Source organism: Chanodichthys erythropterus, chromosome 11 (assembly GCF_024489055.1).
Source record: "Chanodichthys erythropterus isolate Z2021 chromosome 11, ASM2448905v1, whole genome shotgun sequence".
Classification (NCBI taxonomy): domain Eukaryota; kingdom Metazoa; phylum Chordata; class Actinopteri; order Cypriniformes; family Xenocyprididae; genus Chanodichthys; species Chanodichthys erythropterus.
Genome location: NC_090231.1, coordinates 39825225 through 40113582, shown reverse-complemented (window position 1 = coordinate 40113582; position 288358 = coordinate 39825225). Strand labels below are relative to the sequence as shown.

The 288358-nt window shown below is 38.7% G+C and overlaps 14 protein-coding genes across 22 annotated transcripts in view; 8 read left to right on the top strand and 6 right to left on the bottom strand.

Annotated features, from left to right (window-relative positions):
* The first annotated feature begins 22709 nt into the window (after positions 1-22709).
* LOC137029949 (hydroperoxide isomerase ALOXE3-like) lies at positions 22710-56303 on the top strand. Of its 4 annotated transcripts, none has more exons than XM_067399786.1 (17): positions 22710-22746; positions 22856-22898; positions 23036-23064; positions 23184-23329; positions 24799-25006; positions 29636-29717; positions 29839-29961; positions 40624-40727; positions 40826-40995; positions 41140-41283; positions 43559-43762; positions 52690-52776; positions 53107-53276; positions 53621-53742; positions 54165-54265; positions 55294-55464; positions 55763-56303. In XM_067399786.1, exons 1-17 carry the CDS (start codon positions 22725-22727, stop codon positions 55940-55942), a joined length of 2106 nt encoding a protein of 701 aa, XP_067255887.1. In that variant the 5' UTR covers positions 22710-22724; the 3' UTR covers positions 55943-56303. The 4 variants fall into 4 exon arrangements, with proteins under 4 accessions (XP_067255887.1, XP_067255888.1, XP_067255889.1 ...); XM_067399787.1 differs by having other exon boundaries at positions 22728-22746; positions 23013-23064; positions 23179-23329; XM_067399788.1 differs by lacking the exon at positions 22710-22746 and having other exon boundaries at positions 22853-22898; positions 23179-23329.
* A 7031-nt stretch (positions 56304-63334) lies between these two features.
* On the top strand, positions 63335-66852 carry LOC137030746 (GTPase IMAP family member 7-like). Its single transcript, XM_067401183.1, has 3 exons — positions 63335-63484; positions 65617-65626; positions 65714-66852. Exons 1-3 carry the CDS (start codon positions 63335-63337, stop codon positions 66850-66852), a joined length of 1299 nt encoding a protein of 432 aa, XP_067257284.1.
* Positions 66853-80293: 13441 nt separating this feature from the next.
* On the top strand, positions 80294-101459 carry ltb4r2a (leukotriene B4 receptor 2a). The gene is made up of 5 exons (XM_067400992.1): positions 80294-80581; positions 93009-93681; positions 99729-99929; positions 100006-100049; positions 100135-101459. Exons 2-5 carry the CDS (start codon positions 93112-93114, stop codon positions 100448-100450), a joined length of 1131 nt encoding a protein of 376 aa, XP_067257093.1. The 5' UTR covers positions 80294-80581; positions 93009-93111; the 3' UTR covers positions 100451-101459.
* An 8702-nt stretch (positions 101460-110161) lies between these two features.
* Positions 110162-125447, top strand: ltb4r (leukotriene B4 receptor). Its single transcript, XM_067399785.1, has 4 exons — positions 110162-110317; positions 111927-112472; positions 119752-120019; positions 121514-125447. Exons 2-4 carry the CDS (start codon positions 111961-111963, stop codon positions 121871-121873), a joined length of 1140 nt encoding a protein of 379 aa, XP_067255886.1. The 5' UTR covers positions 110162-110317; positions 111927-111960; the 3' UTR covers positions 121874-125447.
* Positions 125448-134807: 9360 nt separating this feature from the next.
* On the bottom strand, positions 134808-148113 carry LOC137030745 (kelch-like protein 33). The gene is made up of 7 exons (XM_067401182.1): positions 147414-148113; positions 145431-145873; positions 142364-142486; positions 142156-142275; positions 137966-138216; positions 137106-137276; positions 134808-135327 (listed from the first exon to the last, which is right to left on the bottom strand). Exons 1-7 carry the CDS (start codon positions 148111-148113, stop codon positions 134808-134810), a joined length of 2328 nt encoding a protein of 775 aa, XP_067257283.1.
* LOC137029947 (uncharacterized) lies at positions 143238-144248 on the bottom strand. Its single transcript, XM_067399784.1, has 2 exons — positions 144004-144248; positions 143238-143907 (listed from the first exon to the last, which is right to left on the bottom strand). Exons 1-2 carry the CDS (start codon positions 144076-144078, stop codon positions 143239-143241), a joined length of 744 nt encoding a protein of 247 aa, XP_067255885.1. The 5' UTR covers positions 144079-144248; the 3' UTR covers position 143238.
* Positions 148114-153501: 5388 nt separating the features above from the next.
* Positions 153502-169448, top strand: slc12a10.1 (solute carrier family 12 member 10, tandem duplicate 1). Its single transcript, XM_067399779.1, has 27 exons — positions 153502-153660; positions 153925-154265; positions 155520-155663; positions 155747-155822; positions 156147-156242; positions 157540-157679; positions 157767-157877; positions 158634-158745; positions 159264-159394; positions 159549-159633; positions 160484-160641; positions 162858-162965; positions 163088-163211; positions 163498-163599; positions 163792-163947; positions 164038-164137; positions 164690-164801; positions 164914-165045; positions 165313-165419; positions 166372-166454; positions 166534-166599; positions 166680-166784; positions 166897-167008; positions 167393-167479; positions 167582-167717; positions 167810-167877; positions 168059-169448. The coding sequence occupies exons 2-27, from the start codon at positions 153957-153959 to the stop codon at positions 168195-168197; spliced, it is 3099 nt and encodes a 1032-aa protein (XP_067255880.1). The 5' UTR covers positions 153502-153660; positions 153925-153956; the 3' UTR covers positions 168198-169448.
* Positions 169418-195304, bottom strand: LOC137029946 (solute carrier family 12 member 3-like). 2 transcript variants are annotated; one of them, XM_067399781.1, is made up of 26 exons: positions 194905-195304; positions 194716-194805; positions 194191-194266; positions 193905-194000; positions 193133-193272; positions 192666-192776; positions 192456-192567; positions 191371-191501; positions 191187-191271; positions 190925-191085; positions 190288-190395; positions 190083-190206; positions 189902-190003; positions 188278-188433; positions 188071-188170; positions 187876-187987; positions 184862-184996; positions 184675-184781; positions 184500-184582; positions 184314-184397; positions 183657-183755; positions 178099-178210; positions 177936-178022; positions 177716-177848; positions 177210-177277; positions 169418-170196 (listed from the first exon to the last, which is right to left on the bottom strand). In XM_067399781.1, exons 1-26 carry the CDS (start codon positions 195145-195147, stop codon positions 170058-170060), a joined length of 2994 nt encoding a protein of 997 aa, XP_067255882.1. In that variant the 5' UTR covers positions 195148-195304; the 3' UTR covers positions 169418-170057. The 2 variants fall into 2 exon arrangements, with proteins under 2 accessions (XP_067255882.1, XP_067255883.1); XM_067399782.1 differs by lacking the exon at positions 189902-190003.
* Positions 195305-197483: 2179 nt separating this feature from the next.
* On the bottom strand, positions 197484-213894 carry LOC137029945 (solute carrier family 12 member 3-like). The gene is made up of 26 exons (XM_067399780.1): positions 213496-213894; positions 213266-213355; positions 211962-212037; positions 211743-211838; positions 211357-211496; positions 210599-210709; positions 210398-210509; positions 210084-210214; positions 209904-209988; positions 209623-209783; positions 209070-209177; positions 208862-208985; positions 208671-208772; positions 207862-208017; positions 207617-207716; positions 207422-207533; positions 201482-201616; positions 201295-201401; positions 201119-201201; positions 200923-201009; positions 199582-199680; positions 199346-199457; positions 199174-199260; positions 198505-198637; positions 198349-198416; positions 197484-198110 (listed from the first exon to the last, which is right to left on the bottom strand). Exons 1-26 carry the CDS (start codon positions 213739-213741, stop codon positions 197972-197974), a joined length of 3000 nt encoding a protein of 999 aa, XP_067255881.1. The 5' UTR covers positions 213742-213894; the 3' UTR covers positions 197484-197971.
* Positions 213895-218837: 4943 nt separating this feature from the next.
* On the top strand, positions 218838-222409 carry si:ch211-63p21.8 (kelch-like protein 33). Its single transcript, XM_067400991.1, has 4 exons — positions 218838-219616; positions 220116-221064; positions 221268-221438; positions 221768-222409. Exons 1-4 carry the CDS (start codon positions 218899-218901, stop codon positions 222285-222287), a joined length of 2358 nt encoding a protein of 785 aa, XP_067257092.1. The 5' UTR covers positions 218838-218898; the 3' UTR covers positions 222288-222409.
* Positions 222410-227905: 5496 nt separating this feature from the next.
* Positions 227906-229682, top strand: cbln11 (cerebellin 11). Its single transcript, XM_067400990.1, has 3 exons — positions 227906-228123; positions 228299-228433; positions 228679-229682. Exons 1-3 carry the CDS (start codon positions 227916-227918, stop codon positions 228975-228977), a joined length of 642 nt encoding a protein of 213 aa, XP_067257091.1. The 5' UTR covers positions 227906-227915; the 3' UTR covers positions 228978-229682.
* Positions 229683-241913: 12231 nt separating this feature from the next.
* On the bottom strand, positions 241914-245757 carry LOC137030831 (kelch-like protein 33). Its single transcript, XM_067401284.1, has 5 exons — positions 245428-245757; positions 244440-244962; positions 243340-244279; positions 243081-243251; positions 241914-242436 (listed from the first exon to the last, which is right to left on the bottom strand). The coding sequence occupies exons 1-5, from the start codon at positions 245755-245757 to the stop codon at positions 241914-241916; spliced, it is 2487 nt and encodes an 828-aa protein (XP_067257385.1).
* Positions 245758-249997: 4240 nt separating this feature from the next.
* On the bottom strand, positions 249998-262202 carry si:ch211-63p21.1 (uncharacterized). 3 transcript variants are annotated; one of them, XM_067399776.1, is made up of 7 exons: positions 262006-262202; positions 261063-261161; positions 260900-260977; positions 254316-254393; positions 254170-254240; positions 253925-254096; positions 249998-253688 (listed from the first exon to the last, which is right to left on the bottom strand). In XM_067399776.1, the coding sequence occupies exons 2-7, from the start codon at positions 261132-261134 to the stop codon at positions 253470-253472; spliced, it is 690 nt and encodes a 229-aa protein (XP_067255877.1). In that variant the 5' UTR covers positions 261135-261161; positions 262006-262202; the 3' UTR covers positions 249998-253469. The 3 variants fall into 3 exon arrangements, with proteins under 3 accessions (XP_067255877.1, XP_067255878.1, XP_067255879.1); XM_067399777.1 differs by having other exon boundaries at positions 254170-254225; XM_067399778.1 differs by having other exon boundaries at positions 260950-260977.
* Positions 262203-274130: 11928 nt separating this feature from the next.
* LOC137029941 (heterogeneous nuclear ribonucleoprotein C) overlaps positions 274131-288358 on the top strand; it is a 15135-nt gene continuing 907 nt past the window's right edge. Inside the window, exons 1-10 of one of the 3 annotated variants that reach the window (XM_067399775.1) lie at positions 274132-274220; positions 276177-276210; positions 277722-277766; positions 279424-279560; positions 282448-282520; positions 282621-282668; positions 282821-282981; positions 287183-287296; positions 287465-287583; positions 287664-288358. The exon at positions 287664-288358 is cut by the window's right edge and continues 907 nt beyond it. In XM_067399775.1, coding sequence (XP_067255876.1) covers positions 277762-277766; positions 279424-279560; positions 282448-282520; positions 282621-282668; positions 282821-282981; positions 287183-287296; positions 287465-287583; positions 287664-287765 — 759 coding nt within the window. In that variant the 5' untranslated portion in view covers positions 274132-274220; positions 276177-276210; positions 277722-277761 and the 3' untranslated portion in view covers positions 287766-288358. Of the gene's footprint in view, positions 274221-276176; positions 276211-277721; positions 277767-279423; positions 279690-282447; positions 282521-282620; positions 282669-282820; positions 282982-287182; positions 287297-287464; positions 287584-287663 lie in introns of all 3 variants that reach the window. The other 2 variants (XM_067399773.1, XM_067399774.1) reach the window with 2 other exon arrangements.

The window sequence follows — 288358 nt, the reverse complement described above, 5'->3', positions numbered from 1 at the left end:
AAGCTAACTAGCATAAGACAACAAACACAAGCAAGGTCACATTCAGAGATGAATATCTTGGGAATGGTAGCGAATATCAAAAATCCGTTCAGTCATTTCTGTGCGGCTCGGTCCAAAGATCACCTGAGCTGATTTTGGACAAAATTGGACAAAAATTGTAGGAGGAGTAGTGAGAAAATGGAATACTGTACTTTTCAAAATGGCCACTACTGTACTGGGTGGAGTCTTAATGTAAGATATTGAATGTGATCAGTATGAAGAGAGGAATCAGTTGTATTGACATTCATTTTTCTGGAACAAAGGGTTCAAAAGTTATAACCTTTACAAAAGTGAATATTTGAACTGGTGGTGGCGCTATAGACTTAGTCCTAGATACTCCAAAGTTGGTCAAATTACTTTTAATTACTATCACTACAAGCATGCCAAATTTGATAATTTTCCTTCTTATGGTTCATTGATTACCATACAGGGGGAAGAAGAATAACTACGAATTTGGACATAAAGGAATTGCATGTGATAGCTTCAGATTAGACCAGTTTTAGGCAGAATGCCTAGAACAGACACAAGTTCTGCATCTGTTCCTGCCACAGTACCTCATGCAGTCTGGGCATGTGTCACACTGAGTTTCAAACCCACGATGCAGAGCATTCGGGATCCGTGGCGTAACACATTGAGCTAATCAGCCATGCAAGTTCATCAGTATGCTAAGCAGAGGTTTCAGTGTGAGAAAGAGTTCACAAAAAAAAAAGCTTCATAGCATGTTAACCATATTAGTATGCAAAGTTATTTAATGCCAACTAAGTTTTGGTTAACCTGTTGACTGAAGACCACATTAGAAAGAATAGCAATAGTTTAGCATGCTAAGCAATTACTGTGCTAAGCTAACTAGTATAAGACAACAAACACAAGCAAGGTCACATTCAGAGATGAATATCTCGGGAATGGTAGCGAATATCAAAAATCCGTTCAGTCATTTCTGTGCGGCTCGGTCCAAAGATCATCTGAGCTGATTTTGGACAAAATTGACCAAAATTTGTGGGAGGAGTAGCGAAAAAACTGTTTTTTCTTTAATTCAATATGGCAGACAGGTACATTTAAGGAAAATGACAAATGACACATTGTCGGAATCGGCATAAACCAGGGAATAAAATGACATAAAGCAGACAAATTTTGGATAATGTTTTCAAAAGTTATAAGCAATTTTGCAAAAATCATTATATCTGTGGAACACTAGGTGGCGCTGTGCTGAAACTTCTCATGTACCTTCAGGACACTCTGATGGTCATATGTACCAAATTTTGTGATGATATGTCAAATTGTTTAAAAGTTATTGCAATTTATGACAAAATTCAAAATGGCGGACACGTGGTTCATCCGATGTTGACGAATTTGATATCCTCGGATTCGGCATGGCACAGGGAATCCATAGACACCAAGATCTTGATTTTCTAATAAAGTGTTCAAAAGTTATTGGCCAAAATAGCCATTTTTCAGATCTCATATCCTGTAGGTGGCGCTGTTCCCAAATTTGGCATGGAACCTCAGATCATGGTCTTGATCAAGTGTACCAATTTTAGTTTTGATTGCTCAAAGTTTGGCCGAGATACAGCCTCTATAGCAATTTTGGGTCAACCTCGTTAACTTCGTGACATCATAACTTTTGAACAAAGATGAATAAAAAAAATCTGTTCAGTCATTTCTGTGCGGCTCAGACCAAAGATCACATGATCAAAGTTTGGACAAAATTGGACAAATTTTGAAGGAGGAGTAGCGAAAAAACGGAATACTGTACTTTTCAAAATGGCCACTACTGTACTGGGTGGAGACTTAATGTAAGATATTGAATGTGATCAGTATGAAGAGAGGAATCAGTTGTATTGACATTCATTTTTCTGGAACAAAGGGTTCAAAAGTTATAACCTTTACAAAAGTGAATATTTGAACTGGTGGTGGCGCTATAGACTTAGTCCTAGATACTCCAAAGTTGGTCAAATTACTTTTAATTACTATCACTACAAGCATGCCAAATTTGATAATTTTCCTTCTTATGGTTCATTGATTACCATACAGGGGGAAGAAGAATAACTACGAATTTGGACATAAAAGAATTGCATGTGATAGCTTCAGATTAGACCAGTTTTAGGCAGAATGCCTAGAACAGACACAAGTTCTGCATCTTTTCCTGCCACAGTACCTCATGCGGTCTGGGCATGTGTCACACTGAGTTTCGAACCCACGATGCAGAGCATTCGGGATCCGTGGCGTAACACATTGAGCTAATCAGCCATGCAAGTTCATCAGTATGCTAAGCAGAGGTTTCAGTGTGAGAAAGAGTTCACAAAAAAAAAAAAGCTTCATAGCATGTTAACCATATTAGTATGAAAAGTTATTTAATGCCAACTAAGTTTTGGTTAACCTGTTGACTGAAGACCACATTAGAAAGAATAGCAATAGTTTAGCATGCTAAGCAATTACTGTGCTAAGCTAACTAGCATAAGACAACAAACACAAGCAAGGTCACATTCAGAGATGAATATCTCGGAAATGGTAGTGAATATCAAAAATCTGTTCAGTCATTTCTGTGCGGCTCGGTCCAAAGATCATCTGAGCTGATTTTGGACAAAATTGACCAAAATTTGTAGGAGGAGTAGCGAAAAAACTGTTTTTCATTTACTTCAATACGGCAGACAGGTACATTTAAGGAAAATGGCAAATGATACATTGTCGGAATCGGCATAAGCCAGGGAATAAAATGACATGAAGCATACACATTTTGGAAAGTGTTTTCAAAAGTTATAAGCGTTTTTGAAATAATCATTACATCTGTGGAACAGTAGGTGGCGCTGTGCTGAAACTTCTCAGGTACCTTCACGACCTTCTAAAGGTCATACATACCAATTTTTGTGAAGATATGTCAAATTGTTTAAAAGATATCGCAATTTATGACAAAATTCAAAATGGCGGACACGTGATACATCCAATATTGACAGAATCGGTATCGTCGGATTCGGCATGATCCAAGGAATCCATAGACACCAAGATCTTTCTGACAAACTGTTCAAAAGTTATTGGCCAAAATAGCCATTTTTCATATCTCATGACCTGTAGGTGGCGCTGTTCCCAAGTTTGGCATAGACCCTCAGACCATGGTTCTGATGAAGGGTACCAATTGTTGTTTCGATTGCTCAAAGTTTGGCCGAGATACAGCCTCTATACTAATTTCGGGTCGACCTCGTTAACTTCGTGACATCATAACCTTTGAACAAAGATGAATAAAAAAAATCTGTTCAGTCATTTCTGTGCGGCTCAGTCCAAAGATAATCTGATCAAAGATTGGACAAAATTGGGCAAATTTTGAAGGAGGAGAAGCGAAAAAAACAAATACTGTACTTTTCAAAATGGCTGCTACTGTAATGGGTGGAGACTTATTGTAAGAAGTTGAATAGCATCAGCATGAAGAGACGAATCAGATGAACTAAATTTAATTTTTCTATGACAAACAGTTCAAATGTTAAAACCGTTAGAATGTTGAAATTTTGAACTGGTGGTGGCGCTATAGAGTTGGTTCTAGAGACTCCAAATTTGGTCCAATCACTATTCATGAGCATCTCTACAACTGTGCCAAATTTCATCATTTTCTCATGTTCCGTTGATAGGGCTGCCATAGACTCCCATTTGGGAGGAAGAATAATAATAATAAAAGGGAAAACGTACAATTACAATAGGGGCTACAGCCCCTTCGGGGCTTGGCCCCTAAATATAAACCATACACAGTAGTCCATGTCTTGTGTATGGTTTCTCATCATCTGACACCTGTTGTCTATTATTAGGAAGTCTTTGACGTGGACTGCGAAAGGGAAGTGGAGTAACACAGCTATTTGATTCATCTTGACAGACTTCTTTTTGCATTATCTTCAGAAAGATGGGATCTTCCATTGATGGCGCTAATTTGTCCTCATCCTTTGTGGACTGGAAGATGTCAGTTCTCTTGCTCTTTGTGCATGTTGTTGCAAGCTTTTGTGTCAAAGATGGGGCCAGTGAAGTTATATGCTTGTTGTAATTGCAAAACTTCTCTTTGATTTGGATATTGTTTTCACAGGGTCTCATTTGGCTGGGACGTTCATTCACGAAAATGCTTGTTTTGAAAGCATTAACTTCAAATGGTTTCTTCAAATGGTTTCTTTAATCAAATGGTTTCTTTAACAGACATTCCCTAGTATTACCCATCCCAAACGTAACTTCTGAGCAAAAGGAGCATGCCGAGGACCATTGTGCTGTTCCAGTACTTTGTGCAATTCAATGATGTCTCTTCCAAGAAGAAGAAGGATCTCAGCCTCAGGGTCAAGTGGGGGTATCTTATGAACTATTGATTTGAGGTGAGTATGGTTCCAAGCAGCATCAGAAGTAGGGATCTCAGCTCTGGTGTCAGATAGTTCATTACACTCAATAAGTTTGGGAAGTGTGAAACTGGCACTATCATTGATAGATTCTACAATGAAACCCTTTGCTCTGCGTCCTAAGATTTCTGATGTACCTGCACATGTCTTTAGTGTGTAAGGAGATGCATGGTCAGTGACATCAAATTTGTCAAAGAGGGTGGATTTTGCTAAAGACGTGTTACTCTGGTCGTCTAGAATAGCATAGGTTTTCAACTTCATTTGAGGATGATCTTTACAATATATATTAACTAGGCCGATCTAGGAGCACAATCTTCCTCTGAAACCATTCCCAAAGACCTTTGTGCAACTGGATGTCGCGATAGTTGTTGTGGGTTTTTCATCATCCTCCCCGCCATGGTGTATCACAGGGCTGATAGTTTCATTTCTAGACCAGGGAGCTGGACCAGGAGGAAGGGCTGCTATGTGTTTTTCACTGCCACATTCTGAACGCCGAATGGTTGAGGTACAATTCTTGGCTTGGTGGGATGTTGAAGAGCAGCAGCGGAAACATAAAGAGTTGTCCCTTAAAAATGCTTTGCGCTCATCTATGAGTTTTTCCCTAAATCCTCTGCATTTGTAGAGAGGGTGTGGTTTCTTGTGAATAGGACACTGTTTGATGAAGTCTTCTCCTACCAGATTAGATTTTCCTGTAGAAATGCTCTACTTCAGCCTTGTGCACAGCAACAGGTAGCCTTTTTGCTGTGGAGGAAAACTTCTGTCCTGTTGGTAGCATTGTGTTTGGTACATTCAATTTAAAACTGGGGTCATTTCTCATATGAGCCTCATTCCTGATGAAGGTGAAGAAGAATGAGAAGGGAGGAAAGCTAACATTGTGTTCTTGCTTATACCTACCCTTACAGAACAAAAATATGTGTCACAGACTCGTCAGGTTCCACCTCACTGCAGTATCCACGCACACAATCACCAGAGTTCTAATCACCGCCACCTGCACGCCGTCAACTCCGCAATCACCGGCACCATATAAACCACATACTCACACACACACAGTCTTTGTCCGGTCTCGTTTGCACTACAACCTCTGTATGCTTACCTTAAGGACTCCAAACGCCATACTTACCTACTCCAGTTGTCTCCTCCATCTCCTTCGTCTCCTGTTCTCCTCGTGTGCCTACCTGCCTGTGTGTGTGAGTGTCTCCGCCATCACCCTCCAACACAACTCTCCATCTGCATCTGAAAAACATCATAAGGACAGTATCACTTTCTCTCCATCATCCAAGTACTGCTTTATCTGCTCATCATTGCCATTTGCTCTGCTGTTTCACCAATAAACCTACCTGTATTGCTTTTACGCCTGCCTCCGTGTCTCTGTTATATATACTGCAAAATATAATGCAATGTATTACATAATACATTTCCATTTATGGGAAACTAGTGCTTATATTTTTCAATATACTGCAATATATGCATTGACCATGTGTGGCTATATATTGATACATATAAAATATGTATAAATGAAGACAAAAATAGCATTACATTCATCAAGTTTTATCCTTTGTGTATATATATTGCACACACATGTTCCCATATAAATGTGAATGTATTGTACACACACATATATCCACACATTCATGGAATGAGTAACAATCAGTGGTTACAACAGACTTCTAGTTCCCAGCATGCTTTGCTTCTGACTGTTAAAGGAAAGGAAATGTTAAAATGAAGTGCTATTTCATGTGTTTTGCTCAATATTGATATAGGACAAGATCTGTTAGTGTTTAAAGTTGTATTATTTTGGAATTTTTCTGGTATGTGTGAGTTTTTGGGGTTACCACTGTGCTGAAGAGTAGAGTCTGTGGTTAGGTTTATGATTGGCTGAACACCATTAAGACTATAATAACTTTATTTAAAAAGTAACGGTTGTGCTCGCTGTAGCACAGTGATAGTCTCTTTGGTAGAAATGTAAGTACATGCAGGTGTGCTTTTGTTAACTAACTTGAAAATATAAAACATTTAAAATGTAAATTATTATAAAATATAATGTTACATAATATATTTTAACATATATGTGTTTATAATGCATGAGTAAATCTATCTGCAATATATTATGCATGTAGTACCATATCTGATCACATATAAATCTATACATTATGAAGTATGTTACTGAATATAAAATTATATACATTATGATGTATTAGTAAATATATTATCACATATTTTTGAATATATGAAAAGCAATTCCTTATGTATTATTCAATATAATGCAATATATGCATAGACCATATGTATATATAATGATGCATATAAAAAATATATTGCAATCAAAACCAAAAAAAAGGCACTATACTTTTACATATATTACCAAAACATTTTCCCATATAAATCTAAATACATTGTGGTGGATATTTATAAATATAATATATTGTGGGATATATAAACACATATATTATATATTCATGTGCAATATTGTAATATATTGAAAGTGGCAATCATTTGTGAAATGTGTTGTGAAATTCTAAAATGCTTAACGTGAAAAAGGCTTAATGTGGCTTAATGTGCTAATACAGAGCAAAAAAATCAGATGAGCCCAAAATATGATCTTAATGCGTTTAATAACATGTTAAGCCTTTTTCTGCCTCTGTTAAAATCACTGTCTTAGTACATTAAGCCACGTTAAGCCTTTTTCTTATAACGGTTTTCTATGGGAGAAAAAGGCTTAACGTGTTATAAAACGCGTTAAGATCATATTTTGGGCTCATCTGATTTTTTTTGCTCATAGTATACTTTATTAGCATGATATTTAGTAAGTTTGGTCTGTTAAAATCACTGTCTTAGTACATTAAGCCACGTTAAGCCTTTTTCACGTTAAGCGTTTTAGAATGTCCCAGAAAGTTAGGCTATAAAAAAAAAAAAAAAGCCTTTTAGTCTGAGTCCGTCTCATCCGATGCCTGTTCGTTTCAAGCCTATTTGGTCTGAGGCTGTTTCGTCCGATGCCTAATTGTACGAGACCTGACGCCTGATGTTGTTTTTCCTGAGACCTGAAACTTTTCAGTCTGAGGCGCGATGCCGTTTTGTCCGATGACTGGCTGCTGTATTTTGTAGTTTATTTTGATACACTTAAAATTAAGGTATTTGGTATTTTATTTTAAAATGCATTTTGATGTATTTTTGCCTAACCCTGCACAGGGGATAGTTTAGTTGACACGTCAGGGCTGCGTTGTCTTCGTGCAGGGCCGGCCCGAGGCATAAGCGAACTAAGCGGCTGCTTGGGGCCCCCTGGCCAATAGGGGGCCCCCCAATCGTGTTTTTTTTTTTTTTTTACAATTAAATAACTTAAACAAGTGATATAAATGAATGAATTAATGAATGCGAATGAATAAATAAATAATTCGAGACAAGAAAATTCTGATTTGCCGACAACTGCTGCTGTGTCTGCTAGCGTTTGAGTCATGCGCAATTGCGCATAGACACCTCGCGTGCATTGACAATTCGCGCCGGCGCACAAGTGCACATTACTGTAATAAATGTTATAAATGATAAGCCATGTCACAAAAAAGGATGTATCCCTCTGATGCCGAAAAAAGAAAGAAGAAAAAGACAGAGGAGGAGAAAAAAGAGCAAGATAAAGGTATGTTTGCATAATTATTTACAGAATGTTTTGTGCAGCAGCACAAATTGTGCTCATGTCACTGTTTTGTGCAGCAGCACAAACTTGAGGTAGCAGCTAGTCATGACTCATGATCTTATATAAGCCATCACCAGAGCTAACGTTAAATCGCATCATCAATATACATTTATCTAGGTGTATTTCACGTATTGATTATAGATATCAGTTTAAGTTGAAAGGGAGGCCATATTTCTTTATTTCTTTATTATTTATTTATTAATATGGAGGCGAGTGATGTAGCAGTGCTATCCTCGGTAACACTTTAGAATAATGGTCCGTCATTAATAAGTAACTATGAAGGAAGTAATGCAGGACTAATGAGTAGATCTAAATAACTAACTAATCAGTAAGTAATATCAAATTTAGAACAAAGATAGTTCCTTATTAGCTAATCAATAATTAGAGAATGACACTAATAACTAATAGTTAACTATGAGAAATTATAAAGAATTACTAATTAATTACTAATCACAATATTAAAGTGTTTGAGATGTGAGCAATTGTCTTTTTTTACTCTCTGTGTGATCATAAAATGCATCATTAATTACTCAAGTGTTAGCTAGTCACTATGCAGGAACTACTAGTGATCAGGACCATTATTTTAAAGTGAAAAACATGTTTTTCACTTTAAAATAATGGTTCGTGATCAGTAGTAGTTCCTGCATAGTGACTAGCTAACACTTGAGTAATTAATGATGCATTTTATGATTATATTCAAAGTAAAAATTATGATTGATTACATCTCAGGCACATGTTAATGTTCTTTAAAATTTGTCCATTAGTTAATAGTTATTAATGATGGTATATCACTAGGTAATTACTGATTAGTTAATAAGGAACTATCTTCTAAATTTGATATTACTTACTGATTAGTTAAACTTGATTCTATAGTAGTTAATAGTAGTAGCTGAAGTGTTAATGTAGATCTACTCATTAGTCCTGCATTACTAATAATACATAACCTCACTGTATTAATTTATAATGTAACATTATAGTGTGACATTTGTGTCAATAATCTTCAACCACAGGTGACTTCACGTGGTGGGAGGGGGGCCCCCAAATCAAATGCTGCTTAGGGCCCCCAAGAGGCTTGGGCCGGCACTGTCTTCGTGTCTCGACGCAGGTCCTTCATCTAATCTGGATACGGCCTGGATCTGACAGACTACAGCAAACCTCGGGATAAACAGAGAGAGACTAATATTTGTTACAGATCCCGTGTTCCCCTGGACTCTTTTTCCCAAGATCCTCCTGTTCTCCACACCTGCACTCACTTCCCTCGTCAGCTCCTCATCGTCACTCATCACCTGCACCTGGACTCTATTGTCAGCACTCCCCATATATTGCACTCACTCCCTTCACTCCTGGTCCGTTCTCTGTTTATGTTAGGTGCTTGTTTGGTGTACTCTGCCTTTGGTTATATTAAAGTCTTATATGTTTGTGGAAATCCGTTATCTGCCTCATCTCTACACCACCAGCCGTAACAGAAGAACGGACCAATACCGTTGGATTTCCACAAAAAAAGGGATGGAGACTTTCCCCGGCTCCCTGGCTCCAGCTCCTCCAACGCCTCTCACCCTGTCATCCGGCGATCGCCTAATCGGGCTCCTGCAGGTAGGTCGTTCGCTGGAGAGGTATGTGGAGGAGTTCGTAGAGCTCGCTTATTCGACAGATTGGTCGGATGCTCAGTTGATTGGCCTGTTTTTGGATGGACTGGATGAGAATACCATTCGCTTTATGGAACCTAATGATTATGTTTCCTTAACTGATGCTATAAATTTAGTTTTGTATTTAAATTGCTCCGAATTCTTAGTCCAAGAGGTTCAGAATGTTGGGTGTTCCTCTCGTCCAGTCCTTCCAAAAACACGGTCAGCCCGGCCAGTCTGCCAAGCTCCGTCTTCCTCCGCATACCCCTCCAGCAAACTCCCTGCCTGCCCCATGCTGGACCCACATTCCTCCACTGGGCCCAGTAAGCGGAGGAGGAGGAAGAAAGCGGCTCCAGTCTCTTCAGAGCCCGTTCCAGTGTTTCCAAAGCCCGCTCTAGTGTCTCCAGAGCCCGCTCCAGTATCTCCAGAGCCCGCTCCAGTATCTCCAGAGCCCGTTCCAGTGTCTCCAGAGCCCGCTCCAGTGTCTCCAAAGCCCGCTTCAGTATCTCCAGAGCCCGCTCCAGTGTCTCCAGAGTCAGCTCCAGTATCTCCAGAGTCAGCTCCAGTATCTCCAGAGTCAGCTCCAGTATCTCCAGAGTCAGCTCCAGTATCTCCAGAGTCAGCTCCAGTATCTCCAGAGTCAGCTCCAGTATCTCCAGAGTCAGCTCCAGTCCCCACAGAGCCAGCTCCAGTGCCTGTGGGGATTTTAATTGTATTTGAGGGGATGAAATGGCCCTCAACCCCAGTCTCCTCCGAGCCAAGTTCTCCAGTCTCCGCCGAGCAAAGTTCTCCAGTCTCCGCCGAGCCAAGTTCTCCAGTCTCCGCCGCCGAGCAAAGTTCTCCAGTCTCCGCCGCCGAGCAAAGTTCTCCAGTCTCCGCCGCCGAGCAAAGTTCTCCAGTCTCCGCCGCCGAGCAAAGTTCTCCAGTCTCCGCCTAACCCTGCACAGGGGATAGTTTAGTTGACACGTCAGGGCTGCGTTGTCTTCGTGCAGGGCCGGCCCGAGGCATAAGCGAACTAAGCGGCTGCTTGGGGCCCCCTGGCCAATAGGGGGCCCCCCAATCGTGTTTTTTTTTTTTTTTTTTTTTACAATTAAATAACTTAAACAAGTGATATAAATGAATGAATTAATGAATGCGAATGAATAAATAAATAATTCGAGACAAGAAAATTCTGATTTGCCGACAACTGCTGCTGTGTCTGCTAGCGTTTGAGTCATGCGCAATTGCGCATAGACACCTCGCGTGCATTGACAATTCGCGCCGGCGCACAAGTGCACATTACTGTAATAAATGTTATAAATGATAAGCCATGTCACAAAAAAGGATGTATCCCTCTGATGCCGAAAAAAGAAAGAAGAAAAAGACAGAGGAGGAGAAAAAAGAGCAAGATAAAGGTATGTTTGCATAATTATTTACAGTCTCCTCCGAGCCAAGTTCTCCAGTCTCCGCCGAGCAAAGTTCTCCAGTCTCCGCCGAGCCAAGTTCTCCAGTCTCCGCCGCCGAGCAAAGTTCTCCAGTCTCCGCCGCCGAGCAAAGTTCTCCAGTCTCCGCCGCCGAGCAAAGTTCTCCAGTCTCCGCCGCTGAGCAAAGTTCTCCAGTCTCCGCCGAGCCAAGTTCTCCAGTCTCCGCCGAGCCAAGTTCTCCAGTCTCCGCCGAGCCAAGTTCTCCAGTCTCCGCCGAGCCAAGTTCTCCAGTCTCCGCCGAGCCAAGTTCTCCAGTCTCTGCCGAGCCAAGTTCTCCAGTCTCCGCCGAGCCAAGTTCTCCAGTCTCCGCCGAGCCAAGTTCTCCAGTCTCCGCCTACGAGCCCTCTGCTCCAGTCTCCGCCTACGAGCCAGCCGCTCCAGCCGCCGCCTACGAGCCCTCAGCTCCAGCCGCCGCCGCCGAGCCTGCCGCTCCAGCCGCCGCCGCCGAGCCTGCCGCTCCAGCCGCCGCCGCCGAGCCTGCCGCTCCAGTCGCCGCCGAGCCCTTTATTATGATGAACTTTGCTCTAAAAGTCTCTAATTCAAAGACTGTTTCCCTCCCTGCCTCCCTCTCCCGCCTCCTCCCACTAATGTACTCACTGCACCTCCACCTCAAGCCCCCTCGCCCAGATCTCCACCTCAGACCTCTGGGCGATTACCTTCACCCCGGCTCCAACCTCCCTCTGCTCCACCGTTGTCCATCAGTCCACCAGCTTCACCAGTATCCATCCTGCCTCCACTCACACCTTGTTCACTCGTCGGCCTGCCCTCCCCTCTGGACTACACTCCTCCGTCTCCGCTCCATCACTCCGTCCCTCAGTTCCAGTTGGCCTCCTCACTCCCCCCGATGTTCGTTTTGTTGGCTGTCCTCCTGCTTCCACTGCGGCCTTCTGGAGCCCCGGCTGCGCTTCGGTCGGCGGAGCCTACAGTTCGGCCATCACCCGCCGGTCCCTCACCGCCGCCTGGGCTCAATGCCTCGAAGGCTTCGGCCCCTGATCCTGCATGGCTGCCTACGGCCCCTGACCCTCCATGGCTGCCCACGGCCCCTGACCCTCCATGGCTGCCCTCGGTCCCTGACCCTCCATGGCTGCCCACGGCTCCTGACCCTCCATGGCTGCCCACGGCTCCTGACCCGCCATGGCTGCCCACGGCTCCTGACCCGCCATGGTTGCCCACGGCTCCTGACCCGCCATGGCTTTTGAGCCTGCCCTGGAGACCTCCACTCCAGTCTACTCCTCCCCCTGCTCCGGTTTGAGGTCTCCAGGGCGCCCGCCCCCCTCCCGGTTGTTACATCTACGGCGCGAGGACGCGCCTACCGGGAGGGGGAGGTACTGTTACAGATCCCGTGTTCCCCTGGACTCTTTTTCCCAAGATCCTCCTGTTCTCCACACCTGCACTCACTTCCCTCGTCAGCTCCTCATCGTCACTCATCACCTGCACCTGGACTCTATTGTCAGCACTCCCCATATATTGCACTCACTCCCTTCACTCCTGGTCCGTTCTCTGTTTATGTTAGGTGCTTGTTTGGTGTACTCTGCCTTTGGTTATATTAAAGTCTTATATGTTTGTGGAAATCCGTTATCTGCCTCATCTCTACACCACCAGCCGTAACAATATTAGCATAGAGGCCATTCTTCGAATATTTTTTTTATGGTTTTTTTTCTTCATTTTTCCATCCCTGAACGAAAAATGATAAATTGAGTTCAATTCTTTTCTTTCTAAAAAAAAAAAAAAAAAAAAATGGAAAAAGGATACATTTTCTAATTTTAAAAAAGTGCAAACTATTGCTTATAAAATATGCAGAGGATCACTGGACAGTTATTTTAATTTTATTAATTTTCTCACAGCCTGGATAGAGGAGAGTTCATTGCAGCTTAAACAAAACTAAAGAAATTTGTTGTGGGGATAAAAATTGCCACACATTTTTTAAGCCTTTAATGGAGAGGAGCAGGTGGGATCTTTTAAATACTTGGGTACAGAGATTGACTCTCAGTTTACATTTGATAAGCTTTTAGACAGTGTTTTAAAAAGGCTTACCAAGGCTTAACATTGAAAAAGACATTCTGATAGTTGTGTATAAATCACTAATTGAATCCATGATTAAAAAAAAAAATGTATCTCCTATGCAAATGCAAGACATGGAGTTTAACTCTTTGAGCATTATGTCATTAAACACACATGGCTTGAGAGATCTCACTAAAAGAAAAGCCTATTTCTTATACTGTAGATGAACGAATGCTAACTTAATACTGTTACAAGAAACTCTTTCATGTGAGAGTGATGTTCGTTTTTGGAAATCACAGTGGGGTGATAAGGTGTATGATGGGGTATTAAGGTGTATTAATGATGTATTAGATAATTCAGCTGACAGATTTACTCCTGTGTTTGATGTGAGTCACCAGTATGCTCCATTCTCTGACCACTTAGTAATCAAGCTGTTTTTGCAGACTAAACACAGGGAGGGTTCTATGCATGGTGCTAAATGGGATTACTAGCAATAAATAGATCTAAAGCCTTAAAAGTGGTTAATGCTGATAGAGAAGCCGACTTGTTAATTAACGTACCTTAATCAAAAAAAAAAAAAAAAAAAAAAAAAGACTATTTCTCTGTTTCCGAAATTAGTCAGTTAAAAACTTTGCAGTTGGAATTAGAACATGACGGTGCCCCGGACATGACATGCAGGAAAAAAAAAAAAAAAATAGTAGGCTAAATCGTGCGCATGATTTACTAATTCGTTCCCTCGATTTATAAATCATGCACATGCATCGAGGAAATGAAATAGTAAATTGTGTGCACAAATTATTTTTTTTCTTGCATGTCATGTGCGATATATTTAAAAATAGTAAAAGGTGCCTTCGTTAGATCCAGAGTGAGATGGATTGAGAAAGGAGAGAAAAATGCAGCTTCTTCAACACGATCCCAGAGGAGAAGTAAGGGTCTTATCTAGTGAAACAATCGCTCATTTTCTGAAAAAAAAAAATTAAGTTTTAACCAGAAATGCTCATCTTGAACTAGCTCTCTTCTTCTTCTCTATTAGAATTCCAGCAGTGTAGACACTGCTAAGTGTATTACTGACCTCCACAGGTCAAAGTTTGAACTAATTTTTATATGCAATATGCTAGTTCAATAGTATATAACAATTATTTCAAACTTTGGCCTGTGGAGGGCAGTGCCCAAGGAAGTCGACCGGAAGTTGAAGTCGGCCGTGTGCTGCCATCTTGTAGCAGAACTTCACTTGCGTTAGCATCCCCATTGACTCCCATTCATTTTGGCGTCACTTTGACAGTGAATAACTTTACATCTGAGGTGTTTAAAGACTCCATTTGTCCATTATTTATTTACAAAGATACACGACAATGTATAAAGGGCTCCATTACCTTCTATGTTACATTATGGCCCCGTAGAAACAGTTTTTGTAAAAATAAGCTAACGATTGCATCATAACCACTTGACTCTCTGTCGCACAGTAGAGAAATTACCATACAGACAGGAGGAGAAGCTCGCAGGCAATCGGGGAGATTATCTTACTATGGCGTACTGGCGTTACATTTTAAAATACTATACAAAATAATTAATCAGAATACTTACTCCTGCTCACTCACGCCAAAGAACTCCCCGCTCAAGCTCGCCGTCTCTGCAAGATTAACGATGGCAGTTTTCACGCACAGCTACTAGAAGATTTACATCTGTCAGACAGGTTGCGGACGTCATCAAGCTTAGTGTGAGTCTGCGTGTCAGAAACGGAAGTGCTAAAAATCGTTAAAAATGGGCTTCACTTGACTCAATTGAGTTCCAATGGGGTCGCTGTGTCCATTTCTTTTACTGTCTATGGTGGAGGGCAGTAATACGCTTAGCAGTGTTTACACTGCTGAAATTCTAATAGAGGAGAAGAAGAAGAGAGCTAGTTCAAGATGAGCATTTAAGGTTAAAACGTATATAATTTTCAATTTTTTTCAGAAAATGAGCAATGGTTTCACTAGATAAGACTCTTATTTCTCATCTGGGATCGTTTTAAACAATTTGAAGCTGCAGTGAAACTAATTTTGACCTTCAACTGTTTGGTGCCCATTGAAGTCTACTATAAGGAGAATAATCATGGAATGTTTTCATCGAAAACCTTAATTTCTTTTTGACTGAAGAAAGAAAGACATGGACACCTTGGATGACATGGGGGTGAGTAAATTATCAGGAAAAGTTTATTTAAAAGTGGACTAATCCTTTAAGTGAATTCCTGCCTTGTGGAAGCATTGTGAGCATTATAATATATGGTGACTGGTTCAACGAGTTTTGTTCGGGAACTTGATCGATATGGAACTTCATTGATACAAAATGGATATGACAAACTATGTACATCATTGTGTTGTGACCAATTGATGAGTTGTCATGATCTCAAGTTCATAATGTTCTCAAGGCCACAAGTTTAGTGTAAAATAATCTACTTGACATATAGCAACATGCTTTTCATTTTTTTTTTTTTTATATAGTTTCTGTCATTAGTTCATTTGCTTTCAGCTGTCTTAGATTAATTAGTCTTGTTTGTATTAACTAGTTAAGTTGTGCCTCGTCTCCATTCTCTGTTTGGTGTTACGATTATCTTAAAGGTGCTCTAAGCGATGTCACGCGTTTTTAGGTCAAAACATTTTTTGTCACATACAGCAAACATCTCCTCACTATCCGCTAGCTGCCTGTCCCCTGAACACACTGTAAAAAAACGCGGCATCTGTAGTAGCCACAAGCTCTGAAAACGGCAATAAAAACAAACTGGTGCAGTCTGGACCACAAAACATAATAAACATGCTCCAGCCAATAACCGACATGAATGATTTTAAATGCGCGTTCATGACTGTTTCAGGAAGCACGGAGGGGAGGTGGGTGAGGTGGAGGAGGAGGAGGGAGGGTCTAACTAGCCTTTTCTTTGTTTGACAACACTTTGAACGTCAACAGGAAGTTACTCCGCCCAGGATCGCTTAGAGCACATTTAAGGTGTGTCACTCTGCCTGTTTAGTGGATTGTTTTGTCTTTGGGGAATTTATTAAACTTGGTATTGGATTTACCCTGAAATTTAACTGAAAGCACAAGACTTTAATACACTGACAAACGAGGTGGGTAATGGAACATAGCTGATAGTGATGATGAAAGTGATCAGTAACTATGGTGACAAACTAGTGGCGGAAATGGTGCAAAACAAGAATCCAAACAGGGGGAAATTAATAATCTCCCTTTATGTTGCTAAAGTCATACAGGTTTGTCTACGCATTAAGTTTCCTCAACACAGGACATGGCCATGAAATTTTGGGATCGTCAGCTCAGCTCCCTACCTTGTGAGCTTGTGAATCAGTATATGGTGTACATGAATCCGGGCAATTGAAAGAACAATAAAAGACACTGGCTCACACATTGGGACACAGATGACTCTATTTCTGGTGACAACACAATGCCATTATTTTATAACTCAACTACTGGTATTCATGAACAGCAGCATTTTCTTGATACATAAACATGCAACAATTCAGGGATAAAAATGTTAGTTAGATTATGTTAATTACCTGTCTAGTGATTTATGTTTATGCAGAAATATAATAACATAATGGTTTGTATTGAAAAAACAAACAAACAAACATCTATCTCGTGTTGTTATGTGTAGTGAGTTGGCTCATGTGATCAAAGTTTCACTCTTCAGAACTTCCGTTAAAGGAGCATAGTGAGAATTGTTGCTCCCTGATTTTCATGTTGCATTGTGGGACTTTTTAGGAAGTGAATATTTCAGTGCACTGGAAGGATTCTGTGACTGAGACAGCCCTTAAAATGGCTGACTCCCTGATCAGTGCTGACTACTGATATGGTCAACATAGTAATATTAATGTTGACTGGATTATTTAATTTAGCCAGACCAACTTGTATACATTGTCATCAAGCCACCAGTCTTGCCTTTAGTTGTCTACATTAATGACTCATTTCTTCCACTGCAGGAAATGACTCCAGCCCAGAAGGAAGTTTCCCATTCAGGAATAAAGTCAGTATTAAGGATTTTGACGCTTAAAATTCTACAGTTTTTTATATTATATATACTTTCTGTTTTATTCATTTCCAATTGTATCTGGACATTTTAATTTCGACTTCAACAAAGATGATGGATTTGTATGTTTAGGAGTGTTGTATTCCAAATAATAAAAATGTATAGCCTATAAATGTGTATATAATGTAAAATATTTTATGCCTATGTATTTTCACATTTAAAATGTTTAAAATAAATGTCATTTTGTGACAAAAATCATGTCTTCATTTTATAGTACACAATAAAAACAGTTTACAGTAATCTTATATTTGCTGTGATAAAAAAAAAAATACAGCAATAATAATAAAATACTGTGAAATGTATTGTAACTTGCTGGCAGCAATTAGCAAGTAAGTTACTGTGTTCTATTCCACAGTATGCATACTGTGAATGTAATCACAGTAACTATTTTGTTACTGTTTTTATTATTATACAGTCATTTTACTGTAATAAGAAACACAGTAAAAAAAGTTACTGTGATTTGATTTACAGTTATTATTTTGTTACTGTGTTTATTATTACAGTAAAATTACAGTTACTGTGATTACATTTACAGTAAGCATACTGTAGAATAGAACAAAGCAACTTACTTGCTAATTGCTGCCAGCAAGTTACAGTGCATTTTACATTGTTCTTCTTACAGTGGCCTTCGGCACTGTAAATCACCAGTTCCTTCTAAACTCTTTAGAGGCTTTTGGATTTCCCTCAAAATTCATATATTGTTCAAATGTTGTACAAAGAAATAGATAGTTGTATCATTTCAAATTCACGTACATCACCAAGGTTTCACGGAACACATCAAGATTGCCCTTTGAGCCCCTTTTTATGTTTATTTGTTGTAGAAACATTATATTTTGCACAATAATAACTTTGCTGGCCTGAATATCTTTAACAGAGATATTTGAATCTCACAATTAGCAGACTTTATTCTTGAAGGATCTAAATGTGAAATTATTTGCTTTTTTGACACTGTAGAGACTGTAATTGAGAATATACCAATTAAAAATGAAGTGAAATATTTTGGGATTCATATAACGAAAAATGTATTAGTAGAGAGTTGAATTTTTTTCAACAGTTATTGAAAACAAAATATATTTTTAATAATTGGCTCCAAAGAGATTTATTATTATTATTATTATTTTAATCTAAAACAGAAGAATTATCCAGATTTGTGTCTTTAGCTGTAGATAATCACACCTCAAAAAAATATGCATAAGATTTTTCTTGATTTAATTTGGGAATTTAGCAAACAATGGAGTGATGGGGGTCTTGAAGTCCCGAATTTTGATGATACAACCAAAACATTTAAAATTAATTGGTTAAAAAGATGTTAGCTTGGGTCAGATTCTACGTGGTATTTTATTCCTAATAATATATTTAATAGGGTAGGTCGCCTTTCTTTTTTTTTTTTTTTCTTTTTTTTTTAATGAAATGCAATTACTCCACTGGTAAATTACTTATTAAACTGGCAGATTTCATCAACAAGCTTTGTTAGCCTGGAAACTGGTTTACAACCACAACTTTTCCCCTGACAAAACCATCTTATGGAATAATTCGGATATTAAAATTTGAAATAGATCAGTCTTCTTTGATAAATGGCTTAATAAAAACATTTTTTGTTGCTGACCTATTCAACTCTAAAGGTGATTTGTTATCTTATGAATGTTTTATGAATATCCATCAATGTCCTGTTTTAAAGAATTTAACTCTGTTATAAAGGCGATTCCTGATGGAATAATATGTCTGATGAAAGCTTCCCTTTCCCATGAGTCACGCTCAAAACAACTTTCACAGTTATGTTTGGGAGGTGTTTTGTTTTTAAGTAAAGAATGTAATAATAAATGTATTCATCAACTTTCTCAATCTTGAAACTCAATTTCTCCAAAAGGGAAATTTTTGGGGGGGTTCTAAAATAGAAAACATTCGATGGAGGAAATCATGGTTATTACTATATAAATACTGTATATCCAACACAGTGAATTGAATTTGTGCATTTAAAAATTTTGAATAATATATACCCTTGTAATGCTTTTGTGTTGAAATTTTGTAATGTAGCTGATATATGCACCTTCTGTAAAAAAGAAAGTGAAGATATTTGTCATTTATTTTTCGTATATTTTTACGTTTTATGTAATGTTTCATCACTTTTCTGGAAAGATTTGAGATCCTATTGTTTTTCTAAAGTTAATATGAACTGTAATTTACACAATAATATATACTGTTAACTTTCTTATCCTTGTGGCTAAATTCTGTTTTCACAAACAAAGGTTTCTTAAGAAAATACCTACTTTTTTTGATTTCTTATTTGAAGTAGAACATTTAATCAAATCACTAAGAGTAATTAATAATACAAATGTATTTCCTTTTTGAAGATATATGTATTTCTTCTTTCATTTACAGTGATTAATACTGTTTTCTTTATTTGTTCTGTTCCTGCCTTTGTATCTTTCACTTTTAACAGTCAGTCAACTTATTTTTCTTCTCTTCCATATGTTCAGATGACATTGGTTGTGTTGTTGATATACATTTTGTGTTATGTATGCAAAGTTGTATTGTATTAATGTCATCTTTGAATTGTTTGCAATAATAAAAAAGAGAAACTGCACTGGTTGATCTCGAATTGCTATCGAGGTACTTTGAAGCCATATGTCACAGTGACATGGCGTCGACGCTGTCTCAACAACAAAATTTCTTACCGGCATGCACTGGTTCAAGTCAGCCACCGATTGGTCTGCGTGGCGCTGTGGTCATGGCAAGTCGTGGCAAGTGGTCGTGGTTTTAGCGCAGACAGCAAACACACATCCAGTCCCTAGTGGCCAGTCGATGAATTGCAGTTTAAGTCACTTCCGTATTGGCTTCAAAAGAAGCTGGGGGAGGTTGTCACTTGTCTTCAACACAGTGAGAGTCTCTTTGCTAAATACTTTAGTACATGCGGGTGTGCTTGTGCTATTGTTAACTAGCTTGAAAATATGAAACATTTATAATGTAATTTATAACATCTGTATGTATTATTGAAGTGTATTACTGAATATAATATTATTGTCAGGATCACCAGTGTTACGATGGGAATCGAGACGACAGGGTGGTAGATCCAAATGCAAGCTTTATTAAAAGAAAGCGTAGTCACACATTAGCAAACAGTATTAGGAGAGGCAAGGCAAAGAGTAGTCCAAAAACAGGCAATGGTCAAGACAGGGAGCAAACAATCATCAACAAGGAATCAGACCAGGGTCAAAAATACAGGCAAGGCAAGGAACACAGAGACAAGGTCGAATACAAGGCGCAATCAAAGGCTAAACAATACTCAGCAAAGTGTGTGTGTCTGAGTGCAGCTTAAAAAGAGTCACTGATGGGAAACAGGTATAAGTGTGTGATTAGAGCCTAGCTGGGAAATTGTGGGAAATGTAGTCCAGCATGAAGTGACTGTTTGTGTGCAAAGAAAAAGTCATAATGGTGAACAGTAGACCTCTGGTGGGGAGTGGAAGGAAACAGCAGTGGGCGGAAACGTGACAACCAGTCACCATGCCTGTTTCCTTTTGTGCACTGCATTTCCCACAATCCTCTATGATAATCACCTGCACACACTTCCCAATCACACACCTGTCTGCCATCATCCTCATCAACTCTCCAAAAAACCAGCACCACACACACAGGCTTGTAGTGATGCAAAGGCTGATTAATTTCCACAAACCGGCTCTTTTCAGACAGTTTGGCTCAATGAACAGGTTCAAGAAACCGATTCATTAGTTCATCATGCTATGATATCACTATGCATTTCTTTTCTAACAACTCAGTGCCATGTTATATCAAAGAAACGTTTTAATAAAGTCATTTGTGTCAACGCATATTGAAACATTCAAATAAGAAGTTATTTGTTTGAACACATAGCCTATTGCTGATTATTACCTTTCATTCACTTACTGGTTTGTGAACCCCCTCTCGTTTGTGGTCATAGTTTCATTGGATCGCGGATCCTTTATGTCGGACACAACTGACTAATATTGATTAGCCTACATCTTGGATAAGATTTGCAACTACAACACACATTTATGCACAAACGCATATATGTTCTAATTTCTAAAGTATAGGCTATAGAAAGAATAAACTCATTGATTTCACTTTACAACCTATAATCTGCATGTATAATAAACCATAGTAAAATTTATTTACATCTCTTGTTAAAGAAGGTTTTACGTTTCTCTGCTGCCTGCCCCTTGGACTGTTTATTGTTTACTGGACTTGTGATTGATATCTGCCTGCCCTGATCTGCCTGTGTTACGACCACGATTCTGTCTATTCCCTGTTATACATGTTTGCCACTGTTTGACCATTGCCTGTTTGACCACAAGATCTGCTCAATAAAGCCTGCAGATGGATCCCGTGTCGTGTCATCAAGGTGTGTGTGGTGCCCTTGCCTGTCTGGACTGTTTCTATCTACATCCACTCTAGTTGTTGTGATTTGCATACCTTGCTTTATAACTTCACTCTGTTGGATAATAAACTTAATAAATCTTTGTGCTCACCGTTCTCCTGAGTCTGTGTTCTGTGACAATTGCATACATTATGATATATTTGTAAATATATTGTCACATGTATTTTAATATAAGCGGCAATTCCTTATATATTATTCAATAATATATTGTAATATATTAACACAATATATTATTTATATTGTCAAATATACCATTAAATAATTTAATATATTGCTCATTCATATATAGGGAAATATATTTTATTTGCATTAAAGGACTTTTGATAACTGAAGAGCTTTACTGAGTGTTTAATGAATCTTAAAATAGAAAATCTGTACCATGTGTACCGGATGCTTTGTTATGAAAATGTACCTGTACTTTGTAACAAACTTATGTTTAATTAATTAAGCTTTCTTCTCTCTCTCTTATTTCTGTTAAAAAGAGTTAAAAATTTGAGCTGTGGTCAGATAAGACTTCTTCTTTTTTCAACTGCCTAAAACAGCCTGTGCAGTTATCAGTAAAAACATAGACACAGAATTCATAGAAATGTTAATACAATGTTCTGCAAGAAAGTTTGCAAGTACCAGCTATCATCCATAGCCATCCGTCAGTAGTTGTTTAGCCCTCTGGCTGAATGAAAAAAATTTCATTTGGTAAATGAAAGCACTGTGAATCATGGGCAGCGAGCAGTAAGTTTTTACCATCACTATTACAGGTTATAGTTAGCAACACTAAATTCCTCTTGCTATCTCCGGGTCAAGATGGAGAGGAAAAAATCAGCATTCTTTAAATAAATGTCAGAAGGCCCCAGCCCAGTCCTCAGTCAGTTAGGTTACGGTGAGATGAGGTATGTATGAAAGTCCCTCCCCCCCTCAGGATTGGGGCTTGTGTAATGCATCTGTCAACAGCAAACCAAGTTGCTCCATCCTTACAATAATCATGATTTTGCAAGACACGGACTAAGGAAAACTCAAAGATTCAATGTCAGTGTCAAGAAACATTACAACCAATCATAAACTTAAGTTTGAAGATGTTTCCTTATTTGGACAAAGGTAGGTATTCATTTTTAGATTGGGTGTCATGACAGTGATGAAAATGCATATATTACAAGAAAGATATAAAATGCTTGGAGTCTTCTGCTCTTGGTCTCTTCTTGTTCAGGTAATTTTGAAAGGAGCAAGATCCTTGTTTTGGCAACAACCTGGTAATAAAACTTCTTTTCTCCAAGATCTTTTCTACAGAGTGTTCAGTTAAAGTGTATTTAATTTTTGTGTTAATTTCCATGACATAAAATGCTCTCTCTTTACAATCAATCTAGTAACAGCAGATTTTACATTGCAGTAGCGTTGTGACTTCTTTGACAATTACAGGTGAGAATCTCTCTCTCTCTCTCCCTCTCTCTCTCCCTCTTTCATTTATACATTCTTTAGTGGTCTTATCAAGTTCATAATTTTTCTTAAAAATCATTATCCATTACTTTGCAGAACAGCCATGGTGATCTACAAAGTAACGGCGCACACAGGAGATAAGCTCTTGGCGGGCACCACTAGCCTTATCTACATTCAACTGCATGGTAGTGAGGCTGAGAGTGATGAACAGAATCTAAATAACCATCAGGGGTTTTTGCCTGGATCGGTAAGTGCACCCAATTAAACCAACAGTAAAAGAGTTTTGGTTCAAAAACTATCAGTCAGAATGTTACATTTAATGGAAGATATTTGAAAGATTGTGTATAAAAGCTGTATGGAGTAATGATTAAAAAATGCATTTTATATTTACCTTAAAATTATCTTCCCAAATGTATGATGGTGCATTAAAATAATAATAATAATAATAATATGGAGCAGGAGGTGGAGGGATAAAATACAGTAAAAAAAATCAACAACAAAATTTCTTACCGGCATGCACTGGTTCAAGTCAGCCACCAATTGGTCTGCGTGGCGCTGTGGTTATGGCAAGATAAAATTCAGTAAAAAAAAACTTGAATATTCTGTGATTATAAAATCACAAATTTGTGAGGAAGTGCAACTAGTACGGAACATGCCTGGGCAGTACAATAACCAGATCGCTTCACTCTTCATTCACACTGAACACGCTTCGCAGCTTCTCATGAATATCCAAATCAAGAGAGTATCAATAGATTAATTGGGTAGGCTATAGGCTGTTTCTTCCATTCACAGCTTGCCTCAGCCATCGAGAAATTGGTTCAGAGTGAACGTTGATCCTGGATGCTCTCTGGATGATGCCTTCTTGGGCTGTGGATCAGGTTCAGGTTGAATGCATAGTGAAGCCATGTGATTATTTTACTGGCCAGGAATGTTTCAGTGTTCCATACTAGTTGCACCCCCTCACTAACATGTGCGTGAGGGATCTGTTTATGGTTGTGTCTGTAGCGTGATGACGTAGGCTACATCCTTCCAATATAAAGTGATGTGGTTCCTTGACATTATTATTTCCTCATAAATTTGTGACTTAATTATCAGAATATTCAATTTTTTTTCTGGCAAATTTGTGTTTTTGTGAGTCTATTACACCAGTTTTGATTTCATTGCATTGGCTGCCAGTCAAATATAGAATGATTTTAAAATTGTATTGTTTGTCTTTAAATATCTTCATAATCAGGCTCCACAGTACCACAGTATCTGATTTGCTATAGCAAATGTATACATCCATCCATGCTTGTTGCGGAATAGTCTCCCAAATCAAATTCAAGCTGCCTCAACTCTATCTATTTTTAAGTCTACTCATAAAACTTATTACTTCTCCCTGGCATTTAACATTTCCTGACCTGCTGTGCAATGATCCTTTATTTTAGTGAACCTTATCCATTCTACAGTGTGTGTTTTATAGATTGTGTTGACTGTTGACTGTTCGGTTTTGCATACTCTGTGCACTTGACTTCAGTTGTTTTAAATGTGCTATATAAATAAACATTGTATTGTATTGTATTGTATTTTGTAATCTCAGAATATCTGTTTTTTTTTTTTCATGGAAATTCTGAGTTTCTTCTCTGAATTGTACACCCCAACCCCCAACCCCATATTATGATTATTATTTTGAACCTACACTGGCCCTAATAAGCCCTCGTAAATATGTCTCTGCAGGAGCAAACATTTAAGATACACTGTAAGGTATCCCTGGGAGAGCTCATATCTGTCACGCTCTACTCCAAGCCGTTTATGGGTTTTCTTTACAACCAGTGGTTCTGCGATAAGATCTTGGTCAACACTCCAGAAGGTGACGAGATTTTGTTTCCGTGCTATTGCTGGCTTGACTGTAATGATGAGAAGCTTGTTTTAAGACCGGCAAAAGGTAGGCACTTTCAATTAAGGTTATGGGAAACATTCTCATTTACTAGTGTACTTGAAAGTTCAGTGGTGATGTCTTGCAAATGTGCTGCGTGGACACACACACATACACACACACTGTTAGATTACTTTAATCTCTGTTTATTGTCCCGAGAATGTTTCTCTCTTCTGGTCTTTAAGGCTGCAATGGAGAACGAAGAAGAGTTGTTATTATTTCATCACACAACTATTTTTAATGTACACTATGTATATGTGTGTGTGTTTCTTGCAAAACAGCCAAGAAAGGGTCACTCTTTCTTTGACCATTCTTTGTGATTCTGTGTGTACCACAATCCTATATCATGTACATTTTTATTGGACAGTTGCTACACCACCCTCTGAACATGTATAAAAGCCATGTACAGAAGTAAAATTGGGAGAAGGTTTTGTGAACGGATTGGCTTCATGTCCATGACTCTTTTCCCATAGGCCTATGCATTCAATGAGTGAAAAGGAAAAACTGAGAATGAGGCACGACTCGGGACAATAATCTAACACACACAGAGGTCACAAAAACGCACACACACACACACACACACACACACACACACACACACACACACACACACACTTTTGTACATTGCAGATGAATTCCTTTAAGCAAACGTGTGTCTTCATATGATAGAGAGATGTACTGTATGCAGTTATTCATGTTTTTTTTTTTCTAACAAAGACTATGTATCTCAGACCACTGTGACTAATGCTACCATTAGACTTTTTAAAATAAAGCACATTTGTAATAAAATGAAAGTGTCTATGATAAAAAAAAAAACATTACACGGATGACAAGTCACCGTCCTATGATCATGTAACAAATTTAGTTCCCTTTCGAAAGGGAACTCGCTCTGCATTGAACGCTTTGGGGAACATCACACGTGAGCTGATGTCTAAAAGCCAAGTATCAACAAACTCCAATCCTACTGGCCGGCAACAGCCTATGACGTAATATGGTGCGACCTGGAAGTATATAAGGAGCGCCTGGAGAAACAGACAGTATCTTTTTTGTCTTTTGGGTCTGTTCTGTCTGATCGCGATTGTATCGACTCCGGTAAGGGCATCTATATTATGCCTTACGAACATTTGAAGAGAGTGTGTTCATCCGTGTCCCAGGTTTGGACACTTGATATACATATTTCCGGGCGTTTTCTGTCTGGAGAGGAGCATGCATAGCCAGTGCTTGAGGGTGCTGTCTGTGTGTTTTTCTGTTATTTACTGTGAGCGTCTTCCTATCGGGACGCTCTGTTCTTGTTTGGCACTCTTCTCGAGGGAAGAGGTGTCCGCATCTGTGCCTGGTGATTCTGGCCCCGTTTGTGCTGAGGCAAAATGGTGGCTGCAATCATAGGGCTCGCAGGTTAGCTCGTTGGAAAGTTTGAGAAAGTTGTATTCTCTTTCAGCTCCCCTGGGGCTGACGAGGATGAATTGTTGGATGACGATGACGTCCGTGTTTGACGTCATCACGTCCGGCAGCGAGCGCTCCTCTAGCTGCTGTATACGTGGAGCTGCTGGTGTTTTTGGGATGTGCTTCTGGCAGGCTGCGGCTGCCATGAGGGCACGTTAAGAAAGGGGCCGCACGCGGATGGCTCGACAAGCAGTTCCTTTCTATCCATGAACACTGCAGCTCCCGTAAGCTTTCCATTCCTTCCTGATCTCCACGTTTGAGATCGGGAGGGCATGGAAAAACCCCTAGCTATTCAGATTTGTATCTGAGCCCAGACAGACGGGAGGAGGAAGAAGCAAGAGTGAGATGGGTGATCGATTGTAAACCTACATATTGTAAAAGGTGTTTGTAATCGATCCCCCAGCTACATAAGGGCAATTTATATCTACCCTCTCCTCTTCTTCTTCCACCTCCTATATATATATATATATATATATATATATATATATATATATATATATATATATATATATATATAATATCATGCTCAGATGCTTCTTATGGTCAGACTGATGGCTGGGCCCATACTGATTATTTTTCTGTCGGCCCACTTTCCTGTTTGATAGTGAGAGGATCTTTTAAGCTTAAAAGAACCCTAGATTCCATCCTTTCATGTAGAGAAAAAGGAGTATGAGGAGTCTTCGGTCTTTGAGCCGCAGGAAGATAAGCTGGGTCTATATTTTATGTTTTAAAATAAGACCTTGTTTTTCCTGTATAGTTCTGTAGGCCCGCAGCTTAGTGGCCAGGCTAGACCTAGGTTAGGTGTTTGTTAACTACCCTATGTATGACTATCCCTTGTCAGGTTGTATAGTTCCTAGTTCTGGCCTCCTCCTGAGGGAGTTTTTAGGCCATATGCCCATTTCCCTTTGTCCATGTAGGTGCAATTGGTGAGTAAACAGCTAAGGTTGTAGACTGTTACTAGCCTCCCTGGTGCTCTTTTTCTCAGGTAGTAGGCCCTTATCTTTGCATATATAAGTTATGCAGTGTACGTTAGGCCTCACTCTCTAGAACTTCATTCATGCTATGAATTTGTCTTTCCCCTGAGCAAATTGATTTAACATTCAAGTTGACGGTGCTAGCTTTTTAGCCTCTGTCCTCTAGGGCTCAGCACAGATTTGCTAAATCTGTTTGGTGACAGCATTTATCCTCCTTAGGATGGCATGTATTTCAAAGCATTGTGTTTGCGTTGAGCTGTAGCCTTTTGCCCTACATTTATTTATGTGAGCTTTACTTTAGTGTGGCTACAGGTTAGCACCTATTCTCATTATAGTAGGCTTGTGAAATCAGCCTCTATTTAAGAGCGTGGTGACTATTATACTACCGAGTTAGGGTTTATTGTGTATCACTGAGTGCATCACCTGTTGGATTGCATATTCAGGGTACTGTTAGAACCACTTTCACAGTCTGGTTTCTATTAGCTCCCTTTGGTAATATTTACAAGAGCTATATTGCATATAACTTTGGAGTTGTAGGCTCTAATGTTTTTAGCCTCCTTCTAGTTTAGTAGCTTGTGTTTCTCAAGTGCTGTTGTTATGTGATCATGAGTTTGCTCACATAATTTCACATTGCCACAGGTTTATGCTCGTGTCTGTTTGAGGTAGTAGGCCTTGGTAGGCCTCCCTTAGACCATGTTGGCATTTATTGGTTCCATGTAGTCACTTTTATTAGGGTGCATTGCCTGTTGGAATATGTAGACTGTAGCTCAGGTTGTAGTTAGCTTCCCACAACCGGTCCCTTATATTCACTAGCTGGTGCCACATGTCACTGAAGTGGTAAGCCCTAACAGGCCTCCTTTTTACATTTTGGCACAGTTTTGTGTCTATACGTTCAAACAAGCTGAACGCCACGTGTTGCTGAACTCGAAGGCCCCATAAGGCCTCCTTTTTAGCAGACATATTGGCACGATGCTTGTGAAATTGGTCCTTTACCACCATTGGACACGCTCCACCTCTGCTAAGAGTAGGCCTTAGTTCAGACCTCTTGTAGAGAATGGTGGCAAAATATGCCCTCCTTCTGTTTTAGTATGATATGTGTTTTTTCACATAAAAATGGCCTGCTGGCTGGTATGGTCATGGTTGCCACTAGCTGATGCCACATGTTTGCAAGGGTAGGCCCTCTGGGCCTCCTGTGTAGTGCATTGGAATTCAGTTGTTTACTCCTCTCACTGTGAGAGTAAAAGGTGTTTCTACTGAGTATGTTCCTGAGTGGCTGACCTCTCAGGGTGAGTTTTGTGGTAAAACCTTACTGAGGTTTGATTTTTCTACATCGGCTTCCTTGAGTTTGGGTTCTCCCAACTCTAGTCGAGCTAAATAGTTACCTAGTATTTAGGCTGGTTCTATTTCTTGCTCCTAGAACCCTAATGGCCACTAGAATAACACCGTATGTTTTACAGGTATTAGGCCCTCGGGGCCACCTTTTGAACATTCTGGTGTATGTAATAGTGTACTCCTCTCACTGAGAGAGTTACAAGTGTTTTACTGAGTACATTTCTGGTTGGCCAGGGCCCCAGGCTGGTTTGTGCTCCCCTGTATCAGGGTTCCCTAGCACACAGCATCCTCAGTGCAAATAATCAGGTGCCGAGTAGATCCTAGGATGAGCGGATTATACTCCCCTCAAGACGAGGGTTTATAGCACTCAGCTGAGTTCTGCTCTCCAGGATGCCCGTCTCTACGCGTGGATTTGAGTTGCTTACTGCCCTTCTTGCAGTCGCTCTTACTTGCTATCTTCTCTGAAGAATGCGTTTTTGACATTCTGTATTCAGACAGGGTTGGCCAAGACTGTTTATCCTTCATCAGACCAGCTCAGCCTCCCTGGTGGCATTGGGGGGTGACTTCGTTCCCCTCTAGTGACTGGCCGGGGCTCCTTTCGGTTCCCTGGCCACATTGCCTTTAAGGGACCACTTTTCCTTGGAAAATTTGGTCCCGGAAGCCTTGAGCAGCCTTGGAGACTCTGCATTTCCATGCCATGCTTCAGGCTGCCTGCTGAACAGTCCCTCAAGACGATAAGATAGGTTTCAAATATATTTTCAGACATCAGCTCATGTGTGACGTTCCCCATAGCATTCGACGCAGAGTCTCATTCCCTGCTTCTCAGGGAACTATGGTTACATACGTAACCTGAGACGATTTTGAATTAATGTTGGCATTTGCATTTCAGCTTCACTTGTGTTCCAGGACACCAACCTAATAGCCCAAAGACAAAGGATGAGGCAGCTAGAAGAGCAACAAAAGTTATTTAGGTTTGTGGGCAGCACACCAATACAAGTCGGGTGTGACTGCGAAGTGTCTGTGTCATATTAAAATAAATTCAGCGAAATTAAATTCTTTCCATTGAAATACGTTTTAATATTCCACTCTTAGGTGGCACGTGTATGCTGAGGGCACGCCCCAAGTTATCGATTACGACACTGCTTCCGCTCTGCCAGCTGAAGTCCGATTCTCTTTCACAAAGGAATCTGATTTTTACTCCAGTGCTGGAAAACAGTAAGAGACCAAGTCATTTTTTAACACTCCTGTAGTGTTCATCTCTTTGTTACACACTTAAGTATCACACTGTAGAAGCCATACAGTTACTAATGTTGTTATTCACTGTCTTTATGTTACTATATTTCTGTACTTCCACTTTAAAGGGAATGAATTGCACCCATTTTTGGATTTTCCCATTTTTGGGAGACAGTTTTTGACCTACACTACTCTATACTGCTTACTTTGGAATCACAGTTCCCTTTCGTGGGAACTATCGACGCTACGTCGGATGACGTGATGGGAACCCTCTGTATTTTGTGTTCGTGAAGCACCTCTGTATCCAACCAATGAAAAGACGTGACGTCAGAGACGGGTGACGTCACGGATCAGGAAGCTATAAAGCACACCTGAACACAAAGCAGTGTTTGTCTTCAGCAAGCGCTCTCTGTATCTTGTGTGTCTTATTTGGTGTTGTTTGTCTTATTACATATAAACAAGTCAAGATCTCTTCGTCTGAGGACAAGAGTATCTCACACCAATCCATATATTTATATATAAAAAAGACACGTATTATGGCGAGAAACAGCAGTGAAATGGGAGTGAGCCCAGGCAGCTCTCGAGGGAGCGTCTGTGTGCGCTGTAAAAACTCGCTCTCAGAACACTGCTCCAGTGTTCCCCGCGGATCGGATCCCGCTTCTGCTGAGGCAGGGCGGAGGCTCCGTTCGTGGGGTTCACAAATGGATCTGACAGAGGGATTAGAGACGGGCACGCCTTTTCTCTGCCCTCACCAGCCAGGTTCAGCGCCGTCTCCCAGGTGGAAGCACGCTCTGCGGTTTCTTCCCCCGGGTTGAGGCACCGATACTCACATGTCCAGCTCTGAGGAGGTGGATATTGTGATATCGTTCTGAGGATCGCCACCTCACAGGTCGATACACTAAGTTTATTTAACATATTTAACAGGTTTTGTTGTTTGATTAACATTAATGATGGACAGGCCTATTTAATTGGGCTGCTGAATGCATGGACGTAACTGACAAATATCCAGTTATTACCCACCTGTTTACGTCCACTTAAGCCATAACCGACTGTATTCACGCGAGATACTCCACATGATGGACATTTAGACATCTGTGTGCACGTGTATTTGACTATTCAGACGCGTGGAAAACTGATCGCGCGCGCGACAGACAGAGAGAGAGAGAGAGCGAGAGAGAGAGAGAGAGAGAGCGCTTCTGTTGTGTGTCATTCAGCGCAATTCCGCCTATCCCTCCTTCACTAACTGCATGTAAATAACGAATTGTGTGATTGGATTGTAATTTTGTGCTACGACGATCTTCGACGACCATTTGGCTGTAAACTTAAATTATATTCAACTCGCCAAAGTGGCTAGTGGGAGTGGCTGTCATCAAGCCCTGCATGTAAGTGTTTTGACAGTGAGAATATTGATTACTGTAAATAATTAGAGCAATGTTATTAAAGCATAAATTGGTTTAATATAATTGTATAGTCCCTTCACATATTTGTTTTTTAAAATTAATTTTATTTTAGCAACCAGATATCACTTATTAGACTCAATAATACACCTCTTTGCGGATGTCTGCTTGCATGAGTAATATAAATAACACTCATTTAATTTTTGAGAGCATAAACATAACGCTGGTATCACATTCACTAACCTGTCGCTCTTTAAATTCTCTGTACAAATCGGGATGTTTGGCAAGTTGGATGCTCCCTTCGCTTGCGTTATTTTGTAACGTATTTTGCAGACGGGCTTTGTGGTGTCCGTGGGCTTGCCCTGACTGTCGGCAATGTAAGCAAAATAATGCCATATTTTGCTTTGTGCATCTGCCGTTGCGCAGTTGACAGGAATAAACACGCACTCAATGTGCCTCAGAAGCAGCGCGCTGCACACACACTGCTCCCTGCTGTCGCACATTAGGAAATACAGCTGGCACTCAAAGTACCGGTACTAATAAAATGAAGAACCGTACCGTTTCTAAAAGCAGGGTATCGCGATACCTTTCTAGTACCGGTATATCGTGCAACACTACTACAAAGCGAGTTGGGATACACACGATTTATGTGTTGTTTGCTGGGAGTGGAGCGTGCACGTCAGCTCACAACTGACAGTGACCGTGTTCATTCATAAAAATGTCCCGAAGAAAAGTATGCACTAGCGGAATTTTGTAGCTCCACTCCTGTTGGCTTTATTCTCGAGGGAATAAAAGTCTATTGCAAAGCTCGAATCTGAAGTATATAGCTCAGATCTCGCGCTTGCCGAGGCAGCGCGTAGACTGAGTTTTCATTAAAGAATATATGGCTCGGATCTCACGTTGCCGAGGCAGCGCGTAGATTAAGTCTGCAAGAATGAAAATACGGCTGCGTTTGCCGAGGCTGCGCATATATCACGTGTCCGTAATTATGCATGTGTGTGTATGTGTATGTATATATTAAGGGATCTGAGTAGACGGGAGTTCCCTTTCTCTCTTTCCCTAAAATACCTTGCGAATTATTACGAGCTATAATTCTTTTTTGTATTCTAAATATATTCAGTCTGTTCAAAAAATATATATTTATATAAGAACTGGCTGCATTTAATTTGAGGATTAAATGAAATATTGAATACATTAAATTCTGAGGAATTTAAAAGTCCGGAGGTAGGACGGATCTGAGGACCGTCATTATCTCTCGGAAGGCTTCAAAGAAGAGGTCCTGACATTTATAGTGCAGGATCTCTCGAGGGCAGCCCCCTCCGGGGGGATTCGGATATCGGGTCCTCCTCTGTGCCCTCAGGGGACCGTTCTGTCAACCCTGCCACCAAGCGTGAGTCAGGGCACAGCAGTTTCCACCGATCCTCCGAGGAGGGTCGGCCAGCACGTGATTCGTCTGTCTGCCGGTGCGCCGCGTCAGATAGACGAGCCAAGTGCTCTCGAGAGACTGGTTCCCTTAGTAGAATATTTGGAAGAGTGGAAAAATCTCCCGAATGTTTCGAAGTGGGTGCTGCTCATGATAGAACAGGGCTACAGAATTCAGTTCGGTTCACGACCGCCCAAGTTCAATGGGGTGCTTCCTACGGTGGTAACCCCAGAGTAGTCTCTGGTGATGGAGCAAGAAGTAACGACGCTTTTGCAAAAAGGGGCTATAGAAAGGGTTTCCCCTCCCAGCAAAATGTCGGGCTTTTACAGCCGCTACTTCATTGTTCTGAAGAAGGATGGAGGGTTGCGTCTGATCATAGATTTACGTGTGCTAAATCGATCCGTAAAGAAGCTGAAGTTCAAAATGCTTACACTCAGACAGATCATCCCTCAGATCAGGTCCGAGGACTGGTTTGTAGCGATAGATCTGAAAGATGCATACTTTCATGTATCCATCCATCCTTCACACAGGAAGTTCCTCAGGTTTGCTTTCGGGGGCAAAGTTTACCAATACAGGGTTCTTCCGTTCGGCCTATCCCTCTCACCCCGCACGTTCACGAAGTGCGTGGATGCAGCGCTGGCTCCGCTGAGACTCCAGGGCATCTGCGTGCTGAACTATATCGACGATTGGTTGATATTAGCTCAAACAGAACAATTGGCAGTTCAACATCGAGATGTTGTTCTGTCGCACATGAAGAGGCTTGGGCTGAGGCTCAACGCCAAAAAGAGTGTGCTGGTCCCGAGTCAGGTTGCAAACTACTTAGGTGTAATCTGGGATTCCACCACGATGCAGGCGCAGTTGTCCCCTGCTCGTGTGAGTTTCATTCTCGGGGCCGTGAAAGGGGTGAAGTTAGGCTAGTCACTCACTGTAAAACAGTTTCAGAGACTGGTGGGTCTGATGGCAGCTGCGTCCAACGTTATTACTTTTGGCCTTCTGCACATGAGGGCTGTCGAGGCAGGGCGCAAGACCGGGGGAATGGAAACTCCACACCGAAGTGGTGGAGTTGATATGGAAAACTTTCGGTCGAGCTCAAGTCGATCTATTTGCCACAGAGGAGTCAGCTCAGTGCTCTCTGTGGTACTCACTCCATGCTACAGACGTGGCTGAGGCTACGTCTGTATGCGTTCCCCCCAGTCTCAATGCTCCCGGGAGTTCTGGAGAAGGTTCGCCACAATATGGTTTTCTGACATAATGTCTCTACTTCACGGCTCTCCCTTAGAGCTTCCTCTCAGGCAGGATCTCCTGTCTCAAGCGGGCGGCATGATTCTCCATCCCCGCCCAGAAATGTGGAAACTGTGGGCCTGGCCCCTGAGGGGGCAAGGCTCATAGGAACTGGTTTCTTAACCAAGGTTGTGGAGACCATCCTTCACTCCAGAGCTCCCTCCACGAGGAAGTTGTACTTATATAAATGGAAATTGTTCTCTGTGTGGTGTGAACAGCATAATTTGGACCCGGTCCATTCTTCTGTCTTTGACGTGCTTCAGTTCCTTCAGGAAAAGTTCTTGGAAGGTTTTACCCCTTCCACGCTGAAAGTATATGTGGCCGCTATTTCGGCTCATTATATCCCTGTAGGGGGCTCCTCGCTGGGTCGAGACCCCCTAGTAGTACGCTTCCTCCATGGTGCACTCAGGTTGAGACCTGTGGTGTGCACAAAGACCCCGACCTGGGACCTCACTATTGTGCTCCAAGGGCTGGCTGAGGCTCCCTTCGAGCCAATAGAGGAGGTGTCATACAAGTTCTTGACACTTAAAACTATCTTTCTCTTGGCCGTCTCTTCTTTGAAGAGAATTGGTGATTTACAAGCGCTGTCAGTCGCTCCATCTTGTATTGAGTTTGCACCTGGTATGGTGAAAGCCTTTCTGCATACCAGGCCGGGGCTATGTTCCAAAGGTCCGATGAGGGTCCCAGGCCCCATTGTACTTGAGGCTTTCTGCCTGCCTCCTTTCGCAAACTTGGATCAGGAAAGGAAGAATCTGCTTTGCCCTGTAAGAGCATTAGATGCGTATGTTCACAGAGCTGCCCTGTGGAGAAAAACAGAACAATTGTTTGTATGTTATGGGTCCCCTAAGAAGGGGGGCCCAGCATCTAAACAGCGGATGAGCAAGTGGGTGGTCGAGGCCATCTCACTTGCGTATGAGACGGTGGGGCGCCCGTGTCCTTTGATGGTGCGGGCTCACTCCACGAGAGGTATGGCCACGTCCAGAGCTCTCCTATCTGGTGTCTCTATGGACGACATTTGTGGTGCGGCTGGATGGTCATCCCAGCACACCTTTATCAGATTTTACAAACTTCACCTTAACATCACTCCGGGGGTCAGGATGCTACAAGATAGTAGCCAGGCACTCGGAGAGACGGCGTAGTTGGGATTGCATTCCCATCACGTCATCCGACGTAGCGTCGATAGTTCCCACGAAAGGGAACGTCTCGGGTTACGAGTGTAACCCTTGTTCCCTGAGTAAGGGAACAAGACGCTACGTCACGTGGCCGTATCTCCTGGATACCTGGTGCGCTTGCTTCAGACATTTTACAGAAGCAGACGTGCTTTGTGTTCAGGTGTGCTTTATAGCTTCCTGATCCGTGACGTCACCCGTCTCTGACGTCACGTCTTTTCATTGGTTGGATACAGAGGTGCTTCACAAACTCAAAATACAGAGGGTTCCCATCACGTCATCCGACGTAGCGTCTCGTTCCCTTACTCAGGGAACAAGGGTTACACTCGTTACCCGAGACGTTTTGTTTTTAAGTTTTCACTTTTTTGTTACAATAAAAATCAAGTCTTGGTCAAGTAGGTTGTAGTGTCAAAGATACTTTCTGACTCGGAGGTATAGATCAAAGGAAGTCATTACTTACACTGTTCAGCATTTGATAGAACCAATTTTGGGTTTTTAGAACAACACAACCATAAACATTTAGGCAAACAACTGAACAGGTGTTGACTCTAATTTCAGTTACAAGCAATGTGGACAGTATGTTACAGTACAGAATGGGAATGAGACACAGAAGGAATAGTTAATAAGTTTATTGAACAACCAGGAATGACAGGCAGAGTGCAGGTGAGTGAATGAAGGTGGATAAGTAGACAGATGTGATCGTAGAACTGATACTTGTCTTGTAATTGCAGGAATGGAGAATAGCTGGCAGACTTGAAGCAGATCAGACACAGTGCAGACAGTGTATGCATTAACGAGACCAGACAGTGACTGAGTGTGAGCTTGTGTCTTTTATGGTGCTTTTGATAAGGGTGCTGATTGATGTCAGGTGTGTGTGGTTAGTACTCCGGTGATGCCGTGCATGAGTGGCATGCCTGGTCTGTCGGGATGAGTGGCATGGAAGTTGTCAAGCAGGCTCGGGTCGAGTATATCATTCCTGGGAACCCATGAGCGCTCCTCGGGACCGTAACCCTCCCAATCCACAAGGTACTCCAGGTGACCACCACGGTGCCGGAATTCTAAGATGCCCTGAACCAGGTAGGCAGCTCCATCATACACAATGAGTGTGGGGGGGGGGGACCTCGGTTGCACCAGGCTCTGTGGAGAGAGTGACAGAAGGATGATGAGGTTTTAAAAGTGACACGTGGAAAGTGGGGGGAATTTTATACTCAGGCGGGGGAGCTGGAGCTGGTAAGTGACAGGGTTAATCTGCTGGACGATGGTGAAAGGGCCAATGAACCTGGGACTCAGCTTCCTACAGGGCAGGCGCATCCTGATGTCTCTTGTAGACAGCCAGACCTTCTGTCCTGGCTGGTAGTTGGGTGCGTCGAAGGTTGGCTGTCATCCTGCGCCTGCGTAGGGCCCGTTGGAGCTGGTGGTGTGCAGAGTCCCAGACCCTCTCGCTCTCTCGGGACCAGTAGGTGACCGCAGGAACATCCGAGGGTTCCCCAGTCCAGGGGAACAGTGGGGGTTGATAGCTGAGTACGCACTGGAATGGGGTGAGTCCGGTGGTAGGCAGATGATGCGAGTTCTGGGCATACTCGGCCCAACCCACAAACTGGTTCCAAGAGTCCTGGTGGCCGTGACAGAAGGTATGCAGGAAGCGTCCGATCTCCTGTATCTTCCGCTCCGTCTGCCTGTTCGTCTGGGGATGGTAACCTGAAGAGGGGCTTACGGTCACACCTAGTAGGTTGAAAAACGCTTTCCAGAGTCTGGAGATAAACTGTGGTCCTACAATGTCCTCAGGAATTCTATAATATCTGAAAATACAGTTAAACATTAGTTCAGCAGTCTCCATAGCAGTAGGCAATCCTCTTAGAGGGATTAGACAACATGACTTTGAGAACCTGTCCACAACCACCAGAATGCCTGTGCAGTTATCAGATACTGGGAGGTCGGTGATGAAATCAACCCCTAGGTGTGACCAGGGACGATTAGAAATGGGCAGAGTTTGGAGTTTGCCGGAGGGAAGATGGCATGGACTCTTGGAGATGGCGCATTCCTTGGATCCCTGCACATACCTTCTGACGTCAGCTGCCATATTAAGCCACCAGAAGCGTTGTTTAAGCAACGAGAGGGTCTCATTGACCCCAGGGTGGCCAGTGCCCAGTGACGAGTGAGAAGTGTGGATGAGGGGAGTGCGCCGTGTCCAGGTGACGTAGAGCAAACCTGGGGGCAACCCGGCGGAGCGTTGGTGGAGGCATTGGACTCCGGAAGGGTGTCTTCAGACCAGACTATTGATTTTTTTACAAAGATTTTCTCTGGTAGGATGGGCTCTGGGATTTCAGGGGTATCATCGGGGCCATGGATACGAGAGAGAGCGTCAGCCTTTACATTCTTGGATCCTGGACGGGAAGTGATGGAGAAATTGAACCGGGTAAAGAACAAGGCCCACCTAGCTTGATGAGGGTTTAATCTCTTTGCATCTCGAAGGTATTCCAGATTAGCCTCCACTCCTCTAGGGCAAGCTTGATGGCAGAAGCTTCCTATTCCCGATGTCATAGTTCACGGGTGCAGTCTACTCGGGTTCCCCTGCTGCTGGGAGAGGACCGCTCCCACTCCAGTGGTGGAGGCATCAAATTCCACAACGAAGGGCTTGTCTGGGTCCGATGTACCAGGAGGGGAGTGGTGGTGATGGCGTTCTTGAGCGTGTCAAAGGCGTGGGTGGCGGCTGGAGTCCAGGACAGAGAAATCCGAGAAATCTTTGAAGTTCTTTCACTGATGTGGGAATGGGCCTGTCCTTTATGGCAGAAACCTTCCTCTCGTCCACCCGGATGCCACTGTGATCGATGTAGTAGCCAAGGAACTGCACTAAGGGTTGATGAAAGGAACACTTTTCTGCCTTTAAGAACAGGTTGAACCCCCTCAGGTGTTGCAGGACCTCCGCAACGTGGCGGTGATGGTCGGCCAGGCTCCGGGAGTATATCAAGATGTCATCGATGTACACTAGGACTGACTTGTGCAAGAACTCCCGGAGCACCTCGTGGATGAAATCCTGGAATACGGAGGGGGCATTGACAAGTCCATACGGCATGACCAGGTACTCATAGTGGCCAGTAGGGGTCACAAAGGCCGTCTTCCATTCATCCCCCTCACGTATCCGGATGAGGTTGTATCCGGATAACTGTTATTTTATTGAGGGCTCTGTAATCAACGCAGGGCTTCAAGCCTCCATCCTTTTTTGAAGGACAGAGCCTCTTTGATATATTCCTCCATGGCCTTCTCCTCCAGGATGGAAAGTGAGTAGATTTTTCCTTTGGGCACTGGCTCACCGGGAAGCAGATCAATAGTGCAGTCCCATGGCTGGTGTGGAAGCAGCATGGAGGGTTTCTTGGGGCAGAAGACATCACTGAAGTGGGAGTAACATTCTGGGATGTCCATGGAGTGTTTCTCTAGGGGGCTTTCAATGGAAGTACCACAGACTGGTATTTCTTCAGAACGCGGAGAACTTGGGACTGGAAACTCAGGAAAACAGTTCATAAAACAGTTGTCACCCCACTTCAGGATTTCTCCTGTCTTACATGAGATGACGGGATTATGCTGCTCCAACCATGGGCGCCCTAAAATCACGTCAGCGGTGGAATCCTCCAGAACCAGCAGATGGATGTCTTCACAGTGGAGGATGCCAACTTGGAGTTGAATGGGACCGACGCTGTAGCGCACTTGCTTTAATGGTCTTTCAGTTACCGAGTGGATTTGGTAAATCGATGGCGTTGGAAATGGCAGCAGAGGGCTCCAGAGATGAAATTCCCGGCTGACCCAGAATTGAGGAGGGCATTATCTGGAAGACATAAACCGGCAGGAGTAAGGTTTACAACAATGGTAAGCGGTTTCATCTTATTTATCAAAGGAAAGATAACACTCACCATGGGACGAGCTGGACGAGTGGGGCACCTTGGCCGCAATACAAACAGAGGTTGTGGGTCAGCCACCTCTGTCACTCAGCTGGGATTGTTCCACTTGCATGGGCTCGCTGGCTGGTTCTGGGGAGCTGACAGATTTTGGTCGGTGGAGAGGTGATGGGAAGAATGACTGGCCCTGGTGCTCTTCAAGACACGACGGAGTTGTATGAAGCACTTGAGCCCGATGGAATCCTTGTATGCAGCGGGATGCAACAGCACGCGTGGATCCAATCTTTGATGATATGTTGTGATGAGAGCTTGTTCGTTCCAACTGCTAGAGGTAGCCAGGGTTCTGAACTGGAGGGCATAGTTGGTAACAGACATGGAACCTTGTTTTAATTGATATAATCTCTCACCAATCGATGAATCCCAAGCAGGTTTTCCAAAGACTTCCTTGAAGTGAGCGGTGAAACTGGAGAGAGACTGGGTGATTGGATCTTTCTGTGACCAGAGCAGTTCCACCCAGCAAAGCGCCTTGCCATTGAGTTTATGAGATTATGAACACTACCTTGGAATGATCATCGGGATATAAGTGTGGTTGCATCTCCAGGACCAGCGAACACTGCAGGAGAAATCCATTGCAGTCCTCCGCCGAACCAGAGAAGGGCGCCGGTCTGTGACACATTAGGCCTATTCATGGTTAATCTTTGCCATGTAGGCTACCTCTTCCAGTTCACAGTTTCTTGTGCTTAAAATATATCACTGTTACAACTGTGTCTGAGTGTTGGTGTAGTTTCACACACTGCGTGGCATCTGTTTTTCATTGGATTCATTGGCAACTGTTTTGTTTTGTTTTTCATGTTTGCCTTTTCCCACATACAATTTACAATTTTTTTGTTACATCTGGGTTCCACGGACCCAAGCACTACAGGAGAGATAGGTTATATAGGTGACGTAGAGGCAATGTCAGTCTATTACTTTGGAGTATGCTTAACCCTAACCTAACCCTTTATTCAAAATGAACTGTGATCAATTTTCAAGGATTCACCATGTATACTCAGCTAAAAGCAGAGAGTAAGTAGTGGGCCCATGATAGGCAAGCTTAACCATTTCACCATTATTGTTTGGACAATGGACTGTCTCAGTGTTTTTGTTTTTTTTTTTCTTCTTTTTTTGTAGGTTAGCCTAAATATGATGTGTTTTTAGTTTTAGATAGCAATGGTGGAAATGCTGAATATTTATAGCTACATTTAATTTTATGTATGCTTTATTTTATAATTAACTTTGGTGATTTAAAAACATGATCCATTTGTATTCAGTGTATTTTGAATGTAAGTGGATGGCATTAGCAAAATAGCCTTGTCTTATTGAACACAGTAATAATATCTAATAGTGACTACAAAGATGCCCACAACTAACTAGGATGGATCATAAGGTGGTATATCAAGGTCAGTTCAAGTAATAATGTTTGTACCTGTGTATTATGTGTGTAGGTTAGCTGCTCTGAAGCTAACTGGATTAGCTGACAGCAGAAAATCGTGGGAAAGCATCAGCCAACTGGGAGTAATTATTTGTGGAAGCAGAGGGAAAACCATCGGTACTCATCTTAAACAAATGAACTGCTCAAAATGACTGTATTGCATATAAAGTACTGTCTGTACTGCAGCATATGTTCTGACATGGCATGCTTTGCAGAATACACTCGGGAGCACTGGGATGAGGATGAGTTCTTTGGCTACCAGTTTCTGAATGGCCTCAATCCAATGATGATCCAGCGCTGCTCAAAGCTGCCTGTGAATTTCCCCGTCACAAATGACATGGTCAAAGACTCCCTAAGAGGGAGCAGCTTGGAGCAGGAGATGAAGGTACACTACTTGCTACTGGCATGATTTGGATATGGATATTTGGATATTTGGATTTGGATATAATTACTGGGTATGATTTGCATTGGTTTTGTCTAATTTTCTGTGTTTTATTCATTATTTGGTGTGATCTACCACCACACTCAGAAAGGGAAAATCTTCCTGTCTGACTATAAGATGTTGGACGGGCTGGTGGGAAATGTAGTCAGTGGCAGGCAGCAGTATCTCACAGCTCCCCTGGTCCTGCTGTACTGTAACCCTCATGGCATGATGCTGCCTATCGCCATTCAGGTGAGTATCTTGCATTTGAAGTGCAGAAATACATGGGTTATGTATATAACCTTGGTTCTCAGAGGGAGAACACGAGATGTCACCCTGTATGATATATTGCTCATTGAGCATGTCCCAGCTGAAGCCAATTCTAACCCTGCTGTGTAGCAGCAGTGTGCTGATTCTCTCTGCCACTTCAGCCGGCTTTAAAGCCGGTACACGCCACTGGTTTTGCCTCTTTGCTGCACTTCAACAATTGTGAGCACTGACGCAGATGAAGGGAACATCTCATGTTCTCTCTCAGAGATTGGATAGATCGTTCGAAGCACTTTGACATCAACCTGTATGGGAGATTTCTAGCACAGCGCGTCAGTGAGAATGACAGTACAAGCACAATCCCGATATATGCCAGCTTCTTCAAGAACCGCTGTTATGGTCAAAGCCAAGCCAGAAAAAGAGGAAGGCAACTTGGGAAGGTGTCATCGGCCATACCATCAGTAAGGTGGATCTGTGGAAGATGCCACAACAAGGCTAAGCTTCCTAATCAGAACCACATACGACACACTCCCCTGCCCCCTTAATCTGTACCTGGAAGTGCCAGGAAGGAAGCTGCTCTCCCAATAGAATTACAGGTGGAGACACGGCAAGGTCCTGGGCAGCCTGGAGGTGTGTCAGGCAGCAGTGCCGTAGCAGGCCAACATCTACCTGTAAAGTCAAAGCCCACTAAGCCTAAGGCCAAGATACAGACAATACAGAACAAGCCACAGGAGTGTTCTCTGGGCACAAAACATGGAGCCACTACTCCCTCTAAATGTTGTTAGTGCAAGGCAGTTCAATAATTCTAGATCTTAAGTCAGGTATGAAGACTTTATGTTAATAAAAAAGATTGGGATGAAAGATTACCTTTAGAATCCCCTTCTGCAAACTTTAAAAAGTTTAGATTTACAGATGGAGCGGTCAGATCTCTGACACACTTGACCAAGGTTATAGCCAGGGAGAGGGTGGTTTTTAATGAGATCATTTTAAGGCTGACCTCATTTAATGGCTCAAAAGGCCTGTCATTGCTCTGAGAACCAGAGTAAGGTCCCACAGAGGGACCGTAACGGAGGGAGGAGGCTGTAATCGATGACCACCTTTGAGAAATCACATAGCCAGCGAATGCGAACCTGGAGTAACTCCACCCCAACCTACATGCCATGCTAAAATGGCCGCTTTTGTAAAATGAACTGAAACTCATGAATACTTATCACACAAACATGAAACATATGTCTAAATAAAACTTAAAATGTTTACTTTTAAATAAAATAATTCACATTTAAAACAAATATTCCCCTGCAATGTAATCTGTTTGAAACTAAAGACATGCACAGTTTTCCCTGGCTGCAGCTAATAATGTTAATGTGATCACACCCACAGGCAGAAAGCGTTATTCATAGGCTACTGTAATGTGCTGAGGCCATCTATACAAAATGGTAAATGCCCACATGCGTTAAAACATCAACAAAGGCTACAACACGTATAGTACAGTACATAGAAATTTAATGTTGGAGCGGGATTTGAGCGAACATCGTTTTACCGGTGAGCGTGAGCAGTACACGAGTGGAGTGCTCGCTTGGGCCGTGAGCGGAGTGTGCTGGCATAGAACAGAATATCGTCACACCGCTCCGCTTCGCTCACATGCTCTGCTCCTTCCCCAGAGAGAACACACACAGGAGATGAGGGTCGGCGCGGTGATGATAGCACGTAAAAATCTTCAAGCATTCTAACCCGGGAATGCTTAAGTGCAATGAAAAGACTTCCAACAGTTCAGCTGTCTAGGACAAATTGAAGAAGTGAAAGAGACAAAACCATTGGCCTGTACCAGCTTTAAAACTGACTCGGCCATAGTGGGTATAATTTACTTCAGCTAGGAAATGCTCAAGAAGCAAAATCCCATACAGGGTGACGCTAATGTGCTTTAATCGAAAGAGGACCTGGGAATACCTGGGTTCCATATGTCATACATTAAATACAGATGAATGAATCTTTAAAGATTAGGTAAACAATCTAATTATTAAAAAGAAACAAAGGAAAGGTGAAATGTAATGTACAAATGATGAGTAGGCAGAATTGTCTGAATAATTAAACATTAAATAAACCTCTTTTTTTTTAGGATGTAATTTTCTTCATAGAGTAATTATGACAGATGCCATAGAAATCCTTTATCATTTTCTTGGAAAAGTGAAAAATCATAACCTAGATTCCCTCAGGAACCATTTGTACAATTTCCACGCATGTTCAAATTCAATCTGCACAGTTAAAGCAAAAGCCCAGCAAAGAGAATCCCATCTTCATCCCAACGGATTCAAAGGCTGACTGGAAACTGGCCAAGATCTTCGTCCGAAATGCAGAGTTTGGCGTTCACGAGGTCGACTTTCACCTGCTGAGAACTCACCTGCTGGCAGAAGTGTTCACTGTGTCGACGTTGCGCAATCTTCCCTCTCCACACCCTCTCTACAAGGTATTGAATCTGTCACACATGAGTTGGTTTGACGTGTTAACGGTGAGGGCTCTGAGGAAAACAGGGTCATGTTACAGACATGCCACATCCACAGAGAGAGAGAATGATAATGAGTTAAAGGTGCCCTAGAATCAAAAATTTAATTTATATTGGCATAGTTAAATAACAAGAGTTCAGTACATGGAAAAGACATATATTGAGTTTCAAACCCCATTGCTTCCTCCTTCTTATATAAATCTAATTTGTTTAAAAGACTTCTGGAAAACACTCGGATCTCAACATAACACCGACTGTTACGTAACAGTCGGGGTCATTGTTTTTTTGACCCTAATATTTGCATATATGCCAGCCCATGTTCAAGGCATTAGACAAGGAAAGGCAGTATTCACGTCTGGATCTGTGCACAGACAAGGTAAGTCAGCAAGAACAACAGTGAAAAATGGCAGATGGAGCAATAATAACTGACATGATAGCATGATATGTAAATTGTCTTTCTAAATGTTTCATTAGCATGTTGCTAATGCACTGTTAAATGTGGTTCAAGTTACCATCGTTTCTTACTGTATTCACGGAGACAAGAGAGCCGTCGCTATTTTCATCTTTAAACACTTGCAGTCTGTATAATTCATAAACACAACTTCATTCTTCATAAATCTCTGAACAGTGTAGAATTAGCCGTTAGCCACAGAGCATAGCCTCAAACTCATACAGAATCAAACGTAAACATCAAAATAAATACTTTACTCACATCATTCGAAGCATGCATACAGCATGCATGACGAACATCTTGTAAAGATCCATTTGAGGGTTATATTAGCTGTGTGAACTTTGTAAATGCACTGTAATATAGTTGAGAGCTCGTGTGGCAGGGAGCACACCATTTAAAGGGGTGGCGCTGCCAAAATCAGTGTATAGTTAATGATGCCCCAAAATAGGCAGTTAAAAAAAATTATTTAAAAAAATCTATGGGGTATTTTGAGTTGAAACTTCACAGACACATTCAGGAGACACCTTAGACTTATATTACATATTGTGAAAAAGCATTCTTGGGCACCTTTAAATAATGTATGTTTTCTACTATTTGACGGTAGGGGAGTTTTTGCAGTTGTAGTCTGTGGTCTCAGAGATATTGCTTTGTGAAAAATCCTCCCCTTCACGATTTGCCTTTTGGAGAGCGTGACTGACTCATCTATAGCCAGGGGACACTGACTACACAGAACATTAGCAGGGCTCTACAGTGCGCCCATTTCACTTGCATTTGCTTCGGAAAACAACTGCGTGCAACTGTATATAGGCACACTGGTGCGAGTGATTTGATCAATACTCATGAATAGATGTACAATCGGAATAAAAAAGTAATGTCCGTGCACATATTAATTTCATTTTTGAAGTAGAGGCAATTCGGAGGCAGCATGGTGGGTGGGTTCATTATTATTCTTAATGAAAAACATAACAACAAAACAATGACAAACTCGCTTAAATATGCACTTTAACATTTTGCTTGTCAACATAATTTTCATCCATCGTCTTGTCATCCAGAAAAGTGAGGTGAAATGGGCTTGAGGTGAAATCTGACTCCTGCTGCTCTGAATTGAGAAGATGCACTCCATTTTAACTGTACCATCTGTTTTACTAAATGATTATTATTACAATAAAAAAATAAAATGACAGCGGGGACAGTGTCGCGGTCATGGTGGGCAAGTGATATAACTGGTGTTCCTGAACACCGTAACGCTGTCGATCTCAGCAAGCCTAATATCTGTAAGTTAAGTAGCCTACTATCAGGGCCGGCGATTGCTATAGGCGATCTCGCCTAGGGCAACCAAAGAGCTAGAGCCGGCCCTGGTACTATCACATGAATATACTCCTGTTTCTCTAGAGATAGCATGATTGCAAATCTAATACTTATTGATCTGATTGAAGTGCAATAAACAAGCTGATATTAAGTGATCATTTTAGCCACAATACTCTGTTTTTTCTTGATTTCGTAAAAATAGTTTCATACAAAGCCACAACAGAACGTACTCGGTTACTAACGTAACCTCGGTTCCCTGAGATACGGAACGAGTACTGCGTATGGGGAAAGGTCTCCTTTTTCCCCGTTACTGAAGCCTTTTTCAATAACGCAGTGTAACTGCATCGTCATTGGTGCACTCATAGACAAGTTGTTGAACCAATGACGGCGCGGCATAGCCGCTCGGCCTATGGCGACAAAGCCCGCGAATATTCCCGCCGAAATGGGCGGGGTAGCTATATAAGCAGGCGCGTCGCCATAGGATTTCAGGTCATTCGACTGAAGCGACGACACTGAAGCCGCAGCCTCGTGGCACGGCATGTAACGCAGTACTCGTTCCGTATCTCAGGGAACCGAGGTTACGTTAGTAACCGAGTACATTCCCTTTCGATACTTCACTCGTACTGCGTATGGGGAACGAATTCAACCGCGCCGTGCCACGGCAGGGAACGACTGGACTTGTCTTGGACACCGCGAGGGAACCAGAGGACAAGTGAGAAGGCTGGAGCCGTCGAACCCTTGTTACACTACCAAAAGGGGAGTTAACTCCCAGAGTGGCATGAAGCGGAGCTCAATAGAGGCTGCTGAATCATACTGAGATGACCGAGCTTGTAAGGTCGGGACATCCAAATGATAAAATCTGACAAAAGTGGACGGCGAGGACCAGCCGGCTGCCTCACAGATGTCTTTAATCAAAACTCCACTAGACCAGGCCCAAGAGGAAGCCATTCCTCTAGTGGAGTGGGCTCTAACTCCTATGGGGCAGTTGAGGCCCATAGAGGAGTAACAAAGAGTGATAGCATCGACTATCCGACATGCAAGACGTTGCTTTGAGACTGAAGACCCTTTGGTGCAGCCACCAAAGCAGATAAAGAGCTGATCGGATTGCCGGAAAGGCTTTGATCGCTCAATGTAGGTCCTTAATGCCCTGACGGGGCAGAGCAATTCCAGCTCTCGCTTGTCCGACGAGGGAGGAAGCACTGAGAGGGAAATGACCCGTGCTCTGAATGGAGTCAAGACCACCTTAGGGACGTAGCCATGCCTAGGTTTCAAAACGACTTTGGAGTCGTTGGGCCCGAACTCAAGGCATGCAGGGCTCACGGAGAGGGCCTGCAAGTCACCAACTCGCTTAACCGATGCTAGTGCAAGTAGCAGAGCGGTTTTGAGCGTCAGGGGCCTGAGGTCAGCTGAACGCAGTGGCTCAAAGGGAGGCCCTTTAAGAGCTCTGAGGACCAAAGAGAGGTCCCAGGTGGGAACAGTGAGAGGACGAGGAGGATTTAATCGCCTAGAACCTCTCAAGAAACGCACCAGGAGGTTGTTTCGTCCCACTGACTGGCCAGCAATAGGAGCGTGAAACGCTGCAATGGCTGCTACGTAAACTTTGAGCGTTGAAGGTGTGCGACCCAGACTCAAACGCTCCTGGAGAAAAGACAGTATCGGAGATACGTCACACTCCACTGGGTCTATGTTGCGTGTAGAACACCAGTCAACAAAGACAGACCATTTCTGGGCATAGAGGCGTCTCGTGGACAGAGCTCTCGCCTGAGAAATGGTATTCAGCACGTCCCTGGGGAGGTTAGCAGGCTCCCGTCGAGGGACCAGAGGTGCAGAGCCCAGAGTTCTGTCTGGGGATGCCAAATCGTCCTGTTCGCCTGAGAGAGGTGGTCCCGTCTCAGGGGGATCGGCCACGGGGCTTTCGTGGAAAGCCTGAACAGCTCTGAGGACCAAACTCGGCTCCTCTAGAGCAGGGCCACCAGGAGGACTCTTGTCTGCTTGTCTTCCCTGATTCATCTGATGATCTGCAAGATCAGAGCAATCGGGGGAAAAGAGTAAAGGAGGGTGCTGGGCCAGATGTGAGCCAGCGCAATGTCCTCCTTCGAGAAATAAATTGGGCAGTGAGAGTTGTCTTCTGAGGCGAAGAGGTCTACCTCTGCCTTCCCGAAGAACTCCCAGATCGTGAGAACCGTCTGGGGGTGGAGCATCCACTCGTCTGAGGGGACATTGCTCCGGGATAGCATATCTGCTCCCAAGTTTGTTCTCCCGGTTGTGTGAGTCACTCTGAGCGACTGAAACCTTGGTAATGCCCATTCCAGAAGATGCTTCGCCAGAGCGCATAAGCGGCTGGACGAAAGACCACCCTGGTGATTTATGTATGACACCATTGTCATGCTGTCCGACTGGACTTAAGACGTTGCGTCCTGTCAGGTGTGTCTAAAAGGCGCGAAGGGCTCGAATTACTGCCAACATCGAGGCAGTTGATGTGCAGATGGCTTCTTCATGAGACCACGAGCTGAAGGCCGGTCTGCCCTTGCAAAGAGCACCCCAACCTGTGTTGGGTGCATCTGTTGAGAGCACCGTTCTTCTGAACACCGCCTATAGGGGTACACCTTGACTGAACCATACAGGGTTCATCCAGGGTTTCAGAGCTGTCTAACAGGCCTGATTGACCCCGAAACGCAGGCGGCCGTGCCGCCAGGCGTGAGGAGGGACCCGGAACTTCAACCAGTATTGCAAAGGCCGCATCCGTAAGAAGGCCGAGCTGCAGAACCGGGAAGGCGGAAGCCATCAGCCCTAGCATCCTCTGGAAGTACTTCAGAGGGAGATGAACCAATGCCGCGAGCTGCTGAATGGCCAGAGCGTACGTTAGCTGGGGAGCAGTGAGCTCTTGGCAAAGTTGACCCTGAGACCCAGACACTCCATGTGGCTGAGTAGCACGGATCTGTGATGCTCCAGCTCAGCTCGTGACTGGGCTAGAATGAGCCAGTCATCGAGAAAATTGAGAACCCGGATTCCCAACTGTCTCAGTGGGGAAAGCGCCACGTTCATGCACTTGGTAAAAGTGCGAGGAGTTAGGGACAGCCCGAATGGAAGGACCATATATTGGCAAGCCACGCCTTCGAATGCGAATCTCAAGAATCGCCTGAGATGGGGGGCTATCTGGATGTGAAAGTATGCATTTTTCAGGTCCAACAAGCAGAACTAGTCCCCGGGGCAAACCTGCGCGAGGATCTGTTTCAGCGTTAACATCTTGAACTTCCATCTCATGAGGGAAAGGTTCAGGAGTCTGAGGTCTAAGATGGATCTAAGACCGCCATCACTCTAGGGAATGAGGAAGTAATGGCTGTAAATCGCTCTCTGAGGGGAGACCATTTCTATAGGCCCCTTCTCGAACAGAGACATCACTTCGGCTCGGAGGACGTGAGCGTCGTCCGTGTTTACTGAAGTGGGAAGCACCCCGCAAAAACGCAGGGGTCTGCGAGCAAACTGGAGCGAGTAGCCTTGAGATATTATCCCCAGAACCCACTTAATACTCCGGGGATGGCCTGCCAGGCCCGCGTGACAAGGGGTTGAATGGTGCCGGTTGGCGGGCCGCTGGAAGGGGGGCCTGCATACCGGCTAGTTTTTAGAAATGCTCATGAATCCTCATGAACGTGGCTTGCGGGGTGAAACCGGCAAACGACACGCTGAGAAACTCAGTAAACAGATATATGCTTCTTGGAAAAATATACATGTGTCCCACCTAAGTCAGGGGAGAGCATCAAGATATATTCCACAGAGCGGTGTCGGAAGTGAGACCGCTCTACCTCAATGAACATGGCTTGCAGGGCAGAGCCAGCAAGTCACATGAACAGAGGTCCAGCATAATGAGCATGTTAGTTCCACCAAGCACAAGTGAGCATTGAGCTCGCTTTCAGTGAGCGCATATCCTCATGAACGTGGCTTGCAGGGGCAGGGCCGGCAAACGACACGCAGAGAGACTGGAATAATATGCTACATCAACTGATATGCTGAATATAAATAACATAGGTCTCACCTAAGACAGGTGAGAGAGAAAAATATACATGTGTCCCACCTGAGTCGGGGAGACAAATAGAAAATGTATCATGAGTCTCGCCTAAGTCAAGAGCATCATGTCAAATTCAGCTGAGAGATTGTTAACTTCTGCAAAAATCTGCTATATAAACTGAATGTTTATAACATGGGAGTCACCCAAGAGGGGGAAAAGTGACATGTTATATTTCTCAATAAACGCGGCTCGCGGGCAGAACCGGCGAACAACGCATAGAGAAGACTCAGTGCAAACAGCAGAAAGATGCTCCATTAAATTAAGCATATAACATGTTTCTCACCCAAGCTAGGGAAGAAAGACATGTCATATATCTGAATTAACGCGGCTCGCGGGGGAGGGACCGGCGAGCGACGCACATAGGGAGAAATAAACTCACTCAGATAGAAAATGTATCGCCTATTGCAACATGACGCTGGCGGGGGTCTATTCTATCCCATGGCCATGAGGGGTGTCAGAGGCAGCTTTATAAAACCTTATTATTAATAATTGTATCAATATTTCCATTATTATTATAATTATTATTATTGCTATTATAATTACTACTATTATCATTACTATCAATGGCTGTATCAATATTATTATTATTATTATTATTATTGCTATTACTACTGCTACTATTATCTTATTTGTCCTCTTCCTGATCCTTTAACCTCCCCCCTCATTCCGGATGAAATGAGTATATTCGTTAATATGTTTATCATTACTACTACTGCTAATACTATTGTTATTATTTGTCATTTCTTATTAATTGGATTTATCATTATTTTTGTTATTACTGTTGTTATTATTATTATTATTATTAATATTGCTATTACTATTGCTTTTGTCATCTTTCTCATCCCTCATTTATCAGCTTTTTTTTTTTTTTTTTGATACTATTACCCTCTTCATCATTATTATTGTCACTAAAATTCTTATTATTTATTATTATTATTGTTATTACTACTACTATTAACTTTATTGGTCCTCTTCCTGATCCTTTAACCTCCCCCCTCATTCCGGATGAAGTGAGTATATTTGTTAATAAGTTTATCATTACTACTACTGCTAATACTATTATTACTATTTGTCATTTCTTATTAATTGGATTTATCATTATTATTATTGTTATTATTATTATTATTAATATTGCTATTACTGTTACTTTTGTCATCTTTCTCATCCCTCATTTATCGTTTTTTTTTTTTTTTTTTTTTCTACTATTTTGTGTTACTATTACCCTCTTCATCATTATTATTGTCATATATATTCATATATATTTCCACTACCACACCCAGTTACACTTACATTCACACACACAAACACACCCAAATTGTACTGTTATGTATGTTTTGTTGGTCTTTGTATTTTTGTTTTCTGCATTTAATTTGTTTTCTGTAATTATTGTAATTGTCTGTTTTGCATAAAAAAAAAAAAAAAAGATAGAAAATGTATCACGAGTCTCGCCTAAGTCAGGGGGGAGCATCATGTCAATTTCAGCTGAGAGAGCGGAGCTCGCATCCTCAACGAGCGCGGTTTGCGGGGGAGGACCCGGCAAATAACGCGTTCGGAGACGGCATTTGAAGCAAACGCCAGCGAGAAAGTAGAAAAATAAGCTCTGTACTCACCTGACGGAAGACGGCAGGGAATAAGCTGAATGCTCTCAGATGCTGAAGGCGGCATGAGGGCAGCGTGTGAACAGCTGCTAGAGAACGAAGATCCGCGGAGCGATTGGCTCTGCATGTGCTACAGTTGTGGCGCGGCATTGTAGGCAACGCCGCCGCCGTGAAAACGGCGATTGTAGCTCTTTTAGAGCAGCGAGAGCCGCTGGGAAAGCTCTTTTAGAAAGCGACGTTAAGCCGCGGGAAAAGCTCTTTGAATGGCGCCGGAAGGCGGCAGGAGACGCGCTGAGAAGCGGCCGGAAGCGGGAAGCGGGCGGCTCGAGAGCGGCGCTCGAAGCGGCAGTCTGCGAGGGCGCCGGCGCTGTCTTCGTTCGGCGGTCTCAGCTCAGTCCGCTGCGGGAGCCTCTTCAACGGCGGCGAGAACTTCTCCCAGGCGAGCTTCTTCCAGGCGGCGAAGGCTTCAGCCGGAGATCAGCGAAGAGTGATATGAAGTCGTCGCTGAAGGAGAGAGAACTGAAATCCTATGGCGACACGCCTGCTTATATAGCTACCCCGCCCATTTCGGCGGGAATATTCGCGGGCTTTGTCGCCATAGGCCGAGCGGCTATGCCGCGCCGTCATTGGTTCAACAACTTGAACCAATGACGATGCAGTTACACTGCGTTATTGAAAAAGGCTTCAGTAACGGGGAAAAAGGAGACCTTTCCCCATACGCAGTACGAGTGAAGTATCGAAAGGGAACTGTTGCGCATCTCCAAGCGACGGTGATTCCTGAATGATTCTGCATTTTGAACGACTGAATGAATGACTCGCACATTAAGATTTACCGCCACCTGCTGGCTGTTTTATTTTCATATTAACATTTAATTTCATATTTACACTTTACATAGATTGTTTTTACTTAAAATATTGAACGTTTAAAGATTCTTCTTTTTTTCCTAAATTCAAAAAAATATATTTAAAAACATTCATGCAACATTATTTACCAATGAGCTGCATTAAGCAGTCTATGTAAATATATAAATAATATGTCTAATAATACCACTTCTCCAGTGCAAAGATGGATTATTTTATGATTTCTTTTGATTGTTAGCAGTCTGATTGGGTCTTATTGTTGTAATTGAATTTATTGTTTAACATTTTAAAACTTTAAGAAATTGATTAAATATGATGCATACATTTAATAAGATTAGAAAAATTGCTCTTATAATGGTATAAATTCCCCTGGAAATTAATTTAAAGGGGCAAATATTGCCCTGTAATGGGAAAGTTAATGTCTGTTATTGATCAAAAAATGCTCCTAAAGAAAATGTTACCATAGAGCCCTGATTAGGTACATGAAGGCACACACACACACACGTGCAATAGCTCACACTAAAATTCCTTATTCATTCATATATTTTTATCTTCAAAGAATGTAAGCTGATTAATGCAAATCTCTTACTTACTTTTCCATTTGTAGCTCCTCTTTCCCCATATCCGATACACGCTCCAGATCAACATCATGGCCCGGAATGACCTGATATCCAAGGATGGGGCCATTACCGTGGTATGCATATTACATTGTTAAATAGCCACTAAAAGTTCATAATCCAATATACTTTTTTGTTGAATTCAGCAAATTTCTCCTCATGATCCTAGCTACCTGCAGACATATCTTGTAAGACTGGTAAAAAATGCATAATAAATATTTAATGTTTTCTGTGATGACTGACTTCTTGAGCAATCTACTCTTTTCCTAAATTAATTATTGTTTTTTTTGTTTTTTTTTTACTTTAGGGGAAATTATTATGGGATTTGTGGTGCCAGTACTTGGTTTATAGCCTTTAACCTAACTTTATGTCATATGTCTTCTCTCCTTTAATGATTCTACTCGCAGTATTCAGGAGTAGGTGGAGAGTCATTGGTAAAGTTGCTGAAGCGTGCTACTGCCTCGCTGACCTACAGCGCCCTCTGTCTTCCTGAGAACATCGCTGAGAGAGGCCTGGAGAATGTTCCCCACTACTACTACAGAGATGATGGGATGAAACTGTGGAATATCATCAACAAGTATGACTACCAGTGGAGTTTAGTATAGTGTTTTTTTTTTGTTTTTTTTTAAATAGGCATTATGCTTTATACTCTCTAACTATGTGTGTATGTGTGTTACATAATTCATCCAGATTTTAAGGACTGAACTAATACATCCTGGTGCACTGATTCATATTTCAACAAATACAGTGTCAATTATACAGGTTCATGGGTTTTATAGTCAGTAAGAACATGCTGTATTGTGTTGCAAATCACTTTGAATAAATTCCAGCTTAAGAAATAATTGCAAAGCAAATCTACCAAAAAAGTAAAGCTGTAAATATGTAAAGCCTGAAAACATCTGACTGTGAGGTTGCTTACAGGTTTGTTGCAGCTTTCTTGTCACACTACTATCAAACTGATGCACACGTGCAGAAGGACACAGAGCTGCACCGTTGGATCAGTGAGATATTCACCAATGGCTTCCTGGGAAGAGATGGCTCAGGTGTGTTATCATTTACCGTTACATTTATTCATTTGGCAGATGCTTTTATCCAAACTTGCTCAGAGTAGCATAAGCTAGAATAGGCAGCGATTAAAGGAAATGAAATGGGCTGGACAAATGAGTATGCATTTCCAAAGGAACTGTTGGACATTTAATCCAACAAAGGTTTCCTTTCTGTTTTTGTGTTCAGCTCAGTATTTGCACAGATATATTTGCTTTAAGACACAACCTGTTTTGTAAACCACACTGTAATTCACTGTTTCATGGAAAACAATTGAACCAGGTCAACAAACAAAAGTAGTTTATAGTTTATGGCTCAACTCTCCATTTCATTTGTGTGTGTGTGTGTGTTTGTGCTCGTGCATGTATAAACATCCTAAGCTGAGTTCCTCACAGAAACAGCCTTTCTTTCTTCTTCCCAGGAATACCATCATCTTTTAAGACTGTGACAGAGCTTATCAAGTTTGTCACCATGGTGATCTTCACTGCATCAGCCCAACATGCCGCTGTAAACAATGGACAGGTCAGTTAGTACAAGTCAATTCACTTCCAGTCACACAGAGCCATTAAAGCTGCAGTCCGTGATCTTAAAGGTGCTATAGAGGATGTTTTGTTTTATACATTTTTGCAATATTACTTGAAACTGTCTTTACTAACTGATAAAAGACTATTTATTAGGTGCGCTGAAAGGAATTATATTAATATACATCATCTGTGCATGAGGTAGGGCCTTAGAAACATCAGCCAATCGTTTGTGTGACCATCGCATAAACGATTGGCCCTCTGGCTTGACAATCACTGCCATTACGTTCCTTGTGAGAGACGTGCGCGCTCCAGTAACTTTCCACACTCCACAGGCGTCGCATGCAATGTTTTGGTCAGGAGTAAAAACTGCAGATTATGAGTTCCTGCAGTGAGTCCGACATAATGAATCCACAAACACGACACAGCGAATGCCGGTGGTAAACAAACACTCGTGTTCCAATAAGTTTTGGGAGGTGTTCCCTCGAAATGAGCTGTGAAGGAGGAGTGTTGTTCTTACGCATGTGCTCATTTGAGTAACAGTCTTTGGTTTCTCAGTCGTCGAAAACATCCTCTATAGCACCTTTAATCCCATACAATTTTTCTCAAATCCAGCGTATTGTTCCATACATTCCTCTAGCTGTCTGTTCAGTGTCCAAGCTCAAAAAGCCCTCTATTGTCCTGGCTCGGTGAATAAGAAACAAACATAGTGGTTTGGACATAGTGGTTTGGCCATAAACAACACCAGCCAATCAAGCTTCAGGAGCATGAAGGGGAGGGGTTTCAGTTGATTGGCTATTGAGAGCTTGAATATCAACAACCTTTTGCGAAACAGATTTGTGGACTCTGCCTTTTAACTGTTGTCTGTTATTAACATTTCCTCAAGATGCTTCAAGAGCAAATGTTCCACAAGAAAAACCTTTCCATTTCCACTTTTCATGGCCTAAGGGATGTTAATTATGTGCTCTTATAATTCTTTGTGAATATTGGGTGTTTGTGTCACATTTTTAGCCGATTCTTTTCCCCCAGTTTGACTTAGGCGGCTGGATGCCTAACTACCCCACTGCCCTCAGAAAGCCCCCTCCCAAGGTGAAAGGTCAGACCACTGAGGACTCGATCCTGGAGACCCTGCCTGATGTGAGCACCACGGTGAACGGGATGGCTGTCCTGAGACTGCTGAGCAAGGATTCTGCAGACCATGTGAGTTTGTACATCATAAGGGTTCAAAGACATGACAATTTTGCTGTGAAAAAAATTCTTGTGTATGCCATCATATTACTCTGGATGACAATGGCTACTTACACGGCTTCCATTCCTCTGGTGTGCATTACCTGACGGTTACATTATTAAGGACATTTAGCACACTGTAAACATAGTGTTGCAGTTTAAGAGTATTAGTGTGCTGTCATATGTAATGTGTTAAACATGGTTATAAACATGTTTATTATCAACATGCTATTTATGATTTATGATTACAATCTTGTTACCCTGTTCGTAGTACCCTCTGGGATATTTCCCAGAAAATCTGTATGATGAAGAGGTCCCCTGCAAGCTCATTGAAGAGTTTCAAAAGGATCTGAAGGAGTTGTCAGATCTCATCGAGGAGCGGAACAAGAAGTTGGCGCTTCCCTACATCTATCTGAACCCCAAAACTGTGGACAACAGTGTAGCCATTTGAAAGGATACAGTCGTCCTTCTTAATATGTTTGTCTTTCCATTAATAGCTTTGTCAATAAAAATAAAGACCAAAGCTAAAATAACTCAAAGTGAGATCATGGATATTGCCTATCAGGGAAAATAAATAATGTGAAAGGCACTGCTTGCATTTCTTTAAACTTGTGGGTTTTGAGATATACATTTTTACAACAGTGCTGCCATCTAGTGACATAAACCAATACAATCCATTGCATAAAAAATGTATAATTCTTTCAAACTATTCACTTGGTTACTGTAAACTGTCATATATTACACACTAATGTGAAAAACTAAAACCGTCCCATCCATTGTTTGTGCTTTGTGTTACAGTGCAAAATACAGTATGATGCAATTAATTTGTGTTATTTGTTTATTACAAAAACAACAGCTTACTGACCTAGAAACCAGCAAACACTGCTGTCTCTCTCTCTCTCTCTCTCTCTCTCTGTATCATTGTGTGTGTCAAGTCAAGTCACCTTTATTTATATAGCACTTTTTACAATGCAGATTGTATCAAATCAGCTTTACATTGATAACTGGTATATAATTTTGGCTGTACAGCACCTCTAGAAGAAAACTCTGTCATTGTCCAGCTTTAAGTTCAGTATTGATTCATTCCATTGTAGATCATTTATCTATACAGCAGCTCTGGAGAAAACAGTGATGTCACCGTCCAGCTCAGTTCAATTTGCATAGAATGGTGTCAATGCAGGCAGATCAAAAACATTGTTGAATATCAAGTGTCAGTGTCAGTGTCAGGTCAGAAGTCAGATTGGGAGTCAAAATATTTAATCCAGTTCCATCCAGTTGAGGATCGTATTCATCATGTCGGTATGGACGGTTTATTGAGGAGCTGTGCTATTGGCTGTCGTGTTGATGAGGCCTTCACAGTGGATGATCTAGTTCAGTGGTTCCCAACCACATTCCTGGAGGACCCCCAACACTGCACATTTTGCATGTATCCTTGATCAAGCACACCTGAATCAAGTCATCAATTCATTAGCAGAGACTCCAAGACTAGAAATGGGTGTGTCAGACAAAGGAGACATGGAAAATGTGCAGTGTTGGGGGTCCTCCAGGAATGAGGTTGGGAACCACTGATCTAGTTGACTCAATCTCTGCTGATACTTCAGGGCTGCGTTGTGGTCGTGTCAAGGCGCAGGTCCTCGATCTCACCTGGATATGGCCCGGATCCGGCTGACTACGGTAAACCTCGGGATAAACAGAGAGACTAATATTAGCATAGATGGTTAAAATTGCTTATTTCTCTGGATTCAAACATTCTTGGAAACATTTGGTATAATATAAGTACAAAGTCAACAAAATATATAACATTTTTCTAGTGGTTTTTGGGTATTTTAATTGTGCCTTTAATTATTACAGATTTGTTTTTGTTCATTTTGAGGAATGTTTTCGTGCAAGTGAGATGAGTAGATGCATGTGAACGAAACTATAATAATGTTCACACACAACGCACACAACACCTGTGAGTCATGACTGAAGCCTTTTGGTCTGAGGCATGACTCCTTTTTGTTGTATGACTGAGGTGTGAGGAAGTCTTAAAATGTACACCATACTACGGGTCCCCCCTCCATGTCAATTCACTATTATGCACCACAATCTTTCTACAGTAGCCCTAAATGGACAAACACTCTACAGAGCGTGTTTCGTAACTGTTGTTCTAAACCGTTCATGTTTTTAGAGGCAGCTTGCATCGTCACTACATTGAATAGGCGGCACAAAGTAGTAGTAGTAGTAGTCATCTGGTTTGCGAGGGGTGTGAGCCATTAGTTGCAGTTCCAAACCTCCTCGCTAGATGTCACTAAAATGTACACATTGCATCTTTAAGGCCCAGATGACCGCACGGCACGTTATGCATGACGGCACACAACTGAGGATCATATGTGGCTTGGCTATGGTACACCGTAGAATATGTTAAATTGTGGCTAACATCTGGTTTATAATTGGAAAAACAAGCTGATGTGTGACAGGTTTGTGGCAGCCCACACCTTAGCCTATTCAACAACGTTATTGTTTGCTTTGTAATTCCTATTGGTGGATTACTAAAATGTGTTTTGAAACTTTTTAAAAATAGTTATTTCCGTTATTTCCCTCTCTGCTCTTTCTTTACGATAACAGTCTTTGCCCAAAACAAACTCTAATTAGCTTCAGTTAGGTGCTGTTTTGGTTTTTTAGGTTTCTATAGGCCTATATGTCTAAAAATAGCCTGTTAGCATTCATTTCTGGGGTTGCTCCTCGGTTATGGAACCTTCTTTTAACCCTTAAATGCATGACTGTTTCGCCAATCATTCTTACATATTTGGGTCTTTATCGACCTGGATCAATATCTAACATGGAAGGATCTCTACCTGTCGCGATAATATAAAACTCCTCTGATATTAGAGTAACAATTACAGAAGAATAAAATAAAGCATATTTTGTTACCTTTTGGAGCTTGAAAGGGCTCCATTTGAGCAGATGTTTTATGCCATCATCACTGTCCTCAGTAAATTCAGCAAATAATAGTCTATTTTTATGTTTGAGGTCACGAATATGAGCCCATTCGCAATCTCAAACATTTTCTCAAAACTATATAATTTTCAACATCTTCAAAATCAATATTTTGATCGCTAACAGCTTCACCAGATCCATCCAGTAACAGTTACAGTCATATTTGATTGCATTCAGTACTTGCTCTGAAGTAAATCACTGAGCCATTTCATGTTTGTTTTATTATTTCGTTTTCTGTCTGAATGAGTCGTCACTTCAGCATTGTGTATCAGACATTGCCACCTTGTGGAGTAAAGGTGAATTGTACTTTTTCCATCATCTTAGATTCAATTATTGTTGTGCAGAAAAAAATATTCGTACACTCATACACACCTCGGGTCGTTTGCGACCCTTTACAATTTTTACACAAAATGAATGGCATTCTTTTATAATTTTATGATTTTTTTCTTGTTATATTCTTTATAATGAATTGATTGAGGAATACCAAGAAGGTTGATGTCTCACTTTAAAAAAATAATGAGGAGGAGGGTAGTGAATGATGCCCTGGGTCACTAAAGACCCGAGGTATGCATTTAAGGGTTAATGCATATTAAATCTTCCCCATCTGTGGTCTAGTTTGAAGAAATATCTTTTTATTATAGCTTTTAGATCTTAGTGAACAGGATTTAACCCTCTACCGCATAGTGTTGCCATATGGCAACATACACTTTGTGTTCATTTCCTTGCCACCGTCTCTTTAACAGAACATTCTCGTTTTTTTTGTTGGTAAGAGAAGACCTTAGTTTAGCCAATGATGTGCTTTGGTTTAGTCACATGACATGCAATTTTTTTCTGTGGCGCAATTTTCTGACAGACTGCCGTCTCTTGTATGTAGTTGCTGAAGCAAATTAAAACGTCACTAACAAACAAGGACCTGCCCATGTCACATTCACAAAAAAAATGTTAACATCATCTCAGGTAAGTTATGATAACATATTCACCACTCAAAAAAAAATTCATGAAATTAGTTTTTAATATAAATAGATAAAATGTCTGTGTTGCCATATGGCAACACTGCGCAATAATGGAATGGCATTATTATAATAGGTTAGATAGCTAGCAAAAGTTAGCTGCAGTCTGTTAAGCTATAACAATAAAAACATTAATGCTAGTGATATAATGTTGATTAGTCATATGTTAAGGACTGCCATGACATTTGTATTATGGATTAAATCAACATCAGAGATCTGCCACCACAGCCAGTGCTACTGGCTCAGATCTACCACTGTCCTACCATTGTGTCTCAAAAAGGCAGGTGCAAGTGGATGTAAGTGTATTGTTAGGGTGAAGTGCACCAAATGTGATGTGTACCTGTGTCTCCTCTCTGAAAAAAAAAAATGCTTTTTGAAGTTTCAGACAGAAAAAAGGTGACATTTCAAGGATTATGGGGGGTTCATGTTCATAACCTTCCTCTCATAAGATTGCGTAATGTTGAATTTTCATGAACTACAATATTTTTGGTTTTATGTAAATGTTTTATGATACATGATGCACAGTATTAGATTTGTTTTTAACTGTCTACATTTGCAATTTAAATAATATTCACGAAAAACGTAATGAAATTCAAAGAATATAAAGCATTATTCAGCAAAATAATAAATTCCATAAATAAAAGCACAAGATGTTGGAAAATAAGTATAAGGTGTTGTTTATATTTACTGCTAAAGCTTATAATAGCACCAATTTATTCAATACAAACAACATTTCTGAGGAAAAATATGAACTATATACACTTATTTTAAGTTATTTCCACTATTGCGCGTTGTTGCCATATGGCAACATATCATAAAGTACCTTAAAATAATATTTTTTTCCAATTTTTTTTTTTTTTTTTTTTTTTTTACAGCACTTAATTCAAGTTAAGCCATTCTAAGAAAAGAAAAAGAGTCAAATATTTTTTTTTTTATATAAATTTATCATAATGCGTGCGGTAGAGGGTTAATTGTATTTGTGTGGATGTATGTAATTGCTTATATTGTATTTATTATGCTGGAAAGCACTTATCAGTGTCAACTGGTCAATGGCTGCTGTTTTAAATGTGCAATAGAAATAGTGAAAATGTTGTATTGTTTATTTGCTCATTGTACAACTAGTAAAAGAAGTTGCATTTTAGTTTTATTTTTTTGGTAGCCTGTTATGTTATTAAATAAAACCCATAAAATTAATGGGTTTAGTGACTTGCTTAAAGCACAATTCTTAATACTGTATGTCTAATAAGAAAAAGGTTGGCACCTCCCTGAAGCAGCAGCACCAATCAATTTAAAGAACACATGCAAAACAAAGAGAACGAAACTAAATATAGAGCTTCGCATAATAAGTATAGAGAAAGTGAAAGTCAGGGCCATAAATCCTGTTACACCCCTTATACATCCTCTACAACTTCTGCCTGGATTCACGTGGTAAGTCTCATAATTTTCAAATATGTATTGCTTATTTCAAGTATTGCCAGGTGTCTAAATGTTTGCATTTTTTCCTTTATAGATTATTATTACTTCATAAATAAACATATTGGCACTGCTAATTCATACAAGTGAATATATCAAAATATATTATTATTTGTGCACACATCAGCAAAGGAATACATAAAAGGCCATTTAATTAAAATTCTAAAAACATAAATACCAGTCAGTGCATATATAATTTTTTAACTGAGAAGAACATAGTAAATCAGATGGGAATTACAGCTCTTTTTTCCCCACTGACACAAGTTTTTCCAAAGGGGGTTAACTAACTTCCATAGTTACCATAACATCTGATATGATAATGTGATTTACACCTGTCCGACATTTCCTTATCCTGTTTATTGTCTTATGTTGTCAATATTTATAAAAAAGATTTCCATAATACCACTGCAGTTCTAAACCTTCTGGAATTCATCGTTTTGTATTGATCACCTGGTTACCCTGTTCCTGCGTCATGTTTGCTACTTGGAAACACTCACACTGTTATTGCACATGAATCTCCACACATTAGAAAACACTTCACTCACATTGTACACCAGAGTAGCAATGTGTATGTTCGATACAATCCAAGATCACACACCTGTTCCTCAAAATACACACTTTTCAATGTTTCCTGTCAAATAAATAAATAAACACAGCAGAAGAGTAAATGAATATAGAACCTGCAAAACAGTTCAGTAAGAAGATATTTTCCTTTTTCTTAAAATACCATTTTTCCCTTTAATATTGCACTGCAAACTTGAAATGATGTTTGACATAAATGTTATGTATTGTAATGTATATATTATAGTGAAGAGCACATATCTGATGGGTATAGTTGTTCCTCTATTTAGTTCATGGAGCAAAGAGGACACTGACAACGTGTCAAAGTCAAAACAGAGCAGGTTACTTTTGATATGAAACAAAGAAATTAAATAATAAATACAGTTTTGAGGCTCGTTAATGACTTAGTTCACCCGATTCTGTCATTAATTACTCACCCTCATGTCGTTCCACACCTGTAAGACCTTCGTTCATCTTCGGAACACAAATTAAGATATTTTTGATAAAATCCGATGGCTCAGAGAGGCCTATTGCCAGCAAGATTATTAACACTTTCAATGCCCAGAAAGGTACTAAAGACGTATTTAAAACAGTTCATGTGACTACAGTGGTTCAATCTTCATGTTACGTGTGATGATAGTACTTTTTATGCGCCAAAAAAACAAAATAATGACTTTATTCAACGTATTTAGTGAGGGGTGATTTCAAAACTTTGCTTCATGAAGCTTTACGAATCTTTTTGTTTTGAATCAGTGTTTCAGAGCATGTATCAGACTGCCAAAGTCACGTAATTTCAGTAAACGATGCTTCGTTGCATCATAAGTGTTTTGAAATTTCATTGGTTCAACACTGGGTCGCAGTTTGATACACGCTCCGAACCACTGATTCGAAACAAAAGATTTGTAAAGCTTTGAAGCTTCATGAAGCAGTGTTTTGAAATCGCCCATCACTAGACATTGTTGAATAAAGTATTTTGGAGCACAAAACGTATTCTCGTCACTTCCTAACATTAAGATTGAATCACTGTAGTCACATGAACTTTTAAATGGTGTTAATTGTCTTGCTGGCAATTCAGGTCTCTCTGAGCCATCAGATTTGATCAAAAATATCTTAATTTGTGTGTTACGAAGATGAACAAAGGTCTTACGGGTGTGGAACGACACGAGGACAATTAATTAATTACAGAATTTAAATTTTTGGGAGAACTAACCATAAGTTAATGGCCAAACTTAATTTAAGTTAATCTAGTTAATTTATAGCATTAAATAAACGTGAATGTGTTATGATATGGTGGTGTAGAGAAGAGGCAGATACGGATTTCCACAATAATGGTGTATTTTAATGAACACAGGCGAGGAGAAACCAACATACACAGCAACTAACATTCAAGACGGACCAGGAGTGAAGGGAGTGAGTGCAATATAAAGGGAGTGCTAACAATAGAGTCCAGGTGCAGGTGATGAGTGATGATGAGGAACTGACGAGGGAAGTGAGTGCAGGTGTGGAGAACAGGAGGATTCTGGGAAATGGAGTCCAGGGAAACAAGGGATCTGTAACAGTACCTCCCCCTCCCGGTAGGCGCGTCCTCGCGCCGTAGATGTAACAACCGGGAGGGGGGCGGGTGCCCTGGAGACCTCATGCCGGTGCAGGGAGAGGAGTAGACTGGAGTGGAGGTCTCCAGGGCAGGTTCAAAAGCCATGGCGGGTCAGGGGCTGAAGGCAGCCATGGCGGGTCAGGGGCTGAAGGCAGCCATGGCGGGTCAGGGGCTGAAGGCAGCCATGGCGGGTCAGGTGCAGCGGGCAGACATGCAGCGGGCAGACATGGCGGGTCAGGTGCAGCAGGCCGCCATGGCGGGTCAGGGACCGAAGGCTTCATGCCGTTGTGCCCAGGCGGCGCTGAAGGACCGGCGGGAGATGGCGGAACCAGCGGCTCCGCCGACCGAAGCGCAGCCGGGGCTCCAGAAGGCCACAGTAGGAGACAGGCGACAGACAACAAAGTGAACACTGGGGGGAGTGAGGAGGCCAACTGGAGCTGAGGGACGGAGGGACGGAGCGAAGACGGAGGAGTGCAGTCCAGAAGTGAGGGCAGGCTGACGAGGGACCAAGGTGTGAACGGGGGCAGGATGGAGACTGGTGACACTGGTGGACTGATGGGCAACGGTGGAGCGGAGGGAGGTTGGAGCCAGGGTGTAGGTAATCGCCCAGAGGTCCGAGGTGGAGATCTGGGCGAGGGGGCTTGAGGTGGAGGTTCAGTGCAAACACAAATGGATGGAGGTGGGAGAGGGAGGCAGGGAGGGTAAACAGTCTTAGGGCTAGCGGGTACAAAAACACAGTTCATAATAGGTGCTGGCTCGGCGGCGGCGGCTGGAGCTGAGGGCTCGGCGGCGGCGGAGACTGGAGAACTTGGCTCGGCGGAGACTGGAGAACTTGGCCCGGCGGAGACTGGAGAACTTGGCCCGGCGGAGACTGGAGAACTTGGCCCGGCGGAGACTGGAGAACTTGGCCCGGCGGAGACTGGAGAACTTGGCCCGGCGGAGACTGGAGAACTTGGCCCGGCGGAGACTGGAGAACTTGGCCCGGCGGAGACTGGAGAACTTGGCCCGGCGGAGACTGGAGAACTTGGCCCGGCGGAGACTGGAGAACTTGGCCCGGCGGAGACTGGAGAACTTGGCCCGGCGGAGACTGGAGAACTTGGCCCGGCGGAGACTGGTGAGGGCCAGTTCATCCCCTCAAATACAATTAAAATCCCCACAGGCACTGGAGCGGGCTCTGTGGGGACTGGAGCGGGCTCTGGAGATACTGGAGCGGGCTCTGGAGAGACTGGAGCGGGCTCTGGAGAGACTGGAGCGGGCTCTGGAGAGACTGGAGCGGGCTCTGGAGAGACTGGAGCGGGCTCTGGAGAGACTGGAGCCGCTTTCTTCCTCCTCCTCCGCTTACTGGGCCCAGTGGAGGAATGTGGGTCCAGCATGGGGCAGGCAGGGAGTTTGCTGGAGGGGTATGCGGAGGAAGCCGGAGGTTGACTGACTGGCCCGGCCAACCGTGTTTCTGGATGGACTGGACGACAACACTTATCCTGAACCTCATCCACAAAGAATTTGGAGCCATTTAAACACAAAATTAAATTGATAGTTTCGCTTAAGGAGAAACAAAAAACAGGTTCATCAAAACGGATAGTGTCGTCATCCAATCCATCCAAAAACAGGGAGATCAAAACTGCTTCAGGCCAGTCAGACAAGTAAGCAAGCTCAACGAACTCCTCCACATATCTCTCCAGCGAACGTCCTACCTGCAGGAGCCCGATAAGGCGATCGCTGGCTGTCAGGGTGAGAGGCGTTGGAGGAGCTGGATCCAGGGAGCTGGGGAAAGTCTCCTTTTTTTTTTTTTTTTTCCCTGTGAAAATCCAACGTCTTTGGGTCCGTCTTTCTGTTATGATATGGTGGTGTAGAGAAGAGGCAGATACGGATTTCCACAATAATGGTGTATTTTAATGAACACAGGCGAGGAGAAACCAACATACACAGCAACTAACATTCAAGACGGACCAGGAGTGAAGGGAGTGAGTGCAATATAAAGGGAGTGCTAACAATAGAGTCCAGGTGCAGGTGATGAGTGATGATGAGGAACTGACGAGGGAAGTGAGTGCAGGTGTGGAGAACAGGAGGATTCTGGGAAATGGAGTCCAGGGAAACAAGGGATCTGTAACAGAATGAACATCAGAATAAATGTTGTTGTAACCACAGAAAGATGTCAGTACACACCATTTTCAAGCCAAACAAGTTCAAGCCTTCACATGCTCTTGGAATTATTGTAAATCCGAGTTTCCTAGGTAAATATTGCACATGAACGCCCTCCCATTTTGAAACTTGAATGCGATGAGCTCGTAATCACGATTTCATAAGTGGGAATTATCAAATTTCCAGTAGCACGTGAGCAGCATAACTCCCCTGACTGCTTTGTCGGACATAACGGCAGATTCGGCATTATGAAATTATGACTGGTTAGATTGCCTGCCAATCAAACTCCTGGCAAAGGGTCATTTGGGTCAGAATCATGAATAACCTCTGTATTATTTTTATTGCAGAGACTCACATCAATTACTGTAGGTAATGGGAGGTAAGTACTCTAAAAAGAAATGCTGTAAAAACATAATACCTGTCTTATAAAGATTACCATTATATAACAAATGTCTTCTTCAAATAGCGAGCGTGTCTTCAACAGACAAAAATATCGTCCTTCTTGGGAAAACTGGACATGGAAAAAGCAGTGCTGGAAATACAATCCTCAGAAAAAACCGTTTCACACCTGACGCTTCACCTAATTCCATAACAGTTACATCTGTAAGAGGAGAGAGAAATGTTTATGGGCAAAAGATCACCGTTATCGACACACCTGGAGTCTTTGACACAGATCGTGATGATGAGACCATCAAATCTGAGATCATTAGGTCCATTATTAATTGCACTGCAGGTATTGATGCCTTTGTCATTGTTCTAAAAGTTGAAAGGTACACAAGACAAGAAATGGAGATTGTGGATAGAATTGTTGAATATTGGGGAGAGGATACTTTTAGACATGCAGTGGTTTTATTCACTCATGGTGAAGAACTAGAGGGTCAAACCATCGAAGAATTTGTTCAGAGAAATCCAAACCTGCAGGAGCTTGTTAATAGATGTGGAGGTCGCTGTCATGTCATTGACAATAAATACTGGAGAAAATGTTTCCATTGCCCCTGTAGTTGTGGGTACAAAAGCAACTGGGTTCAGGTGAAAAATCTGCTGGATACCATAAACAAGATGGTGCAAAGGAATGGCCGTCGCTACACCAATGAGCTGCTTCAAAGTGTGGAGAGGATGATTCAGGCGGAGATGATGAATACAAATGAAGACAATGTGTCTCCAAACCAGCAGCGAGAAAGAGCGGAAAGGACTGTCCATGATAATCTTCTGATGAAATTTGCAGGTGCATCAGCAGGGGCTCTAACTGGTGCTTTAATGGGCATTGGCTTTTGTGTTGCAATAGTGGCGACCTGCCTTACAGAAGTAACAAGAGCAGCAGGGTCAGGTATTGGAGCAGCTACGCTAAATGCAGGGGTCACAGGAGGAACTGCAGCAGGTGCAGGGGTTAGTACATATGCTGCCGGTGTTACTCTTTCAGTTGCAACTCTTACAGGATTCATTGCAGGAGGAGCTACAGGATGGGATGCAGCAACAGAAGCTGATTCAGTGTCTGATGCAATATTGATGGGAGCAGCAGCCACCTATGAGAACGGAACAGTTGTAGTTGAGAGGGCACAAGAATATATTTCCCTTATATTTAACCCCCGTAACATAGCCTACTGAACATTATTGTGAGGTGAAAAAGCATAATGTACCCTTAGTATCTAGGGCCCTTTGGGCATGAGTGATTTAGCGAATCCTAGTGGCCAGGAAGTGAACTGAGTGGACTATTCCTGTAATAGATATAGATATTAGTAATAATAGATACTGTAATAATTCCTATTCCTCAAAATTATTCCTGTAATAGATAATCTCATCCAGTGGTTTGTGTTAGTGTTTCAAAATGAGGAGTGTGTTTGGTTTATTTACTCCAGTGTAAAAACATGTTTAAGCTTCATGTCAAATCATTTATCTTACACCGTCAACAAGCAACAAGTGCTATAATATTCCAAGTTTATATTGAAAAACTATTTAATAAAAATGAATGATTAAGACTCTATGGATCTATGGATTCCATGTATCACGGATCCATGCCAGGATCTGACAAATCATCCTTCTGCCATTTTAAAATTTGTCATTGAAAGATTTTATGTTTAAAGTGCTGGTCTCAGCATTGAAGGAATGTAGACAGAAGGTCTTTTGTCGTCTGGTGAAGCTGTATTCTATACTATAAAATCTGGTGCATGTACCATGATGGTAGTTGAACAAACTCAGGGTTATAGGATTAGTTTCGAGTTGACAAAACCAAACCACTCCAATCCAACTTTATTGGTACCATGATGTCGATCATCAATTTTCTAAGGCTTTGATCCTGAGTTTGTGGAGCATGTGCACATGAATGCGTGACATCAGTGGTGAACAGCCAATCACATGCCTTGCAACAGAGATAAACTGCGATTCAATTCTCGCGAGAGAGCCAGCGCCATTCAAAACTCTTTGCTGAAAATGAAGAATTTAAACGCATTTACACTAATGGAAAATACTTGTCTGTGAAAGACAAATAAAAGAAATGATCTTTCTCTATCGGTGCAAGTGAAATTTGTGAAGTTAGAGTATATAGTTGATAATACGATAGAGACTCAAACATACAAAGTCACATGTAGTCATATTTAAAGAGTATATTTACACCTTATTTATATTACATATGATCTATATATATATTAATATTCATTGAAACTAAATGCTAAATAACAACTGTTAAACTAAACCTGGGTGTGTCTAATGGATTAATACAAACATAGATGATATAATTATACAAATCATATATAAATCATAAAATAGTAAGTGAAAAAAAAGTAATAATCATTAAAACCAGACAATTTCATCGTTAAATATTAGTTTTTACTAAATAATGACCTTTAATTTGGAGGAAGAGAAACTGGGGGAGTGACTTTATTGTGTTGGGTGTGTCAGTGTAACTTTGCTCACATCTGATTGGTCCAATTTCAGTTTGAGATCTCTGAACCAGAACATAACCTGCCCCGGAACAGGTTAGCCTTGGAGCGTAAGTTACCATGGCGATGAACACTGCTAAAAGTCAAGTTACTTTCATGGTACCTAAAACCCAGGATTGGCGCAAACTAATCTGAAACTTACCTGGATAGCCAGCTAATCCAGCTTCATGGTACAGGCCCCTAGTTTTCTTTATCTACTGGAACAACTTCCATGTAAGGTGTAAGGCTCTACTTGGGCCAAATGGGGAGACAGGGAATGGTCCCTGCCTTTTGTATTGCAAGTATGGAAGAGGGCCTTCTTGGATCCCCAGGAAGGCATGGGTACATGGCCGGAAGTTGACCATATTTAGACTTGTTTTTCTATATGTATCACATTCCTATACCATGAGCTATATGATGTATTCTCTCTCTCTCATTGGTTAAATCCGTACTACACCTCTTGTACTCTTTCTTTATAATCTCTGACCCAGCTAAATAAAAATTAGACTTTATACTCTCCCTCAGCGCTTAATTGCCAATTAAGAGGACTGGGATGAGGCACGCCTCTGGATTGATAACCAAACAGTCATAAACTGTGATATTTTATAAACTACACAAAATTTAGTAAGGTTAATTGACAGGATGTCCTAAAGGTACCTGAGTAGTTTGAACACAGCACCACCTAGTGGTCCAGAGATATGTTTTCTTTTGTTGTTGTTGTTGTTTTACAACTTTATCCAAAATTTGTTTTCTTTGTGTCATTACATTCCTTGGTTCATGCAGATTCTGACGATATGTCATTTTTCATTTTGCATTAATTTGCATGTCCACCATATTGAAGTAAATATATATATATATATTTTTCTTTTCTTTTTCACTACTCGTTCAAATCTTTTCCAATTTTGTTCAAAATTGGCTCAGATGATCTTTGGACTGAGTTCTACAGAAATGACTGAACAGATTTTTCACTATACCGTTCCTGAGAAATACCTCTCTGAAGTAGACCATGACTGTTTGTTGTCTTATGCTAATTAATTAAACATGCTAATCGGTTAATATGCTAACCAGTTGACATTCTTTCTAATGTGGCCTTTCAGCTATCAGGTTAACTTTTTTTTTTTTTTTTGGTAACAAGCATTTACCAATGCTTTTTCTAAACTTTTAACACAGCAATACACCTACATCACACAGTTAGCCAAACAGTTAATTAAAACCAAATTTTGTTAAATAAATACAAATTACATTTCAAAATGCTAAAAACCTTTTTTCTACATATACTAACTCTAACACATGGCAAACCTGATTCAAAATTTAATCAATCTGTCAAAACACTAGCACTATAGTTTTCTTCAACATTTGGTCAATCGTTGCACAATGACTGCCATAATACTAATAGTTGATGACATTACGAAAACTACATTACTTTTCAAAAAGTAGTCCACATGGTTCGTGTGCTTTATTTCGAGCCTTCTGAATTCATTTGATTGCTTTGGACAGTCTCTTGTGTAAAGAATGTAAGTCGTATTAACTCTAATCGTGTCCTCCCTCATTTGAATCTGGCGTGCCCCTGAGATTGTTGGTTTGATGGAGTGAGGGCCATAAGGAAACTGCATACAAACCTCACTGGTTCTCGCGTCTGATGTCAACGCAATATTTTTGAATGCTTAAAGTGAACGAGTTTTGAATGGAGGGGCTGAACACACAGTTTCGAGAACTAGGTATGTCTTCCATTCTGGAGGAACGTTTTCATAGTTCCTATAACTTTTAGCGTAAGTATCTGCTTTTAGACTTGAGTTTAGGAGTTATAGGAATGCCTTTTCACAAATTTACACTTAGTTTCGTTGCAAAATGAGATAACTCAAAACATGTTTATTATTATGTTATGTTATTATGTTGTTTTATGGTGCTACATAGCTTTATTTTTAGCTTTTATTTTTAAGTTTAAGGTTTAAATCAAAACAAACCAACTGCAGTTGAATTGATATTAATTGGAATGCACAACCAAAAAACAAGATTTTTGAAAAATTAAAAAAATGGAGTTCTCTCGTTTTGCAACGAAACTCTTCATATAATTAGATAAAGTAAAGTTTATGCATGTTCATCCAAGACCACAGTAGCCTCACCAACTAACACTCCACCACCCCACCCCACCCCCTCTTGTGATAGGAAGAGTTAGAACTAGAAGTGAGGAGATGGATTGGTGGAGGGATGCTGATAAACTGTCAACTAACAGAGGTAATTAGGTCCATTAAGTAAATTTTTTGAAGATGCTCCTCCTGAACTTTGTTAATAAAACATAATTTGGGGAGACTAAATTACCTCCTACTTCAGAGTAGGGTCTAACCCAGCAGAATAGGAACTACCAGTGACGTAAGTGTATGTTGATTGGCCAAATGCATGCCATGCAAAACATCAGCACCTGGCATTAAAAAGCAATGTAAACACACAGTTTACATACTTACTTAAAGAACTAACTCCATGAACATGGAAAACAGTAATGGTTGAATTGACATTGAAGTCCATGCACTTCTGAACCTTTACCTTACACAGCATCAGACGGATGAGCCCCACCAGCAGTCGAACAGAGAGTGAGCGATTCCAGCCGCCGGACCTGGAAGGCCCACGCGGCATCAGATGGGAGCCTGCAGCTCGCAGCATCAGACGGGTAAGCCTCAACAGCCGAACAGGGTTGTGTGCGCGATTCCAATAGTCTGACCGGGGGGACCCACACAACATCCGACGGGAGGTAGCAGCTGTCGAACAGGAAGTGAGTGATTCTCTATGTTCCTCGACAAAGGTGAGTCAGCTACATATTTATAGGCCTCCTCTCATGCTAATTGGGTAGAACATTTGAACATGCTCCTCCTGCACTTTGTTAATAAAACGTCATATATTTCATAAAATCTCTGTCATCACAAAACCAACGACACACAACAAAAACACATCTCCGATCACGTGTCCTCCATCAACCAGTTGTTGACGTTATTGAACGGGGGAGTACTCTGGTTTCGGGTTCAGATACCACGCTCAGAGCCATATCCTCGGACAGCATGCCAAATATGCATACCATTTATTCTATCTGACTTATTTGTAAGTGTGAACTTGTGAAACATTTTATGGTGTTTTTTATGGTTTAGTAGAGTCACACTAGACTTTGAAGACCAAGGTTGTCAGGTCTGCATAACAAACCAGCTCAAATGGCAATCAAAAATAGCCCAGAACAGCCCAGTGATGCTAACCAAATATCAAAACCACTTATATGCCACTTCCATACCTAAAATACAGTCATGTCACAGTTTGTGTCAACCATGACACACTTTATTTTCATGGTTATATTTCGCAGGCTACACAATTTCAACTTGAAAGTCACTAGTAATCATAAACAGACTGTTTATAAAGCATCTCAAAGGCCCCTCCCTCACAAAACTAATAATCTAGCAATTTAGTCTAGTTATCTAGTAATCTAGTTTTATCATTGAGAATGTACTGTAAAACATTTCAATACAAGCATTTAAGTCAAATACAATTTATGCAATAACCTATGGCAAACTTTAACCCACAAGAAAAAAGAAAAAAAAAAGTGAAGTTGGCAACCCTGGTGTGCAGTTTTTTCTATGTAATGGCACTCAGTGTGCTTGCCTATGTAAACAAACCAAACGGTCTCACAAGCATGCCAGATTCAAATGAGGGTGGACACGATTGGAGTTTATAAGACTGAAATAACAGTTTGATCTTCACAATCAAACGAACTCAGAAGACTCAGAATAATGCACACGAATCATGAAGTAATTTTACTTTTTTTTTTTTTTTATGAAAATTTTTGAATTTGTGACATTGTAGATTATTTCAAACATATTCAAAAGTTTTTTTTTAACCCTCTCAGTTGTGTCATCTCTTAAATGGAGATGTATACAGTGCACTGTTTTACAGTCAATTTGGGCATTAATAAATGGATAAAAACATAAAAACCTAATGAAAGCAAAATAAGTTTGTCTCTCTTTTTTTTTCAAAAGCTCAAAAGAAAAGAAAAAAAAAGGTATTTTTAGTTCAACCCTAATTAGTCAGTTCATTGGTGGGTAGTTTGGTTCAAATAGCAACAGATAAAAAGTGACCCAAAGAAATACAAACATTCATGCTGAGTTGAACAAGGTCCATATTCATAATGACTGATACTGACACAGACGTCAATATGCAAATAAGGGGGAAGAGGTCGACAAATACACAGATATAGAGGAAGTAAAATATGAACAAATGAACAAATTATGTGATGTTTGTCATTATAATTATGGTTTTCATTAAGTTTGACCCTGTTATGAAAAGCAACCCCTCTCTTTCACAGCTCTCTGCTCCGTATCTGAATATGTTCAGCATCAGTATCACTTTATAAACTTGAACAAGACCTGGACTGAAGCTCAGAAATACTGCAGAGAGAAATACACAGATCTCGCCACTGCTGACAAGATGAATGACTTGGGTGATGAATGAATTTTTAACCTTTATAAAGGCAAAGTTTTTCTAATCCTATTAAATATATGTCTCATGTTAATGTCAAATCTTCTTGATTACAAGTGTGAAATGTTCCTTTACTTGGGGTTAAAAGCGACGTTTAGTACGTTGATAACCCGGGGTGCAGTGTGAAAAGCCCTAAAGAAAATTATTCCTGAACATATTCTGAACACTTAGAAGTGAATAAGAATAAGTGGATCTGCTCTGCATCAATTCCATTAATTCCTTTGTATTATAATAGATAAATGTAAGTTGTAACATAAATGTAACATGTAAGTTTATTTTGAAAGTTTAATTATCAAGCTTTTTAATGTTTTATTTAGAGTTAATTATAACTTTTTCCAAATCAATTGAGAAAGAATCAAGATCTGAGGTTCTCAGTAAATGAATGATAACAAGATTTACTGTGTATTTAATTGTCATTTTTACAAATACATCTAAATCCCTTTCTTTGTTTTGTTTCCAGTAAAACTGAAAATGAAAGAAAACAAATCAAGTTGAACGAGGGAAAGTTTGGGGCATTCCCCGTCACACCTGCCATTTGAGGTTTTACTCTCTCACAGAATAAAACCTCATTTTCAGAGAGACGGCTGAGAATGAGTTTTTAATAAAAAATTATGTTAAAAGAATATTTCAGGAGCTTCATTCCTGTAACATTAAGGACACTGAATGTTTAATGTTTCCATAACAAAACATAATGTTTGAAAAATGTTCTTAGAACAAAAATTTGTTAGCTGGGTTGATGCCACTTCTGAAACTGCAGCATGGGTGCATTCTTGCTTTCATTTCAGAATTAGCACCACAGTAGAATCAGTTCTGAATGCTTCGGGCACCTAATAAACAAAATAAATTAAATTAAATTCATGGGTTAGTTCGCTCCAAAATGAAAATTCTGTCATTAATTACTCACCCTCATGTCATTCCACACCTGTAAGACTTTCATTCATCTTCAAAACACAAATTAAGATATTTTTCATAAAATCTGATGGCTCAGTGAGGCCTGCATTGCCAGCAAGACAATTAACAGATGCCCAGAAAGCTAAAGACATATTTAAAACAGTTCATGTGACTACAGTGGTTCAACAGTTATGAAGTGACGAGAATACTTTTTGTGCGCCAAAAAAACAAAACAAAACAAACAACGACTTTATTCAACAATACCCAGTGATGGGTGATTTCAAAACACTGCTTCATGAAGCTTCAATGCTTTACAAATCTTTTGTTTCGAATCAGTGGTTCGAAGTGCTTATCAAACTGCCAAAGTCACACTCCCAGTGGTGAACCATTGAAATTTAGAAACACTTGTGACACAGCGAAGCCTCGTTTACTGAAATCATGAAAATCAAGGAAAATCAAGCCATCGGCTTTTATGAAAAATATCTTAATTTGTGTTTCGAAGATGAACAAAGGTCTATAGGTGTGGAACGACATGAGGGTGAGTAATTAATTACAGAATTTTCATTTTTGGGTGAACTACTGTAACCCTTTAATTTTAATTGATTTATTTTGTTTATTAGATGCCTGAAACATTCAGAACTGATTACTGCGGTGCTAATCTTGAAACGAAAGCAATGCACTAACCCTTTAATAGAGTTAAAGGTGTGTCAGATAACCATGTAAGGTGAACTTCTGTCCAGCAGATGGCCCCAGTGCAACATGAATTAATACAGCTGTACATACAAACATGTAGCTTACATAAAAAGAATACTCAAGTCTTATGGGGGATCTCATCCCTTTTTGATTTTTGGTGGGGGGGTTAGGTTATTGTTAGTCTTGCAATATAAAATATATTTAATTATAACTTTATATATTTTATTATAACTTTATTACAGTTTTTCTCAGTCGCTTTGGTGCATTTCTCACATCACTATTTACATTTGCACAACAGTTAGTTCAACCTCCACAACATTTAGTCATTTGTGCACATCATAGTAGCAGCTTCTCATTCCTTCGAACAAATTCCAAATGCTTTTAGACATGCATCAATTGCTTTCATACAACTCTCTGCTGTTTTATAACATTATCATTTGCTTATGTCATGTCAGTCAAAATTAACTATACTTGTGAATGCTGAATAGTCATTCCATATAAAACTAATAGTCCTCATTTCATTGCTTGAGTCATTACATACAAAAATGTTGAACTAGTTGTCAAAATCTGTCAAGCAAATTTTACACATTTTTTTTAAATCTTTTTTTTCCTGAAAATGTCTCCTAAATTGAACAATTTCTCTCAAGTGAATTTCAACTTTCACTGATGAGTAGGGGTGTGTGAAGCATTATTTGCAACCAATGAGAAACCACTTCTCTACAATCACTGTCAGAGCTGAATCCCATAAACCCCCACTTTACAAACATATATGAACCAAGCAGGACATAGTGTGTACCATTTCTACAATACTGTGACACAGAAGTGGAAGGTCAGCCTCGTGGAAGAGGGGTAAAGGTGCGGGGAGGAAGGGGAAGGGGACAAAACGGGAAGAGGAAGAAGAGGCCAATGGCAGATCCCTGATGAAATCAGGGCTACAATTGTGGATCATGTTGTCAATCACGGCCTCACAATGGCTGAGGCTGGTCGCAGGGTGCAGCCAAAAGTTGGGAGAACCACTGTAAATTCAATTATTCAAACATTTTGTCAGGAGAACAGGTGTGTATAAATGGACAGTAATTCAGCACTAAACAATCTGCACTGCACTACTGTCATTGTGACATACATGAAGCTTGCAGTGGGACTGTAGTGTACAGTAGTGTTACAGTAAAGATTTGCCATATGTACTGCAATATTGTTTACAGTTGTGCACAGCTCTACCCAAAGGGAGTTTATGTTTGTTGTAAATAAGGGTGTGTTTTTTCTTTTGCACAATGCTGTGAACAAATTAGAATTGCAAAGAGCATATGCAGTAAAAATGTGAAACATACATATTCAGTGTCTTGTACTCAGTTACCTCACTAAATACAGTAATGTGTAACTTTACTGTATTTTTCAAATGGCTGTGCAAATAGTATACAGTGCTGTCTTGAGCATTTTCAGGTAGTGTCACCAAGATCTGACTTTTTTGCATTGGAAAACATTGACAGAGTAAACTGTCATAATGAAAACATGACAAAGCCATTTGACTATCTTGTTCATAAACAATGGTGTCAGGACTTTTCATCTTGATGACACTGACACTTTCACTGACATGAATACTTGCTTTTGAGGAATGACCTATCCATTTTGAGCAAGTGACACGCTTTTACAGGTTATCAACTAGGTTTTGCAGTTTGTACTAATTGTTTTGAGAACTGTTGTGCAAATGTGAATAGTGATGTGAGAAATGCAACAAAGCGACTGAGAAAAACTGTAAAACACACACACACACACACACACACACACACACACACACACACACACACACACACACACACACACACACACACACACACACACACACATACATATATATATATACTGAATCGTAACAAATAGGAACAAATAATATAGAAATCTCTTCTAGAAGGAAAAAAAACTGTTATATGTGTATATAATGTGTTATAATTAAATGAATTTTAACATTTGAATTGCAAAAATGCATTTTTATCTGTAGAAACTTAAACGGTTTTCTCAAGGTATTTTAGACCTCCTTTAGTTTCATGTTGCATGAGTGACATCTTCTGACAGACTTGGGGAAACAGCCATTTACTCCAGGATGGACATTAACATAATGATTTTTTTTCATGATTTTAAAGATTTGTTGTCTACAATCTATGAACAATAATTTCTCTAATTACTTGGAAGCAATGTTCAGCAGCAGTTTTCCAAGTGTGAGTGGAATCACAAGATTGCAGTAAGTACTAGAATAAATTTCTATGGAAAGAGAATTTCCCCAGGCATGATCTATACAACCCACAATGAGTCATCCTTTCACAATTCACATCGATCCTTCTACTTGTAAAAGGACCTTTTTCATACCATCCATTAAATCTGCACTCAGACATACTTATACAGTATCACACCACCACACATCATTTCCCTGTCAAGACCCTCATAAAGCAGCTTTACCCTGATGTAAACAAAACCTGACAGGAAACCTGACAATGAAGCTACAGTTGATTAGAAAAAAAAAATATCCTAAATGTGTTTTCTGTAAGGAAAAAAAAAATTCCCTGATAATCTGAAAATCTGAAGTCTCCCATACATAATTATTCATCTTACATTTACATCTTGCATAAGACTTAGCCTACGTAAGACAAAAATAGTTCCAAACTTGCATCTCGAAACACCAAATCAAGGATTCCCTACTTTTCCATCTGCTGCACCCGTAAAATATTTTCTTGAAGGTTTTAAATTATCCTAACATTTCATACAAACAATAAATAAATAAAATAAAATAACATGTTTATGGTACTCTGATGTCGGTTAATGGTCACATGACATGTAGGTAAACAAATTAAATATTTCAGGGTTTTGCGCAATTGTTAAATTTTGATTGCATTTATTTTAAAAAAATATATATTCATTTTATTTTACATTTTATGAAGTAATTCAATTACCTTTCCATCAACTCAAAACCCTAGTGATACACGACCAACAGTTAGGGCATCATTGTTCTGTATGACTAATGTTGGTTATTTAGATCAGTGGTATCCTTAGTATTTTAAACAAAGCAGTTTGGTTCAGTGAATGATTCAAAGACTCATTGTTAAATCTTATCGCCATTTGTCTTAAGTATCCAACGTATAACGAGTGTTGCCAGGTCTGTGGTTTTCCTGCGGCATTGGGCTACTTTTACACTGCTGCCACGGGTTGTATTTCATGTCCGGGTTGGAAAGACCCCAAATAACATGATATTTAGCCCCTGGAATGCGTCCCCTGGACCCCCCTGAAACATGATTGGGCTAGTTTTGAGTAGCAATTGGACAGGTTTTGCTGTGAAAACCTGGCAACCCTGAGTGTAATGTAACCTCCAAAAAAAAAAAAAAAAAACCTCTAGAAACATGCCGAGCGATGTTGCTTGGGCACTTTCCCATTGAGAATAGGCAAAATATTTCGAGTATCCAGATGGAAATTTTTTGTTGCCCATTCTCAGTGGGAAAGTGCCCAAGCAACATCAGTCTGTAACACTGCCCGGCAACATTGCTTAAAGGGGTAGTTGCTCCTCCTACTGTCTGCTTGACAGGCTCATGAGTGCCACCTGAATCCTGTTGCAGCTCGTTAGGTGGAGTACAAAGGAACCCAAAGACTTCCAGTCTAGGAGAGAGACTGAGGCTTTCATCTGAGAGATACTATCATCTGGTCTCAGTGCTGTTGTTCTTTGTGTATATTGTTTTGCCTGTAGTGTTCAGGTAAAGAGCTGTGATGTGTCTCAGCCAACTGGTGTATATCTAATAGGGATGGGTAAATGAAGCCTCATGAAGCACTGAGGCTTTCCCCTGACTGTTCCGGGAAAAGATTCAAAGCTTCAAGAGTGTCAAGAACAGCGCCATCTGATGCTTATTTAAAACATATCAGCCAGAAGCTTTTGGAAGAAGCTCTGTCAGATGACGTAACCACCACACGCTCCACAGTTTCAATGTTATGTGTACAAATAAAAGCCTTACCTGTGTGTTTCATTTGTCCATTAAATAAATTATTTTACCCTTTAAAGTGTGACAATAAAATATAATATGACCTTACATGATTTAATATGATCTAATGTACTATTTATCTCTACACGCATTCACTAAAAAAGGACATTGTGTTATAGGATCATCTGTTTTTAAATGTGCTTATGACACTTTGATAGTGCTTGTGTAACTGTAGGAAAGACAGACAGGGGATAAAATTGTGTTAATTATTTTTATTGACCCATCAATTAGAGCCAATTAGAACATTGAGTGTAATCTGAGCAGTACATAGTTTTCCAGTTAATTTAAGTTTTATTTGTGAACAGCCAATATTCTATTTTGTTGCTTTAATTTTCGTGTTACTTTAAGTCTTTTCTTAATAATTTTTGAAGGGAGGTGGATGCTTTTGTCTTATTTAGGAACCATATTTTCTCCTGTGTTTATGTAGAAAGGGAGTTAGGGAATTGTGTTTTGTATTTTTATTTCATTTTCTTTTGGTAGGTAAATTATCCCTTAACCTTAGTGAGAATGTTCTTTTGTTTTGTTGTTTTTGGTCTCTCCCCTCCTGAAGACTTTTAATTCCTACAGTTTATTTCATCTTGTGTTATTTTGAAACTTGTGGTGTTGAATTTTTGTATCTGCCCTGGGACCTGGAGATGGCAGTTCCCTTCTTCTCTCCATGCTATTTTTGTTGCACTCTTCTCTTCTCACCCCTAAGAGGGGCTCATAACATATTTAACATAAATGTTACAACTAAGTAACACTTTTTGTATAAAACATTTAGAATTGTTTTGTAAATTTGTATTATTTGCATTAATAAAAGTTGGCTAAATAACACATTACAACTAGCTTGCATTGCAAACTATCGTGAACACTTCTGAAAATTAACCATGGTTTTATTATTGTAAAAGTGTGGTAACTATGATTTTTTTTTTTTTTTGTCAGATTGATAATATTTGTATAACAAAAGTTTGACAACAAATACCATAAACTATAGTGTAAAAACCATGGTTAATTTGTGGTTACCATGGTTAACTACAATTACCATGTTTTATTTATTTGTAGTAGGCTAATTTTTTTTTTTTTTGCAAGAACTTTCAGCACTCCAGGAAAAAGTGTGGCTCATTTAGTATCAGTTCTTTCTGTGCACGTCACTTGAATATTGTCATCTGCGTAAAGCGTGTTAAGACTGGTTGATACTTCCTTTGCAAGCCAGTGCTGTGCAATACAACATCTGCTTAATATGAACTGTTTGATTTAGTCAGATGGAAACCAAAATAAAGGTAATTATTCTTGTAAAAGTTGGAATTGCAAGTAATCTGTCTGCAGTTTTACACAAAGCCACAAATGTGTGTTTAATTATGTAGTGTGTGAGTACGTGCTGTGATTTGATTCAAAATCTGGTCCGTGTACAGGTTTAGTCAGCGGCTCATTACTCAAATGGTTAATTTTCATAAGGGAAGTAAAAAATCTTTCGAGCTATTAGATCAATTAAATCAATTTGGGAATAGTTACAGGTAAATATAAAAAAGGGAGAAATAAAAAGATGACTGAAGCATTGCATTATGATGGGTTAAAAGCCAATAAAAAGTTATACAAAAAATCATGGCCAAAAAAAAAAAAAATGATGCCTTTTTGTCAGATGCCTTTTATTCTGAGATTAGTCGATTCCTAATTGTACGAGACCTGACACCTGACGTAATTTTTCCAATGACTGAAGCCTTTTAGTCTGAGTCATGACTCCTTTTCGTTGTATGACTGAAGTGTGAAGATGTCCTAATATGTACACCGTACCAAGGACAAATGTCAATGGCTTGGTCTCGTTTATTTTAGTAGGCCTAGCCTACTACCCAAGCAAATGTGTATACTTGTGTGTGCTAACACAAGTTTACACAAGCAACTGTACGAGTGCAGGATGCTGATTCAGGAGTTTATAATTCCTAACAAGGGGGAGGGGCTTGATGTGTGTGCGCTCGAGTTATAAGTGTGTCATTTACAGCTGCATATTTCGAAATATTTTAAGACACAGATGATCAAATGATATGATACGATGAAGGCGAAGACAGGAAAAATAAACTCCACCTCTCCATACTTACAGACAGACAGACAGGGAGAGAGAGGGACTGATAACACGCCGAGACATGAGGCTGAACAGAGTGTATAAAGAGCCACAGAACTATGTGGACTATCGAGAGTAACGAGAGACGACCGCAGTGAGAGCACCAGGAAACACTGAATTACCTGTGGAGGAACTGAGAAAGAAAGAAAAGGGAACGTATAAACTTCGCATTCATTCATAGCTATTTCAGCCACTGGACGTCTCAGAAGGTAGGCTAATAGTCGTTTCAGTCTTGGTTTCGGTCATCCGTTTGAAGTTAGTTCATAATTATCACTGTGATTACAGCAACAGATGTTGAGAAATCTGGTTAATTAGCTTAAATTACTTCATTTTTATTCGCTGTATTAGTACCATATCTGTGTTTTATGCATAATATATATGTACATTTCTGCCTTTAATAGAAGCATTCAGTATACACACTACGTTATCTGGGAATCAAACCTCTTATCTTGATGTTGCTTGCACCACCTACCATCTGAAAACTTCATTAATTTATATAGCAACTTTTTGAATGTTTTACAGAAGACATTTAAATGTATGTGTAGGTTCATCTGAAAAGAAATGCAGTAGAGTAAAATTTATAGAGGAAGAATTAAATTAGATTTGAATGAACTGCTTGTAAATTGATTGGTCAATCTTCCTCTCGTTATGCATTTTATAATTTATTTATTTATTTATTTATTTATTTTTGCCTAAAGATTTTGATTAAAATTCTTGGTATTCTTGGTAGCTCTTTTTCCAGAGTGTTAAATAAAAATACAATGTCCAAAATTTCCCATCTTTCCAATCCAATCTGTTTAGTCCAGCAACAGGTGTTGAAACTGGTCAACCTAAAATGAGGTTTCTCAACTCTGGTCCTGACAGACCTTAGCTTCAACCCTAATCAAACACCTGAACAATCAATGTCTTCAGGATTACTAGAAAATTACATGCAGGGGAGTTTGATTGGATTTGGAGTTTGGACAGTGAACTTCAAGGGCCAGAGTTAAAGGTGACATGAAACAGTTGCAATAGCTTTTTCTTCCATATTGTGACATAAATCAGAATGAAACCGCTTCTGGAAAAAGAACAAATGTAGTGGGGGGCTTGATTTTGTCCATGGGGAATGGGTTAGATGGTTGTGGTTTGTTATTAGTGGATCTCATATAATTGACAGGTTGCCCGCCCTCATCATCGAAGAAGAGAAGTCACTGCAAGAGGGAGGGGAAGTTATTTTGATTAAAGATTACTAGCACATGAATTGTAAACAAAAATTAAGTGCACAGATAAATCATTTATAATACTGTAACATTCCAACGCTATCTCACGACCAATTCGTACTTATTCTACGAGGTGGCTATTTCGTATAAATTCATACGACCTCACTCGTGCGAATTCATACGATTTGTCTAAACCCCAGTGACGGTTAGGTTTAGGGGCAGGGTTTGGGGTAGGTCATTCGTATGAATTCATACGAATTTGTCAACTCGTAAAATACATACGATTTAGCAAAAAACGTATGAATTAGTACCAGTGAGGTCGTATGAATTCATACGATTTAGCCACCTCGTAAAATACGTACGAATTGCCGTGAGATCGGGTTGAACATTCCATAAATTTTAAGAAATCCTGACATAGAACAAGTGACCAGCTCGACTGCATTTATGGCCTGATTGTGATTCTTATGTAAATAAGTTTACACTCCCTGTGTGCAGCAATAAAAAGCCTGTGACCATGTTTAACGATATGTCATTATAAAGAAATGCAACGCTTTGTATAAACGGTAATAATTAAATGCAAATAAACATAATAAAAGTAACACAAACCAATATAGATCTGCAGCCTAATGTGACTCTTATGCATGACAAAATGTGCATGCATGCATAACAAACAGTAAAATGTAGCCTACATGCAACTCTTGTGGACATGTGCCATGTCACTTTTTGAAATAACCTAAAAATACCACAGTACATAAATCTGGTTCTCACACAGTATCATGATATGACCATCACTGTATGTTCCAGGTGTATTTGTGCATCACACTGCCACGGTATGCAACCTGTGCTATATTTGGGCTGCAGACAAGGTTGCAGTCAATGCTCACATTTCTCACATTTAGTATCAGTTCTTTCTGTGCACGTCACTTGAATATTGTCATCTGCGTAAAGCGTGTTAAGACATGATACTTCCTTTGCAAGCCAGTGCTGTGCAATACAACATCTGCTTAATATGAACTGTTTGATTTAGTCAGATGGAAACCAAAATAACCGTAATTATTCTTGTAAAAGCTGAAATTGCAAGTAATCTGTCTGCAGTTTTACACAAAGCCACAAAAGTGTTTAATTGTGTAGTGTGTGAGTACGTGCTGTGATTTGATTCAAAATCAGGTCTGTGCACAGGTGTAGTCAGCGGCTCATTACTCAAATGCGTCTAACAAAAGGTGTGTTTGTGTATATAGTGGGTGTGCGAGGATTTTCACATCTGTTTGAGGTGTATGTCTCAGACTATGTCAAATCTCTGAGACGTACACTAGACAAACACTACAGTCTAAAGACTGGCCACATTCAAATGGGGAACGGCAGAAAGTCAATCCAAGCGTGTTGAACTTCACTTGAGCAAATGTCGTTATCATCCTACCTTTCTTCCTTCTTATCCCAGTTTTGTATGGCATTGGTTTTGGTGGAATTAGGAAAAAACTGTAAAAGTTCTCTGGATTATGTTTACACTAGTAGTGTTCATGTCTGGTCTCGCTATCAGGAAGCAGTTACACAGTTGAAAAATATTTCCAGTAATTCTAGTTCAGTCCCACTTTCATATGAAACTGACTTGTCCCTGTGGTTTTAAAATAATGATGTATTCACTGTTTTTGCACTGAATAGCACAAAAAACTGACTTTCTGACTTTTATCTGCAACAAATGAAAGGGTTTTTTTTTTTTTTTTTTTTTTTTAGATTACAGTTTAAAACTGTGTAAATTCAACCAGTGTTGAGGAAAGTTACTTTGCATTACAATATTGCGTTACTCCCTAAAAAAGTAACTAATTGCGTAGTTCCTTTTCATGGAAAGTAATGTGTTACATTACTTTTGCGTTACTTTTTCTTACCTGGGCAGGGTTTGCTTGTTTGTTTTTTAATAACCACAAAAAAGTTCTATTTTTTGCAAATGTTAAGGTCCTTTCACACCAAAAGTGAAATGAATAAGCCTCAGCCTGAAGGAAATGCATAATTATGCCTGTTCAGTAGAGGGCGCTGCTCAAACAAGCCTTTCAGCCTTTCTGGATTAAAGAAGAATAGGATACAGGGGAAGGAAGTTCAGCACTCTTATTTCTAAATCTAATCTAAAGTAATTTTTGCTTATTAGTATGGTTTACCTAGATCACTGAAGGTCCGCAGCAAAGACATTGCTTAATAAAGTGAGATTTTTTTTTTTGTGTGTGTGTGTGTGTGTATGTATATTTTAATATAGTTAATTATTACAGGTTTGCATAAAATTCTGAAATTGCATTTGAGTTTTTATTCATTTTGAGGAATACTGAATGTTCACTCAGCGCACATAACACCTCTGCACTTTATTTCTCTCAACATGCATGGGGACAGGAGAGCTGTCAGTTAATAAATATGAAAAAGTATCTTGCGTTACTTATTTGAAAAAGTAACTTGTATTTTGTTGTAAATTGAAAAAAAAAAAGTTACTTTACTAGTTACTTGAAAAAGTAATCTGATTATGTAACTCAAGTTACTTGTAATGCATAACCCCCAACACTGGTTACAACTGACCCATTGTCACTAATAGAAAACATCAGTCTAAAATGTATTTGTTAGTCAAATCTACCTTTTTAAAAGCAGTTTTTATAGGCAAAATGTACTCATTTAGATACTGTGTCTTTAGTCACTCTTTACAATTGGCTTTATCTCTGAAATTTCTCTATTTTCTTCAGTCTTTGTCATGTCACATCCCTCCTTGTCTGATGAGACATGATATTTTAGCTTTTTTTTTTTTTTTTTTTTTTTTACATTTAGGTGAAAGTTTTGAGTAATGTACACTCTAAAAAATGTGTTAAACATTTGATTAACGTTTGATTAACGTGTGATTAAAAATTACTATATGGCTGGCTTAAAATGAACCCAAATTAGTTTGGAAATTAAAAATCAGACACATAATTACTAGAGGCAACAATAATTATCAAAAGAACATTTGTTAATTAGCAATTTAATAAACGTTTAATTATTGTTCTTTAAACTTATTAATAATTGTTCATTTCCGACATACTTTAGGTTCATTTTAAGTTAGCGATACAGCAATTTTTAAACAATAGTTGCGTTAAATAAAACTTTTAGCAAGTTGGGCAAACATTTAACCCAGCCGCTGGGTTAAAACAACCCAATTGTTGGATTTGTCCTTTTTCAATCAAACTTTGGTTGTTTTTAACCCAGCATTTTTAAGAGTTTCATACAATATAATGTTCTATATAATTTTAAACAAGATAATCTGTTAATATAGAAACATGTTGTCTAATTGTCATTTAGCATGCATAACAAATCATAACCCAATATAAAAAATGTTGATTTTTTTTTTCTTTCTTTTTTTCCCCCCATTTTAAAAGTGCCCTAGAATCAGAATTTGAATTTCCCTCGGCATAGTTGAATAACAAGAGTTCAGTACATGGAAAAGACATACATTGAGTTTCAAACCCCATTGTTTCCTCCTCCTTATGTAAATCTCATTTGTTTAAAAGACTTCCGGAAAACACTCGGATCTCAACATAACACAGACTGTTACGTAACAGTCAGGATCATTAATATGTATGACCCCAATATTTGCATAATGCCAGCCCATTCGATGCATTAGACAAGGAAAGGCAGTATTAACGGCTGGATCTGTGCACAGACAAGGTAAGCAAGCAAGAACAACAGCGAAAAATGGCAGATGGAGCAATAATAACTGACATGATCCATGAGATCATGATATTTTTGGTCATATTTGTAAATTGTCTTTCTAAATGTTTCATTAGCATGTTGTTAATATACTGTTAAATGTGGTTAAAGTTACCATTGTTTCTTACTGTATTCACGGAGACAAGAGCCGTTGCTATTTTCATTTTTAAACACGTGCAGTCTGTATAATTCATAAACACAACTTCATTCTTTATAAATCTCTCCAACAGTGTGTAATGTTAGCTTTAGCCCGTTAGCCACAGAGCATAGCCTCAAACTAACACAGAATCAAACGTAACCATCTAAATAAATACTTTACTCACATAATTCGAAGCATGCATGACAAACATCTTGTAAAGATCCATTTGAGGGTTATATTAGCTGTGTGAATTGTGTTTTATGCGATGTGTATATATAGTTGAGAGCTCGTGTGGCAGAGGAAGCGCATCTCTTAAAGGGGCCGTGCTGAAAAAATCAGTGCATAGTTAATGATGCCCCAAAATAGGCAGTTAAAAAAAATTAATTAAAAAAAAAATCTATGGGATATTTCGAGCTGAAACTTCAGACACATTCAGGGGACACCTAGGACTTATATTACATCTTGTAAAAAAACAATCTAGGGCACCTTTAAAAAAATTGGTTTTAGTCCACAAAAACCTTTTATATCTATATACAAAGACTGTTGGCTCGCACTGCTTTATGATAACGATTCACCCCTTTTCGTTAAACTGAATCTCCCATAATCAGATGATCCCTTACCAACTCGATAATAAAAAAAAATCAAAGTTGTGTCTCACACACCCGCATGATGTTCTTCCAGACCCGTATGGCTTTATTTTTCCTGCAACACCATGGAAATCTATGATCTTGATCTAAGTTGTTTCCCACACAACAAAAGCAGTTGTCAAGCTCCTGAAAAGTGAAAACACCAAAAACCATTGGTTTTCAATCCTGGTGCTTCTCATCAAGCACACTTTAGGGGCCGTTTACACGTCGCAGTTTTCAACTAAGAACTGAAAACTTTTTATCTTTTGAATTCGTATAGTTTTGAGTGAGGAACAGACTGAATTATTGGATTTAGCTAATGTGTATGATATTTGAAAGCTACAGCAGATAACGTTTTGTATGCTTAAAAGCACATGAAGATTTTTTTTAACAATCCCCTTGTGTTTCACAGAAGTCAGGTTTGAAGCAACATGAGAGTGAGTAAATGATGACAGTTTTCATTTCTGAGTGAACTGTCGGTTTGATGATTAAAATCTTTGTCCTCCTCAAGACTCTTGGTTAATTTTGATAATGTTCCCTGACCTCTTATCATCAAATCTAACCACAAAAGCTTTGCAGAATTAATGGCTAGAACTAGACAGCTCATCCCTGAAAGATGATTAAATGTAAACGCCCTTGTGATAAACTACACATAAGGTCAGGAGGAAATAAAGTCTGCTTACACAAGCATCATTTCTAAGACTCATAGCTGCAGGCAAAAAAAAAACACAGAGAAAGTTTTTCCATCCAATCATGTATTTGTGTACTTGTTTCTCATGCAGGAATACAGTGATTAATTGAAATGTCTGATGTGGTCTTCTGCAGAGATATGGTGATGTGAATGTCATCTGTAGAGCGTTTTGCAACTTTAAACACATCTTGTTTCTCATGATCTTTAAGGCCTCTTGACTTGTAGACTTCAGTTGTAGTGTTGTAGACAAATATAAACAGTGAAACAGAGCCTATATGAATCAAATCAAGTCTCAAATCAACTTTTATTATTATTTAATGGAAAATTTGAAGTGCATCGTGTGAAAGCTCCAGGAAGTGCTCACACATGTTCCTCCTTCAGTAGTGTTCAAAAAACCACCCAGAATGAATTCTTCTTTAGACAAAGAAGCTAAATTATAAGAGTTTTAAATTGTTTTGCACGTTTTAGTCACCACATCATTCCCATAATTCTTTTTGTGTTATTTTATAACTTTGATGAATTGACTGTTACTATTAATGTTGCACAAAAAAAAAAAAAAAAAATATATATATATATATATATATATATATATATATATATATATATATATATATATATATATATATATATATATATATATATATATATATATATATATATATATTTGTAGGCAAAGCAAGTTATTATATAGCACATTTCATACACACTGGTAATTCAAAGTGCTTAAATAAAAATAATAAAATAGTTTAGATGAAATTAATTTTGTGGTACATTTCATTTTTATACTTTGTTTATATTATTTGTATTTTTATTTATTTTAAACCTCTACTAAATGTTTGAGCTGTCCCTATTTTTTTTATATCATTCTTTATTAACATATCATTTGTATCCTAATATATCTCTTACAATTAAAATTAGGATTTTAAATTTATGTCTTTTTTTGAGCATGATTTCCAAAAGAATGTACTTTGATGTATAGATAAAGAAGTTCAAATATAAAAGTTTCCAGTTGTGTCACATATTTGTCATCGCATCATTCCCATAATTCCTTGTGTTATTTCGTAACTTTGATGACTTTACTATTACTAATAATGTTGCACAAGAATGTAGAAATATTATTTCTTGGCATTTTGTAGTAGGGGTGCGCAGGACACAACCCCGGGCTAGTTGTAACACAAATCGTTTTAAAAGTTTCCACACATGCATATTTGCACCAAAATTCAAAATTCAAAATGTTCAGATAACATTTTAACCTATGGGGCATGTTGTCACATTTCACTTCCATTCTTTTGGGGTAAATAAAAAAGTACACTGTATTAATGGAAAAAAAAAAGTTTTTATTATAGAGGTTGAGTATAATGTCATATTATCTAAATCATAACTCATTATCTTCTAATGGTTTTAAGCATGGTCAAAGACATTATTATGCTTATTAAATGTCAACTGTTAACATCTAGATTCACCTTCTAGTCAAAAAAAACCAAAAACAAAAAAAAACAAACAAACAAACAAAAAACACCTCAGTACATGTTTCACAAATCATTTCCTGTATAAACTTCCTGTAATGATGAACACACAGTTTGTGGGCATGTAAGTGGGTCTTTCATGAAAACACTTGCATGCTGAAGACTAATTCTTCATGTCAGGTTCACTTGTAGTTTTCTAGACTTTTCCTTCACTTGATCTGCGTCTCTATTCTTTCCTCTCCCTGAGGGCCTCTAATGGACTTGGAGTTTATCCATGTTCTGGTCATCTGTGTTCTTTCACTCGGTGTACCGCACTGGTGCCTCTTGTACAGATGATTTGCGGTCATATTGAATTTGGCAGATGCGATGCGGAGTTCTGGTGTGATGAGATAACGATCACGTTACACAGACTCCTATAATCACTTCAGCAAAATATAATTTTTGTAATGCATCAGGGAGCCTGTCGGCGTCTGCCGTGTACTAATGTATTCACTAATGTACGGTAAAGTGGCTCTGTGGAAATTTTTTCTGACTGCTTTTTTACTGGCCGCCTCTGAGTGTACGGCTCTGTTGTCTAAAGGCCACAGACGTCATTTACGGTGGCTCACACCCTTTTTATGAGTGTCTAATATCTAAAGCATCTCCAAAATGCAAACAAATGTGTTTGCTCTCGATATACATCCACTGATATTCAGCTGCATTTTTATCAAAATTAAATGTTATAGGGTGGGATATAACCTGGAACAACTTCACCAACGAGTCATCTGTCATATGCAGCAGTCAAATACCAAACATATAAACCCCATTTTGTGTAAGGGTCAATGACGTGACGGGTAATTTTTTTTTTTTTTTTTTTGTCCAAAGGCCTAAATAATACTAAAAAGCAAAGATATGACATCCAAAGAATGTAAGGTAGTAGTACTAAATTTCTTTTATTGAATCCAAAAGTTTTTAATTATATTTTGCTACATATAAAGGTATTTTAAAGATTTTAAAGTGTCAAAAGGTAATTCGGTTTAACCATCCAAAGGCCAATACAGCCAATTCATTTGTGACTAAAATATCTTAAAATGTAATAAATGTATATATTTTTTATTCTGGCATGATTTTATAACATCATATACACTATATTGCCAAAAATATTGGGACACCCCTCCAAATCATTGAATTCAGGTGTTCCAATCACTTCCATGGCCACAGGTGTATAAAATCAAGCTCACAGGAGCTCAGTGAATTCAAGCATGGTACTGTGATAGGTTGCCACCTGTGCAATAAGTCCATTTGTGAAATTCCTCACTACTAAATATTCCACGGTCAACTGTTAGTGGTATCATAACAAAGTGGAAGCAATTGGGAACAACAACAATTCAGGCACGAAGTGGTAGGCCACGTAAAATCACAGAGCGGCGTCCACTCATGCTGAGGCACACAGTGCGCAGAAGTCGCCAAGTTTCTGCAGAGTGAATAGCTACAGACCTCCAAACTTCATGTGGCCTTCAGATTAGTTCAAGAACAGTGCGTAGAGAGCTTCATGGAATGTTTCCATGGCCGAGCAGCAGCATCCAAGCCTTACATCACCAAGTGCAAAGCAAAGCTTCGGATGCAGTGGAGTAAAGCACGCCGCCACTGGACTCTAGAGCAGTGGAGACGTGTTCTCTGGAGTGACGAATCACGCTTCTCTGTCTGGCAATCCGATGGACTAGTCTGGGTTTGGCAGTTGCCAGGAGAACAGTACTTGCCTGATTGCATTGTGCCAAGTGTAAAGTTTGGTGGAGGGGGGATTATGGTGTGGGGTTGTTTTTCAGGGGTTGGGCTTGGCCCCTTAGTTCCAGTGAAAGGAACTCTTAATGCTTCAGCATACCAAGACATTTTGGACAATTTCATGCTCCCAACTTTGTGGGAACAGTTTGGGGGTGGCCCCTTCCTGTTCCAACATGACTGTGCACCAGTGCACAAAGCAAGGTCCATAAAGACAAGGATGAGTGAGTTTGGTGTGGAGGAACTTGACTGGCCTGCACAGTCCTGACCACAACCCGAGAGAACACCTTTGGGATGAATTAGAGCGGAGACTGTGAGCCAAGACTTCTCCTCCAACATCATTGCCTGACCTCACGAATGCGCTTCAAGAAGAATGGTCAAAAATTACCATAAACACACTCTTAAGTCTTCCCAGAAGAATTGAGGTTGTTATAGCTGCAAAGGGTGCCAACTCCATATTAAACCCTATGGATTAAGAATGGGTCCCAAAACTTTTGGCAATATAGTGTATCAACATAGTGCAAAATAGTTTTAAAATTATGTGTAGAATTCATTGAATGTCCGAAAAATAAATTTCATTGATGTCATTCAGAGTAACCAATATAAAGGGACCATTTTCGATAAAGTCATTCAATTCAATTCAAGTCACATTTATTTGTATAGTGTTTCTCACAATACATATTTTTTTCAGAGCAGTTTTACATAGAATGCATGTCAACATTACAATTTAGAGTAATTTGTTATCAGAGATTGCAGTCCAATTTTTGTAATTTCAGCAATGTACATATGCAAATCATGCAGTTAGCTAACAATGTATTAATTTAATGTAGATGAGCTAATGGAATACATATTAACAACGATTAGGATATATAGCAACATTTGGAATGGTGCATGCTGATCCAGAGTTTGCGTCATCTGAAGTCCTCGCAGGGGATGGTGCGGTCTCTTCAGGGTGTTGGTCATCTGAAGCCTTCATAAGAGGCTGGATCCAACCCGAAGCTGATGTACTCTAGTTACCTCAGGATGGGCATCCTGAGATAAAAAAACAGAAAAGCAAATGGAGAATAATTAGCGTAGCTGCTGTTCATAACATTAAGCAAAGATAGTCATGTGCAATTGATCTGATATAACTAGAGTACAAGGATATGAGATGCATTATGTGAATGTTTGGCTAAAAAGATGTGTCTTTAATCTATATTTAAACTGGGTGAGTGAGTCTGAGCCCTGAACATTATCAGGAAGGCTATTCCAGCATTTAGGAGTCAAATGTGACAACGCTCTCCCTCCTTTAGTGGACTTGGATATCTGAGGTACAACCAGGAGATTTGTGAACTTAAAGATGGATTGTAGGGCGATAGAAGATAAGTTAAGTACACAGGAGCTAATCCATTTAGGGCCTTATAGGTCAGTAGCAATACTTTATTATCGATACGTAATTGGTAACCAGTGTAGAGATGATACCTTTGGTGTTATAAGGATCATATTTTCTTGACCTAGTCTCTAGCAGCTGCATTTTGGACTAGTTGTAGCTTGTTTGAGGAAGCAGGACAACCAGCTAGTAATGCAGTATTACAGTAGTGTAGTCTAGACATCATGAATGCATCAATAACTTTTCTGCATCAGAAAAAGATAACATGTTCCACAGCTTAGTAATGTTTCTGAGGTTTTTGTAACATATGAAACATATGAAATATGATTTTCAAAGGACAAGTTGCAGTCTAATATAACAGCCAGGTCTTTAACTGTAGAGGATAAAGTAACATTACATCCTTCTAAAAACAAACTGTAGTCTAAGAGATTCTGTGTAAATAAGTTTTTGGTCCAATAGGTAATACATCATTCTTATCTGAATTTCATAAAGCAAAGCAACTAACTTTCTCTTAACTATTTAAAAAATTCATGCTTTCACTTGCTCATACGCATGCCTCGAAACATCAGGTCATTCGGTACAACTGCTATGAAACATGGAAAACTTGTACTAAATATAAAATGTTTGATTGTCATTTTGCTAGATATTTATATATATATTTATATTTTTATATTTATATATATATTTATATATTTATATATTTATATATTTATATATATATTTATATATATATATATTTATATATTTATATATATATATATTTATATATATATATATATTTATATATATATATATATATATATATATATATTTATATATATATTTATATTTTTATATTTATATATATTTTTATATATATATATATATATATATATAATAAACTTTTTTTTTTTTTTTAATTTGCAAAGATTTCAAACAAATTTCTTTCACATTGTCATTATGGGGTATTGTTTGTAGAATTTTGAGGAAAATAATGAATTTAACCCCTTTTGGAACAAGGCTGTGACATAACAAAATGTAGAAAAAGTGAAGCACTGTGAATACTTTCCAGATGCACTGTATATGCTAATTAGACCCACAGGTCCCACTTTATATTAGGTGGCCTTAACTACTATGTACTTGCATCAAAAAATAAGTACAATGTACTTATTGTGTTCATATTGTATTGCAAAACACTTATGCTGCTATTGAGATGGGATACGGGTAAGGTTAGAGACCGGTTTGGTGGTATGGGCCGGTTTAAGTGTGGATCAAGGTGTAATGGATGGTTCAACAGTGTAATTATAAATATAATTACAGAAATTAATTACAGATACAACATTAATTTTATGACGCGATGAGAATAATTTTTGTGTGCAAAAATAACGACTTCATTCAACAATATTTTCTCTTCTGTGTTCATTCTCGTGTGCTGTTTATGTTCAGCGCTTCCATGTTCTACGTCAAAACGCTTTGAAAACACATTTTAATTAATAGAGTCTGAAATTTAGACATTTATTTACAGTATTTCTGGTCAAGTAAATGCAGCCTTGGTAAGCATAGAAGACTTATTTCAAAAACTTATTGACTCCATACTTTTGAATGAACTTTGGCGATGCCACAACCTGTAGGTGTGTATAAACAGTAAGCCAGACAGCGACTTTACTGACAAAATTATCTTCTTTTCCTCTTCAGATTGCCGAGGTGGCTTTGAACCACAGCAAGCTCCTTTTGTCCTCTCCTCTTACGCCTCACCCCATCCTCAATCCCAGTTGCCCTTGCCAGTCCATCTTTAAACATGTCAACAGCCAACGCAACGATCATGAGCAACATCAACGGGGCAATTGCTGGTGCAGCCATCCTCGGCCTCGTGTTCCTCCTCGGTGTTCCTGGGAACGTCTTCATTATCTGGAGTATCCTGGCCCGAGCTCGCCAGCGCTCCGTCACCACCCTTCTGATCCTAAACCTGGCCTTCGCTGATGGGTTCCTCATGATGCTGACACCTTTCTTCATAGTTTATTTGGCAAAACGCAGTTGGATTTTCAATCAGGCACTGTGCAAAGTGTTGTTCTATCTCTGCTGCGCCAACATGTACGCTTCTGTATTGCTGATCATGCTGATGAGTTTGCACAGGCTGGTGGCAATAGTGTGGCCGAAACGCGTCGCCGCACTGACGGACCGCAAGGCCCTTACACGGGTGCTGGTGGGACTCTGGGTTCTTGCTCTGGGACTCTCAGTGCCTGTCTTGGTTTACAGGCAAGTCACCACAACTGGGAACGGCACCACAACTGGGAACGGCACCACAACTGGGAATGGCACAGAGCCTCAGAGTTTTCTGTGTGTCTGCGAACACCCACAACCACAATATGTGAGTCTGTGCTGCACTAATATTTCAAACCACAACAGACATATCCAAGAAGAGCCTTTAGAATCCAAATGTTCTATTCATCGAAGAATCCTAATAAATAAATGTATCATGGTTTCCACTAGGGCTGCCCCCTAATAGTCGACTAACCATTAGTCAACTTGAAGAGGCTTGGTCGACCAAGATTTTATTAATCGGTTAGTCGCAGAAAAAAAAATCTCCACAGGAAGTGGCAAGGTCACGCAGTCCTAGAGGAACAGATTATTAACTGCAGGAAATCCAAACATTCACCTATCATTTATCGACCTCAAATATGGCTTATCACTTGAAACAAGTAAGTCGCAACTTTAGTCTATTCTCTTTAATGTTTGCCTATAGATAAATGTGCGCTATTATTTGGTGCATATCCAAGTGTTTGTGTGGAGAGCGTGTTTACTGCATGACATGGAGGCTCCGGTGTGATCACTGCACTTAACTTAAAATACTCCGTCATTTTTGGTCCTAGATAAGAGTAATGCAAAATGTAAAAGGTCTACTTTTATTTCTGTAAACTAACAATAACAGCAAAACATTGTGCTTTTGTAAAACAATGAAAGCAATCAGGATGCGTTTTCTGATCTCGGTCTCGGTGAACTTGAGCTCGTAACAAGCATGAACCGAAACTCATCGTATAGGCTGCTTTCCTCACAGACACAAGAAATATATCTATAGCTTGGAATGTCTACTTTTAAACGAGCCAATTCAAATGGAAAATAAATATTCTCAGATTATGTAATTCATATGAAACTTGCATATAGACGCGTCCACTACTGCGGAGATGAGAGATGAGTCAGCATTGTTGACTTAATCTCTGCAGCCGAAAACACAGAAAATATTATCAATAAATTATTAAAATGTTTAGACAGTCTCCTTGCTGTTTTTTCACGACACATTCATAATCGTTTGAGTGCACTGTGGCAATCGGTGCACTGTGGCAAGCTTTATGCATGTGTTTGAGGACTGATTAGGCTATGTATACATAAGATTAAAGGCTCATTATTATGATTTATGGCTTATTAATATAAATGCGCGATTAGTCGACTAATGGCTTAAATGAACGACTACTGGTCGACTAGAAAAATCTTTAGTCGAGGGGCAGCCCTAGTTTCCACAAAACTTTGAAGCAGCACAACTGTTCTCAACACTGATAATAATAAGAAATATTTCTTGAGCAGCAAATCAGCATTAGAATGATTTCTGAAGGATCATGTGACACTGAAGACTGGAGTAATGATGCTGAAAATTCAGCTTTGATTACAGGAATAAATTACATTTAAAAGTGTTCACATAGAAAAAAAATTATATTACATTGAAATAATATTTGTCAGTATTAGTGTTGTCAAAAGTACCGACTTCGTTACCTAGCCGGTACTGAAATTTTAAAAACGTGACGCTTTGAGCGCTGTTGAGTGGATTCGTAAACATCTGATTGGCCGTTGTTTTCACGGCTCATCGGATATGTCTGTGATGGGCTTAAATGATCAACGCTGTAAAAACGTTGTAAATAGTCATCAATTAATCTCTTCACTAAGCGCTTACACAGATACACACGGGAGCGTTTGAAAGCAGGCGTCTATCGCGGATCGGTCCACTGTTAGACGCCTACTTTCAATCGCTCGCGCTCCCACTTTCAAAACGCTTTCAACTTCAAACACTTCCGTGTGCTTTCAAATGCTCCCACGCGCTGATCATTGTAGCCAATCACCGGCATATCCGATGAGCGCGTCAACACAATGGCCAATCAGAGATGTTTATGAATCCGCTCAACAGCGCTCAAAGCGTCACGTTTTAAAATTTCAGTACCGATAGGTACCGAAGTCGGTACTTTTGACAAAACTAGTCAGTATTACTGTTTTTGATCAAATAAATGACCTTGGTTAGCAGAAGAGACTTCTTTTTAATCTTACCGACCCCAAACATTTGAACAGTAGTATATATGAGATGGCAGGATGATAACTTCTATCTTTAAACATCACTTCTCATGTGAAAAGTGCTCCGCGTAAGCGCTCCTGAAGAAGTACAACTAGTCCAATCTTGATTGGTGCAACGTCATTCCGTGACGTATGCCGGCGGAACACGGAAGCTATAAAAGAGCTGTCAAACACAGCTGTTTCAGCTTTCTGATCTTCAGCAAGCTGTGTCTCTGTCTGTCTTATTTGGTGTTGTTTGTCTCGTAGGACAACATATATCTTAGAAATGGCGAGTGAAGGCAGTCAGCAAAAAAGTCTCAAGAATTGAAACGCCTGGGACTGAGGCTGAATATAAAAAAAGAGCCTGCTAACTCCTGTTCAGAAGACAGGGTATTTAGGAGTGATATGGGACTCTGTTACGATGCGGGCACAGTTGTCTCCTGCACGCATCAAGTCGATTCTGGCAATGGTGTCCAGGATCAAGCTAGGCCAACCCCATCACTGTAAAACAGTTTCAGAGACTGTTAGGGGCATTGACTGTAAAAAAAAAGATGGACGACGCGACGCCGCTTCCTTCCATTGTAATGAACTGAAGGTAAAACGGACGATGATGGGCGTTGACATGTTGGAACCTGGGCATGCGCAGAAAGACTCGTCAGTGAAACCAGGAGCCGGAGGCAGAGTCGCGGTATCAAACATCCGCCCAGACGTCTGCGTCACCAAGATCAGATCACCTATTTGTTTTATTATCTATTGTTTATTATATTTTTCTTTTCCTCCTCCCTTTTTCATTTGGCTTAAACGATGCTAATTACATCTGGCAATAAGGAATTTACATTTATTTGAATGTTTATTATAGCACATTGTTCAGTTTTAAACTAAATTACTCATAACTAGGTCAAAACAACATATCATAATTGATGTATTTTAAATAAATTAATTATACACAAATTAAAATTATTCTTGTGAAAAAATATTCTGTTTCTAGAGCAATAATATTTTTGACTAACTCTACAGCAGATCGATCGCTGTAACGTTAGACAGTGCTCTTTAATTAACCAGAGTAGGATTAGTTTTGTCCTGATAATTATTATTTTATACCCATAAAGATAATTAGTAACTGCCAGATTATGATCACCTGCTTTTTCCGTCATGGCTAACATTAGCCGTGTTATCTTGGCTAATAACATTTAGCTTATAAAGCCCACATTTAACGTGACGGAAAAAAACTCAGTGATCCGTCAGATCTGTAGGTCGGTTAGGACAGTTTACTGCTGAACAACAACTTTTGTCAGTGAGAAATAAGACAGAAATCGAAAAATAAGTTATTTATTCATCTTCAATCTCCCCTCAAAGCTCCGACAGTCCTCAGAGAAGCTGTCAATCAACTGTAAATCGTGACGACACGCCCCGTTTCTATAGCACCAAATTGCTTGCAAAAATCAAACTGATCACAAAAATGAACTATTGAATATATATCAGCATGATAACAACTACCTTAAATGACCAAAACCATCTTTCGGAAATTTTTATTGTATGTGTAATCAATTTTTTGTTATTTTGACAAGTGCCATTAGTTTGCATTGAGAGGGCGGGTTTATGACTTGTACTGCATCCAGCCACCAGGGGCCGATCAGAGAGCCCGCGGCTTCACTTTTCAGGACGTATGAGACGCACCCGGTTAGGGCTCATGGCAGCAGCATCCAACGTGATACCTTTTGGCCTGCTGTACATGAGACCTCTAGAGTGGTGGCTCAGGACCAAGGGGTTTTCCTCGAGGGGCAACCCAAATTGACCCAGTTAACTGCCCGGTGGCTTCAGTGCTGGAATTTCTCCAGGACCACTTTTTGGCTATATCTGCCTTCCACACACCTTTTTAGATGGTACATCCCTAGGGAGACACCATCTAATAACCCGTTTCCTCCATGGAGCTTTGAGGATGAGGCCCTCGGCTCAAGTCAGAATTCCCTCCTGGGACCTGACTATTGTTTTAGAAGGGCTATCTTCGGTGCCCTTTGAGCCTTTGGACACAGCATCTGACAAAATTGTCACGTTGAAGCTTACATTTTTGTTGGCTATTACATCCCTCAAAAGAGTGGGGGACTTACAAGCTCTTTCTGTGGCTCCATCATGCTTGGAGTTCGCCCCTGGTAGATTCAAAGCTATTCTGCACCCTAGACCAGGGTACGTATCTAAGGTACCCACCAACGTGGCCAGGTCTACAGTCCTCCAGGCTTTTCATCCTCCTTCTTTGTCGGCTGAACGTGAGAGGCTGCAGTTGCTCTGCCCAGTCATAGCCCTCCAGTGTTATGTCAGGAAGACTTCTAACTGGAGAAAATCAGACCAGTTATTAGTATGCTTTGGGCCCCCAAAGAAGGGTTCTACTACTATTACTGTTAACTAAACCTATTACTAAACCTACTATTAGCTGGTGGATAGTAGAGGCCATATCAAAGGCATATGAGGTGCGCGGGTTGCCTTCACCTCTGCCTCTTAAGGCCCATTCTACTCGTAGTATGGCATCATCCTGTGCATTATTGTCGGGGGCCTCCCTCCAAGATATTTGTGATGCGGCAGGTTGGTCCTCCCCACACACCTTCATTAGATTTTATAGTCTAGATCTACCGGCCACACCCAGTTCCCAATTGCTTATGTCCTAGGTTTGTGCCAATTTGCTTCACATCAGGACAGGCATTTTGTCAGTATGGTGACGCGGGTATTCGTTCCCCAAAGCGTTGCCATGGCGACGCAGCGCGAGTTCCCTCGAAAGGGAACGTCTCAGGTTACGCTTGTAACCATGGTTCCCTGAGAGGGGAACGAGACGCTGCATCCCCTTGCCATACTTCCTGCATGCCTGTCAAACCGCTTGCTTCAGATCAGTAGCTGAAACAGCTGTGTTTGACAGCTCTTTTATAGCTTCCGCGTTCCGCCGGCATACGTCACGGGATGACGTTGCACCAATCAAGATTGGACTAGTTTTACACCTCTTCAGGAGCGCTTACGCCGAGGCGGATCCCCCAAAGCATTGCCATGGCGACGTGTCTCGTTCCCCTCTCAGGGAACCATGGTTACATGCGTAACCTGAGACGTTTTTCATAATGCCAATAAATATCACCACAATAATAAACGTGCATCATTCTCACAATAATAAACACACATATAGTGCTGTATTTTGTCATTGCAGATTTCAGTTTCAGGATCTTTTGTAAATATTATTCACCCTGCTGAACTGTTCCACATTTCTAGCTCTACAACCTGGATTTATGAGCCAGATTTGATTTGCAGAATATGCAAAACAGTTTGAATAAGCCTTAAGCATTTGTTGGTTTTAAGTATGCATCAGTTCTTGAAGAAGAATGTTAATGTTAAGTTTGTGAATGTTATCAGTTTTGCACATCTGTATCCTGCAATGTCTGGAAAATTCCTTGGAAAAACTGCTCAGGCTCTGTCAGATTGGAAGGGACTGTGACTGATTTAACTGTGCCCTTCTGCTTTTATATCATTCTCATGTTAAATTGGCCATTTGAAACTTCATGCGTGTGAAGAGCTTCTCCACACCATGGCACTGTCACGCTACATGAAGTTCCTGCCACAAATAATGTTTTTTGCCAAAAACATTTGGCAGAGAACTATTTTTATGTTTGTACTGTGTCCAACAAACCTTCTGCATGCAAATCTGAATTTTCAGCATCATTACTCCAATCTTAAGTATCACATGATCCGTAAGAAATCATTCTGATATGCTGATTTGCTGCTCAAGAACTACATGTGGAACTACATGAGGGTGAGTAATTAATGACAGAATTTTAATGTTTGGGTGGACTAAGCCTTTTAAAAAAAGAATGGCATTTATTTAAAAATTTCTATCATTTTACATGTCTTTACTGTCACTTTTAATCAATGTATTGTGTCCTTGCTGAATAGAAGTATGGGCCTATTCACAAAAAAATTAGTGACCCTAAACTTATGAACAGTAGTGTTAATTAATTTTACTCTAGAAATGTGTACATTTCAAGAACAAAATTCAAATATCATCTGTAGTGTCTTCATTCTCCTCTGCGGCTGTGATATCTCCTGACTGTTGTTGTTGTTCATCTGTAGGTGGTGATGCAGTACTGTATGGAAACAGTGCTGGCCTTCTTGTTACCGTACGGTGTGATCATAGGCAGTTATATGTGCATATTACGCAGAATCCGCAAGACGCGCTTTCACAGACGCATCCGCAGCGAGAAACTCATTCTGGCAATCATTGTCACCTTCGGACTGTTCTGGCTGCCGTACCACATCATAAACATGGTGCAGGTGTGTGCTAAGCATTAAACGCTACATTAGAAGTGTCTCAAATGTGAAAGCACCCTAAAAATATTCTCTCACACAGGTGGCTGCTACATTTTACCCCAAAGATTCTCCAGGAAAAATCAGGTGAGTAACTTTAAGAAAATGCTCGCACCAGGACCTCAGTAACACTGGCTCATTTACAAACTCATTTATGTTCTTCCTCCGGTAGACTAGATAAGATCTGGACGTCGCTGCGAGCGCTCACCTCCACCGTGGCCTTTGTCAGTAGCTGCATAAACCCGGTCCTCTACACCTTCGCTGCAAAGTCATACATCCGGAGAGAGGGCCTGGGTTTCATGGCACGGCTGTTCGAGGGAACGGCGCTGGAGTCGTCGCGGAGGGGTCGGCGGAGCAATCAGAACAGCCGAGACCGAGACAAGGAAACTGATGAAGGAGAAAGTCTCAAAGACAAAGACTCGGATTCCATCAGTACCCCTAACACGAGCTCGATTATTAAAGTTGTGCTACAGAAAAACGGAAAGTGAACGAATGGCTGCGCATTCAATTTACGGTCAAAGTTGCGCTGAGTGTTGTTCCAGTGTTTCATAATGAGTAAATCCAAGTTTGTTTTATAAAATAAAAACTGTACCAACTGTAACAAAAAAAAAAGAGAGCAAGTAGACCGGTGCGTTACTCAAACCATCACCTGAACAAAGACTGAGGCAGCCACAGGGTCTTTACTCTTTATACATTGACTAATGGGCTAAACAAGGAACAGGTTCAGACACGTAAATTTCCACAAAATCCTGGAAGCTGTATTTATTCCAGCGCTTTCAAAGATTGTTTCCAGTACAGGGTGTCACACAACTGAGAGACCGATGAACCGTTTCAGAAAGAGCCCACCTGCTCATCGCCCCAACAAATGGTTTGCATGGTTGTAAACAAAGATTCAAGACTGACCATTGAGACAAGTTTGGTCGATTACTGAGAATTGAGAGGGAACTCGATGTCCATGCTTGTTAGTACTGACACAAAGCTCTTATTTTCTTTCACAATAATTTTCATTACTTTTCCATAACATTTGCAGTGCTGCATGACAAAGATTGCACTCATTAGAGTACAAAGAAATGTGTCACAACTGAGAATTAGTAGAAAATATGTATAGAGAGACAGTTTCATAACTTTTAATATTCCCTGATAGGTTTCTCAAGCCCTTTTGAACCCTGATGACCGTAAAAGAGGGTGCAATCAGGAAATTAGGGTTTAGTGGAGACAACAGTCAATGAGGTAAATCAAAGTTTGAGGATTTATGTGTATTAATTATGTCTGAATCAATGAACAAATACACTGTTTTCATTTGTATATAATGCCATCGTTCATATTAAATGTGATGTTTTACACTGAAGCATGTCTGCATGTGTGTGCAGTGTGCATGTTTTGTGAGCTTAGTTAAAGGGATAGTTCACCCAAAAATGAAAATTATCCCATGATTTACTTACCCTCAAGCCATCCTAGGTGTATATGACTATGTTCTTTCAGACAAACACAATATTTAAACATATCCTTAGTCCTCCAAGGTTTATAACGGTTGTGAATGTTAGGCCAAATTCTGAAGACAGAAAAAATGCATCATCCATAAAAAAATTTATCCATACAACTCCCAAGGGTTAATAAAGACCTTTTGAAGTGAAGGGATGCGTTTTTGTAAGAAAAATATCCATATTTAAATTCAAATAACGAGCTTCCGGCGGACGACCGTACGCATAGTCGCATACTGCACATGTCATTTTGGGTGGAAGAGCAACCTTTGAGCTGACGTGATGACGCACACGGAGGCACAGAGGAGAGAGCAAAACAAAACACTGGTCATGAATTAGAAGTTTAAAATGAAAAATTTTAAAGACAAATGTCAGAGGATTTTGATATAAGAGAAGAGGAGTTTGAGTTTGTTGCCCAGCCATATGTGTTTCAATCGTGAGAGGCGTCTAAGCATATGATACTCCTATATCCTGCGTTATACATCATGTCAGGATTACTCATTTGGTGCAAGTTGACTTGCGCATTCTGCGTGCGGTCTTTCGCCGAAAGCTAGTTGTTTGAATATATAAAGTTTTAAATATGGATATTTTTCTTACAAAAACGCATCCCTTCCACTTCAAAAGACCTTTATTAACCCTTGGGAATTTTTATTTTATTTTTTTTTTTAATGGATGGATGCATTTTTTCTGTCTTCAGAATTTGGCCTAACATTCACAACCATTATAAACCTTGGAGGACTATGAATATTTATTAAATATATATCGGATTGTGTTCGTCTGAAAGAAGATAGTTATATAGGATGGCTTGAGGGTTAGTAAATCATGGAATAATATTCATTTTTGGGTGAACTATCCCTGGTTACACACTAAAAGATTTTCAAAATGTGAGAGACCACAAACATGAGAACAGAAAAATCCTAGATTTAACCATTTTGCTCGTATAGTGTGTGGTGTGCCGTTATGTGACACAAAAACAGACTTTCAACCAGAGTCCCGACTGTGAACACGGGAAATCTCTCAATTTTCTCAATTTTCAAATTTCTCAAGACTTCAAAATAAACATGGCAGACGATAGGTGGGAAGAAATTGCGATGATAGTGTTTGGAATGATTTTGACAGAAAATTCACAGAAAAAAAAGAAAAGAAAAGGGTTTAAGTGAAGTCACAGAGATGGCGGGAACATGTTCTTTACTTTGTGCTACGCCATGACTGTGTTTGTTATGCTTCTGTCAGCTCGCGTTCTGATTGGATATTGTTTCGTTTCACGTGATAATCTCCAAAACGTGCACACATTTGTCCTCGGGGTTCCCCCACACATTTCTTTCTTATTATAAATAAGAAAAGATTTGCCATCGGGGTGGCTCTGACATTCTTCCGAGCAGATTCAGTCACTCTTAACACACCTCACACCACAGGAAAATCTGATAAGATAATCGGTAGAACCATCAAGATATTGGGACATTACCTAAGATTGACGGAAGGGGAGAAATCAGCCCGATTATCTTGTGGTGTGTACCCAGCATAGATGAAATGAGAAACTGAAGCACTTCAATTATGATTGGTTGTTGTGTGAATATCAGCCGTGTGGTTTTAATATATTTTTATATATGTTGATGTAACCATTAGTGTGTGTGTGAACTGTAAATCATATTGACGAATCAACTATTTGATTTTTATTTCTACATTGTAATATTAAGGTGATGAAAATGAGGTAATGATGCTCAGTTAATCAATCATTTCCAGCAGTTTTCTGCAGAATGTTATCCGTGACGTTTTTGTTAATAAGTTTCAAATAATTTGAATGCGATTATTTTAGTGTTCCGATTCATAATTTCATCCTTGTAAATGGCTGTTTTGTAATAATTTACTTACATTAAAGATGGACTCTGCTCTATTTTTGGTCCAGTATACACTTGGTTTATGTATACTTATGGTTCGGTTGCCTTCAGCCATTGGCTTTTTTTTTTTTTTTTTTTTTTTTTGGAGCATAATCAAAGTGTCAAAGCAATGATATAATGTAACAGAGTAAAAGCACGAGTCTTGCGCAAGCAGCGTTGTCTTTCTCTGAGGCCATATGAATGATGACATCTATCTAGAAGTGGAATGGATTTATGTAAATCTCACCTTAAAGGAAACCTGGAGTAGTTTGTGTTAACAATGTACAACTGCACCGCAGGATTCAGATCACTTAAAACCAACATCCAGTGAACTGCATATCCAAACAAAACTGTTCAGCACTAGTACCCAGCTAACAGGGAATGTTCTCATAACTTTGGCTAGTTCTGGCAGGGTTCTCTCAAAGTTATGAACAAACGTTCTTCCAGTAATGTTAAAAGAATGTTTGTTAAACGGTTTATCTGGTCTTTAATAATGTTCTCAAAAGGTTAGCACAAAAATGTTGTTTATAAATTATTTGAAGAAGGTTTTTCAAATGTATTCATAATGTTGTGAGAAAACACATGTAAAACAACATTCTTGTAACATCCTTTAAACATTAGAATGACAACAAACTTCAAATGATTAAGGTTGTGTGTAGGAAAAGTTTCATAGCCTGTCCCATAGTTATTGTTCCTAACCTTTCTCTTAAATTTATGTAAAGTTTATGCAAGTGTTTGAATTAAATGTTTTTTTAAAACAATTTTCATGAAATCAACATATATTGTCATTTGTATTTGATGGATGTTCTCATAATGTTGGCAGAAATCATTCTTTGAACAACATTCTTCGAACATCCTTTAAATATTAGTGATCACTATCTTTCTGGCTTAAAAATGGCTTAAGCTTGGACACAGCAAAATCCCCTGATCATTAACACTGCTCAGTGTGACCATTACTGATGACACCTGACTTTAATGAATAGAATCACTGAAGAAAAGAGGAACAAACATTTGAAGTCACCGTTGTGTTGACTGGTGTTTCCTGTAGTTGGGCTTTGTTGACCCTTAATTGCTTTGTTAGTTTATTTAATTTTTTCTGGCTGCAGTATTAGGGTACATATACATGACAATGATGCTTGTAGTTAGCGATGTCACTTTGTATAGAAAGATTGAGTGCCTGCGCACATACGCATTCTTTTAAAGAGCGCTCACATGAAACGTGCATGCCTATAGACTAACCATGAAATATGCATGTGCATGCCATCACCGTTTTCACACGCGTTTTTTTTAGTTTACACGGAGATGAGAATGGTACCTTTTTCAAAAACTTGCCCATTGTCTTAAATTAAATGAGTTTTCAGTTTAGTTGAAAACGTTATCGTGTGAATAGCCTCTTAGTGTGTTCAGAAAGCACATTTATGGTTTTAGAAGTTTTTGATACAGAATAACACCAAATGATGTTGACTGTTAGTTAATTATGACATCATTAGAAAGTATATAAGGAGCGCCTAGAGAACCAGTCAGTACCTTATCGTCTGAAGGGACTATTCAGCAGGCAATCCTGATGCATGGCTAGGAAACGCAGAGTCTCGTTCCCTGTTCTCAGGAAACCATGTTTACATAACCGTAACTTGTCAGGGAGGCTGTGCACTCTAAAGGAACCCAACAAGGGGAGTACATTTACCAGCTTGGGGGCTGATCCTCAATAGGGAGGCCTCAGAGAGGCCTTCAACCACTGACCAGCTTAGGGAGCCAAGTACAATGCAGGACAACCCTCAAACGAGGGGAGTACAGAGCTCAAACTAACAGATAAACCATACTGTAGGCACAGAATCATGGAGGCCCCGGAAGGGGCCTGCAACATGACGCAAATTCTACATTGTGTAGAAAAACACCTCACAGCAGCCATGCGAAAAGGCCAACAATGTGAAACTACAAGCTCAATCTGCTTAAGAACACCCAGATGTGGGGGAAAGCTTAAAGGGTGGCCTGTGAAGGCCACACACCTAAAACAGCATGCTTGCTGATAAGCAAGATCCCACAAACATGGAACTCGCTCAGAATGAACCAAGTTTAACTAGCAGATAAGACTGTAGAGTGCCCCCATATTATAGTCTACCTCAACACATTCCAACAAGCAGTGTACTCAGTAAAAGCACTTTTTACTCTTTAAGCAAGAGGAGTACAACTTACACCGTCATGCTCTAGAGGAGGTCCTGCGAATGAAACGGCGTCAGCTAGTGGCAGTGTCTATGCTCTAAGGGAGCCAAATCTGAGAACCAAACTTTCCAGTGAGGTTGACTAGTTTAGCTCAACCTGAGCACACATTCCAACAGGCAATATACTCAGCAAACATACAAACATATTTACTCTTTAAGAAAGAGGAGTACAAACTTACACCATCATGCTCTGAGGGAGGTCCAAACAGGACCTGCGACTTCAAAATGGCACGGGCGTCAACCTGTGGCAGTGCTAGTTTCCACGTGAGTAAACTCTAACTGAAATATCTACCAACAAGCTTTGTATTACAACAAGCTATTGTGCTCTGAAGGAGGTCCAAAACAGAGCCTTCTACTTCACACATCACAAGTGTCTGCTTGTGGCAGTGTTCAAGCTCTAAGGGAGCCATACAGGCAACATTCCAACAGGCAAAATACTCTGTAAAAACACTTTTTACCCTTACAGCAAGGTGAGTACAAACTACATCACCATACTCTAAAAGAAGGCCAAAGTCAGGCCTACTACTCCAGAACACACAGGTGCTAGCCTGTGGCAGTATTAAAGTTACTGAGCTCACAAAGTGTAGGGCAGAAATCAGAACTAACATATCAAAGTACAAAAACCTTGAACAATAAGGGATTACTATTAATCCCACCCTGAAAAATACAGGGTGGGTACTTCACATCAAAAATTCTCACCAAAAACAGGATACAATCTGTACTGAACCCTAGGTAACAGGAGCTTTCCTAAAAAGCTGCAACCATATCACCCTGAACATGGTTCAAGGGGTTCAGGGAAAAACTGAAGTCAAAGTACCACTAGATAGTTCTGCTATCTATTCTGCACCTACACCAAAGGGACAATGGGTCTTGGCCTGACAACTAGGAATGACTACACTCACATAACAGGGGTAGTATAAAAGGGCGTAAATGCTACTAGCAGACCGCCTAAACCTTAGTTCTAGCCTAGGCCAATTATAGCTGTGGGCCTATAAGGCCAACACATAAGCATAGATCTGCCTGGGGCTAAGAAACAACAGCCTTTACCAACGACCCTCAACTGAGAGGAGGCAAACTCTGAGAATACTAAATTTCTAATTTCTAAGGCTCAGAGGAGCAAAGCTCAACCCAAGAACACAATGTCAACTGTTGGGGGGTCATATTGGCTGTATTTGAGGGGCTCTGTTGCGCACCCCTTTTCACCTACAGTAACCAAACTTCATACAGTTTTAGATCTCATTGGGCCAAACAACTTTCACACTCTAAGTCGTATGCCAGTCCAGCAGGAAATCACACATTGAAACACGCATGTTCTGGAATTTGATATATTCTTCTTAAGGGATTATCCAATCACCACCAAAAGTCAGCATTAACCCAAGAGCTGCAAATGATAACTTCAAAGTCATTTGAAATTTGCCTATGTAAGGCCTGTTAAATTGGCCCAACTGCGATTTCCCACAGGATGTGGAAGGTTTCTTGCGCGTTCAGTCTTTTCACTGTGGCAAATTAGTTTAATTCCAAGTAAACTTTTATCTGACTCCATTTTATTATGACCTCAAATTTAGTTTAGAATGTCAACTGATTATTGGTCATTTGTATAATAGTTTAGGTACACATTTGATTATTCTATTTAACTCTTTACTCTTATTGTACTCGTTCATTCGGATTCTTATAACGCTTTGAGTCTCGCACCAGCTGGGTAAACAATCTCATATACACAAAATCGTCAGTCTTGGTCATTAGACAAATGCGATGACTAATACTTTTTAGACGTCGCACCATGCTTGCTTATTTCTAAAAGTATGTTATTTAGTCCCCATAGATCTGAACACATTGAATTAAAGCAAGACTATATCTAACCAGAGGTCATGACCCTTACCATAGAACCAAGCTGACCAATCTAACCTTTCTAATGGTAACTTCATGCCGTGGTTTACCCCGTACACTTAGTTAGAATAATATTACAAGATTCAGAGGTTGAGGCTCACCCTATTCAGATTGGTCCGACAGCCCTATGTTGTTCTGAACCATTATTAGCCTACACGGTCTAGGTATACAGAACCAATGCCAACGTGTTAGTCGGAGCTCTAAAACATTGGTTGGTGTACCCCACTGCTCCACCTAAACTGTACTTTAATCTGTTACTAACCTGAGCGTAGATTTGTGGGATTATGGATTTATAATCTACTAGAGTCAATAATTTCAGAGTGAGGCAGAATAAAATAAAATATAACAATATATTAGTCAGGTAAATGTATCATGCCAGTCACATAATCAATTAAAAGATGACCAATACAAAACATCAGATGCTCAGAAACAGAGTAAAAGATGCATACCAGACATTAGAAAAATACACAATGTCTGAAGGACACATGTGGGCGGATCGAATTACAGAATCGCGCCAGGAGCCTCCTGCGACATCTCTTTAAATACTCAGACCAAGACAGAAACTTCTTTCAAATGGAAACATGAGTTCACAATGGGAATCTGCATTAATCAGGGTCCTAGACTGAGTAGTTTACACCTGAAAAGACCCTGTGAAGGTGGACACACCCATTACAGAGAGTGAAATTTCTCTAAAATCTTAAAACCTTTATTACCTTCTGGTTTACTTAATTTTGCAAGAGAGAGTTCAAAAGTTAATTTCCTTTGTTTTCTCAAAGAGTAGCGCTCTTTTGGTCTGGACAGTCCAGCATCAGCATTTTCAGACATAATGACTTGCTTTTATTATTATGTATTGCATTTGGATAATATTAGACATTATCAAAATCTTCTTTCTGTCAGTTTAGGTTTTTATTTATTTATTTATTTATTTATTTTTGTAAATGTTGAATCTTCTGTCTCAACTAGTTGGGAAACAGTATGCAACTGATCCATTGATCTCAGTCTGCCTGTGTATGTGTGTGTGTGTGTGTGTGTGTGTGTGTGTGTGTGTGTGTGTGTGTGTGTGTGTGTGTGTGTGTGTGTGTGTGTGTGTGTGTGTGTGTGTGTGTGTGTGTGTGTGTGTGTGTACATGTCTGTTTTACACACTTAATGGTTTAGAGTTTAACCCTTTCATTGCTTTGTGGTTTCGCATTACAAGATAAGAAATCTCTTAGGACTTAGAACAGGAATAGGCAACGTTGGTCCTGGAGTGCTAATGTACTCGGCACATGTGTTGTTTTTATTTTAACCAGGTGGTGGCGCCAGATAACAATTAAAGGGTTAGTTCACCCAAAAATGAAAATAATGTAATGTAATTTATTTCTCACCCTCAAGTCGTTCTACAGCCATAAGACCTTCATTCATCTTCCGAACACAAATTAAGATATTGTTGATGAAATCCGATGGCTCAATGAGGCTTCTATTGAGAGTCATTCAAACTCTCAATGTCTATAAAAGGTACTAAAAACAAATTTGAAACTTTGAAAATTTGAGTTCAGTGGTTCTATCTTAATATTATAAAGTGACAAGAATACTCTTTGTGTGCCAAAAAAACAAAATAAAGACTTTAACAAAATCTATATGGGCTGATTTCAAAACACTGCTTCGGAGCTTTACGAATGGAATCATTGAATCAGCGTGCCAAAGTCACGTGATTTCAGCAGTTTAGTCGTTTGATGGGAGATCCGAATCACTAATTTGAAACAAAAGATTCATAAAGCTCATGAAGCAGGGTTTTGAAATTGGCCCATATAGATATTGTTGCAAAGTCATTATTGTGTTTTACACAAATATTCTCACTTTATAATATTAAGATTTAACCAGTGAACTCACATGAACTGTTTTAAATATGTTTTTAGTACTTTTATGGACCTTGAGAGTTTGAATGTCTTTGCTCTCAATGCAAGCCTCACAGAGCCATCGGATTTCATCAACAATATCTTAATGTGTTTTCCGACGATGAATGAAGGACTTACGGGCGTAGAGAGACATAAGGGTGAGTAATGACATTATTTTCATTTTTGGGTGAACTAACCCTTTAATCAAAATAGATTCATAGCGTTTTGGAACCAAACTCTTCATTTTGTCCTTGTTTTTTTCTCTTTACATCAGTGATTCTGCTTGTTAACAGCAGGTGTTTGAATGTTTGAAAGAATGTTTCAGGAACATCATACTATGATATTCTATCAACATTAACATAAACTGGAAATTTCTATGTTCTTGGAATCAACGTTCTTAGAAAGCTGAGTTGTTAATAAAAATTAAGTTGAAGGAATGTTTCAGGAACATCATTCTAACGGAGATCAGTCAAAATGAATCCACTGCACAAAAATCACCTGCAATTGTTTAATGTTGCGTGAATGTCCTACCCTGATTACAACAGTCGGCGGAAACGGTCACTCTCTCTTATGAAAACAATGTGGGTCATTTAGAAATCAAAGTACACACTGCAATTATCAGTGATCACGGGACTCCTTGTGTAAATCAATTAGAAATAGAGACATAAAGGGATAGAGCAAAAAATATGGAAACTTGGAAGACAAAATACAACAGAAAGAAAAGATATACAAAAACAATAAATGAAACAGCAGGGTCATTTTGTAATTGTTAACTGTTCTTTTCTCTTTCCTGTCTGAGGCAACTGGTAGTTTCTCAAGTAGCACATGCAAAGAGGAAGTGATGACGGTTTAAAAAAAAAAAAAAAAAAAAAAAAACTATTTATAAGATGATTATGATAAGGAAACTTCTGTCACTGGTTTCAACTGATTATATTACATGTACTGCCACGCCAAAGTTCTCAGCTGCTGCTTTCATACTACAAGATACTCCGCATGATTATCTGCTCTCTTACTAAGGTAAGGCTTTTTCATGTCTATAGGCTACTATTTTGTCTATCTATTTATATTTCTACAATGGGCAAGGTACAGAAGTACCTTTTGAAGAAAACAATACTACAGAAGTCGTATTGTTTTCTTGAAAGTAAATTGGATTTGGTGACTTTTTTTGAATATATGGCCAATAGTCACATTTGTCATGCTTATGCTTGAAATGTTCTTCTTAAGAACATTATATTTAGTACTGATACATGAGAAGAGCATGTTATCAGTCAATGTGTCTAAAACATGGTCAACACATCATTTCAACAGGAAATCTTTCACAGAATATGACAAGTAGCATATCAACTGAGGTTAAAACACAAATGTGCTATAAAACTACATTTAATGAAAATCCTGTTCACAAAACAGTCAAGTAGATTTCCATAAAGATCACAAAAAATGCAAGAACTGCAATGATAAGCATATTTTAATTGCACAGCGACAGGTTGTGGTGTGCAGAGAGAAAAGGAAAAAAAAAAAGGTGTTAAAAAAACAACACATGTCAGTGCTAACCATTAAAGTAACAGGCCAAAAATTTTTGTAGGCAACTCACACTTACATCATTCCAGTGCTGTGTAGCACAATTTATTCATAAAACAAGAACTTTTACACTCGGTTGCACAACTGAAGCTTTATTACATAAAACGATATTGTGAGCAGGAGCTATGGACAAATTATTACAAAGAAGAATGCCAGTTATTAAAATACTTTTTATTAATTTTTATTATAATTTATATTCCTTTATTTTGATATATTTCTAAGTTAGTAAGTGATGTTAAAAATTGCGCTGCAAAGTTTTGTATTGCGGATTATGGGCTGCTCAGTGCCAGAAAGGCCACTTATATAGTCTTTCCCTGTGTGAAGTTAGAGAAGGTACATTTTTAAAACACATCTCCGAACCCCTGCATGTGCTCTTGTGCTACACCTGTTTTTGTTTCCTCAACTCTGCCACTCTGCCAAGTCAATGAAAAGCGCTTTGCGGCAATCGAAAAAGGAACAGCTCTTTGTGTTGGGCAATATCACCACTATTGCAAACACAGCAAAAGACTACTTATACAGATCTTGAGAAACTTGATGTCCTTTTTTTATCTTCAGTTGATTTCATCTAAGTGGCTGGAAGTGAGACATATTTCTTGTGTTTCTGCTCGTCTTTTTTTTTTTTTTCCCTGTTCTCTTCTTTCCTTTAGTTATTCTGCTTGTTAACAGGTTTGTTAATGGCTGACATGATACGGATTTTGTGGCTCAGATAAGATTCAGTTCTGGTTAATTTACTCTGCTTTTGGGTGACATGTGGCATTGCTTTTGCCTGCTTGTGGTCCAGATATGAAAAATAGGATCAGACTGGCCAAGTGCCATCATTCTATGTGGTTTTGAGCCAGATCATCATGTCACGTTTGCCAGGTGTGGCCCAACACAGTGTTGCTATCTGGGATGGATGGAACCAATGACAATCAATTAAAATCTGTATATCTATAAGCATATTTTTCTTAATGTATTTTCCGTATCAATCATTTTTTTGTAGGCAAAAGGGAAAGTGATCTTGTCTTTATTTTTAATTTCTTTCTCTCGGTTTACCTTCTTTCCACAGCAAACAAGAGAAGCAACAATTTAGTTTGAATCAAATGGCCACTTTTGTTTCTACGGAGACTCCCGTTCTTTATGGACCATCTACTTCATCTGTCATACCTGCATCATCTTCCAAACTATCCATCTCCCATCAGATCGGGATCGCGATCCTGGTCATTGCATTTGTGTTTGGTTTTCCTGGCAACCTGTTTGTGGTGTGGTCGGTCCTGTGTCGAGTTCGTCGCCGCTCTGTCACCTGTCTGCTGATTCTGAATCTGGCTGTGGCTGATGCGCTGGTGCTCCTGAGTGCGCCGCTGTTCATCAGGTTCCTGGCGGGACCGAGAGGCTGGGAGTTTGGCGCCACCCTCTGTAAAACGGTCCATTACCTGTGTTGCGTCAACATGTACTCCTCAATCTACCTTATTTGCCTGATGAGCATGGACCGCTGGCTGGCCGTCACAAAGCCGTTTCTGTCTCAGAGATTGAGGACCAAGAAAAGGCTCCTGTCTGTCATGTTGGGCATCTGGGTGATGGCTTTTCTGATGGCTTTGCCCATGCCGTTCTATCGGTGAGTCTGAGATTTTTTTCTGGTCACACTACAACACAAATCATGCTTTGAATTAAGAAAAAACAATGTTGTAAATATAAAGGGTGCATCATGTCACTCAGCACAGCAGATTCATAATAAAACACAATACTATGATAGACCCCTATTAGTCCAACACAGAAGTTGACATTCTCACTTCCAAGGTGTTAAAAACTGAAGCATGGCCAAGTGCAAGTAAGACGTTAGGCATTGCTATATCATCAAACCACACTGCAAAAAGAGATGTTAAAAATGACACGTTGTGCAGAATTTTAACACGTGGTGAGTGTGCTCAGGGACAACACATGTGTCAAATTTAACAGTAGATCAGACAAACATTCAGGCACATATTTTGAATTTTTTTGCAATGACAATTACTTGGAAATATTGTAAAATTTTAATTTTGTACTAATTGGAGTAATACTTCGTTATATCTGCTCCAGTTGTGTTTGATGAAGAATATATTTGGGCCTCAAAAGACACAACACGGGAAGTAGGAATGTCAGTTTTAAAATGAAGAGAATGTGGCTTTTCAATATTAGATGCTTCAGTCTTAGAAAAAGAAGACCAAACTAATCTGTGGTGGACAGGACAAGTTTCACACCTAGAATATATTGTCCACAGCACGCCAGGCCCTCATCCAAAGGAATGGTTACTCTGTCAATCCTCGCAATGATGTACTGTCATGTTGTGCTCTTCAAACTTCCAATGTAGATCGGCTGTGGTCTGGTCTTTGATGCGGTCTCAAAACTGCTGCAGAGGGATGCAATACTGGGTCCAAGCTTAGAGTTAAAGGTGCCCTTGATTCAAAAATTGAATTTACCTTGGCATAGTTAAATAACAAGAGTTCAGTACATGGAAAAGACATACAGTGAGTCTCAAACTCCATTGTTTCCTCCTTCTTATATAAATCTCATTTGTTTAAACGACCTCCGAAGAACAGGCGAATCTCAACATAACACCGACTGTTACGTAACAGTCGGTGTGTACGCCCCAATATTTGCATAATGCCAGCCCATTATGTTCCCAACATTATAAAAGGCATTAGACAAGGGCAGCCAGTTAACGTCTGGAGCTGCACACAGCCGAATCATCAGACTAGGTAAGCAAGAACAGCAGCAAAAAATGGCAGATGGAGCAATAATAACTGACATGATCCATGATAGCATGATATTTTTACTGATATTTGTAAATTGTCTTTCTAAAAGTTTCGTTAGCATGTTGCTAATGTACTGTTAAATGATGTAAAATTACCATCGTTTCTTACTGTATTCACGGAGACAAGAGCCATCGCCATTTTCATGTTTTAAACACTTGCAGTCTGTATTATGCATAAACATAACTTCATTCTTTATAAATCTCCCCAACAGTGTAGCATTAGCCGTTAGCCACGGAGGACAGCCTCACATTCACTCAGAATAAAACTTTAACATCCAAATAAATACTTTACTCATATAATTCGAAGCATGCATGCAGCGTGCATGACGAACATCTTGTAAAGATCCATTTGAGGGTTATATTAGCTGTGTGAACTTTGTAAATGCCCTGTAATATATAGTCGACAGCTCATGTGGCAGGGAGCTCGCGATTTAAAGGGGCGGCGCCGAGTGTAAATCAGTGCATAGTTAATGATGCCCCAAAATAGGCAGTTAAAAAAAAAATGTAAAAAAATCTATGGGGTATTTTGAGCTGAAACTTCACAGACACATTCAGGAGACACCTTAGACTTATATTACATCTTGTGAAAGAACATTCTTGGGCACCTTTAAGGGGAGAAATTTTTTTTTTTAGGAGTTTATAATGCATCAAGACATCATTACAAAAATAACGGTCCATGTAAAACTTACCGGTACAAAATTATATTGAAGGAATGAAATTTCATATTTAACATTGCATCGACTTCCATGCAATGGTGTCAGAAGATATGCAAGAACAACCATCATTGTGTAGCACCTTTTAATCTGAAAATTAATGAAAACTAAAAGATTAGAGATACAACAAATGTTTAAGTGTATGATTAAGAGCAGCCTATGAGCCTAGGGTTGTTGTGATAACCACAAGATTACAATACTGACAAGCCAGCCACAGAGGATGGCAAATAACTGCTGCAACCATGAAGTTTATTTTTATTTATTTTTTATGACTAAACCGTCCTCATTTTACACTCAATGCAAGTGTTTTTAAGGTTAAATAAGTTAGTAAGAGTAAAGATGTTTTTCTTTATTAAGATTTTATGTACCATTACACACACATATATATATATATATATATATATATATATATATATATATATATATATATATATATATATATATATATATATATATATATATATATATATATATATATATATATATAATACAGCGGCCCCCTCATTTTTAGATGGCCCCCCCCCAAAAATGAAATTCTGGCTACGCCACTGTTCTGGGGGTATATTTAAGATTGTGTATATTTTTATAAAATAATATATTACAACAGTTGAACACACAAAGACAAATTTGTTTGTGACGTGAACCACACAGAAAGAACTTCAGCGACAACATCTTCACTGACTCCTGAGAGAGAGAGAGAGAGAGAGAGAGAGAGAGAGAGAGAGAGAGAGAGAGAGAGAGAGAGAGAAAGAGAGAGAAGTGAATGAAATAAAGAACATTTAGTTGAACTTGTTCAACTAATTTTAAATTACATTTTTAAAAAATCTTAGTGACCAAAGAGCACACATTATATATGATACAAAAATAATTATATCAATCTTCATACAAATTAATGTTCATTTTACTGTTATTGCATACTGTTCAAATATTTGGAAACATTTTATTTTGATGCTGTGGGAACAAAGGTTCAAGAAAATAAAACGTTCATGTCATTAAAGCCCATCTGAACTGAGAAATAAAATAAGAGAGATGCAATAAATCTCAATAGCATGAAAATAGCAGCGTCCGGTTGTGCAGGCAGATGCTACTCTATACAGTAGAGGGCGCAGCTCAAACAAACCTTTTAGCTGTGCTGCCGTTCTGGATTAAAGAAGAATAGGATACAGGAGAAGGAAGTTCAACACTTATTTCTAAATCAAATTTAAAGTAATTTTTGCTTGTTAGTATGGTTGAATTAGATCATTGAAGATCAGCAGACATAAGTTAATAAAGTGAGATTAGATACATAAAGAGACTATATATTAGATACATATAGTATATTACAGGTTTGCGTAAAATTCGGAGATCGCATTTGACTGTTTTTATTCATTTTGAGGAATACTGAATGTTTTTCTGCAAGTGAGAGGAGTAAATGCATGTTCACATTTAGTCTAGAACTACAATAATAGTCATGTTTACGCAGCACACACAACACCTCTGCTCTTTATTTCTCTCAACGTGGGGACAGGAGAGCGGTCAGTCAATAAATGTGAAAAGTAACTTAGATAGTTACTTGAAAATGTAATCTGATTACACAACTCGTTACTTTTAATGCGTTACTCCCAACACTGGCTATGAATGAATGAAATATTTAACAAACAAAAAACACTTCAACAGTATAAAACATGTTACAGGTGGGCAAAAGTACAGTTGCAGGGATTTACTGCAAAAACGGACCCCAAAAAAAGTTATTAATGTAGGCTACAGGGCGGCCCATACAGGAGTCACCTTGGGCCCAACCTGTCTGGGACTTCGTTACAGTTACTGCCGAAAAAAAATATTAATTTGTTCACCACTGACTAAATGCAATTGGAACACAGAAAACAACAACAACAACTATTTTTTACAGATTTCAAACCTTCCTCAAAAGTGCTCAAGATGTCAGAAATGCACAAAATAGGTCACAGAAATGATTGCCTAGCCAATTTGAACTGCTTCCTGTATTGTAAGCATGTTTGGATGGCAGGAACAGCTCTTCTTTTGCCAAAATTGTCATGTTTAACGAAGAATGATGGACAATTAATTCAAAGACTGTAAACCTAAAGGCATATACAGTAAATATAATTAAATATAATTAATCAGGGCAAAACTAATGACCCATAAACTGTGTTCCAAATTGTTATGCAAGTGACATTAGTAGGACAATAAACGTCTCTTTTTTTCTTTTTCTTTTTTTAAATCAAAGAAAGTGTTTGTTTGATTGTTTGTCTTTTTAGATAACTGGTATCAACCTCAGACTGGTTTGTTAAATAGTTTGCCAGATCTTCTTAGGTAAATGGAAAACCTACTTAAAGAGATGTTCTACATTGTTAAGCAAGTCACAGTTTGCGTGCAATATGGGGAGGAAGAAAGATCTTTCTGAAGATGAAAGAAATGATGCAATGTTTAATGGTGCAAAAGTAATGTTACATTCCTCCCAGTCTAGGATAGGGGAAGCAACATTAAAGTTAATGATATAAAGAATGAAAATAAAAGCAAAACTTGGCTCCAAAAATTACATGCCAAAAACACAAGACATGTACAACCAGGTTTGTTGGTGTAACAAAAGTGTAGGAAGTGTAAAATAACCAGTAGTGGGAAAAGCCAACAACAACAAAAATTCTAACTATAGGAAATTAGTCTACACTCAAAGAAAAGGAACTTTAAACTTCTCTACTTTAAACAGGAGAAAACCAAACAATTTCCAAATAAAATAAAAATGGCACCCACTCCCTAGTATTTCCATGTTTGGACTATATACAATATTTACAAGAGAAACATCAGATCAACACGATTTCCATTCACAAATTCTAGTAGGCTATTTGTACAGGCTTTACATTTTTATTTCAATGTTGTAATTAGCAATTTATTTAATTTTACCTTTGAAGCTAATTTATTACGTGACAGCATTAATTAAAGTTCCTTAAGGGTCAAGATTGTCAAGATGAAGTCCATTTCATCTTGACAATCTGCATTTCCTGCTCTGCATCAAGCCACTCCCAGAACTGCTGTTGCGGTTGAAATGAATGCACGCACACAGCATAGAATGTATCCTGTGTGAGACTCCAGTAAAATTATAATTTAATTATTCCCACACTAATAAATCTCTCAACGAGTAAAACTGGCTATGTCTATATTATGATAGACTACACAACATTAGATTATTATTTGCAAATTTATTTTCAATATTATTGTCCCTGGTTCACAATGGTGAACGCTTTTAAAAAAAAAGTAGCAGTGGCTGGGACAGACTTTAAGCATCACCCCTGCTTAAAAAGATGCCATCTAATCCTGTTTACATGAAATATGCTCCCGAGCAGGTTTGAGCTCACGGTCCTGTTGTTATGACAGCAAGTCCAGGATGAGCGTTGAAGAACCGAACAATAACCCAAGATCATGCCAAATCGTCATCAATCAAATCCAGCTACCTGAGTTAGCGGCGTACAAAGAACGGACCCTTGGAGACCAGCCAGGATTTATACACACTTCCTTTTGTTGAGGACCAATCAGCAGATAAGCATTCTCACCTGGATATACCTGCTCAGACAAAGGAGAAGAAGAAGAAGGAGGGGGAAAGAAAATGACCACCACTGCCACCCAGTGGACTAAGGGCCACAAAACATACAAAAACTAAAAGAAATAAAAGATATTACGTAACAGTGTGAAAACTGAAAGGAGATTATCGAACTACACTCAAAAAATGACTCTTGCTGCTTGCTCAGTTTATTTATTTACATCTGAACCAACACAAATATTTATTTTTTACTTAATTGAAATTTTCACTCAATTGTATTATGTTAAATTAAATTAAATTTGCAAAATGTTAGGTTAACCTAAACCATTTGTGTTGGGACTACATTAATCATTTATGTTGCATTGATTGAAACTGGGCAGTGGAGTTCCCAGCATGCTTTGCGTATGGATAGATCAGGACAGTAAATGTTGAAATTAAATGCTGTTTATTGTTTTTTAGTAAAGGGAAATACCTTTTAAAGTTTGATGTTCAGATCAATACACAGAGTTCATTTGATTTTTTGAGGTTATGCTGAAGTGTAGACCTTGTGGTTAGTCTGTGGGTGGCTACATGAAATATCTATGTTGTTCTCAACAAGCTTTAACTGTTCTAAAGCCAGTGCTGAGACGTTCTTTACCTGATCATTACTTGCATTCTACAAATTTTACACTTAGCATATGAAAAAGAATTGTAGTTCAGTTTTTATAGAAATATATTAAAAAAAAAATTACAAAACCTGTAACAATTATCACAACCTAAGCACAAGCGCACGTCTTCACCACGATGGTAACAAAAACAAAACAAAAATTTAAAAAAATGTATACTCTAAAAGTCTTTTAAATGTTCAAAATAACTAAACATTAAACACTTAAACACTAACAGGTCTTTCCATTTCCTTAAAAGCACAGAAAACTTGAGCAACTCTGCACAGGGGCACCAGTCCGAATTGCAATGGCACTGGTTGGATCAACAAGAATGAATTATGTTCAGGAAACATTCACAGAATACGTCAAATGAAACTGGTGTGATCTCATTCAATTAGGATGAATTTTACTCATCAGTACAATTAACCTAGCTCAAGTTCAAATAAATCAGTTTAAATAAACTGTGTGAAAATATGTGTCATAATTAAATTAAGTTAGACCAACAAGTTCTTTTTTTAAGATTTGAGTAATTTACAGCACAAGAGAACTCGGTCAGATAAAGGCTTATCAAGGAAAGTTTCTGTCAAAAAAAACTAATTGTAATAAAAGGACAGCTCTAAAAAAAACGCCACTTTTGATCAGCAAACAGGTATTTGTAGCAGCTGGTGTTCTTAAGGTTCATGAGACTCCAGAGACACCAGCTTCAAATACCTATTTGCTACTCAACAGAGGCTTTTTATATAGTGGTCCTTTTAAAACAATTAACTTGTTTGACAGAAACTTTCATTAATAAGTCTTTATCAGACCAAGTTCTGCTGTGCTCTAAATCCTCCAAACTGCTAGTTTGGTAATCTCTTTTTAGTTTTCACACAATATTAGTTGTTTTCATACCTTTTGCATCATAACATTGCACCATTTCACGCTTTTCATCTTCTTCCTCCCAATATTGCATGAGAACCAAGTTACTCAATCAAAACTCACTTTCTGACATGCTTTCTTCAGCTTTCCAGTTAGTCCAACAGTACACTGAACTAAGAATAATCTTTTGGGCATGTCCGATATACTGAGAAATATCTGCAGAGGGTTTGATCTTTAATATCAGTTTATAAATATTGTAATTAAAATAGTCTCCTCTGACTTCTCTCTCTCTGTCTCTCTTTAAATGTTAATTTCTTTCATCATGCTTTTTATTTGTATCTTCTTTGCACTAACAGTTCCTCGCTGATGGTCGGTCCAAATGTGTATGTGTGTATTCCATACCACTGGAAAGACAGCACTCATGAAATCTTTCAGTACTTGTGGGAGACTGTGCTGGGTTTCCTGCTGCCCTTCACCTTCATCCTGTTCTGCTATATCTCTGTGATCTGTCGGCTGCGTAGCGCCATGTTCCAGCGCAAAGGAAGAGGAAACTTCCTCATTCTCCTCATCATCGCTGCTTTTACCCTCTTCTGGCTGCCGTACCACCTAATCAACATTCTACAGGTGAGTAACACCTCACCAGGGCCGGATTAAGGTGGTCAGGGGCCCCTAGGCTGGTGGTCAGGGACCCCTTTGTGTGAATCACCTTGTATTGTTGTTAAAATAGTGCATATTTGCATATATGAAAAATAATTTGAAGCATATTGTATGTTTTATACTAAGGGTGTAACAGTTCAAATTACTCACTGTTTGTTTGTATCACGGTTTTAGGGTCACTGTTTCGGTACGGTTCGGTATGTGCTTCATGTGCTGAAAAACGACTACTGTCAAATAAAAATAAATAACATTTGAACAAATAATCAAACTACAAGCAACAACACTAATAAATACAATAGAGCAAAGATACTTTGCTTTTCAGGGTTTTTTTTTCAGGTAGGTCTAACATTAGTTTTCAGAAACAGAATAAGGTAATCAAATGTAAAATAACATTGCATATTGGACTATATAAATTAAATATTGATTGTTATTGAAGTTACAAAAATTATTCAATCAAGAGCAGTGAGTGATTTCCTTGTCTTTTGTTGTTTGATTAAAGTTAAAAACACAGACAGCAGGAACATTAGGCTGCTGTCACTTTAAGACAGAATGTACTGATCCAATACACTGATTCTGTACACATGCGTTGTCCTTCTCGACTGTTTATGTTCACTTAAGTCTTAAGACATTACCGACTATGTCTGCAATACTCACCAAGACAGGCATAATTTTGACATATTTTTACATAATTTTTGTGTCAATTTGTCTGTTCATATATTCAGTATTTGAGTTTTCATTCCTGTCTACTTGCTCTTGAATGTGTGCTTTCATGAATGCACTCGGATTTCATCAAAAATATCTCAATTTTTGTTCCGAAGATGAACGGGTGTAGAACGACATGAGGACAAGTAATTAATGACATCATTTTCATTTTTGGGTGAACTTACTCTTTAAGGAAGTGTCGCATGATTTTACTGGATTCAGCCTCATGAATTATATCCTTCAGTATATATTGTTCAGTCTTCACATGTTTTTAAATCCTTTTCAACAGTTGGATTTCAGAAATGTTTTCATCTGGAAGATTCCTGTCAGATAGACAGAAAATGTCTTTAAGATCTTTTCATTTATAATGTATGTAAAACTTAAAAATGGTCATCAGATGTTTGTACAACAGATGTTTTCCAGATGAAGCACTCTTTAAAAGACTTCTTGGAGACGTGTGCTTCCTGGGTTAATTTTACCTGTTGTCCACAAATACGCTTGACTTGATGATTGGCTTGAAAGGTCACCTGTAGTGATTTATTAAGTAGTTATGTAGGAGGCAAATGATTTAGAAAGGCGATTTTGAATATATTTGTGAGGTCAGTTTACTAATGAGATGAGTTTTTGAGCTTTCAGCTCGCTTCAAAAAAAAAGAAAATAAGCCTGCCAATGTTTTTTTTTTTTTAAGTATGTACAAGAAGAGTCCATTTTTTCACATTTTATGTCCCATTTCTCTTTCTTGTTGGTCTGTTCTCACAGGTGATTGGTCTGATGCAGAATTCTGATTCTGTTTTAAATGTGGCAAAAGTGGCCCGTCCCAACGTGACGGCGTTTGCCTTTATGAGCAGCAGCGTAAACCCCGTCCTGTATGTGTTTGCCGGCAGTTCTCACATCCGTCAAGCTGGTCTTGGCTTCATGGCCAAACTCTTTGAAGGAACCAACTCGGAGTCAGGCTCCACCCGCACCAGGTCCAGCCGTGGATCTAATGCAGAGAGCTCTGTTTTTACTAAGCTGTCTGTCAAGCTGAGTCGTAAAGGGGACGGAGCAGGAGCTGACCCCCATGAGGAGACCATGGCAGACAACAGAGATGAGATGAAGACTCTGACCACCCTGCATTAAAGTGCTCACATTGTGCTTTCATTCCCCTGAAGTCCATTTATAATGTTAGTTCAGGCTGTTGGACTCCCGTCATCCAACTGAAATAATAATAACATCATCTTCTGCTGCTGCTGTTTCAGAATAAACGTATCTTTATTTCCTCTGTCTAAATACTTGATTGTGATTGGCTGGGATGCGGACATTAAAATATTCTCAGATAGCAAGCAACCATCGAAACAACGTCAAATCAATGTCAGTATGTCAATGATAACTGCATTGAATCAACATCACTTTTGCACCTGCAATTAATGTTGAAAAAATCAATGGTAATGGCATTGAATCAATGTTACAATGTGATGTTGGTTCAACATAATGCTTGCACTCTCAGAAAATGAAACACAACAACTACAACTGACTTAAAGCCACACAGCCTGAAATCAACTGTAAATAAAAGACACAAAATCTCTCAAGATCTCAGCAGAAGTTCTTTTTGAGAATTAACAGAGGTTTAGATGTTGATGTTTTATTGAAAATATTGTGTCACCATTGTGGTGATCAGTGTTCCCTTTAGTTGGGCAGTTTGACTTTTTATGTGAGTTTGTGGTCTTTGTAACAGCATTTACCCAACACATAATTTGTTGCAAAGACAGCCAGAAACAAAGATGATCAGGTGATATAGTTTTCAGCATCATAAAGTAGAATAAGTCATAATTCTCATCACTGCACCATAGTATAAAACTCATGGCTCCCAGCATGCATTGCAGCATGAAGCAATGCACCATTGTTGATATTCATATGCTGATTCTTTAATGTCTGCGTGCCTAGAAAACCCTTACAAGATCAGACGTTCTTAATTTTATACATTATTTAAAAATCACAATTAAGAAAGAAAACAACAAATAACCACTTTTGGTCAGGAATAAGATTATTCTACTTTATGATGCTGAAAACTGTATTATCTGATCATCTTTGTTTCCGGGTTTCTTTGCAACAAATTATGTCTTTTGGTGACCACAGTTACAAAGACCACAAACTCACATAACAAGCCAAGAGTCAACCTGCCCAACTAAAGTAGACACTGATCAACACATCAACATCTAAACTTCTGTTAATTCTCAAAAATGTAGACGAATGACACAGTAAATCGGGTTAATAATAAGTCAAGCTGTTTGTGGAGTTGTTTACTCCTCCTCTGCGATCTTCAGATATCTATTGTCATCTTTTATCTTAAGGCTGTGTGGCTTTAAATCAGTTGTAGATGTTGTGTTTCATTTTCTGACAGTGCAAGCATGATGTTAAACCAACATCACATTGTAACATTAATTCAACGCCATTACCATTGATTTTTAAGTAATTTTTTCAACATTAATTGTGGGTGCAAATGTGATGTTGATTCAATGCAGTTAAAGGTGGACTGTTTGTAAGTTAGTTCGGCCGATGCCAACAACAAACATCTAACCAATCAGCATCAGGGGGCGTATGATGGTCGAGGAGAGAGAACAAGCAAGAGGGAGGTTCAAAAATAAAATAAAAAACTGCAGAAAGAGAAATGCGACACAATACAAAAGAGCTCAAAAGAATATCGCTGGAATGAAGGTTTATACCCAGGAAAACTGCTTTAGGACCCGCGTTTATATTAGAAAAGCTTTCCAGTGCTGGAGAGAGCTAAGTGGGAAGGCCTGAAAACAGACATGGAGGCTGCTTTAATGACGCTCATGTGAGCACACTGGGTTTTGATGGTCTGGAGCTGCTGTGCTGTTTGCAACTAACAACGAACACTTTGTATTTATTCTTGTGTACTGGGCTTTCATCTTTTTGTGCTTCCTTGTCGTTCGTTCATCAACTGTGATTTATTTTTCGTGAAGCATTTTGTTGCGTGTCAGCAGTGATAAATAGACATCCACTTGCATTGCGTGTGTAACAGCGGCCAGATAGTGAGAGTTGAGCAGGTAAACAACTGCAAACTGACGACTGTTAGAAAATGCGGTGCTTAGTGTCAAGCCTTGCATGCCAGCAGCGATCAGGTTTTTTAGACCAACTCGGAGCAGGGTGGTTAGGATTGGAGTGTGAGTTTTAGAGGTGGAGCAATGAAGAGAGGGGTGGGTTTGTTTGGGTTGATTTCAAATATCAACAATGTCCAACAGCGTAGTTCAAATACTACTTACAGCACTTTTAACATTGACATTGATTTAATGTTGTTTTCGATAGTTGATTTGCTATTGTTACATTTTTTTAGATTTTGTCTTTTTTGTGAAAATTCTTTCTTAATGCTCCTGCTGTTTACTGTTTTTTGTTTGTTTATAAAAAATGAATATATTGGCATGTAAATGCATCCTCATCTTTTGCTTGCTTATGTCCACACCACATTTAGGCTATGTCCAGACTGTCAGTCTAAATCAGATTTTTGTGCATATCGGATTGAAATCCGATCAGATTTAGAAAGTGTGAACCCGATAAAAGAGAGAAGTAGCAACATACAGAGATCCTTAAAACACAAATGAGGAAATTAGGGAAAAAAAAAAAAAAAAACTCTCATCAGTTCAGTTACAATATAATGATGCTTTGACCCCTCACAAAATTCAACTGATTCTGAAATTAAGACAACAAAAATACAGAAATAGTCTGTAAAAGCAAACAGTGATTCTAGCCCTTGAGGCTCTTAAATTCTAGCAAAGCAAACAGACCCATGAATCACTGATGAATCAGGAAAACAGACCCTCAAAAGAATAATTTAGAAAATTTACACCTCACTAATATTTTACTGATTAATATGTATATGAACTATTTAAACAGAGCAGAAGATTTTCATCTTTTTAACCCTCAAGTAGTGATGGGAGAATCATTTTTGAAACTTTGAATCAATTGAACCAATTGACCCTTCGCAAAATGATTCGCTGTTTCGAAACACTCGAAACGCCACACTGTCAGTGAGTGTCCTGCTGGTCAGAACACTGTAAATGCAACAAAGACATGCATAAATATCTTTCACAATTAGCCTACAGCTTACGATTTACCAATTACAAATGGTTTATTGACAGTGTCATATGTTAAATGCAAATAACTAATATCATTAAATATAAAGAGACTTTATAATATATTTCCATTTTATTCAATTTTATTCAATTGTAGTGCTTGTTTTGTTTATGGAGAGCTTGGTAAATCAGGCCAGTGAAAAGAAAAAAAAAAGAGTAAAACTCTTCTTTTTTATTATACAAATGTGCCAATAAAATGACTAGAAATGTATAAAACTGATGCGGGATCAGGTAAAGCCATACAGACACAATGGGTTCACAGAGATCGTAGTCTGGCGAGTCTATCGTACTTTTACGTGAGAGAAGGGGTACGTCGCCATCACAGACGCGTGACATCAACGTCGTTGAGAAGTACGTCGCCTAATCTTACTCTCAGGTTTTGTTTTGTTTTTCTAGCTATTCTTTTCTTTGTTATGTTTCTTATCAACCATTGTTAACTTTTTTATTTTACTTTCCTGTGTTCTGTTGACATTGAATATATTCTTGATACATATTGTGTAGCTATTGTATACAAAGTTGTATGTTATTAATGCCATACAAGCATAATAATAAAATATATATATACAAAATATTCTCTCACTTTCTCCTAAAGATTAAGGATGTGCAAAATTATACACCACCAGAGTTGCAATTTTATTTCACCATATTTAAAGATGAACACAAATTAAAAGATGAACTTAAACTTTAAAGATGAACACATAAATTCAGTAATTATAATCTATAAACATAATATTGTCAGAATGTCATTCTGCTTTTACATTTGATGTCTTTATAAAAACAGTGACTCAGACTATCAAACTGGATGCACTAACTTAATTATTACTAAAAAAGAAACAGGAGAGAAGACTTTACTTTTTACCTTTCATCATTTGCAAAATTTTCCTTCACCTGAATGACTGTTCTGTGTTTTGTTGTTTGTCTTGTAGTAAAGTGCTGGATTTTTGTATCTTATTCTTACAAACATTTACTATGAAGACTTGAAAAAATACAAAATAGAGACTCACTGTTGTTAAACAATATTTAATATTCCAACACGAATAACAAAAATACAAGAACAAATATTAAACCCACCAGTGATTGATCTGATTTGATTTATTATTTTCAAATCAATACTCTCAGATTTATTGAAATCACTGCCTGTTAAATAAAACATTATGAAATTAAAAATAAATAAATTAATGAATAAGCCTTAGCAGCATGATTTCAGTAAATGAGGCTTAGATCTAGTCCTTTATGAGCGGTGAATCGTGAATCTTACTGTGACGTCGCCGTGATGTCCCCGCCGGTCTGTCGTCTGCCGTCCCTATCAATCGCTCATAAAGGACTAGATCTAACAAAGCATGTGACTTTGATAAATATTCCGAATCAGCTGGTTTGAAACAAATTCACAAAGGTTTCAAAAGCTTTACAAAGCTGTGTTTTGAAAGTGACCATCACTACCCTCAGGATCAAAGGCCAACTGAGGCTAAAATAATTATGTGTAAAATTGATACAAAGTGATAAATGAGAATGAAGTTAAAGGAAGTGAACACAACAAGCATTTGTTGTCTTACATGAAAGGTAGGCTATGTGTATCCTTTCACTCATAATTTCTGCAGATGAATTTGAAGGAATAGTTCACCCAAAAATGAAAATTCTGTCATTAATTACTCACCTTCATGTCGTTCCACACCCATAAGACCTTCGTTCATCTTCGGAACACAAATTAAGATATTTTTGATAAAATCCAGTGGCTCAGTGAGGCCTGCATTGATAGCAAGACAATTAACACTTTCAATGCCCAGAAAAGTACTAAAAACATATTTAAAACAATTCATGTGAGTACAGTGGTTCAACCTTAATGTTATGAAGTGATGGCAAAAAAAAAAACCCAAAAAACAACAACAATAACAACAACAAAAAAAACACAGTGATGGGTGATTTCAAAACACTGCTTCAGGAAGCTTTATGAATCTTTTGTTTTGAATCAGTGATTCGGAGTGTGTATCAAACTGCCTAAGTCACGCCCCCCAATGGTGAACCATTGAAATTTCGAAACACTAACAAAGCCTTGTTTACTGAAATCACCTGACTTTGTCAGTTTGATACACACTCTGAACCACTGATTCGAAACTAAAGATTTGTAAAGCTTCAAAGCTTCATGAAGCAGTGTTTTGAAAACGCCATCACTTGATATTGTTGAATTAAGTCGTTTTTTTTTTGTTTTTTGTTTTTTTGTTTCTGCCATCACTTCATAACATTAAGGTTGAACCACTGTGGTCACATGAATTGTTTTAAATATGTTTTTAGTACTTTTCTGCGCATTGAAAGTGTTAATTGTCTTGCTATCAATGCAGGCCTCACTGAGCCACTGGATTTTATCAAAAATATCTTAATTTGTGTTCCGAAGATGAACGAAGGTCTTATGGGTGTGGAACGACATGAAGGTGAGTAATTAATGACAGAATTTTCATTTTTGGGTGAACTATTCCTTCAAATTCATCTGCAGAAATTATGAGTGAAAGGATACACATAGCCTACCTTTCATGTAAGACAACAAATGCTTGTTGTGTTCACTTCCTTTAACTTCATTCTCATTTATGACTTTGTATCAATTTTACACATAATTATTTTAGCCTCAGTTGGCCTTTGATCCTGAGGGTAGTGATGGTCACTTTCACAAAAACGGCTTTGTAAAGCTTTTGAAACCTTTGTGAATTTGTTTCAAACCAGCTGATTTGGAATGTGTATCAAAGTCACATATTATCAAAGTCATTATTATTTTATTTTATTTTTTTGCCGCACAAAAAGTGTTCTCGTTGCTTCATAACATAAAGGTTTATAAGGTTGATGTAGTCATGTAGTCACATGAACTGTTTTAAATATGTCTTTAGTAGTTTTGTGGGCATCTGAAAGTGCAGTGCTTGCAATGCATTGCCTCACTGAGCCATCGGATTTTATCAAAAATATCTTACAGTTTTTTACAGACGCTAGGACACATTTCTCAATACTTAGGTCACTTTTGCAAAACTCTTCACACAGTTCTCCTAACCAACTTTCATTTTGGCAAAGCAGTTCATTTCACATTCAAAATGCACTAAATCTACCAAAACACTTTATTCAGGTCTCAAATCAACTCATTCTTTCAGAACACTAGCAAAGGTTGACAGCCGACAAACACACTTTGTCACCCACAAAACAATGACCTGAAAAACACTAACAACATGTAGCATTATACAATGTTTTCTTGTGTAAAACAAGGACACATCTCTGTTTATAATTCACTGCAATATATGTTACTGGAATGAATCAGACATGAAGCAGAATTCGTCAATATTTTATGTCGTTTATTTATTTTTATTTTTTTGCATTGAGTAATTCCAAAATACAAGAATTTGTAACACACCATCCACTGATACAGATACAATTCAATTGTTTTTATAGCATTTAATTTTAAGATTTAAAATATATTTCATTAAAATATTACTGTAGGAATGTAGCAAATTGCTGTCTTATTGAGTTTTGTATTATGTTTTTGTTTTGAACACAAGTTTAACAGTTTTGAAAACAGTATGTAAGCGTGTGCAAATTGGCCTGTACGTACAAAGAGTTTGGGCAGTTGTTGTGTCTGAGTGAGAAAAGAATTCATGAAATTTGAGAGATGTAGTCATTGAATGCATTTTGTGCCAAAACAATGATAATTGATCCTCAGTTTAGCCCACATAGACTTCTGTTGTGCTCACTGTGTGAAGAGTTTTGCAAAAGTGACCTAAGTATTGAGAAATGTGTCCTAGCATCTGTAAAAAACTGTAATTTGTGTTCTGAAGATGAACGAAGGTCTTACGGATGTGCAACGACATGAGGGTGAGTAATTACAGTTTTTCTCAAATGCTAAAACACATTTCACAAACGTTTCCTCCATGTTCCCCAATGTCTAAACACAACACCCTTTTCTAAAGCTACATAAACACAACCACACCTTCTCATTTCAAAACTCAAACTTTCACACCAAAAGAGCAGCTCGAAGCTTTCAAAAATGTAAACACTATACACATCATTGTATCATCAAAACAATTGAAAACACAATGCTCAATTTGTGAGAAGGTTCTTTGTTTCATAACTGCCAATGCATATTTTTAGAAACTTTACAGTAATGGATGTTCTTAGATCTCTGCAGAGGATTAGGCATTTAGATTTGTGAGTTTCATATGAAGAGTATAAATCTATAGTAAATTCTGCATGTACACTACTGTAACACAACTCAATGCAAAAACAGAATCTATTGCACACAACAGTACTCTTGAAAACATGATCAGGGTGTGAAGTTTTTTTTTTTATTTACTTTATTCACACCTCACACACACCACAATCACTGTGCGGCATCATGTCGCTGAGCTTCATCGGACCACATCACCTCATCCACGTCGCAGGCTATATTGTCTCTTGCCAGGCACCGTGGGAAAAACTCCCTGGAATGGCGAATCCATCCTTGGAAGGCCTCCACTGGGATGTCAACACAGGCCAGCTCCATTGCCCTTAGGAGGTTCTCTCTAGTGTATGGTTGTCTGTCATAAACCTTCCATCTCCACGATGAGAAGAACTCCTCTATAGGGTTCAGGAAAGGGGAGTAGGGTGGCAGACAGACGTTTAAAAAGTGGTTACTGTTGGTGGTGAACCACTCTCTGATTTGGTTTGTTTTGTGGAAGCGTACATTGTCCCAAATTATCACATAAATGTGATGTGCGGGCCCAGGATGGTGTTGTTGGCGGTCCAGGAGGATGTCTTTTAGCTCCTCTAGGAAGGTGAGGAGACGTTGGGTGTTGTAAGACCCAAGGACAGCATGCCGGTGGACAAGCCCCTCCAAACCCATGGCCGCACAAAGAGTAATATTACCCCCCCGTTGGCCAGGAACCTCAGTGATGGCTCTTTGGCCAATGATGTTACGGCCTCTTTGCCTTCGTTTCTGCAGGTTGAAGCCAGCCTCATCCAGGAAGAGGTACTCATGAGGTCTGGCCATCGCATCCAACTGTAATATCCTCTGTGAAAATGTGAAAGTGCACAGGTGTTCAGAACAACAGTCAATCAGGTAGCACAGTATTGTCCAGAAGTAATGTAGGCCACTGAGCAACACAGTATGTCCACTAACTGTACTGTGAACATGGATGTATACTTACTTGCACATACTCGTAACGTAGGTCTTTGTGTCACGCAGAGTTGCGCTCAAAGGAAACCCTATAGACCTGTTTCATCCGCATCTTTTGGCGCCGGAGAACTCGGTCTATTGTGGCTAAGCTGACATCATCAATGCTCTCAAAGTTGACATTATCGGCAATGACTTTGTCTCTGATCTCCCGGAGTCTGATGAGGTTGTTCTCACGAACCATATCCACAATGAGGGTTTCTTGTGCCGCTGTAAATATGGCAACCCTCCCACCTCTATGTGGCATTCTTTCAATTCTAAAGAAAGAAACGTGTTGTCAATTGACGTTTTACAATACAGTAACAACTGATTTGAACTAATTTGTATTGTGACAAAGAAAGCAATAGAGTACAATACCTGTTGTGTTGTCTGAATGCCCTGATAATGGTGGCCACGGTGAACCTACTCAGGTTTGGACGGACTCGTAGTCCTGCTTCAGCCATTGTCATGCCATGGACAATGACATGGTCAATGACTGTTGCTCGCATCTCGTCTGTAATGAGGGTACGAGGTTGTCTTGCTCTCCCTCCTGGACCTTCTCCTCTCCCTTGTTGGCCTGCTCCTCTTCCTCCTCTGATTTGAACTCCTCTTCCTCGTTGGCCTGCTCCTCTTCTTCCATGGCCAGCTCTTCTCCCTCCTCTGACTCGAATTCCTCTTCCCCTGACTCTGTCTTCATCCATTGTGTTTGTTTGGAATCTTCAGCAAACTGTGCACTCTGAACTTGTTTTTATACATGTGGTCACAGCATTAGCAACAAGTGTCTTCAATTGTGAGTCGTTGTGTGTAATGAATGACGCCAGGTATGTTCATTGTGTTCAAATATTGCTGACTGTGGCAAGCATTTTGCATCACATGAGCTTTCATTTGAGAATATGAGCAGAGTTCTTTTGCAACTTGTGTTTTAGCAAAGAAAAATGTGTTAAGATTTATGAGAATGGAGGATTGTGTTTTGTGAATTGTGTCTTCATGTGAAATGTGTTTATGATATTGGAAAATGATGGCTAGATTTAGTAAATGTGTTTAGACAACTGGTCATTTGGTTTAGAGGACTGGCTTTTGTGTTTTAGCATTTGAGAAAAACTGTAATGACAACATTTTCATTTTTGGGTGAACTAAACCTTTAAAATGTTGTTGTAGGAACCAACAAGAACACACAGCCTCTATATTTGAAAAATGAGTCTATATTTATCTACATTACTATTACTTTTATTCTTTCCAATATGTAACATTTACAGTGTTTTTACCAGATGAGACTGTGTGTGTGTGTGTGTGTGTGTGTGTGTGTGTGTGTGTGTGTGTGTGTGTGTGTGTGTGTGTGTGTGTGTGTGTGTGTGTGTGTGTGTGTGTGTGTGTGTCACCTACATTGTGGGGTCCAGCCAGCGGTCCCCACGAAGAAATGGATTAATAAACATACTAAAAGATGTTTTTTTGAAAATGTAAAAATGCAGAATGTTTCCTGTGATGGTTAGGTTTAGGGATAGGGGTAAGGTAGGGGGATAGGAAGTACAGTTTGTACAGTATAAAAACCATTACGCCTATGGAGAGACCCCACTAAGATAGGTGCGCCTGTTTGTGTGTGTGTGTGTGTGTGTGTGTGTGTGTGTGTGTGTGTGTGTGTGTGTGTGTGTGTGTGTGTGTTTCAAGGCTTTGTGTGCATAGTTTGATCACCTTTTTTCAAGAGTAAAACATATGGATGGAACAATTGAGTGTTTTTTTTTTTCTTCTTCTTCGTTTTGTACTTTGTGGACGGTTCCTATCTGCTATTTTATATTACAAAATGTAAAGATGCAAAGCAGATTAAACACATTCATTACATTGTGTGTTCTCTTCTTCATTTTAAAACAATTTGAACACAACCTGTTTTTTGTTCTTATGCTGAATCATAATTGATCTATTGAAGTGTTTCTCGAAACATCTGCTCAAATTGAACACTTTAAGCTACAAAATATGCTTTATTTTATTCTTCTGTAATTGTTACTCTAATAAAAGAAGAGTTTTATATTATTGCGACAGGCCGTGGTAGGTCCCCGTCACTAAAGACCTGAATACGCATTTAAGGGTTCACTGAAATTTATTGTCATATTTGCTAATTTTCTTTTAATGTATTTGTCATGTTTTGATCTGTTTTCCTTTTGTATTGTTTTCTAGGGAGAAATTGATTCATTTTTATAATTTTATAATAATTAATTTAAGGAGGTAAAAGATCCTTATAAACCTTGGTTGTCATAAAAATAGAATTCTATCACATTCTTTTGGCAGTCAATGTTTTGGGCTGGAAATCATTGATTCAATCTGGCAACACTGCCAATGTGACACGTTAGGTGTTTGAATGAAGCCTTTGAATTGGAACACACTTATGTATCCTAAATATGTCTTAATTATGATTAGTAGGATGAAAATAATCTGTTATTTAAACGGTGATTAAATTATATATAGAAAGCGATCAAAGAATGCTCCCTTTGCAATCACTAGAGCTGTCAATCAAGCAGCGCACGCTGGAGCTGTCAATCAAACAGCACAAGTGTATAAGTGACTGAGTTTTGGACTGGCACCAAAACTCCCCTTTTATTCAATCTCTTAGTTATGATGAAAGCATTCGTTAGTGTGCAGAAACTGAGTTGCAATGATGAGGTCACTGCTTTCGTGTTCTCAACAACATGTCTGTGATCGGCTACAATGTTCATCACTGCAACCTTTCATGCCACAATCTACATATAATGCCATAGAATTAAGTGTAGTGACATAATCAATGCTTTTCAGGATTAGTTAACCTTGAGAGCTATAATAAAAATGCACTAAAACAGAGTAATACTCAGCTATTTCAAATGGAAAGACATTAGCCAATCACAGCAGTGGCTGTTTACACTGAAGTCTCATAGTAGACACGCCCCTTCAAACAGAGATTTCAAATAAGAGGGCTGAAATCAGGGTAGGAAATATGCCTTTATTTCAACATTATGACCATTTATGATGTAAAAAGCATACTAACATTATAAATGCACACCAGGAATCAATAAAACAATGAAACAATCCAGTTCATAACCCCTTTAAACTCCAGCCAAGCAAGCCCAAGGTAACAGTGGCATTGAAGAAAAAGAAGAAAAAAAAAGAGATGTTTTGATGTTGGTTTTACTGTCAAAAGTGATGCTGAAGACTTGTTATTACTCGAAAAGCCTAAAGAGTGTGTGTGGTATTACTGCCCCCTAGAGGAACATGCTGCAGTTGGTTTGACTGAGTTTGATATTCAAAATTTAAATACAAATGCATTTAAAATTCATATTCTCTATCTCAACATCAAAGGGTGTGTCTTGTTACTTGGATCTAAAAGAACATTTCCATGCAGACATTTATCTTATTTGTAATTCAGGATAAATGCTATGTTATTAAATTTAAACCTGATAATAAATTAATTTAGCCTACAATATATGGGCCTACAGGTTTTCATCTCAACTTCACAGTGTTTGTCTTGTTACTGGCTCCGATTCAGGATTTGAAAACCTATAATTATTTAATTTAAGGAGGTAAATGATCCTTATAAACCAACGCCATCTCATCACCAATTCGTATGCATTTTACGAGGTGGCTAATTCGTATGAATTCATACAACCTCACTCGTACGAATTCATACGATTTGTCTAAGCAGTGACGGGTAGGTTTAGGGGCGGGGTTAGGGGTAGGTCATTCGTATGAATTCATAAGAATTTGTCAACTCGTAAAATATGTACGATTTAGCAAAAAACGCATGAATTCATACTAGTGAGGTCGTATAAATTTGTACGAATTAGCCACCTCGTAAAATACGTACGAATTGCCGTGAGATTGGGTTGTATAAACCTACGTATTTTACGAGTTGACAAATTTGTATGAATTCATACGAATGACCTACCCCGAACCCCGCCCCTAAACCTTAGACAAATCATACGAATTCGTACGAGTGAGGTCGTATGAATTCATACGAATTAGCCACCTTGTAAAATACGTATGAATTGGTCGGGAATTCTATCACATTCTTTTGGCAGTTATGTTTTGGGCTGGAAATCATTGATTCAATCTGGCAAACAGTAGCAACACACAACTCTATAATCATGGAAACCAACAATTCAACTTACGGAACGAACGCGGTGCCAGTTTAGTTTTTTTCCATAAGTAGTATAGGGAAGGCATAGGACATACGGCGTAAGCTTTTTGAAGAGTGCAGAAAGTGGAAGCACGTGCAAGACGATAATTTGTGTTTATAAAGCATATACAGTTGTATTTTATTCATAAATGGCAGATCGTTTCTCTAGATAAGACCCTTATTCCGCGTCTGGTATCGTTTAAAGCCCTTTGAAGCTGCACTGAAACTGTAATTTTGACCTTCAACCATATGGAGGCCATTGAAGTCCACTATAAGGAGAATAATCCTGGAATGTTTTCATCAAAAACCTTAATTTCTTTTCGACTGACGAAAGAAAGACATGAACATCTTAGATGACATGGGGGTGAGTAAATTATCAGGAAAATTTTATTTTAAAGTGGACTAATCCTTTAAATACATATTGGTCACTGTGTTGTTTTCCTAAAGCCACCGGGTGGTGGCGGCATGGGTGCGAGGGCCCTTTCATCACTGCTTGCAGTCAAACCAATAATAGTTACTGAATAGAAACCCAACTAAGCAAGCCAAAGTGAATAGTGAGAGTAATAGAAGTAATAGTAACATTACCATAACCTAATAGACCCAGTATTCATAAAAAGGACATTGCTCTCAGCTCTTCAGGCTGACAGGCAGCTGTAAAGCACAGAGATCGGCGTAAGGTCGTGGCATCGCTCCTAGTTTATCCCAGCATCTTGCCTGAGGATTGTAACGGTGCACCCAGGGCGTATCACGGGCTGAATCGGCTGAAGACCCTCCCAAAACATACAAGTGTCCGTCAAGAGTGGCTGCTGCAGGTGAGAGGTGCGGTCGGGGAAGAAAGGGGAAAGACGACCAGGAGTCATGAATGGGATCATATGACTCGCACTGCAGCTGGTCTCCAAACCCAGCCCACATTGGCTGCAAGCCCCCAGCCACGACCAATCGGTGTCCCGCAACCAGCATCACATGACCAGCCCGTCCTGCTCCTACCGTCATGGGTGCACGTTTCGAGCAGCCACGCACCGGGTCGTAGAGCCACAGACACGGATAGCAGCGCAGACGAGAGTCACAACCGCCAGACACAAACATCTCTCCATTCAACACGGCTGCGGCGTGACCGCAGAGAGCCATGTCCAGAGGATGAGACAACCTGTGTGTTAACAGACAAAGGAAATAGACTTTTCAGGTTTGTCCCCAAATAGTATTTCGTTACTTGAAATGTCACTGCAGATACAAAATATCAAAGCAAATGCCTTTTATTTTAATCAGAGACCCAATTTCTCCAGCAGGACAGTTGACTAAATGAAGTTTGTTGGGTTTGAAATGCTAAAACAATAGATCTGATGTGAAATTGTAGGCAGTATTGTTTGTCTTTGTTGGTTAGTGGTTATATTTGATGTTCTTTATGCTGCTTGTCTGCAAGTTCAGATTAGAAAGCTACATTTTTAGGATGGACTTCCTTTCTCATCATTGTCAAAAAGGTTGAGATGGCCAATCAAATCAAAGGCGGGTTTACTTTCCACACAAGCCGAGTGTGAATTCAGTAGCTAAATATTAGATATTTCTGACAGAAATGAATATGACTGACAAAATCTATTGATGCATACTACCTTTTTTTTAATGTGTCAAAACCAAATTGTTCAAATTGTTTTGAATGACAAATATAGCCTTCGTGTGATTCATAATTGATAGTGATGAGATACAAAACATTAACCGAGCTGTTTTCAACATATCTTGGTCAAAAAATAAATTTGGTCCTCTCAAAAATTCAAGACAGGGTTACGGCCTTGTGATGAACTACACCTGTGGTCCATTTGCTTGTTCACCTTTGTGAACTTGAGGTGAACTGACTTCACACAACCACTAAAAATCACCAAAACACCAGATGAATCAAGTCAGAAATGACATTAGTGAAATGACCTGCAGCATTTGAGACATGCAAATACCGCACAGACACTTGCATTGATATTTTGTTATTTTTAATAACAAATTATTGCATTTATAAGCCAGTGTACGGAAAACACCCAATCTGTTTCTATTATATACAATCAAATGTCAATAGCGATACACAAGTTGAGAAGCGTCTCGCTGCAGCCTGCGGTGAACATCCAACCCGGCCCACATCCAAGTGTGATGTCAGAAGCCACAACCATGTTTAAGTACGTTACATTCTCATTAGCGTGATTGTTTTCCGCCAAACCAGTTCAGCAGACACTCCACCCTGCAGCCGATTCTTAAGATTTTTTTGGTTATGTCAATCACAGTACCGACAGCCTACACCAAACACAGATCCCTAAACCTACCCGTCACTGTAACCTTAACCAATGAAATTAGTTGCAGGGCGAGATTTCTGGTGAAATGTTTTCTTATCTAACTCCTCCTGTTCGAAACACCCACTCCAGGCAGGACTTGAACCCGGGTCCATTGGCATGGGAGACGGGCGCTCTAACAAGGATACTAAAGACCACAGTGTCTAGACGAGCGCCTCTTAAGATCAGGGGCGTGAGGTTTACATGCACAGCTCTTGCTGGCCTATGTCTGATACACTCAGTCCCCTAAACCTCACTCCCATCTGGGTCGTGGCACCAATGTAACCCGTCCTGTTTGAACCACCCGCTCTAAGTGGGACTAGCCTACATTCGTTACACTTACGTCTAAAAACCTTTTTAATTTGGAACCTACATACTGAAACCCACCTAATCCTACCCTTTACACCTAAAACCCACTCAAAACCTACCCTTACACCTAAAAACCTTTTCATTTCGGAAACCTACATACAACAAATTGGCTTTCCAGGGCGGAATGGGGAGTCACGAAGTGACGTATTTGAACATGGGTGTGGCTTCTGACATCACACTTAGATGTGGGCCATGTTGGATGTCCACTGCAGGATACAGTAAGCCCTACTTGCACAGGTTTGACGTGGACCTCCAGGTGTTGTCGTCAGGTGTGTAACACTCCACTGAGTCCAGACAGTTCATGTCATCGCTGTTTCCACCCAGGACAAACACCTTCCCTCTGTGACACACAGCAGCGAAGTAATCCCTGGGGCTGGACATGTCAGGAGGACATTCCCATCTGCCCTGAGCTGGATCAAATCTGCACACAGACACACAGGATGATTATTTTTTCATATGGCTGCATGCAAACACAAGTAGTGATGGGCGCTTTCAAAACACTGGTTTGTGAAGCTTCGAAACCTTTGCAAATAATTTGTTTAAAACCAGTGATTCAGCACACATGATAGTGCCAAAGTAGCATGATTTCAGTAAACCAGGCTTTGTTATATAACTGTTTCGAAATGTTTCAAAATTTCAATGGATCGCCACTATGGTCTCTGTGAACCAGTGTCCTATGTGGTTTTCACCTGATCTTGGATCAGTTTTTATAATTTGTAAACATTTAATGACACATTTGTATATTAAAAAAGAAGAGTTGTAGTTAAAAGTCTAATAATTGGCCTAATTAACCAAGCTTTCCATAAAACAAGCAAAACAAGCCCTACAGTTTAATAAAATAACATATATTATAAAGACATTTCATATTTAATGGTATTAAATTATTTGTTAATTGGATTTAATAGATTACACTTTCAATTAAACTTTTGCAATTGTTTTGTAAAAGGTGTTTTATGGTTGTATGTCTGAGTTTTTATTGCATTTACACCGTTCTGACAATCAGGCATCACCAAAGGGGTTTCAAGCGGTTTAAACCAGCAAATCATTTTGCATTTTCAAAAAGCTTTGTTTCTCCCATCACTGAACACAAGATGATCCAAAGAGTCCCACCTCAGCGCAGTCTTCAGTATGTCCAGGGCACCGTAGTACTTCCGGCCTCCCAGGATATAGAGTGTGTTATTGAGGACGCACACGCAGTGGCGGAAGCTTGGCGGCTCGGGGAGGCGGGCCAGAGGTCTCCACTCGATTGTACGGATGAGTCCCTCTCCACGCATGAAGCGGTGGGCAAACCACAAGCACAGGTTCGGCTTTCGACGCTCGAAATTCTCATTCACACAATCTCCACCTACAAGAACCAATACCTATGTAGATTTAAGAGAAGTACAATGATTAAAGCAACACTACTACATTAAGTACACTATGTAACTTTTTTGTTCAAAATTAACATTTTTTTTTTACATTACATTATCAATCCTTCTTCCAAAACGTGTTTTTGTCTTTTCACTATGGTAAGCCTATTTTAAGTGTTTATATTATAGACCTGACGCAAAGGATTTCGCAGGAAGTTGCATATGTACATCACTTTTCCACGCGTCTTGTCATATCCATAAATAGAGAAAAGTTGCTCCGGCTACTTTGACGTGTGTATGGTGTGGGAGTGGCATAGGTTAGTTAACATGGAGCAGCTAAATCTCCAACCTCTGGAATCACCTGTTTCAAATGAACGACAAACAGAGGAGAGTCTGCTGGCAAAAAGCAAACGTGACAGAGCTGAGATGGCTAAAAATAAGGGATTTGAAATGTTGTAAAAGCGACGCAAAGATGGTGTTTTTATTATTCAACAGGTGAGTAAGGTATTTTATTGAACAGGTAAACTGTCATATGTAGCTCTCTAACAGAGTTTATTTTTAAAGCATTATCTATTATGAAGGGTCATTTCATTATGGTTGTTGTAGCGCTGTGCTGGAATTTGTTTTCAAGAAAGTACCGTGTCTATTAATGGTATAACTACAGTAACGTCTTCAGCTCAGCTTGATCTCTTTTCCATCTAAACTGATTATATTTCTTAACGTTTTATGAGCAGTAGGATAACCATATTCATCTACACAGTCACGCAGAGCTGAAGCACAACCAAAACAATGTTCTTCCGCAAAAAGCATGCAGTTTTGTTTTTTAACCTCTAGAGCAATGGTTCTCAAACTTTTTAGCGTGGAGTACCCCCTGAAGGGATTCCCATCCTTCTGCGTACCCCCTCTCTTCCACTTCGACTGCAGCCACACCTTTTCCATTAAGGGATAATATTTGCCCCCTAAATTGATTTTCCAGTGCATATTTTTACATTTATGAATAACTTTATAAAATAAATAATGTTTTAAATAAAAAATGTTTTATAGAGAAACATGCAATGATAGTAAAACAAAGTGATGCTTTTTAATATTAAACTAAAACTGCCAGTAGGTGGCAGCAAGTCACTGTTTTTATGAGTGAGTCATCGAGTCATTCATTCAGTAACGAAGCAAGTGGCTGTGAATGAATCATTGAATCATTGACTCTCACGATTCGTTCAAAGCCGCATTTGTGTGTTGTAGTTCTGCTGTGGTTTTCGTTAGAAATATTTTTTCATTGCAAAATAGAGTAAATACTGACAGTACTGTGTTTAAAATTTACGTTTTGTTTTTTAACCTGTTGTATAATAATACACGTTTGCAGTCATGTGCAGGGGCGTAGTTTGCAGGGGGGATGGGGGGGAGGTAACCCCCCCAATATTCAAATCCATCAATTACAACCCCCCCAATATTTCAACATGAAAATCACAGTAGATCTATACTAAAATATGTATAATTCATTTGTTTTGTAACAATAATTTTGTTTCTAATCAAATATGTTTGTCATAATAAATTAGTCAAAAAAATACCCGCCTTCCATTGAACCGATTGGTAACGCCCAACGTCACACTTTCACCAACACAACGCGAGTGGAGCTCTAATGTTTGAATGGAGAGCACGGGTAGCACCAAAAAATGAAGAGAACCGTTGCCCAGCCGACAATATTAAACTTCTGTTCAAAGAGGGACGTTAAAAAGAATAAAGCATAAACTGAGAAGGAGGTATGAAAACATTGTAATAGCTAGGTACACTCCACATATATTTTAGCTAGCTAATCCATTGCAATTTAGCCATAACTACCAGTGTAACTGTAACCAGTTACTAAAACAGCCATCTATTTTGTTACTTCAGTTTTCAATAGCGTCTGTAATTACCAATGACAAAAGTATTCACATCGGTGACTTTTGAACGAATTGGCTGAATGAACAATTTAAGTAGCTCACTCATTAAAATATCAAATCGCTGCCACCTACTGGCAGTTTCAATATATAACATAATTTATTTCTTTTTAGAATCACTCCGTTGTGTTAGAATTTGATCAATGGTTATACATAAATTCCATAAAGTTATGATAGATAGATAGATAGATAGATAGATAGATAGATAGATAGATAGATAGATAGATAGATAGATAGATAGATAGATAGATAGATAGATAGATAGATAGATAGATAGATAGATAGATAGATAGATAGATAGATAGATAGAGAAGAAATAAATTATCCAATAACGCTACACATAAAACATTTTTTTTTAAATAAAAAAAATAATAACAGGCAGCATACCAACGCTCAACCCCCCCAATGTTGAAACCAAATCTACGCCCTTGGTCATGTGGATATTTGGGTACAATTGCATTCTTCCTCGTTATCAACATTAAATACAAGAACTCACACAAGGTATGTTTTTGAATCAAAGAAAGTTTGAGTCTTAAATTGATATAAATCCACTATCTGTGTCTATATTTGTTCTTCATGCAAGTGCTAAATCCCCACTTTTACAAAAGTGCATTGTCGAGAACGACAGTAATTTAGCACGATATAAGGCAGCAGACTGCACGCAATCTATCACATGCTTGTGTGGATACAGTCATTTTAGACTGCAAAACATGAGGTAATTTGATAAAATGTAATGGATTTACGGCATTTTGCCAGTTAGAAATACATGCTCGGTTTTAATATTATTTTAAGGTAAGGTAGAGTTAAATTAACTACCCAGCATTTTGTTCGCGTACCCCCTTTTGTAACCTCATGTACCCCCAGGGGTACGCGTACCCCAGTTTGAGGTTACATAAGTTACATAGTGTACCTTTAAGTCAAGTCAGTTTTAGTTGTACACAAGCTTACACTTAAAAAAGGGAAAGCTGCTCTATTGAAAATACTAAAATAATGCACTTACAATCAACTTAATGCATTTATGTTTGAGATGAGAAAATAATTATATTATGTATGTTATTATATTATATAAAGTCTAAGTAAAATTCAACAGTCATCAAAAGTGACATGATCATGTTGCAATAATTTGTTCAAATTAATTCAGACCTCTAAAAAATGACATTTGTGGTTTTTACTGCTCTTCAATTTACTTAATGAAAATGAACTAATGCAACACAATTATTACTGGAAAAATAGAAATGATTAAATTGATCCACTGCAGCCACTTATTTACTTATGTATTCATGTATTGTTATTTGTATTATGTAGAACTAATGTGTATTGATGTGAGACCATAAACACTGTGGGATGCAAGGCAATTTTTGGAAGAAATTCCAACATTAAAATTGAAACTGAAACAATTCTTTTGAACTTTGGTCTCCACTTAATTTCTTTGAATACACTCCCTGAGTGAATAATATTTGTTGCATCAGTGTATTGCTGCAATTGCAAAAAAGGAGGATCTGTTAAAACATTATATTTATACAGTATAGTTTTAGATAGTTACAGTAACGTTAACTAAAAAAGCAACATTTCTCATTTTCGTTTCACTGTACTAATGTACTAAATGTACCAAAATAACTTTAAAATTGATAACTACATAGAAATATTCTTAAAAACAATGACAACAAAAATGTCAAAAACAGTTATTTTAGTGAGTGTTATTTTAGCATAATTATTATTTTTTATATACTATTAATTACTTTAATTTTAGTAATTTTGGTGTGTGTTTTTGTAATTGTATTAGTTTTTTAAAAAAATGTATTGTTTTAATTTTATTTTAGTTATTTTAGTGCATCAAGTCAAACTAAACAAAAATGAGAAATGTTGCTTTGGCAACTAGATTTTTTATGTTAGGGTAACAAAAGTATTTTTATGCTTTTAGTTTTAGTTAATTATAATAACGCTGTTCTGAAGAAATTTCTTTTGCCTTTTTATTGATTATATTTATGTAATAATTTTCTTTATCAGTAGGTTGTACCTGGTTTGGAGTGCGTGGCTTGCAGTCTGTCATTCTCCTATCACCATGTAAGAGATTATTCACAATTTCCAGAGCTGTTTTCCCTCCTGAACTCCTGACCAGCAGTTTACAGTCCTGCACCTGAAAAGAAGAGGCGAAAGTGGTCCTTATGAAGCTGTGAAGAAAGCTGTGGCTTGTCAGGTTCATTCTTCTGTCAACAGTAAATTACCTCCAGCAGCTCCTCCGGTCTCATGAGAGGGAAACGAATGCCCTGCATCAGTCGGGAGAGATGACACAGCCTCTGGTCTTTATCATTCTCGACCCAGTTGACCACAGCTCTGAACACGTCCAGCTGTCAGGACAGAGTCTGAATATGCTAATGCTGCCCCCTGCTGCTCTTTGCATTGTGATACAATCAAAAAAGATGGGTTATTGAGTGCATAGAAAGTGCTTAACCAGATAACCCATAATCTTAACTATAGTTAAACCTCATAATCATATACCCCCGGTTTCACAGACATCTATCTATCTATTTGGTTGGTTTCTGCCTATATGTCCTAAAATAATCTTTTTACAGTTTTTTCCAATTGCTAACACACAATTTTTCAAACTAGTCTGGTTTTATCAAAACACTTAACACAATTCACAAAACCACACACCCAAACTGCAAAATACCTCATATATCCTGCAAAATGAAGCACTGCAACCGAAACTACACATAACATTATCAAAATCAAACTTTTGCATGAAATGGCACACACTTCATTCATATTACCAGATTTTTGCCTAACCACCTACACACTGTTGGGCATAATGAAAAGCACCCCCATCTTTAGTATGCTTTGCCATAATACTAAAATATGTATCAGATTCTTCACATGCACAGAAATATTTGCAGATACACACACATGCTGTTGCAACATTTTTTATTTGTTTTCCTTCACTACAGTAAACAAGTCAGTACAACATAAGCACAGCAGATATATTTACATGGGAGTGAACAAAAATATTCTTACAAAAAAAGTAAACTGAAAAAGAAAATTTCTGAAAAAAAATATATTACAGTAAAAAAAAAAAAAAAAAAAAAAAAGGCAAGAAAAATAATTAGGCAGCATCTTGCCGCACAGCCGGGTCTGGCCACAACGCCTCGTCAACATCACAGGCAATATCTTCCCTTGCCAGACATCGAGGGAAGAAGCGCCTTGAGTGCCTTATCCATCCCTGAATTGCACCCACATCAATCTCATCACATGCCTCTTCCATGGCCTGCACAAGAGGCATGCGCACAAAGGGCTGCCGGTCGTATACCTTCCACCGCCATGCCGAAAAGAATTCTTCTATGGGGTTCAGAAATGGTGAGTATGGTGGGAGGTATTGCACGAGAAATGTTGGGTGGTCAGCAAACCAGTTTTGGATTGGGGCTGCACGATGAAAGCTCACGTTGTCCCATACTACAACGTACCGGTTTCTTTGATGGTCTGCATCATTCATACGCTCTGGTGGTATGAGAATGTTGTGAAGTCTGTCCAGAAATGTGAGAATATGGGCTGTGTTGTATGGTCCAAGTTTGGCATGACGGTGGAGGACACCATGCATATTGGAGATGGCAGCGCACATTGTGATGTTCCCACCACGTTGGCCAGGAACATCTATAATGGCTCTGTGGCCAATGAGGTTTCTCCCTCTTCTTCTGGTCTTTGCTAGGTTGAACCCAGCCTCATCTATAAAGATGAACTCATGTGGGATTGCATGAGCATCCATTTCCAGTACTCCCTGAAAACAAAGAACAAAAATCACTCAATATGGTGTTATCCAGTACACTGGGAAACAATGTTGTGTGTAGTGTACTGCAGTCAATATAGTACTTACATCCACATATGCTCGTCTGAACTCTTTGTTTCTTTGAGAGTTTCTCTGAAACGGCACCTTATAAAGTTGTTTCATTCTGATTTGGTTTCGCTTGAGAATGCGAGCCAATGTGGACAGACTAACTCGTTGAATGTTGTTGAATAAGGTGTTGTCTTGGATGATGTGGCTTTGAATTTCTCGTAATCTGATTTCATTATTTTCCAAAACCAAGTTTACAATGGCAGCTTCCTGTACCCTGGTGAACATTTGGCCCCTTCCTCCACCATGGTGTCGTCTCTCAGTCCTTTAGAAAAAATAAAATAAAAATATATATAGGGCTTGGACAATGCAGCCTAAATATTTTCCCCCACAGTAGAGTACATTGCACAAGAAACTTGTACAGTTCATGAATGGCTGATGTCATACACTAAGTAAACAGGTGTCACCCAACTGATACACTATGACATGGGGTATACTACATGTGTACTACATGAAATTTTGGTTACATACCTGTTCTCCAGTCTAAAGGTCCGGATGACAGAGGCGACAGTAAAACGGCTCAAGTTTGGCTGCACTCTCTGTCCAGCCTCACGCATTGTCAACCCATGGTTGATGACATGATCTACTAAGGTTGCTCTGATTTCATTTGAAAGTGTTTGTCTTCTTTGGCCATGAACTCCTCTACCTGCTCTACCCCTACCTCTCACTCTTCCTCCCCCTCTTATTCTCAACCTCCCTCTTCCTCTTCCTCTTCCTCTCTCTGCAATGTTTTCCATTGTTGTTGTAAAAAAAAAAGGTTCTCACCTGTGGTCTTTTCATAGTGCTTACATCCTGATTGAAGTGTTAACAATTAACCACTGAGGTGTTTGGCCAGGTGGCACATGTAATTGGCCAATTAGCTCATGTGGTGTCATTTTGAATGGCAGTGTTTTGAAATGGCAAACATGTGACTTTATGTCAGATTGTTGTGTCTTATGCAGAGAACTGTATTTAGTGAATTTAAAAAGTGCTATTTTGAAATGCAAAATGTGTGTAAAACAGAAAAGGTGTTTAGACTTTTGGAGACTTGAGAAGAAGTTTTGCTCTCTGTGTGTCAGTTTAAATAATTGTGCTGTGCATGTCATTTTAGTGTGTTAGCAATTGGAAAAAACTGTAAGCACTCCCACGAGTAGGCATTTTCTTCTGATGCAATTTTAACTTTCATTTAAAAGTAAACTTTTATATTTTATAAAGAAATTGAAAGTGGCACCTGTCTGTGCAAAACTTGGCAACACAATGCTGCAGAGTAGTGAGTGGTTGCCAGGGTGTTGCCATGTGGTTCTTATGGTTATTCCTGGTGGTTGCCAGGTGGTTTCTCAGTCACTGTGATATTCTGGTCTCTCGTGTCTCACCTCCAAATGTGCATCTGTGAGATTGCTTCAGTTGTTTTATTATCCATCTGATCTTACCTCACTATCTGCATTCAGCGCATCTCTCTCCAGCAGATGCTGCAGCTGGACGCAAGGCACATCCCTGAACTTCTCCCCCTCTGTAACCCTCTGAAAGTGGGCTAAAACATAGTCCTCTGCCCTTCTGCGCAGATTCTCCAGATTGTGGACTTCAGCCAAGGCCAGAACATCCAGGCAAGACGTTTCATCCATGTTGTCCTGTAGGAAGTTTGAGCACAGTGACAGCGCCCCCTGCAGCTGAAACTGTGAAGCGGCTTCTGTCAGGTCCCACACGTTCCTGCAGCTGAGTTTTAGTCGGCCGGAGTAAATGAAGTCCAGTAGGTCGCGCAGCACCCAGGACGCCACGTCGCGCAGTAACACCACATCCTCGCCGGATTCGCGTAACCCTCCACAGAAGAGAGCCCTAAAGTAGTCCGCACCCGCTGATAATATGACACGATGGGCTAGAAGAGAATTATCAAGATAAAATATACAACACAAACATGAGAGATGACTTTATGCACATTCATAATTTCTGCAGACAAAACTCAAACGAATAGTTCAGCTAAAAATCACCCTCATGTTGAGGGTGTTAGTTTTCATTTAGTTACATATTCCCAATTTTAATTCTAATTTTAGTTTAAGTTATAGTAATTTTGTTGTGCTTTGTTTATCATTGTCTTTTAAATAATTCTAGCTTTATTTTATTTCAGTTTTAGTCATTTTAGTGGTAACAATTTACAATAAGGTCTCATTTGTTGACAATAGTTAATGTATTAACTAACAGGAACTAACAATGAGTAATACATTTGTTACAGTATTTCTTAATCTTTGTTAATATTAGTTAATAAAAAATCAAACTAATACAAATACAACATTTGATTTTAATAATGTATTAGTAAATGCTGAAATTAACATAACCTAAGATTAATAAATGCTGTAGAACTATTGTTCATTCTTAGTTCGTGTTTAGTAATGTAGTTAACTAATGTTAAAGGCACGTCATGGAAATTTTCACCACTAGAGGTCGCTTATTCAAAACAAAGGCGTAGCTTGATGATGCCTTGATTTTGTGGAATCATTGGAGGTGTTGTCTTCACGTCTACAGTCTGTGGGAAAGAATTGGGATGGAACTCTGGCAGAAATCATGTTCATGGATGAGATTATTAACGTAAGTTTAGAAATTAAAAACTGCATACACTTAAAGACATATACATACACCATACACCTTAAAACATATACTCCTAAAGAATCCTGCAGTCATTTTACTATAGATTGCACAAAATAGTGATATAAATGCAAATGATGCTGTATTGATTAAATAAAATAAAGTTATTTGTAAGGTTTTATGCGTATGGTGTGTTCTTTATGACCGTTTTTTCTAAAATTACATTTTTATAAAAAAAAAAAAAAAAAGAAATCACATTATATTGCCTTTCTTACAGTATTGCAATATATCACAATATATCGCATCGTAACCCCTGTATCGTGATATGTATCATATTGCCAGATTCTTGATAATACACAGCCCTATTATTAAAAGTGTGACACATTATGCAGCAGTTGCTGCTTCCGCTTCTTCTGGTCAAGTGGGAAACATAGCGCTGTTTTATCATATTAGATACATTTGTGTGTTGAAAGTTGTTATAGTGCTATTCTGCGTTCGCTCGGTGGCTACTATGAGACACTTGTTGCACACTGCAGTAAGCGACATCGATATTAGGCATGGTAAAACATGGTACTCGTGGTAAATCAAGAAAGCAGATAAACCAGAAACTAAGGTTAACGTGGGTATGATGTAATTGATAGGTGACACACGGACACAGTCCTTATTCTGGATAAAATTGCTTATTTCTCTGGATTTCAACATTCATGGGATAATGTAAGTTCACAAGTCAACAAAACATATAACATTGTTCTAGTGGTTTTTAGAAATTTTAATCCAAAAATCTTACATATTGTGCCTTTAACTAATGAAATGTAAAGACCCTGAGATATAGTTACCAGGGAAACGCTCTCCACTGTCTGCTTGTATGATGATATCACAGCCAATGTTTCCCTCCCACAGTGTTTGTATGATCTGCAGGCTTCTTTCCCTCTGTCTGCTCCCGATGACCAGAACGTCTCCACCAAACAGTTGCTTGAGTCTTTTGACCCCTAATACCCTACAGGCTTCCAGCACTTCATCCGTTTCTCCTCTATCCACTTCTCCACTGTAGCTGAAGTCCAGTACAGCCTTCAGTCCTGCAGGAGTCATCCGTCCTCCATCCAGTTCCACTTCCTTAAGCCCCGCCTCTCCAGATAACAGCCACGCCTCTGCCTTTTGACTGACAGTAGCGAGCACCAGCCGGTGAGCTTTGTAGGAGTTGCCTAGGAGCTTTAAACTGCAGTCCAGTAGAAGCCCTTCCTCCTTGAGTCCTCGAAGCGAGGCGAAGAGGGCGTCGCAGTGTGTGGAAAGCAGAAAGGGGCGGAGATCTGGGTCAACAAAGGGATCTATAGGAGGATGTTTTCTGAAAGTGGGCAGCGAAAATGTTGAAGTGGGAGGAGATGTTGAAGTGGGAGGAGTAAGGATGATTGATTTTTTTTCTCTAACATCTCCTTTTAGACTTGAGGATGCAATGTGACTTCCAGCTTCCTTTTCTCTTTTTTCTTCACCTGCACGTTTGCCTTTCACAGAAGAACCAGACTGTAGATGAATGGACATATTTGCCTCCTTTTCTCTAATTTCCCTCTGGTTTTGTGCTGAGACATTAATAACCTTTTAAAAGGGTGAAAGCATTAAGTTAGTTAATATTATCTGAACAAGCTAAATAAATGGAACTTCTAAGTAAAACAATCCTATAGTATTGGCCAATGTTGGCTCTGTTATAGAGGCATATAATATTACTGCTCTCAAATCAATTATAATCTATCTATCTATCTGAAAAGAAAATGTGGTAAGGGCATCATACTGTAAAATGAAATTACGGTAAGGGCATCATACTGTAAAACACATTTACAGGTAAGCTACTGTAAGGAGGCAGTTACAGCACTTTAATAGTGCTGCCAGTATGTTAGCACAAAAATACAATAAAATGTCTAACAGTGTATATATACACACACACATACAGACATACACAAAAACTATACAAAATATGTATACATTTTCAAACTTATGTTAGTGATATATACATACACACACACACACACACACACACACACACATATATATATATATATATATATATATATATATATATATATATATATATATATATATATATATATATATATATATATTTGTTGTAAAGGATCATGTAAGCAAAAAAGCTCATGAAAACAGTGACACGCAAACACTAGCCTATATATTGCATTATATCACGTTATTTTTTTTTTAAATTCTGAAAACGTTTAATTTTACAAAAATGTTATCATTTTATTTTTGAATTACAGTTAGTTACAGTGATTTGAAATGCAACTAAATTTCAGTGTATGATTAATAGTTAAGTCAAATGTATAAGGGGTCAAAATATGTCTAATTCTTCTAATTACAGTTGCATATTTTTCACATGTGGCCCAACATACTTTATCTTTTACCAAGTTAATAAGTAATGTCTTTTGGCAATAATTTTAAAAAGAAAAGAAGTGCTTTCTTCATTGTCATTGTTATATGAGGCCTGAACTTCCCTCAGTCTTGCTTTCATTATATCAGAGGTGACCTCGCTGAAACACAGGCATGTTGACACTGACTGACACACGAAAGCTCTTAAACATGAATAATGACTCTACAATAGACTACTCCCTTGATTACAGTTTAACCTACTCCAACTCACCGTTATTTTTGTCGTGAATATCGAGGAAATTACTCGAAGCTCTGTGCGCGTGTCCTTGAAACAGCTGCAGACCTGCGAATGTGTTTACAGCTGCTTTGTGTAAATCGGACATGAAATAAAAAAAATAAAAAAAAAACTGTTTGCAATTCTTCACATGACCTGAGCTACATCAAAAGTAGACAGCTCGCCTGTAGGTTTTTATTTGTGGCAAGATGTGCTTGTAGGATTAATAATAGATATTGGCTGCAGCGCACGCAGTGTTATCATGACGCGCGTGACCCTATAGAAATAAAGAATAAAGAGAAGAGCTAAGGATAATATAGAGGGTTCATTTCATGAAAACGCGTCTGCATCATATCCCAAACTCAAAAGGGGGAATAAAGGTATAAACAATATTTTGCAGAAAACGAAAAGTCTATTTTAGGATCATTCGCATTAATTTATTCGTTTTATTTATTCGTTTTATTTATTTATTAGTTTGCTAGTAATCCTCATTTCTCTCAATGATAATTCTCATTTAAATTTTTTAACTTTTTAATCAATAAGTAGCTATGTGTAAATTTAGGCTAGAGTTTATAAAATTCATAAGATTTGTAAATTATAAAGTAGCCTGCTTGCTCAATTTCCAAATAAGCATGTCGAAATTATTCAGGAAAATATGATTTTCTTATCAAAGTGATAAAATGTTGTGTTGCACAAATGAGTAGGTTACACCCTCCTTAAAGTTACAAAATAAAACTTTTTTTTTTTTTTTTTTTCTGGTGTAAGTTTAAGGCAATTTTTGGTCAACAGGTATGTTGAACCAAAGTAAATTATTCACAATTTAAAGTGTTATATTATAGCCCACTGATTGAATCATTTTCAGACTGGCAACAATGGAACCACTTGGGAAAAAATGTAGACTTATTTCTTAGCACAAAAGAGGACAGTGGTACAAGATGATTACCAAATCATTGTTTAAGTCTGAAAATATAGCAAAAGTAACACAGAAATTTAAAAACAATGGACTTGCAACCAGGTAATAATCAGGGCCTTCATTTTAAGCTTTCATTTAGTGATGAGTGATTTTTTTTTTTTGCTAGACAAAGAGAAATACAAGGAATGAACAGTGGTGAATCAGCGACAGGTTAATGTGCGGCCAAGGCTCATTGATGCACATGGGGTATCTCTAAGTAGCTCAAATTGCTCAAGAAGTTAATGCTGATAGAAAGGTGTCAGAATACACAGTGCATCACAGTTTGTTGCGTATGGAGCTGTACAGCGGCAGACCAGTCAGGGTGCCCATGACCCGTGTCCACTGCCTAAAGCATGAACAGTGGGCACGTGAGCATCAGAACTGGACCACGGAGCAATGGAAGAAGGTGGCCTGGTCTGATGAATCACATTTTCTTTTACATCACTTGGATGGCCGGGTGTGTGTGTGTGCGTCGCTTATCTGGGGAACACATGGCACCAGGATGTACTGTGGGAAGAAGGCAAGCTGGCAGAGGCAGTGTGATGTTTTGGGCAATGTTCTGCTGGGAACTAGGGGGTCCCAGCCATCCACGTGGATGTTACTTTGTTGCAAACCATATACACCCTTTCATGGACATGGTATTCCCTGGTGGCTGTGGCCTCTTTCAGCAGGATAATGCACCCTGCCACAAAGCAAAATGGTTCGGGAATGTTTTGAGGAGCACAACAACAAGTTTGAGGTGTTGGCCTCCAAATTCCCCAGATCTCAATCCAATCGAGCATCCATGGAATGTGCTGAACAAACAAGTCCGATCCATGGAGGTCCCACCTCGCAACTTACAGGACTTAAAGGAACTTCTGCTAACATCTTGGTGCCAGATACCACAGCACACCTTCAGGCAGGGGTGCAACTATCCAGTGTTAGAGGGGTATGCAGCAAAAAATTTTGGCGCCCCCCCCCACCCCCACTTCTAAAAAAAATAAGTGTGCTGGACATCATCATGTATGGGTTTGAAATAATAAATGTTTATTTTAAAGTATATCAGACAGCCACTGTAAGCCTACCATAATTATATATGTAAAAAAACAAAAAAAAAAAACCAAACAAAAAAAAAAACTATTTCTTTCCATGATAAACCAGCCTTATTGCATAAGTAATGTTTTCCAGCTTCTAGTCATTATTATTATGCATGCTACCTTATATTTACCAGTTGTCATTTTACTTTAATAAAATTGAGATGTGTCATGAATGGGATCGGTACCAAAGGGTTTAACCAAAATCCAAATGTAGATATCAGCAACATTATTTTGCAGTAAGTAAGTAAACACTTGTCACTCAACATTAATATTTGCAAGCCTCCATGTTTGGTAGCAAATATATGCATAATTTCCACGGTAAACCAGAGATATTAAAGTTGTTTTCCAGATTCTTGTCATTTATTGTACATGCTACCTTATATTTTTCTGTTTTCAGCTCAGCAACTTCGGTTTTGCATATTCTAAGCTAGCTACATATTCTGTCTTCTACATTCCCAGTGTTAGCAAATGCTAGTCTGTTAACATGAATAACGTATTTGCAAGCCTCCAAGCATAGACGTCACATTTTAAATCCTACCTGTTGCCTTTCACCATCCACTTATTTAGCTGCTGTCGCATCCCTTGACATGTCATTTCCTTTTCCCTCTTTCTTTTTCTATTTTTAGCCCCCGATAGCTTTTTTGCTTTATCCATCTTTTTCGAGTTTCAATTACAACTCACTAACGTTACTGCTGCTCACTCAGCGCTACGCCCCGCCCACTCGCGATATTACCCTTCTATGTCTAAATTCTATGATGGAATCTTATGAGGGCACCGGCGCCTACTCTAGCCTGTTAGTCCTCTAAAATTTATATAACTTTTTTTTTTTATGTATAACTTTTATATAAATTTATATAACTTTTATTATTTAAAAAAATAAAAAATAAAATAACCATCGCTTTGGCGCCCCCATGGTGCGGCGCCCCTATGCGCCGCATATAGCGCATACCCACTTTTTGCGCCACTGCCTTCAGGGATCGAGTGGAGTGCATGCCTCGATGGGTCAGGGCTGTTTTGGCAGCAAAATGGGGACCAACACAATATTAGGAAGGCGGTCATAATGGTATGCCTGATCAGTGTATAGGGATGTATGACTGCTGAAGGTGTGGGGGAGTTTTGCTTTGTAAATGCTGTCATGAAATCACACACTGTGTTTTGTAATACAAAAGAATAGAAGATGCTAACCTCTCCATTTTCCCTGCGTTGTCAACTATTATTGAAATCCTGTCATTGGTTTCTTATAGCTACGAATATTCTTTTAAGGTAAGTAATAATAAAGCTTTTTATATGGCGGGTTTAATGAAGTTCTCTCATGAAATCTCTGCAAAACATTAATCCTGGACCATATATTCAGTGCTGTTTTTAATTCCAGGAATTATCTGAACAGTTTTGGCAACTTTAAGCCGTTTTACAGTCCTACAGATGAGTCGAACGCCCTCTTTTTAATGGAAAGTTCTGCCAGATAAACCCATGATTACCTCAGTCAGTCAGTAACAAGCACTTAGCCAACAAAGTGTTTAAGATAAACTTTTTATACAAACGTGTGTGTGGACAAATCATGGCATTTTCCACTCTATAAAGCTGCTTTAAATACCATATTTCCTATTTAAGATCACTAAATTTTTAACTCAAGTGAACTTGAGACCTCGAGGCAATAAAGTCTACAGAACGTTTGTAAAAGGAGTTTCTGCAAAAAGATCATAAATGCGGTGACAAAGCATACTGCTACTTATGTGTCAGTTAGTGTACATTTCGAAAATTAAGGACCACTTGTGTATAAAGTGTATATAAATTACTTCCAATGCAAACGTTTTAATCTCAGTACAATGTACAAACGTTTTTAATCAATAAGTAGCTATGTGTAAATTTAGGCTAAAGTGTATATAAATTACTTCCAATGCAAACGTTTTAATCTCAGTACAATGTAACCAGAATAACAAACGTTCAATCATATCATAAAATAAGAAGTCCGACTATTTTTTAAGCCCTTTTTACCACCCATCGCATTTATTGTCGCCTTCCGTGTCTCATATTAGAGTCTCATATTAGATGTTATTGTTTGGGTTAATGATTGATCATAGCCAGTAGACACAGATACCGTTATCAGGACAATCCAAAGAGGAAACAGAGCGCGCTTGACATCTTTTATGTCATCAATTACGCAGAAACGCGTCTCAGAACTAGCGCGCGTCCACGTGGGATAAGAGGAGGTGTAACTTTTGCTATAAATTAAGAAACCCGTGATGATAACAGAAGAAAGTACTGTATAGCTGCTCAAAATAGGATGAAAGCTCTTTAGAATAATTTTGTTGGTGGTGTTGTGCTCTGTTCATTTTTTTTTCTCTCTCCGTTCATTCAGGAATAAAGTTTAAAAAGAAGAGGAGATCAGCTGTCAACTATTACATAAAGTAAGTTCTTGAATATTTTGGAAAATATTTTCTTCCCCTTAAAGCTTCTGGTTTGCCCAAAGCAAAAATCTGTCCGCGCAATGAGTCCATGTCACATGTTTGATTGAAGAAGTAGAAATAGATTAGAAGTAGTGCATGATCTAAAAAAGGGTAGGATATTTAGTTATTAACCTTTTTTTTTTTTTTTTTAAAGGTCTTAAATAGGTCTTTACATTAAAACATCGGGGTCTAAACATATTCTTAAATGCAATATTTCCTTGACAGACAAAGCATTTCAGGAGCTTCAGGGTGCGCAAATGGGTCACCACTTCTCCAAACGCAGGCTGGCGGGCGCAGACAACTTGCCCCCAGGTCGCTTTTCGGCCAGTGAAGAGGTTCTGCCGCATTACTCCTCTTACAGCAGTGGCAGTGAGACGGCCATCACCATGGAAACACCAACACGAAGGACGTCAGAAGTTCTGAACTCAAGGCAGGACAATAGGCGTCCTTCCATATACAGTACCATGGATGCAATGCCGCATCTAGAGTTTTATGCCAACGCTACTGCCACGGGCCGCATCAGGCGCAGCAGACCATCACTGGAGACTCTGCGAAAGGTTTATGATGTGGGTCGTTTGTTGGAACAACAGAGTACCAGAGGCTGCAGTTTCAGGACCGCATTTGTTAGACCCTTGTTTTATGTGACAGCGCCATCTAACCAGATCGACTCTATCCGATGAGACCGCATTACAAAAAGAAAGAAAGAAAGAAAGAAAGAAAGAAAGAAAGAAAGAAAGAAAGAAAGAAAGAAAGAAAGAAAGAAAGAAAGAAAGAAAGAAACGAAAACGAGCGCAAACACGATACGGAAATTATTACATTTGTGACTTTTTATTTTTTCACCTTATTTTTAACATGTCCCGTCATTTTAAACTTAAATGTACGAGGCTTCTCGTTATTTTAGCTGTGCAAAACAGTTAATTGTGCTGCTTAATATTACAAATTGTTATTTTATATAGTTTAAGGCATTATTGTAGGTAATTAATAAACAAGTTTTACAGATTAATGTAAACATCTTTTATGCAGACAAAAATATAGGCCCTAGGCCATAGCTATCATGGCCACAAAGGAAGAATTCTTATCTCGTTTTAGTAAAATCGAATTGAGAGTTCGTTTACTATTTAATTTGTTTCCTCGTTTTAGTAAATCGTGGCCTCCTTGAACAAATTCGTTCCCTCGTTTTGACTAAAACAAGGGAATTAATTATTACAATATGGATCAAATTTAGTTGCCTATACCTAGGGGACGAATTATTATATCGTGCACACTATTTATTTAATGAGATAACTATCAGTAAAACATGCTGACCAGGTTTTCACAACAAAATTCGCCCAATTGCTACCGGTTAAAAATGAAAAACAATCAGCGGCAACAATGTTAAAGTAAAACGTGCAGAGCTCCTTACAATTACTTCCAGGTTGAAAAAAAAATTATAGAAAAAATATAGATATAGAAAAATATAGATAATTTCAAATTTCCCAAAAAATTGAATTTATAACCAGAATACAGAGGCTAATAGAATTAAACAACTTTTTTTTAAAGAAATGTCAAGAGGGTGGTCAGCGGTTATGTTTAGCCTTAGGAGTTGGTTAGGACAATATAAAAATTAAGTCTTAATATAATTTAAAAAGTAAAACACTAAATTAAATTGAATAGTGAAAACATTGTATATAAAGTACGAAAAAAAAAAAAAAGTCCTATAAATGCTGTCCTGAAACTGTAGCCTGAAGTACTGAAAGATCATCTGCTGTAACATAAGCTTGATTCTGTATGTAAGCCTATTTAAATTTTGCAGTTTAAATGTGTGTGTATTTATGGTTTAGGATGGAGAATCTGGTAGTAACACATGTGGCTCTAGTACGGGAAGCGTTTCAGCACTTCAAGAGTGTGGAAAAGAGTCTGAGGAAAATGGCCCAGGAGAAAAGACCTTCCAACCAGTGCGCTTTGGATGGGTGACTGGGGTTATGGTGAGAACCAGTGAAAAGTAGACACTCATGCTTGCAAAAGGTCACGTGCCCATGTGAATACATGCTCTGTTACTGTATTTCAGATTCGCTGTATGTTGAACATCTGGGGAGTCATTCTGTTCCTGCGATTGTCCTGGATAACATCTCAAGCAGGAATCCGTGAGCCTTTTTTTATTAATATGTAAAATAATTCCATAAAGGGGTTACTTTTTGGTTACTCAGACAGTCCAAGATAAACTTTCTGTGCAATACAATAAAACAACTTCCTTTAATGAACCACAGGCCAGACAGGCTATTTACTTTAGTAAAGATAATGTTGCTCAAGAAATTCTCAATGAAAAACGTTTATAGAAGCACTTCCCAGAACTGTGTGTGTGTGTAATCTCTGATGGCCACTTATCTTTGATTTGTTTTGTCTATTCTCTGAACTGGAGCTCTGTAGAGACATTGTGTCCTATTCGTTTTTTATTTCCTCTACTTTAGTTCTTACATGGCTAATTATACTGATGTCAGTCCTTGTGACCTCCATAACGGCGCTGTCTGTATCTGCCATTTCCACCAATGGGAGAGTCTCTTCTGGTAAGTCACTTGACAAGAGCATGACATCAAACCGATAAAATTGTACTGATTTTATATTTGATGCTGATGCTTAAAGGAACACTCCACTTTTTTTTGAAAATAGGCTCATTTTCCAACTCCACTAGAGTTAAACAGTTTTATCAGTAATATCTTAATATTAATATTTTAAACAGTAATATCATTGCGCCTGCTGCAGCCATGATACGGCAGCAAAGTTCCTTGATTATTACGCCGGAATGAGAGTATAGTTCCTAGCCATATCAGCCTAGAAAATCACAACTTTTTATTTTCCGTTGGTCTTAGTACACGATTTAACTACAGAAGAGTCAAGTTTTAAATAGGACAAAATATCAAAACTCTTTGGTCATTTTTAAGCGCGATGCTAACGGTCTAATCAGATTCAATGAACTATGCTAAGCTATGCTAAAAGTGGTACCGCCAGAACCGGAGATCGGCTGAATGGATTCGAAAACGGTAAATTTCAACTGTTTAACTCTAGGGGAGTTCGAAAATGAGCCTATTTTCAAAAAAAGTGGAGTGTTCCTTTAAAGGGTTAGTTCACCCAAAAATGAAAATTCTGTCATTTATTACTTACCCTCATGCCGTTCCATATCCGTAAGACCTTTGTTAATCTTCGGAACACAAATTAAGATATTTTAGTTAAAATTCGATGACTCCGTGAGGCCTCTATAGGGAGCAATGACACTTCCTCTCTCAAGATCTATAAAGGTACTAAAAACATATTTAAATCAGTTCATGGGAGTACAGTGGTTCAATATTAATATTATAAAGCGACGAGAATATTTTTGGAGCGCCAAAAAATAACAAAATAACGACTTATTTAGTGATGGCCGATTTCAAAATCTTGCTTCAGGAAGCATCGGAGCACAAATGAATCAATGTATCGAATCTGCTGTTCGGAGCGCCAAAGTCACGTGATTTCAGCCGTTGGCAGTTTGACACGCGATCTGAATCATGATTCAATTGGAATTGGAATTCGATTGGAATGTTCTTGGTTCTTGTTCTTGTAGATCGTACTGACAAGATGGCAATTTGATGGTAACGAAATTACAAGCATGCAACATTGTAGTTACACTGTCAATTAGCAAGTCATGAAATGACCAAAAAGTACCAATAAATGACGTAACTGGCACGTCTTGTGTTATCTGGGTACTTCTTTGGCCAGTGGGCAACCACCCAGAATGCCCTAACAAACACATAGCAGCCCACTAGAAACCACTCAAAAGACTTCACATAGCAATAATGGCTCTCCATATGTCTCTCCTCCACCCGGCAGGTGGCGCGTACTTCATGATCTCCCGAACACTGGGTCCTGAGTTGGGAGGTCCCATCGGCGTGGTGTTTTCATTCGCCAACGCTCTCGCTTGCGCGCTCAACACGGTGGGATTCTCTGAGACAGTCAGAGATCTTCTCATTGTAAGACATGAACACAGTCATTTTGTTGCATGACATTATGTTGTGTTTATGCCGATTGTGATATGATGTTTGTTTATGATGCAACAGGAGTATGACTCCCAAATGGTGGATTCAATCAATGATGTCCGAATTATAGGATCCATCACAGTCACCATGCTGCTTCTCATCTCATTGGCTGGGATGGAGTGGGAGTCAAAGGTGCATTCCTCAAAATAAACATGCATTTTACAATACAAGTCAGTTCAGTTCAGTGAGGGAAAATCTTCTTCTGCTTATATATATATATATATATATATATATATATATATATATATATATATATATATATATATATATATATATATATATATATATATATATATATATATATAAAGATGTATGTATCTGAATTGGATATAAAATTACATCCATTTGGAGTACACAGTTTTAACATAAACTAATAAACTAAATATAGTGCATATCTGTCAGTAACACATAAATGATGGTATGAAACAGGTAAGATTTCTACACTCAGAAAACCATGTCATGGTTCTTCATTAAGTAAGTTGTTGTGTATTTAAAAGTCATTCAGTTTATTAGTACTATTACTATTGAATGTCCCTTTACTGAGTTCATGGGTTCCCGTCCTTTTTTTCCAACTAAAATCATTTGATCTACTTCATTTGTCTGAGATAAAGCCTAAGTAAAGCTAACCTTTTAACCTTTAAAATGTTTGTATGATCACTTGTGGAATATTTTTATTTTTTTTTTTCTTAATTAATTAACACTTTTTGCACTAATTCTTTGAACATTTTTATTCAATTTATTTTGATATTGAGCAGCTCTATCCCAATCTCTTGAACCTGCAGTTCCCTCGCTCTCCTCTAGAGGCTCACAAAGCCCTTGTTATGAAACTGGCGTCTTCTCGCAAACCATCAGCTCATAATCTAGCATTTTTCCTTTATTCTCTCACAGACTCAGATCCTGTTCTTCTTGGTTCTCATGGTGTCCTTCGTCAACTACTTTGTTGGCACTGTGATTCCAGCAACTCCCCAGAAACAGTCGATTGGTTTCTTCAGTTACCGCAGTGAGTGTCAAACGCTCGTGTGTCTGTTTGCTTGTGCAGCATCCCAAAAATAACTGTCAAGATCCAAATAGGAATTTTGGTCACTTCCTACATGTTTGATTGATTTATAAATGATTAACTTCTATAAAACAAGAAGAGCTCTTAATACCATACACATAGCTTTAAAGCTTTATTATGTAGGCTAATAGTTGCTTGAAAATTTTTGAAACACTAAAGTACAAAGTTGTGACTGAATTTGTGATTCAAATTTTGGTCTTTTTCCTCACTCAAAGCTATCGTATGACTAAAGAAGACTAATTTTGAACTAATTTTATGGGCTCTTTTTGGTCAGTATAAAAAATGTTCCATGAAAAACATTACATTTTGGTAAATTATCCATTAACAGGTTTGAAGCAACATGAGAATGAATTAATAATGACAGATGCTTCATTTGTGCTGAACGTTTTCTTAAACTCGCTCCACAAATTATCTTGCAAAATGCAACTAAATTATTTTGATATCAATATTGTTTTCGCCAGGTGAGATCTTCTTGGAGAACCTCCTTCCAGACTGGAGAGGGCCTGACGGCAACTTCTTCCGGATGTTTGCCATCTTCTTCCCATCTGCCATTGGGATCCTTGCCGGAGCAAACATCTCAGGCGACCTGAAGGTAAAGAAATCTGCAAAGATGTCAAAGCCAAAGTGACGCTACAACACTTCGAGATCTTTACACATGGAGCATAAATACATAAATGAATAAATAAACATTATGTTTTGTCACAAAATATGGTATTAATCAAATAATGTGTTGGTGAATGTTTCAGGAGCCTGAGATTGCCATCCCTAGAGGGACACTGATGGCTATATTCTGCACAACCATTAGTTATTTAGCCATATCTTCGACTGTGGGTGAGTATTTAATCAAGCGTTCAACATAATTTTTACTGAGTTCATTACATAATTTTACTAAATTCACATGCCAATAGAGGCAATGAGTATCAGAACCAATGTTCAATAAGTCAATTTATTTCTGATTAATACAGTTTAAGGGCCCTATTTTAATGATCTAAGTTTATTGTCCAGAGCGCATGGCACAAATAGCATTGCGCCAACAATTTGCCTGAACACACCTTGTTTTCAGACCAGCACGCCCATGGAGAATGATCAGCGTAGCTGCTGTTCATAACATTAAGCAAAGATAGTCATGTGCAATTGATCTGGTGCGAGATGCATTATGTGAATGCTTGGCTAAAGAGATGTGTCTTTAATCTAGATTTAAACTGGGTGAGCGAGTCTGACCCCCGAACATTATCAGGAAGGCTATTCCAGGGTCAAATGTAAAAAACGCTCTCCCTCCTTTAGTGGACTTAGATAACCTAGGTACAACCAGAAGTCCAGAGTTTTGTGATCTTAAAGAGTGTGAAGGATTGTAGGGCAATAGAATAGAACAGTTATCGTTCTTGGTGTGAATGGGCCTTAAACAGTTAGTTCACCCAAAATTGAAAATTCTGTCCAAACCCATAAGACTTTCGTTCATCTTACTTTGATGCTTCAAAAAGTTCATAAAGAGATTGTAAACCTAATCCATATGAATTGAGCGGTTTAGTCCAAATCTGAAGAGACTCAATCGCTTCATATGATGAACCGATTGAATTTAGGCTTTTATTGACATATATGCTTGCAGTGATAATAATGGCAGCATGAGAATTTCTGTTTTTATTCTAGAGCAGAAGTTCAGATGTCTGTGTTTGTCCCACAGGAGCGTGCGTTCTGCGCGACGCCTCCGGAAACATGAACGACAGTTTGCCGCTGAACTTCACTGAGGCGTGTGACAGTTTGAGCTGCAGCCTGGGCTGGAACTTCACTGAGTGCGAGCAGAGCGGCTCCTGTACCTTCGGCCTCTCCAACAACTTCCAGGTGACCAGCTTCACTTCTAACAAATTTATGATGGTGTATGAATGTAAAATGGGTTGTACTATTGGTTTTAGTTGATCTAATACAGGGGTCTCCAATCTAGGTCCTGTAGGTCCTCTGTACTGCAGAGTTTAGCTCCAACCCAAATTAAACACACCTGAACCAGCTAGTCAAGTTCAAACTAGGCATACTAGAAACTTCCAGCCAGGTGTGTTGAGGCAAATTGAAGCTAAACTCTGCAGGACAGTGGCCCTCCAGGACTGAGTTTGGAGAACCCTGATCTAATATAAATAAATCAAAATGGCACTCAACTGGACAGCCAGTGATCACCAGGAATATCTATAGTATGGAGCAGGACAGAACAGGAAAAAGAGTTTGGAGTGACAGAATTTATTTATTATGCTTATTTATTTATTTATTTATTTAAATGCATTTATTTATTTATTACTCGGCTTACTAGAGTTAATTATCATTTATTTATGTATATATTCAAATGTATTTATTTTACTTTAATTACTTGAGTAAATGTTCATTTATTTATTTAAATACATGTATTTATTACTTAGGCTACTAGAGTTAATTATCACGTATTTGTTTATTTAAATGTATTTATTTATTTACATTTATTTATAAGTTAGGTTACTAGAGTTAATTAGCATTTATTTTTTATTTAAATGTATTTATTTATTACTTTCATTACTAGAGTAAATTATCGTTTATTTATTTATTTATTACTTGGGTTAACAGAGTTAATTATCGTTTTATTTATTTATTATTTATCATTATTCATTATTTATATTTATTAATGTATTTTTGAATTACTTTGGTTACTAGAGTTAATTATTATTTATTTTAATTCATTTATTATTTAGGTTACTGGAGTTAATAATAATTTATTTGTATTTATTTTAATGTATTTATTTATTACTTTGGTTACAAGAGTTAATTATCATTCATTTATTTATTTTAATTAATTTATTAGGTTACTGTAGCTAGTAATAATTTATGTTTGTATTTATTTATTTATTTATTTATTTATTGTGTTTATTAATTCAGTTACTAGATTACTAGACTCTTCCATTGATTGATTCATTCATTCATTCATTCATTTGCATTTCACTTCCCTCAAAATCTGAGGGGACAATTTTGGTTATGGTTTGCCTTGACAATAATGAATTAATTTCCTTAAAGGTGCCCTAGAACTTCTTTTTAAAAGATGTAATATAAGTCTAAGGTGTCCCCTGAATGTGTCTGTGAAGTTTCAGCTCAAAATACCCCATAGATTTTTTTTTAATTCATTTTTTTAACTGCCTATTTTGGGGCATCATTAACTATGCACCGATATATAGGTTGCGGCCCCTTTAATTCTCGTGCTCCCCCTCCCCCGGAGCTTGCGTTTGCCTTGAACAGCATAAACACAGTTTACACAGCTAATATAACCCTCAAAATGGATCTTTACAAGATGTTCGTCATGCATGCTGCTTGCATACATCGGATCATGTGAGTATAGTATTTATTTGGATGTATTACATTTGATTCTGAATGAGTTTGAGGCTATGCTGCGTGGCTAAAGCTAACATCACACACTGTTGGAGAGATTTATAAAGAATGAAGTTGTGTTTATGAATTACACAGGCTGCAAGTGTTTAAAAATGAAAATAGTGACGGTTCTTGTCTCCGTGAATACAGTAAGAAACAATGGTAACTTTAACCACATTTAACAGTACATTAGCATCATGCTAACGAAACATTTAGAAAGACAATTTACAAATATCACTAAAAATATCATGTTATCATGGATCATGTCAGTTATTATCGCTCCAGCTGCCATTTTTCACTGTTGTCCTTGCTTGCTTACCTAGTCTGATGATTCTGCTTTGCCCTTAAATATTGGGGCGTACACCCCGACTGTTACGTAACAGTCGGTATTATGTTGAGATTCGCCTGTTCTTCGGAGGTCTTTTAAACAAATAAGATTTATATAAGAGGGAGGAAACAATGGAGTTTGAAACTCAGTGTATGTCTTTTCCATGTAATGAACTATTAAACTATGCCAATATAAATTCAATATTTAATTCTAGGGCACCTTTAAAGTAGAGATTAGCTGGTCAAAATGTTCAATACTGTTCTGGATCACTATTTCCAACACTCCACTGGTCTGACAGATGAACTCTATGGAACTATTTTGCATTCATGTGGTTTTCTGTTCAAATCCGCAGGTTTTGATCCAAGTCTCAGGCTTTGGTCCATTGATCTACGCGGGCATATTCGCAGCCACTCTGTCGTCCGCCCTTGCGTTCCTTGTCTCCGCACCCAAAGTCTTCCAGGTGAAATACCACACCTTACACAGATAATAGCTAATGTGTAACTTCATAAGATCATCAAAGTGAACATGGCCTGTAAAATTCAAAGAAAAGAACACTCTTTTTTCCATCACCTCTTGGTACAGTGTCTCTGTAAGGACAATATCTACCCATACATTGGCTTCTTTGGAAAGGGTTATGGGAAAAACAATGAGCCACTGCGAGCTTATCTGCTGTGTTACATCATCGCCATGTGTTTCATTCTGATTGGTGAGTCAAAAATATGTGATAAAGCTGCATAATATTAATCTCAACTTGCATTATTTGAACATAATACTACTTACACGTATGTTTTATATGCACATTTGTTGTTTATGCATTTTCTGGGTAACTGGCATAATTTTCAAATTTGCAAGATAATTTCAAACAGATTAGTGAAGACAAAAAGTATTTAAATAAGTGACCAGTTTCAAATATACATTCATATAATACTGCACAATATGGTATATATTTTATTGTATAAATAATATTTAATGTTTCCCTCTCATCTCGGTAGCTGAGCTGAACGTAATTGCTCCTCTGATCTCAAACTTCTTCCTCTGCTCTTACGCGCTGATCAACTTCAGCTGTTTTCACGCTTCGATCACCAATTCACCTGGTGAGTTCAAAATACCAAATGAAAATCAGTCTGATTATCTGCTCTGCACATATTTTGATGAGTATGTCATAATCATGTAAAGTTGCATTGAGTTACATTACTTTTGAAAGTTTGTTCAGTCCAGATATAAATATTAATATGCTTTTTTTCCCACCCTCTGCGATTTCTGGACATTTCTGCTGCTCACCACAGGATGGAGGCCATCGTTTCGGTATTACAGCCCCTGGACGGGTTTATTCGGGGCCGTTATTTCTGTTGTGCTGATGTTCTTGCTCACCTGGTGGGCCGCGCTCATCGCTTTTGGTTTAATCATCTTCTTATTCGGCTATGTGACCTACAAGAAACCTGGTGAGCAGAACCATGTTGACCCGTCAGAGTAAACGTTGCATTGAAACGGTGTGCTTTTACTGACAATGATAATATTTTGTGTCATTCAAGAGGTGAACTGGGGATCGTCTGTCCAGGCCAGTACCTACAACATGGCTCTGTCCTACTCCGTGTCTCTGGCAGGAATTGAAGATCACGTCAAAAACTACAGGTCAGATGCTAGAGGAGGTGTTAATAGGATGTGAATGAGAGTCTGTAGATGCATAGTCCATTCTTAATGCATGTTTTTGGTTTTAATGTGAATGATTCATCAGTACATGTTAAAGGCTATTTAATAATGATAACCAACAGTCAAATTCTCATCCCGGTTGATGGGTAAAATCTCATAATTATGAGATAAAGCATTTTTTTAGATAAAAAAGTCATAATTATGAGATAAGAAGCCAAAATGATGACTTACTAAGCCATAATTATGAGAAAAAAGACATTTTTTGAGATAGAACGTTGTAAATATGAGGTAAGAAGCCAAAGTGATGACTTACTAATAATAATTATGAGATAAAAAGTCAATTATGAGATTAAAAATATTCAACTTTATAACCTCATGATTTTGAATTTCATTTTTTTTTTTTTTTTTACTTATAATAGTTATGTCTTAGTGTGTCATAATTATGACCTTTTGTCTCATTACTTTTATTTCATAATTATGACAAATTATTGTAATGTTTACCCATATATTCACTCCTTTGATTCTTCTGATCAGGCCTCAGTGTCTGGTTCTGACAGGTCCTCCGACTCTGCGTCCAGCGCTGGTGGACTTTGTGGGCTCTTTCACCAAAAATGTCAGTTTGATGATTTGTGGAGACATTCTCATGGTAAGAACCAGCTGTATCATGTAGAAATGCTTTATTTTTTCTTTCTTTGGCATTTAAAAACAAAATGAGTTAATTCAAGCTAAAAACTAATATTATGGATCTGTCTCTTCAGGATGAGAAGTCAGTTGTGTCCCAGCGCAACACTAATGACATGATAAAGTGGCTCAATCAGAGGAAGGTTCGTTCCTTCTACACGTCCTTCAAAGCATCCAGTCTGAGAGACGGAGCCCGGCACCTTCTACAGGTTACAAATGCCACAATGCTTCTGATTCAGTGAGCCTTGTGCATGAAACATGAGCAGAACGGATCACTGTGCAAATCTGTTTTTACATTAATTATACAGCGAAACAATTACTGTATGTAAAAGTGGTTTTGTTCATTGCACATAATGACTGCTTGTATTTCATGCATAAAGCCCAGTCTTTGCTGTTTATGGTGTTTTTTTCCCCTAGTGAGTTTATGGTGTGTTTAATTTTAACGTAGAAAATGTGATAATTTTTCCCCTCTTAAGGCCTCTGGTTTGGGAAAGTTGAAACCGAATATACTAGTGGTGGGATTCAAAATGAACTGGCAGGAGAGCAGCGGTCAAGACATAGAGGACTACATCAACACTATATAGTGAGTAAAAACTACCTCACAATCCCTAAGATCTGTCCAGAAAGAAATATCAAACTATATTTGTTAATCACAATTAATCACGTGTTAAGCAATGCAAAAAATCTTTACTGTAATGCAAAAAGAATTATAAATTATTTATTTTAATTAAAATAAAATAGATTTTTTGTTATACTACTATACTACTTTAATTTATGCAGATTTTAATTAAAAATACACAATGTAAAGTAGCCTTTTCTAAATACAATCTCCACTGTGAATGAAAATACGATTTGGCGGAAAAATGTGAACATTTATGTTAACAATTTACGTTTCACATCTATTACAATTCATAGCATAATTTTTAAAAGTAAAGAGTGATTGTAAGTCAGCTTGCATATTGAAAATTGACAAACGCATGGCCAGAAATGCGAAAGAATATATAATTCTCTTTATTGTAACAGAAAAAAAAAATATATTGTAAATTGTTACACCATCAAACTTTTTGTTATACTACTTTGTTTTGAATTAAAATCAGCATAAATTAAAGTAATATAAGCTTTTCTAAACATAATCTCCATTGAGAATAAGCAAAATTACAATTTGGAGGGAAAATGTGAAAATTTGTTATTAGAAACATCAGAATCAGGAGAGTCATCCAAATTATTGGAACCATTTTTACTGTATGTATATATATATATAGTACAATGTTAATACACCATGGAAGTTTTTGTTCTATTACTTTAATTTATGCTGATATCTAATAATAATAATATAAAACACTGTAAAATTATCCTTTTCTAAAGAGAATCTTTATTTACAATTTGGAGGGAAAATGTGCATAATTCTGTTAATGGTCCCAAAAAGGCTTCATTTACTTTATGTAAAATACTGTGACCTGAAATGTGACCTGGACATGTATTTGTGAGATTCACTCTGCCGGAAGCAGAAATGAAGTATTTTTCTTTGGTCTCAGTGATTCTTTCGACTCCAACCACGGCGTGTGTGTTCTGCGCATGATGGATGGACTGGACGTCCGAGACGAGTTACAGACTGAGGGTATGTCCTGTTCATCAGTGTGTGTGTTGGTTTTGTACATGTGGATTATTGCAGTAATTCTGTCCTGTTTATCTCACAGTCAATCAGGCCTTTGAGATAGATGAGGCCATCGAGTCTGATCAGCAGAATTCAGACGCCGATTCAGGTGAATCAACTCAAACCGATCGATGCGTCTTCTCTTTGTTCTTCAATCCTTATCTCACTTCTTTGATTCTGCCCTCGTAGACGTCGACAACACAAAGAACACGGCGAGCGATCAGATCAAAACTGTGTTCCAGAACAAACAAGGGAAGAAGACCATCGATGTGTACTGGATCTCTGACGATGGAGGTGAGATACGGACTGTAATCATTACTAGGCTTCAGTTGTCATAATTTGGCTTTGAAAACCCTTCAGTTAACTCTAAACAATTAGGTAATATGATCCTCGCTCTCTGTCTCAGGTTTGACTTTGTTAGTGCCATACCTGTTGACCAGAAGGAAATGCTGGAGACGATGCAAAGTCAGAGTGTTCATCATTGGAGAACAGCAAACCATGGAAAACGACCGCAAAGAGTGAGACTCGTGAATCATTAATCATCAGAATCATCTGAACCATTTGAATCATCACCAGTTTGATAGAGAATCTTGCATCAGAGTCATTAATATGAGACTCAAATCATCAAATTCAGACTCGTTAGAATCTTCGAATCATCTGTTATTAGAAACATCACAATTAGGAGAATCATTGGAATCATTAGAATCAGCATTACTGGAATTCGTCAACAATTTCATTAAACTACACAAATTCAAAGCATAAATTTATATGCGACAAGTGTTTTCTATCTTAAGTCTGTTGTATATTGAATGTATTTAAAAGCTGTCAGTAACTCTATCCTGTATTTTTTTTTCTCTTCAATAATAACTAATTTATTTTAAAAAATGTCTTATTTTGCTCAGAATGATGACTTTGCTCCAGCGTTTCCGACTGGACGTTCATGATGTCATCGTAATGACAGACAGCGAACGGCCATCACTTCCCAAAAAGTAGGTTTACTCCAAACGGGGTTGTGTGAAATAAGAGTGAAATTGGATTAAAGTGAATTTTAACACCCAATCACAGTAACAGAACTTCTTTATTGTCATTAGTACAAGGGTCTTTGAGGAAAAAGTCGCCCCCTTCAGGCTGAATGAGGCACAGCTGGATGAAAGGACAGCGCAACAGCAGAGAACAGAGTGTCCGTGGAAAATCACGGACAAAGAGATGGACGCCCTGAGACTCAAGGTGTGTGTGTGTGTGTGTGTGTTTGACCTCAATGTCATGCTACAATCATAAATCCCACTTGGCTGCTCAATTTTTCCATCCTCTTCTGATAGTCGGAGAGAAAAGTACGTCTGAACGAGATCATACGGAGAAATTCGAAGCATGCCGCACTGGTTCTAGTGTGAGTATTGACTGTAGGACCATTAACCATTACTGGCTGCTGGTCAATATGTGATTCATACACAAAGAAAGTACAATCTGATAATATTGGAGCCTTATAAATCATTTACATCTGAAATGTTAAGAATCATAATTGGAGGGTAAACACACCTGTTAATTATTAATAAACCTGTGTGTTTCAGGTCTCTCCCTGTACCGCAGGCGGACTGTCCCAGTTGTCTCTATATGGCCTGGTTGGACACGCTTAGCTGCGGTCTACACTGTCCCGTCCTGCTCATACGAGGAAACCAGCAGAACGTCTTGACCTTCTACTGCCAATAAACTGCTCACGTGATTTACTCACTTATGCTGGCTCTTTAAGGCAAAACAATATTTTTTCTCATACACTGGTCAATTTTGAGATTTTTGGCTAGTTGTCTTATTTCAGACTGGTAGGGAAAAAATACATCCAAAATACACTTTTAAGTGTTTATTTTATTGTATGTTGTCTATTTACATCTGTAGATTTCATTTACAATACATATCTTTTAAAGCTGTTTTCTTAAAAAAAAGTTTTTTTCTCCACTTCAGCAGCACTTACATATATCAAAATTTACAGCTTTATTCTTATCTGTATTCTAAAGGTTTTTACAGAAGGGTTTGTTCATATATCATTCATTTCATTTTAAATAACATTTTATTTCTACAAACATGCAAATTATTTTTGTCTGTCTGTTGAGAGTATTTTCTGATTTATGGAGTGATTAAAATGAAATCCCTTCTATAAAACCCTTTAACTGTAATATGTTAACAAAATCAAACAAGAATTTCGAACCTGGCTTTATCCATTGTTCAGATTTATGTTCTTGAAATATATGCAAATTAGAGCATATATAAGTACATATTGCCTCATATGCATATTTAAACATAACATTTCAGAAAATGTATAATACAAAAAATTTTTGCAATTCTTAATGTAATCAATCAATCAACTGGAGAAATATGGTGATATCTATTATTTTTGACCCTATTCATCCTATTTTGACCCTTTTCATGGTGTTGACTCACTTGACAATGTCCAGTTCATGGATTTTGCTGTAAAAAAATATTTAAAATAAGCTACAGTGGCTTCAAATACTTATCACACTTTAAAATGTGTGCATGTTAAATATATTATATGAGTTCATGCATTCCCTGAGAACTGAACCAATGACTTTGGCATTGTATGAATCTAAATATATTTGAGGCCACTGTAAATTTACCTGCGTAATATATTAACTCTTCAGTATATCAAATGTGTTTTTTTTTTTGCCTTATTCTTTGTGCAGATTTATCATCTTGCTTTGAGCTCATTATATGTATTATTTCTATTTTTTCTTTTTACTGTGAACTCATGTCTCAAGGTCTTATATGGTGAAGGGCTGAAGTTGCTAGAGTGAAAGTGTAATTTAAATATTTTGTCATTTTAATTATGTTAGTGAGAAATATTATGACTTCAATTATTAATTATCATTTTTGAGCTTTGAAAGGAGGCCAAGACCCAGAAACACACAAACACTCCATGCAATGTTTATGTTTATTTCAGCTATAATATATTCTGTAAGTTGTGATACTTAAAATTTCCATGTGATTGAACAGCTTTTATAACATTTTTTTTTTTTCTACTTGGTGTAATGAGACAATCAATATCCATCGTGCTAAATTGTATTTTTCACATTGAAAAGCAGATCAAGAAAATACTTTCATAATAATTCATAATAATCTAGTATTTATATTCAGTCAAAATGTAACATTTTCTGAAATATTCATTATGTTTTGGTCTATGAAATGTAATTTTATGAAGCAAGAACAAATAAACATATTTTATAATATAATAATTTTGTCTTGTTTAAATTGCATGAAATTTCTACGCTGAAAAAAAAGTGTTATTGCTTCCCTCCTCCAGCATAACTGCACTGTATTTTTACAGTATTTCTAGTATATTCTTTCTAGCCGACTGTTTGACCTGACATCCATAATATTATACAGACATGTGATATATACATCCACAGTAATACAATCATTGTACAAGAGGATTAAGCAGCTCATTTCAGTTCAAAAGCTCTGATTCACAGCAGCACGTTTAACATCTACACACCACTGAAACTGACAGCAGCTTCACACGCAGTAATAAATGTGAGTCAATTTAGTAATGCGAGTGTTTTACTGGCAGTAGAAAGTCATGACGTTCTCTTGGTTTCCTCGTATGAGCAAGACGGGGCAGTGGATGCCGTAGCTCAGCGCTTCCAGCCAGGCCATATAGAGAGAACTGGGACAGTTGACATCAGGGACTGGAAGAGAACTGAAACACACACATTATTGATTAAGAGACAATAAACACATACACAACCAGTCAAACACTTCCTTAAATGCTTTGAATTAGTTCAGACAATACAACCTGTGCTTATGAAGTTGTTAAAAACAATATAAAATGATATTTTTCTTTTCTTTGTTACTTATTGTTGATTATGTTTCAGTTTAGCTGGTCAACAAGCACAAATTAGCTGGCAAAGATGGTCAGACACCTTTTCTGTTGACCAAAGTACTCTTTTTGGTTAAGAGAGTTAAGAAGCAACAGCCAATTTTGTAGCCTGACGTGGTCATACTCAATTCTAGTTCGAATATGAGTCTGATACTGCTCCATTGGGCTTTGATTATGGGGATGTATTTCAACCGATCCAGGAAAGACCTCAATCGGTCTTTGTCAGGTGACGTCTATGGAGTCAAATTAATGCCTTAAAGTTTTGCACAAAAATAAAGTTTTGCAAAACAAAAAAAAGAATTGAGCAATAAAAAAATGTTTTGCAAACAAAAATAAAGAATTGCAAAGGAAAAATAAAGTATTGAGCAGAAAAAAATAAGTTTTGCAAACAAAAATAATAAATTGCAAAATAAAATAATGTAGTGCAAAAATAAAAATATAATCAATTACAAAAATCAATGACAGCTGTAATCCTATTTTATCTTTGCCACATATTTTTCATGCTCAAACCTACTAAATCATTTGCAACGCTCATTTTATTCTGCGTTTCAGTCAAGCGTGCGCTCACGATACTGGTTTTCTTTTGCGCTGCACTTTTCTGTGCGGTTCTCTTTATGGCACTGGTTTGACGTGGGGGTGGAGTCAAGAAACGGGGGCACGCCTCCGCGAAACACGTCATCGGCAGGAGACGCAGATCGGAACAGAACAGATCAAGTCCTGCATCCCAATGTGCATACTATCCCCACCCTATCCGCCCTAAATAGTATTGAATAGTACTAGTGTCATATACTATTTAGGATGGATAGTATGCACATTGAGACGCAGGCAAGCATAGAGACAGAGCGCATTTATTATAATCTGAAAACCACGCCCACGGGGGGAAAAACAATCCAACCGTCTCCAGGCTGCCTTCTTGTCTTTTCTGACACATTACAAAAAACAGAACAATGCCTAAAAGGTGTTGTGTGACAAGGTGTACAGCTAACAAGCTAAAAAACCCAGAAATAAGTTTTTATAAGCTGTCGACCCCAAAAAAACGAATGTTTAAGGACACAAAAGTGGATACAGGCAGTGAGACAGAGCGAAACGGGTCATATTACTATAAGAAATGCATTGGAGGGGGTCATAATCGGCGACAACATATGCTAAACAAACCAACAAAAACAAACCATTCATTATTTTTCACCATGTCAAGGAATTATTTCACCTGTCGCCGATTACGTTCCCCTCCAATGCATTTCGCGGGGGCGTGCCCCCGTTTCTTGACTCCACCCCCACGTCAAACCAGTGCCATAAAGAGAACCGCACAGAAAACTGCAGCGCAAAAGAAAACCAGTATCGTGAGCGCACGCTTGACTGAAACGCAGAATAAAATGAGCGTTGCAAATGATTTAGTAGGTTTGAGCATGAAAAATATGTGGCAAAGATAAAATAGGATTACAGCTGTCATTGATTTTTGTAATTGATTATATTTTTATTTTTGCACTAGTTTATTTTATTTTGCAATTTATTATTTTTGTTTGCAAAACTTATTTTTTCCGCTCAATACTTTATTTTTCCTTTGCAATTCTTTATTTTTGTTTGCAAAACATTTTTTTATTGCTCAATTCTTTTTTGTGTTTTGCAAAACTTTATTTTTGTGCAAAACTTTAAGGCATTAATTTGACTCCATAGACGTCACACTCGTGAAAACCGAAGTGCATTATGGGTGTCGCCGCCATTTGTGAGGTATCCAAACTAGGGCTGTAGTCAACCAAAGAAATGCTTAGTCGACCAAAGTCCTGTCCTGCGCAACGATCAGTCGACTAAAAAAAAAAAAAAAACAGACGCGATGTCTTTTTTGATTGAACATTTATTAAACAATTATAATAGAGCATTTATAAAACAACAACGAAAAACATCAATAATACATAAAACTATAATAATAATACAATTCTTTGGAAATTAGGTTATTTTTTAAACTGCAAAGTGAGGAGTTCTGTCCTAGGTCTAGTGACCGTCACAATCGCGCACCTGACCACACCACACGCTACAAAAAATATAACTGCTAAAACTGCCAAATAATGAAAAATCCTAACAAAAGCTCTCGATTATACAGGCTGTTCTTCTTTACTTTCAAAGCTATGGGTTAACTTTTGTCCAAACGATCTAGGCGTTTTAAAACAAACACAAACAAACGCCTGTGGCATGGCCTGTGGATGCGCCTATACATAACCAATAAAATATATAAACTTTTCGACATTAGACATAGCAAAGCTGTCTGACACATTTATATCTCGCTTACCGCTTTTAGGTGATCGGTCATATTGGTCGTTGAGCTATGGTAAGTTAGCTTTAGGCTGCATAGCTTGCACTCCACAGTCTTGTCGTCTTTTTTTGTAAAATGCAGCCAAACAAAAGATTTACATTTCTTGGACATTTTTTCGACTAAAGCCCAAAACAAGTAGCGTTCTAACTGGATGAACTACCTATATTCCTTACTGAGCGCGAAGCAGCAGTGCAGCCAGCCACAGGTGCGGTTCCCGAGTGTTCACGTGGTGCGCTTAACTACGGCGCCGTTATAAAATAGCCTAAATTAAAGCATTTAAAGTTTGGTATAAAACATAGGCTAATTATATTTAGAATACAGTAATATATAACTGCTAATAAAAGGAATAAATATCAAGGAGTAAATCAATGAAAATTTCTTTATTGGTAAAAAAAAAAAAAAAAACGGCATCGACCGATTAGTCGACTAAACGACTAAAGTTGACAGCCCTAATCCAAACAATATCTGTATCAGTGCAGAGTTGTTTCTTCATTGGCTTCTTTTCATTGTAAAAATGGCACACTTTTGTTGTGTGAAAAGCTGCAATAATATGTCCCACGATAGAAAATGTCAAAAACTTTACTACAAGATTAGATTTAGTCGGTTTCCTACTTGAAAAAAGGCTTGTACGGAGAGTATGTAGAGGCAGTAACAGAGGCACCGGATCGCATGGGTTGCCGCGGTGAGACGCAAAACATCACTTTCATCAAGATATTTCCATTCACGTATGCTTGCTCTCTAACGTGCATTTTCACAAAGGTGAGTTAGAGATTTCTGTTTTCTAACGTAGCAAACGGTATAGCAACGCATTGTTTTGGATTGTATGTGCTATGAAACAATAGTCAATTTAAACTGAATCCCTTGAATATGTCTACATTTTTTTTTATTATTCTTAATTTTGCTAAGGCATTTTTATTTTATATACTTAAGGTACAACATTTTTGCTCTGTATCCATATGCTGATTCTAATTTTCTGACTACTTTTTACAGCTGTGGTCTTATGTTATGTAGCTAAAAACCTTCTGATTTCATTGCAGATCAGCCTGCTTAAAGATTATGGAGACTGACCCAACTGGACACCATCCCTCCCTACATTAAGGCCACATCAGCATTAAACACAGGCTGTGTCTCAATCAGTTCCCCAAGTTCAGTAGTTAGGGCACTGATCAGGAGAGCTCAGAGCTGATTGAGATGCGCACACACATACACTAAGTAAGGAAAAACAATGCAGTCAGCTACTTGGGTAAAGTTGGTTTTATATTCGCACATTCAGACTTCTGATAAATTCAGACTTTCCAATAAATATGCAATAAATTAACGTTTGCGAATTTTAAGCAGCGACATGATATTGTCAACTTACAACATTTTTCACAGTCGATCAAAATAGGCAAGTATTGTTTAATGGCATATTTACTTGTGAATGTCCAATGTAGTGTGATTAACAAGGCTATTGAATACGGATGTCCGAATGTGCGAATATAAAACCAACTTTACCGAAGTCAGTCAGCTAACACTATGGTCCATCAGGCTGGAGAAAGTGATCATCTTCACACTGAGAAGATGCAGGAGGCTGGAGGAGATGGTGATCTGCATGTGCAGAAGTAAACCGACTTGATATGTACAGGATGTCTGATGTTTGTTTTGGAGATGATGATGTTAATGTACTATACAGGTCTGCCAAACCTGGGAACCTTTATGGCGTTATTACAATTTTTTTTTTTTTGGTGCCTCTGATTCCAGACGCAACAAATACAAATTTCAAATGCTTCTGTGAACCTTAATGTACCTCAGATTTGATCTGCCTGCACAACACTTCTCATGTTTCCCCTGAGACAGTATACAGAACATTCAATGAAACTGTTGTTTCATATGTGTCATTTCTATATGCAAACCTGAAGCCTTCAGCTGTATGGGCAGACAGATGATTTGCACAGAAATATGTCTCCTTTGTTTAAATACAGAGTAGCAGAGAATATTGACTGTTTTGAGATTTTCACAGAGAAACCATCCAATCAGCGCATGTTTGAATCTTTTGTAGAATTGTAGTGTAAAAATGTACTTATGCTTTATCCAGTCTTGCATGAACAATAAAGCATATATAATTAAATTTTTCATGCTGATTTGTAGATTTATTTTATGAGTTCACGGGTATATGCACTTATAGTATTAACAGGATAATTACTAATATACACAATCTGTAAACCAGATATTTAACTTGCACGACATATCTTTGTTTTTATTATTATGAAGGCCTTTTGAAAAAGAAAAAAAAAGACCCATAATGTCATTGACCCAGACAGCACAGAGGTAGATGGAGGACAATTTACAAATTATTTTGGCTCTAAAAGGTATACTATATCAGAATGTACTATAATAAAATACACTATTAAATTCTACATACATCTCTGATGATGCCTTGTTTATTGGAACAATGTTTAACGTGTTATACATTGGTTTATGTACTTAATGCAATAAAGAAAAAAATGCATGAAAAAAGGGGTAGTATTAGTTCAAAATTCTTCCTGATGACAACACTAAACCATCCTTAATCAGGCACTTATGATATACAGTTAACACGACATCATCATCATTATCGTTTACTACTGTGTTATCGCAGTCCTTCCTTCAGAATATAAATAAATCCTGCACCCAGCCATTAGTGAAATGTTGTGGGTTTCGAGATATTTATAGTTTTTAAATTGTTCACTAGTATATGCGTTTATACCATAAACAAGATAGTTTACAATATTTAAGTATGATGATTTAGGTAGCAATGCGGGGTCAGCAGTAGTCCAACTTACTGCAGTCAGTTCGTACTGATCTATGTTATGAATGGATGAAAATTTCTCCAAATAACGGTTTCTGGCATCTTTGGTGAGTTTATCGCGATATGACATTTTAACTTTTTTCTTGTGCTTCTTCATTTTTGCGAGTTATTTGCTTGTTATCTCAACTCGCGTAATCTCTTTCATTCTCACAGTCAGCAGGGATACCACAAATATGGCGCCGCGGTGACGTCACACACAACAAAATCACGTGTCTGACAAAGACCGAATCGGATAGACCTACAACCAATCAGAGCTACAGAGTAAGTGATGTATGTTGAGCGACGCATAGTTGTCAACAGAACTCAACTGCACACATGCTGGAACTAGTAGAAGATGAGCGTAAACAATCTTTGCCGGTGTTGTAAAAAGAATAAGTATACACGGAGTACTTGCCAATTAATGCGCTGTCGATATCTTCTATAACGGACGCGATGGCGGAATCTACATATCTCAGTTCTTCAACAACAGCCATCATTGTTGTAAACTAATTCAACCCAATCGCTCTTTGATGACGTAACTGATTACGTTTCTGGTGACAATCTGTCAATCATCGCCCTGACAAATGTGATTGGTCCGAACAGTTTCTGTTCGGGCATAATTACTCCTCTACGGATCGAGTCCATGGTCCAGACCGAACTCCCCGACCTCAAAATGTTGTGGGCGGTTCTAAGTTCGGCTGGCATCCAGGCTACCAATTTTGCTTTAAAAAATATGTAAAATGTGATAAATTGCTTGTGATGTCACTCATTTGTAGGTTGCTTATTGCCTGAACAGGGAAAATGGGATGGGTTAACTATTCTATCTATACCAGTGTTATTTTAGTATCATTGACATACTATTATAGTTTAGTTGGCTTGAAAAAGCCAACTTACTGATCTGCCACATAAACATATTATTATTATTCTTCTAAACCAAAAATTTGAACACTATGAACACCACCAAATTCGCCTCAGACCTTCAGACTGTTCTGACTCAGGTTGCTATATCTTTTCAAACTAATCCGACTTACGGTTTTTCTAAAAATGCTGATCAAAACTTGGAAAAACTCCCATAGACTTACATTGAAAATCTGAACAAACTGAAGCCTGGTGGACTCAAGCTACCATTCTATGTACTTAATAAGCCATTTAAACTCATTCAAACTCATAAACTATCTAACTAACTAACTAACTAACTAATATCTAATTATATAACTATCTAACTTACTAACTATCTATCTAACTTATTATCTAACTACCTAACTTTCTATCTATCTACACATCTACACTCACTCACTCACTCACTCACTATCTAGCTTTTAAACTACTAAACTAAAACTTAAACTGTTTCAAACTTCAAGCTTTTAAAACTACTCCAAACTTGCTAGCTAGGCTTTTTAATTTTTTTTTTATGTTAACATTAGTTAATTCACTGTGAAATGACATGAACCAACAATGAACAATTGTATTTTTATTAACCAACATTAACAAGGATTAATAAATACTTGTTAATAAAATAAAAACAGAAACGTAAATGTTAGTTTGTTAACTAATGCATTAGCAAATGAGACCTTTTTGTACAGTAAGACTTTTAGTTTAAGTTTTAGTAATTTTGTCATTTTTGTCATTTTAGTTTTAGTTTTTTCTTTTAAATTATGACTATATAATTTTATTTTAGTGTTTATTTTATTGTTAATTTAATTTGAAGTCTATACTCACATTACAACTAAAGCAGCGTGGATGGAGTTCTTCTTGATGATCTCGTTAAGTCTCACCGTCCTCTCCACCTGAAAATAAAAGATCTCTGGCTAATGTTCTGGCAAGGTTCTCGAACGTTTGGCTAACGTTCTTCCAGTAACAATAATAAAAATGCTTGTTCAAAGTTGTCTGGTCTTTAATAAAGTTCTCAAAAGATTAGCACTAAAACATTATTTATACATCATTCACAGAATGTTTTTATCTGACACATTATTTGTCTATTTTTAAATGTTACTACTTGTTTCAGAAAATTCAGAGAACATCCAAAAGTAACCTTCACAATGTTTGAAGCATGATAAAATGGAATGTTCCCTTATCATTCGTATAACCAAGAAAAATAAATGTTTAAAATATAAAAAAAAAATTGAACATTCAAGCAAAATGTCTTTTAGGCAAAAATATATTTTTGTTAGCTGGGATCATACTTGTGTTCAAAATGCCACACACACCGTCAAACACACACACACCTTGGGTTTTATGGCCTCCAGGTCTTTGACGGAAACTTTCCATGGATTAAGTCTCTTGAGCTCCTGTATGTCTCCTCCAGCCTGTTCTTCACTCAGTATGAAGGAGGAGATGGTTTCCTTGTACTGCTGCAAACTACAGGAGCAGGGAGTTAGCAAACCACGACAGTTACTATCAACCTGCATGTTTGTGTATGCATGTTTTTTTGCACAAGTTTCTCACTTTTTAGCTAGAGGAGCTTTATCCACATCTGTTATCACAACGATGTCCTCGATCTCCAGCCGGAATCTCTTTAACAGCATCTTCATGCTGAAATGAGAAAGACATTGACTTGTCTGCATATCAAAGCTATCTAGTTACAAAAATGATGATCATTGACTCTGACTCTTTACGGTCTTCCTTAATGGTCTCCTTGTCTCCTAAGATAAACACTCTGATTTTGCTCTTTTTCCAGCGGTTTCTTCTGGTCAACAAATACGGCACTAAAAGAGTCAGACCTGAAAGAGAGCAAGATCATTCAGAATAAAAAAAAGGGGAATGCAAATGAATAGCACTGGAGGTTTGTTAGACCCCCTTGAGTTTTTCCTGTTTATCAGAACAAAACCATGTTGGTCCAGCAGCTAGACCAACCCAGTCTGAACCAGATTGGGATTTAATGCTGTAATTTTTTCCTCAGGGGGTTTAAATGATTAGTTTACTCCAAAATTAAAATGTCCTGATAATTTACTCACCCCCATGTCATCCAAGATGTTTATGTGTTTCTTTCTTCAGTCAAAATGAAGTTAGGGTTTTTGAGGAAAACATTCCAGGATTTTTCTCCATATAGTGGACTTCAGTGGGGTACAACAGGTTAAAGGTCCAAATTGCAGTTTCAATGCAGCTTCAAAGCGTTCTACATGATCCCAGACAAGAAACAAAGGTCTTGTCTAGGGTCTTGCGAAACGATCTGAAATTTTCTAAAAAAAAAAAAAAAAAAGTATATACTTTTTAACCACAAATGCATGTCTTGCACTGCTCTGGATGCGCTACGCATCACGTAGTCACGTTGGAAAGGTCACTCGTGACGTAGGCGGAAGTACCGCAGTAGGAAGAAAAACTTCATCTTCAAAATCATTGTTTTACTTTTTTATGTAAAGGGCGTTTGACTTTTTCTTTGCACGTTCACTTTGTAAACACTTTCTCAGTATTTCCGCCTACGTCACATGTGACCTTTCCAATGTGATGATTGCATCGCAGAACTACAGCAAGACGAGAATTTGTGTTTAAAAAGTATATCAATTTTATTTTTATTTTTAGAAAATGACCGAAAGTTTTGCTAGATATGACTTGTCTTTTGAAGCTGCATTTAAACTGCAATTTGGACCTTCAACCCATTGGTAGCCATTGACGTCCATTATATGGAGAAAAATCCTGGAATGTTTTCCTCAAAAACCTTAATTTCTTTTCGACTGAAGAAAGAAAGACATAAACATCTTCACTCAAAAAAATGAATTGTTGGATTTACTTAAAAAATAAGTGTCAAGTGGTTCCACGCAACAATATTGAGTAATTTGTACAAAAAAACTATTTAGTTGAATGAACAAAAGAAATTCAAATAAAGCTGACAAAATTTCTTTGAGTAAATACAAATAATTTGAATGTCACTGTTACATAATATTTATATGTGCAGTTTACTTAATAATGTTATGTTGATTACGTAAGGTGAACACTTTTTTTTTTGAATATATATATTTTTTAATAGAAAGTATGCAACATATCAGAATGCAGCCCCTCACCCCAGAATGCACTCAAAAAATAACTAATTGAACAAACTCAATTGAATTGAGAGCAGGAATTTCATCCTATAAACATGCGTATATGAGTGCGCACAGCCTGAACACAGGCGACACTCTTCTGCATAGTGGTAACCACAAAATTCAAAAACATTACAGAAACTACTCTAAATATCCAACATAACTGAACATTAAACACTAACATAAACTAACAACATCTTTCCCTTTACTGAAAAACACGTAAAATAACACTTAAATCCCTAAATTTAATCTCCTAATGCAGCCCCTTGCAAAGCATGCTGGGAACTACGGATCCACTGCACAGTTAGTTATGTCAACAATAATGTGTGCGTTTCACACAGCAATGTTAAGTTGACTAAACAAACACTTACTAAGTAAAGCTGACAATACTCAATTTTAGTAGAAACAACGCAGTTAAATTACATTCATGTAGTTGTATGTAGTTTTTTAAGTAATATGAACAAGGGAGGTTTGAGTGAAAGTTCACTTTTTTGAGTGTTGGTTGACATAGAGACTGTGTCTGTACCTCGAACTAGTAAATACAAAAAACTTCCAAAACCTTTTAAGGGTAAAAATTTAATTGATGTTCAAAAAATGAAAATCACAGATAAATCAGATAAACAAATGATAAAGCTTGGGTTACTGAATATTAGATCTATTTCTTCAAAAGCACTTATTGTAAATGAAATTATCACAGACAATAAACTAGACTTGCTGTGTTTGACAGAAACCTGGCTAAAACCAGACGATTACATTACTTTAAATGAATCTAGTCCTCAAGGTTATGATTATCGACACAATCCTCGACAGAAAGGCAAAGGGGGAGGTGTTGCTGTAATTTATAGTAATATATTCAGAATCATTCAAAAGAATTTCAAATATAATTCCTTTGAAGTGATGGTGCTTTATGTAACATTATGTAAGTTGACATTTGTGCTGGCTACTGTATACAGGCCACCAGGGCACCATACTGACTTTATCAAAGAATTTGCTGAGTTTCTATCAGAGTTAGTACTGGCTGCGGATAAAGTCCTTGTTGTTGGTGATTTTAATATCCATGTAGATAATAATAAAGACGCATTTGGATTGGCATTTGCAGATATTTTAAACTCTATTGGAGTTAAACAACACGTGTCAGGACCCACTCATTGTCGTAATCATACCCTAGATCTAATACTGTCGCATGGAATAGATATTGATGCTGTTGAAATTCTACAGCAGAGCGATGATATATCAGATCATTATTTAGTCTCGTGTATAATACAATTAGCCAAGGCTACAAAACCACCACCCAGCCATAAATATTGTAGAAAAATCACGTCTGCCACTAAAGATTGCTTTATAAATAATCTCCCCGAGCAGTTTCATCGCCTTAGTATACCTGACAACATAGAAGAACTCGATGCTGCAACAGAAACTATTGGCTCTCTCTTTTCCAGCACATTAGATGCGGTCGCTCCTTTACGTCTAAAGAAGATTAAGGAAACTAATCCAACGCCGTGGTATGATGAGCACACTCGGGCTCTAAAACGAGCTGTTAGAAAAGCTGAACGTAGTTGGAAGAAAACAAAACTAGAAGTTTTTCGCCTTTCGTGGAAAGAAAAAATGATTGAGTACAGAACAGCCATAAGAAATGCTAGATCTACTTATTTTTCAAATCTCTTAATAGAAAACAAACATAATCCTAGGTATTTATTTGACACAGTGGCTAAATTAACTAGAAACAGAGATTCAACTGCTGACGTTTCCATAGAGCACAGCAGTAATGACTTTATGAACTTCTTTACTTGCAAGATTGATAATATTAGAGAGAAAATTATAAACATGCAACCGTCTACAGTTTCTCTTCAGACAGTGCACTGTAGTGTCCCTGAGGTAAAACTAGAATCATTCGCCGCTATAGGAGAGGAAGAATTATCTAAACTTATCAAATCATCAAAATCAACGACATGTATGTTAGACCCAATGCCGACTAAACTACTGAAAGAAATGCTTCCAGAGGTCGGAGGTCCACTTCTTGATATAATTAATTCATCTTTAACACTAGGACACGTGCCAAAAACCTTTAAGCAGGCTATTATCAAACCTCTTATTAAAAAACCTCAACTAGATCCGAGAGATATAGTAAATTACAGGCCAATCTCGAATCTACCTTTTCTGTCAAAGATACTAGAAAAGGCAGTTTCAACACAACTGTGTTCCTTTTTAGAAAGAAATGGAATCTGTGAGGATTTCCAGTCAGGATTTAGACCATACCATAGTACTGAGACTGCTCTCGTTAGAGTTACAAACGATCTACTCCTATCATCCGATCGTGGCTGTATTTCTCTATTAGTGTTATTAGATCTCAGTGCTGCTTTTGACACTATCAATCATAACATTCTTTTAAAAAGACTTGAAAACTATATTGGCATTAGTGGAATTGCTTTGGCATGGTTCAAATCATACTTATCTGACCGTTATCAGTCTGTGGTAGTTAATGAAGAGATGTCGTATCGATCACAGGTTAAATATGGGGTACCACAAGGCTCAGTATTAGGACCGTTGCTTTTCACTCTGTACATGCTGCCCTTAGGAGAGATAATTAGGAAGCATGGTGTTAGTTTTCACTGCTACGCTGACGATACTCAGCTCTATATTTCCTCGCGCCCTGACGAAACCTACAAATTCACAAAACTAACAGAATGCATAGCTGACATTAAAAACTGGATGACAAGAAATTTCTTATTATTAAATTCAGAAAAAACTGATTTCCTAATCTTTGGACCAAAAACTTCCTCACGAAAAAACCTTGAATACTCTCTAACACTTGACGGGTGCTCCATTAAACCTTCGTCCTCAGTTAGGAGCCTGGGTGTGCTCTTTGATACCAATCTTTCATTTGAAAGTCATGTTTCTAGTATCTGTAAAACCGCCTTCTTCCATCTAAAAAATATATCTAAATTACGACATATGCTCTCAATGACAAATGCGGAACAGTTGGTTCATGCATTCATGACCTCAAGACTAGATTATTGTAACGCTCTACTGGGTGGTTGTTCTGCTCGGCTTTTTAAACAAACTACAGTTGGTTCAAAATGCGGCAGCTAGAGTTCTTACTAGAACCAGAAAGTATGACCATATTAGCCCAGTTCTGTCAACATTACATTGGCTCCCTATTAAACATCGTATAGATTTTAAAAATCTTGCTACTTACTTATAAAGCTCTAAATGGTTTAGCTCCCCAGTACCTAAGTGAGCTCTTAATGCATTATAGTCCTTCACGTTTATTGCGATCTCAGAATTTAGGCCAGTTGATAATACCCAGAATATCAAAATCAACTGAAGGCGGCAGATCATTTTCCTATTTAGCACCTAAACTCTGGAACAATCTTCCTAGCATTGTTCGGGAAGCAGACACACTCTGTCAGTTTAAATCTAGACTAAAAACACATCTCTTTGCTCTTGCATACACATAACACATCATCAATACATTAACATTTTTCAAATCCGTTAAAGGATTGTTACGCTGCAATAATTAGGTCGGCCGGAACCGAGAACATTTCCTATAACACTAGATATACCTGTACATCAGAACAAGAATGGCATCTACGCTAATATCTGTCTCTCTGCTTATCCTGAGGTTTGCCGGGTGCTGGATCCAGGCCGTATCCAGGTCAGATGGAGAACCTGCGTCTGGACCTGACTACAACGTAGCCCAGGATCCCCGTATCCGCTTGCATATATTTATATATAATCGATTTTTAATCTCTATAATAAAAATGTACAATTCAGATTTTGATCTCCATATACATTTACATATATATATCTTCCAAGGGGTTTTTTCCCTCCTAGGACTTTTTTCCCAGTGCTAGCACGCTGGGTTTTTCTCCTAGGGGGTTTTTTCCACCCCTGGAAGTCAGCCGACATTGGCTTAATGTAGCACCATCTTGTATATGTTACATATTACCACGCTTGTTTGTACAGTTTTAACCACTTCCCTTTTTTTCTGTGCTTCTAATATGTAAAGCTGCTTTGAAACAATTACCAATTGTAAAAGCGCTATATAAATAAATTTGACTTGACTTGATAGGGGTGAGTAAATGACCAGGAAATTTTCATTGTGAAGTGAACTAATCCTTTAAGTATCATTCAGGCAGTCGTGTCTCACCTCCATCATCAGAGATCCAGTAGATGTCGATAGTCTTCCTGCCTTGTTTCGTCTGAAACACAGATCTGACCTGGTCATTCGAGCCATCATCAGAAATTTCTGGATGGGGAGTCAAAAATTTTATAACGTCAGGGGCAGATCACACCAAATGAAGCTTGACTGAAACAACACAGCTTTGTTGATTATAATCGAAGCATTCTGATTGGCTGACTTGAGTGATGACATCAGGACTTGAAGTGTTGGTTATAACATACTGTTATTTAATCTTCTATTAGTTTATGATTATTTAAGGCCTGTTCACACCAAGAACAATAACTGTAAAGATAACTATAACCATTTTAGCATCCAGTCATAATTCTGTTTATTATAAGTGTGAGCTACATTTTTGTCGTCTACCACTTTACAGTAAATACTTAAGCTCTTTAAAGTTAAGCTCATTCTGCAGGAAAAAAAATCACTCTGAAATTGATTCTAGTGATATCATTCCTTATCGTTATATTTGCGTTGTGGACTTTATGTGAATTATTTCACAATTACAATTATTTTTCAAACTAAACCTTTATCATTATCATTAAAGTTACTGACCTTGGTGTTATATGTTGTCAGGTTTTGTCAAATTATATTTATGAGCGTAGAAAAAAGACAAAAAAAGGTCACCTGAATTTCGGTCAGTCTCATTGATTTCAGATTGTTTGACTTCATCTGCGTCAAATGCCGGATTCTCAATTGCCAATGACCGGCCTTCAGCCAAAACAAACCCACATCAAATAGTTTCTTACAAATTAAACTGCAGCATCAGTTCACTTTCAAGTCATTATACTGTATAAAACACACAGTACACACCTGAACTCTGTAAATCATCCGTAACATCCAATCCATCCATCATTCTCAGAATTGCAATGCCGTAGCTGCAGTCAAACGCATCACTAAACGACAAACATTAAACAACGTAAAAACAGAAAAGAAATTCATGACAAATAAACTGATATTTGTGAACAAAAGCAGCATCTGAACTCACCTGATGGTGTTGACGTAGTCCTGTAAGCTCTCAGGTTCACATTCCTGCCAGTTTGTCTTGTATCCCATAACGAGGGTGTTCGGCTTCAGTTTACCGAGACCTGAAGCCTAGAAAGATGACTGAATTATTGAGAAGCACGTAATAAGGAGAAGAAAAAGGTATTAGAACAGATTAGCGATGGTCTTACCTGCATGAGATTGTGCGCACCATCTTTCAGACAGTCGCTGTTGAAGGACGTGTAGAAAGAACGAACCTTCCTCTGATTCAGCCAGTCCACCAGCATATCGGTGCTGTGCTGCGGAAAACTGGACTTCTCGTCCTCCTGAAAGCATGAGAGTGCAATAAACCCACAACACCTTCACTTCACAAGTGCACACTGAATAAGCTATTTGGTGTTAAAATGCAAGCTGAAATTGGGGTAATAAGCTAATGCATGTCAGTCAGGTTTTGGGTCATTCTACAATCCACTTTTGGTATTTTTAAGACAAAATGTTTTAAAATGTATTTCTTTTTCTAACATTTAAATTTAGACCACATTATTATATTACACGTTGACTATGAATACACATAAATGACAGCTTAATTATTTTTTTTATTTTGTTTTGTACATTCATTTAAAGACTGCATGTCCCCTTTTTTTGTCACTGGTGTTACCTTACTTCTCTGGCATTTTTAAACATTTTTATGAAATATTATTTCACAGTTTTTTCAGCACATGCAGTCAGAGTTACAAAATAATAATGATAATGCAAAAATAAGGATTTTATGTTTTTTTTTTTATTTTAATCAGGTTAGTTAAAAGTGTGATTGAATGATGTTAATTCAATTGCACATCCATGTTTGCTATAACAATGAAAATATTTGAAAAACAGTTTTAAAGGATTGCATTATTACTTTTTATATCGTAATTCTTGAGTGTAGCAGAATTCAATGGATGTAAAATTATTACCATGTCACATATGACACATTTTATTTAATGTGACAAAATTAATCTCCAGTGACATATACATAGGACCAAAGATCCTTAATTTTTCAACTATAATTAAGTAGATTGGACTAAATTTTTACATTTGGTGTACAATAAAAGACTTATCATTGACACTTAGTGAAAACAGTCAGAAAAAGATCATAAACAACATTTTAAAATTCTCTGTAAAAATATGCTGTCTGTAAAGAAGCTTGACTGAATTTAGCAATATACCCTTAATTTGGCCATATCTGCCCAGAGGAGAATTAACAATGAGAAAGAAAAGTTAGAATCATGTAATCTTAGTGCTATTTTATGCAAAAGAACTAAATGAATAGCTTTAAATAAAGTTTATCTATAATTGGGTAACACCAGTGACATTTTTCATGCAAGGTATCAACCCACATGTTGTCAATCATGGTATATTCACTAAATCAAGTAGTTTAATCCATTTGTATTCTAGTTTTTTAAAATTCCCTATTAATAAAGTAGGTCACACCAGTGACTTCAACTAAAAGCTTCATATGAAATTATGATTTTCTAATTGAAATTTCTGATTATTGAAAAGAGTGGACTTTCCATTGGCCTTTCTTCATTGATCTTCAGGAAACAGAAAAAAAAAGGAAGTCAAGTGATGTCATCGGTGTGATTTTCTCTTTCAAAATAAGAGATTTTTCAAAATAAGAGAACTTCAGGGGACAACTACATTCATTATATATTTTATAATATTTATTTGGCATTTGTTTTTTTTTCATGTCATTTACATTATATATTTGATAGTTATGCATACATTATTGTAATTAAAATGGTAGAAAAACCTGTTTGTGAGCTCAAAATAAAGCCCTTTCCCTCTCTACATGACTGGGGACGAGCACTTCTGTGGTGTTTGAAATTTTTAGTATTTTTATTTTTTTTTAATTAAAAAACAAATATTGCCACATTGATGGCTCAAGAAGGTTTAATTTTTCAAACAACATATGGTTTCATATTAAAATATATATATAAAAAAATGTAATCCTAAAGTGTATTTCAAGTTTAATATTTCTGTAAAGTCTAAGGACAGAAAAGTGGACGTTTCTGTAGAATGACCCTTTATTCTGTAAATCATTTATGACTTTTCACCTATTAAAAACAATATATTAAGTCAAAATTAAACACTGTTTGCTGTTTCCAGTTTTACTTGCTGACAAAAATGTAGGTTTTATCCACTGAAAATAGATTTGATCAGAGATAGCCAGTAATTGTATCTCAAACTATTGTGCAGTCTCATTGAGTCAAATTAAAATGTAATGTACATGACTCTGTACATCATCATCAATGTGCATTAAGTATGTGTCACAGATGGGATGTAGCAAAGGAGAGTTGAGGCAGGATCTAAAAGCAGCAGTCAACTTTAATAAACAATAAATGAAAATAAGCAATCAGAAGATCACGATAACGCACAGGTGAAAAACAAACACTAGACACAGACGGGACAACTGAGAACACAAACTGAGAGCTAATAAAAATAGGTTAACTAAGGGAGGAAACAAGAGACAGGTGGTGCAAATCAATCAAACAATGAATCACCATGGAAACAAGAGAGGAACACAGAGATACAAACTGAAGCTCGTTCAGACTGTCAGTCCAAATTCAAATTTTGTGCATATCTGATTGGAATCCATTCATATATAGCAAGCGTGAACGGCAAAAAAAAACAACAAAAACAAACCAAATAAAAAAACTTAAAATGTGATTTTTATGAATCGACTTTGAGCTATATTCATACGTGGTTTGAAATCCAATTCAAATCACATTTATGTAAATTCGTTTCAGTCTGACTGCTCTGATCGAATTTTGCATAGTTTATGTGACTTTCTCACTTTCTCTTTACGTCAAACATAAACATGTTAGATGTTGTTATAGGAAACATGCTGAAAGTCGTTCCAGAAACAAGGTCATGTTGGACAAGCAGAAAACGACAATATAATGAAGACATGTTGAATTATGAGACTGGCGGAGATGAAAGCCATTCATACCAGCCTATTATGTTTCTGCTGCTGCCTCATAAGATGCAGTAGTCCAGCACAGTGGCTACACATTGTCATGTTGTAAATAAGACAACATCTCTATTGCAAACCCCTCCATGCTGCGGTTGTTGTTTTTTTGAGTATTTAAACAATACATTATCGTACATATTGTCTGCCAATTTGTGTAAGATTTTGCATAAAAAATGGCCCAGCTCTGGTTCTTACCATGATAATGTTCCCACAGATCATCAGGCTAATGTTTTTGGTGAAAGTGCCCACAAAGTCCACCAGAGCAGGACGGGCATTTGGAGGGCCAGTCAGAACGAGACACTGAGGCCTAAGAAAGAGTTTATATGTGAGCGGCTGGAGTATCGTGATCTGTCACGGTCAGTTTGGTAATATTTACTTTTACAGTCTCACCTGAAGTTTTTGATGTGATCATTCACACCAGTCAGAGACATCGAGAAGGACAAAGCCATATTGTAGAAACTGGCCTGATAAGACGAGCCCCAGTTAATCTCTGAACACACAATCAGACAACATTCAGTGTGTTTAAATAACTGAACTTACAGTAAATTGTTTTATTGATGATGATTTGAAAAGTCATAATCTGCATCGTATACTCACGAGGCTTTTTATAGGTGACATAGCCTAAGAGACAGAGGACAATAGCGGACGTGACAAGAGCGGCCCACCATGTGAACAGAAACATGAGGATGAAAGACAAGAAAGCAGCAAACAGAGACGTCCACGGATTGAAGTAACGGTACTGCGGCCGCCATCCTACGAGAGACAGATGAGGAACATGAATATTAGACACAGATGAATCACTGTACAGATATATTTTAAACCCCATTTCAATCTCTCACAGAGCCATGATTAACTTTATCTTTTAATTTCCATCACTTTATCAATATTCATATAATAATAAGGTTAAAGTGTTTAAACTTGACCGGAGCGTAATTCTGAATGCCTGTTTTATAAAAAATATTGCCTTAAATGGCAAAACAAGATCAAAAAATAAATATAAAAATAAATGTATAGTTCAAAATGTGCTGCAAAACAGAAATAACCATTGAAATTACATTTATATTTATTCATTTTTATAAATAAATCTTAAAGGTGCCGTAGAGTGGAAAATTGAATTTATCTTGGCATAGTTGAATAACAAGAGTTCAGTACATGGAAATGACATACAGTGAGTCTCAAACTTCATTGTTTCCTCCTTCTTATATAAATCTCATTTGTTTAAAAGACCTCCGAAGAACAGGCGAATCTCAACATAACACCGACTGTTACGTAACAGTCGGGATCATTAATATGTACGCCCCCAATATTTGCATATGCCAGCTCAAGGGGATGCAGTATTAATGTCTGGATCTGTGCACAGCTGAATCAACAGACTAGGTAAACAAGCAAGGACAATAGCAAAAAATGGCAGATGGAGCGATAATAACTGACATGATCCATGATAACATGATATTTCTAGTGATATTTGTAAATTGTCTCTCTAAATGTTTCGTTAGCATGTTGCTAATGTACTGTTAAATGTGGTTAAAGTTACCATCGTTTCTTACTGTATTCACGGAGACCGTCGCTATTTTCATTATTAAACATTTGCACTCTGTATAATTCATAAACGCAACTTCATTCTTTATAAATCTCTCCAACAGTGTGTAATGTTAGCTTTAGCCTGTAAGCCACAGAGCACAGCCTCAAACTCATTTAGAATCAATGTAAACATCAAAATAAACACTGTACTTACGTGATTAGACATGCTGCATGATGAACACTTTGTAAAGATCCATTTTGAGGGTTATATTAGCTGTGTGAACTTTGTTTATGCTGTTTAAGGCAGTCGCAAGCTCGGGGGCAGGGAGCACGAGGATTTAAAGGGGACGCAGCCTGAATCGCCAAATATTTAATGATGCCCCAAAATAGGCAGTTAAAAAAATGAATTAAAAAAAATCTATGGGGTATTTTGAGTTAAAACTTCACAGACACATTCAGGAGACACCTTAGACTTATATTACATCTTTTGAAAATGTGTTCTACGGCACCTTTAATATATTATATATATATATATATATATATATATATATATATATATATATATATATATATATATATATATATATATGTATATATATATATTTTTTTTTTTTTTTTCAATTATTTTCATATAGTTTGTCTATTAATCCAATCAGTCCTTTACAGAATGCAAAACTGCTGCTGACGATGAAGTTCTCACCAGGTGATTTGGTGACCGACGCATGAAAGCAGCTGAAGTTAATGAGGCCGTAAGAGCAGAGGAAGAAGTTGGAGATCAGAGGAGCGATTGTGTTCAGATCACCTAAAAAGATCAACATGACATAAAGCATTAATAGAGAGAATCACCTCCGTAAATGATCTGGGAGAGATTCAGGACTCACCGATGAGGATGAAAGCCAAAGCAATGGTGAACATGAGCATGTATCCTCGTAGAGGCTCATTGTTTTTCCCGTAACCTTTCCCAAAGAAGCCGATGTAGGGGTAGATGTTATCCTTACACAAACACTGTGTATAAACACACATACAATGTTAATTGACACCATGCAGGATAAATAATTTTATCATCAAAACAGTCACATCATCTACCTGAAAAATTTTGGGGGCAGACACCAAAAATCCCAGTGCTGATGACAAGGTGGCAGCAAAAATCCCAATTGTAATCAAATGGCCAGATCCTGAAACAGTGGTAAGAATCTGGAGAAAAATAGCTTTAGTCAGTCCATCCATTATCCATCCATTAATCCATCAATCCATTAATCCATCCATCCATCCATCCATCCATCCATCCAGCCAACCAGCCATCTACCTATTCATCCATCATCCATCCATCCATCCATCCATCCATCCATCCATCCATCCATCCATCCATCCATCCATCCATCCATCCATCCATCCATCCATCCATCCATCACACTAGACCATTATTATTTAGTAATATTTGTATGCTATTATAGTATTTGATATTTTGAATTAGCTTTTATTTTCATAAATTAACAACACTGCATTAGACTTCGACACAACAAGTATGAGCAACAGCAATGCCAAGGTCATAGGTTTGATTCCCAAACAATGTACATTCTGATAAAACACCTTAAAATGTAGTGTCTCTAGTTATTGTGTTAACTAGACATTGACATTGATGTGAATGTAAAATCTACTCCACTTTACAGCAGTCAGAGTTCACCAAACTTAAAAATCGTGCTAACAGGGCTGATGCGCTCACCTGGAAGTTGTTTGCCAGTCCAGAGCTGCATGTGTAGTTCTGTTCACATCTGTCAAAGTTCCAGCCAAATTTACATCCTAGACCGTTGCAGTGGACTGAAGAATTTGATAGTGCTAAACTATCATTCACAATGCCAGAAGCATCTCTTACAACAGTTGAAGCTGGGGGGGGAGAGAGGGAAGTGCTTCAGGGAGGAGGACGGTTCACCAATAAGATGCACATTTCACTAATTTCACTAATAAATTTAAATGTATAATCTCACCACATGTGATTGCAATAAATAAATAGCTCACGGTGGTCCAGAATATGGCCAGTAGGGTCCCTTTAGGAATCCCACCCGATGGATCCTAGAAAAACGTGGACACACACACATAATTTTAGTAATGTTTTAAAGGCACACTGACTTTCTTTCATTAAATGTTCTGCCTGAAAAACAGTAAAATTACCTTGAGATCTCCACAGATGTTTACACCAGACAGAATTCCTGTGGCAGAAGGGAAGAAGATGGAGAACATCCTGAAGAAAGATCCGTCTTTACCCCGGAAGGAAGGCAGCAAATTTGATACGAAAATCTCAGCTGGAAGAATAAAAACTGTGGTTAGATTTAGCTGTTCCTTCACGAAACACTCTGGCTTTGATTTTGCAATTAGATATTGATGATAACTGATGGTTTGACCAAAGAAGGCATTCAGAAAACAAATATGAGTCTATTTTTGGATAATCAAAAGAGGCCATTATACCCTTTTACAAAGTCTTGATTTTGTTTTTTTTTTTGTTTTTTTAGCTCTTCTAGAATAGGTTTTAATGCTTGAATATTCAAAATCAAATAATTTTCCCAATATTTGACATCTAGATGTCTCTATGAATCCCCTCCTCCTTCTGAAAAGCTAAATGCGATTTATGCTGTTCTAGCTGATATACCACCATCACTTGATAACTTAAGTCATAAATATGGAAGAAAAAGTCAAAATAACATAAAATGTCAAAATTGCGAAGTCATAATTATGAGATAAGTCATGATAAAGTCATGATTATGACAGTCTTTAAAAACTTTTTGTCATAATTTTGACTTGTCACAATTATGACTTTTTAATCTCATAATTATGACTTTTTAATGTCAAAATTATAATTTAATATGTCATAGTTTTGATTTACGTTATAATTATGATTTATCAAAACATGATTTTTTTGCACTTCTTGTTTTATGAGTTTTCCTTATGGTGGAAATCCTTTTTTATTGTGGGCTTATGTTGTAGCAGGACAAAATATAGACTCCCCAAATTATAAACAGGAGTTTACTGGATGCACTTAAAGGGATAGTTCACCCAAAAATGAAAATTCTGTCATCATTTACTCACCCTCAAGTTGTTCCAAACCTGTATTCATTTCTTTCTTCTGGAAACCAATGGTGCCTCACAACTGTTTGGTTACCCATATTCTTCAAAATACCTTCTTTTGTGTTCAGCAGAAGAACGAAATTTGTACAGGTTTAGAACAACTTGAGGGTGAGTAAATGATGACAGCTACTCACCGTGGTAGCCGAAAAATCCCACAGACTGCTTCTCTACGCTGGGGGGAATGACTGTCCCAACAAAATAATTAGCCAAGGAGAGCAAGAGCGCAATGAAGAACAGGATCTGAGCCTGTGGTGGAGTGAAAACAAAGAAGAACAAATGGCAGTCATGCCGCCAAAAAAGGGGAGTATTGGAAAATGAGCAAAGACAGGAGCAGAGGACCGTACCTTCGCCTCCCAACTCATGCCAGCGAATGTGATGCAGAGCAGGATGACAACAGTAATTGTCCCAATGATTCTTACGTCATTGACATCGTCCACCATCTGAGCTTTATTATCCTGAAAAGAGAGAAAATTACTGTGAGTGAGATATATAAACAGCTGAGAATGAGATTTTTTTAAGAATGTCAAAATGCAAATATGCTTAATTTTCTTCATGTAAAAAGTAATTTCTTGCATCTCTTTAAGCAAAATATTATTTTCTCTCATTAAAAAGACTGTAAATGCATATTATATTTACATAATATTTACATTTTCTTCTTAGAAAATATGGACAGTGTCTATCTCTAAATTTGTTTAGTAAAATATTGAAAGTGCTTGTATGGAATCAATTTTTTTCTGCTTTTTCTTTCAAGCAGCTCTCTGAATTTCCTGAAATACAGCAATAAATACAATTATTCATAAGTGTGTCTCACTTTGAGAACATCTCTGACGGTCTCAGCAAACCCCACTGTGTTGAGTGAACAGGCGAGAGCGTTGGCGAACGCAAAGAGCAAACCGATGGGCGCTCCAAGCTCCGGACCCAGACTGCGAGAGATCATGAAGTACGTGCCACCTGAAGCAAATATCACTGTAAAATCTCACTACATTTGTTTAAAACAAATAAAAACAATGCATTTATTCCACACTATTATTCTCAGGAGAACAACACAATCGTATGGCAATTCATAACTATTTTCCGTAATGTTTTATTTTACTTATTTTTAACTAGTTAAAATTAACTATTTTATTTTACTTATTTTGGCGAATTGGTGGCTTATTCGTATCTCTTTTGTACGATTTACTTATGACAGGTATGTTTAGGGGTTGGGTTAAGGGTGGACCTTCATGCTTACTTTTTTCTAATAATCATACAAATTCATACAAAGTGCCGAACCCGTGTTGTTGATGAATTTGTGTATTTGAGTTTCCCTTATTTAACTAATTTGGGCAGGTGTATTTGTGTCATGTGTGTTCCACCTAAAACTAATGAGTAAGAGCGTGCAAATGGCATTTGTCGTAGTCTGCCTTGTTAATATGCAACAGTTACATTTTCCCGTGAGATCAGGTTGAGTAAACTTATCTTGTTTTTAGCATGTTTATATATTTTTACTGGAAAACAAATTATAGATCCTGAATAAAACCAACATGAAATCAAACAGGTGTTTACTTAAAACATGTTGCTTTCTCACGGTTCATTTAACTTACCAGAGTAGACCTTCCCATTGGTGGAGATTGCAGACACTGACGTCGCTGTGATTGTTGTGATGGTGACAGACATGAAGATAATGACGTAGGTCAGAACTACAAGCAAAAAAGGCAAAATTTAGGGAATTCTCTAAGGTACATATGTAAAATATTTGTAAAAATGGCCTATAGATCCTATCAGTTCCCTGAGAGAGGAAAATATTACTGTTTAAAAGGCATTTTACAATGTAAAGTGACTGAAGTTTGGGTAACTGAATTAAATAAACCAGATGAAGGACTGACTCACTGATTCCGGCTTGAGACGTGATCCACGGCAGCCGCAGGAACATAATCACTCCCCAGATGTTCAACATACAGCGAATCTGAAATGCATAGCAAAAAATTACAAAATTCAGATGCATTATGACCATTTGGAGGAAATGTACTTTACTATTTCGTTTGACAATGAGGTGAAAAGTGATGTGTAATTCATTCAGTTTAGATGTTGACTCAGACCATCTGCTTTTGGGAGAATTTGATGACAAGTATTTGAGTTCTCTGAAGGAGGAATCTGGCTTTTGACTGCAGTTGTATTGGCAAATCTGAGCACAGTTTCAGACTTCCTTTTTTATCTGATAGGACAATGTGAGAGAAGACATTGGGAGAGAATTGACCCTAAGCGCAAGCTTACTGCTCTAACACTGAGATGTCTTGAAAACCTAGGGGGAAAAAATTCTGAGAAGTGGAAGACATAAGTATTAGATCACCATTTAACATATAGGAGAAACAATTGATGTTAGAGAAATCAAATTTATGATTCCTCTTTTCTCACCATGACTCCCAGAACCCATCCAAAGCGAACGAGTTTGACTTTGGGTCGTCCATCGTCCTCTGGTGGTGGAGGAAGATCATCAGGATCCGGCTGTTGAACATACAGAGAATCAAATGTGTTGCCGTACAATATTCATTTAGACTCAATTAGATGTTTTTTTTATTTCTTTTTATTCACATAACCACTTACTGGTTTGCGCAGAACATCCAGTGATGGTCTGGTGCTTTTTATACGTCCCGTCCATGTGTCTTTAGCATAATATTCATATTTTGGCACGGGGTCAAGTGGATTGTAGAATGACATTTTTCTCTTCTCCTGCTCCTTCCCATAATCAAACTCTCCCATATCCACAGTAACACCTTGAGGCGGGAGGTTGTTGTCCGGACGTTGCCGACCCATTAAGTTTCTGATGTGATCAATATATCTGACCATTGTGGATTCTGTAGTACTTTTGCCTGTGAACTTCCTGTCCCCTCCTGCCTTAATCCTTGTGAAGATCACAAAATGATCGCTCAGATCCACAGAAAACACACCAGACGATCACAGTGCCGAGTCATTCCATGACTCTGGTGAGCCGAGTGGACATGAACTGACCTTCCTCTGCTGTCAGGAAATGAGTTGCATTTTCTTTTATACCTTAATTGAGCCTACTTGCATACACCCACACAAACATGCATTATTATACACCCACAAACATTATTACATAACCATGACTGGTGGTGTTTTGTTTTTTTTTGCTATCTTTGAAATCTTGTTTGAAAAAATCAACGGCTGGTTTCACATAGTTCTGTCAATTAGAGACTGCCAAAAGCTAAACTCTTACTCATTCATGTAGAAAAAAACTTGATTAATATAAAACTAGTCAACATTACAAGCAAGAAAAGTAAAACAAACACTGAAGTTTGGACATCTGAAGATCAGATCTCCTTCACCCAAAGTCACCATCATAAATGAAGATTACAGATCATGTTGATGTGCAGACAGACACCTGATTGGGTTTCCTGGTCTGAATGACTTGCATGACCACATATTGGATAGGCCTGGAAATTTGTCAAAAACCTGGTATTTTCCATGCTTAAAAGTTTATCCATCTGACATCAGCAGCATGCAACATCTCAAACCTCTTTACACACCTCAAAGGAAAGAAAAAGACACAGATGAGATCTTTTAATACATCAATTGACAATGACTGAATGAAAGACTCTTGCTCAGACATTGCCATTTCATATCTTGTCAACTTTGTCTCAAATGTTTCGCCTTAAGTAAAAACAGACCCAAATGAGTCATTAGTTGTCCAACAGTAATTTCTATCAAATTAATGATTTGATGGGAAATGTTCAATTTCATATTGAGATCTCTGGCTTTTGGTATCTTGGCAAATCCGAACACAATCTGAGAATTTTGCTTTCCTCAGAAGAAAAAGATTTCTCAATTTGAAAACGCTTGAAGTGTAAGGCTCAACTCAAAAAAGTAGTCCATATGATTTGTGTGCGTTAATCCGAGTCTTCTGAATTCATTTGATTGCTTTATGTGAAGAACAGACCCTAATTTGAGTTGTATTTACCACAATCGTGTCCTCCCGTTTGAATCTGGCGTGCTGGTGAGACCGTTGGTTTGTTTACATAAGCGCGTTCAGTGAGCTGCTTAAAGAAACTGCACACATTGGCTCTTTTACAACAAGGCAAGCTAATTGTTCAGATGACAAAACATTTTATCTAAAACATGTTTTTTTTTTTTCTAAAACATGTTTTTTATGAAACATAAAAAAAAAAAAAAAAAGTTTTGAAAATTACTTGTGATCATAATTTAGGACCTTTATACAGTGCATGCCATTGTAAAGACTGTCTACCTCTCATGGTCATTGGAAGTCATTGAATACAAGGGCAGTGAGGCAACAAGTCAGCTGCCCTTTTTCAGACGCAGCCAGACTGGCATTCTTCTCAGAATAGTAAATCATCTGAAACAGTTATTTCAACAGTGTGCACATTTAAAATAAGATCATTCAGAATTCAGAAAAGGTTGACCAAGCCTGGAAAATTAGTTTTAAGAGAGATCAGTAATGTCTCAAATTGTGTTCAGGGTTGTCTAGTCACCAAAGTCTGTGATCAAAAGTCTCAAAATGAACTCAAACATGTCTCATTAAATGATCTGAGCTTCATACCACATACATTTTAAAGCTCTAATTATTTAAAATCATGAGAATCATGAGAATCATTAAACCTTTCAAATCATCAGAATAGTCTTAGGTGAGTGCAGCCGAATGAGATCACATGGAAGAAATTGAGCCACGCGCTATAGTTCTAGTGTGAGTATTTACTGTAATACCATTAACCATTATAGCCTGTGATTTTTTTTTTTTTTTTTTTTTTTTGAGGTCAATATGTAATTTATGTACAAAGCAAAATCTGATAATATTGGACTCATAAATCATTTACGTTTGAAATGTAAAAGAATCATAATTTGAGGTTAAATAAACACACTTGTTAATTATTAAACCCTGAGAGTGTTTTAAGTTAGCAGCCCCAAAACACATAGTGATGTGACGCCGTCACACTTCAAAATGTGTGCATGTCATTTTATTAAATGCAAAAGTTCACTTTTTTTTATCATTTTTGAATTCTCAGTGTCTTTTTATCTAAAGCAAATAATATATTCAGCTGTAATATATTCTGTTAAATACAGCATTACTGTATTTTAAAAGTTTTTTTCTTTTTCTTGGTGTAATGAGACAATCAATGAAAACTGAGATGTTCGCCATAGTACGCAATTGTATTTTTCACATTGAAAAGCACATCAAGAGCATATTTGTAATTTAACATATTTGTAACAACTTAATGATCTACTATTCATATGTAGTAATGTATGTAACATAACATAACATTGTTATAATATTATTGTTGTGTCTTGTTTAAATGGCATGAAACTCTTTTATTCTACATTAAAATTAAGGTCCTCAGATAAGTGACTTCCCTCCACCAGCATAACGCCACTGCATTCCTATTATATTTTTTCTAGTTGACTCTCTTTGACTTGTATCATCCTCAAAGATTATACAGACATGTTATATGAACATGATATAAATATACATCCACAGTAATACAATCATTGTACAAGAGGATTAAGCAGCTCATTTCAGTTCAAAAGGGTCTGATTCACAGCAGCACGTTTAACATCTTCACACCACTGAAACTGACAGCAGCTTCACGTGCAGTAATAAATGCGTTTAATGATGAACAGTCACGTTAATGCGAGTGTTTTACTGGCAGTAGAAGGTCATGACGTTCTCTTGGTTTCCTCGTATGAGCAAGACGGGGCAGTGGATGCCGTAGCTCAGCGCTTCCAGCCAGGCCATATAGAGAGAACTGGGACAGTTGACATCAGGGACTGGAAGAGAACTGAAATACACATATTCTGTTGGTATCAGCTGGTGTCATGCATAAATGAGCATTAAATCTGGTCATATTAGTTAAGCGAGTTAAGAAGTGGTTTTGATTTAGTTTTCAAAGGCTCCAAAATATGCAAAAGTATGACCAGTTGCTTGTGATGTCAGTCATTTGTAAGTCACTTTGAATTAATACATGCAAATGACATATCATATGGGATGGGTCAACTGCTCTAACTATCAATACCCACATTACAACCAGAGCCGCGGGGATGGAGTTCTTCTTGATGATCTCGTTTAGTCTCACAGTCCTCTCCACCTGAAAATAAAAGTCAAATAGAGGAACTGATGGATCACACTCCTGTTCAAAATGACACACACCAGCAAACAGACACACACACACACACCTTGGGTTTTATGGCCTCCAGATCTTTGTCGGAAAATTTCCATGGACTAAGTCTCTTGAGCTCCTGTACATCTCCTCCGGTCTGTTCTGCACTCAGCATGAAGGGGGCGATGGTTTCCTCATACCGCTGCATACTACAGAAACAGAGAGAAAGAAGAATTTTTCACATACTGTCCATTATTACGGTTTCTCTATTCCCAGTATGTCTGAAATGCGCCGATTTCTCCTTCTGAAAAGCTCAGAGTGCTCTGATTGGCTGACCCAGTACGTTGTGCATGTATCGGAAATGTATTGCCCCTTACCATTATCACAAACTTAAGCTTCCAAGGCTTCTAAAACATTTGTTATGACTCCATTAAAATCAATGTTGTTGGTTTTACCAAATCAGTTTGAGCCTGAGTCGGATTCTGAAAATGTGGATGATGAAGCAAATCGACTTTTTATAACTTCGCAGACTATAGGCTAAACATCCACAAACAGATATATCGCACATTAAAGGAAAAGGAAAACATTACAAAGCGTCATATGACCCCTTGAATAAATACTATAATAGTATTTTAGCAAACAGTATTCAGATGTGGAAAGTAGGATGTTTCCAATAGCAAATGAGGTAAGCATTACTACAAACCTGCATGTTTTGTATATGTGTTAATTTGTGAACATTTCTCACTTTTTAGGCAGAGGAGCTTTATCCACATCTGTTATGATGACAATGTCCTCGAACTCTAGCCGGAATCTTTTCAACAGCATCTTCATGCTAAAATAAGAAACATATTTAAAGAACCGCTGTTCATATCTTCATAAACTAGTAACAGATGATGATGATATAACCATCCACTGACTCTTTACGGTCTTCCTTCATGGTCTCCTTGTCTCCTAAGATAAACACTCTGATTTTGCACTTTTTCCAGCGGTTTCTTCTGGTCAACAAATAAGGCACTAAAAGAGTCAGACCTGAGAAAGAGCAACAGTGTTCAGAATAAGAAAATGGGACCAAAACCAACCCAGACTGAACCAGATTGGAACTTTATGCTGTGATTTTTTTCCACAGTGAGTTTAAGTCTCTTTCATGTCTCACCTCCATCATCAGAGATCCAGTAGATATCAATAGTCTTCCTGCCCTGTTTCGTCTGAAACACAGATCTGACCTGATCGTTAGTGCCATCATCAGAAATATCTGGATGGGGAGTCAAAAAAGGAGGTGAGACGTGCGTAAAAACCACTGACATCACACCGACCAAAGCTTTATTGAGGAAACGTTGTGTGCATCCTGTCTACAATGCAGCTTTGCTGATTATAAAAGAACGTTTCTGGGGTGTGTTTCCCATAAAACATCATAACTCACTGCTTAACTACCATAGTATGATGCGTCATTGAAGAAATCAGCTATCTAGTCATAACTGTTTCCTGAAACCTTATAGTCGCAAATTTGTCGTTCAACTACGTTGGTTAATGGTGTCGGTCACTGTGATTTTGCCAAGTAAGACATGTTCCTGGATCAACATCTTTGTTGATCCTGGAACAACATTCCAATCAACCAATCAGATTTGAGGGACAATTTTACTGTTTATGTCAAGTTTAGGCTTGCAACCAGGGGTAGGTGCTTCTACATCAATGTTATTCACCTATCTTTCCCCTCTAATTTTAGGGATAAGTTATGGGTAGGATTAGGTTTAGGGGTAGGAATAGGGTTAAGACTAAATTTTCAGACTGGAATGTTGGAATGGTGTTCCAGGATCAACAAAAAATGTTGATCCAGGAACATGTCTTACTTGGCAAAATCACGGTGACCTAATGGTGTCATGCCTTCACAGTCACAATGGCGCTGTATGACTGATTGGTTTTATTTAATTTTCTTTTTTTTTTTTTATTTAAAATATTCTCAAATTTGTGTAAGTAAATGTATTTTGTGTTTTAAACTGCTTTACCATGATTATTTTAGTTGATTGGTAAGTTATAATGGACAATGGGCTCTTGCCATGTTTGTTTGCGCTTGTGACACTGAGAATCTGATTTACATGCAAATACTTCCTCTTTTCCTGAAAAACATGACAGTGAGCTGAGAGAAAAATACAGTAAAGTTTATAGTGACTTATAGTGATATGTATAAAACATGCTGTCAAATTGTATGTGAATGGTTGTTTTCTCACTTCCATTGGCATCGGTGTGAATTTGTACAAACTATAAATGTTTTTTAGTTTATTTAATTGTCTGAAACAAAGTAATTGATTAGAGTGGGAATGTTGGTCTGCTGGATGCCAGTGTCCACTGTTCTGATTGGCTGACTGGGGGATGACATCAGGATTCCATCACTTGAAATGTAGATGGTCGATTGTATCATTCTAGTTTGTCACAACACTTCACTAGCAGTGTAGATGGGGTAAAAGTTCACAAAAAAGACTTCAAATGTATTTGTCACCTGAATTCCGGTCGGTCTCGTCTTTTTCAGATTGTGGAACTTCGTCTGCATCAAATGCCGGATTCTCAATTGCCGATAATCTGCCTGCTGCTCCAATCAGTCAAAACAGACCCATGTCAAACTCTGTTTTATGATGCAAGCTGCAGCACCAATGCATTATCAAATCATTATACTGTATAAAACACACAGTACACACCTGAACTCTGCAAAGCATCTGTAACATCCAATCCATCCATCATTCTCAGAATTGCAAGGCCGTAGCTGCAGTCAAATGCATCGCTGAACAAGAAACATTAAACGATGTCAAAACAGAAAGAAATTCATGACAAAAAAAAGAAGATATTTGTGAACAAAAGCAGCATCTGAACTCACCTGATGGTGTTGACGTAGTCCTGTAAGCTCTCAGGTTCACATTCCTGCCAGTTCGTCTTGTATCCCATAACGAGGGTGTTTGGCTTCAGTTTACCGAGACCTGAAGCCTAGAAAGATGACTGAATCATTGAGAAGCACGTAATAAGGAGAAGAAAAAGGTATTAGAACAGATTAGCGATGGTCTTACCTGCATGAGATTGTGCGCACCATCTTTCAGACAGTCGCTGTTGAAGGACGTGTAGAAAGAACGAACCTTCCTCTGATTCAGCCAGTCCACCAGCATATCGGTGCTGTGCTGCGGAAAACTGGACTTCTCGTCCTCCTGAAAGCATGAGAGTGCAATAAACCCACAACACCTTCACTTCACAAGTGCACACTGAATAAGCTATTTGGTGTTTTGGTGAAATCAAGATGATCCAAGTGTGTCAATCAGGTTTTTTTCATAAATTATATTTCTTGAATAAATGATTTCTGAAGGATCATGTGACATTAAAGATGGGAGTAATGGTGCTAAAAATTCAGCTTTGATCACAGAAATAAGTTACATTTTAAAACAATCAAATAGAAAACAGTTCTTTTAAACTGTATAATATTACACTGTTCCCTTTCGTGGGAACTATCGACTCTGCGTGAAACGCATTGGGAACCTTCTGCGTGATATCGTCATTAAAGCACTCCTGTATCCAACAAATCGTGTAACGAGACGTCAGAGGCGGGTGACGTCACGGACCAGGAAACTATAAAGCATGTCCGGATGCAGAGAACACTAGCTTCTGTTATCTTCAGCAAGCACTCTATGTTATCCCGTGTGTCTTATTTATTGTTGTCTGTCCAAATATATAGTGTTTGTCTCACTCTTCGTCTGAGAACAAGAGCTGTAGCAACAAGTGTGTGTGGGTGTCTAAGATCGCTGTTGTGCGTCTTATTTTTTGTGATTTAAGGTCTCTCTCTTTGTCTGAGGACAAGAGCTTCAAAAAATACATACATACACCACATAAGACACAAATATAAAAAAGAAATGGCGGATGAAAGCAGCAAGCGGTTCAGGAAATGTGCCCCTCCCTGCACTCGCTTTATCCCTGACGGGGATATGCACGATATGTGTGTTGTTTGCCTGGGGGTTGAGCACACGCAGGCAGCTCTCGAGGAAGCTGTCTGCGTGCATTGCGAAAAGCTCACCCTCAGAGTGATGCGATCTCGCCGGGCACTCTTTGATAAAACGGAGGGTGCCTCAGTTGGTGTTCCCCGCGGATCGGGTCCAGCTGCTGCCGAGGCAGAGCGGAGGCTCCATTTGTGGGGTTCACAAATGGAACTGGCAGCGGGGGTTGAGACGGGCCCCGCCCTATCTCTCCCTTTAGCTGCCAGACCCACTGTCTCTCCTGCCGTGGTGGAAGCACGCCCAGCGGTTTCTTCCCCTCGGGGAGAGACATCGGCACTTCATCTGTCTTCATCTGAGGATGTTGATGTGATGAGTGTCGACGCAGCGGAAGAGGAACCGCCATCCTCTTCCTCTGCAGAAAAGGAGCTCTTGAAGGTAGTGGCCAGAGCTGTTGCCAAATTAAATATTAGCTGGCCAGAAGCAGAGCGGGGAGATGTGAGACCTAAAAGCAAACTCGATGAGCGCTTTCTCCCCGCGCTGTCATTACCTCCACGTCGGTGCTTGCCGTTCTTTCCAGATCTACACACTGAGGTGTCTAGATCATGGAATAGACCGGTCCAACACAGAGTGTTCAGCCCTCAGACTTTGGTCTATAGTAATATCGTGGGGCTGAAACAGTATGGTTATGCGGCGATGCCCCGGGTTGAAGAGACGCTCGCGGGCTATCTCTCACCCGATTCGGCATCGTCCTTAAAAGCACCGACGTTGCCCACCAAGCCCCTTAAGACTACATCTTCCTTGGTGGGCAAAGCTTATGCGGCAGCAGGGCAGGCAGCAACGTGTCTTCACACCATGGCGCTGCTGCAAGCTTATCAAACTGAAGTGCTGGGGGAAATTGATACCAGCGTGGAGGCCACATTTGGGTGCATCCAGGAACTGCGCATGGCAACAGACCTGGCTCTCCGTGCCACCAAGGAGACGTCTAAAGAAGTGGGCCGTTCTATGGCAGCCCTGGTGGCCACGGAGTGGCACTTGTGGCTGAACCTCTCCGACATAAGGGACAGAGATAAGTCTTCCCTTATGGACGCGCCGCTGTCTCCTGCGGGCCTCTTCGGTGATGCAGTCACAACTGTCGTCGAGAGGTTCCAGGAGACCAAGAAACAATCTGCGGCGTTTCAGAGGTTCCTCCCCCGCCGGTCTAAAATCCCTGCCGAGACTGTTGAGTGGGAGTAGTCTCGGCCCGCAACGAGCTCCTCAGCGCACCACAGAGCGCAACAAAAAATTTGTGTGGCCACCCGTGCTCCCCCACATAGATTCTGGGGACAGGGGCGAGCTGCACAGAAGCCTTCTCAGCCCAAGACAGACCTGCGGGCTATTATTGTGGCGCGGAAGGCTTCTAAAAAGCGGTCCTGATATCTGTGGATCAGGACCCAGGAGGGCGGCCCCCGTCTGGAGGAAGCGTGGTGTTGAAACACCTGGCTCCCGCTTCCATCCAGCGCCCTCCGGGGACCATGCTATTTTTACCATCCAGTGTGCGTCGGGTCCCAACCAATTCTTTGAGGAGGGTTGGCCTGCACTTGATTCGGCTGACTTCTGCCGGCACGCCATTTCAGAGCGCAGAGCCAAGTGCTCAGAAAACACCAGAGGCCAGTCTCGAGAGACTGGTTCCCTTAGTAGATTTTCTGGAAGAATGGAAAACTCTACCGAATATATCAAATTGGGTGCTGCTCTTGATAGAAAAGGGGTACAGAATTCAGTTCGGGTCTCACCCGCCCAGATTCAATGGGGTCCTTCTCACAGTGGTAACCTCCGAGCAGTCTCTGGTTATGGAACAGGAAGTTATGACACTTTTGCAAAAAGGAGCTATAGAAAGGGTTCCTCCTCCCAGCAAGCTGTCAGGTTTCTATAGCCGTTACTTCATAGTTCCGAAGAAGGATGGAGGACTTGGTCCTATCATAGACTTACGGGTGTTGAATCGGTCAGTGCAAAGACTAAAATTCAAAATGCTTACACTTAAACAGATCATTCCCCAAATCAGGTCCGAGGACTGGTTTGTTAAGATAGACTTGAAAGATGCTTACTTTCATGTATCCATCCATCCTTCTTATTGGAAGTTCCTCAGGTTTGCTTTCGGGGGCGAAGCCTACCAGTACAATGTTCTTCTGTTTGGCCTATCATTATCACCCCGCACATTCACGAAGGGCGTGGATGCAGCCCTGGTTCCTTTGAGACTCCAGGGAATTCGCATACTGAATTACATCGACGATTGGTTGATTCTAGCTCACTCAGAGCAACAGAAGTTCAACATCAAGATGTTGTTCTGTCTCACATGAAAAGGCTTGGGCTGAGGCTCAATGCCAAGAAGAGTGTGCTGATACCGGCTCAGACCACCAATTATCTAGGTGTTATGTGGGACTCCACAACAATGCGGGCACGTCTGACTCCTGCCCGTGTGAGCTCTGTTCTGTCAGCCGTAAAAGGGGTGAAGTTAGGCCAGTCTCTCACTGTGAAACAGTTTCAGAAACTGTTGGGTCTAATGGCAGCTGCGTCCAACAAAATTCCTTTTGGCCTCCTGCATATGAGACCCCTACAGTGGTGGCTCAGGACCAGGGGGTTTTCCCCGAGGGGGAACCCTTTTCGAATGATCAAAGTCACACGGCGATGCCTTCGTGCTCTAGCCGTGTGGAAAGACCCCTGGTTCCTGTCCCAGGGTCCCGTGTTGGGGGCCTCCGGTCGTCGTGCAATGCTTACGACAGACGCGTCCCTCACGGGCTGGGGAGCGATCATGAGCGGTCGCTCAGCTAAGGGTCTTTGGGAGGACCATCAACTCTCCTGGCATATAAATCGGCTGGAGATGATGGCGGTGTTTTTCTCCCAGACCTGAGAGACCACCATGTGCTGGTCCGCACAGACAATATGTCAGTGGTTATATAAACCTTCAGGGGGGTCTATGGTCTCACCAACTAAATTACTTGGCCCGTCGGATCCTCCTGTGGTCTCAGGGGAAGCTGCTTGTACGCATTTCCCCCGTTCACTCTGCTCCCATGAGTCCTGGAGAAAGTACGCCAGGAAGGGGTCCGCCTGATACTGGTGGCCCCATACTGGCCAACCCGAATATGCTTCTCGGACTTGGTGTCCATGATAGACGGCGCTCCGATGGAGCTCCCCTTAAGACGGGATCTTCTATCTCAGGCGGGCGGCGCGATAATACATCCCCGCCCAGAACTATGGTAACTATGGGCCTGGCCTCTGAGGGGGACAGGTTCATAGAGGCTGGTCTCTCATCTGAAGTTGTTGAGACCATACTTAGCTCCAGAGCTCCCTCCACGAGGAAGCTTTACTTTAGCTTTATAAGTGGAATTTATTCTCTACCTGGTGTAGACAACATGAAACGGACCCTGTCCGTGCTCCTATCAGCTTTGTGCTATCCTTTCTCCAAGAAAAATTCTCGGAGGCCTTATCTTATTCAACCTTGAAGGTTTATGTTGCGGCTATATCAGCCTATCATGTTGGGGGGGATTCCTCGGTTGGTCGAGACCCCCTTGTGTCACGCTTCCTCCGTGGTACACTGAGGCTGAGGCCTCCAGTGCGCACAAGGACCCCGGTCTGGGACTTATCAGTGGTTCTACGTGGGTTAGCTGAGGCTCCCTTTGAACCACTGGAGGAGGTGTCTGTAAAGTTTCTGACTTTAAAGACAATATTTCTACTGGCTATTACTTCTCTAAAAAGAATTGGAGATCTTCAGGCCCTTTCAGTGGCCCCCTCATATCTGGAGTTCGCTCCTGGAATGGTGAGAGCATTTCTTCATGCTAGGCCTGGCTATGTGCCGAAGGTCCCCACTAATATCCCGGGTCCTATTGTGCTTCAAGCCTTTCATCCTCCTCCATTCCCGAGACGTTTTTATTTCTGATCAAATAAAAGGGCTTTTTTTTAAAATCATTAATAATCTTGCTGATCCCAAACTTTTCAATGGTAGTGCTTTTTTAAGTTGTCAAATTAAAATGCTGCTCCTGTGTGCAGTCTGTTTAACTTTCACAATGTGCTGCATTTCTGAGTGACATTAGACAGAATTTTTATGGACATGAATCAAATCATTTATTAATTAAAAAAAAAAAAAAAAAAACGTTTTTGACGCATTTGCATGAACTTGCTGTGGCAGTTCAAAAAAAAAAACAAAAAAAAAAAAAAAAAAAACGCAAAAAAAAAAAAAATTATACTTAGTACAAAAAATTCTAAACTTTTTTTAATGTGCACCACTGAGTAATTCTCTGTAGCCATCTAGTGACTGTAGTTAAAAATAATTGTTATTTTAATTTTAAAAGTGTTTGCTTTCCAGTAGATGGCAGGCACATTTTCATGTCTATCACTATGAATGAATTTGAGAAATGCAGATCTTTTTTTGGAGTGGATTTAACATAAAATTGCTATTTTATATAAATGTATATATTTAAATGAACAATTGAGGCAAATAAATAAAAAATACCATAAATTCCCCAAAACTGCATGACTTTACATTAAAAATATTAAAGTGAGCGATATTATGTTTGTTTTAAAAAGTTACATTATGTTACAAAATCACATTTTACTGTCTGGTTATGTAAGCTAGTTGGACAGAAAAATTTATATTGTTGCCCAATGTGTAATAGCATAGCAAGAAACATAGCAGTGATAGGCACTATATTAGCCTATTTTATTATTTGCCTAATATTATTAGGATATGAGTAATAGCTGCATACATACCTTTATCTTTTGCATGTTGACCCCTTTTCCTTTTTATTAATCAGCCTCCGGTGGCTTAGATCTTTTGTCTTACCATAATTTATTGTTGACTTAGACCTTGTGCCACTCTCCCTATAGACTTCACCTCATCCCTTCTTTCCGTATACTTCTAAGTGAGAGTTCTTCTCTGGGCGCACACTCCGAGTCCCTCCCGACCAGGTTAATTGATCTTAGTTACCCATGTCGCCCATGCCTAAATCCGCCACTATGAACTTGCATTTTATAGGTCTATCTGTGTAAGATTCTTACCATGATAATGTTCCCACAGATCATCAGGCTGATGTTTTTGGTGAAAGTGCCCACAAAGTCCACCAGAGCAGGACGGGCGTTCGGAGGGCCGGTCAAAACAAGACACTGAGGCCTAAGAGAGAGTTTATATGTGAGCGGCCGGTGTATCGTGATCTGTCGCGGTCAGTTTGATCATATTTACATTTACAGTCTCACCTGAAGTTTTTGATGTGATCATTCACACCAGTCAGAGACATCGAGAAGGACAAAGCCATATTGTAGAAACTGGCCTGATAAGACGAGCCCCAGTTAATCTCTGAACACACAATCAGACAACAGTCAGTGTGTTTAAATAACTGAACTTAAATTATGTTTTGATGATCATAATTGGAAATGTAAGTCATAATCTACATCACACTGGGTCATTGAAAGCAAAGCAGATAAATAATGAAGTTACTCACGAGGCTTTGTATAGGAGACATATCCTAACAGGAATAAGACGAGAATGGACGTGACAAGAGCGGCCCACCATGTGAACAGAAACATGAGGGCGACAGACAAGATAGCAGCAAACAGAGATGTCCACGGACTGTAGAAACGGTACTCCGGCCGCCAGCCTACGAGAGACAGACGAGGAACATGAATAATAGACACAAAGAGCAACTGTTCTCAAAAAGAGCTTCAAAATGACTTAAATAGAGAAATAAAGTTATTTCTTATTTTAATTAATTCCCTCAACAACTGTTTGTTTTCTTTTTCTTTGAAGACCAGAATTCACACAGTCTTGGAAAACCGGGATATTTGATGAAATGTCATTTTAAAAATGTGATTTCTAGACCTGGAAAAGTCATGCACACAATCTTATGGGCATTGATGGGCATTTTAGAATAATATTTTTTTTATAGATATGCCAAGCTCTAAAATGTTTTATCAGGGAGAAAATATCCTGAAATGTAATTGTTTGCAATTTAATTATATAATATTTATTATTTTCAGTTTTGTATATTCTTATATATTATTTTTGTCAATTTACAGAAACCAGGAGAGTCCATATATTAAACTAAGTTTAAGAATTTGTGAAGAAGTGTCTGAATTTGACCAGATCATATTTCTGAATGTTTAATAAAAACATTGCCTTAAATAGTAAAACAAGCAGAACAGGAAGGACCCATTAATATTATATTCATATTCACATTACATTATTGTTTATCTGTTAATAAAGTCTGTCATTTATGCTATGCAAAACTGCTGCTGACGATGAAGTTCTCACCAGGTGATTTGGTGATCGATGCATGGAAGCAGCTGAAGTTAATGAGGCTGTAAGAGCAGAGGAAGAAGTTGGAGATCAGAGGAGCGATTGTGTTCAGATCACCTGAAAAGATCAACATGACAGCAAACTTTAAAGCATCAATAGAGAGAGAATCACCTCCGTAAATGATCTGGGAGAGATCCAGGACTCACCGATGAGGATGAAAGCCATAGCAATGAGGAACGTGAGACAGTAGCCTCGTAGAGGCTCGTTGTTTTTCCCGTAACCTTTTGCGAAGAAGCCGATGAAGGGGTAGATGTTATCCTTACACAAACACTACATGAAAACACACATACAGACATGTTACAGTCAACTTATGCAGGATAAACAACATTAAATTAAAATGGCTGCACCGTCCACCTGGAAAACTTTGGGTGCAGACACCAAGAAACCCAGCGCTGACGACAAGGTGGCAGCAAAGACCCCAATGGTGATCAAAATGCCAGATCCTGAAACAGTGGTAAGAATCTGGAGGAAAAAAAAAAACAGTAATAGTAGCTATAAGTCAGTCTATCTATCCATGTATCCATCCACACACTTAATATTCAGCAATATTACTGATCTGACGCTACTGGATGAGAACTGAACTGAGCTGGACAGTGACATCACTGGTTTCTGCAGAGCTGCTTGCATTTAATAATTGATGATCTTTACAACGGAACTGAATCAACACTGAACTGACTTTGGCTGAACAATGACACTATTTTTTAAGAAAAGCATCTTAGAACAGCATAAATTAATTATTTGCATCATTGAATCATCTTCCTGTTTATCACCGTAAAGCTGCTTTGAAACAATCTGTATTGTATAAAGCGCTAAATAAATAAAGATGATTTATCTTTACAACAAAATAATGAAAAACTATAACAAAAATAGACACATGTCTCTGTATCAACAGGGCCGATGTTCTCACCCGGAAGTTGTTTGCCAGTCCAGAGGTACACGTGCGGTTCTGTTCACATCGGTCAAAATTATAGCCGAATTTACAGCCCAGACCGGTGCAGTGGGTCGTAAAATTCGATAGCGCTAAACTATCGTTCACATTTCCAGAAGCATCTCTTACAACAGTTGCAGCTGAGGATAAAGAGAGTAAGTGCTTCAGTGAGAAGAACAATTCACCATTAAGACCAATTTCAATTAATTTAATAAGAGTTTATGATATGAAATGTGTGGCGGAAAAATGTTTCATCTCACCACACGTGACTGAAATCAATAAATAGCTCAAGGTGGTCCACAATATGGCCAGCAGGGTCCCTTTAGGAATCCCACCAGTTGGATCCTGGAAAACCACAAACACACGTCATTTCTGTAGCATTTTAAGGCATGGTGACTTTCCTACTTTACACGCTCTGCCTGAAAAATGGCAATATTTACCTTGAGATCTCCACAGATGTTGACACCAGACAGAATTCCTGTGGCAGCAGGGAAAAAAATGGCGAACATCCTGAAGAAATATCCATCTTTACCTCGGAAGGAAGGCAGCAGGTTATCCACGAAAATCTCAGCTGCAAGAAGAAAACTGTGGTTAGGTTTGGTTGTTCCAGCACAAACCAACATCAAGCTGAATGTTCATAATTTGACAAAGTTATTTCAAGTTTCAAGTCAAGTTTTAATAAACAATGGTGCACGACACCATGCATTAACCAACCACTTGAAGGCCACATTAGACCTGGATCTTGTTTACTCACCACGGTAGCCGAAAAATCCTGCAGCTTGCTTTTCTGGAGTTGGGGGAATGACCGTCCCAACAAAATAATTTATTAAGGAGAGCATGATTGCGATGAAGAACAGGATCTGAGCCTGTGGTGGAGCAAAAACCAAGAAGAACAATCGTGTTACAAGAGGCAGCATTGGGAAATGAATGAAGACAGGAGCAGAGGACAGTATACCTTCGCCTCCCAACTCATGCCAGCGAATGTGATGCAGAGGAGGATGGCGACAGTAACTGCACCAATGATCCTCACGTCATTGACATCGTCCACCATCTGAGATTTATAGTCCTGAGAATAAATAAAACAATTGTGGGTTGTGGAGATTTGAACAGCTGTGCTGTCTGTTACCTTTGAGCTCAAATGTACATGCTATACACATTTGCAATGCACTTTTTACTTTCTGTATTTCTCTTCTGGTAAAACCGACCAACCAACAATATGAAACGGGAGAGAAAAAAAACATATTTAAATTTTTGCATTCTCTCACAAATGGTTTGGGTTCCCTCAAGAAACTTTGTGCTCACTCTCAAAACAAACTTTTTTTTTGCTAATTTTTCAATCACCTTTAAAACTTTTGGGTTCTTTTTTGATTTTGGTCAAATTAAATATTATCTGGCATTTACAAGTGGCAAACTTTCTGTTTTAAAAGAAAAGATGTCAACGCAAAAAAATAAAATCACTGACAACCCATTGAGTTAAAATTTTCAGTAATCCTAATGGGAACGGATTTTTTTTTTACCTGAAATATTTACTTGATTTGAGTTTTTAAGTTAATATTTTAATAATTTAACAACACATTCAGATGTTCATGGATCTCTGACATTTGTTAATAGTCACATGACCTGCAGTTTGGGAAACACTGTATTGCAGTAAGTAGAATGAGAAAAGCTGCTCTCTGAGTTTCCTTCAAGCACTACAACGTGTGCATGTCTTACTTTCAGAAGATCTCTGACAGTTTCGGCAAAGCCCACTGTGTGGAGCGCACAGGCGAGAGCGTTGGCGAACGCAAAGAGCAAACCGATGGGCGCTCCAAGCTCCGGACCCAGACTCCGAGAGATCATGAAGTACGTGCCACCTGGAGGAAAGATTGCACTTGCTTGGCTTCACTTGTTTTAAAAAAAATACACCACACTAAATGTGTTTAAGATAAAAAAAAAAACAAAAAAAACAATGCATTTCTTGGGCCATTTTACGAATCTCAGGTAAACTTATATTATTTTAAGTAGCCTATATTTTATTTGAAAACAAGACAAAGTTTCTGATTAAACCCACATTAAATGGAATGTTCCTGGTATTATGGTAAACAATTAATTTGACTCACCAGATTTGACCTTCCCGTTGGTGGAGATTGCAGACACTGACGTTGCCGTGATTGTTGTGACAGTGACAGACATGAAGATAATGACGTAGGTCAGAACTGCAAGCAAAAAAGCACAAAAGTGACTTTCAATAAGGTCTAGATCCTTTCAGTTCTCTGAGGGAGGACATATTTAACTTGAGAAGTGACTTTAACTGATTCAGTAAACTAGAATCAACTCACTGAGTCCAGCTTGAGACGTGATCCATGGCAGCCGCAGGTACATAATGACTCCCCAGATGTTCAACATACAGCGAATCTGAAACAGAACCACAGCAAACTCGTCAGTGGTGTGTGGATGTAAGATTTTTTGTATTGCAACATTATTTTGCAAACTGTTGAGACAATTACAGATCTGAAAATGTTTCACAGGGAATTTCTTATGAAAGAACAAGCTTCAAGTACACATTTGAATCATTTATTGAGCTACTCTGATTAAAGAAATATGTAATGTTATGTAATAGGCTACGTCATAATACAATTATGACAATTACATTGAGTGAACAATGAGTGTTACCTATATGTATGCCTATAACACAAAATAATATTTATAATGACAAACATAATTTCATAAAGCTCTCACATTAGAAGGCTTTCTTGTTTTGCTTCATAATTAACTTAACGTACAGCTTAATTTTGCTTCTGTATTTGTATCTTTAAAAAATTGCTGTTGTATGCATGGAGGGAAAAGCCGAAATAGTTCAACAAAACTTGCTAAATTCCTGCATAGACACAGAATCCCCTCATAAATCAACAAAATGTGTTCACTCCACAAATCCACCAAACTAAAACTCTTCGGTTCTCCAATAATGAAGTATGTGACAAATTTTTACTTTCAAAGCGTCAAATTAACATCCCAGTTCTTCAGAATCAAATGAGAGGTATCACTGAGAATAACGATAAAACATTCAGAGGTATTATGATAATGATAGTTTGGGTGAAATATACTGAGAGACGTGAAAATAGCCTACAGTTTGTATTTACTATTTTGTATTTTATTTCACTTTATTATTTATTTCATTTGACTACGGGGAGAAATGTGACCTGAAATACATCTGCATTCAGTCACAGTTGGCAATAGAGATATACAATAAATGTGGAGAGCAGCTCAGGCCATCTGCTCTTCGAGTTCTCTGAGAGAGACATCTGGCTTTGGACTGGGCTACATGTATCTTGGCAAATATGAGTACCGTTTGAGACACATTTTTTAAAGTTATATTTTTTTGGCATTTTTTATTAGATAGGATAGTATAAGAGGAGACACTGGGAGAGTACAGACAAGAACAGGACTGTGAAAGGACCTCAAACTGAGATTTGAACTTAAGTCACCCAAAGCACTCCGTGAGATCTCTACTTTGTGACCCTATAGGAGACAAATTGGGTCTTTTTCCTCAGAAGAAAAATCTAAGAAGCTGGAGACATAAACATTAGCTTGTCTACTGCTTGAGATGTTAAAGCGATCAAAAATATGATTGCTTCTTTCTCACCATGACTCCCAGAACCCATCCAAAGCGAACAAGCTTGACTTTGGGCCGTTCATCATCCTCCGGTGGTGGAGGAAGATCATCAGGTTCCGGCTGTTGACAGCAACATACAGAGAATCAACACCAAATTTCAAAGTGTTGCCACCCAAACAATATTTATAGACTCAAATGTATATGAATTTAATTAGACAAGTATTTTCATTTAAATAACCACTTCATTCAAATTTACTTACTGGTTTGCGCAGAATATCCAGTGATGGTCTGCTATTTTTTATACGTCCGGAGAATGTGTCCTTGGCATAAAATTCATATTTTGGCACAGGGTCAAGTGGATTGTAGAACGACATTTTTGTCTTGTCCTGCTCCTTCCCATAATCAACCTCTCCCATATCCACGGTAACACCTTGAGGTGGGACATTGTTGTCCGGGCGCCGCAGACCTGGGATTAAGTTTCTGATGCTATCAATAAATTTGACCATTCTGTAGGACTTGAAACTTTAAGATGTCGACCTTTCCTGCTTTAATCCTTATGGAGATCACGGAAATGATCCAACACCTCCACGGCGCCGAAATTACAGCACCGAGATGAATCGAGATGAACTGACCTTCCTCAGCTGTCAGGAAATGAGTTGCGTTTTCTTTTATACCTTATTTGAACCTACTTACACACCCATTATTAGACGTACACAAACACTGTTGCAGAACCATGACTGGCAGTTCTTTGTATTGTGTTCTCTTGCTATCTTTGAAGTCTTCTTCAGAAATATCTACAAACTGGTTTCCCAAGATGACACATCTGTCAAATACAGTTTGTCTAGCAACAGTTTAAATGTGTGAACATCAGATATCTTTCTCCCAAAGTGAGCATAATATATGAAATTATTACAAATGATTATTATTGGTCTAAATGACTTGTATGACCCCATATGACTTACTTGGTTAGCTGGATGGGCCTGGAAACTTGCCATAAACCTATGATTTTTTCATGCTTTGAAGCAATGCTTCTTTTGTCAGAAAAGCAACATCTCAAACCTGCTCACAAAATCTGCCAGAAATAAAGAGACACAAATGAGATCTTTTTAATACATTATGGCCTGATTTTACAGACAGGGCTTAGATTAAGCCAGGGTTAGGTCTAAGTTCAATTAGGACATTTAAAAGGTTAGTTCACCCAAAAATTTAAATTCTGTCATTTATTACTCACCCTCATGCTGTTCCACACCCGTAAGACCTTCGTTAATCTTCGGAACACAAATTACGATATTTTTGTTGAAATCCGATGGCTCAGTGAGGCCTCCATAGCCAGCAATGACATTTCCTCTCTCAAGACCCATAAAGGAACTAAAAACATACTTAAATCAGTTCATGTGACTACAGTGGTTCAATATTAATATTATAAAGCTACAAGAATATTTTTGGTGCACTAAAAAAACAAAATAATGACTTTAGTGATGGACGATTTCAAAGCACTGCTTCAGGAAGATTCGGAGCATAATGAATCAGCGTATCGAATCATGATTCGGATCACGTGTCAAACTGCTGAAATCACATCTGATTCGACATGCTATTTTAAGATATGTCAGTGCAAGTTGCTTTCAGTTAAAACAGCTCAAATATGCATTTTAGTAAGGGACTAGGCTTAAGCCTTGTCTGTGAAACCAGGTGTAAATGTTTCTCCTAACAATAATATTAAATAGGGAGACTTTTGCTCAGATGTTGGTCTTTTGTAGCCCATCAAATCAATCCTACATAGTTCTCCTGAAATTAAACAATGCAAATGAGACACTCATTGTCATCCAGTAAGAGTATAAAGCTATAAACTGAATGCAGAAAGCAGCTCAGATCATTTGTTGTGAAATTTTTGATGGCAGACTTTAGTATCTTTGCAAACCTGAGCAAAATTGTTGAGATTTCTTCAGAAACTCTTGAGGTTACTGGGATCTCTTTCTCAGGATAAGCATCTAATCAGGAAACTTTAAAAAGTCACAATTTGCTTTTTAATCTCACTGCTGAGATATTAAAGAGATATTGTTTCTATATAATGAAAAAATATTCTCCAGTTGCTTCAGATGGACTCTAGTCTTTACAACTGATTACTCAATAACTATGTTTACTTTTTTTTATTTTGCCCAATAGACATGTTTGGTTTGAACATGTTAAATGAGTCATTGCTAAGGTTTCTTCCTTCGAAAACACTGAAGGGAATTTTTCCGCTGAGGTCTTCCCTCTTTAAACCTGCTTGCATTGTGAAAAGCACTAAATTAATTTAAACTTTGCATTTAAAATTGGTCATTATGACAATCATCTATGACGACAACACATAAAACTTAGCAATAATGGACATCATGAAAATGAAACGAGAACATTTCCATAATGTTCTTATTTTTATTAAATGTAATTATAAAAGAGCCTTGTTGTTTTCATGCAAGACAATGATTTGAACCGGCAGTACCAGCACATGTGAATCGTCTAATATCTGCTACTTTGGCTTAGTGTTCCCATTCATCTGTTGTGAGTACTAACATACAAATGTTTTGTTGATGTGGGTTTTTAGGAATGTATACCAGATTCGTGATGATTGTTCCAACTATCTATACAGGGTTATTTGGTAAACACACCCACGTCCCCATCTAACCAATGAGATCTTATTATGCAGGTTGTGTTTACTGGAACCATCATGCTTTTCATGAGGGCAAAATATGGATGGCCAAAGGATATGTAATTTATAGAGTGGACATTAGCCAATCAGTTAGTGTTTTTGTCCATTCCTAGAATTTTGATTTCAAAGAGCACTTGAGTCAACAATCAAAATGGGCCGAAAGAACACAATAAACCTTTTCCACTGTTAATACAAGTTTCGTGGAACCGCATGCCATAAAGAAGTTCATAAAAGTTTATTTTTATGAACAGTAAAACTTATTACCATGGCTTTTTTTTTTTTTTTTTTTTTTTGTCATTTATTGGACACGTCCTTTAAAACTACCACTTTGTGTATCTGGGACTCTTGTGTAAGTGACCTTGGGTCTCAAAGCATCATCTCTGTTAACAAATACAAATAAAAGTACAAACAAGAAATTATGTGTTGATGTACATGTACAGAACTTTTTCATAAATTATTCAATGCCTGGAAAAAAATCTGAGTAAAATGCTTGTGATTAAATGCTCATTTGGTTTCAGATCTCAGACACTATTATCCAGCATGTGTAATGCTTCTTCATCTTCTTTTCTGTGCAAATAGATTAAACATTTTAGGTTGATGCATGATGATTTTTGTCTTAATTTTATGAGATCTTTAATGTTACATGAATAAATACAATGATTTTTCACATGGTCACATTGGTGTACATTGAGTTCACTTCAGTCAGATGACTATTTTTGTTTGATTTGATGTGCTTTTCAACAGTGTCTTCTTCCTGAATTTCACCCCAAACAGAAACACTATGACTGTGCTAAATAAGAATCAGTTTTCTGAAAAGTGCGCATCTACTTTGTGGTAAACAGAGGAAAAAATGTTCACGAATGTTAGTCTGCTGTGTTACTGGTATTACGTAGCACCAGGGTTTCTGGAAGGGCAAACCACCAACTCTTATGTAAACACGTTTAATAACCTAAAGTTTGATTCTGAGCATCACGGTTCTTCTAAGTATAACAAAATAGATTTACTGTTCATTATCATTACATGTAATTAAATAGCATTATTATTCATTACTATAAATAATTTTTAACATTCTTGAATAATTACATATGCAGTTTTATGAACTCATACTATATTAGAGAGTACTTGGAAAAGATTTAAAGATTTTAAAAGATTTAAAAATGATTCAAATGAACATAACCAACAAACTTGTTTTAAAAAGTGCATGATGTTAGTGTTAAAAAAGCGTATGCTATTTGATTTGTCAGCAATAGCAAATTAATAAGTCTGGCAAATTAAAGGAACACTCCACTTTTTTTGAAAATAGGCTCATTTTCCAGCTCCCCTAGAGTTAAACAGTTGAGTTTTACCGTTTTCGAATCCATTCAGCCGATCTCCGGTTCTGGCGGTACCACTTTTAGCATAGCTTAGCATAGTTCATTGAATCTGACCAAAGAGTTTTGATATTTTTCCTATTTAAAACTTGACACGTCTGTAGTTAAATCGTGTACTAAGACCGACGGAAAATAAAAAGTTGTGATTTTCTAGGCTGATATGGCTAGGAACTATACTCTCTTTCCAGCGTAATAATCAAGGAACTTTGCTGCCGTTCCATGATCACGATTTAACTACAGAAGAGTCAAGTTTTAAATAGGAAAAATATCAAAACTCTTTGGTCATTTTTAAGCGTGATGCTAACGGTCTAATCAGATTCAATGAACTATGCTAAGCTATGCTAAAAGTGGTACTGCCAGAACCGGAGATCGGCTGAATGGATTCGAAAACGGTAAAACTCAACTGTTTAACTCTAGGGGAGCTGGAAAATGAGCTTATTTTCAAAAAAGTGGAGTGTTCCTTTAAATTTCAATCAGTGGCTATAACAAACACAAACAAGCATCTTTAAGTGCTTAAATGTCTCTTTTATAAGAATGAGCTACTGCTCTCTATTTTCTTTAAAATGTGAAATGACACAAGAGATAATATATGTAAATGCTGTGACAGGTATGAACTTGCCTATAAAATTAAACATTATGAATACAGAGTTTAAAAATGAAAAAGGACACCTACACAACATAGTTCATGCTGCATTAGCGAACAGCGCAAATCTACCAGCTATCATAAGGGACGTTCTGTCTGTACTGTGATAAACCTTTAACTTTTGCTGCAAATCCCTTTGACGTAGCAAATGATAACATCAAAGAGGCGGGTCCAGTTGAGCTTTTGGAAATGTGTTTTGCTGTATTTCTGCTTGACTTCAAACTGATCTGTATCTTTCTACATCTGACCAGTTTCTGATCTGTCAAACCAAAATGTAAATGTCTCTGATGATTTTTCCTTGAAGTATCTAATTTATTACCGAACAGAATTCCTGCTCTTTTTTGTTTTCAAAATTTTACCAAAAACATGACTAAATTATTGAGAATTGAGATATTTCATATTTTCTTTTAACTATGCCATAATGATCATATTAAACAAGATTAAAAAAATATCTCTTTTCATATTTTTCACATTTCATATTTTTAAAATATATTTTTAAACTTTCACCCCCACAAAAAGGGAAAACATGATTACACTGTTGAGAATTGAGATATTATTTCATATTTTCTTTTAATTAAAAATAATTATCATATCAAACAAGATTAAAAAAAAAAAAAAAAATCTAGTTTTCTAGTTTGAGAACCAAGATATCTTTTAATAGATTCCTGATAATCATCAACAGACTTTACAAGATTAAAAGAAATAAAAAAAACTTTTAACACTATCTTTGGAATGATTATAATTAATTTTAAAATGATTTTGACCCCTCTGTAAAGGCTGAAGGCCTATCGAAATGAGATCTACTGACTCAGAACCTATAATTAGCATGCTGACTTCAGGGAAATACAGCGTACATGAGCGCCGACAAGAGTGAATGCCGACAACAGAGAACGACAGTAAGGAGAAGCATTGCTAAAACAAGAATAAAACCGAGATAAGAACACCAAAACATCTGTGAGTTTTCATGGAATTTACAAGAAGATATCTGCCCATGGAATGGGAGGAACGATGGAGAAGAGAGAAAGAGCGCAGGAAAAGGATGATAGAAGAAGGAGGAGAGAAGTTTGAGGAAGAGAACAAGAAGCTAAAATGGATCATGTCCTACAACGATACCAGGATAGGAATGAAAGAGAGGGCAGTGAAGGACAACAAGAGCGATAATATGGAGGAAGATGAACTGCTGCAAAGTTATCATAGACAAAGTTACTCAAGCGAAATCTTCCAGACTCTGGGGGAAATGAAGATGGAGAACCTGCTCACGGATCTGATCCTGAGCACCGAGGATGGGCTGAGCTTCCATGTTCACTCGCTTGTCTTGGCTGCGGTGAGCTCCCTCATCCAGCAAAAGCTCCAGGAGAGGGATGGAAATGAGAAAGAGATCTCGCTGACATTGCGTCCTGAGGTTCACGGTTCGGGTTTGGCTGCAGTGGTTGAGTTTGCCTACACTGGAGCCATCAGCAATCTGAACAAAGACAACATGCTGCAGATTCAGACTGCAGCTCTTAGTCTGGGAGCTCCAAGAGTCCTGGAGCTCTTCACAGAGGAGGAAGATGGAGGTAACAAGGAAGAAAAACTCTCAGCAGAGAAGCAAATGAAAGTTGGCCTGCAGTCCATGAAGGACTTATGGACCAAGAAAGTGGGATGTGATGTTGAACTGGTTGCAGAAGGAACAGTTTTCCATGGTAAGATACCTAGACACAGTGACATCCAAAATATGATTAGATGACCCACACAAATCGAGACCATTTGTGCAAGAATGAGTGATGCTTGCCCATGAGTCATCACAATGCTAGTGTTGTGATTCGTTGACAGGATGTTGCCATAAGGTTGCTTATTTGTTTCTACGGCACTGCTAGGTTGCTGTTTCAGCATTTGGGTGTTTACTTATGGGCTTGGGTGAAAAGAGTCTACCCTCAAGTCTCTGTGATATTCTGGTCTCTAGACGTGTCTCCAGTTCCTCTTTTAAATTTAGATTTGTTTACCAGTTATGTTAATGACTTCACAAACCTTTTGATTCCATTTCATCCATTCCACAGTTATGTCAGTAGTGACCATTCAAATATGAATGTTTTAAAATTTAGAAAATTTTAACAGGAGAACAAAATGACTTTTCAGTATTGCCCTTAAACAGTGTTGATAAAGTAGTATTTTTAAAACACTCAATTCTTTGCCTTCATGAAGCTCACAGGGTGCTACTGGCAGCCAGCAGTGACTACTTCAGAGGCATGTTTACCAGCGGTATGAAGGAGAGCCAGCAGGAGTCTGTGTCTCTGCTGTTAATCGGAGCCACTGAGCTTGAGGCCCTCCTGTACTGCGCCTACAGCGGCACTCTGGTGCTCGGATGGGGCTGTGTGTTTGAACTCACCTGTACTTCCCTCCAGTTTCAGTTTCAGCCTGCAATCTCACTCTGCATGAAGTTCCTGGAACAAGAAGTAGATGTCCACAACTGCCTTGACGTGGCGTCTTTCGCAGAGGCCTACGGGATGGCTGAGCTGATGGAGCTGGCTGAGGATTTTGTCCTGAGACACTTCCAAGAAGTATCTGCCACCCCAAAGTTTCAGGACCTCCCAGCCAAGAAGCTTCTGGCGTTCCTCCAATGCGATGCGCTGTCCACTCCATCGGAGCTGACTGTTTTCCGAGCGGTCGTCGCTTGGGTGGAGGCAGATCCTGCTGAACGGCTCCCGCAGGCCGAAGAGCTAATGCGAGCGGTGCGTTTTCCATTCATGACCTTCAGAGAATTCCAAGAAGTTCGCGCTGTAAACCTGAGCATGGAATGCAGTGGAGAAGTCGAGGTTGAACTCTACAAATCAGCGCTAAAGGAGTTCGGATTTGGCATCTCTGACCGCATAGTGCAGCAGCGTGTACGTCACCCCAAAGATACACTGGTTTTGGTCGGAGGCGATCAGCTGAATCCAGACATGGATCAACGACTTCCCAGCAAGCAGCTCTGGTTTGCCAACTCTCTGAGAAGTGGAACAGGCCTTGTGAAGGAGATAGAGTGGAGAATGCTGGGAGAAATGCCAGATCAGGCCAGATTTAGACATGGTGTTGGGGTCCATAATGGTCAACTATATGTTGCAGGAGGTTGCTACTTTTACGCAAAGTATGATGTCATGAAATCTGTTTACAGGTAATACAAGTTATATTTAAAGACCCCACAAAATCCAAAGTGCAGTTTTGTGGCTTGATTCATCAATTTAATGAAGTCTTTTTTCCAATAATTTAGCTAAAAACACATATAACACAGAATTTGCATTGCATTCGTTTTTCTGTGGCCATGTCATTTGTTCCACTTTTCTTTCTCTAACAACACTTGCACATCTGCATAAACAGGTACGACCCTGTGCAAGACCATTGGAAAAGGCTGGCAGACCTTCTGGAACTAAGGAGTAACTTTACGCTGGTGGTGAGAGGAGACACACTATATGCTGTCGGAGGAGACAAAGACATCAACACAAATCTTGACAGTGTGGAAAAATACTCAATAGAAACAGATTCCTGGAGGTAGGAGAAAAACTTAAAACAGGATAAAAGAGCAAGCTAAGCATTTCTAAGATACTTTAGTAATAATTAACTATATTCTTCACAGAATGCATAAAATCAATGTACTTACTGACACCTAGTGGCTCTCAGAAGCACAACAACATACCTGTAAATGATGGAGAAACTTCTGATTTTCCAAAGAAATTTTTTTTTTTTTTCAGAGGTTCTTCTTTTATCTTGGTCTCAACTGTAATTAATAGACAGAACATATTCATGAAACAGAGACAAAAATGAGTCATTTGTAAAAGTATAGAGCTATTAAATATTGAGTTTTCTGTCCTATAAAACAGCTTCAGCCATCCTTTGGACCAGGCCTTAAGTGGTCATGCTGCCACCGTCTGGGGAGGTGAAATCTTCATCTCTGGAGGCTTCAACTGCAAGTACCAATGCCTGCTGTCGATGTTTCTCTACCATCCAGTGAGAGGAACCACATACCTCGCTGACATGACCCATGATCGGGCCCAGCACTGCATGGAGAGCATGAGAAACCATTTCTACGTAGCTGGTGGGGTGTGCAACCTCCGTAAGTACTACACCAACCAGCTGGTCTGTGAGATGTACGACCCCATGCACGACACCTGGACGGTGTTCACTCCTCTTCCCATTCCCCACGTTGGTGCGGCCTCTGCTGTTCTAGAGGAGAGGATGTATATTCTAGGCGGTTATTGCCAGGAGGACTATAGCGAGGCGAGGCGCACGCATCGCTATGACCCTGTGACTCAGAGATGGGACAACATGGGAAAGATGCCCGGTCCTGTCACAGACGTGCGCGCATGCCTCCTTCATCTTCCTGATCACATCAGAAAATGAGAAAAAGATGTGTTGCTTTTATTTGTATAGCCTTTATGTCTACATAGGGAGCTGCCTTGGGAGGGAGCATTTTGTCTCAAATGAAAACTCATGAATGAATCATTTGCAACACGCAGTATAAGCAGCAAATCTGATTGTCTTACCATTTAATTATTTTTTTTATTTTTTTATTTTTAAAATATAAATAAAATCAAATTAAACATTTTTTTAAATAAAAAATAAAAACTTAAAATAAAAAACTAATTCAAACAAAAGCTATAATGTAATACTAAAATAACAAAATGAATAATTATAACTAAAAAATAAACAAATTTTAAAATAAACATAATTTATATAATAAACTTAATATTAACATTATTGAGAAATCAACTTTTCCTCGAGCTTTTGATATACAGTGCTCAGCGTAAATGATTACACCCCCTTTGAAAAGTAACATCTTAAACAATATCTCAATGAACACAAAAACATTTTCCAAAATGTTGACAAGAATAAGTTTAATATAACATCTGTTTAACTTATAACATGAAAGTAAGGTTAATAATATAACTTAGATTACACATTTTTCAGTTTTACTCAATTAGGGTGATGCAAAAATGAGTACACCCCACAACAAAAACTACTACATTTAGCATTTTGTATGGCCTCCATGATTTATAATGACAGCACGTCTTCTAGGCATGGAATTAACAAGTTGGTGACATTTTGCAACATCTATCTTTTTCCATTCTTCAAGAATGACCTCTTTTAGAGACTGGATGCTGGATGGAGAGTGATGCTCAACTTGTCTCTTCAGAATTCTCCATAGGTGTTCGATTGGGTTCAGATCAGGATCCACTGAATCACTTTCACGCTGCTCTTCTTCAGAAATTCAACAGTGGCCTTAGATGTGAGTTTAGGATCATTGTCATGTTGGAAAAGTGCACGACGACCAAGGGCACGGAGTGATAGTAGCAACTTCTCTTTCAGTATAGAGCAGTACATCTGTGAATTCATGATGCCATCAATGAAATGCAACTCCCCGACACCAGCAGCACTCATGCAGCCCCATATAAGGACACTGACACCACCATGTTTCACTGTAGGCACCATGCATTTTTCTGTGTATTCCTCACCTTTGCGACGCTGTTCAGTTTTGAAGCCATCAGATCAAAAAACATTTATCTTGGTCTCATCACTTCAGAGTATAGAGTCTTAGTCGTCTGCAGTGTACGCCGTATTGTGACACGGGAAATAGTCACCCCAGTTTGGCTTTCTACTTCTTTAGATAACTGCAGTGAACTTGCATGTTGATTTTCTTCAACCCTTCTCATCAGAAGATGCTCCTGTCGAGGTGTTAACTTCCGTGGATGACCTGGACGTCTCTGTGAGATGGCTGCAGTTCCATCTTTTTTTTTTTTTTTTTTTTTTTTTTACCACTTTTGCTACTGTATTCTGACTAATAAGTAAAGCTTTGCTGATCTTCTTGTAGCCTTCACCTTTCTGGTGTAAATAAATTATTTTCTTTCTCAGGTCTTGTGACATTTCTTTTCCATGTGGTGCCATTGCTGACAGCATGAAATGGGAAGGGGTTTTAACACCCTTTTATAGTCAAATGTCTGCTGGATACATGTGTAATAAATAGACTCACCTGTGGTTGAATTCTTGTTAAATTAGACATTTGTTGTCTAAAATGTAGCTTTGCTCCAGAGACTTTCAGTGGGGTGTACATATTTTTGCATCACCCTAATATGAGTAAAACTGAAAATTTTGTTCTTTAAGTTATATTATTAAACTTACTTTCATGTTATAAGTTAAACAGATGTTATATAAAACAATCTTGTCAACATTTTGGAAATTGTTTTTGTGCTCATTGAGATATTGTTTAAAATGTTACTTTTCAAAGGGGGTGTATTAATTTATGCTGAGCACTGTATAAGAGGTCATCGTACTGTAAGAATATCCTGTTTCAGAAATTAAAACTTCCTTGTTAGTCCAATAAAAGCTTTTATTGACACCAGACCCATCTAATGTCTGTTCCTGGAATGTGCCTATCATAGATAGGTCAAACACCGCCTCCACAGTAGAAATCAACGCCTACTTCATCTACTTCAGGCGGCTGATCTCAAATCACTCTCGCATTACTTTGATGCCACACGTCACAGTCACATGGTGTCGGCGCTGTCTCAAGTCGGACAAAATTTCTTACCAGCATGCACTGCTTCAAGTCAGCCGCCAATCGGTCTGTATGGCGATGCATCAAGTCGAACAAGCCAATTGTCTTAAAAGTGTTTGGACACGAGAGTTAAAGATACTACAATTAATACAATAAAAAATGCTATAGAAAATCTAAATTATATTTATTGCAATAATAAGCTACAATACTAAAGCTGACACGGAGGTATGTATAATTACAAACTAAAGTCACTATGACTGTTATCCATTTCTAAAGTAAGCTACAAACATGAATGTGACAAAGTTTCCGCGTCAGATCTCTGACACGATTCGTCATTTCCTTGCTTCATTTCGTTCACTCCTTGCTTAGTGCACTTAACCATAGACATTATGCACTTAACTGCCATGCATTATGTAGGCTATGGATTCGAGAATCAGTAAAAAAGTGAGCGATTCCGGACACAGCAACAGAGTCGACACTGAGAGTCGTTTCGATCCACATCACTAGAAAATTGCCTTTTATTTCTAAATTATGGCAACTTTTGATGTAAAAAGCATACTAACATTATAAGTGCACCCCAGGAAACATTATAAAACAACACAGTTTATGACCCCTTTAAAGAATTAAATTCTTATGACGGACCGTCAAGGCGACTAAGATTTATTTAAATTTCACTTCACAGACAAAATTTTATCTGACAGGTGAAGCTACCCTATACTAACAGATAATCATATTTCATATTCGTGTCTCTATTTTCTGTAGACTGTTTAGTTTACACACGCTTCATGAATGAATCACTCGGTTCAGTCAGTTAATTTATTTTTCAAAGGTGACCTAAAAATTGAATTTACCTTGGCATAGTTGAATAACAAGAGTTCAGTACATGGAAAAGACATTCATTGAGTTTCAAACTCCATTGCTTCCTCCTTCTTATGTAAATCTCATTTGTTTAAAAGACCTCCGAAGAACAGGCGAATCTCAACATAACACCGACTATTACGTAAAAGTCGGGATCATTAATATGTACGCCTCCAATATTTGCATATGCCAGCCCATGTTCAAGGCATTAGACAAGGGCAGGACGTCTGGATCTGTGCACAGCTGAATCAACAGACTAGGTAAGCAAGCAAGAACAACAGCGAAAAAATGGCAGATGGAGCGATAATAACTGACATGATCCATGATATCATGATATTTTTAGTGATATTTGTAAATTGTCTTTCTAAATGTTTTGTTAGCATGATGCTAATGTACTGTTAAATGTGGTTAAAGTTACCATTGTTTATTACTGTATTCACAGAGACAAGAGCAGTCACTATTTTAATTTTTAAACACTTGCAGTCTGTATAATGCATAAACACAACTTCATTCTTTATAAATCTCTCCAACAGTGTGTAATGTTAGCTTTAGTCACGGAGCACCATCAAACTCATTCAGAATCAAATGTAAACATCCAAATCAATACTATACTCAAATGATCTGAAGCAAGCATTCAGCATGCATGATGAACACTTTGTAAAGATCCATTTGAGGGTTATAATAGCTGTGCGAACTTTGTTTATGCACTGTATTACAGTTGAGAGCTCAGGGGGTAGGGAGCGCGAGATTTAAAGGGGCCACAGCCTGAATCGGCGCATAGTTAATGATGCCCCAATATAGGCAGTTAAAAAAATTAATAAAAAAAAAAACTATGGGGTATTTTGAGCTGAAACTTCACAGACACATTCAGGGGACACCTTAGACTTATATTACATCTTGTGAAAGAACGTTCTAGGGCACCTCTCAAAATTGTTTGAATCGATTATGAATCATAACAGTTCCCCCACACTAGCGTTTTCACGCAATACTTTGAAATACAGAGAAATAAAACAGCTAGGCCTAGATAAAGTGGATATTTACCTACAAGCTGCTGAATCCACATCTGCAAATGTTGCTTATCATCTGTCAGTGATGACTTTAAATGAATATACTGCAGGCAGACAGACAGACATTTTCCAACAGCAAACACTTAATAATACGTGAAAACAGTAAATGGATCACAAAGTTTCATGACTTCTCCCCTCCCCCTAAATGGTAATGTTCTGTGTCACTTTAAGTCTTTTAGAGGTGATTTGAAACTCAATAGAACTGGAAATGTAAAATGTTGCTCGAACCCGTTTTGAACCCGTTTTGAGTGTTTTTTTACTTGAAGGGAGGCCTTTGACCAGTATTTTAACTGTGTATTTATAAAACTATAGCATGCTCTGGATATGTTGATTTGGTATTTGTGTTGTTTATGTATGAGGTTTCAAATGTATCCACACATGCCAAAATGTAAAATCTCAAAAGTAAAAAATAATAATAATAATAAAAAAAAAAAAAAAAAAAAAAAATAAAATATATATATATATATATATATATATATATATATATATATATATATATATATATATATATATATATATATGTGTGTGTGTGTGTGTGTGTGTGTTTTGAATTTGTGCATTACAGGTTCAAAATGAGTTTCTTGCTTATATTGTGAGCTCACAAAACATATTTTAATGTTCATAGCCTAAATAAGAATATGCAAGATAATCTTATGTGTGTATATGAATTGCATTTGTTAAAAGACATGCATTTGTTGGAAGCTACGGTAGTTAGCTCTTAGCATGTCATGCACGTCCAGGTATTCTACTATGCAAATCGTGGTAAGCCAAAGAGATGATTTCACTTCTAAAAAACATTCAAATTTAAGGAAATGAAATTACATATCATATGCAAGTGAGATGGCCAGTTTTTAGGCCAGGTTTGTTGACTAGTTAATTTCCACTATTAACTAGTAGATGCCTGCAGTACACCTGAACTTTATGAGGACAAAAATCATGTATTTTTTTCACGTAAAGGCTGGTCAAATATAGCAGTGTATTCTGATGAAATAAAAATTTCAACCAAACCATTGATTTATTTTGTATTTGGGTAATTTATTATTTGCAAGGAGTTTTATTTTGTTATGCTGAATAAAAGAAAAATAGAAAAATAGTTTTGTTCCTTAGACTGGCGGTGAACTTGAATAATAAAGCCGGAGGAAAGGTACTAGGAAAGAACTTATGTCTAAAAATTAAATTAAAACACCCATGCGATCTATCATCGCAGGATCTTTGTAGGGGGCTACAGCACATGTACATCTTTTACACCAATATCTAGCAATAAATGAATCTGCTTTCATAAGATTTGAACATAGGACTAGTGAAATTAGTTAAGCAGTTTGTAGCCTGCAACATAATGGACACTGACTTGTTCAATTCCAGAAAGTTTTCATATTGATTAGTCAAATACTTGTGTTTATATGTTTTTTCCTCAGACGTAAGCAGTAAATCTTATCACCAATCAAAAAACTCCAAAGTCTTAATGATTAACCAAGAGTAGCTCTGTACAAATAAGAAGCACGGTGACTGTAGATCTTTGCTCCTCTCTTTAGCACCAGAGAAACAGTCATAATGGCTTTATTTCAGATCTTCTTAATCTCGATACTAAATTCCTGCATGGCACAGGATGAGGATATTATGACTCCTGTTCTGAATATCTACTCTGAGTTGAAAGAGCTTAAAGCATCGCTTGATGGAGTGACAACGGATCTGAACGCTGCTAAAAATGAACTAGAAGAGCAGAAAAGCTTGATTCAGGACCTGCAGAAACAGATTAAGGGTAAATTCTCTAAACTGTTTTGGTTTGGATGGATACTCTATTTTGGATACTAACAATGTTGTACATTTTCAACCATTACCATTTAGCATGAACAAGCATTATTCATATTTCCTTGGGGAAATGTAATGGTTTTATTAAATGTAAAAGCAAACTAACATGTCTTCTCCACACACAGAGAGTCCAAGAGTGGCATTCACTGCATCCATGTCAGCAACAGAGAGTACAAGCCGAGGGCCTTTCAGTACAGAGACCAAACTCATCTTTGATAAAGTCCTAACCAACGTTGGCAACGCATACAACCCTGTCACAGGTTTCTGCATATTCAGTTTGACTGTCTGTGGTTTAAAATCCTCAAAAATTGTGCTTGGTTTCATTTGTAATGAGGTCCTTGCTTTTTTCTGCTCTGTATAGCATTTAAAACCAGAACATATTCTATACAAGTATGCAAACAAACATACAGAGTATTTTTTATGCCCCAGTTTTGGTTTAGTTGATTAGTCATTGTGCTGCTTTATTCTATATGTGATAAAATGTGTCTTAAAATATCTGTTGCAGGAGTCTTCACAGCACCTGTTAAAGGTGTTTATTACTTCAGGTACTCAGGCTCCGCCTTTGCCTCCCATGATATGGGTCTGAGCATCTTTAAAGGCACGGCGCGATTTGTGTCTTCATACGAATATAATTCTGGGGAGCGCAACGACCAAATGTCCAATGGTGCCGTGATGGAACTGGATGTTGGAGAGGAGGTTCACGTGAGGCTGTGGGTCAGATGCTGGATCTTTGTGGATCAACGGTACAACTATTCCACTTTCACAGGCTACCTGCTTTACCCACAGGATTCTGCTTCTGTATAATTTAATCAGGGTTAATTATTTAGCAAAATGTCAAAAAGAGTTGTTTAACAGTCCTGAAACTATATATCTTTATATATATATATATATAAAATATATATCTTTGATGTGAATGAATGTAATTAAAAGGTTACTATTTCATGTATACAGCCAAAAACAAGTGTTCCTCTATTACTTAAATTTCTCTACTACAGGACATTAGTTGTCATTCAGGCACATCACTTTGTCACGGAATGAAGGAAGGATGCAGATGCAAGTTAAATCTCTTTAATAGAGCTTCACACCGAAGGTAGTCAGATTCAACATACACAAAGAACATATAACAGTCAGCAGGAGAGTGGTAACACAGGGACGTCGATGGGCGGTGAAGATCCGTGAAGAGTGATGACCGAAGAGCAGTGTCCGTGAAGTAATCCGAGCGTGAAGTCCAGAGAGTAATCCAACGAGAACACGAAAACCAGGAAGCAATGAATCAAAGTCCAGTCCAGGGAAACACACAACAAGCAACACAGGAAACAACACGCGGACACCGTACAACGATCTGACAAACAAGAGACGAAAGACAAGGCGTTATATAGGCAGATGGTAATTGCTCACAGCTGCCGCTGATCAACAATCAGCGGCGACGCCCACACAAAACAATCAGGTGACACACCCACACCATCACACAGACACCAGAATGAGACAGCGGATTCATGAACCGTGACAGTACCCCTCTCCTAGGAACGCCTCACGGCGTTCCCAGAACTCCTTACCTGCCGATTGTAATCATCGATAAGGGAGTGATCCAGAATGTCTCTAGCAGGAACCCAACTTCTCTCCTCCGGACCGTAACCTTCCCAGTCCACCAAGTACTGGAATCCGCGTCCCCTCCGCCTCGAGTCCAGAATGCGATTAACCGAATAGGTTGGTTCCCCGTCTACGAGCCGCGGCGGTGGGGGAACCGGAGTAGGCGGATTAAGATGCGAGTGAAAAACAGGCTTAATTTTGGAAACATGGAAGGCGGGATGAATCCTCCTGTACGCCGGAGGCAATTTGAGTCGGACTGCCACTGGGCTAATAATCTTAGTGACAGGAAACGGGCCAATGAATTTGGGAGCTAACTTATTGGCAACGGAACGGAGCGGAATGTTCTTGGTAGAAAGCCACACTTTTTGACCCACGACGTATACGGGAGGCTTTGACCGGTGGCGATCGGTCTTAGCCTTGGTGCGCGCCCTCACTTGCAACAGAGTCTCGCGGGCTCTGTTCCAAGTGCGGTGGCACCTCTGGACAAAGGCGTGAGCAGAGGGGACCGCGACTTCGGATTCCAGACTGGGAAACACAGGTGGCTGGTAACCTAAACTGCATTCGAACGGAGAGAGGCCCGTAGAAGACACTGGTAACGAATTGTGTGCGTACTCAATCATAGAGAGTTGTTGGCTCCAGGAGGAAGGATTCTTGGACGCCAAACATCGCAACATACGCTCTAAATCTTGGTTGGCTCTCTCGGTCTGTCCATTGGTCTGGGGGTGGAACCCAGAGGAAAGACTAGCCGTCGCGCCCAGCAGTCTACAAAACTCCTGCCAAAATTTGGACACAAACTGGGGACCCCTGTCGGACACCACATCTACCGGGAGGCCATGTAACCGAAAGATGTGGTCTACGACAGTAACCGCTGTCTCCTTGGCAGAGGGCAATTTGGTCAAGGGAATGAAATGAGTCGCCTTCGAGAACCGGTCCACTACGGTCAAAACGACCGTGTACCCCTGGGAGGGTGGGAGGGCGGTGACAAAATCTAGAGCGATGTGGGACCAGGGTCTCAAAGGGACAGACAGCGGTTGGAGTAACCCATCTGGAGGGCGGTTGGACGTCTTACCAGTGGCACAAACCGAGCAAGCCAAAACAAAACTGCGGATGTCCCGAGCCATAGCAGGCCACCAGAATCGTTGCTTAACCAAAAATCTGGTTCGATTAACCCCTGGATGACAAGCCACGTTGGAACAATGCCCCCACTTGATGACGCAGGACCTTAACTCCTCCGGCACAAACAAACGGTTCGGTGGGCACCCGGGCGGAGGCATTACCCCTTCTAAGGCCGCCAGGACCTTCGATTCGACCTCCCATGTAAGAGTGGAGACTACTAATGTCTCAGGAAGAATACACTCGGGAGTGGACGGGCGCTCGGATGGATCAAAAATACGAGATAAAGAATCGGGCTTGATGTTTTTGGAGCCCGGGCGGTACGATAGAGCAAAGTCAAAACGTCCGAAAAAAAGTGCCCACCGAGCCTGCCTGGAGTTGAGTCTTTTGGCCGATCGAATATATTCTAGGTTCTTGTGATCAGTCCAAACGATGAAGGGCACCCCCGATCCCTCCAACCAATGACGCCACTCTTCCAACGCTAATTTGACTGCCAACAACTCCCTGTTACCAATGTCATAATTGCGTTCAGCGGGAGACAAACGATGAGAAAAATACGCGCAGGGATGCATCTTCTCGTCCGAGGGCGCCCGCTGGGAAAGAACTGCTCCTACCCCCACCTCTGACGCATCGACCTCCACCACGAACTGACGCGAAGGATCAGGGGCGATAAGAATGGGAGCCGAAACGAAGCGGCTCTTCAGTTTGGCAAATGCAACCTGAGCTGCATCTGACCACCTGAAGGTCGTTCGTGGTGAGGTCAAGGCGGTCAGAGGCGCGGCTAGCTGGCTGAAATTGCGAATAAAACGCCGGTAAAAATTGGCAAACCCCAGAAACCGCTGTAGGGCCTTACGGGAATCTGGACTTGGCCAATCCACCACAGCCTTAACCTTATCAGGATCCATGCGAATTCCCTCGGACGAGACGATGTACCCTAGAAAGGAAACAGACTGTGCATGAAATTCGCATTTCTCCGCCTTGACAAAAAGCCCATTCTCTAGCAGACGCTGGAGCACTCGTCTGACGTGTTGAACATGTTCCTGGAGAGACGACGAAAATCCAGGTAGACATAAATGAACTGATCAACCATGTCTCTCAACACGTCATTGACGAGTGCCTGGAAGACCGCGGGCGAGTTGGAAAGCCCGAAGGGCATAACCAAGTATTCAAAGTGCCCTCTAGGGGTGTTAAAAGCGGTCTTCCATTCATCCCCCTTCCTAATGCGGACCAAATGATAAGCGTTCCTCAAGTCCAATTTAGTGAAAACGGACGCTCCCTGCAACCTCTCAAAGGCTGAAGACATCAACGGCAAAGGGTAAGTATTCTTTACCGTGATGTTGTTCAACCCTCGGTAATCAATACAAGGTCGCAGAGATCCGTCCTTCTTCCCCACAAAAAAGAACCCCGCCCCCGCTGGAGAAGAGGAAGGGCGGATGAACTTAGCTGCCAGAGAATCAGAAATGTATTTCTCCATGGCCTCCCTCTCGGGAACAGACAGAGAGTATAATTTGCCCTTAGGCGGAGACTTACCCGGAACTAAGTCTATGGCACAGTCATAGGGACGATGCGGAGGGAGAGAAGCAGCACGGGACTTACTGAACACTTCCTTCAGGTCCAGATACTCCGCGGGCATGTTAGACAAATCCGCAGCCTTTTCCTGTAACACAGAGACAGACACAGTGGGACAAGCAGACTTAAGACAAGACCTGTGACACAAAGTGCTCCACTCGGTGATGGTGTTGAGTTGCCAGTCGATCCGAGGATTGTGCTTGGTGAGCCAGGGGTGTCCGAGAACTACGGGTGCTTGCGGTGAGTCCAAAAGCATGAACTGAATCCTCTCGTTGTGGTTACCAGAGGTGGTGAGGGTGACGTAATCCGTGATCTGAGAGATGTTAGGAAGACGTTGACCGTTGAGTGCGTTGACTGTAACCAGGTGAGTAAGTGAAGAGATGGGTAGTCCATGCTGTAGTGCGTAACTGGTGTCCATAAAGTTCCCCTCAGCCCCGGAGTCAATGAGTGCATTGCAGGTGATGTTGTGAGACGCCCATCTCAGTCTTACCGGGAGAAGAGGTGATGGTGAGGACTTCTCAGCGGAGATCCCGCCCGATAGTAGCCTCGAGTTTACTATCGGGCTTGGTCTTTTACTGGACAAGACCTGAGAAGATGTCCCGATGCTCCACAGTATAGGCATAAGCCCAGGGATCTCCGCCTTTCTCTCTCCTCCCGGGAAAGCCGAGCTCTCCCTACCTGCATGGGCTCAGGATCTGTGGCGGGACCGACCGTATTAGCAGCGCTGGCCGTCCGGCCCTCCGCTCCCTGTAGTCTGGTGCTGGGGACCTCCAAAAACTCCAGTTTCTGGAGGCGGGAATCCACCCGTAAAGCGAGATCAACCAGCCCGTTGAAAGTCTGAGGAAGGTCCAGGGTGTAAATCTCGCGGTGAATACGGCCGGCCAGCCCATGCAGGAACACATCCCACTGCGCCTCCTCGTTCCAACGGCACTCCGCCGCGAGGGTGCGGAACTGGATGGCATAATCCGCGACCGTGCGGCTGCCCTGCTTGAGTTCGGTAAGCTGTCGAGCGGCCTCCTTTCCTGCCACCGCACGGTCGAACACCCTCTTCATCTCGGCGGAGAGTGCCTGGAACGAGGAACAACATGGGTCTTTATTCTCCCACACCGCCGTTCCCCATAAAGCCGCCTTCCCAGTCAACAATGTAAGGACGAACGCCACCTTGGATTCCTCATGCTCGAATGTACGAGGCTGCAGAGAAAAATGCAGGGAACACTTATTCAGAAAAGCTCTGCAAAACTCTGGCTCACCGGCGTAACTCTGGGGCACAGGCAGGCGGGGCTCCGGTAGATCGCGTCGCTCCAGCGACGCGGGGGGAACAGGCGGTGTGGGTGGCGCAGTGGGAGCGCGAAGTTGTTGAAGTTCCCGGGAGAGCTCGGACACCTGTGTTACCAGCGCTTGGACAGCGCGTCCGGTGGAAGTGATGCTCTCCTGCTGCTGGTCCATGCGGGAGATGCTGTGGTTGATGAACTCCGTTAAAGCTGCTGAACTCGCTGCATCCATATTGGTCAGATCGTTCTGTCACTTGGCTATTCAAATAGGGACTTACCCTAGACATTTCTTGTTTTATATAAAGTTATTTATAATACAGACTTTTTCCATTTTTTCCAAGCGAGTACAGTAGTGTCCAAAAGTGATGTCTGAAGAGGATATTTGTTTTTAATGGCCCTACAAGTTTAATTAAAGCATCAAAATATGAGGAAAATATTTTAGATTTTTTAAATAGTTTAAATTCACAGTAGAATCCCCAAAGTTAAATGAACTCTGGTCAGAGAACATTTGTTCCCTCCCTAAATGGTGTTAAAGTAACACTAAATCAGAGTTAAAGTTAATGAGATAATTAAGCAATTAATTAAGTGATGATTGAACATTAATGATGAACACCTGCTGTTAACAAGCAGAATCACTGAAGAAAAGAGAAACACAAGAACTACAGCTGACTTCAGCCCTTAGATGAAATCAACTGAAGATAAAAGACATTCTATATACATTCTAATAAGATCTTCAGAGATTTAATGATTTTAATCTTCAGTTGATTTCATCTAAGGCTGTGGCTGAAGTCAGCTGTAGTTCTTGTGTTTCTCTTTTATTCAGTGATTCTGCTTGTTAACAGCAGGCGTTCATCATTAATGTTCAATCATCAGTTAATTCATTGCTTAATTATCTCATTAATTTAACTCTGCTTTAGTATTACTTTAACACTATTTAGAGAGGGACCAAATGTTCTCTGACCAGAGTTGATTTAACTCTGGGGATTTTACTGTGTACAAGGGAAGAACACAACTACAGCAGTGAAAGGCATCGCTCATGACTCCTAAACCACTAGGCGTAGACTCAAGTGTCTTATATCGTTGGAATCCTCAAGACGGACAAAATGCATGCATATATATTTAATAATATTTGAGAAAATTTTGTCAATTTTCCTATGCCGGACATCACTATTGGCCACTATTGTACATCCCTAGATAGGAGGATTTCTCACATTTAACTAACTCCCTAACAAATTTGTCCTAAAAATAAAATAGTTAAAGGGGTAGTTCACCCAAGAAATTTAGCAATTTAGTCTAAATTTTCTGAAGAGATTTTTAACACTGTATGTGATGAACCATTTTAATTTAGGCTTTTATTAACATATAAACATTGATCAGCGAACATGAACAGAAGCTCATCCATACATGCTTCAGAACAAACTTTTTGTGGAAACTCAAACATGCTGCATAACACACTACAATGAACCTCATTGGTTCTCGCACATCAAGCAAACATGCTTGAGCTTCCATTTACCACAACTGATGTATGAGTTGATGAATGTTTATATTTGAATAAAAGTCTAAATGCAGGTTTAGTCTAAATTAGTTTTACGATCTCTTTATGAACTTTTTGAAGCATTACAGTGATAGTTGTGTAGCTGTCCATGAAGGGACAGAAAGCTCTCAGATTTCATCAAAAAAGATCTTAATTTGTGTTCTGAAGTTGAACGGAAGTCTTACTGGTTTGGAACGACATGAGGGTGAGTAATTAATGACAGAATTTTAATTTTTGGATGAACTAACCCTTTAAGTAAACCCACAAACACAAAACACCTGTCAAATGAATATTTTGGATTAAATACAAACTAAGCTTGGTTGACTGTATTTGTGACACACTGTTGATTAATTGATAAAATTGGCCCTCAATTTGTACAAATTTAGGACATATTGACAATAATACATTATTTAACATAAATTTTCTTTGTCATCCAATCCCAAAAACACATCTGAGATTTCTTCTTAACAAACACTGAAATTTTAATTTATTAAGTTATAGACAATGGTGCATTTTGATGAATTATACTATAATATATCACAATATTGAAGAATGGAAATATTTTATTTGAATAAATGAATATAAAATCTGGCATAAAGCTTCAGAAAATTTAGTATTCATTTAACTATTGAAGTGATCAGCAAATTTGATGCCACTTTTTTCTTTTCTTTCATGGAATGTATCATTGCATATGCATAACTGTTTTTTTTTTTTTCTTCTTCTTTGAAAAGCCCTATTCGGACAAGAGTTTTATATGGGGAGTTGGTGTAATGTCATAATAACCAAAGCTTCTCTCTGAGTTTAATCCCGTCCAAACTGGCCATATCAGTAATCTTTCCAGAATCTTAATGGACTGTAAATTCCCTTGCTTTGCAGTATTTTTATAATGTATACTGTATACTGTGATTTTCCCTGATCAAATTATTTTTAAAGTGTCTTTTGCACAAGTCGAAATTCAGCTCCATTCCTTCTTGTGGTTGTATTAAATATGCCATTGTTTTTTTTATCTTGCCATGTGGTGGAGATCATGTATGATGCAGTAACTAAAGACATTGTGTATCTTGTACAAATTGATGACAAATGTTACTTACAATAACAATTAAACTAATCCCATCCAAATATGGATAAAGACTCTCAATCAATCAAGAGCCTGATGTAATGGATCTGCTCTTCATTCTCCAATCTGCATTGCTTGATATCTACACAAACATCCTCGCAATCTGATGGACGTTGACTGTACGACTGGTTTGATATCAGGCTATACTGACAGGACTCCAATAAATACACTTACACATAGGCTGCTTTGATTCATGACTGTTTACTGCTGTTAAATGAAATAAAGCATCTTCTTAATGGCTTTGTTGCACTGCATACATAATTTATCCACAGTGTACACTACCCATTTCGACTGCTCTGGGGTGCATTTCCCAAAGCGAACTATGGTCGCAAGTTCCGTTGTCAATAGATTTCAATGTGACTTATGACCATAGTTTACAGCTAATGATGCTTTCGGGAAATGCACCCCTGTGCAGTTAGATACACAGTAAATCTAGATACATACAAAATGTATAACAGAACAGTATTAACGTCGCAAACCACTCTTTACATGAAGGCTATCATAATAAATACAAAAATATACAAAAAGACATACATGTTAAATGAAATAAAGCATGCTCTTAATGGCTGTGTTGCACTGCACACATAACTCATCTAAATAAAATATAACATCTCGGTTACAAGCCTAATATCGCTTTCCTGAAATAACAGGAACAAGCATTTCATTAGTTGTTAACGCTGTGGAGGGAAATTCCATTTCTCCGAAATAGTGAAGCTTGATTGAATCATGTTTCTGCACCTGTGCAAACAAACAGCATTTCAGCCCGCCAAAACTGGTGGGGCCATTTGCCTATATAAGTCAACTCAGAATGCTATTTTCCTCAGAATCTTTTGACTAAAGAGCGGCAAGCAATGACTTGCATGCAGGCACAGTAGCATGGCAAGCTACGCAATGCTTGTTTCTGTTATCTCAGGGAACCACGGTTATGCTAGTAACTGAGACGTTCCCTTTCAATATGGTTCACTCGAATTGTGTTAGTTGCTAACCATATGGGCAATGCAATCCAATAGTGCTGTGCTTCTGGCTCAGAATGAAGAAGCCGTGCTGTGAACCCAGCCTATGGGCATTCAGGAATGAGGGCCCAAGTTAGTCTGCAAAGATCCCCAACTAGGACTTCTTAGTCAGGTTTAGGCTGACAAGCTGAAACTCCTGAGTCACTCCGGATAGAACTTGAGGGGTCAAAAATGGCTAAGCAGACAAAATCTATGCCTGAAGAGCAGGGATGTCTAAATTATAGAACCTGGTGGACGGTGATGACCAACCGGCCACTGTGCAGATGTCACCAATGGATACCACTCTTGACCATGCCCAGGAGGAGGCTATTCCCCTGGTGGAGTCGGCCCTCACGCTGATAGGACATTGTAGACCCAAGGAGGCATAGGCCAGCACTATTGTGTCAGCTATCCAATGTGTTAGTCTCTGCTTCATAACCCATATCCCTTTAATCCAGCCTCCAAAGCACACAACGAGCTGCTCTGATTGCCTGAATTGGCTAGAATGCTTAACATACATTCCGGACTGGGCAGAGTAGCTACAAAGACTCCTCATCTTAAGAAAAAGGAAGAACAGAGTTATTACCTGTGCCTTACACATAGTGAGAAGCACCTTAGGCACCTTGGTTTGAGGATGACATTATGGTCACTGGGCCCAAAGGCAGGAAGCATCCACAGAGAGCGCTTGCAAGTATCCTACTCACTTGAGCAATGGCAGCGAAAGGGGCCTCAACTTGGCCGTCTGAAGTGGTTTGAACGGGGGGCCTCTGATGGCCTCTTAGGGCCATAAACAGGCTCCAGGCTGGGACTGTGTGGGGGCAAGGCTGGTTCAGCCTTCTAGTCCTCCACAGGAATGTGACTATTAAGTCAGACCTTCCGACTGATTTGCCAGCAACCAGAGCATGGTGGGCTGCCATAGTGCCACATATACCTTGAGTGTGGATGGACTGAAGTTTGGGGGTCTGCAAGCAAACTGGAGCGAGTAACTCAATTTTTTTCCAAGACCCATTCTGACACAATCAGAACAACAGGTTGCCAGACTGAACGAGGGACCAATGCTCATTGGAGGTGGTCCAGCCATGGTAGGACTTTGTCTTCCATCTGCACACCTGATGAATCAAGACTGCTTCCGCTGTAGCTCAGGGTCCAGCACTAACTTTGGGCAGGGACCCTGGCGCTTAGGGAAGGGGTAGCACTTCACACTGCAGGGGTACTATCTGACCTCCGGTTCTGCTTTGGGTTGAGGCTGAGCAGATGTTGACTTAGGCTTGATGGGTTGCTGAGTCGACAAGACCTCTTGCGACTTGAAACAGCAGAGATGGATTGCTTCAGCAAGAAGTGGCGCATAGCTTGCGACAAATTCTGGGCTGCAGTGAAGCATTACGCAAAGCCATCCACTGCCGAGCCAAACAGGCCTTGTGGGAGAAACTGGGGAGTCGAGGAAAACTGTTTTGTCCGTGTCCTTGATCTCTGTCAAATTTAACCACAGATGGCGCTCCAGCACCACCAAATTGGCCATCATATGGCTGAATGCCTGAGCCATTGTCTTAGAAGCTTCACAGCTCCTTGAAAGCAGCAGGGTCGGTGCCGGACTCATCCATAGCAAGGAGGAGTTTGGTTTGAAGCTTTTAAAGGACTGCCATCATGTGGAGAGCGGATCCAGCTTGATAGGCTCTGGCCATTAAGGCAGACATGGCACTGCTTTGAAGGGTGAACTGCCTTGGTTTTCCATCCCAGGGCCGTGGGCAGGCAGAGGTGCAGTGATGGCCTCCCCTATAGCTATGCTCTGTACCATCAACAATGATGGACAATGGTGGATGGCGGTCAAGTAGGGGGCGTGCCACAGTCTGGTAAGTTCATCATGAATGAACAAGGCAGGTCCCTGGCGGGTGGCTGACTGATGGTGCCCCAGCTAATGGTATCTATATTGGTACAAACTCTACAAGTTCAGACCAGGCCATTATCACCTGGCTCCTTAGGCAGTAGGGGGAGTAGTGCTCCATTGGGTCCTACCACTTCTCTGTATCAGAAGCTGCCAATGACATACTGTAATTGGCAAATTCCTTCCTCTCAGACTCCTGAGAGGAAGAGAATGGTGAAGCACAAGGGGCTGTGCTGTTTTCTTTAGAGACTCATGCTCTTGCAATAAGAGCGATTCATCACAATGAACATGACGTCAGTGTGGGAACGGCCCAGGCAAGCTCAGAGTACTCATCTGAGGTGCAGGGAAGCCCTGCATGTGCCACATTCATGGCATGACATTTTGAAACAAACGTTACCAAAAATATGCTCTTTTGGAGTTAAATATGCTCATTCTCACCGGATAGCTGTAGGGGAGATGTGCCGTTCTAAACTGCCAAACTGTCAGCACTGTTGTTAGCTGCTGAGGTGTCAGCACTGTTAATCTGCTACTGGGCCTTTTCCATGGTGAGCAGGAAGGATTTTTGAGCCGGCTTATATAGGCAAATGGTCCTGCAAATTTTATTGGGCTAAAATGCCATTTGTTAATAATATAATTCAATCAAGCTTCAGTATTTCAGAGACACGTAATTTCCCCCTATAGCGTTACCAACTAATGCAATGCGAGTGAACCCTATTGAAGGGGAAAATACAATTAACAACCTTGTGGCCTTGCTAACGAAAGTGCTATCCAACAAAAGTTCACAAAAGGCCATATAACTAATAAAATATACATTAAAACTCAAATTAGATTGTCTAAATATCAACTAAATCATAAACATAAAATGCACAAATTCTACATAATTTACATCAAAATCAAATAGTTATTACTTCATTTAGATGGACATGCATCCCCTCTAAGCAGACTAGTACATGTAGTTAATAACCACTGCTCAAAAGGATTCACAATAAAATTAAAGTCCAAATTGTTACACTGACAATGTAATACTAAATAATATGTGCCAGACTCTGTGTTGTATGTACTTTTTAACTCTTTCCCCACCAGTGTTTTGTTTTGTTTTTGTTTTTGTATTTTGTTGTATGAATTTCTCAACATGCAACATAACAAAAGAAAGCATCTGCTTTTAAAGAACAACAAAAAAGTTTTATTCTAGCTTCATGCATTCTTTTTTATCAACACTTGAATGTGGATGTTTCATAAAAAAGCAACCCCTAGTGAAAAAAAAAAAAAAAAAAAAACTATACCAAAATGTATTTAAAATACATTTATTTTATACTAAGTATACTACAAAGGTAACATATTTGCTTACATATTGCTTGAGACTTAATGTTATAAATATTTAAATCAAACTTTATTTGGTGTGCTTCTTTATAGCACAATGCACATTTCTTAATATTAAGCCTAAAATGTGTTTAATATCACTATTAGTAAAGATAGTATGATCACTGTAATATCAGTCTTTAAATGCAAGATATTTAAAGACACCTAAAGTATACTTGTATTCGGGGTCTCGAGCACCAATGGAAAATACAAGATATTCTCCATTATCTCCTTCACTCTCACACAAAACTGGACACGCTCTCTCAAATATACGGTGGTGCAGGTGCATGCTCAAACATTGTCCTATGCCCGCACAAATCTCTCTATGTGCTCTCGGGTTAAGCTTATTGTAAACAGATATTTATTAAATTATTTTATTTAGTGAACTGCTGCTGATCATCAGGTAGGCCTATATCTGTGAGAGAGACTCACGACAACACTCATGGAAATAAAGTGTTTTTGTTTGGTTGGTTGGTTTTGTAATTTCAATCATTTGCAGTAGGGCTGGGCGATATATCGCATGCGATTGTCACACGCATTTCGTCAGTAAAGCCGGTTCCCTGATTACCGCTAAATCGCCATCACCTCCTTTCAAATGGAGCAGCATGTAATAGACAGAGCCGTAGATCACTGATAAGCTACGCAATATCGCGTTCATTATCGAAGGTGATTCATCTGCGATAATGAACGCGATATTGCGTGGCTTATCAGTGAACTACGGCTCTGTCTATTACATGCTGCTCCATTTGAAAGGAGGTGATGGCGATTTCGCGTGAGAATCGCATGCGATATATCGCCCAGCCCTAATTTGCAGTCTGTGCATTTATCTTCGTGAGACATGAATATCTTTTGTGTAATGAATTCATCAAATGCACCATCAAACAGAAAATAAGATAGTACTCTTGAAAAAAAGGATTATGGAGTGTGGGCACCCACTGGCAGAAATTGGTGGGTGCCTAGAAATTGGTGCCTATGCTTGTAATGTTTCCATTTTAGCACAATCAAATATACTAAAATCTTTAATGAGAATAAATATATCTTTAGTTGGACATTAGCAGACTTTTAATTATTTCAATTTAGTATACCAAAAGTACAATTGCAGGGTATTTATATTAAGTAAATAAATATATAAATGTATTTGTAGTATACTTATCTTAAAACAAGTATATTTCAAATACATGGAAAGCCAGAAATTTCCATCAGTGGCGGGGAAGCGTTGTCTCATAAATTATGGAAAATTCCATCAATGGAAGGGAAAGAGTTTATACTAAACCCTTACATTGACAATTCATTGTATTTAGGATATTCCCCTCTTACTGTCTAAGGTGAGTAGGTATGGGCAGCACACAGGCAGCTATGAATGTGTTCGGGCCTGGTGTCATGTTCATGTTCTCCCAGTGTTCTGTTGCAGGATCATAGCGGTGCACTGATTTGGTATCACTGTAGTTCTCATTGCAGTAGCCTCCAATTATGTAGACCTTCCCCTCTAAGACTGCTGATGCTGCCCCTACATGTGGCACTAGAAATGGCATAATGGCACTCCAGGAGTTGGACACAGGGTCATAAACCTCACAGGCTAATTGATCTACCAGATTGCCATCAGCATCGCATAAAATCCCACCAGCCACATACAGATGGTCACCCAGGGTCTCCATGCAGTGCAGGGCTCTGTCATTTCTCATCTCAGCCAGATAAGTGGATCTTCGTTCTGGATGGTAAAGGATCATAGACGATAGGCATTGGTACTGGCTGTTAAAGCCTCCGGATAGGAAGATTGTGCCATTCCATACACTGGCTGCATGACAGCATAGAGCTTGGTCTAATGGGCAGACAAAACTGGAGAAATAGAGAGAATTAAAAAGAAAAGCTTTGAAAAGAGGGGCCAGGTTTACCAACATCACTTACTCATATAACCAAGCTATTAGAAAGAGTTTGACTTTTGCAATATATTTGCAAAATATTCTATGATATTTAAATCTACCTTACTCTTACTCCAAACAAAGTTTAGTGAAGTAGGACATGATCCTGAGTTATTGGTCCTGAAACAATGGTCCTCATTAATCAGTGTAAGTGCCAATTGTTGATATGAGGAATAGACGTACAATATGTTGTAATGTTATGAACCTGGCTGTTGGTCAATTCCTAGTGACACAAACCTCTGGAAAACATTTTGTGAAAATTAGACCTTAGGACAATACAGTACAAATGGTACATCTGTCCCTGACAAACTCGTTTCCATTTTCTTAACGTTAAATATGGCACCTACCCTTATCTGTAAACAAATCAATTATTAGGGTAAGGGTTTGATCTGGGGTTTGGTTCTTGAACAGCATTCAGACATATGTTAGAGTTTGCAGTTATGTTTGGCCCAACATATTCTCCAACCAATACGCCTATATAGGTCGTTTGTCACAGCGTTTACTAAAGTTAGCAACAGTTGATTTTTTTGGATGTGTGTGCTATTTATTCACTGTACTAACCTCCAAGAATTTGCGTTGGGGCAATAGACCTCTACGCTCTCCATGTTGACCTCTGAGTCTCTCTCTCCTCCAATAGCATATAGTTTATCATTCAGGACGACTAAAGTGAAGCTGCCTCTTCTCTCATGCATATCAGCCAACCTTTGCCAAGTGTTTTGGATGGGGTCGTACCTAGATCAGAGATTGAACAATTAGTCCATATTATGAGGTAGTAAACTTGGGCAAGTTTAGACAGAAGAAGCCTCATATTTCATCTTACATGTAGGTGCATTTCATGGTATCAGCTTTTCCATAATAATGCCGTCCACCAACTATGTAAAGCTTCCCTCTCATCACCCCAACTCCATGACTGAATCTTGGTTTCTCAGGTAAAGTTCCCAGCATTCTCCACTCTACTTTCTTCACCAATCCGATGTGGTTCTGCAAAGAATTGCTAAACCACATTTCCCTGCAGGGTCTACGTTTCTCAAAATTATCAGTGATTCTCTCACCACCAACAAGGACTAAAGTGTCTTTAGGCATGTAGACCCTGAAATTTGACTGGACATCTGAAGAACTGTTGAAGAACTCCTCACTGACAGACTTGTAGACTTTTTTGGCACCAATTGTCAGCCAAGATGTTATAGACTTGACTTCTTTGAACTCTATAAAGGTCATGAGGGAAAACCGGACAGTTCTTATCAGCTCCCTGGCGAGTTTCACCCGTTGTCTGGGAAAGGCTTCGATCCAAGACATGATTGCTTTGAACACGGGCAACTCCGATTGAACACAGAGGGAATTGCTTTGAAGGTACTTCTTCAATTTTTCTACAGGAAGATCGTAGAACTTAGGAGTGACGGACACGTCTTGAAAGTGCCTCAAGACGAAGTCATTGGCATGTGTAAGTAGGTCAGCCATCCCATAGGCCTCTGCGAAAGATACAACGTCCAGGCAGCTGTAGGCATCTATTTCTTTTTGCAGGAAGTTAAGGCATAGTGAAAAGGCAGTTTGAAACTGTAATTGAAGAGATGTACAGGTGAGATCAAACACACAGCCCCATCCAAGAGCAAGAGCCCCACTATAGCTGTAGTGGAGGAGGGCCTCAAACTTGGCAGCCCTGACTAACAGCAGAGACACCAATTCCTGCCTGCTCTCCTTCATACCAGTGGTAAACATGCCTCTGAAGTAGTCACTGTTGGCAATCAGGAGCACCCGGTGAGCTTCACAAAGGTGAGAAATAAATAAAAGTTTACAAGCAGTTTCGCAAATGCAGAAGGCATCAAATTAATACTGTGATATCTACATATCTATGATATGGAGGCATCATCTAGATTTATGTGTAGGAAACTCAAACCTCTATCATATTTACAAGTCTCTTACCATGGAACACTCTTCCCTCTGCTTCCAGCTCCACATCACATCCCACTCTCTGTGCCCACAACTGTCTGATATGCTGTAGACTATCATTCATATGTTCCTTAGCAGAAATCCTTTTTCTGTCTTCTTTCTTCCCTCTTGCCTTGTCTTGTTCTCTTTGTTCTTCTTCAGTGCAGAGTTCCAGAACTCTCTGAGCTTCCAGGCTGACAGCTGCAGTCCTGACCATCTCCATATTGTCTTTGTTCAGAATGCTGATGCTCCCTGTATAGGCAAACTCCACCACTGCTGCCAACCCCAAACTATGAACCTCAGGCCCCAAACACAATTCAATAATGCGTTCTTGTTTGGGCTTCTGTCTGAGCCTCGTCTCAATAAGGTAACTGACTGCAGCCAGGACAATAGAATGAACCTGGAATTGATGTCCGTCCTCTGTGTAGATGGTCAAGTCAGTGAGGACCGAATACAACATCATGTTCTCCAGAGCCTCGAAGACCGAACCTGGGTATACTGGATCAGAGTATAGCTTCTTAGGATACATGTCACAATCATCAGAATCTTCAAAACTGCAATGTCCTTCATATTCTTCCTCCTCTTCTTCCTCCTCATCCTCCTCCTCATCCTCATCCTCATCCTCATCCTCCTCCTCTTCCTCTTCCTCTTCCTCCTCCTCCTCCTCCTCTTCTAACTTTTGATTTAGCATTCCCTGTTCTGAGCTGGAGTCTGTCATCTGCTGCTCTTCATCTCTACATGTTAAACCTCTAAAAGTTAAGTCCTTCTCAGAACCACCAATGCCATCAGTACTGATGGAGGCAGCAGCAAAACAGTCATCATCATCATCATCATCATCATCATATGTATCATAATCTTTATCAGTGCCTTTATCTTTATGTTTACACGCAGCAACTAAACCGTCACCATTTGTAGACCCAACAGATAAACTGTTACTATATTCTTTATCACTGTTTTTATCATATTTATCAGCATTCTCTACATTACTGTTGTCATATTTATTGGCATCCTCTTCATCACTGTCATTATCATTATTTGTACACATAACAACAACGCTGCCACTGTTTGCAGTCATAAAAGGAAAACTAACACTACATGCTTCATCGTCATCAACAGCCTTCTCACTTTCCTGTGTTTGTACTTGTAGCTCCTCTACTTCTGACCGCTCATATTCCTCCACTGGATTCACCCGGTCCTCCTCTTCATCGCTCACATCCATCCATCCATTTTCAGCATTCACATTTTCATCCTCTCTGGCTGTTCTCCATGAATTTCCCCATTCTCTCTGAAGACACTGCTGATCCATTGCCATTGTGTCTTCAGGTTTCTGTAAAGAGAAATCTGTCAAAATGCCAACTATATCCTTACTTCTATTCAAAAACCAGGACAAGTTGCATCAAATCTGTTTCTTAACTTCTGATGAATCTCTCTGTTGATGTGAGATCTTGTGCTGTAGTCAGGTATGCAAAAAAGATCCGTGTCTCATGAGCTCACACCGTTATCATCATAACGCTATTTTTACCTCTAGCATTCAATAAGATCACATCTCAAGCCATCTAATGTAATAACTTGCTCTGCCATTCCTTTTTAAATAATGCCACCAATTCCTCTTACTTTTCAGCCCATATCACTCAATGTTATTAAAAGGAAAACAGGTTGTTAACACAATTTTGTGTCGAATTTGAAGAACATCATGGGAGAGATTGTCTTCCAAATCTAAAATATGATTATAATAAATGTTACTCTTGCTTTACTTTGATGAAATCTGCAGTTCTCAGTCACATTACACCTGAAACATCTAAAAAGAAATGACCTTTTGCACTGATCCTGGACCAGTGACCAGTGCTGAGATGAATTTTAAAAGAGCAACTTTGTGATCTCGCCTGCATGAGAACACTGTGACTGCAGTGTTCTGGCTCAGTTCTATTAAGTGACATATATAATGGTAACAAAAAAAAAAAAAAAAAAAAAAAAAAAAAAACGTTTTTGTTGTCCTTCATCCTCTTTTTTTAACCATTTAAAATCTTTTTAAAATGGATGCCATTTGCTTTGATATTTGTCCTCTAGGCAAATGCAATTCCAACAGGTGTGAGAGTCGTTTCAATTTCCAGACACCAAGTATGGTAACCCATACTTGGAATTTGTCAGATGCATTTAACCCATCCAAGTTAGTGCACACACATTAGAAGCAGTAAGTAGTGAATATAAACACTGAAAACCGTGGACACACAGTGGGCAGCCATTTTGCTGTGGCGCCCGGGGAGTCATTCTGGGCCATAAGAAACTTTGGAAAAGGTTCTGGGAGCATGTGATGGCTTAAGGCTTTAGATTCTAATCGAGTCAGTAGAATCATGTTTCTCCTCCACAGCCTAGGAATGCTATCTGGGTCAAGGAGCCAAGGGCAGATAGAAACAAGCAATTTATAGACTTGCTGGTTGATATTTTTCTTTTTTAAAATGCTTTAACTGAAACATCACATGACAAAACCTTTTACAGATTTAAAGGTTTTTATTTTAATACTTTAAAATTCCATATGACAGTTCTGTTAATAAGAATAATAATGCTATAATATAGCCTAGCTATATTCTTCTAATATATATATACAAACACAGATAGCCCGGATCACTAGGCTTCTCCATGTCTTTGATCTGTTAATGTATGGAAAGCCAGACAGATGGAAAGCCATGGCTATTTAAGAGCTACAAACAGAGGAGCAAATGTCACTGTCAGCCTTGGACTGGAAACCTGCCGGAGATGCCAAGAGGCCACGGGGAGACAGACAGAGAGAATATGCTCATGCTTACACTCTAGCAATGCCTAATTGCCTTTTTAATTAATACAGTGACCAAAGGTGTATGGAAATTGAAGCCACTCTCACACCTGTTGGAATTGCATTTGAGAGAAGAAGAAAAAAAAAAAGGGAAAAAAAAGGATGAAGGACAACAAAAACATTTTTTTATTATAATTATTAACCATTATATATGTTTGCAAATTGTTAGTTACTATGTCAATGACCTCTGTAGACTTGAAAATCAACAAAGACTTTTGCTTTCCTGTTCCAACCCCCTCTTTTCCATTTGGAATTCCTAAAGTTGCTGATGTGATGTAGACCAAGATGTGCTTACATCAGGGGACTGCTAGCTCTCACACCTTTAGTATGGTGGGGGATGGTGTAATCTGCTGATCTATCAGTCACATGGTCAAGGAAGGGATAAAAGTAGAATGTAACTGTTGATCTGTCTCTTCTTTTTCCTCTGGGTCCCTTTCTTGGGCCACTTTTTTCTTGACTCTCTTCTTTGTCTCTTCTTGGTGGCCTTTCACTTCCTCTCTATCTGAGATAATTCTATATGCATAGTTTTATACATCTAATTTGTAACAAATTTAAGTGTAACCACAACCAAATACCATTATTGAAACCTACTCAATTATAACCTATGCACTAACTAGTTTTGATTCAGTATTAACATTAAAGTTGCAGTTGGTAAGGTTTGCCTCTTTGTTGCCATCTCTGTTTGAAACCTGCAACTGCAGTTATTTGTGGAGGTATCAAGTATACGTGGGTTGTGCATCGGCATTGGCTCCTCAGCGTGGATGAATCTAATGTTTTGAGGTGTATGCAACAGTCACTGCAACAGTGTGGATATTCACTGTACTTTGATACTGTTTTACAGATACTATGTCTTGGAACTATGTCCAAAATAATAAGTTTCACCAGAAAATGTCATCTGAAAAAGTAAGTAACATGTATGCCACTTTTGTTCTGACCAACTGAAAAAAAAAAAAGGAAAAAAAACGTTTTATAATAATTCTGCCAATGGTGATTAAATCTAAAGATTACAAAGTTAGCGCATATCACGTCAAACCGTGCAAATTATCATTATTGTTATATTTTGTTCCCAAATTGTTAAACAACATTGCATGACTATGTCTATTTAGTGTATTTAGTTAGTAATTATCCAATGAACCATTAAACCATTAAAATATCTTACCTGTCCAGCAGAAAAAAAGAAATTTCTGCATCTGTTTTAAACCTGTTCAAAACATGGAGTTCATGCCACCTTTCAAAAGCCCTGCCAATATTTATTTTTGTTTTCGCATTCCCTTTTTTGCTGTAGCCACTCCGCAGTCCTCAATCTTTTGCTTTTTTACTACTGGTGATTCACCAGTTGTCAATGATGATGGTCGTTTTTACCTTTCTTGATTACAGCTACTGTAAAAAGAGGCTACAAATGACTGCCACCTGAAGCATTTGGGACTCCTTCTTTATGTATAGACTGTATAAAAATATGGATGACGCACCTTCAATCTCTTCCATTGTAGTAAGTGAAGCCGCCAGTATGCCAGCATGGCGCTGACATCTTGAGTCTCGAGACTGTGCAGTAGTGAACTTGGAACCCGAATCTGTGCAGTAGTGAGTGCGAAGTGGAGCCGTGATATCAAGGTCCCACCCACACTCCCACAGAATTGGTTAATACAGTTTACTGCATAAAAACTCATTATGTCGGTGTTAAATAAACAGCTCTGGAAATGTAGAAAATTAATGTTAAAGCTCCAATCATTAAATAACTAACTAAAAGAACGCTTGAACTAACATCAGCATGATAAAAAAAAACTGCCTAAAATGACAGAAACCATCTTTGGAAATAATAATATTTGACGTGTAAGGTTGTTTAGTTTGTCTCACGTCCCATTACATTACATGGAGATGGTGGGGTCTATGACCTGTATTGTATCCAGCCACTAGGGGTCGATCGAGATGCTTTGGCTTCACTTTTCAGGACTCATGTGGCACGCTTGATGCGTAATGACGCAAAGGCAAACTCGTATTTCCTGTGGAACACTACCAGTACTACTCAAATTTAACCAAAAAAAAAAAAAAAAAAAAAAAAATTATTACAAGCTTACCATTGTTAAATCGGGCTAAGTAAGGAGATAACTTTGAACACTGACTGTTTATATACTTGCTCAATAATTGATTTGTGAAGTTGAAGTTGTAACCAAAAAAAAAGTTACGGACTGCAGCTTTAATGTGCTACCTATTGTAATTCAATCCCGTCACATTACAGCAACACATATTTTGATATTATAACTGCACTTATTTTCGTCATTGGTATACGTAGCAGTGGGTGATAATAGACAAGACATTTACAGTTTTAAACCATCTTGCATCTTGTTTCTTTAGTCATTCAGCAATCCTGCAGCCTTAAGCACTGCAGGGAATCCACCCTTACACCTCCATATGAGATCTTTGAAATGTTACACTCATAATGACTCTACTATTGGCCCAGAGAGCTGTCAGTCAAGCAGCCCTGAGGACATGCCCCTTCTGTTCCAGTGGCACTTAAGTGATTCATTCTTTCTCACTCTCAGTGCAAGGACGAGTGCTCATATATTTTGCTAATGACAAACAAACCTATTCCAAAGCCACAGCAACACCTACAGTCCATGAGTGCACTGTGTGCTGCAACTCAGCAAATAAACAGAGAAAATTAACTTCATTATGAGCTTCAATTTATGTCCATGCTTGTGATGCCTTGTTTGATTACATTTGTTTACATTTATGGCTTGTTTTTACCTATAAAATTAATCTCTCTCTCTTTATATTTGTTAAATACTTTATTGTGTTTTAAAAGAAAATCAAACACTTAAGACTTGCTGTCAAACTATAATTTTAATTCTCTTAAAATCTAGACACAGACTCATTTTACAATACCATTTTCACGGGGAAAACTATGTAAAATAAAAAGGAAAATATGCAGTAAGCAAATATGAATAATTGTGAGATCTAAAATAAGCTGTATTGAGATACAGATGCACACCGGTAGTAAATTGTTGTAGCGATAACACTCATAATCATGCAGCTGATAACTTAAGAGGAAAACTGTGAACGTTCACGCTCAGATAATGAATTTATGCAGAGGGACCATGGGAAATGTTTGTCTGAACTCATTTGACCTGACTTACGCTTGTGCTTCTGTCAGTGAATATTGCATCTCAAGCCGGTTCAAATGAGTCAGTCGCTGTGATATACTGCAGTAAAGCCTTTACAGTGAGACAAACAACAGCCCTTTACACAGAGGAATGAATCCATGAACACAAACCAAAAATCAGGAACAGATGAAAGACAGAAGAAGCCAGAGGAACTGAAATTCTTAAGAACATATTTACACAAAAAAGACTTTGTAAAACTATTGATGCTTGCATAGATTCAGCCCACGTGTGGCAGTGGGCCTTTGGCCCCGATGTGCTTCTCTCCCACACATGAAGAATTAGATAACAGCTCTATTTCTGATGACACTGAGAGACGGTGCAATGATTCACTTCATGAAGATGACGTTAAAGTCAACATGAAAGCAGCTTCCCTCATAAATGTTGTGCATGATTTAAAAAATGTTTGTTTTTGTAATCTTTCATTAAAGCACTGTGAAATGTCTTTCTTTTGCACTCAGCAGCTGTTGTAGGCGACACAGCCTTTCTAAAATCTTTCTTAAGTAATTTAATGCTGGTAAATGTACTAAAGGTTATGGCAATAATAGCAAATGAGGATAGATCTCTTGAGGGTGAACCTGGCCTTCATCCTCCATGTCCGGGTCAAAAACCTCCTCACACTCACTAAACACCCACTTTACATCATCGCATCAAACCCAAAGAAAAAACTAATCCACATTTCAAAGAACCAAGTACACGTTTCACAGGTCATTACTTAAATCTTTTGTATTATATAAAAATATAGGCCTATATATATTTATTATACTAAGCTGCTGAGTCAATCAATTTGAGCTCCGGTGCTTTTTTATTATTATTATTTACATCTAATGAAATCCATTTCAATGTGAAATGTAATTGGCCACAATTACTGTCATTTTTCCATGTCAAGAGATGCCTTCGTTACAAAGTACTTTATACTTAAACACGAAGTGTGGAAACGTTTTCGCTCTTGTGTTTTTGACTAGATACTTTAACGTTTTGACACAGTACTTTCACTTAATTACATTATCACTGTAATTTCACACTGTTGATCATGTTGTGTATCCAAATGTGCTTTTTGTTAAAGGTGCCCTAGATTCAAAAATTTAATTTACCTCAGCATAGTTGAATAACAAGAGTTCAAATGACATACAGTGAGTTTCAAACACCATTGTTTCCTCCTTTTTATATAAATCTCATTTGTTTAAAAGACCTCCGAAGAACAGGCGAATCTCAACATAACATCGACTGTTACGTAACGGTCGGGCTTATTAATATGTACGCGCCCAATATTTGCATATACCAGCCCATGTTCCTAACATTATGGAAGGCATTAGACAAGGGCAAAACAACTGGATGTGCACAGCTGAATCAACAGACTAGGTAAGCAAGCAAGGACAATAGCAAAAAATGGCAGATGGAGCAATAATAACTGACATGATCCATGATATCGTGATATTTTTAGTGATATTTGTAAATTGTCTTTCTAAATGTTCCGTTAGCATGTTGCTAATGTACTGCTAATTGTAGTTAAAGTTACCATCGTTTATTACTGTATTCACGGAGTATTCATTTTTAAACACTTGCAGTCTGTATAATTCATAAACACAACTTCATTCTTTATAAATCTCTCCAACAGTGTAGCATTAGCCGTTAGCCACGGAGCATATAGCCTCAAACTCATTCAGAATCAATGTAAACATCAAAATAAACACTGTACTTACGCGATTAGACATGCTGCATGACGAACACTTTGTAAAGATCAATTTTGAGGGTTATATTAACTGTTTGAACTTTTTTTTTTATGTTGTTTAAGGCAAGCGCGAGCTCCGTGGGTGTGGAGCACGAGATTTAAAGGGCCACACACCCTGAATCGACTCATTTCTAATTATGCCCCAAAATAGGCAGTTAAAAAAATGAATTAAAAAAATCTATGGGGTATTTTGAGCTGAAACTTCACAGACACATTCAGGGAACACCTTAGACTTATATTACATCTTTAAAAAAAAGTTCTAGGGCACCTTTAAATGAACTGGATGTATTTAATGTCCGATAACTATGGAAGCACATTTCAACCACATAAGAAAAAATCACAAAATATCATAATTATGACATAAAAGGTTTAAATTATGACATACTAAGCCATAATTATGATAAAAAAAGTCATAAATATAACATAAAAAGTCAAAATGACCCAAAAATGATATTTGTCATAATTGATTTTTATCTAAGAATTAAGAGTTAGTATGTTATAATTTTGAATTTCAACATTTTATCTAATAATTATAACATAATTTTCATAGTTCCAAAATTATGACTTTTATGTCATAATTTTGACTTTCTCATAATTGAATTTTTTTGTCACGACTTTTACAGTCATAATTCTGACTTTTTATCCCATAATCATGACATTTTATGTCATAATTATAACAATTTATAATTGTTTATAATTTATAATTATAACCTTTTATGGCACAATTATGACTTTTTTGTCATAATTATGGCAGAATTTTCATAGCTTCAAAATTATAGTTTAATATGTCATAATTTTGACATTTTATCTCATAACTGACTTTTTTGTCATAATTTTGTCTTTTTGTCTCACAATTGTGACTTAGTACAAGTATTTTCATAGTTTCATAATTATAACTTAGGCTGCCATGATTTTGCCCCCCCCCCCCCCCCCCAACTTAATTTTGACTATTTATAATAATTACTATTTATCATAATTATGACTTAGTATTGGCATAGTTTCTCAATTATGTGCCTTAGTATGTCATAGTTTGGCCTTTTTATCTCAAAATTGAGACTTATGTCATAATTATGACCTTTAATGTCACAATTTTGACTTTCTATCTCATAATTATGATTTACCAAAGCATTTTATTTTATTATGTTGCAGAAATGGGCTTTCATAGATAACACTGTACAGAAGGGTTCAAAATGAAAGGTCTTCTAAGCATATGATCTAATATACTGTACATGTGGACAAAACTAGAGAAAAATTAATTGATTCATACAGTGAGGAGAATTATACAGTGATGTTGTAAGGCAATATCAAGTATCTGTGAGCGGTAAGAGGAATGTCATGAGAATGATGATAATGGATAAGGACAGAGGGACGATGAGCAGATAGCAGGATACGGGGAGGGAAAGAGGGACAGGGAACGCTGTCAGGGGCCATTTCCCCCCATCTGGTTTGTCATCCGTCACGGCTTGAGTCTCTCTTGCTGCACAGCGGCAGATGACCAACGGCCGCACCTGAGACACGCTCTCCTGCGGGACAGAGAGAATTAATCAAGAGGAATCTACAGTCTGGGGTCTGCTTTAATAATTTGGTTCAAAACTCTGATTCAACCAGTTTTAATTTACTTCATATTAATATTAGCCCATATGTGATATCTTACATATTTTTATATTAATAATTACAAATGTAAGTCATTTCAGACCAGAATAATTAAGACATATATTCCAGTAATGCCATCTAGATACAGTTGTTTAATGTCATGCACCTCCAGTATCGTCCTGTTGTGTGTGCGATGAGGACTGAGTCGTAGACTCCAGCGGTGAGTCCTGCGGCTCCGCCCACCATCGTCTTCGCTCTCAGTGGTATCCTGCCGCGTGATTCGCTGACGCTTTCTCTTCCGGGAGCTGATTCGCTGGAGAGAACCCACAATCTGGAGCCTGAATGAATCACAATGCAGATGAATAGAAGTGGATGCAGTGCAGTGCATGCGTGTGTGTGTCAGTCACACACCTGTTGTCCGTGTCCTCGATGTCTGCATCTGCATCACTGTCTCCCTGAGGATGAGACTGGACACACTCCTCCTGACACACGAGTCACACATTGAAACACACACACATGCACTTATACATTCAGAGACATGCAGATGCTGCACTCACCTCTGTGCCATAACCCTCGGAGTATCTAGTGATCATGGGTCTGTTCTTACCGCACTGGACACACTTCACACTGGAGTCCTGATGAGAGATGAGAGACAAGACACGTTGTTTCACGCTAAGACATGACCATTTTAAAATCATTTACTTTTATTCATTTGAAGTTCTTGCTACACAAAACAGATGATAAAATGATGAATTTAAATGGCTGAAAAAATCCCATAGATTTACATTAAAAAGAGTGACTGGGTATTTAATATAGTAAAAACAGTAATATTGTGAAATACTATTACAATTTAAAATGGCTATAATTTATTACTGTGATCAAAGCTGAATTTTCAGCATCATTACTGCAGCCTTCAGTGTGTCAAGGACGGTGTTGGGTTTTGTTTCATGTTTTATTTTGATGTTCATGCTTATGTTTCATGGTTTATTTTCTAGTTCATGTTTCATGTTTGCATTGCATTGTTTGCTATTAGGTTCGACATTGGCTGTGGCTGGATGCAACCGATTGGCGAGAGTAGCCACGTGCAAATGGGGAGGAGCTGAAAACGGAGACATGAAGTCGGACACTTCTGCTTCCCGTAGTGACGCTCATGCTATGTTTGCATACTTTATCACAGCTGAAGTAAAGTAAATGCAATATTTGACTACTACACTGATGTTTCAGAGACATTTTCATTCAATACTTTATGTACTGCTTACAGCGTCTGTTTTTACAAGAATAAAGTTCAGCATAAGCATATATTATTTAAATACCAGTGTAGTTGGGTCTACGTTTTTTATCAGTTTTATTTTGACAAAACATGACACAACATCACAACTACATGAAAAGAGCTTTAACTGTTATAAAAACACAGATTTGTGAGCATTAGTGGAACTGAAGGCGAAACACACGTGATCCGTTGTCATGCAGTGAATCCGGCCAATCATGAAACAGCTGTGTCGTCATCAGCGCTCGTGCAGCTCCTCTTGAGAAACTGCGCTGGCTGACTCAGGCGTCTGATCTTGAATGCGGTACTTTGATGCCACACGTCACAGTCACATGGCGTCAGCGCTGTCTCAAGTCGGACAAAATTACTTACCGGCATGCACTGCTTCAAGTCAGCCGCCGATCGGTCTGTACGGCACTGCATCAAGTCAAACAAGCCTATTGTTTGCCATGTGCACCCTGTTATCATGTGTTCATTTGTCCCCATGAGTTCATGTCATGTGATTCCCTTGTTCTTATGTGTTATGTTTTCGTTGGTTCATTGGTTGAGTGTGCCTCATCTGTGTCTTTGCATGATAGGGGACTATGTTAATTAATGAGTTTATTGGGCTATCTTATCATGTGGATTTTAATGGCATTGCCCTTAAGGACCTTTTTCGTGTGGACTTATATATTGATATATAAGTCTCTGGCGCAATATATTGATCATACCCTGTTGATAAGCGGATCATCATTCACCGTATTGCAGAGGAGGAACACAGAAATTCCAAGTTGCCTGCCCAGCCAGAGACTCTTCACGTCATGCCTGCCAAAACTGAGTCTCTTCAAGTCATGCCTGCCACAGCTGCCATGCTTGAGCCCTCAGATAAGATGGCCACCATGCTAGAATCACCAGAGAATGTAGCACTGACCATTATGGCCACGGCCATTTGATGTGTGTGGGCTGCACACACGTTGGCTCCAGGCCCTGACCAGTGTCCAGAGGGGACTACAGCCCCTAACCAGAGTCCAGTGATGGCTCCATCCCCTGACCAGTGTCCAGTGATGGCTCTAGCCCCTGACCAGTGTCCAGTGATGGCTCCAGCCCCTGACCAGTGTCCAGTGATGGCTCCAGACCCTGACCAGTGTCCAGTGATGGCTCCAGCCCATGACCAGTGTCCAGTGATGGCTCCAGCTCCTGACCAGAGTCCAGTGATGGCTCTAGCCCCTGACCAGTGTCCAGTGATGGCTCCAGACCCTGACCAGTGTCCAGTGATGGCTCCAGCCCATGACCAGAGTCCAGTGATGGCTCTAGCCCCTGACCAGTGTCCAGTGATGGCTCCAGACCCTGACCAGTGTCCAGTGATGGCTCCAGCCCATGACCAGAGTCCAGTGATGGCTCTAGCCCCTGACCAGTGTCCAGTGATGGCTCCAGACCCTGACCAGTGTCCAGTGATGGCTCCAGCCCATGACCAGTGTCCAGTGATGGCTCCAGCTCCTGACCAGAGTCCAGTGATGGCTCCATCCCCTGACCAGTGTCCAATGATGGCTCCAGACCCTGACCAGAGTCCAGTGATGGCTCTAGCCCCTGACCAGTGTCCAGTGATGGCTCCAGACCCTGACCAGTGTCCAGTGATGGCTCCAGCCCATGACCAGTGTCCAGTGATGGCTCCAGCTCCTGACCAGAGTCCAGTGATGGCTCCATCCCCTGACCAGTGTCCAATGATGGCTCCAGACCCTGACCAGTGTCCAGTGATGGCTGCAGCTCCTGACCAGTGTCCAGTGATGGCTCCAGACCCTGACCAGTGTCCAGTGATGGCTCCAGCCCATGACCAGTGTCCAGTGATGGCTCCAGCTCCTGACCAGAGTCCAGTGATGGCTCCATCCCCTGACCAGTGTCCAATGATGGCTCCAGACCCTGACCAGTGTCCAGTGATGGCTCCAGACCCTGACCAGTGTCCAGTGATGGCTCCATCCCCTGACCAGTGTCCAATGATGGCTCCAGCCCATGACCAGTGTCCAGTGATGGCTCCAGCCCCCTGAACTGCCACCGCCCTAGCCTGCCAGCACCACCCATGCACCACGGGACAGGTCCGCCAATGCTCCACGCCCAGACACGCCATTGCCATGCCATGGTCCATGTCCTGTTTCCCTGCACGAGCCTGGCCCACCATCCCTCCGCCAAGACCACCTCCGCTCCATCACCCTCCTGAACTGAAGGGTGGAGGTTTTTTTTTTTTTTTTTTGTTCGGGTGTCTGGAGCCTCTCATAGAGGGGGGAAAATGTCACAGATGGTGTTGGCTTTTCTTTAATGTTTTATTTTGATGTTCATGCTTATATTTCATGGTTTATTTTCTAGTTCATGTTTCATATTTGCATATTTGTCTAGTGATTAGTCCTTGGCTGCATCCGAAATCACATACTTCTCTACTATATAGTATGCGAAAAACAGTATGCGAGGCGAATAGTATGTCCGAAATCATAGTATTCGAAAAACAGTAGGCGAGAAGTACCCGGATGACCTACTGCTTTAATCATTATTACTGACAGCACATCAAGCTAACGAACAGGTCGACATAACGTTAAGTTACATCCGCTTGTTAACACTGTTTTATTTAACGGAGACGTTTGTTATTAAGCAGTTTAATGAGATTAGAAAACGTAACGGACAGCAACATTCAGGCGGCAGTAGTTTATAGGGCTCACAGTTTGTAGTTTTTTTAGAATATGAATATTATTATCATTGTATTTATTTGTATATATTGTGTATATAATATTTAGGCTATGTTGTGTATTTCTCTCGCCCTCTCTGTCTATCTAAACATTTATTTATATATAATGTATTCATGTCTTTTGTTTCGCATGTATTTTTATATGCATTAATTTTTAACAATAAATTACTTAATTTCGTTGCTTCAAATCAGCCTCTGTCGTGATTTTTCACAGATGTATTTTTATTCTGAGGTAAAATTTCCTAGCTAAATAGGTGATTATACTTTGACATATTTAACAAGCTGTTGAAGAAAGCATGATCTGCGAGCGGCTGACCGACGCCTCCTTTGAGCTGTTGATTGAATCGATGTTAAAACTACGACGAAAGCGGTAAGCATTAATAAAAAAACATTGCTGATGAAAGCGGAGTAGAGCAGGCCCTTTAAATTTCCACGCTGTTGTGACGACGCATGTCAAGTGACAACATTAACATGGCGGATGTAGTACGTCCGAATTCCATTCATACTACTCATATTCTTACTATATAGAACGTACTATTTTTACAGTCGGGAAGTACATTCAAATTCAAATGTAGTACCTACTCATGTAGTATGCGATTTCGGACGCAGCCCATGTGTATTTAAAGGGTTAGTTCATCCAAAAATGAAAATTCTGTAATTTATTACTTACCCTCATGCCGTTCCACACCCGTAAGAACTTTGTTAATCTTCGGAACACAAATTAAGATATTTTAGTTGAAATCCGATGGCTCCGTGAGGCCTCTATAGGGAGCAATGACACTTCCTTTCTCAAGGTACTAAAAAAATATTTAAGTCGGTTCATGTGAGTACAGTGGTTCAATATTATAAATGAATCAGTGTATCGAATCATGATTCAGATCGCGTGTCAAACCGGCAAAGGCTGAAATCACGTGACTTTGGCGATCCGAACAGAAGATTCGACACACTGATTCATTTGTGCTCCGATGCTTCATGAAGCAGTGTTTTGAAATTGGCCATCACTAAATAAGTCGTTATTTAGGTTTTAATATTGAACCACTGTACTCACATGAATCGATTTAAATCTGTTTTTAGTACCTTTATGGATCTTGAGAGAGGAAGTGTCATTGTTCCCTATGAAGGCCTCACGGAGCCATCGGATTTCAACTAAAATATCTTAATTTGTGTTCCGAAGATGAACGAAGGTCTTACGGGTAAGTAATAAATGACAGAATTTTCATTTTTGGGTGAACTAACCCTTTAAGCCTTCTTGTTTGCCATGTGTCTTAATGAAATACTATCCCTGTACCACTGTTGGTGAGTTTTATGTTGTTTATGCCAATCCTGCCAAGTCTGTTTTGTATTTTGTCCACATTTTTGGAGTTAAATTAACTGCACTATGGGTTCTCCAAGACTTGCCTACAACTTGTTACACAGTGTCACATGATCCTTCATTTATGCTGATTTGCTGCTCAAGGAACATTTCTGATTATTATCAAAGTTCAAATCAGTTGTGCTGGTTAAATATAATACGGTATAATAACTTTGCTGCCACTTTTGTTCAATTTTAATCTCTCTCTCTCTTTCTCTCTGTCTCTCTGTGTGTGTGTGTATATATATACTGTGATATATTGCCAATATACTGTGATTTTTCCCTCCCAACCTCATACTCACCCAACCCTATAAGCACCAACACACTCGCTTATGCATATATGTATCTGATCTAGGCTAAATGTAATTGAGAGCATTCTGAAAGACTGCTTATGTGTGTGTTATCAACATGTAAATTTATTATAAGCAACACAAGACTTTAACAGTCAATGACATTCATATCTGAAGAGACGACTGTTTTTCTACTGTTTAGTGTCAATCACCATCTAACTCACTTAAGGTAGCCTTAGATGTTATATGAATATAGTCCCTGGAGCATATTTTATCAGCTGGCAAGTTTCAATGCACATTTAAGAGTTAAAATTGCAACTGTTATTTTCCTACTCTGTTAAAAACAAGCCAAGTTGGGTTGAAAATGGACAAACCCAGCGAATGGGTTATTTTAATGCAGCGACTGGGTTAAATGTTTGCCCAACATGCTGGGTAGTTTTATTTAACCTAACTATTGTGTAAAATTGCTGTATTGCTTGCTTAAAATGAACCCAAAATATGTTGGAAATTAACATATACAATTAACAATTAACATTAACATAAACAATAAAAACTTAAACTGTTTATGAATAAATGATCATCTTTCGATTATTATTGTTGCCTCTAGTAATTGTGCCTGGTTTTTAATTTCCAACATATTTTGGGTTCATTTTGGCCAGCCACGGTCATTTTTAAACAATAGTTGAGTTAAATAAAACTGCCCAGCAGGATGGGCAAACATTTGACCCAACTGCTGGGTTAAAACAACCCAATCGCTGGGTTTGTCTATTTTCAGCCCAACCTGGGTTGTTTTTAACCCAGCATTTTTAGAGTGTAACAATAATGGAAAGATGAAGATTATCAGTATATCACAATATCACCCCGTTTGGACTTTGTTTTCTGTTTCACAACACATTAAAGAGCGCCAAAACGGTATTTATGTTTTTTTTTTTTTTTTATTAAATAGTAAAATGGGCAGAATTTGAAATATGAGACTTTTTAATATCAAATCAACAAACCACAAATCTTATTGTGATTTATTGGATAGTATACGGCGTATACCTGCGTATCACATAGACTACACCACTGGTACTTCACCTTTAAACATATCAGTTTAGGACACAGATCTAAATCAGACACGACAAATAAAAAACACCATGGCATCAATTTAAATGCATGCCAGAAGTAGAAGACCAGCAAACCAATGAGAACGCGCGACGATGATGACGCTCCATAACAAAAGAGCAAAAGCGCAAATGCTGTAGATTAGCTTACTCGTAAGTCTCCGTAACTGGCAGATTTAAAGAAAATTACCGTAGTTTGGCAAATAAATAAATTACGGACAGTTACATACGCATTTCCAATCATGTAGGCTTTATAGTACACCTCAAACAAGGGATTTAATAGTAATTTATAATGTTAATATTAATTGCAGAGTCCACAAACTGATTATATATATATATATATATATATATATATATATATATATATATATATATATATATATATATATATATATATATATATATATATATAACACTTACCTCCTGTGGGTGCTGATCACAGAAGGTGGTATTTTCACACAAACACACACCTGTACTCTGTCCACAAGCCCCCATGTCCTACAGAGAGACAAATTGAACGTGTATTTCCAATTATGACACTCACAGATTGTCTCTGACACACACAGACATGAGACATTCATACCTCACAGTCATTGTCCGAGTTGTCTGAGAACAGGCCGTTTGAGTCGGAGTCTTTTCTTCTCATCACCTCCATCTCTCCCTGACTCACTCACACTTCCACCTACACCGGGTGAGGGATAAATAAAGAAACAGCACCAATAGAACCACTTCCACTGAAACTGCATTGCCAGTATATGCTCTACAGCAGGGAAAGATTAGGCTGAATGCAAACTACTAATATAATTAAATGCAACAATATAATCATATGTAGTTAAGACTTTTGATAAGGAGGAGATATTCATACCACAGGCTGTTAAATGATAATTACATTTTTGTACATTACAGTGTACAAAATACATTGCAATGTTTCAACAGAGACATTATTGGATGATGATTCTGGCACTGAACTGACAGTGACAGTGATGTGCGCGTGACAAGTGTTTTGAAGTGGTTGCACCATCAGTTTGAAGCATCATGCAGCTGTCTGAAACTGAAACCGTCTTGGTTTAGATCACATTACTAAATGCATGTAGCCTATTAAATTATATTTATGCATACTGTTTTCTTACTCTTCTAATCATCTTTTATAAAGAACTGCGTTTTTAAGACAGCCTAGATGAATTCAGCTCAATCCCACGCGCATCTGTCCCGCGCGCTCATTACGTAATAGAGGCGCACATATTTTATTCGCGTAGTTATTTAAAACATATGTTTTCTCCGTATCATCTTTCGCGAACAGTTTAAATAACATTACGCAACACCTCCGCTTCCTAACATATGCAGCTTGGGGGTGATGTCAATCATTTAAAGTAACTATAAACACGAGAAACAAACTAAAAACTAAGAGTTTTATATGAAACAAGCGCGTGACAATATAACAATCGCGTCAAATTGTTCGTTATCAGCGAAACAAAAACCACTGCGGTAGCTATGTGAACTTCTTAAAGCGTTCACTCGTCACTTACCTTTTCTGAAAGATGATACATCCCCTCAATCTTTTGCGTCCAGAAATATCATTTGATCGCTCGTAGATTTTGCGCGTGTAATAACAAATCACGACGGGTCCTTCCCGGCTCTCGTGAACATGGAAACGTTCGGTATCCCGAAAATGTTTGACATTGTAGTTTCGGTGTCAGTCGCTCGTCGAATAATAACGGTGCAGTCCGCGGGACCGCGCCTGCCATAAATAACATTCCGGAGCAGGGTAAAGGAACGTGCGCGCTCCCGACGTTGAGGGCGGAGATGACGTATGGCGTTTCTTTTTTTCTTTTTTCTTTTCTCTCTCTCTCTCTCTCTCTCTCTCTCTCTCTCTCTCTCTCTCTCTCTCTCTCTCTCTCTTTTTTTGGACTTATGGCGTTCCGAAGTGCAAATGAAATGTTGTTGTGACGTTGACAGCTTCTACAGCTTCATCACTGGAAGTACAAGGTTCAGAGCAGGTAAAATAATAATAATAATAATAATAAAAAAAAAATTGCCTAATAAAATACATTTTCAAATAGTTTTATTATGTTTATATAATTTATATAAAATTTATAAATAAAACATAATATAGGCTACTATGAAACATAAAACCACATTTAAACATATAAATATAAATTCTAAAGGGATACTAATGGAATTTATATTATAATTTGTAGCTCATCCTAGTCTAAACCAAGAATCCTCTAAGAATCAATAGGATTCTAATGTACAAAATTAAAATAATTCATTCAATTTCAATTCAATTTCAACTCACATTTATTTGTATAGCGCTTTTCACGATACATATCGTTTCAAAGCAGCTTTACACAGAATGCATGTCAACATTACAATTTAGAGAATCTGGTATCGGAAGTGACTGTCCATGTATTAGGTTTCAGAAATGTACATATAATCATGCATTTGGCTAACAATGTAATAGCTAATTTAGGCAATTTAATTTACAATCACTGTTAGCAGTTTAATTGAAGGTAGAAGCAGTGAGCTCCAAGGATACGCTTTTGAATAGCACTGGGTTCAAAAAAAAAGAAGAAAAAAAAAAAAAAACAAAGAAAAGAGGAATGAGAGAAAGTGAAAAACTGACAGACATTTATAACTAGCTGTTAAAGTTTAGCAGTGAATAGCTTTATTCAAGGACACACATTGAACACTGCTGGAGCTCAACAGCAGCCCCTCTGACTCATGCGTCTCTTTCACATCATAAAGAGAATGAATATGAATAACGTTTCACTGATTCTAATCAGAGGTCATTCCCTTTGGACCGAAGTCTGGGACTGCCCTCTCAAAGCTTCTAGCTAATTAAACATCATTAAACACAATTATGGACAACATTCAGTCCTGTGATACCAATCACTTCCCCTGAGTTTACAAACATAAACAGCTTTTGGAGACAGAGCCATATGGGAGACATCATTTTGAACAGTCCAGTGTTCACTTCGGGAAAGTAACAGACTCTGTATTGTGCCATTCAAAGCATGTTATTTATAGTATACTAATAGGCTTATAAATGTAGAAAAAATAAACTCAGCTCAACAAACATTTTTTGAATGTCTCTATATCTGTGCTACAAATGTACTTTATTGCAGTAAAATACAAATTAAAAAATCTTCTTCACTACTTCAAGAGTGAAGCTGAAGAGCTGAAACTGAAACAAATGCCAAAGACTTTTCAATGTGTTTATAGGAGCTGAACTGGAAAATTCCACTGCATGATACTTTTTTTCACACAAACAGGCTCTTCGGTTCTTAAAGCAACGTTAAATTGAGTTCTTCAGTTCTTTTAGTTTATTTAGTTGATTTTTTAAAGGGTTAGTTAACACAAACATGACATTTCTGTCATTAATACTCACCGTCATGTCGCCCCAAATCCATAAGACCTTCCTTCATCTTCGGAACACAAATTAAGATATTTTTGATCAAATCCAAGAGTATGTCAGTGCTCCTTTTGAGGTCCAGAAAGGTAGTAAAGACATCATTAAAATAGTCCATTTGACTACAGTGGTTCAACCTTAATGTTACGAAGCAAAGAGAATACATTTTGTGCGCAAAAACAAAAGAAAAATAAAGACTTTATTTAACAATTTGAACTGTTGTGATATGCAGTTGATGTAGTGAACACAGTGCAGGCTTCCATGTTTATGTCAGAACGCCGGCTCAATATTGGCCAACGCTGTACACGTGAGCAGCATGTGACACATGATGACACATGACGACACATGACGCAGGAGCCCGCCAATAATGAGTCGCCGTTTGGATGTAGACATGAGGGTGAGTATTTCATTTTTGAGTGAACTAGGCCTTTAAGAAAATAATTCAGATTTTGGCAGATAGAGAGCAACCTAAAAACACTTCTATGGAATATATTATGCAATAGAGTTAGATGGACGTTCAGATCCCAAACAATCAAGTAAAAGTAACAGTAATAGTGGTGAATGACCCAAAATCTATATACAGTCTAAGTCCCAGCATGGATTGACTCTATAGAGGGATATCATCATAACCTGGGAAACCTGGGAAAGACTGAAAAAGAGGGAAGGAGAGCAAAAGGGTGGCAACAGAGAGATAGTGAAGTTGTGTGTACAGAAGCAGCGATATAAACAGGAGATGCTGGAGAGATAAGGAAATTAAGGGAAAGGGCGCAACTCAAATAAACACTGAAACACACAAATACTCTTTTCCGTCTAAACGACCCCTCATAATGTCTGGGACACAGATGGAGTGTCACGTCTCTCTCACACATGCTGGTCACCGAAAGAGCTTCAACGCAACAGAGTGCTTTAAAACGATGGCATGATGTGGGAGAATGTGCAAAAATCTCTCCTATAGCATTTGAGTTGTCGTAGATGCTTGAAACGCAACAACTACGTCTGGATTCACTGAAGAACTGGGCCTTCTGAAATACACATTGCATGATGTGCTCCTCATAACATGAGTAAGCTCTTTTGATTTGACCCATCAGACAAATGTTGGAGAAGCTCAAACTCAAATGTTGACTGATTTTTGCGGCTGAAGCTACTGTGGAGATTTTCAGAGGAACTGCATCATCTGCTGCAAAAAGTGTGCTGCTTTTTTTTTTACTTTGAAGAACATCGAAACAAGTTTCTTTATTTTTGGAACAAGGCAAATCTCGTAACGTTGGAGGATAATTTGCAAAGCTGCATGTTCATGATGCAACTGTAAATGGACACTGATTAAGGTAAACCATTCCTCTAGCTATTAAGACTGGATATTTGGTCATTGTTTTTATTTGGAGGAGAAGCAGAACAAGGTTCACCACCTAAGCATAATTTTGCTCAACGTTCATTTACTCTCTAGTTTTTAAAAAATAAATCACCAAGAAGACCCAATGAAACAAGCCGAATCCTTTCTTCTCAACACCTCCGGGACGTCCCTTATAAACCACGCCCCCTTGCTCCGCCTCAATGCTCTCGACTTCTCCGACCTATGGGATGATGAGGATCTTGAGTTGGACAGTATTGATGAAGACTCCTCCCTCACTTCGGCCAATCAGATTCCAGCCTCACCCATCCCTCCGCCCCCTCCCCCTTCAGCCCCTCCTCTTCCTGTAGCCAGTGAGTTGCCGCGGCTGTCAGGCTGTCGTACTCTGAGGCTCCACTGGAGCGCGCTGTTGAGTCTGCAGCCTTTGCCAAGAGTGGGCCGTTTCGGGCCTCATTCGATCTGGGCCGGTCTGGAACCGGTTCTTCTAGACACCAATAGATTGGAATACTTGTTTGAGAGTAAAAGCAGCAGCAACAGCGCCCTCTGCAGTCTGATGGAGCGACAACGGGTAAGACTTTAAAGGGCTAGTTCACCCAAAAATGAAAATTCTGTCATTTATTACTTACCCTCATGCCGTTCCACACCCGTAAAACTTTGTTAATCTTCGGAACACAAATTAAGAAATTTTTGATTAAATCCGATGGCTCCGTGAGGCCTGCATAGGGAGCAATGACATTTCCTCTCTCAAGAACCATAAAGGTACTAAAAATACATTTTTAATTGGTTCATGTGAGTACAGTGGTTCAAAATTAATATTATAAAGCGATGAGAATTTTTTATTTTTGGTGTGCCAAAAAAAATAAATAAAAACGACTTATATAGTGATGGCCGATTTCAAAACACTGCTTCAATAAGCTTCGGAGCATTATGAATCAGCGTGTCGAATCAGCTGTTCGGAGAAAAAAAAAAAGCTTTCTTACATATAGGCTATATATAATTGTCTTTTAAATTTTAGGATAGTGGGCCCTCGTACCAGAATGATCATATTTGCAGGTGTATGGCATCTAAAAGATTGAAAACCCTGCACTAAACCGACTAAACAACTGAGAATCACACAAATAACAGGCGTTCCAAAAACAACAACAAATGTCCTCGTTGCTATGAGACGCATGACAAGTGTAAACAACATGTGTTCTTAAGTCAGTTCAAAATATCAAACATGTTTGATCTCTTCAGACTGAATGGAAAAAAATCAGAGTCTGTGCCTGATTTTCGGTGAAATCTGTCAACTCCGGCTGCACAAAATCTGCAGACTGGATCTGACTTTAGGCAGCTATAGCTTTGACTCATTCAGACTGCAAATCAGGTCTTCCAGCCTCAAGTCTCTATTGAACCTTTCAGCGTCTGTTCTCTCTTTGTCTGTTTTGTCTGTGTAGCAGAAGCAGCCGTGTGTGTGTGTGTTGGGTGTGAAGCGCAGTAACATCATCACTATAGCCCTGAGCAGTCTGCCACCGGCCCACCTGCTTCCTCCTGCTATATTCAGTATGGACAATACTGTACTAGACAGAGAAGACATCCAGGTGTGCTCCCTACAGTGATGTTCACTTTAAAGTCATGAAATCAAAATTCTGTCACTTTGCTCTCTAAATACATGGTCTTATTCTGCAAGATTCACCAAAGCAAAAAAAAAAAAAAAAAAAAAAAAGAAGTAAAAAACCTGCTTAGATATGATGTAGTCTACTATGAAAGCAGGAGTACTTGGTGACATGCATTTCTTATGGTTCAGAGGTTGCAGATGTTGGTTCCCACTGAAGATGAGCTGAATCTGATAAAGGAGGCAAAAGCACAGGCCCCGCGCTCACCTCTGGGCCCCGCCGAGCAGTGTCTCCTGACCCTGGAGAACATTCCTCATCTGAGCGCCAGACTGCAGCTCTGGGCCTTCACTCTGGACCACGACAACCTGGAGAGGGTGAGAGAGAAAAGAGAAAAACAATTCTACATTTGCTTAAAAAAAACTGAGGTGTGTTCTTAACACAACAGTACTTAATAAGCTGATGACACTTGTGGTCATGTAAACACATTAACACATTTTTCTTTATCGGAGTAAAGGCTTAAGCATAAACCTGTCGACACTGCTAGATTTTTGCCCCTTACCACGATTTCACCTGCCATGTAAACACATTAATATGCGTTCTGTGGGCTCATTCACTATTAAAAATAAGGGTTCTTTATTGGCATTTATGGTCCCATGAAGAACCTTTATCATCCATGGAAAGTACTATTGTACAAAAGGTTGTTTAGAATGAAAAAAAGGGTCTTATGATTATAGAAATGTTCTTCACAATATAGAGAATGTTTTTGTTTTGTTTTTCTCACTGAAAGGTTCTTTGGGGAACCCTAAACAGTTTTTCTATGGTTTTTCAGGGAAAACACTCTTTTAGAACTTTTATTTTAAAGACTGTTGAAGCGTGCATGTGTGATGTGTGACAGGAACGTGTCCTTCTGTGGATTTAAGCACATCCATACAGAGCAAGTGTTTTGCGGTAGGGGACGAGGAAATATCTCCATCTTTAGACCCAATAAAGTATAAAATGTGTTAGTACAGTCAAAATACTGCATTCCTAACTGCATGATAGGACAATATGAATATTTTGGAATACTCTTGGGTTGTTATTTCACATCACAGCTGACATAATCAGTGTTAGGGAAAGTTACTTTTAAAAGTAATGCATTACAATATTACATTCCTCCCTAAAAAAGTAACTAATTATGTTACTTTTTATGGAAAGTAATGCATTACATTACTTTTGCATTACTTTTTATGATCTGGGCTAGGCTGTTTCTTTGTTTTTATAACAACAAAAAAGATTACATAACGCACACAATGCCTCTGCACTCCCGATTTCTCTCAGCATGGGGACAGGAGAGGTGTCAGTTATTAAATGGGAAAATAAATTAACTTGCGTTACTCATTTTAAAAAGTTACTCAGATATTTTGTTGTAAATTTAAAAATAATGTGTTACTTTACTAGTTACTTGCAAAAAGTAATCTGATTACCTAACTCAAGTTACTTGTAATGCATTACCTCCAACACTGGACATAACGTATGAAATGTTCAGAATCAGATACACAAATGGATAGGTTTATGTCAACTGGGGAACAACCGCATTTTTAAAAAAATGTCTTGTAAACATGGTTTACTTGCGTTGCCAGGTTATTGGTTTGCATGTAAACCATGACAACAGGTTAATTTAATAAGATGATTTTTGGTACATCGGTGTGCATGTAAATGTGTTCACTGTAAACTCACGGCAATGCAGAAATTGACTTTTCCAGCAATTTTCAAGTAACCAACCAGAACACCCTACTCAGCTAACATGGAAATGTAGGCTTGAGGTATGCACTCTTAGCCCGGATTTTATATTAACTTAAAAATATAACTACAATATACTTAAAATATTTAAGTTTGGTTGCTTTACTTATAAAATATGAGTATATTCTACTAATTTGTGGGTGTATTTGAATGTGTTAATAAATGTAAGTTAAATGCACTTAAGTTATGAAGTTTTTCTCCTGGCCACGCCTCCTACACACTGGTTTGTGGCAGGTAATTACGCCATTTTGTCCTGGTGTGTGTGAATTCAAGGAGCTGTTGATGAACAGTTGGAACATTTGTTTTGACTGTTCTACAGACATTTTTTCCAAACATTTACCTTTTTATACTGTAGTTTTTCACCAAATGAGAAACTCTCAATTTTTAAGTTACCACCATCGAGATCAGGGTTTGTTTTAGTTGACCTCTTGACCCTTGACTTTTTAATATTAAATTTTGTTTGGGCAGTTTTAACTGCATTAAAACTAACCAGACAAGTAAAGTTATAAGATGATCAGGTGGTGTTGATTATGTTTTCACATAATCATTATTTGATCTGAATCACTGAACTCATTTAGAGCTCAATCTCTGATAAGCAACATATTCTGATAAACAGTTCAACTCTGAACATTAGAAAACAAGCTACTAAAAAGTCACAGAAAAACAGCAAAACTTAAATAGTGATAATTAAGAAAATTACTAAAACAATTCAGCTCAATTCATGCAGCTATGCATGATGGGAGGCATGGATGCATTTTGATTGGTGGCAAGTTAACTTGCTTAGTACATTGAACTTAAATATACTATGTATAATAACTACAAAGTAATTAATATTACAAAACATTTTAAGTTAAATGAACTGAAATTATTAAGTTAACATTACTTAAAAATTTTAAGGCAACGAGTTACCTCGTTTTTTTTAAGTATTCTACTTATCCGGGTTTACAGTGTGGGCCCTATATGGGTTTGTCCATCTGAATTGGCCCTAAAATGCAATGCCCATGCAGTAATATGTTAAAAACAAACAAGCAAACAAACAAAAAACACTCAGAACACCTTAGCAATCCCCACAAGGCTCCTGCATTCTGGCAGTTAGTCAAACACCACTTACCATTTTTCAGGAATGTAAACTCTGTCTAATATCACATTTTACAGCACACCTTGTGCTTTAGGCTCAAACATCAGGGTTTGTTTTCTGCAACTGTTTCAAGCTAATGTTTCATGTTCCACTAATTTGTGGTTATAAATGTGTATGATCTCATTCATATACGCTTTTGTACAATCTTCTAATGCCCCACTGATGGTAAGGTTACTTTTTTAAAAATCACTTGTTTCCATAATAATAACATTGTACAAATTCTTACGAAATCGCTATCTCAGAGTTGTTCATCTGGCCTTTAATAATGTTCTCAAAACATTGCCACAAAAACATTCTTTATACATCATTCATGGAACTTTTTTTTTCCTGAAACATTATAGTTGGAGATTCATCTAATGTTTGTTTGTTTTTTGTTGTTTTTTACTATTTGTAATATTTGTTTCAGAATGTTCAGAGATCATTCAAAAGTAACATTTGCGTAATGTTTGCAAAATTATAAAATGGAATGTTAACTTAACATTTGTATAACCAAGACAGTTTGAACATTCAGGGAACATTGATAAATCATTCAGGACTAACATTTTCATAATGTAATGGGAATGTTAGCAAAATGTTAGAATATTTTTTGTTAGCTGCAATTATCCATTATTCTTTGAAATAAGGTCAAATCTGTATTGATGTGAATAAAAAGCATCAACCAAAGAGCATTCCACTGTTTTGATTTCTGTTATCTGTGATGTCTGCTCATTTGTAGTCTTTGTTTTTGTGCTCCTCTGTTCCATGCTTGGCTTATGTGTGTGTAAACAGGAAATTGCAGAGCCGCTTTTCCATCTGAAGCTTGCCATGGAGCAGCTAGCGGCCAATCAGACATTCCGCTGCATACTTGCTACTGTGCTGGCCATCGGCAACTTTCTGAACAGCTGTAAGGTGAGAACGCCTGTATAAAGATGTGTGCACAGTGACACCTAATTACTTGTAACCTGCACATTGCATGATAGTGTGTGTTTGTTATAGGCGAAGGGGTTTGAGTTGAGTTACCTGGGCAAACTCTCTCAGGTGAGAGACACACACGGCCGGCAGCCTCTTCTTCATCACGTGTGCGTGTTATTGCTCCAGCTTTACCCACAATCCTCTGATCTATACTCTGACATCACTGCTGTCACAAAAGCCAGCAAGGTACGTAACTGTTTTGTAAGAATTTTGTGCATACTGAATGTAAATGTATGTGAAACATTATTTCAAATTATTTCAAATCACAGTATATATTTTGTATATTACTTTGCATGTTTACTTCAGCCAGTGGCATACAGTTATCAGCTCAGAAATAAATGATTAAATTGCATTTTAATTCAGTGCTGTGTAAAAATGCCTCGAATGTTGGCATTCTAAGCAAATAATGACCCAGGAAGATGATAAAAACTGATATGACCACATTAAATGGAAAGTTCGGTGCATTGTATTGTGGGTAACACATGCAACGAAACAAAGAGATTGCTTAAGCATCTGCTTCCACTGCTTCACTACTCTGTCCACCTTGGTTTATTGATACCTCTCTCACTATTTTCCCAAAGGGAGGTATCTAGCATGAAATCTACCACTTGCTAGTTTGCTCCTATCCCCACAAGCTTATTTAAATATTGCTTCGATGTTTTGGGCCCTACTGTCCTCTTATAAATGACTCATTGCAGACTGGGGTTGTTCCAGCAGCATTAAAGATTGCTGCTGTAACAAAAAAAAAGAAAAAAAAAATGCTGCCCTGGACAATTTTAATCATTTTCGATCTATCTCTAATCTTCCTTTCTTGGCAAAAACACTTGAGTGTGTTGTTGCCTCTCAATTGTGTAACCATCTTACAATTAATAACCTCTTTAAACCCCATCAGTTAGGTTTTCGTAAATTCCACAGTTCTGAAACAGCTTTGGTAAAAGTTACCAATGATTTGTTGGCTTCGGACTCTGGTGCAATTTCTACTCTCATACTTCTTCATCTAAGAGCTTCTTATGATACTGTTAATCATAGTCTATTACTCATATACATTGAAAGAGCTTTTGGTGTGTCTGGGACAGCTTTGAAGTGGTTTAAATCCTATTTTACTGACCATTCTCAGTTAATTTCAGTGGGTTTTTACAGGTCTGAGATTAGCTCTGTTTTCATTGGTGATCCCCAGGGCTCAGTCTTAGGCCCTTTTCTTTTGAATATTTATCTGTCACTACTGGCCATCTGATGTGATCGCTTGGCCTCCATTATCAAAAAATAAATAAATAAATAAATAAATAAAAGTGTTTGAATGATATCAGTCAATTTGAAAGCCTGATATTTGTTTTGGACATGTTTCCTAGTAGTCACTAGTGTTTCATTCTCTTTTCTCATTTTATCCCTCTTTTCCTGTGTCTGATGATTAATTGCACAGTGTGACTACACACAAGTGCAAGTGAATCTCTCCCAGCTTGAATCTCTTTGTAAAGCATCCTGGGATCAACTAAGACTTCTTGAGAAGGATGGAAAGAAGAAGAAAGGTGGAGGAAGAAAAGAGGAAGGTGGAGAAGAGGCAACACTCCATCATCAGCTCCACCAGTTTCTGAAAGACTGCGAGGAGAGGTTGAAGGTGCTACGAGCAGTTCACCGCAGAGTCATGAACAGGTAAAACGAGTTGGTTACCAACTAAACGGCAACATATGTGAGGCATTTTCATGGACAAATTCGCACTGATTCACATGCAAAAAGTTATTATTCTCTCATATATTAGCCAAGTCTGTTTATGAAAATCTGTCTACAAAATCTTGACTGGTATAGATAATTTATTGAATATTATTTATTATGCTTTCAGATAGTGCTTACTAGTGTTTAAATCCATTCCACAAAATTCCTCTGACAATGCAAACAAAGTCTACAGGTCCATCTTGTTCATTTTTCCTTGCACTCAGATTCCACTCCTTCCTGCTCTTTCTCGGTTACTCGCGTTCCATGGTGAGAGAAACAAGTGCAGAGGCGTTTTGTAAGACCGTCAGTGACTTCGCTCTGGAGTACAGAGCCACTCGCAATACTATTCTTCAACAGAGGGAGAAAGAGAAGGAGAAGGACAGCCAAAACACACCTAAACTCAAAATTAGACAACAACAAAGCCCATCTGATGTAAGTAATGGGCTTTAATTCACAAATAAGGCCCCAAAACTCATTTTACACATGTTTTAACAGTTTAAAAGTAAAGTAAGCCTATGCATGGAATGCTTTTTATTTGTTATATGTTATATTTATATTCTGGAGCGAGAATAAGGAATCGGTTTTAATTAGAAAGCTAGATAATGAACTGACTTTTTCACTCTAGGAGAATCAGGAGCAGGTGAAACTTGAGGAGGTTTTGAAGACTCCTGAATCATCATCATCTTTTCACTTTGACTTCACTCTTCCACGACAGCGCAGCAAGAGAGGTATAATAATCGTTGTCGCATTCAGTTGCATTCAAGTAAAGTTGAAAATATTCACAAATATTAAGGCTTTTTTTTTTTATTTATTTATTTATGTTTCTTGCAGATATTCACTCCAGAAGGCTGAAATGGTGAACTCCAGTCCTCATTCCTTTAAAAGTATTGCCTGTTGATGCATTAGATTGTCAACTTCTTATTTTTAAGTATGGAAACAAAACTTGAAATAACATTTCTTTTCTGTGATTTCTTTTGCATTGCTACTAGTTTGTTTATTATGTTTTAGTACATTAATGGTACAGTGGTGTAATAAAAAGTCTTTTTGCATTCTTTGCCACAATTTCCTGTAATGATTCTGAATTTGAAATAAATTCATAGTCTATAGATAGCTTGATTATCATAGGCTATCTTGATTAGCCAGGCTTTGTTTTAATCAACTTTAATTTCTTTGTTAAGTTTAATTATATAATACTAACAACAACCGCATGGTACTAATGGTTTACAGATGCTTGAAACAGTTCAATATCAAATACCATTACAATTATTGTTCATTATATAAAACAATAATAAATGAATAAAGGATTGCCTTGTTCGGAACATTTCTTTCACTTAATTTATTTACAATAAATTTAGCAAATTTTATTTTAGTAGAAATAATTATTTTGTCAGGAAATGTGGTTTACCATAGTACATTTTTGTATTTTTGTTTAACGCCCTGTTAACTGTATAGATGGGATGAAAAGCTTTTGTAAAGCGATTACTCCGGGGGAGGATGCTGCTAACCAAATCCTGCATCCACCAATCGAACGTGCACTTAAAAAAAAAAAAGGAAAGAAAAAAGAAACGCGTACAAAAGAAGGACGCGTAAATCCACCAATCGATGCCATCTGTTTATTCAGCGCGTTGAAATGCAGCCAATGAGATTAGAAGATATGTAGAGCGGGGCGGGGCTTATTTTCAGTGCGCATTTGCTCGACGCCATTTCGTGCACTCGTCTGTTGGTCGGTGTCTACTGAACGAGCTGGTACGGACTGTATCCACAAAACAGTACAGCACCGAATTTTAATCATTTTTAGTCTTAAACTCCCGGTGAGTATTTTGATTCGAGAGATTTTTTGTCACTTTTTATTTTTGACTGACTTTGAACTATCTTTGGAGAATTTTTGTGTTTTTATTTTTAATGCATTTTTCTGGTCATTTTCTGCTTGGCTTTGGTGGCGTACATTTTGTGATGCCGTGGTAGAGCAGTGAAAAAAAAACATAATGCTTTGAGAGGATCGCACCATTTTATTTTTATTTTTCAAAGTAGGAGTTATTTTTCACCCCATTTTTTTGCAGGACTACTGCTAGAGCAGCTGGTTTATTTGATTTTTGAAGTTATTGTGGAGGAAATTTCTCATGGACCGGTGGTTGTGTTTTCAAGATGGGGTCGTTTTTCCCTCCATGTCCGGGATTCAGAATATTAACGCGTTTTAATTCATTTTTTAAGATGACAGACTGTTTTCCCCAACATGAGTAGACTATTTTTATTCAGCTGTAGACATTTGGACTGAGCATGTCCTTTTTAATACGGTTATTTGGGCGTTATTTTTGCTCCTATTTTTGAGGGTCGTTGCTTTCCGAAGCGTTCCAGTCGGAATCGTGTCATTTGAATTTTCAGGCGACGTTTTTGCAGGTTTTGAATTTTCAGCACTTTTAATGGACTGAGAAAACACGTTTTCTGTCTCATGCAATAATCTATGACAACGCATGGACCATTTAACACTTTTTACATTTGCATCCCTGGTCTATGCAAAATCATGTAAACGGTCAATCTTTCCATTAAAAGTACATCAATAATGTTGAATTGAGCTGGTTGCATTACTATGAAATAAATGTTTGAAGAAAGCCCAGTGGGCCAAGAACAGTATTATTGCCTTCGCTCATGTGCTCAACTGCCCCATGCTGCATTCAAGTAGATATTACATCATATTTGTGTGTAATCCAAGAGTTTAGCCCATGATGAAGTTCTTATAGTTGTCTTGTAGAATGTCTTGATGATATGAAAATGCCCCCCCCTCCCCCCCAAAAAAAACAAAAAACAAAACAAAAAAAACACCATACACCTATAAGACTTGAACAAAATTTTCCATGCAGTATCACATTTTAAAATGGTTTAATTTTGCTGTCTTCTTTCTGTGCTTGATATAGATTATACAAGTATTTCTTTTGTTTTTGTTAAAAGGTCTTGTATGAGAATGTGGAGTGCACCAAATCATATTCCCCACACAATTCCCCACTAGGCACACATCAGCATCATACATACTCCAGCTAAAACCTGTCAAGACCAGTTTGTGGTTTTGTTTTTATCTATAAAATAGGTGTAGATCAGGGGTTCCTAAACATGAGAATCATACACACCCCAACATATTGGATATGTAAAACCCTCCATTTTCATTACATATAGTACATGTTTTGATTCGATGGTTTATGATTACTCTTAGGAATATTTTGTACAATCATAATTTTTATTTTTATAGAAAAAAAACTTGCTTTTAATTATAGAATGTGGGGCGGGGGAGGAATTATAAGCATATTGTAACTGAATCAGTTTCTCTGCTTTTACAAGTGTTGCAATGTGACTGTCATTTACCATTTTAATCTACAAAGCTACAAAAGACCGCATCACTATGGCTGTGAACAGTGTTGTATAATGAAATGGGATTGATGCAGTGTTGTCGCATTGCAATGCTCTTATTTTAGTTTGACTGAATTTAGATTTTTCACTGAACTTAACGCTTTGGGAAACCCTGGTCTATACTAAGCACCACATGCTGATGATGTCTTTGTATACAAAATAGACATTCTGCTTTTTTAAAGTCATGGAGGTCACACTTTCATTATCAAGTCAACATTTTACACCAAATTTGTCATGAAGACTTCAGGTCTGTCAGCCCAGTGCACTCAATTAGTTATAAAAAAAAAAATAAAAATCCCTTTAGTGAGTTAAAAGGGACACATCTCAGATGTTCAATTCTGATTTTATTCATTTTGCTTTTTTTGTAGTTTTTGAGCCAGCTTTTTTGACCCACGTCAATCCGTAAGTTGGTTTTACTTTTATTCTCCACTTCCGCACCAATCTTCCTGAAAAGTGTGCAGACTAGACTCCCGTTTGTTGTGTGTAGCCTTTACTTGCTTTCGTCACCTTTTAGAGTTGAAAATACTTTATAAATAGTGTATAGACTTGTGCATTTTGTTGTTTATTTAGTGCAATTAGAGAAATGTTCATAGTCTGAATTTGCTTAGCAAACAGGCTAGCAGAACACTAAGTCAAAGACACTATATTTTTCTGAGCCGATCCTTGAGAGAATCCCAACATTTGATACTGAGGTCTTATTTTTGAATTGGTGGTGTACTATAGAGGACAATTACAAGTTTACAAGTTTCTCCTTGTTCTTCATTTCATGCCATTCAAACACATTTTATGCTTTTCCCCAACCCATAAAGTTGAATTCAAGTGCAAAGATGAGTCTTCAGCATGTTGGCTGCCCCAACAGATTGCTGTAGACAAATTTCTAGAACATTGTGGTACAATATCTAAATTTCACATTTAAAATTCAATGATTTTCCCATGAACTTTCATTCAAATTATTCTAAAATACCCACATTTACACCATCAAATCTTCATTTTGCAGGGGTGAAAACAATGTTAACTGTAATATAATTTGGTCTTGAGTCTTGACATTATAGAATAATGCTATGCAATTTAAATATTTATACATTAAAATTGTCTTAATTAATCCAAATACCCACCTTTATACCACTGGGAAAAGAATGTTGTTTTTAGCACATTTTAGTGTTGACTTTATAGAGTAATGCTGTACAATTTAATATTGAGACATTGGAATAGCCTTCATTTTCAAATTATGTGAGGAAAGACAAGGGAGAATTTCTACACTAAGATTATTATGCAACTTTTTTACCAATTATAGAAACTTGAGGTCCTAATTTCCCTAAATTCATGTTTATTGTCCTACTACTGTATCTATCATGGAACCTGAGGAGATTTTGCATTTTTAATTTGCTCAGACCTCTGACTTGCTTTGTAATTGGCCTTAAACTTTCATCTCTATAATACAGACACACTGATATTCATCTCTTTTTGCTCAGTGGGCTGTAATACAGATTAATGGTGTGTCTTAAGCTGTGCCGAGGGCATCACTTGATAGGCCTTTTTAATCTCCCTTGGTGGCAGTTTTTTTCTTTTTCTTTTTTCATTAGTGCAGGATTTGATGCGTCATTTGATCACATGGCTAAGAAACATCACTCTATTTGACACTTTTTGACATTTCTCCCCTAAATTAAAAGGGGTTTAGTTTTGGATATCTGGATTTTATTTTCTTTGCCTCAAGGTTTGTACACTAACCACTGGGTGGCAGCAGCCAAACACTAGTCTGCGTGTTTGACCTTGGGAAAGTGTTAAAATTGATGTGACGTCTGTTAAAGTGCGGTGGGTTACATCACCCACCCACACAATACGACCTTCACCCACAATGCACTGCTGAGCAGCAGCTCAATGGTGTCCAATAATGACCCTCTTCTCTCCAACAGAATCAGGCAGACAGACGACTCGACCTGAATTACAGACAGAATGGAGTGAGTTTTGAATATTCAACCCCCAACATCCCCCTCAGCACACTTAAATTTCTCAATGTGCACGTTATGTGGCGATCTAAGCTACCAAAGTTATTTCAGAAACAACAGCACACTGCCCAGTCCAGCTCAAACATACCAGTTTACCGCTCATGTGTTGGAAGCACAGAAAATGATCCGCACACATAGTGTCATAGTACTTCACAAAACCAGATACATTTTGAGTGCATTTCCACCCATTTTACTCTTCATCAAACCCATAAACAAAGCAAAGTGATACTACAACACCTATACTTTAACTTGATAGCAGCTAATGATTGGTTTCACATCTGTATTTTTAGTTTGTATGCAATATCTCAGCAGCCCATACATCACATTACCCATCCAGTCCTGGTGTGTGCAGATATGAACACCGTCGCCCAACTAAATGCATAAACTACAATGTACACGCCCTTCTAGTTGATGTGTGAATCTTCTGATTTCAAATGTATATCTAAGCACATTATAGTACAGGAAAACTTCATATATGACTGCTGTGGCTCTGATTTTAAACATACTAGATATAACTTAAGCAGCTAATGTGAATTATGAAGCTTAAATACTTCATCTGCATTGATACAAACTGTATATATATCTTGAAAATGATTGTTCTTACGCCAAATGTCTTGTTTTCGGATAATGTTCATAATAATGGATTAATTGAAAATGTGTATGTATAGATCTGGACTGTAATCTTCATGTGGTTCTTTTTAAATCTGTAAGAATGAATTTAAAGTCAACATGAAACCAAAATGGACCCCATTTACTCAATAATACATGTTTCTTGTGTTTTTTTTGTTTTGTTTTATTTTTTATTATTATTATTATAAGCGATTCGTAAGTGCATGTTATTATAGGAGTAAAATGGGTTGTGAATGCTGTTTCAAGTTGACTTGCACACTATATTTCCAGAACCGGTCTCATTAGCTAGTTTCCATCCACATTTTTTTATATGAATTATGCAGATATTGTGTTAAAAAGTGCTGAATGTGCATAAAATGTTAAAATATGCATAAAGTAAAGTATGCACTCAGTTGAATTTTTGTATCTGATAAAAAGACATGTGCATGAACGTATTGAAACGCATTTATATACTTTAATGCGCAACAACAGACTCTGCCTCAACGGGTCATGTGATTGGGTAACTGGACTAATCAGCAGACAAACTGCATCGCACAGCATCTCAAATGTTGTTTTAGTCATTCTGAAATGCCTGAGCTAAAGTCTGTCAAAAATATGATTTGGTGTAATTATTTCCCAGAACTGTCTCACACAGTTGAGTTCCCAAACATCAGGCATCTGAACACCAGATAACATGACAGCGATTGTTTGTGCAAATTCATTTATTGTGCAGGAAAAAAGCCAAAGGCTTCCCCAGTTGCAGCAACTAACTTTTTATTATTGTTACTTTGTATAAGTTTCCTGAGAAGTGGTGATTTTGTTCTCTTGAACACATGGGATGAAAGTATATTATGCAATATTCCAATTTTTCCAGTTAAATTTGCATCTTTGGATGGAAACAGCTACTGAGTCTGGTAGTATTTTCGACAAGCTGATTTCTCATTTTTCTTTCCTGTCTTTGTCAATCTTGTGCACCCCTTCCATTCCTCTTTTTGCTCAGTCATTCCCCCACAACCAGCAGCCTGATGGCCAGTAACGTCACCAACAAGACGGATCCGCGTTCGCTGAACTCCCGGGTCTTCATCGGGAACCTCAACACCATGCTGGTGACCAAGGCTGATGTGGAAGCCATCTTCAGTAAGTACGGGAAGATCGTGGGCTGCTCCGTGCACAAAGGCTTCGCGTTCGTCCAGTACGCCAACGAGAGGAACGCCAGATCGGCGGTTGCTGGTGAAGATGGGAGGATGATCGTTGGACAGGTGCTCGGTAAGTAGAGTGACGTCCCACTGTGAAGATGTCATTAGCTATGTTTCCATCCACCTATTTTTATACGCATTTTGGGATACTGCTTAAAAAAATGCTGGATGGAAACGCCAAGATGCGCATAAATTGTAAAAATGCGCATACAAAACTTATGCGTTCAACTGAGTTGGATAAATTTATGCGATACAAAAACATGCATATAAACTATTACGGAAACACTTTTTTACTGAATAAATTCCTTGATGCGCATCAAAAAAGACATGTGACTTTGTGATGGGACGGCACAACTGGACCAACCAGCGGACCGATCTCGTTGCACAGCATCTGAAATGCTGTTATGGTCATTCTGTAGTACCTAGGCAAAGTCTGTCATTAAAGTGGTTCGGTGTAATTCCTTTCCAGAAGCGCCTTGCACGATTGCGTTCACAAACACCAGGCATTTGTGTTTCGTCCGCACGCTCTGAGGGCGGCACAAGTAATTAATTATATACTAAAATTATAATATATAGTGGCTTCTACTGCAGCAACGTATATTTTTCTGATATTTAGTGCCAGTTTATCAGGAAGGTGACTATTTTGTTCAACTCACTGGATGGAAACAGTGCAGTTGTTGGAATACCGCAAATGTTTTATGCGCTATTCCAAACTGCGCACAAGTTAAATTTGCATTTGCATTTGGATGGAAACATGGCTATTTTGCAATAATGTTATTGTAGAACAGCTTGCCAAATTCACATTTAAAAGCCATTTCAAGTCAGCAACTAATCTGACATAAACTGAGCCATAAAAGTGTATATTTTAGATTGGACCAGCCAATGCGCATGTGCGTGAGTCTCAGGACTGTTTCTAGCAACTGGAGCTTCTATAGGCAGCTGCAGTGATGCGATGACTTGACAATTGGAGATTGACTCTTTTAATTTGAAGGCGAGACTTATTACGCCATATTGTGAATAGTACTTTCTCTCATTTGTAGTAAGATGAAAGAAAAATCTTGGTGTGTATATATTCAGTCTTTAGGAAATCTCACAATAATTTCCACTGAAAATCAAAAGAATATTATACTTTTACACACTCGTTTTCTTTCTCAACTGTTTACGTTCACTTAAGACATAACCGACTGTTTCACAAGGATACTTTCCGATACGGTCTTTATCAACAAAGTAAACAACACTGCATAGTATCACTGTATAAATTAAATATAGATTAATCCTATTAAATATACAACATTTTCTAACTGTTTGTTTATTTAAAGGTTTAGTTCACCCAAAAATGTCATTAATGACTCACCCTCATGTCGTTCCAAAGCCGTAAGACCTCCGTTCATCTTCGGAACACAGTTTAAGATATTTTAGATTTAGTCCGAGAGCCTTCTGTCCCTCCATTGAAAATGTTTGTATGGTATACTGTCCATGTCCAGAAAGATTAAATGTGCTAATCGCCAAAAACAACCACGGTGACGAAAAAGTGCATTCCCAACACCGACAGATGAAAGGATTCAATGGAATCAGTTCAATGGAATCAATTCAATGGAAAGGATTCTGGAAGAGAGGGGGACAGAAAGCTCTCGGACTAAATCTAAAATATCTTCAACTGTGTTCCGAAGATGAACTGAGGTCTTACGGCTTTGGAACGACATGAGGGTGAGTCATTAATGACATAATTTTCATTTTTGGGTGAACTTAACCCTTTAAGACATAACCAGCATTGTTTAAGCGAATTCTCGCCAGGTATTTTGACACATTTATGTGTGTATTTCACCATTTATGCGCAAACTGAAGCTCAGTTAAAGGGTTAGTTCACCCAAAAATGAAAATAATGTAATTTATTACTCACCCTCATGTTGTTCTACACCTGTAAGACCTTCGTTCATCTTCGGAACACAAATTAGGATATTGTTGATGAAATCAGATGGCTCAGTGAGATGAACGAAGGTCTTACGGGTGTAGAACAACAAGAGGGTGAGTAATAAATGACATTTTCATTTTTGGGTGAACTAACCCTTTAAAGTTCACTTTTCTTGTCCATGTTCCACTTCCATCTCGGAGCGTGCGCACAGAGAGCCATTTTGGGAACAATATATCTTTCGCAGTTTAATGTAGACTGTATTTTATGGCAATCCCTGATCTAGCTGATTTGGATTTTAAGTTTGGGCTATTAGAGTGGAACGAAATGCACTAAAATCGCACAGCCCTATTTTCTAGTTGTTGGTGCTGTAGGGTTGCTTTCGTTGCAATGTCTCTGCAGTTGTCCTTTTCAGACACCTGGTAGAACTACCAGACCGGTATATGTAGCGAAGCAATTTTAGCTGCGCATAGAAAAATAGTCTGATCCACCTTTGTAGAGGCCGGATCAACCGGAGCACCCTTAAAAATGATTAAATTAAGTAATATTGTCACAATGCAAAAATCTTAATGGCCCTAGAATAGGCTTTATGCATGCAAAATTTGTTTAACTGGGATTGAAGCTATGGAAAAGTATATTTTACAATAGCAGTAGTAAACAAAATTATAATCCCTCTTATTTATTTATTTTTTAATATTATTTTGCAAAGTCTAACCAATAATGCATAAAACATAATTATTGCAAAATAATGCTGCCCCTCCCAAATTCACGTAAACCCCTGGTGATTGCTCCTATAAGCCCCTCATAATTACATTTGTATTCATTCATTTAGCAGATGCTCTCATCCGAAGTGACTTGTCTCATGACCACTAGGCTACATGTCAGTTTATTTGAATATTCAATCTTTCTGCTTTTTTAGATATTAATCTGGCTGGTGAGCCAAAACCTCATCGGTCAAAGACTATTAAACGCTCTGCAGGAGATATGTACAGGTTGGCATTTTATATTACTATTCTGTTCTATATAGTTATATAATTGAATTATAATCTTATGTAGAAGTTTCCCCTTTTAATTCTTTGCCTTCTCCCACAGTTCTTCGTTTGATCTGGACTATGACTTTCAGAGGGATTACTATGACAGGTGAGTGCTTGCTATTGAAAAATTCACTTGCGTTTAAAATTATCAAACGGCTTGCAATTCATTAAAGGCTTTTAATGTCTGTCTGAACTCGGATTTGACGAACTGCGCGATTCCCGGAACGTGTGTGTTAATCTGAGTGCTTGTGTTTTCAGGATGTACTCGTACCCGTCACGCGTCCCCCCGCCCCCTCCTCCCCCGCTGTCGCGAGCTGTGATCCCGTCCAAGCGCGCGCGTGTGAGCGTGAGTGGTGGCGGCAGCCGTCGGACCAAGAGCAGCTTCTCCTCCAAGAGCAGCCAGCGCACCTCCCGCACCAGTGAGCGCTTTCTCATGCTGTATTATCCATTTTACACTCCCCTCTCTATTTCTCAGGGTTCCTATGCAGTTTGGATTTTATTTGAGGAATATTCGGGTCTGGATGAGTATGGGAAAACATTTGTGTTTCCAGACTATTGCCTCTTCAGTTTTCTAAAATATAAAATTAAGAATTTCTAAGAAAATAAATTTATTATATAAGCAGAGTGTTTTCATTGCAAAAGTTTAGTGATCCTTTAGTGGTTGTTGAACACAATTGATTAAATTCAAGGCGCATGTTTTCATTACGCAAAGCCTTTTGTCTTTTACCTTAAGCGTGTCTCTTTTGAACTTTACTAATCGAATGTGCGTGTGCCACTCACACCAGTAACAGATTAAGGAGCAAATGATTATTTAAATCAGACCCTACCACGATCAAACTATGATATCAGTATCAAACCGATGAGTCAGGTGAATATATGCAGGTTATAATGCGTTTTAGGGTTCTTCTCTTTATGTAAGCGCATATTATAACTTTGAGAAAACCAATGAAAAAAAGTGAGAGAAGAATATCTACAGATGACTGTAATATATACCAAATATAATGCTGAAAATAATGCTGTATTAACCATTTGTTAAATATGGTTAAAAATCTACAGAGAGGTCTGTAAATTCTAGTCTGGAAAAGTATGGAATTTTGAAATGGAAAACGTATAGGAACCCTGATTCCTTGTTCTAATTTAAATCCATTTTCTATGTTCATTACTATGTGTGTGTGTACAAAATTGAAGTCGCACATAATCTTCCTTTTGGGCTGCATTTATTTGATAAAAAGTAACATTGTGAATAGGGATGTAACACAGAAGGCAATTTGGGGTCACGGTTGGGTACGATTTTGGTAGAATAACAATTTCATGAAGAATAAAGCCCTATTCGGATGGGATTAGTTTTACATGGGGATGTGGAGTAATGCAATTTTACCTCAGGACGTCTGTAATATTAATTGGCCAATTCGCACGGGACAAGACATCTCAGTAAAACTAGCAGAAGTGGGAGGGGTAACTCGATTTACGCACCACCGTCACCTCCTTGTTGTCATGTCGGTATACGTCCTGATACCATTTGCGCAAACCTGTCGCAAACACATATAATCTAAATATATAAATTATATATAACAGTTAGGTCCGGTCAAATGACTTATTAATTAAATTCTGATTTGATTATGATGGTAATAGGCACTTAGCTAAAGATAAAATTAGTTTTGTGTCTCTGACAAGTGCTTCGATCTTCTTTTTGCTCTGAATGGTATGTAGAAAATACTTGTCTCTCCACCTACAACACAACTGAATGTTTCTTCAAGTGCTTCCATGCTTGAAAAATGCATAGAAAACTACTTTTAAACAGGAAATGACTGAATTTTACCGTACATATTTACAGCGGGTCTATTTGGACAGGATTAGTATTACCTGAGGTAATTTTTCCAGACCTTTTTACAGAAGGTAAAAGTTGCCGTAATCTTTACTGACACCGAGATGGCACATTCGGACGGGGCTAAAATCACAGAGAAGCTCTGGTAATAATTACTTTACCCCCACCTCCCCATGTAAAATTAATCTCGTCCGAATAGGGCTTTAGGCATTAATATCTGCTTTATAAGTACAAATAAACCAATAAATAAAGCCAATATCCTGGTAATATGCATGCTAATAAGCAACTAGTTAAAAAACTGGTCAAAACTGGCCCACCAGCAATAATATCTGGCCCGCACCCGCAGCCAGATTATTTTGATAGCGTCTGGTTCTGAAATAGATCTGTCTGGAGAGCAGTTTATGGTTGCATAGCAACAACAGATGCCGGGAGAGCAAGCGCTTTGGAAAGGAAAGAGGCACGGCCACGCTTTCCACGCATTTTAGACACGACATGTGAATGGCCCCTAATGTTATATTCTTTGCAAACAGCGACAACTTCGTTGCAGATAAGAAACACCAACTTTGCATTCACAAAACTAGGTTTCTTTCCGCCCTATTTTCGCTGTAAATTCCCTCTTTAGACTATTAGGCCCGGTTTCACAGACAAGGCTTAGACTAAGCCAGGATTAGGCCTTAGTTCAATTAGGGTAACTTTTATAATGTACCCTAGAAAAATACATTACTGATGTGCATCTTGAGACAAAACAATGACACCGACATATATTTAGATCTGTCAGTATAAGTTACTTACAGTTAAAGCAGCTCAAACATGTATTTTAGTCTAGGACTAGCTTAAGCCTTGTCTGTGAAACCGGGGGTTAGATTCTCACCAGCTAGCTTAAATGTTAACATCTCACTATGCACACGACATAATAGCGTACCTCCAGCACGCACACAATTAAAAAAATGCTGTTTAGTGCGTTTGGATGCCAAGGAATAATTCTGAGTGTAAAAGTAGGCTAGGTCAAATAATTAGGGTGAATTCATGGTGATTGGGACACTTTTTTTGCCATTGAGATGACTAGGAAAAGTGACCCAATCAACCTGAATTAACCCTATTACAATAAGTTAGGCTCCATATTGTGTAACAAGCAAATTAAAATGATACACATTTATTATTCAAAGAGGAAATAAAACATAGTTAGTTTAGAGCATGACTCAAACATGCCATTAAAGGAGCCGTTCCATGGCTGAAGCAGTGCAATGATATTACGCAGCACCCGTGAGCCCCTCCTTGCACAGGGAACGTGCCCTGCAACCATGGAGACATTTGTGAGAGACGCTGCGTAATATCATTGCGCCTGCTGCAGCCATGATACGGCAGCAAAGTTCCTTGATTATTACGCCGGAATGAGAGTATAGTTCCTAGCCATATCAGCCTAGAAAATCGCAACTTTTCATTTTCTGTCGGCCTTAGTACACAATTTAACTACAGAAGAGTCAAGTTTTAAATAGGAAAAATATCAAAACTCTTTGGTCAGATTCAATGAACTATGCTAAGCTATGCTAAAAGTGGTACCGCCAGAACCGGAGATCGGCTGAATGGATTCGAAAACTGTAAAACTCAACTGTTTAACTCTAGGGGAGCTGGAAAATGAGAATATTTTCAAAAAAAGTGGAGTGTTCCTTTTTAATGGGCTTATTCAAGTCTCCTTTGACTATGTTCTGGCCCGCCATCTAGTGGCGCAATGCCAAACTTAATTGCCAACCCCTGGGGCCGGTTGCATTAACCACTTAGACTAGTCTTAAAATTTAAGACACTAATGTTTTTCTTGAAGAGTGGTTTCTTGAAGTCTGCTACATAAAAAGGTAGATTGGTGTAATTTGAATTGGAAAAATAACATTGATTACCCCTTGGTTAACTGCAAGTTGGTCAAACTAGTTCTTAAGACACAGTCTTAATATAGTGACTAAGTTTATGCAACTGGGCCCTGCTGGTGTAGATTGTTTTGGCAGGGCTGATAAAAACAAAAGGTATTTGGTCACAATCAGCTACAAAACTGAAAAGCATCTTGTGTTATAAAAGTACAGAAAAAAAATAGAATAATGAAAAATAAAATTTGTTCATTAGGAGTGTTACAATCTGCTCCACTTTAACTATATTTAAAAAAACAAAGCTTAAGCTTTTTATTTTTGCGTTCTGCTCCATTTTCAAAGCAATCTCCTTTGTCCACGAGCGCACAAAGACTCATTCAACGGATGTTCACTATCTAGTGGACTTTGTTTTCAAACACTCAAGTCTTGAGCTGTTTTTCTGCTCTTTTTCCTTTTGCAGTTGGCAAACAGCATTGTATTGCCCCCTTCTGGATCTCCATGACTGACTGTTTTCGTCGTACGGTTCGGGACGAATACATGTACCGTTACACCCCTAATTGTGAATAATGATTACAATTTTTAAAATAACTGTTTCCTGTGTGAATGTACTGTAAAATGTAATTTATTCCTGAGATGCAAAGCTGTATTTTTAGCATCATTATTCCAGTCTTTAGTGTCACGTGATCCTTCAGAAATCATTCTAATAGGATGATTTGCATCAGCTTTGCATAACAGGAACAAATTACATTTTAAAATATATTCACATAGAAAACAGCTATAATAATTTTTCACAATATTAGTTTTTACTGTATTTTTAATCAAATAAATGCAGCCTTGGTGAGCAGAAGAGACTTTTCAGAAAACATTTAAGAAATCTTACTGACCACAAACAGTAGTGTACATTTGGGCTAATAAGCAACTGTATGTGTGCGTTTGTAGTGAGAGCTGATGATCTACAAACCATTAAAAAGGAACTGACTCAGATTAAACACAAAGTGGACTACCTGCTGGAGAGCCTTGAGCGCATGGAGAGAGACCACAGCAAGAAATCAGGTACATGCCACACAGATAAAACTATAACAATCTAGTTTAGTGTCATTAGAAATTACTAGATTTACTGGCTTTGGTTGGTAAAGACCTGTTTATATTTACAGTTCTGTTTGGTGGCACAAAAATGACCACCTTTACACAATCACTGATTATTACTGTGTGTGCGCACAGATGTGAAGGGTGCTAAACCAGAGGAGGTGTCACCCCAGCACTCCGGCGGGAAGAAAGAGCGCGAGAGCACAGAAATGAATGACTACGAGGACGAGGGAGACCTGCTGGAGGAAGAGGAGGTGAGAGAAAGAGAAACAACAGTGCGAGAAATTATTATATGACCTTGCTCATATTCACTCTACTCATTTGATTTGTGCAGATCAAGAGTCGAGGAAGGGAGGATGATGAAGAGGAGGAGGAGGAGGGTGAGCAAGAGGAAGGAGAGGACGATGGAGACAGCGCCAACGGAGACCATTCTTAAACGCGACAGCCACTGACACACATGCATGCTCACCGTGAGATATAGAGTAGATCCTCTGACCCTTAATTCACAGTCAATGTTTTATTTCATAAGTCCAAAACGATAAGACACTGTGGATCATGATAACGAATCTCTGCTTGACAAATGACGTTTTTAGACTGATCAAATGCATGAAACCCTGATTACAACCACCTTACTATGAGATCTCAGAATTCTTGCATTAAAAAAACAGCCAAATGGTAAGTTTTCTGCTTTAGAATTGATGCTTTTGGCTGTAGTGAAATCTCTCTCATTGTTGTGACATTATTGCACAAGTTTGCAGTGAACTTACCATGTTAAGCTGTTTTAAGACTGGCGTTCTAAAAGCTTGAATGTTTTTTTTTGCATAAGATTTTGAGGAGGAACTACTAAGCTAGATGTGTTATGATTGGATTTTACCAAAAAAGTTGGTTATAGGTTGTGCGTAGCTCAAGGTTAGCGCAAAAAAAAACTAGTTTTGTTGAACAAACAGCTGACAAACTCTTTTTGTCAAAAAAAAAAAAAAAATCAACGTCCTAAACAATTAATGTTAGTCTACTGGGTGGTTTAGTGAT

Coding starts and splice junctions, on each gene's coding strand:
- LOC137029949 (XM_067399786.1), top strand. CDS start 22,725: ATGTTTCCTTATTTGGACAAAG. Junction 22,899..23,035: donor CTTGTTTTGGCAACAACCTG/GTAATAAAACTT, acceptor TTTACATTGCAG/TAGCGTTGTGACTTCTTTGA. Junction 25,007..29,635: donor TGTTTTAAGACCGGCAAAAG/GTAGGCACTTTC, acceptor TTTGCATTTCAG/CTTCACTTGTGTTCCAGGAC.
- LOC137030746 (XM_067401183.1), top strand. CDS start 63,335: ATGGCGGGTCAGGTGCAGCAGGCCGCCATGGCGGGTCAGGGACCGAAG.
- ltb4r2a (XM_067400992.1), top strand. CDS start 93,112: ATGTCAACAGCCAACGCAACGATCATGAGCAACATCAACGGGGCAATT. Junction 93,682..99,728: donor AACACCCACAACCACAATAT/GTGAGTCTGTGC, acceptor GTTCATCTGTAG/GTGGTGATGCAGTACTGTAT. Junction 99,930..100,005: donor ACATCATAAACATGGTGCAG/GTGTGTGCTAAG, acceptor TCTCTCACACAG/GTGGCTGCTACATTTTACCC.
- ltb4r (XM_067399785.1), top strand. CDS start 111,961: ATGGCCACTTTTGTTTCTACGGAGACTCCCGTTCTTTATGGACCATCT. Junction 112,473..119,751: donor TTGCCCATGCCGTTCTATCG/GTGAGTCTGAGA, acceptor TTGCACTAACAG/TTCCTCGCTGATGGTCGGTC. Junction 120,020..121,513: donor ACCTAATCAACATTCTACAG/GTGAGTAACACC, acceptor CTGTTCTCACAG/GTGATTGGTCTGATGCAGAA.
- LOC137029947 (XM_067399784.1), bottom strand. CDS start 144,078: ATGAAACAACTTTATAAGGTGCCGTTTCAGAGAAACTCTCAAAGAAAC. Junction 143,908..144,003: donor TCAGACGAGCATATGTGGAT/GTAAGTACTATA, acceptor CTTTGTTTTCAG/GGAGTACTGGAAATGGATGC.
- LOC137030745 (XM_067401182.1), bottom strand. CDS start 148,113: ATGTCCATTCATCTACAGTCTGGTTCTTCTGTGAAAGGCAAACGTGCA. Junction 142,276..142,363: donor GACCGGAGGAGCTGCTGGAG/GTAATTTACTGT, acceptor TCTTCTTTTCAG/GTGCAGGACTGTAAACTGCT. Junction 135,328..137,105: donor CCTGACGACAACACCTGGAG/GTCCACGTCAAA, acceptor GTTAACACACAG/GTTGTCTCATCCTCTGGACA.
- slc12a10.1 (XM_067399779.1), top strand. CDS start 153,957: ATGGGTCACCACTTCTCCAAACGCAGGCTGGCGGGCGCAGACAACTTG. Junction 159,634..160,483: donor AGCCATATCTTCGACTGTGG/GTGAGTATTTAA, acceptor TTTGTCCCACAG/GAGCGTGCGTTCTGCGCGAC. Junction 162,966..163,087: donor CCGCACCCAAAGTCTTCCAG/GTGAAATACCAC, acceptor CTCTTGGTACAG/TGTCTCTGTAAGGACAATAT.
- LOC137029946 (XM_067399781.1), bottom strand. CDS start 195,147: ATGGTCAGATATATTGATCACATCAGAAACTTAATGGGTCGGCAACGT. Junction 194,267..194,715: donor GATGGGTTCTGGGAGTCATG/GTGAGAAAAGAG, acceptor TATGCATTTCAG/ATTCGCTGTATGTTGAACAT. Junction 177,278..177,715: donor TGGAGGCCATAAAACCCAAG/GTGTGTGTGTGT, acceptor TTTTATTTTCAG/GTGGAGAGGACGGTGAGACT.
- LOC137029945 (XM_067399780.1), bottom strand. CDS start 213,741: ATGGTCAAATTTATTGATAGCATCAGAAACTTAATCCCAGGTCTGCGG. Junction 208,986..209,069: donor CTGCACCCAAAGTTTTCCAG/GTGGACGGTGCA, acceptor GTTTTCATGTAG/TGTTTGTGTAAGGATAACAT. Junction 207,717..207,861: donor TGTCTCCTATACAAAGCCTC/GTGAGTAACTTC, acceptor TTGTGTGTTCAG/AGATTAACTGGGGCTCGTCT.
- si:ch211-63p21.8 (XM_067400991.1), top strand. CDS start 218,899: ATGGAATTTACAAGAAGATATCTGCCCATGGAATGGGAGGAACGATGG. Junction 219,617..220,115: donor AGAAGGAACAGTTTTCCATG/GTAAGATACCTA, acceptor GCCTTCATGAAG/CTCACAGGGTGCTACTGGCA. Junction 221,065..221,267: donor GTCATGAAATCTGTTTACAG/GTAATACAAGTT, acceptor CTGCATAAACAG/GTACGACCCTGTGCAAGACC.
- cbln11 (XM_067400990.1), top strand. CDS start 227,916: ATGGCTTTATTTCAGATCTTCTTAATCTCGATACTAAATTCCTGCATG. Junction 228,124..228,298: donor CCTGCAGAAACAGATTAAGG/GTAAATTCTCTA, acceptor CTCCACACACAG/AGAGTCCAAGAGTGGCATTC. Junction 228,434..228,678: donor CGCATACAACCCTGTCACAG/GTTTCTGCATAT, acceptor TATCTGTTGCAG/GAGTCTTCACAGCACCTGTT.
- LOC137030831 (XM_067401284.1), bottom strand. CDS start 245,757: ATGGCAATGGATCAGCAGTGTCTTCAGAGAGAATGGGGAAATTCATGG. Junction 244,963..245,427: donor ATAAATATGACAACAGTAAT/GTAGAGAATGCT, acceptor ATGTATCCTAAG/AAGCTATACTCTGATCCAGT. Junction 244,280..244,439: donor AGAGGGAAGAGTGTTCCATG/GTAAGAGACTTG, acceptor ACCTTTGTGAAG/CTCACCGGGTGCTCCTGATT.
- si:ch211-63p21.1 (XM_067399776.1), bottom strand. CDS start 261,134: ATGGAGGTGATGAGAAGAAAAGACTCCGACTCAAACGGCCTGTTCTCA. Junction 254,394..260,899: donor GTGATCAGCACCCACAGGAG/GTAAGTGTTATA, acceptor ATCTCTCATCAG/GACTCCAGTGTGAAGTGTGT. Junction 254,241..254,315: donor CCGAGGGTTATGGCACAGAG/GTGAGTGCAGCA, acceptor CTCGTGTGTCAG/GAGGAGTGTGTCCAGTCTCA.